General features: G+C 35.7%; 46 protein-coding genes, 1 long non-coding RNA gene, 1 other non-coding gene and 1 pseudogene across 70 annotated transcripts; 30 read left to right on the top strand and 19 right to left on the bottom strand.

Moving 5' to 3' along the window:
* The first annotated feature begins 4 nt into the window (after positions 1–4).
* On the top strand, positions 5–6,428 carry CLPB4 (casein lytic proteinase B4). Its single transcript, XM_007011682.3, has 10 exons — positions 5–394; positions 696–914; positions 1,016–1,250; positions 1,639–1,834; positions 2,385–2,439; positions 2,692–2,842; positions 3,087–3,395; positions 3,523–3,788; positions 3,874–4,803; positions 5,887–6,428. Exons 1-10 carry the CDS (start codon positions 149–151, stop codon positions 6,196–6,198), a joined length of 2,919 nt encoding a protein of 972 aa, XP_007011744.3. The 5' UTR covers positions 5–148; the 3' UTR covers positions 6,199–6,428.
* A 1,110-nt stretch (positions 6,429–7,538) lies between these two features.
* On the top strand, positions 7,539–9,976 carry LOC18587719 (U-box domain-containing protein 45-like). Its single transcript, XM_018128425.2, has 2 exons — positions 7,539–8,405; positions 8,825–9,976. Exons 1-2 carry the CDS (start codon positions 7,792–7,794, stop codon positions 9,744–9,746), a joined length of 1,536 nt encoding a protein of 511 aa, XP_017983914.1. The 5' UTR covers positions 7,539–7,791; the 3' UTR covers positions 9,747–9,976.
* A 5,589-nt stretch (positions 9,977–15,565) lies between these two features.
* Positions 15,566–17,900, bottom strand: SDF2 (stromal cell-derived factor 2-like protein precursor). Its single transcript, XM_007011678.3, has 6 exons — positions 17,537–17,900; positions 17,293–17,433; positions 16,721–16,861; positions 16,449–16,498; positions 16,222–16,351; positions 15,566–15,889 (listed from the first exon to the last, which is right to left on the bottom strand). Exons 1-6 carry the CDS (start codon positions 17,642–17,644, stop codon positions 15,806–15,808), a joined length of 654 nt encoding a protein of 217 aa, XP_007011740.2. The 5' UTR covers positions 17,645–17,900; the 3' UTR covers positions 15,566–15,805.
* Positions 17,901–24,004: 6,104 nt separating this feature from the next.
* On the top strand, positions 24,005–27,759 carry LOC18587717 (NADP-dependent glyceraldehyde-3-phosphate dehydrogenase-like). Its single transcript, XM_007011675.3, has 10 exons — positions 24,005–24,133; positions 24,227–24,374; positions 24,511–24,704; positions 24,784–24,912; positions 25,260–25,379; positions 25,512–25,648; positions 25,968–26,123; positions 26,502–26,880; positions 27,001–27,117; positions 27,436–27,759. Exons 1-10 carry the CDS (start codon positions 24,095–24,097, stop codon positions 27,547–27,549), a joined length of 1,533 nt encoding a protein of 510 aa, XP_007011737.3. The 5' UTR covers positions 24,005–24,094; the 3' UTR covers positions 27,550–27,759.
* Positions 27,760–29,771: 2,012 nt separating this feature from the next.
* Positions 29,772–39,299, top strand: LOC18587716 (transcriptional regulator). 2 transcript variants are annotated; one of them, XM_088809853.1, is made up of 15 exons: positions 29,772–30,038; positions 30,146–30,260; positions 32,324–32,527; positions 32,626–32,807; positions 33,469–33,595; positions 33,682–33,876; positions 34,228–34,275; positions 34,431–35,348; positions 35,487–35,594; positions 36,762–36,835; positions 37,532–37,583; positions 37,719–37,805; positions 37,884–37,927; positions 38,250–38,321; positions 38,400–39,299. In XM_088809853.1, the coding sequence occupies exons 2-15, from the start codon at positions 30,159–30,161 to the stop codon at positions 38,968–38,970; spliced, it is 2,784 nt and encodes a 927-aa protein (XP_088665979.1). In that variant the 5' UTR covers positions 29,772–30,038; positions 30,146–30,158; the 3' UTR covers positions 38,971–39,299. The 2 variants fall into 2 exon arrangements, with proteins under 2 accessions (XP_088665979.1, XP_007011734.3); XM_007011672.3 differs by having other exon boundaries at positions 29,772–30,260.
* Positions 39,300–40,827: 1,528 nt separating this feature from the next.
* Positions 40,828–46,246, top strand: TAF5 (TBP-associated factor 5). 2 transcript variants are annotated; one of them, XM_018127712.2, is made up of 19 exons: positions 40,828–41,053; positions 41,531–41,612; positions 41,684–41,762; positions 41,893–41,990; positions 42,085–42,141; positions 42,245–42,332; positions 42,416–42,525; positions 42,732–42,839; positions 43,007–43,158; positions 43,686–43,796; positions 43,884–43,953; positions 44,065–44,104; positions 44,286–44,450; positions 44,577–44,653; positions 44,789–44,905; positions 45,165–45,430; positions 45,537–45,632; positions 45,729–45,801; positions 45,911–46,246. In XM_018127712.2, exons 1-19 carry the CDS (start codon positions 40,890–40,892, stop codon positions 45,962–45,964), a joined length of 2,007 nt encoding a protein of 668 aa, XP_017983201.2. In that variant the 5' UTR covers positions 40,828–40,889; the 3' UTR covers positions 45,965–46,246. The 2 variants fall into 2 exon arrangements, 1 of the variants encoding a protein (XP_017983201.2); XR_016028414.1 differs by lacking the exon at positions 45,911–46,246 and having other exon boundaries at positions 45,506–45,632; positions 45,729–45,784.
* Positions 46,174–53,948, bottom strand: LOC18587714 (uncharacterized). Of its 7 annotated transcripts, none has more exons than XR_016028417.1 (9): positions 52,107–53,948; positions 51,627–51,712; positions 51,276–51,367; positions 50,614–50,645; positions 50,142–50,268; positions 49,093–49,357; positions 48,926–49,016; positions 47,242–47,309; positions 46,174–46,732 (listed from the first exon to the last, which is right to left on the bottom strand). It is a non-coding gene; the product is annotated as an uncharacterized LOC18587714 (long non-coding RNA). The 7 variants fall into 7 exon arrangements; XR_016028418.1 differs by lacking the exon at positions 51,627–51,712 and having other exon boundaries at positions 52,107–52,271; positions 52,898–53,947; XR_016028416.1 differs by having other exon boundaries at positions 51,627–53,944.
* A 12,783-nt stretch (positions 53,949–66,731) lies between these two features.
* LOC18587713 (CBL-interacting serine/threonine-protein kinase 25-like) lies at positions 66,732–68,793 on the top strand. Its single transcript, XM_007011666.3, has one exon. It carries the CDS (start codon positions 67,270–67,272, stop codon positions 68,620–68,622), a length of 1,353 nt encoding a protein of 450 aa, XP_007011728.3. The 5' UTR covers positions 66,732–67,269; the 3' UTR covers positions 68,623–68,793.
* Positions 68,794–69,254: 461 nt separating this feature from the next.
* LOC148760608 (U2 spliceosomal RNA) lies at positions 69,255–69,432 on the top strand (annotated as a pseudogene).
* A 9,038-nt stretch (positions 69,433–78,470) lies between these two features.
* Positions 78,471–80,403, top strand: LOC18587712 (putative WRKY transcription factor 40). Its single transcript, XM_007011665.3, has 5 exons — positions 78,471–78,670; positions 78,776–78,835; positions 79,181–79,498; positions 79,609–79,725; positions 79,887–80,403. Exons 1-5 carry the CDS (start codon positions 78,599–78,601, stop codon positions 80,247–80,249), a joined length of 930 nt encoding a protein of 309 aa, XP_007011727.3. The 5' UTR covers positions 78,471–78,598; the 3' UTR covers positions 80,250–80,403.
* Positions 80,404–85,631: 5,228 nt separating this feature from the next.
* LOC18587711 (WRKY transcription factor WRKY76) lies at positions 85,632–87,636 on the top strand. The gene is made up of 4 exons (XM_007011664.3): positions 85,632–86,140; positions 86,228–86,485; positions 86,589–86,705; positions 86,961–87,636. Exons 1-4 carry the CDS (start codon positions 86,111–86,113, stop codon positions 87,321–87,323), a joined length of 768 nt encoding a protein of 255 aa, XP_007011726.3. The 5' UTR covers positions 85,632–86,110; the 3' UTR covers positions 87,324–87,636.
* A 485-nt stretch (positions 87,637–88,121) lies between these two features.
* LOC18587710 (actin-binding FH2 (formin 2) family protein) lies at positions 88,122–98,399 on the bottom strand. Its single transcript, XM_007011660.3, has 17 exons — positions 97,957–98,399; positions 96,284–96,984; positions 95,857–96,078; positions 93,694–95,762; positions 93,464–93,593; positions 93,109–93,180; positions 92,667–92,765; positions 92,455–92,496; positions 92,288–92,368; positions 92,148–92,198; positions 91,962–92,043; positions 91,399–91,493; positions 90,663–90,734; positions 90,465–90,581; positions 89,978–90,046; positions 89,810–89,876; positions 88,122–88,853 (listed from the first exon to the last, which is right to left on the bottom strand). The coding sequence occupies exons 1-17, from the start codon at positions 98,027–98,029 to the stop codon at positions 88,666–88,668; spliced, it is 4,230 nt and encodes a 1,409-aa protein (XP_007011722.3). The 5' UTR covers positions 98,030–98,399; the 3' UTR covers positions 88,122–88,665.
* Positions 98,400–102,193: 3,794 nt separating this feature from the next.
* On the top strand, positions 102,194–104,778 carry LOC18587709 (protein POLAR LOCALIZATION DURING ASYMMETRIC DIVISION AND REDISTRIBUTION-like). Its single transcript, XM_007011659.3, has 4 exons — positions 102,194–102,631; positions 102,713–103,110; positions 103,268–104,584; positions 104,686–104,778. The coding sequence occupies exons 1-3, from the start codon at positions 102,337–102,339 to the stop codon at positions 103,649–103,651; spliced, it is 1,077 nt and encodes a 358-aa protein (XP_007011721.3). The 5' UTR covers positions 102,194–102,336; the 3' UTR covers positions 103,652–104,584; positions 104,686–104,778.
* Positions 104,779–105,114: 336 nt separating this feature from the next.
* On the top strand, positions 105,115–107,044 carry CM2 (chorismate mutase 2). Its single transcript, XM_018128386.2, has 5 exons — positions 105,115–105,256; positions 105,849–105,934; positions 106,036–106,179; positions 106,384–106,476; positions 106,655–107,044. Exons 3-5 carry the CDS (start codon positions 106,054–106,056, stop codon positions 106,883–106,885), a joined length of 450 nt encoding a protein of 149 aa, XP_017983875.2. The 5' UTR covers positions 105,115–105,256; positions 105,849–105,934; positions 106,036–106,053; the 3' UTR covers positions 106,886–107,044.
* A 363-nt stretch (positions 107,045–107,407) lies between these two features.
* On the top strand, positions 107,408–113,508 carry LOC18587707 (DNA-directed RNA polymerases IV and V subunit 2-like). Its single transcript, XM_007011655.3, has 8 exons — positions 107,408–107,630; positions 107,824–108,275; positions 108,553–108,765; positions 108,948–109,831; positions 110,300–110,591; positions 111,049–111,999; positions 112,197–112,468; positions 112,886–113,508. The coding sequence occupies exons 2-8, from the start codon at positions 107,835–107,837 to the stop codon at positions 113,385–113,387; spliced, it is 3,555 nt and encodes a 1,184-aa protein (XP_007011717.3). The 5' UTR covers positions 107,408–107,630; positions 107,824–107,834; the 3' UTR covers positions 113,388–113,508.
* A 124-nt stretch (positions 113,509–113,632) lies between these two features.
* LOC18587706 (ATP-dependent caseinolytic (Clp) protease/crotonase family protein) lies at positions 113,633–118,409 on the bottom strand. The gene is made up of 14 exons (XM_007011654.3): positions 118,125–118,409; positions 117,845–117,925; positions 117,689–117,757; positions 117,332–117,395; positions 116,928–117,007; positions 116,737–116,820; positions 116,189–116,273; positions 115,911–115,996; positions 115,691–115,812; positions 115,508–115,568; positions 114,552–114,650; positions 114,372–114,473; positions 114,253–114,294; positions 113,633–114,120 (listed from the first exon to the last, which is right to left on the bottom strand). Exons 1-14 carry the CDS (start codon positions 118,245–118,247, stop codon positions 114,001–114,003), a joined length of 1,218 nt encoding a protein of 405 aa, XP_007011716.2. The 5' UTR covers positions 118,248–118,409; the 3' UTR covers positions 113,633–114,000.
* A 570-nt stretch (positions 118,410–118,979) lies between these two features.
* On the bottom strand, positions 118,980–124,224 carry LOC18587705 (uncharacterized). Its single transcript, XM_007011653.3, has 7 exons — positions 123,780–124,224; positions 123,481–123,685; positions 122,434–122,635; positions 121,355–121,548; positions 120,704–120,857; positions 119,923–120,087; positions 118,980–119,613 (listed from the first exon to the last, which is right to left on the bottom strand). The coding sequence occupies exons 1-7, from the start codon at positions 123,943–123,945 to the stop codon at positions 119,155–119,157; spliced, it is 1,545 nt and encodes a 514-aa protein (XP_007011715.3). The 5' UTR covers positions 123,946–124,224; the 3' UTR covers positions 118,980–119,154.
* Positions 124,225–126,700: 2,476 nt separating this feature from the next.
* ENP (Phototropic-responsive NPH3 family protein) lies at positions 126,701–132,625 on the bottom strand. The gene is made up of 4 exons (XM_018127966.2): positions 131,435–132,625; positions 129,762–129,831; positions 128,093–129,268; positions 126,701–127,469 (listed from the first exon to the last, which is right to left on the bottom strand). Exons 1-4 carry the CDS (start codon positions 131,494–131,496, stop codon positions 126,930–126,932), a joined length of 1,848 nt encoding a protein of 615 aa, XP_017983455.2. The 5' UTR covers positions 131,497–132,625; the 3' UTR covers positions 126,701–126,929.
* A 7,316-nt stretch (positions 132,626–139,941) lies between these two features.
* Positions 139,942–143,518, top strand: LOC18587702 (transmembrane 9 superfamily member 8). The gene is made up of 7 exons (XM_007011647.3): positions 139,942–140,221; positions 140,869–141,033; positions 141,121–141,230; positions 141,315–141,423; positions 141,503–141,615; positions 141,727–141,877; positions 142,127–143,518. Exons 1-7 carry the CDS (start codon positions 140,093–140,095, stop codon positions 143,282–143,284), a joined length of 1,935 nt encoding a protein of 644 aa, XP_007011709.3. The 5' UTR covers positions 139,942–140,092; the 3' UTR covers positions 143,285–143,518.
* Positions 143,519–143,890: 372 nt separating this feature from the next.
* Positions 143,891–145,017, bottom strand: LOC108663468 (uncharacterized). The gene is given in 2 exon segments (XM_018127715.2): positions 143,891–144,646; positions 144,648–145,017. Coding segments are annotated over 2 exon segments (303 nt in total). The 5' UTR covers positions 144,669–145,017; the 3' UTR covers positions 143,891–144,364.
* A 530-nt stretch (positions 145,018–145,547) lies between these two features.
* Positions 145,548–146,403, top strand: ENODL15 (early nodulin-like protein 15). Its single transcript, XM_018128402.2, has 2 exons — positions 145,548–145,831; positions 145,931–146,403. Exons 1-2 carry the CDS (start codon positions 145,648–145,650, stop codon positions 146,275–146,277), a joined length of 531 nt encoding a protein of 176 aa, XP_017983891.2. The 5' UTR covers positions 145,548–145,647; the 3' UTR covers positions 146,278–146,403.
* A 149-nt stretch (positions 146,404–146,552) lies between these two features.
* LOC18587700 (Sas10/Utp3/C1D family) lies at positions 146,553–148,786 on the bottom strand. The gene is made up of 6 exons (XM_007011645.3): positions 148,440–148,786; positions 148,266–148,321; positions 147,898–147,952; positions 147,659–147,739; positions 147,330–147,576; positions 146,553–146,709 (listed from the first exon to the last, which is right to left on the bottom strand). The coding sequence occupies exons 1-5, from the start codon at positions 148,636–148,638 to the stop codon at positions 147,347–147,349; spliced, it is 621 nt and encodes a 206-aa protein (XP_007011707.2). The 5' UTR covers positions 148,639–148,786; the 3' UTR covers positions 146,553–146,709; positions 147,330–147,346.
* A 294-nt stretch (positions 148,787–149,080) lies between these two features.
* PGR3 (proton gradient regulation 3) lies at positions 149,081–153,166 on the top strand. Its single transcript, XM_007011644.3, has 2 exons — positions 149,081–152,753; positions 152,857–153,166. The coding sequence occupies exon 1, from the start codon at positions 149,342–149,344 to the stop codon at positions 152,678–152,680; it is 3,339 nt and encodes a 1,112-aa protein (XP_007011706.3). The 5' UTR covers positions 149,081–149,341; the 3' UTR covers positions 152,681–152,753; positions 152,857–153,166.
* A 789-nt stretch (positions 153,167–153,955) lies between these two features.
* Positions 153,956–156,165, top strand: LOC18587698 (uncharacterized). Of its 2 annotated transcripts, none has more exons than XM_018127964.2 (4): positions 153,956–154,953; positions 155,357–155,427; positions 155,525–155,705; positions 155,792–156,165. In XM_018127964.2, the coding sequence occupies exons 1-4, from the start codon at positions 154,843–154,845 to the stop codon at positions 155,945–155,947; spliced, it is 519 nt and encodes a 172-aa protein (XP_017983453.2). In that variant the 5' UTR covers positions 153,956–154,842; the 3' UTR covers positions 155,948–156,165. The 2 variants fall into 2 exon arrangements, with proteins under 2 accessions (XP_017983453.2, XP_017983454.2); XM_018127965.2 differs by having other exon boundaries at positions 153,967–154,953; positions 155,804–156,165.
* A 1,734-nt stretch (positions 156,166–157,899) lies between these two features.
* Positions 157,900–162,954, bottom strand: LOC18587697 (Protein phosphatase 2C family protein). Of its 2 annotated transcripts, none has more exons than XM_018128112.2 (11): positions 162,454–162,954; positions 161,918–162,040; positions 161,340–161,403; positions 160,815–160,923; positions 160,055–160,208; positions 159,556–159,681; positions 159,219–159,342; positions 158,875–158,951; positions 158,680–158,732; positions 158,451–158,505; positions 157,900–158,336 (listed from the first exon to the last, which is right to left on the bottom strand). In XM_018128112.2, the coding sequence occupies exons 2-11, from the start codon at positions 162,032–162,034 to the stop codon at positions 158,130–158,132; spliced, it is 1,086 nt and encodes a 361-aa protein (XP_017983601.1). In that variant the 5' UTR covers positions 162,035–162,040; positions 162,454–162,954; the 3' UTR covers positions 157,900–158,129. The 2 variants fall into 2 exon arrangements, with proteins under 2 accessions (XP_017983601.1, XP_017983600.1); XM_018128111.2 differs by having other exon boundaries at positions 162,541–162,953.
* A 1,924-nt stretch (positions 162,955–164,878) lies between these two features.
* On the bottom strand, positions 164,879–170,104 carry LOC18587696 (eukaryotic translation initiation factor-like). Its single transcript, XM_007011639.3, has 9 exons — positions 169,577–170,104; positions 168,817–168,888; positions 168,496–168,591; positions 167,935–168,147; positions 167,645–167,742; positions 167,344–167,431; positions 166,902–167,252; positions 166,576–166,818; positions 164,879–166,302 (listed from the first exon to the last, which is right to left on the bottom strand). Exons 1-9 carry the CDS (start codon positions 169,736–169,738, stop codon positions 165,226–165,228), a joined length of 2,400 nt encoding a protein of 799 aa, XP_007011701.3. The 5' UTR covers positions 169,739–170,104; the 3' UTR covers positions 164,879–165,225.
* LOC148760607 (small nucleolar RNA snoR103) lies at positions 169,193–169,298 on the bottom strand. The gene has a single exon (XR_016028703.1). It is a non-coding gene; the product is annotated as a small nucleolar RNA snoR103 (small nucleolar RNA).
* A 1,100-nt stretch (positions 170,105–171,204) lies between the features above and the next one.
* Positions 171,205–173,447, top strand: GPX7 (glutathione peroxidase 7). Of its 2 annotated transcripts, none has more exons than XM_088809947.1 (6): positions 171,205–171,524; positions 171,645–171,721; positions 171,834–171,895; positions 171,990–172,108; positions 172,196–172,363; positions 173,110–173,447. In XM_088809947.1, the coding sequence occupies exons 1-6, from the start codon at positions 171,261–171,263 to the stop codon at positions 173,134–173,136; spliced, it is 717 nt and encodes a 238-aa protein (XP_088666073.1). In that variant the 5' UTR covers positions 171,205–171,260; the 3' UTR covers positions 173,137–173,447. The 2 variants fall into 2 exon arrangements, with proteins under 2 accessions (XP_088666073.1, XP_017982885.2); XM_018127396.2 differs by having other exon boundaries at positions 171,207–171,524; positions 173,107–173,447.
* Positions 173,448–173,593: 146 nt separating this feature from the next.
* Positions 173,594–177,366, top strand: LOC18587693 (Major facilitator superfamily protein). Of its 2 annotated transcripts, XM_018127395.2 has the most exons (5): positions 173,594–174,009; positions 174,278–174,948; positions 175,259–175,360; positions 176,432–176,602; positions 176,688–177,366. In XM_018127395.2, the coding sequence occupies exons 2-5, from the start codon at positions 174,304–174,306 to the stop codon at positions 177,279–177,281; spliced, it is 1,512 nt and encodes a 503-aa protein (XP_017982884.2). In that variant the 5' UTR covers positions 173,594–174,009; positions 174,278–174,303; the 3' UTR covers positions 177,282–177,366. The 2 variants fall into 2 exon arrangements, with proteins under 2 accessions (XP_017982884.2, XP_088666072.1); XM_088809946.1 differs by having other exon boundaries at positions 173,594–174,948.
* A 505-nt stretch (positions 177,367–177,871) lies between these two features.
* On the top strand, positions 177,872–180,188 carry LOC18587692 (enhancer of rudimentary protein). 2 transcript variants are annotated; one of them, XM_018126546.2, is made up of 4 exons: positions 177,872–178,031; positions 178,387–178,480; positions 179,126–179,246; positions 179,726–180,188. In XM_018126546.2, exons 1-4 carry the CDS (start codon positions 178,029–178,031, stop codon positions 179,814–179,816), a joined length of 309 nt encoding a protein of 102 aa, XP_017982035.1. In that variant the 5' UTR covers positions 177,872–178,028; the 3' UTR covers positions 179,817–180,188. The 2 variants fall into 2 exon arrangements, with proteins under 2 accessions (XP_017982035.1, XP_017982036.1); XM_018126547.2 differs by having other exon boundaries at positions 179,465–179,796.
* Positions 180,189–181,043: 855 nt separating this feature from the next.
* Positions 181,044–188,828, top strand: LOC18587691 (protein RRC1-like). Of its 6 annotated transcripts, none has more exons than XM_018127528.2 (18): positions 181,044–181,165; positions 181,346–181,420; positions 181,563–181,698; positions 181,881–181,926; positions 183,324–183,384; positions 183,496–183,651; positions 183,872–183,991; positions 184,092–184,257; positions 184,916–185,028; positions 185,235–185,306; positions 185,444–185,665; positions 185,790–185,848; positions 185,945–186,029; positions 186,123–186,260; positions 186,602–186,826; positions 186,989–187,791; positions 187,932–188,098; positions 188,192–188,828. In XM_018127528.2, the coding sequence occupies exons 2-18, from the start codon at positions 181,346–181,348 to the stop codon at positions 188,506–188,508; spliced, it is 2,961 nt and encodes a 986-aa protein (XP_017983017.2). In that variant the 5' UTR covers positions 181,044–181,165; the 3' UTR covers positions 188,509–188,828. The 6 variants fall into 6 exon arrangements, with proteins under 6 accessions (XP_017983017.2, XP_007011691.3, XP_017983016.2 ...); XM_007011629.3 differs by having other exon boundaries at positions 183,493–183,651; XM_018127527.2 differs by having other exon boundaries at positions 183,324–183,408; positions 183,493–183,651.
* A 198-nt stretch (positions 188,829–189,026) lies between these two features.
* LOC18587690 (Myb/SANT-like DNA-binding domain protein) lies at positions 189,027–194,254 on the bottom strand. The gene is made up of 9 exons (XM_007011628.3): positions 194,061–194,254; positions 193,226–193,575; positions 192,995–193,145; positions 192,064–192,404; positions 191,844–191,982; positions 191,059–191,396; positions 190,835–190,991; positions 190,166–190,506; positions 189,027–189,980 (listed from the first exon to the last, which is right to left on the bottom strand). The coding sequence occupies exons 2-9, from the start codon at positions 193,556–193,558 to the stop codon at positions 189,465–189,467; spliced, it is 2,316 nt and encodes a 771-aa protein (XP_007011690.3). The 5' UTR covers positions 193,559–193,575; positions 194,061–194,254; the 3' UTR covers positions 189,027–189,464.
* Positions 194,255–194,640: 386 nt separating this feature from the next.
* On the bottom strand, positions 194,641–198,040 carry LOC18587689 (putative folate-biopterin transporter 2). Its single transcript, XM_007011625.3, has 5 exons — positions 197,155–198,040; positions 196,241–196,500; positions 196,043–196,138; positions 195,807–195,977; positions 194,641–195,390 (listed from the first exon to the last, which is right to left on the bottom strand). The coding sequence occupies exons 1-5, from the start codon at positions 197,516–197,518 to the stop codon at positions 194,791–194,793; spliced, it is 1,491 nt and encodes a 496-aa protein (XP_007011687.3). The 5' UTR covers positions 197,519–198,040; the 3' UTR covers positions 194,641–194,790.
* Positions 198,041–198,425: 385 nt separating this feature from the next.
* LOC18587688 (putative folate-biopterin transporter 2) lies at positions 198,426–201,317 on the bottom strand. Its single transcript, XM_007011624.3, has 5 exons — positions 200,494–201,317; positions 199,900–200,159; positions 199,658–199,753; positions 199,417–199,587; positions 198,426–199,266 (listed from the first exon to the last, which is right to left on the bottom strand). Exons 1-5 carry the CDS (start codon positions 200,858–200,860, stop codon positions 198,667–198,669), a joined length of 1,494 nt encoding a protein of 497 aa, XP_007011686.3. The 5' UTR covers positions 200,861–201,317; the 3' UTR covers positions 198,426–198,666.
* Positions 201,318–202,489: 1,172 nt separating this feature from the next.
* Positions 202,490–206,094, bottom strand: UBP22 (ubiquitin-specific protease 22). The gene is made up of 3 exons (XM_007011623.3): positions 205,011–206,094; positions 204,323–204,441; positions 202,490–203,809 (listed from the first exon to the last, which is right to left on the bottom strand). The coding sequence occupies exons 1-3, from the start codon at positions 205,772–205,774 to the stop codon at positions 203,031–203,033; spliced, it is 1,662 nt and encodes a 553-aa protein (XP_007011685.3). The 5' UTR covers positions 205,775–206,094; the 3' UTR covers positions 202,490–203,030.
* Positions 206,095–206,498: 404 nt separating this feature from the next.
* Positions 206,499–210,205, bottom strand: DBR1 (debranching enzyme 1). The gene is made up of 9 exons (XM_018127263.2): positions 209,691–210,205; positions 209,395–209,552; positions 209,109–209,230; positions 208,674–208,867; positions 208,350–208,532; positions 208,151–208,269; positions 207,843–207,982; positions 207,333–207,443; positions 206,499–206,948 (listed from the first exon to the last, which is right to left on the bottom strand). Exons 1-9 carry the CDS (start codon positions 209,811–209,813, stop codon positions 206,854–206,856), a joined length of 1,245 nt encoding a protein of 414 aa, XP_017982752.1. The 5' UTR covers positions 209,814–210,205; the 3' UTR covers positions 206,499–206,853.
* A 167-nt stretch (positions 210,206–210,372) lies between these two features.
* On the top strand, positions 210,373–212,977 carry TIC55-II (translocon at the inner envelope membrane of chloroplasts 55-II). The gene is made up of 3 exons (XM_007011620.3): positions 210,373–210,981; positions 211,515–211,617; positions 211,721–212,977. The coding sequence occupies exons 1-3, from the start codon at positions 210,548–210,550 to the stop codon at positions 212,837–212,839; spliced, it is 1,656 nt and encodes a 551-aa protein (XP_007011682.3). The 5' UTR covers positions 210,373–210,547; the 3' UTR covers positions 212,840–212,977.
* A 247-nt stretch (positions 212,978–213,224) lies between these two features.
* LOC18587683 (dynamin-related protein 3A-like) lies at positions 213,225–223,066 on the bottom strand. Of its 2 annotated transcripts, XM_007011616.3 has the most exons (20): positions 222,544–223,063; positions 222,140–222,422; positions 222,020–222,048; positions 221,799–221,900; positions 221,349–221,417; positions 221,192–221,251; positions 220,965–221,078; positions 220,455–220,503; positions 219,966–220,075; positions 219,754–219,846; positions 219,553–219,645; positions 219,317–219,454; positions 217,298–217,384; positions 216,680–216,775; positions 215,915–215,957; positions 215,033–215,175; positions 214,761–214,904; positions 214,609–214,661; positions 214,047–214,146; positions 213,225–213,784 (listed from the first exon to the last, which is right to left on the bottom strand). In XM_007011616.3, exons 1-20 carry the CDS (start codon positions 222,925–222,927, stop codon positions 213,569–213,571), a joined length of 2,406 nt encoding a protein of 801 aa, XP_007011678.3. In that variant the 5' UTR covers positions 222,928–223,063; the 3' UTR covers positions 213,225–213,568. The 2 variants fall into 2 exon arrangements, 1 of the variants encoding a protein (XP_007011678.3); XR_016028413.1 differs by lacking the exon at positions 214,609–214,661 and having other exon boundaries at positions 213,644–213,784; positions 222,544–223,066.
* A 1,102-nt stretch (positions 223,067–224,168) lies between these two features.
* Positions 224,169–227,187, bottom strand: LOC18587682 (zinc finger (CCCH-type) family protein / D111/G-patch domain-containing protein). Its single transcript, XM_007011614.3, has 4 exons — positions 226,971–227,187; positions 226,544–226,864; positions 225,759–225,819; positions 224,169–225,285 (listed from the first exon to the last, which is right to left on the bottom strand). Exons 1-4 carry the CDS (start codon positions 227,094–227,096, stop codon positions 224,294–224,296), a joined length of 1,500 nt encoding a protein of 499 aa, XP_007011676.3. The 5' UTR covers positions 227,097–227,187; the 3' UTR covers positions 224,169–224,293.
* Positions 227,188–227,275: 88 nt separating this feature from the next.
* LOC18587681 (spindle/kinetochore-associated protein) lies at positions 227,276–229,235 on the top strand. Its single transcript, XM_018127947.2, has 5 exons — positions 227,276–227,501; positions 227,602–227,697; positions 227,819–227,944; positions 228,361–228,400; positions 228,964–229,235. Exons 1-5 carry the CDS (start codon positions 227,361–227,363, stop codon positions 229,035–229,037), a joined length of 477 nt encoding a protein of 158 aa, XP_017983436.2. The 5' UTR covers positions 227,276–227,360; the 3' UTR covers positions 229,038–229,235.
* A 509-nt stretch (positions 229,236–229,744) lies between these two features.
* On the bottom strand, positions 229,745–231,769 carry LOC18587680 (DnaJ/Hsp40 cysteine-rich domain superfamily protein). The gene is made up of 3 exons (XM_007011612.3): positions 231,224–231,769; positions 230,231–230,380; positions 229,745–230,096 (listed from the first exon to the last, which is right to left on the bottom strand). The coding sequence occupies exons 1-3, from the start codon at positions 231,464–231,466 to the stop codon at positions 230,019–230,021; spliced, it is 471 nt and encodes a 156-aa protein (XP_007011674.3). The 5' UTR covers positions 231,467–231,769; the 3' UTR covers positions 229,745–230,018.
* A 1,884-nt stretch (positions 231,770–233,653) lies between these two features.
* Positions 233,654–234,706, top strand: LOC18587679 (VQ motif-containing protein 31-like). Its single transcript, XM_007011611.3, has one exon. It carries the CDS (start codon positions 233,822–233,824, stop codon positions 234,407–234,409), a length of 588 nt encoding a protein of 195 aa, XP_007011673.3. The 5' UTR covers positions 233,654–233,821; the 3' UTR covers positions 234,410–234,706.
* A 5,707-nt stretch (positions 234,707–240,413) lies between these two features.
* MGD1 (monogalactosyl diacylglycerol synthase 1) lies at positions 240,414–244,850 on the top strand. 2 transcript variants are annotated; one of them, XM_007011610.3, is made up of 8 exons: positions 240,419–241,287; positions 241,552–241,724; positions 242,085–242,246; positions 242,328–242,469; positions 242,782–243,006; positions 243,352–243,414; positions 243,494–243,568; positions 244,556–244,850. In XM_007011610.3, the coding sequence occupies exons 1-8, from the start codon at positions 240,769–240,771 to the stop codon at positions 244,790–244,792; spliced, it is 1,596 nt and encodes a 531-aa protein (XP_007011672.3). In that variant the 5' UTR covers positions 240,419–240,768; the 3' UTR covers positions 244,793–244,850. The 2 variants fall into 2 exon arrangements, with proteins under 2 accessions (XP_088666048.1, XP_007011672.3); XM_088809922.1 differs by having other exon boundaries at positions 240,414–241,287; positions 242,085–242,469.
* A 153-nt stretch (positions 244,851–245,003) lies between these two features.
* Positions 245,004–248,533, top strand: LOC18587677 (thiamine-repressible mitochondrial transport protein THI74-like). Of its 2 annotated transcripts, none has more exons than XM_007011609.3 (8): positions 245,004–245,523; positions 245,968–246,363; positions 246,703–246,812; positions 247,142–247,212; positions 247,324–247,425; positions 247,612–247,729; positions 247,964–248,099; positions 248,274–248,533. In XM_007011609.3, the coding sequence occupies exons 1-8, from the start codon at positions 245,443–245,445 to the stop codon at positions 248,334–248,336; spliced, it is 1,077 nt and encodes a 358-aa protein (XP_007011671.1). In that variant the 5' UTR covers positions 245,004–245,442; the 3' UTR covers positions 248,337–248,533. The 2 variants fall into 2 exon arrangements, with proteins under 2 accessions (XP_007011671.1, XP_007011670.1); XM_007011608.3 differs by having other exon boundaries at positions 246,598–246,812.
* A 590-nt stretch (positions 248,534–249,123) lies between these two features.
* On the top strand, positions 249,124–252,047 carry LOC18587676 (ER membrane protein complex subunit-like protein). The gene is made up of 6 exons (XM_007011607.3): positions 249,124–249,354; positions 249,438–249,494; positions 250,311–250,464; positions 250,938–251,035; positions 251,170–251,235; positions 251,733–252,047. Exons 1-6 carry the CDS (start codon positions 249,226–249,228, stop codon positions 251,766–251,768), a joined length of 540 nt encoding a protein of 179 aa, XP_007011669.3. The 5' UTR covers positions 249,124–249,225; the 3' UTR covers positions 251,769–252,047.
* Positions 252,048–252,616: 569 nt separating this feature from the next.
* Positions 252,617–253,221, top strand: MAPR2 (membrane-associated progesterone binding protein 2). The gene has a single exon (XM_007011606.3). The coding sequence runs from the start codon at positions 252,718–252,720 to the stop codon at positions 253,021–253,023; it is 306 nt and encodes a 101-aa protein (XP_007011668.2). The 5' UTR covers positions 252,617–252,717; the 3' UTR covers positions 253,024–253,221.
* Positions 253,222–253,362: 141 nt separating this feature from the next.
* Positions 253,363–257,063, top strand: LOC18587674 (peroxidase 46). 2 transcript variants are annotated; one of them, XM_088809973.1, is made up of 5 exons: positions 253,363–253,594; positions 253,703–255,420; positions 255,669–255,848; positions 255,961–256,126; positions 256,431–257,063. In XM_088809973.1, the coding sequence occupies exons 2-5, from the start codon at positions 255,184–255,186 to the stop codon at positions 256,841–256,843; spliced, it is 996 nt and encodes a 331-aa protein (XP_088666099.1). In that variant the 5' UTR covers positions 253,363–253,594; positions 253,703–255,183; the 3' UTR covers positions 256,844–257,063. The 2 variants fall into 2 exon arrangements, with proteins under 2 accessions (XP_088666099.1, XP_017983884.2); XM_018128395.2 differs by having other exon boundaries at positions 253,363–255,420.
* A 188-nt stretch (positions 257,064–257,251) lies between these two features.
* Positions 257,252–260,349, top strand: LOC18587673 (Pentatricopeptide repeat (PPR) superfamily protein). Its single transcript, XM_007011604.3, has one exon. The coding sequence runs from the start codon at positions 257,353–257,355 to the stop codon at positions 259,501–259,503; it is 2,151 nt and encodes a 716-aa protein (XP_007011666.3). The 5' UTR covers positions 257,252–257,352; the 3' UTR covers positions 259,504–260,349.
* Positions 260,350–266,222: 5,873 nt separating this feature from the next.
* On the top strand, positions 266,223–269,443 carry LOC18587672 (aspartyl protease family protein At5g10770-like). Its single transcript, XM_007011603.3, has 3 exons — positions 266,223–266,467; positions 267,926–268,363; positions 268,447–269,443. Exons 1-3 carry the CDS (start codon positions 266,275–266,277, stop codon positions 269,271–269,273), a joined length of 1,458 nt encoding a protein of 485 aa, XP_007011665.3. The 5' UTR covers positions 266,223–266,274; the 3' UTR covers positions 269,274–269,443.
* Positions 269,444–270,226: the final 783 nt, after the last annotated feature.

The raw sequence follows: 270,226 nt of genomic DNA, 5'->3' as shown, positions 1-270,226 counted from the left end.
CCAAGGAAAGCACCCGGCTCTTCCACAAGCTTCCTATTTTCCCCTTCAGTCACGTCCAAAACCCTCCAACTCTGTCCATCTACTCAATTCTTAAACCCCTAAAAAGAACCAAACAGATTTGCAACCATTCGCTGCTATAATACTCAAAATGGCCTCAAGAAGGCTCACGAGGTCTGCTTTCTCAGCCATTAAAGCAGCGAAAGCGACGGCTCCCTGCCTATCTCGAGCTCGCGCCATCGCCGCCTCTGCATCTACTTTGTGCACTTCCCTCACTTCACCTTTTCAGCCTCCGAATTTCGACAGAGTAGCAGAGAACAATGGCGGCTTCTTCTCTCTCACTCGCAGCTTCCACTCTTCCACACCACGTTACAACTCTGCCACTAGCCCTGCCCAGGTTTATATTACATTTGTCAAAACTTTTCATTGCTAAGTATCAATGTTTATGTTTTGCTTTTCGCTTTACTGAATTGAACTGTTTGGTTTTGTATACAAAGTATGCGTAAAAAATACCTGCATAATTTGGCTTAAAATAAGCGCTTAGTGTAATTAACAATTGCTCATATCATAGCATTAGTGATCCCCATCGTACTTTGGCTTAATTGATTGTTTGTGTATCCTGTGTTGAGTCTCCAAATTTGATGATATTCCGCCAACTTATTTCCTCGTATCATTGTTCTTGGATATTTTCTTATCAGATCAATCAATCAGAGTACACTGATATGGCCTGGGAGGGCCTTGTTGGAGCTGTTGAGGCGGCAAGGGATAGCAAACAGCAAATGGTGGAATCCGAACACTTAATGAAAGCCCTTTTAGAACAAAAGGATGGGTTAGCTAGAAGAATCTTCACAAAAGCAGGGCTTGATAACACATCAGTTCTGCAGGCTACGGACGACTTTATATCGAAGCAGCCTAAAGTATGTATTTCCATGGGTTATGTTTGTTCATGAATTTATTTTGATGCTTTATTCTTCGTGTATGATTCATTTGACCAGGAGCATTTATTTTCTTGTGGCAGGTTATGGACACAAGTAACCCTGTAATGGGATCACATCTTAGCTCCCTTTTAGACAATTCTCGAAAGCATAAGAAGGAAATGGGGGATAATTTTGTTTCAGTGGAACATTTTGTCCTGGCATTTATGTCAGATAAGAGGTTTGGGCAGCAGTTATACAAGAACCTCCAGCTCAGTGAGCAGGCTTTGAAGGATGCCATTAAAGCTGTTCGTGGAAATCAGCGAGTAACTGATCAAAGTATGAGTTTAACCAGCCATTGAGTTATAGCTTTATCTTATGGCAAAAATAAGCTGCGACTAAGAAAGTAATTCTGTATAATGGAAAATTACATAGTAGTTCTCACAGATATGGTTAAACCGAATGTTATGATTAGATTGGTTTAGAGCTTGCAGTTAAAGGAATGAAAAATTATAAACCAGTACCCAAACTACAAATACATCAAATTATACCAACAAATTGAGACGTAAAAATCTTTAATGTTGAAGTTATTCTTTAATTATGAAGTTTATTTGAGACAGTGATGAAACATATTTGGTGTGCTGACTCAACTTACATTTTTATTCACTTATCATACTATATCCTTGGGTTACACTTTCTTAGCTGTCCACTTCCATAATGTACGTAGATCCTGAAGGAAAATATGAGGCACTTGACAAATATGGGAATGACTTGACTGAGCTTGCTAGGCGTGGTAAACTTGATCCTGTAATTGGCCGTGATGATGAAATCCGACGTTGTATCCAAATATTATCAAGGCGAACAAAAAATAACCCTGTTATAATTGGTGAGCCTGGTGTGGGGAAAACAGCAATTGCTGAAGGGTATGTTTTTCAAATTTTTTGGGTTCTCTTGGTAATCTGAAAAGTAGAAAGTTTTGTTTCGTAGTAAGGAACTTGTTTGGAGATTTGCTATTTTCCATCTTTGGCATAAATTTAGCATTTTCTGACAGAGGACCACATGTATTAAATTAAAATTGGATTTCCGAAATAGCTACTTCAAGCTTCAGCCGGATCCCCTTTTACAGAAAATTTGGATATACAGTGGTCATATAGTTCATTTGTGAATTCTACTTTTCTGGTTTGCACCACCTGTTGACAAAAAATGCACTTAACACAGAAGGCATGGGAAAAAAAATTAGTCCTTGTCATTTGTTTTGCAAGCTGAAGAATAAAGTATTGCATGAACCAGAACTGTACTATTTTCCTGTTAATTCTAATGATGCATTTACTGAGCTGGTCTTATATGCCAGTACTAATAAGCATCAATTTGTAAGTTTCCTTTGAGTCACATTTATTGCTTAGTTATATGGGTATGCATGAAGACTTTGTGCATGACCATTTTGATAATGAAAATTTTATAATTTTATTGCAGATTGGCTCAAAGGATTGTACGGGGAGATGTTCCAGAACCATTGTTGAATCGAAAGGTATGAATTGAAACTAAGAAGTTTTACATATGAAATAGATAGAGACTTTAGAGCAAATTTTAAAGTGGTAAAGATATAGCAGTAGGAAGAATCTTAACAGGCGGTTCTTGGAGTGTACAGGGCCTATATTTGTGTCAGCTATTTATGGACTTCACTGATGAGCCTGTTTCAATTAAAGTAGTACTTTTCTGATTGGAATAGGTTCAATGGTTAATGCTCATTTAAAAAGGTATTATTCCTTGTTTTCTTCAGTTGATCTCCCTAGACATGGGTTCCTTACTGGCTGGTGCCAAGTTTCGTGGAGATTTTGAGGAAAGGTTGAAAGCTGTGCTGAAGGAGGTTACTGCTTCAAATGGGCAGATTATTTTATTCATTGATGAGATTCACACCGTTGTGGGTGCAGGTTTGTACCTAGCTTTTGTTTGCATAAAATATGTAATTTTGTAGTTGTAAATTTACCACAGTTTTCCTTTCAGAATTCATGTGTGCTACATGGAGTGTAAGTGTGTAACTAATACATTGTAGATTAGTGCTGTAGTAAAACTTAAGAACTTTGCCTCTTGATAGGTTTTATGTTGATTTGAGCAAGGTTTGGTTTTTAATGCATTGAACTACGTGTTGAAGATAGTTATGTCTAAATTGTTTAGGGGCTACAAGTGGTGCAATGGATGCTGGGAATTTGTTAAAGCCAATGCTTGGGAGGGGTGAGCTGCGATGCATAGGAGCAACTACATTGAATGAGTACAGGAAATACATTGAGAAGGATCCTGCACTTGAGCGTAGATTTCAACAAGTCTTTTGTGGCCAACCGTCCGTTGAAGATACAATATCTATACTTCGAGGTTTGCGTGAGCGCTATGAGCTACATCATGGTGTTAAAATATCTGACAGTGCTCTTGTTTCGGCAGCAGTTCTTGCAGACCGCTATATAACAGAACGTTTTCTGCCTGACAAAGGTAAGGCAACGAGCGAAAGGGGAAATTCATAACTGTTACAATGATAGATTTTATGTTAATTATTTATTACCCTTAAAAGTTTTGGGTAAATATGCTTTTTAACGGCTGCAATTTAACTTCTTTTCAGCCATTGACCTTGTTGATGAAGCTGCTGCAAAGCTTAAGATGGAGATCACTTCCAAGCCCACAGAGTTGGATGAGATAGACAGAGCGGTTCTGAAGTTGGAGATGGAGAAGCTATCCCTTAAAAATGACACTGATAAAGCATCCAAAGAAAGGTTAAGCAAGCTGGAAAGTGATTTGAGCTCACTCAAACAGAAACAGAAAGAATTAACTGAACAGTGGGATCATGAGAAGGCTCTCATGACTCGAATTCGATCAATAAAAGAAGAGGTAATTTTCACTTGATGTTGTCGTTGCACTGTTAAATAACCTGCATATTTCTTAATCTTCTGATTCACCTTGTTGATGTTTATAGATTGATAGAGTTAACCAAGAAATGGAAGCTGCTGAGCGTGAGTATGACCTAAACCGTGCTGCTGAGCTCAAATATGGAACTTTGATGTCCCTTCAACGCCAGTTAGAAGAGGCTGAAAAGAATCTTGCTGAGTTCCAAAAGTCTGGGAAATCCTTGCTGCGTGAAGAGGTTACTGACCTTGATATTGCTGAAATTGTTAGTAAATGGACTGGCATACCGTTATCAAACCTCCAACAGTCAGAAAGGGACAAACTAGTCTTGCTGGAAAAGGAACTTCATAAGAGAGTAGTTGGTCAAGATATTGCTGTAAAATCAGTGGCTGATGCAATCCGACGCTCAAGGGCAGGATTGTCTGACCCAAATCGGCCAATAGCTAGTTTCATGTTCATGGGCCCTACTGGTGTTGGCAAAACTGAGCTTGCAAAGGCTTTAGCTGGTTTCCTCTTTAATACAGAGAATGCTCTTGTCAGGATTGACATGAGTGAGTACATGGAAAAGCATGCGGTCTCACGCTTGGTTGGGGCGCCGCCAGGCTATGTTGGTTATGAAGAGGGTGGACAACTCACTGAAGTTGTTCGTCGAAGGCCCTATTCTGTAGTTCTCTTTGATGAAATTGAGAAAGCTCATCATGACGTATTCAATATTTTGTTACAGTTGTTGGACGATGGAAGGATAACTGATTCACAAGGAAGGACTGTTAGTTTTACAAATTGTGTAGTAATAATGACTTCAAATATTGGTTCTCACTACATTCTGGAGACTCTTCAGAGTACACATGGTGGCAAGGATGCTGTTTATGATGTGATGAAAAAACAGGTTGTTGAGTTGGCCAGACAGACTTTCCGCCCGGAATTCATGAACCGGATTGATGAGTATATAGTTTTCCAGCCTCTTGACTCCAAAGAAATCAGTAAAATAGCTGAGATACAGGTGATTAATCTTCATAGAATACCTTTTCTGGGTGTTTGGTATTTTCCATTTCCTAATGTTTTCTTAGTGAGGAATCTGCTAAGGGTAAAATATTAGTAGTTGATTTGATATAGTGTAAAATATTATTAGTTAACTTGATGTAGTACTAGTGGAAGTCTTGGAATAGGAAATTGATTCAGAGCTTGTTTGGCCTGATTTTTTTCTAACTTAAAAGTTATTATGAAACTCTTGTGAAAAATAATAGTTTTTAAAATTAAGCTAAAGTTATTTGGTAAATTTCTTTTTATAAGTTTTTTTTATAAGTTATAATTTTTGTTACAATTATCCTATAAGGTATTTCTTTTTTTTTGAGAGAATAATATTGTAATTATTTTTAATAAATGAGGATATTTTTGGAACAAAAATAAAAATTCTCTTATATTTTTAAAAGAAGAGAAGAAAAAGCTCCTCCTTGGAGTTTTTTTTTAAGCTCTTTTTTTAAAAATTTTGTTCTTAAAAAAAAAAGTTCTTTTTTTCATAACTTCTCAAAAAATCATGTTTGGCCTGATTTTTGCTTTTAAGAAGTAGATAAGCTGAAAAAAAGCTTGGTCAAACATGCACTCAATATTTTTATTGATTGAACACTAAAGAAGATCTTTATTTTAGGGTCTGAAATTGATTCTATATTTTGTTGACTGAACACTAGATTAGATCTTTATTTTTAGGGTGTGGGCATCTCCCTCAGACAGAGCATATGAGTTACATTGCATAGTAGTTATCCCTGCAGGAGGATTTTTTTGCACCATGTTTTAGCATGAATCATAAGTTTTGTACATAATCATCTTCAGGTCAAGTTGCCTAGCGTTCTTGGAGGCTTGGTTTTAGCTCTAACTTATTTCTGTAGAAATCGGTTAGTGCAAAAGTCTTTCTCCCCTAATTAAGAGAGAGAAAGTAATATCAATGGACTATAACTTTGCTTTAGTGCTGTTGTAAGTTATTTAGTTAAGATAGTTACTCTTATCAATTAAGAGATTTGCATAAGAAGATTCATGGTAGCTTTTATTCTCATAAGAATCTGAGTTACAATTATTTTATGTTTACCAGATGAGGCGGTTAAAAGAGAGACTCAGACATAAGAAAATTGATTTGCACTACACCAAAGAGGCTGTTGAACTTCTGGGGACATTGGGCTTTGACCCTAACTTTGGAGCAAGGCCAGTTAAGAGGGTGATACAGCAACTGGTAGAGAATGAAGTTGCAATGGGAGTCTTGAGAGGAGATTTCAAGGAGGAAGACTCGATCATCATCGACGCCAACACCTCCCCATCAGCAAAGGACCTTCCTCCCCAAGATAGACTATGCATTAAGAAATTGGAGAGCAATTCTCCAATAGATGTCATGGTTGCAAATGACTAAAGTGTTGCCTTTTGCAGGTGTAAATACAAGGAATAAAGAACTTCACTTTAGTCATCTCCAGGTTTCGGTTAGACATTTTGTTTGAACTGCTTACCTACCTGAGTTTTAAACCTTCAATGGCAGGTTTTTGCTTTCTTCCATGTCAATTATGTAAAGGAACATGTCCATGTAAATGCACCATACACAGCATGAATCATGCAGTCAACTGAAAGAATTGTCTGTTCCCGAACTTGTTATATTAACTTACATCCGCCTATCCATCAAAATCCTGTTGACTCTGTTTACCCGCAGGGAGTGGGTCCCTTCTACAGGGGTAATTTTAAAAGTGGAGCCCGCAGGAAGCTTCTTTGATGAGCCTTGGAGATGAGCTGGGCGGCACCGATGAGAGGACAGCAACGAGAGGGTATGGCCCGTTGGTACCATCGTTATACACTATCAATTGTCCTTTGCACGTTTCCCCATGTACAAAAAGGGGGAAGCATGCCTTCTTTCCCATGCTACGAAAACCAAAATATGGCTTCTTTTATAAGCCTCTCTCTCCCTCATTCTTTTCCTTTATCGTTGTCCTTAAAATGGGTTTTTTTTTTTATTTATTTATGGATAAAAATATAAGGACAAGTTTTTTAAGGATATGTTTGGTTAAAATTAAAAAAAAAAAAAAAAAGTAAAAACGTATTTCACAAAAGAGTTTAGGAGTAAAAGTTAAAATTTAACTTTAAAATCTTCGTTCTTGTTGTTTTTGTTATAAAAGGAAAAATTGATTCAACAGAAAGGTGGTTCATTCAATGTGTCACGAGGCTGTTGAAAAAAAAATATCATTTATAAATTTAAGATTTGTCACATTTCTCATGGATGTACGATGTTGTGACATTTTACTCACAAAAGAAAGAAATTTACCATAATTCGGATCATATGGTGTAAATTTTAATATTATTTATCAAAAATTTGTATTTTTAAATAAAAATATAATTACTATATATAAAAAAGTCCTGATTATTAAATGAAAAAAAGATTTACATATAAGTTAAAATTTTATTTTATTTTTTACTGATATGAAATTTGAATAAATATGTTATTTAAATGATTAAGATATTTTAATTAAATGAAAAATTATTTTATTTAATTTTTTTATACGTCACATATTTATTCTTATACTATCAATTAAATTAAAAAAATTGAATATAGAAATCTTAAATCTTAAGAATAAAAATAATACTAATACAAAAATTCTACAGAATATTTTTTTTACTTTTAATTTTAATTCTCTCTCTTCTTTCCAACAATTTTCTTTCTGACAGGCCGATGTAGATATAAATAAATAAACAATCAAAACAAACCGAAAAAAAAAAGTTAAAATTCATTCACTCAACGCCTCTCTCTCTCTCTCTGCCCACTTCCTACTTCATCTCTATCTTTGAGCTCTGAACCCATAAATAATCAACAAAAAAAAGAGTGAATAAATTATTGGTTAAGTAAGCTAATAAAACAGAGGGAAATGGGTTTGAAGCTCTTCTTTTTCTCTTCCTCTTCTCCCAAAGCTACATTCTGTTTCCTTTTGCAAATGTAAATTTCGATTTTTTTTGTCATACAAGGATGGCCAAGTGTCACAGAAACGACATCGGATCCATCTTCCTCGACCGCCCTTCCACTACCACCGCCACCGGTAATCACTTCCGACTATGGACAGCCTTCTCCGGCGCTGCATTCCGAAGAAAAATCTTCGATGCGGTGAGCTGCGGGGCCAGCTCCCGCCACCGCCACCAGCTCATGCAAGAGGTGCTCAACGACACCGTCCCTCCTCAGCCTCCTCCTCCAACCACCACAATAAAGTCCGTCTTAAAAGAGTCCAACGAACCGAAAAAACCAGACAGGGTGCTGAAAAGACCCAACAACAATGGTAAGTCAGAGAAGCTGGCGGATCTCTTGAACTTAGCGGAAGCGGAAACTGATGCTGAGACTAAGAAGAAAGTGGAAGCTTTGGAGGAGTTAAAGCGCGTGGTTAAGGAATTGCAAGTGGAAGAAGAAGGAAAGAAGACCAAAGCTGCGAGTAGAGTGAGGCTGCTTACTAAAGAAGACTCGGAAGCCAGAGTGACTTTAGCGATGCTCGGGACGATTCCGCCGTTGGTTGCAATGCTTGATTTTGAAGACTCTGATTCGCAGATCGCTGCTCTCTATGCGTTGCTTAATCTAGGAATCGGAAATGACGCGTGAGTTTCCTGAATTTGCCCCCCTTTTTCTGTTAAGTATAAAGTCTTTTTCTTGTGTAAAATTATTGTTGTTGCTCTGTTTTGTTGCTCCATTATGTTTTTTTTTTTCCCATTGAGGTGCTTCTTGCCAATGTTGAGTTTTGTTTGTTTCAAGAGAAAATAAAATTGTCTGAAACGATTAAAGGGAAGTTGCTTGGACAAGTCGTTTTCTGTGTTTTCAGGTCCTGTTGTTTTCTTCAAACAGTTCTTGATATGTAGAATAATGCATTTAATTTGTCGTTAATCCAGTTCATTCCCTTTTTCACCTTCGTCTTTTTAACTGACATTTTCTGGCCATAGCTTTGTTTGTTATCATGAAATTTCTTTTTTTGGTTGCTGAACATTTAATTTCTTTAACTCTTTGTGAAACCCTTTTGCAGGAACAAAGCAGCCATTGTAAAAGCAGGGGCTGTGCATAAGATGTTAAAGCTTATTGAATCCCCAAATGCTCCAAGCCAGGCAGTTTCAGATGCCATAGTAGCAAATTTCCTTGGCTTGAGCGCCTTGGATTCGAATAAGCCTATCATTGGATCTTCTGGGGCTATTTCTTTCTTGGTAAACGCCCTCAAGATTTTGGACAAAAGTAGTTCTCAACCAAGACAGGATGCTCTTCGAGCCCTTTATAATCTATCGATCTCCCCATCGAACATTCCCTTCATTCTAGAAGCGGATTTGATACCCTTTCTGCTGAATGGCTTGGGAGACATGGAAGTTAGTGAGAGAATTCTTTCAATTTTGAGCAATCTAGTATCCACTCCGGAAGGTAGAAAAGGCATTAGCATTGCCGCTGAAGCATTCCCAATTTTGGTTGATGTGTTGAATTGGACCGACTCGCCAGGGTGCCAGGAAAAGGCATCATACATTTTGATGGTAATGGCACATAAATCGTATGGAGACAGACAGGCCATGATTGAAGCTGGCATCGTTTCATCATTGCTTGAACTAACGCTTTTGGGTAGTACATTGTCTCAGAAGAGAGCTTCTAGAATTCTTGAGGTCTTGAGGGTGGACAAAGGGAAGCAAGTTTCAGAGAACTTTGGTGGGAACATGAGTGCAGCAGTGTCTGCTCCTATTTGCGGGTCTTCATCCTCTTCAACAAATCCAAATGGAAAGGAGTGCTTGGTGGAAGAAGAAGGCATGATGAGCGAGGAGAAGAAAGCTGTTAAACAATTGGTCCAACAGAGTTTGCAGAACAACATGAGGAGAATTGTCAATAGGGCCAATTTGCCGCAAGATTTTGTTCCATCAGAACATTTCAAGTCCCTCACATCAAGCTCAACTTCGAAGAGCTTACCCTTTTGACCCAAAAATGGATTACACCCTCTGCCATTGGCATGCATGGAGAATGAGGAGGATAGAGTCTGTAGTTAAATCTTCTTTTTCAGTCTCATATGTGCTTTTTGATTTTTGTAGCTTCTGTCAATGTATGATATAGCCATTGTCAATATTCCATCATTGTCCTATCATAAGCTTTTGTAGCAACTGTTTCTTCATTTGGTGTATGACTGAGTACCCCCATTTTGCCTCTCTTCTATTGGCTCCCGTCAAAAACTTCAAACCCATCCTCCTCCTCTGATCTGCTTTGGTATGAAAATGTACTACTAAACTTAAAAAAGAAAAAGAAAACAACCTTTGACGATCTGAGCTGTGAAGAACCATAGAGTCATGAACTTGTCTGAATGACGAAATCTTTTTGCCAAGAGATGCCTGGTTGTCAGTGGCATGGCATGCAAAACACGAAAATTCCCAGGGCTGATTTTGGTAACTTAGATTACTGTTCTTGGCTTCTCAGGTCCCTACCTCCCCTACAATCAAGGAGTCACTTTCACCACTGGTACAGTTTTGTCCAAAGCCTTGGCCCCACTCTTTAATTCCCATTTATTTATCTATTTATTTACACTCACCTGTTTAGGAAAGTGGTGTCGGTCATTTTCTTCTGGCTCAGAAGCAAGGACCGTTCAGTATAATTTCCATCTGGGAATCTCTCTATCCCCTCCTTTTAAATTCTAACTCTGATCATTTCACCCGGAATCTCTGGATTTACAGAGTTGAAATTCAAGCTATTTTTGCATATGTTAGTGGGAACATGGACGTGTTAAACCCTGCTTTCTTCCATTAGTTTAAACAATTGTATAAATTATCCTCTGCCATTGACCTTGTTTACTGAGCTATTATTACATTATTTTAACTACTAGTCTATTTACAGATCAGTAGGGAGGATTAACAAGCAAATGGTGACAGAAGGAAAGAAGAATCTGAGTTGCTGGCCGCCATTAAAAAATTATCTACATTTTCTACCCTCCAGGTGTATTTATTCCCTATGTTCATCACGACTCAATTTAAACATCTCTAAACAATAACTACCACATTCACATTGGATAGGAGATAAAATATCCCGGTACGACAGTCTTCTTTCTTCTTTCTGAGGCAATCTTAATCTAATGTAAACTTCACTCACCTCCTGTCATCTCCTGTGTTGTGTTGTACTTTGAGTTTTGTTCGTCTGGCTTTGGTGTATTTATATCCTATGGAAAAATGTGATTTTTCACGTGGCTAATGATAAATTTAGAGCTGTTATCTTTCATGACAGACTGCAGATCAATTTCTGTCCTTTTTTTTTCTGTCATTTTTATGAGTTCATTTTCCTTTTCTCACATGGACAATTTATTGGCTCCAAACATCAAAGCTTACTGTTCAGGGTGCACTTAGCTACATCAAAGTATCTGCACCAACATTCATGGTCCATTGACAGCAAAACTTTAGAAAAGAAGAGAAAGAGCTTTTGAATTTATGAAGTTTGGTACTGCCGTCGGGTTCCAAGTAAAAGTTTTTCTCCCATATCTTCTAAAATCAGAGTGGTTCAATTGAATCATTAATGGTGAAGTAACCAGTATTTGATCCAACTGTACTCTTATGGTTGTCAATGAGAATTGCAGCTGTAAGGTAACACTAGTTAAGAGAGAAACTGAGTACTTCATTAAAATTCCACCCGTGCTGAGGAGATTGAATTGAATGCTAGCTTCAGAAGCTACATACCCCAATTTTTATCTAACGGAAGAAGAGATTTCGAACTTATTTTTAAGAGAAAAAATCATGAATCAACCATTTAATTAAATATTTGAGTGTATTTTAATCTAAATCTTAAAACATTAGATTGTTAATATAACAAAGTATAATTTCGATCTCTTGTTTAATAAAGATCTAAAACCTTAAAAGAAAGTTTCAATTCTGTTCTTTAAATAAAAAAATATATATCAATCATTAAATTAAATATTCATACACATTCTTATCTAAACATTGAAGAGTTGGATCGTTAATATAGCACAGCATAATTCTGATATCCTTAGGACGGGGGTCTAAAACTCTGGTAGTAGCTCTAGTTTAGATCTATATAGCCAGCAAACGAGCAACATATATCTCACTGCTGAGGGGTTTCATAGGATTAGCAATGATTGATCACAAGCACCCACACTGTCATGCTAGTTCCTTTTAAAACAGATAGACATGAGGTTGAGATGGGGAATTTTTCAGGACCATGGAGTGTTAGGTAGGAAGTAAAAACATTATTCGATCGAAAGCAAAATTGCCAAGCAAAGTTGGGTTTATCATGAAAACAACAATGAAATGAGCAAAACTGGTCCAAAGTCTATCGAGAATGAAAAATGAAAGAAGGAATCTGTCAGGTTGCAGTAAAAGGAGGCAGTAGAAAGAGCCAAACACATAAATGATTATTTTTTTTCTCCTTCTTGAAGCAACCACTGACAGCTTTCTTTCCTTTCCCATATACATAACGGTAAGAAATAATAATTGATTCTTTGTTGAGAGAGAGAGAGAGAGTAGGAAGGAGGTGAGCCATGGGGCCTGGTATTTTTGTCAACCCTTGTGCCTTGGGGACTTTGGCAGCTATGATCAAAGCAGCCAACTATGTTGAAATAAATCTTTGATTTCCCACCAGGATGAACCCCACCTGCAGGGCTAGATTGTAGACTATTATTACAGCCCTCCACTCGCCACTTATAATTTGTAAGGATGATCTGCTAAGCAATACGGACTCTTTTCCAATTTCCTTGCCCTTTGCTCCTCGAAGCAAGAAAGAATCTCAATTCTTGTGTTGCTTCTTTCTCTCAAGCTTGGAACGGAATGGATTTGAAATGAATTCTTGCTTGAAGTAACCATAGGGAGTTAGGGACCATATTTTGTTGCGTATAGACTGTACCCTGATTGGTCAATTCAGGGGCCGGTAGCTCGGTAACCCCCCATGTCTGGAAAAGGTTCAGGACGTTTCCAGCCATGGTTTCAGCTTGCCCGCCGTAAACATGTCTGTGCTATTGGCAAGTGACATAGTTCTAACGAGAGTCAACATAAAAATTCTCATATTTAGCTAATGTTTATCTTTGGAATCATAAGTTTCCTAGAAAGTGGACATACAGCTCTCATTCGGTAAAAATAATGTTTTTTTTTTTTTTTTTTACTTAAAAAGTAATGAATGGTCGCCTTTGGTTTCCTCTCTTGCTAATTAGTCATTACAGCATTATTATAGCTGATTAGCAAGAAGCTGTAGATCATGCTGATTTGTTTATTCATATTCATCCCCACCACTTTGTGGAAGAAACAAAATCTAATGTTTAGAACTTCAGACAGGCATGTATGGGCTAGTGAAGGAAGAAAAACTCTACAAAAATTAAAAAAAAAAAAAAAAAGAGAAAAAAGTTATGGAACTTTTCATTTACATGACAAGAATGTGCATCCCAATGTGAAGCATGATGTCGGTGGCCAATCTTTGGCATCAAACTGTGGCCATGGTCAATTTTCTTTTGTGTTTTTGTTTCTGATTTTTGTTTCGTTTATCAGAATATCTAAATCTAAACAGGGTGGCTGGGGGGAGTGGACTGGATTGGGAAGCTAGGATTGAATGCCTTGATTGTTTGGTAAACATAAATTTATGGGGGTGGAATTGCATTAAATGGGATGGGACATCAATTTCTTTTTTGGGTACCTCACCTAAGTATGGTTAGTGGTTCAGAATCAAGGATTTTGAATGAACAATGAAAGGGGTCCCCGTGGGGAACCAATTCTTAAGCCTAAACTCATGGGACATTTTGATACATAATTTGAACTCTGGGTTTTGTCTGCTTTGATGGTTTAGCTTTAAATCATTACAAAGAAGTTGATGTTTAATTATAAGACCCCAAAAGGCCAAAAAAAAAACAAGTTTGGTAGCCAATGATTAGTTGGAATTCATGGTATACATTTTTCCACCAAGAAATATCACATGGACATGACCTTGAATCTTGATAAAAAGCTGGGGGTTGGCAAAAGGGAATGGGGTCATTGTCTTTCACAGTTAATCAATGGCAAAGCTAAATCAAAAGCTCAAAAAGTAATTTAGCTATTGGGGATTTTGGGGTCATGTTTTGGTTTGATGGCCCGTGGAAAACAAAAGAGGGCGATTGGCCCTTTTGTGGGACACTTTATCACCCCAATTATTCATTTTTGTACAATCTTTTTTTCCCTTAGCAAAATTCCAATCCTTCCTTTGAAAAATTCCATCTTATTTTCTTTTAATAATGGAGTTTGGTTCTTTTGTATGCATTCAAAACAATAGGGAAGAGAAAATGATACTAGAACTTGTTTGGGCATGACATGTTCTTACTTCAAGCTTCAGCATGGGTTGTTTTGGAGGGGGGAAAAAGAAGAGAGAAAAAAAAAATCTAAAATTTATTTTTTTTCCACAAAGCAAAAAAGGGGTAAAAAATTAAGAGACTAAAGAGGCACAGATGAAGATACCCAATGCCCCCTTTTTCTTATTCCCAAGAGGACCACATCTCTCAACTCCTTTAGTAATTAGTGATGCACACATTTTTAAAAAGTAGTATCAAAATATTCTTTTTATTTATATATGACCAAGTAAAAAGAATTGATCCTATTGCATATGCCAAATAGCCAATAGGACTGATCCTTAACCAAGCAAATATCATAGTACCATCAAAACATATTTCCCCCTTTTTTATGTTTGTCCGGTTTTTGTTTTCATAAAAATTTTAATTTTGATGAATTTTATATTAAAATTTTTTAAAAAATATGATATAAATATTTAATATTTTTAATATGATAAAATTTTTTAAAAAAATTAAGAGAGATGGAAGGAATATTTTTTATATTCATTTCATCTGTGGAGACAAACTTTATAGTAAATGAGACTTTATACACATGGGATGGGGACTGATTTACATATTCGTAGGGCCAATTTTCCTTTTCCCCCCGAAAAGTAAACATTTGGTTACAATTTATGTGCAATTGGATTACGAGAAAGAGAAAAAATAAAAAATTAAGATGTATCACGGATCTTGTATCAATAAAAGATGTGACGAAGTTTTCATTTATCAAACCTGACGTGAAACTGACAAGACCATAGTAGCAACTTACAAGTTTAATATGAACCAAGGCAGTGTAGGCTCGAACTGTGAAGATGTGTCATTGTCTACTCCAAACTAAAATTTTGTTCAGTCATGGGTTGGAGTCTTGGAGGCAGGCCCAATTTCAAAGCTAGCCTGCTGGGGACCAAGCTCAAAGCTCCTTAGACCATTATCATGCCATTTCTTGCACAATATTTTGTAGGTTTATCGTGAATTTTGGTGATAACAGGGCAATCATACAAAGCCCACAACTACAAACTATGGAAAGAATCCATAAAAACTAGGATTTCAGTCTAAACGATTGGCCCGGCAATTCTCTGCCGTGGTGCAACCTAGACCTTGAAATGACGCAGCCAAGGTTAGCTGCGCACCTGATGCTGATTGACAGCAATCATCAATCCTTTTCCATTCGCGTCCAACATTGTAAATTCCAGGCTATAGACAGCAGGATTCACTTGGTACAGTGAAATCTGCCATTCCAAGGGGTTGGCATCATCGACAGGGATGACTCAATTCGGACAACACAAAAACAGAAAGAAGAGGTCAGAAAGAAGGGATGAGAACTTCAGGAGAGTGTTCAGGAAATGTGCACGAAGATCGCCCACCCTCTTCACCAACCGGCCAACAGAGAGAGAAAGAGGAGACAGAGGATGATTTCAGTGTGAGCACTTCATCAAAACTAGCAAACATAAGTAATTACGTTGCTTTATAGTGAAAAAAATAGAACTCATTAATCATTAGAAGGGCTACATCTAATCAGTATTGTCTCAAGGTGCACAAGCATGCATAATATAGTATTCAGCAGACAAAAGTTGTTCTGCAAAAATATACTATTTGATTTCGTAAAATAGCTACAGTTACTATGGTAACAGGAACCAGCCACCTACAAATCCAAAACCCATGCACCTGCTTCTACAAAGTAGCGATCAGTTAAACATATCAATATTACTTGCTTTCAGTAATGGGGAGATACACACCCTCTGCTGCCAACCATACGTTATCAGCACGCTTTTCTCGAACACCACAAACCTACACAAATATGCAGAAATGGCTTTAACTTACTGAACATAGCCAGCAAAACTTGAAAAGTACACATATTGGCTAACCGCCTTCACCATTAACAGTATATTAATCAGAGGGTTATGTTAGAAAGTGATCAAAATAAGCTCTCACATTCCATGATGAGCTGGCAAACATCAAATCTTAGTATTGTAAAATATGATGAAAGACAAATATATTCCATAGAATGAAAGTTAGAAGAAGAGAAGCAACAAAGCATTAGTTATGGAATTATGGTAGACTTGGCGAGTATTTCATATATTAATATTCAGATAAATGAGATTGTAAATTTCCATTCTCACCTCTTGCTGTCCACCAGCTATTCTGGCGTATTTCTTGTCATGACTATGCAGGTAGCCACCAGTGTCAACATGCTGAAGCCGAATCCTTTGATCTTGCTTCCAAGTCTTCCCACTTCCCTCAATAATGAGCCTGAAGATGATCATCCGATAATGAAGCACCAGCAGAACAGAAAGCCAAGAAAGATTAACATAAACTTGAAAAAAAAAAGGGAAAATTTAGGTCTCACCTCCAATAATCGCCAGTATCGGATTCTGATTCTCCTCCAAAGCAGCTAACCTACACCCAACACCATATAGGTCATAATACTGTATCAGTAACTTTATATGCTTAAGAAAAGAAAGGACAGGCTCTGCTTTCAAAACCTATTTCTATCCATTAGACAGATTTAAATGAGCATCATGGTCCTCAAACATCAATGAACATTAGCTTAGCAATTGACAAATATTGAGAATTGAAGTTAAGACTGGCTATTGACACAAATGGAAAAAATATACTAGCCTCTAGGTTGCCTGATATTGGGGATGCATGCAAGTGGCTATGCAGCCATTTTCTAGTCCTCATGTGTTGCAACCTAATTATAGTCCCACTTGGAATGGTTTCTCCTTGTTTAGTAGATGTATCCGGCATAGGCCTAACAATCTGCAAAGCATAATCCCATATTTTAATTGTATAATGAAACATAGTCTTACAACACTATAAAATGAAAATTTGACAGCAAAAAGTAGTAAAAATTAAACAAACTTTCCCAAAATCAATTTCAACTTTCAAGAATTATTTTGAAAATTGTAAGACTCCATCAAGAGAAGAAACGTAGAAACAAAACAAAGGCAGAATTTCATGTTCTAGAACCATATCAATACGTCTTCTTATTGAAGGACACAATATTATTACAGGTTAAACTCGTGACTGAAACAAACCAAAAATGTCGACTAACTGGAAAAAGTTCATTGGTCCACTAGATTAACCGTTAACAAGTAGTTTGATTGCAATAGCATATCAAATTCAGCTCGGAAACTACTTCAAAAGATCAGAGGCAATATAAAACAGCTGGTAATAGAGAGATAGAGTACCCAGTAGCTGTTGGAGTCATCGACGTTAGGAAAACTGGTAATGGATTGCTGTCCACTTCCAGACCCGTACGGCACATCGTGTGAATGCAGCCTAAATTTTGTTTTCTCGTGCATCAGCTTTAAAATCGTCCCATAGGTAATCTGTTCCATACATTTTATTTAATTAATTTAAGAAAAAATAGATGATATAAAGAAAAAGAGAGAGAGAGGAATCTAAGATATAAGTGAAAAAGATTATTAAAACCTCGACGTTTTGAGAGGAGGAGGCGGCGGAGGCGGTGGAAGGAGAACCTTGATCGAAATCGAGTGTGAGGAAGAGGAAGAGGGCGAGACCGAAGAATCCTATCGCCATCACAAAAAGTAATCCGATGAACCAATTCTGTTGCCAAAATGGATAATAGACGTTCAGATTCTTTCTAGAATGTTGTCTTTGCTCTACTCTGCTCGCACCTGGACTGGACGACGACGGTGGTTCTGACGACGAAGAAGGTTTTCTGCGAGAGACGGCTTGCGGCCCCGACGGCGCCACGGTGGAGGAATTTTTTTTTTCTTTCAGATCTAACGGAAAATTAACGGTTTTAGCGAAGGGTTTTCAATGGATCTGGGGTAGCGGGGATCGTGTTTTTGGAGGGGAGGGAAGAGGACCGGGAAGCTTTCTTTGACACGTTGGAGTGACATGAAATTATCCAATATAATAATGACACGTGGACTTATGGTGATGTGGAGGGTTTTTGTTGGGTGGAATCGGGTCTTGACTTGAGAATTTTTAGTCTCGAGTCGCGACGTTTCCTTCGGGTTAAATCGGGTCTTTCAGGGATGTAGTCGGCTTTAGGTCCAGTCAAAGTTTGGGCTAGATTTGGGTTTGGATCTAGTCAAATTTTGGGCTAAAGATTCCCGTTCATTTAAGTGACAAATTCTAACCCAATGAAGCTCTGTCCAACCCAAATCTTAAATTATGCCAAAAAAATAGTAGTAGTAATTTCATATTTATAGGAAATATATATACAAGTTAGTAAAATATTGCAGAATATTTTATTACATTATTAATATTAAAATAATTAATACGTGAAAATGATCAATTCAATTAAAAAAAAAAATTAACCACAGTAATCAAATATGTTGTGAAAAATTAATCGAATTGATTCAACATCAAGTTTTAATCGATTAACAATATTACATTGGTTAATTCAATTAATAATAAAAATTTTCATAATATGATTATTATTATTACTAGGATGGTGCCTGTAGCTATGCTACGAAAAAGATTACAGAAAATATTGATTATGTTAGAGTTGATTTCAGTTTGGTACCTTTAAAAGAGTTTGTAGAGAAAGCAGTATTATATTAGTAAACTGCATGAATGTTCTGTTTTTACTCATGGAGAAAAAAATAAACTAGTATTAATTAAAAATAATTATTTGGTTTGGTTTCAATTACCGAAAATTTGCACCTACATATACGATTATAAAATAGTAGAATATTAAGAAATGAGAGAGTATATAACATGTACTACTAACAGATTAAGATAAACAATTGTACAATATAAGGTAACCATATAATATAAAAATCCTATAAATATAAAATAGTTACTAATTTATAATAATATATCTTTTATATATAAAATGAATGGCTAAGATTGTCAAATTTAATTGATTTATTTGTTTAATGAAGACTATGTGCTATGTATATTAAGAAATGAATAAACATTTTTGACTTTTTTATTTTATTCAATTAATTTGATGAATATTTATTAGAATTTAAACATTCATGTATAAAAGATATGTCTAAATACTATGTATTCAAGTTCATACAAAATAAAAGGATATAAACAAAAATAATATTAAATTGCAATGATAAATATTAAATGAATCTATATTCTAAATATTAAAAATTAAAAATTATTGTTTTCATGTATTTTTTTTACTGAAATAAATAAAAATAAAAAAACCCTTCAAATGTAAAAAAATAACGCAACTTTGACATAAGGTGTAAAAAAAAATTAATTAAATTGAGAATGACAACCAATTGACCCAATTAGTTATTTTATTTAAAACAGAATTTATCCAAAAAAGACGATAATTCTATCAAAATTTATTAGATGTATAATAAACTATTAAGAAATGAGAATGTATATAACCTATACTATTAATAGATTAAAATAAACAATTGTAGAATATACGGTAACAGTATAATGTAAATATCATATCAATATAAAATAGTTAATAATTGCTAGTATTATATATTTTTTATATATAAAATGAATGGCTAAAAGTTATTAAATTAAATTGATTTATTTATTCAATGATGACTGTGTGCCATGTATATTGAGAAATGAGTAGATCTTTTTGACCTTTTTATTTTGTTCAATGAATTAGATGGATGTTTATTATAATTTAAACATTCATGTACAAAAAAAATATCTATATTCTATAAATTCAGGTTGATGCAGAGTAAGAGAATATAGACAAAAAATAATATTAAATTGTAATTGATAAATATTAAATGAATCTATCTTATAAGTATTAAAAGTTAGAAATTATTGTTTTCAAATATTTTTCACTAAAATAAATAAAAGTAAAAAAGAAAAAAAAAACCTTCAAATGTCCAAAGCAATGTAGTTTTGACATAAGGTGTAAAAAAATTAATTTAATTAAGAATGACAAATATCAATTAATTGACCTAATCAATTATCCTACTTTTATATAATGAATTGGATGAATATTTATTTAAATTTAAATATTTAAGTATAAAAGAGATATTTATATACTATAGATTCAGGTTCATGCAGAATAAGATAATTAAACAAAAATTAATATTAAATTATAATTGATAAATATTAAATGAATCTATCTTCTAAGCATTGAAATTTATAAATGATTGTTTTTAAGTATTTTTTATTCAAATAAAAAAAGTAAAAAAACAAAAAAAAACCCTTCAAATTTCAAAAACAACTTATTTTTTACATAAGGTGTAAAAAAAATTATTTCAATAGAAAACGAAAGGTCAAAAAAATAAAAAAGAGTTCTAATTGAATGACACTTGTCATTCATTTGAATACTCAATTGAAAAAAATTGAAATAAATTGAAACATCCTACTACTTTATATATAGTATAGATATAAAAACAAAGATAATAATTAATGAATTCATTAAGTGTGTATAATCATATAGTAAACTTATTATAAGTTATAGAAATGCTTATAAGTAAATTAAAAATATATATATAATATGTATATATAGTTATTATACTTAATACATATTTAATAAGTGTACATATATATATAATTCATATAATGATATAATATTTTAATTATATACAATAATATAGTCACTTTTTTTTTTAAGATATAGTCACCTCTTATTCATTTGTAAAAGGATTTATATATACAATAATAACATTTTAAATTCTTATACGTTAAGTAAACACACATACATATAAATATATTGAAAACTAATAGTCTTGCTTACAATCTTTCTAGTTTTGACATACATCTGGTTTTGTATGAATTTTTTTATACATAATAAAATTAATCCTTTTAGGTGAGAAAAAAATTAAGATCAGTTCGAATTGTTTTCGTACAAATTTTGGTAATAATATTTTGCATAATATAAGAATGTTAAGTACAAAAATGGTAAATAGTCAAAATACCCACTTAAGTTCTTATACTCACGCATTTTGTGCAATTTAATATCTATACTCAAAATTGAAACAATTTAATCATTTAATTTTAAGAATTATCTCAATTTAATCATTCTCCCTGACGCCATCTAATTTAAGTATTAAATATGATGACGTCAATATTGATGTGATGCTAACATGGCACATAATGATGACGTGGCAAGTAAGGATGGCTTAGCTTGCCAATGTGGCATTGCCACGTCAGCATATTAAGGTGACATGATTGTGCCATGTAGGGTAAAAGTTGCTGAAGTAGCATTACCATGTCAACATGTCAATATGATGATGATGTTAATGTTGAAATAACATTGACAAGACACATAATGATGACATGGCAAGTAAGGATGACTCAACTTGTTGATGTAGCACCGCCACGTCAGCATGTTAAGGTGACATGGTAATGCCACATTGGGTGTAAGTTGCTCAAATTTAGTCCTTCTACATAACACCATCCAATTTGACTATTAAAGATGATAACGTCAGTATTGATGTTAAACCTAGCAATTTATGTTTTTGTGTCTTAAATGTGTCAGACACGTTTAGACACGAAACACGTTAAGGCTAAACACGAACACGACACGTTTAATATTCGTGTCTTAAATTAAAACACGTACACATATACGTTTAATACATGTGTAACACGACACGACGCGATTAACACGTTTTACACGTTTATTAAACGTGTCAATATACGACACGACACAATTAATAATACGTTTAAAACGTTTAACACGATTAACACGTTTAGCACGATTAAATAAAAATATTTATAATTTAATATAAATTTATTATTTAAATTTAAAATCTATAATTATAAAAATAATTATAACAAAATAATAATAATAATAACATCAAATATAATAAAATTTAATATAAAATAAGGTTAAAATACACATAAAATAATTATTAACAATTATTTATATAAGGTTAAAATAGTCTTTAACTATTAATGTTTAATAGGTTAATAAACGTGTCATGTATACATGTTTAAACACGATAACACGATTAAGTAAACGTGTTTGTCGTGTCTGACACGTTAAGACACGAAAATTTTCGTGTCTTAACGTGTCAGACATGATTAGACACGAAACACGTTAAGGGTAAACCCAAAATCTGTTTAACTCGTATTTTCTCGTATTGTGTCTAAAATTATCAAGTCTAATTGATGTGACATTAACATGACATACAATGATGACGTGGCAAGTGATGATGGCTCAACTTGCTTATACGGCATTACCAGGTCAACATGTTAGGGTGACATGGCAGTGCTACATTGGATACGAATTATTGAAGTAGCATTACTATGTCAGCATGTTGGGATGGTGATGTCGTTAATGTTGATGTGGCATTGACATGACACACAATAATGACATGGCAAGTGAAGATGGCTCAACTTGTTGATGCAGCACTGTCATGTCAGCATGTTAGAGTGACAAATTATTATATAAGAGCTAAATTTATATTTTTTTTTATCAAAATGTCACATTAACATATTTAATGATAAAGGATTTAATTTATATTACTTATTATATAAGAACTAAATTTATATTTTTTATAGAATATAAAAATTAATTATATAATTTGATTTTAATTTAGTTGAGTTTATTTTTAAATTAATCGAATTAATTGAACTATTTCAATCGAAAAAATTCAATTAAAATAATTTGATAAATTCATTTTTAATAAAAAATTTAATGTATACTATTTTGTACATATTTTTCTTTATTGTTGTCACTTGTGGATTGGAAAATCAATTATCAAACAAAAAGTAAAGAAAATTAAAGGAGCATGCAAAGTTGGGTATGTGTAGGGGTGAACAAATTGATGGATTGAGTGCTTTAGTTTACGATACCTAAAGATCAAATGGACTAATCATTTTTAAAAAACCGACTAAAATCAATCAAATATAAAAGAAAACCAAATCGACCATATATGGAATTGGTTTGATTGATCCGGTTTTGGATCAATAGGCCAAATTTTATCACTATTTTATTACAAATTATAATATTAAAACTTATAAACTTTATCCATAATTATATATATATATGAAATTAATGATATAACTTATATGTTATAATATTTTATATCAAAATTTGTATAAATAATAACTAATTATAAATATGTTATAAAATCTAAGATGATAGCTAATAAATTTATTACGTGTAATCATATAAATAAAATTTATTATAAGTTATAGTAATGCTTATGCATAAATTAAATATATGTATATATAATATATGACTTTATTATATATATATATATATGAAATTAATGATATAACTTATACGTTATAATGTTTTATATCAAAATTTGTATAAATAATAACTAATTGACTTTCAAAAAAAATAATAACTAATTATAGAGAATATATTATAAAATATAAGATGATAACTAATAAAGTTATTAAGTATAATCGTATAAATAAAGTTGATTATAAATTATAATAATGTTTATGTATAAATTAAATACATGTATATATAATATGTTTATACAATTATATATATTCATAATATTTTATATTACGAAACATTATTAAGGTGTAATAATTATAACATATTAATATGTAGGATATTTACTATTATATATTATAATATTAACATATAACTTATATAATTTAAAAGATATAATTTGTAATTTCATATTTCTATAAATTTATAAATAAATATATATAATTAATATTAAATTACTATGATTATGATTTGTATACGTACGTATAATATTCTAATATATTTTAAATATATTATTAATTAATTTTACTATCAATTCTTCTTAATATATAAAAAATATTATATATATTACTATATATATAAATATATAAAAAATTAGTTTAATTTTTTGGATGAATTAATCTAAAAATTTTAAAATTAAGAACCGATCAAAAAATTAATTAGACCAAATATTTTAGACTAATTGATTAAATAGACTAATTAGATTGAACTATTTTACTTAAATCGTATATAATTTGAGTAAATAATTGATGTGGATTGCTTTTACTCATCTCTAGCAAAGTGTACCAGAATTTGTACTAAAGAATCAATTATGGCATATTCTGTTAAAAATGGCGAATTTTTATTGAATTTCTGACCAAACTGTCTACAGTGCCAACTGAACAAGAATCGATCGAATGGCACATTTCAAGCCACCTAACGTTGCATTTACCCAGGTACAAAGTCATCTCGTTGTTTACAAAGCTTTTGTTTTTATATCTGAATTCCGCTCCAAGACCAGAAGAGCGCTTAAATTTTAATTAAGAAAGATGGCAGGAACTGGGGTGTTTGCTGAGCTAGTCGGGGGAGATGGAGAGTTCAAGTATTACTCAGATGGAGAGTGGAAAAAGTCGTGTTCAGGGAAGTCAGTGCCTATCATCAACCCCACCACTAGAGAGACTCAATTCAAAGTCCAAGGTTCTTTTTCTTTCACTTCTTACTTTTTTTAAACTATGCTTCTGGTTTTGTTTAAAGTTGTGGCATGATCTTTACAATCTTCAATTGGGATTTTTTTGGAGTGATCTTGATTTGTTTTTCCCATGATCTGGAGCAGCTTGTACTCAAGAAGAAGTAAACAAGGTGATAGATGCAGCTAAAACAGCTCAAAAGTCATGGGCAAAGACTCCACTCTGGAAAAGAGCAGAGTTACTTCACAAAGCAGCTGCAATCTTGAAAGAGCACAGGAATCCCATTGCAGAGTGCCTTGTCAAAGAGATTGCAAAACCAGCAAAGGATGCAGTAACTGAAGTCAGTACAAAGAAAAAAAATTTCATCTATTTGCATGATTCCAGGGCAAACATTATGTCTTGATATTTGATTTTTGTAGGTTGTAAGGTCTGGGGATTTGGTGTCATACTGTGCTGAAGAAGGGGTCAGGATACTTGGTGAAGGGAAATTTCTGGTATCTGACAGTTTTCCAGGAAATGAAAGGACCAAATACTGCCTCACTTCAAAGGTAATTTACTTTGAAAAAAAAAATGTATATAGTTGTTCATATAATTTGGAATCTCCTTCCATTGTTTTCAAGTTCCACATCTCGGCCAAGTGTTGTTTCGTTAAAGGTGCTTCAGTTACCTTTCAGTTGCTTGTTGGCCTATTTATTGAGAAGGTGACTGCCTGATTTTGTATGAATCTAAATTCATCAGACATAAAATGAGAATCTTTCGGTGTTCGTCTCATGCTCCCTTATAGCTCATTTGTGAGAAGCACTGTTTATCTCTTGATTTTCAGGACCCTAAATTTAAACCAGTTTTCTTTCTGATTTGTACCCGATAAATGATAGAAGGATATTTGGACATGCAGATACCTCTAGGGGTTATTTTAGCCATTCCACCCTTCAACTATCCTGTCAATCTCGCTGTTTCAAAAATTGGTCCTGCACTTATTGCTGGGAATTCTCTTGTACTCAAGCCTCCTACCCAGGTACGGATTTAACTGTTGATGATTCATGTAATTAATCAGCTTTTCGTTGCATAAAAAATGGTCAAGCGTACTTCTCCCACATTTAACTGCTTTTACAGGCCAAGTGATTCTTAAAATTAAGTGCTCTTGCAGGGTGCTGTAGCTGCACTTCACATGATGCACTGCTTTCACTTAGCTGGTTTCCCAAAAGGTCTAATTAGCTGTGTTACTGGAAAAGGGTCTGAGATTGGCGACTTCCTTACAATGCATCCCGGGATCAACTGTATTAGGTAATACCTTAATTCCCTTGAGATAATATCCTCCATGAATATCATTGATTGCCTTTCATCTGATTGAAGGTTAAATGTTTGCGAACTATAGTATACTGCATGTTTGATAGGGATTAGAGTAAGGATCTCATCGAACCACGGTAAGCCAAAATAAGCATATTTACATTGTTTCATTGTTCCGATTCTTGGGTTAAATGGTAGGATACTGCGTTATGCAGAGTTAAGCATCCTTTCAAATTGGAAGCTAAAAGAAGATACAGATCCAAGTTTCTTTTATTTTGCATGTCAATTTGTCCACTAACAAAGCATGATTACACAGCTTCACTGGTGGAGACACTGGAATTGCAATTTCAAAGAAAGCAGGCATGATCCCTCTTCAGATGGAATTGGGTGGAAAGGATGCCTGTATCATACTTGAAGATGCTGATTTGGATTTGGCAGCCGCTAACATTGTGAAAGGAGGCTTTTCTTACAGGTGAGAAAAATCATTCAATAATGCTAGCACTTCTAATTGTGTCAATATGGCAAGGTTGTCAATGAGTCTTTTCATTTTGATTTTATGTTGAGTATGATTAATCTACTGACATATCGTGTTACCTAGTACTTGTTTCTATATTCTGGACATGGTTTCTGAACAATCACCCAAATTAAGAAAGTTTTGGTGGTCTGTTATATTCTTCCAAATTTCAGTAAGAAATGCATCAACACACTTTACATCGCCTGCAATGATATAATGTTTCTTCTGGTGAGGATGAATCGCAGATTCACTGTACCAACTGCCTTCGCTCTAACAGCTATAGCTGCAGTTAGCATGGATGTTTTGGAAATTTGACAATCCTTTGCCATTTCTCAGTGGTCAAAGATGCACAGCTGTGAAGGTTGTGTTGGTCATGGATTCTGTGGCTGATGCTCTTGTTGAGAAAGTTAAAGCTAAAGTTGCGAAACTGACCGTTGGCCCACCGGAAGACGATTGTGACATCACTCCAGTTGTTACAGAATCATCTGCTAACTTCATTGAAGGATTAGTCATGGATGCCAAGCAGAAAGGGGCTACATTCTGCCAAGAGTACAAGAGGGCAGGCAACCTTATATGGCCACTATTATTAGATAATGTTCGTCCTGACATGAGAATAGCATGGGAGGAGCCATTTGGTCCCGTTTTGCCTGTTATACGGATAAACTCGGTTGAAGAAGGAATTCATCATTGTAATGCTAGCAATTTTGGCCTGCAGGTACAACAATTAATTATTCTTAATCCGTTTCGTGAACACATTTACTTTCAATTCAAGTTCGTGGAGAATCGATATATATGCTTCTTTAAATTCGTCTCTCAAGATGATGTGTCATTGCAGGGTTGTGTCTTTACTAGAGATATAAACAAAGCAATTCTGATCAGTGATGCAATGGAGACTGGAACAGTTCAGATTAATTCTGCTCCAGCTCGGGGACCAGATCATTTTCCTTTCCAGGTGATCTTTCTTCCATATTCCTTATAAACCGATGCAAAGCACGTACCATTCCTGATTGTTTCCTGCATCATGAGGATATCAATTGAAGTTTCTATATCAAGACTTATGAGATAAAACATCAACTATTTTCATTGGGTGCAAAATTCCAGGTTCTTATCATCTGAATGAAGATAATAAGCAACCATAACTTTTTCAAAGCCCCATAAACCATCATCCAATATCATTACTTACTGCTAGCTTTCCATGTTAATCAAGGCTAGCAAACAATACTTCCTCCTCTACTCTTCATCATTAACTGCAATTATCGAATTGTGGCAGGGTCTGAAGGACAGCGGCATTGGTTCCCAAGGAATCACCAACAGCATCAACATGATGACGAAGATCAAGACAACAGTGATTAACTTACCGACACCTTCCTACACGATGGGTTGATGTGAAAATTGGAATAAAACCATTGATACTCTGTTCCCATTTATGTTAGTTAAGCAATAAGAGAGTTCTCATGCTTTTGTCTGGTTATCTGTAATAAAAAGAAGAAGAAAAAGCAGTGCAATGAGTGTTGGTCAACTTGCATAAAGTTGTAACGAATCTTCTCTAAGCTGTAGGAATGTAATAGATGATGAAGATCTTCTTCTTCTTCTTCTTCCTGTGATCATTATCACCAATGGGGACAAAAAACCCAAACAGAAAGGGGACGTTTTGTCGTGTAGCAGTGTAGCAAGCCAAGAGGTCCACTCTTTAGCTTCGGTTCTTGCGCTAAGTAACGTACCATTTCACCCTGGATGTGCCGTTACAAATGTTTTGTCGCGTTGAATCGCTGCCAACTCCCAGGTTACTTCAATGCCTTGGGCCAAAGGCAAAGCTATTAAAGAATCCAAACAACACCATTTATGAAATAATTATTACTTCTCCGTCTTTGACTTTAAACGAAGATTAAGATAAATTTTAAATTTTTATAATATATAATATGAATAAGTAAAAAAATTTATGAAAAATTAATTTATGATATAGAAAAAATAAAGTATTAAATTTATAAGACAAAGAAAAAAAAAGGACAGAAAGGTGTATTTTTTGCGCTTAGTAAGATGATTTTTTGAAACTATAGAGTCGATTTAATTAAGTTTTTTAAATTTATTTTATAAAAAATTCAAATTGATTTTTTAAATTAGATATATACGTACATATATTCAAATCTGATTTTTTAAATAACAGATAGATACGTGTTTACATATGGCAAATTGCTTGTTTTGAATTAATTAATATTTAAAGCAAATAGCACCTCATTAAATTATTTTCAACCAATGCAAAAAAATTTGAGTAATAATAAATTAGCATTTGAAGTTAATTTAATAATAAGTTATACCATCTCGTGTCAAAGCGATTTAATATATGAATAATCAGTTTTAAATTATTCTAAAAAATAAAATAAATAAATTGTCATTAAATTAAATTAAAGAATAAAAAGTAAAAGCAAATCGATAAGGAAAATAAAAATATGGTGGGCTGTTTTTCCTTTGGAGGTATAATCTGATGCGTGGAACCACATTATACAATTCATGAGAACCTCACGGATTTCATTCATGTACATCCAATCAACCAAAATTCACAATAAATCCAAAATTTTCTTTTTAACTTGAAATTAAAATGGAAACAAACCTGTTTTATTGCCAAATATATTTTTTCCCTTAAAAGAGATAAAGTAATTTTATAAAAAAATAGAACTAATAGTCAAATCTAAAAGCATATCTATTCATTACTCAAGTGACATGCAATTTTAAATATTGATCATTTAATTATCATACAAATTAAATCACGTAATATAATTTAGATATTACAAAAAAGTGAATAATTTAAAATAATTAATATGATTAATTATATATTTAGTATTTGAAATATAATAATATTATTAAATATTGATTTGACTAGCACAAGTCAGATTAGCATTAATTAACCTCTTTTATTTCTCTTCATGTTATATCAAGTTATGTTACACATTTAACTAACAAAATTGTTCTTTTTACATAATTATCGTTATTCAAATTCGAGTTGTTACATACGTAAGTTATTGAAGAGAATTAAAAAATTATTATATTATTATATTATTTAATCAAAATTATTATCTTATAAATATGTAAACTAAAAATTAAAAAAATATTCAAAAAATATAATTTTAAAAATTACGAGTAAATATTTTTGACAGTTTTTAGTCTATATTTATTTATTATGGAGGTGTCAAAATTTGGTTAATTTCTCTGGCCAGTCTTAAAAAGGAAAAGGAGTTACAAATCCTTATCAGCATGCAAAGGCATTTTTTGGTACATGGTGTCAGGCTTGGTTGTACAGTGGTAATTAGTTTTCCATAAAAAGGAAAAAGGAAAATAATTTTTCATTATCGAAAAAACCTCTTTTTAAGAAATTTGGACTTTGACAAAAAAGTAATTTCAACCCAGTAAAAAAAGGGCAGTGAGTCAGCAAAATTGAATCAAGCGGTCCAAAATACCCCACGTGGTCCCCACATCATGAAAATCCAAAGGTGGATTTGAAGAGTGCAATTTAACTCCAATTCATAAGCACGGGGGAATCCGAGCACAGCCTCGCTGGATTCTCCTTTAAATACACACAAAAAGAAAAAAGAGAGTCTGATCGGGGAGGAGTGAGGAGAAAAGAAAAAAAAAAAGAAAAGAAAAACTAAAAAAATGAGTTTTTTATATAAATATTATTTTTTACAGTATTCCCTCTGCTAAAGTTTTATTCACAAAAAAGAAAAAAGCAAAAAAAAAAAAACCTCAGTCATCACTTTCTCTCTTTCTCTCTCTGAGAAAAAAAAAAAAAACCGAAAACCCTAAGTTTCTCTCTATCGAGTAAATCCCCCTCCTCTCTCGCTGAATCTGCTTGTCGTCTTCACGATTTGTGGTTTTCGCGTGAGTTTCTAGGGTTTCAATGGTGTGAAATCGAGGCATTAGGCTCAGATATTAAAGGATCTGTTTCTGTATATTTAGGTACATAAAACATTTTTTGTTCATAACAGAGAAAGAGAAACTATGGCGGCATCTGATAAAGAGCTGGAGCTGCAGTTAATGGAGGCTGGGAACAGGCTCGTTGATCCTCCTTCGTCAGTTGATGAGCTTATCCATCTCCTCGACGTATGCCCTACTTTCCCTCCTTGCATTCTTTTCCCTTAATTTCGTTTTACTCTTCAGTCGTTCTGTCTCTAGTTTTTTATTTTTGATTTATGTGCTTTTATTATGCATGCGGTTTCATTTCTTTGAGTGTGTGATTTTTTTATTTTTCTGCTATTAAAGTTAGTTCCATTTCTCCCCCATCCTGATCTGCTTTTGCCTTTGTTTCTAAAGTTTTCTTGTTTTGCATGTTGTTCACGTGTTCAATTCGGCTTCTGCCATTACTGTTATAACCTTGAATCAGTGCTCATGGATATTGTTTAACACTCTAACTATTGTTATATCTCTTATCTCTCTCTATATCTATCTATCTTTCTATCTCTCTTAGATATATCAGTACATGTATGTTTTTGAATTTGCTATCTATCTATCTCTCTGTTAGATATATCAGTAAATGTATGTTTTTGAATTTGCTAAATGTCTGATATGTACCATGGGTTTGCTTTCCTCGACTGTTAACGTTATTTTGACTGTTAGTTTGAAGTTTTGAATATCTTTATTTTAAAATTGCGCGCGAGCGGGAGTCAAGTGAGTGTGTATGTACACGTGTGCGTGTTTGTTGTCTATATGCGGCATAACGGTTTTGATTCTTCTTAAAGAGGATCCCATATCAGGCTTTAAGTTTGTGAAATCTGAGGAACTGGTATAATAAATATCCTTGATTTTTGTTTAGTTAATTAAGCACGAGCTATGTTTGGCGATCAATTTCTAACGGGCAAAGTAAAATTTTTAATGACCGACTTGTGATGGCATTGAATGCATCGAAAGTTAATATGGAAAGCATGTGTAGATATTGTATAAAACCATTCCTAATAAGGGAGGATTTTGTCGGGCACGTGAGATTATGTTTTTATTGCATAAAACAAACATGTTAATCAATTTATTCTTTGTTGTAAATATCTTGTTTCCTTAGAGGAATAAAGCTTAACAAACAGAGTTATTTTTTATGAACTTTATTAAATCATATTCTCATTTTCTTCTTCACCTATAGATCTATCCTGTTGAAGTTTTGGTGTCTAAATAAGCTAGCTATTAGAATCCATGATAGATCCACAATTAATGCGTGTTATGCACAGAAGTTCAATTCCACACTTGATAGCTTCGCTTATGATGATGACTATGGCAACTGTTGTCTTGGTGACCTTTTCAGTTTTCTCCTGCCCCTCCCTCACCCCTTCTCTACTGCTGCCAGCCCCCAACCACACCACCACCCCCCCCCCCCCTCGCCACCCCGACTCTATTATAAATGATAATGCCTGGAAGCAGACTCTGGAATTGTGATAACGATAAATCTGGTGCTGTCCCCTGTTTAGGCAAGGTTATTTGTATTCATGTTGCCAAGCAAGAAACTTTGAAGAGGATGTGTGAAAAAGTGGTGGTCGGCACTGTTTATCATCCTGTGGTAGATTGTTAGGTTGGAATTTATGTCCCTTTTAAGCTATCTCTTATATTGTTGTTAGGTAATTGAGATTAGTAACTTTATTTTGGTTAGGATTTGGTACTTATTAGGGTTTTACAATTTGTTTTTTTATACGTGGCTGCAAGAAAATTGTCTATCAATTCCGTCGTAGAATGACTCTTTAGGAATATGGAAATTTAGGGAATTGCAGTGTGATTTCAGAGATGGGTGCTTGCTGATGTCTTAGTTGTATAGCAAATTAGCGATGATAGGGGTGTTAGATTCCTTTATGTTTGTCTTTGGCTTCTTGTCAATTTGAACTATAATGAACTTCAAGTATTTTCCATTTTTATCTCCCTATTTGGCAACTTCTGTTCACCGCCAACTGTGCCTTGCATTTGTCTGTGCTTTGTTTTAACCCCGTTCTTCTCATTGAGCTTTATTGATGTATTGAAAATGTTGAATTTGCTAATTGTCTGATTGTACAATGGCAATACACGATCAATTGATTGTCTGAAAACTTAAGTACTTTAGTATCCCTTGTGTTGTGCCTCATGCGAGTGTTTTTTAATGGATACTTCTACATTGATGATGATCGTTTACTCTTTTCTATCCCCTTTAAATGTAGCAAGTTGAGAATTGTCTTATAAGGGTGGAACAGTCACCTAGCCAATCAATGCAAAATGCACTCTCTCCATCACTCAAAGCATTGGTTGCAGAGCAGCTTTTTAGACATCCTGATGATGATGTGAAAGTTGCAGTTGCTTCTTGCGTCAGTGAGATAACAAGGATAACTGCACCAGATGCTCCTTATGAAGATGACCAAATGAAGGTACTTTGAATTCATTGTTTTGGATACTTTTGCAGATTTCATGATTTTAAAATCATTTTCTGCATTTGAAGTATTGATTCTTATTAATGTTCATGCAGGAGGTCTTTCAACTGATTGTGTCATCGTTTGAAAATCTATCTGACAAATCCAGCCGCTCATTCATTAAGAGGACCTCAATTCTTGAAACTGTCGCGAAAGTAAGATCATGTGTGGTGATGTTGGATCTTGAATGCGATGCTCTTATCATTGAGATGTTCCAGCATTTCCTTAAGGCAATAAGGTACAAAATAACTTTTTGATTGGAGAGTTACATTCTCTTGTTGACATATGTTCATCAACGTAAATCTTCAGCTATTTTTTCATACCTTATGAAATCTGTCTGATTTAGTAAGTGTTTAAATTTTTGCAACATAATCATTGCGTTAGAAAAATGTTCTTTCAGTTCTTTGTCTTGGTCTCTCTCGTGCCATGAATCCATGCTATAGCATAAACTATTTTCATATATTAAGGGATGGCTTTGATTGCTGTGAATTTTTAAATTTGGGTTTAAATTGACAGACTGCTATTAGGTGATTGAAAATAGTGATTATGATCCCTCATGAGTTTTTGGAACTTAAAGGTCTTAGTGCCTATGTTAGATTTGGTAGACAGTGGGAATTCCAGTAATTTTCAAATTTGATTTTGAAGTTTTCTGTTCCAGCTAATCAAAACAAAGTTTAAGTGCTCTTTTGAGAAATATTCTCCTGGGACTTTTTGTCTTTCTTTTCTCTTCATAATGGTTTTGTCTGTTTGATTTTTATGTTTAATAGAGGCTTTTTCCCAATTCAAAACTTTGTTGTCATCCTTCTGTATTAGAGTAGATTACTATTTTCAAAAAGAAAAAAAGTGGCTTGCATTCTATATGATTATTTTCCTAATGATACATTTTGTTTGTTTTTCAGGGATTATCATGCAGAGGCTGTCTTTACATCTATGGTGACTATTATGACCCTTGTATTGGAAGAAAGCGAAGACATCTCTACGGAGCTGCTCTCCCCAGTCTTAGCTTGTGTAAAGAAGGATAATGAGGTCTGTAATCATACGAGTAACTTACTACCTTTTACCTTTCTTCTACATTCTTGTTTAATTCACCCACGGCTTCTATTTCTTCTCAGGAAGTTCTTCCTGTTGCTCGGAGGTTGGCAGAGAGAGTGCTTGAAAGCTGTGCATCAAAGCTGAAACCTTACCTAACTCAAGCTGTGGAGAACTTAGGCATTTCTTTTGATGATTATAGTAGTGTAGTTTCTTCTATATGCCAAGCGACACCTGTTGCTGTGGAGCAGAATGATGCTGCCACTGATAAACATGTGGTAATTATCTCTTTGTATCTGAACATAATTTCATCAATCCTTTTTGTTTGAGGGCAATTATTAGTCATTTTGTGCAGTGGTTCTGTATGCATTTCCACTCTGCATCAGTTGCAGATAGATTATGTGCTACTTGATTATTGAAGGCTTGCAGTTTTATTTCAATGTGTATGATACTTTGTTAGTCTTTTTGGTTGTTTTCTTTTTTCAATTGTTTTATTCAAGATTTCCGTCAAACCGGGGCAAGTTTTTGCCTTATGCTGACATCTTCCTGATATGTTTTATGCCTTCTTTGGTGAACATAGAGCAGATTTAATGTCCTGTATTTTTCTTTTGTGGTTTAATTTGCTGTAGGATGGTGAGAGCAAACCAGCAGAAGCACCTTTGGATGAGGCAGCCCAGGCACGTTTTGTTTCATGTATTTTTGTCAATTGTCAATGTTCTATCTCTCTCTCTGTGTTTGGATTCAAGTGCTTCCTTTTTTTCTATTTTATTCAATTTTTGGTGTTAGATAATGCTTGAAATTAGTCATTTATAAATCCTCGAATGTGTACCAGGAGGATAAAGAGACACCTAAAGAAGCAGGTTCAACTGAACAAGTTGATGTTGCAAATGACAAATCTCCCAAGTCAGTTGTTAGCAATGGCATTGTGCAAACTGCTGAAGATGACTCATTGGCTGATTCGAACTCCTTAAAGAAGCAAGAGGATGACCATCTTGCTGATAAGTCCAAAAATGCTGATATATCAAGTGTTGCTGAACCTGATAGATTGGAAGCTGAGAAAGTTGTCAATTCAGATTCCAAGTCAGAGCAAAGTACACAGGAAAAAGGGAGTAAATCTGACTTGAAATCAACAGAACCTTCTGACAGCTCTCATGTTGATGAGAAGGAACCCGAAACTTTAACAGACCATAAAAATGAAGTCAAGGATGACGCTGGTTCACATCATGATGATCCATCTGTTGATGGGGCTGTATCCTCAGAAAATAAGAGAGAGACAAGTGTTCAGCCTTCCTCACCAAAAGCAGCTGAGAATGAATCAACTGATGTTGCCTCCCCAACACCAAGTGGGACTATACCTGATGAGAGTCATTCCAAAAAGGCTGCACGGCCAAAAAAGAAAGAGAGCTTGAACAAGGAGACCACACCTTCTGTTGATGATGTCTCTAAGAAGGCATCTGAAGGGACAAGTGATTCAGAAGCCAAAACAAACAAACGTTCAGGGAAAAAGGTTTCTACTGTGGTTTCCAATGAGGATAATGCTCCAGCTGATGTAGATGAAACTAAGACAGAAAGTGGCACCGCAAGTGATTCAGAGGCAAAATCACTGAAGCAGTTGTCAAAGAAGGTAGATGCTAACAGTAATGCAGATGGATCGTCTTTAAAGCAACTGGAGGATAAGAAAAGGCGAGCTCGGAGGAAACTTGTTTCCGAGAAGGATGGAACCAAAACTTCAACCAAGAATGATGATGAGGTGCTTACTTTTTGGCTTTTAAGTTGTAATTTAGGTATTCTGTTGATGTGTTATTTATTTCAAGCTTTATTATTTTTTTATTTATCTGTTCTAGATCCCTCAATCAAGGGAATCATTGTTTTCTTATTATTTATCCAGGAAAAGGTTGCTTCTCAAAAGTCAGTCAAGCCTAACAAAGATGATTCTCTCATGGAGGAGACCCCTAAGACAAATTCCAAGAGAAAGCATACTCCAAGTAAAGACAAAGTAAGTATCTCTAGGGACAAGAGTGTTGAGATTGCATTTGTCTTTACTTTTATGTATCTTTTTGCATCGATCAAGATAATATCTTAATGGTGGTGTATTCTAGTGTTTGGTAGGTTGGATTTTAAATAAAGTGGGCATCATAGCTTGCCTTTCTTTATGATGGTCCTTATTGGTTTGAACTCTTAATAGGTTTTCTACTCTCACACCTTTGGTGATGTTTTAGCTATTCACAGGCCGCTCATCTTTTCTTGCTGTCTTCTTAATCCTCATGTTGGCTTTGTTCCATGTTGATGCTGTTTTACTGCATGGTACCTTTTATTTTTTTGGATAATTGAAATTCAACCTCCAAAAGAAGCAGTAACTCCTGCTTCAGAAAGTTTAAAGAAGGCAAATGCCAAACCAACATAAACTGATCACCTACCTGGATCAACTAATCCCCAACTATAACACAAATCAACATGAAAAGGATTAGCAGTTACATTATTTAAAGAACTGACATGAGCTGTAATATCCTCAGCCAGATGATTAAAACACAGTTTCAGGATTCTGTAATTTAGAAATAACTGCATTGTACCTTTAGCTTTCATGGAAGAATTTTATTTTAGCTAATCTTTCTATTCTTTTTTTCATCTCTTTATTTCATATTACTTGCCTTCCTCCTTACTTTTTAAGCACCTCTTTACTTTTTTCTTCGTTTCTCATGTATCTTTTTCCCCTTGTCAAAATTGATGCCTATCTATCAACAATGCCACCTTTAACCAGCTTTGAGGTCATTTATCTTTCAAGAGGCATTTGATATTGCTTTGATATTTCCACAAGGTTCAATTTTTTTGTTTTTCTTAAAACAGTAATCCTGCAATGCTGTCATTACTTCCTCCTTAAATTTAGTAACAAACCAATGCTTTACTGCATCTCTATTGCACTCATGGGTGCTAATTTTTTTTATTTTCTTTTGTTGTTTCTGGAGATCATAGCTAATTGCCTTTTATCTTGTGATATGGAAAGATATTGGAGTATATAAGCTCAAATATTCTGTATAAAGTATCGTAAACCTTTTATTTGGCTCTGTCTATACAAGCTGCAATTTTAACATAGTTGAAGCAATGATATTCTAGATGCTTCTTCTGAAGACACCTGCCTGACTTTTTCATATTGATTCTTTGTCAGGCATCTGGTTCTATAGAATATGATGAGAACCTGGTGGGCTCAAAGGTGAAGGTCTGGTGGCCCAAAGACCGTGCGTAAGTATAAATATTTCTCTATATTCTCATTTTATTTTGTACAATTGTTATAGAAGGTGATACTCAGAAATTAAACCATCAAAGTTTATTCATTTTTATCTTTTCTCTTATATTTGTATGCATGTGTGGGCATGTATCTTAATGTGTGAATGTTTATCCCCTACCCAGTTCCAATTTCCTTGCTTATATAATTTTTATATGTGGATTTCCCTCTCTCTCTCCCTCTCTTCATGTTGCATAATAGCTTGTCTCAAATTGTGAGTCAAAGAATTAAAACTTTTTTCTTACTCTATCCAAACATATCTTTTTTTATCTTTTCTTTCTTATGAATGGGATGAAACTAAAAAATATTTTCCATGCTGGCAAAATGGCATCTCATCTCCTTGAATTTCTGCTGAGAGATATATGCTTGAAAGAGTAAATAACTTGTACTAGAAAAGAGTAAATTACTTAGTTATTCTAAAAGATGCTGTCTCATGTGTTATATGATTCCTGATTTGTGACTTGCTGTCTGGAGCTTTTATCTGGAGGGTTTATTCACTTCCATCATTCTTTATCAAATCATATTTGTGTTGTTTGGATACATTGTGCCTTTGCCTTGACTGACTTTGGTCAAGGAACCTAATTATGTAAATGCACATTTGTAGGATATTTCTTTACGTGACACTGGAATTATGGTTCAATTTCTTTTTTCAGATTCTATGAAGGAATTATTCATTCATTTGATTCGGTTAAAAAGAAGCACAAGGTGACACCTCAAATAAGATACATGTTTTCTTTTATGTTTTTTTTTTTCCTGCGTATGTTACCAGAGGTTTTTCCATCTAAATGTTTATGCCAGAATGTATTAAATCATTTTTTCTTCTTCTTCATTTGTCTATAGGTGCTCTATAATGATGGTGATCAAGAAATTTTAAATCTTAAAAGAGAAAAGTGGGAGTTCATTGAAGATGAGTCTGGGTCAGATGAGGTGGGCAGTTGTTTAATTTGCACTTAACTAGCTTTTATATGATTCATGTTCTAGGTTGCTAAAACTTTATTGAAACAGGAAGAAGCAGCTGATCATCCAAGTCCTGATGGTTCATCTGAAATGTAAGTGATTCCTATTGTGATTCGTGAATTTTAAATTTTTGATTATCACAATCTTGGTTCTAGATGGTGTCTTTGTGTAGTTTGGCCTTGCATTATGAAACTCTGCTTGGTTGTTTTCTGCAGTTTAGGTTGATAGATCTTCCATTCTTTATCAATGCTAATTTTATGTGAATCTTAAGATGTTACTTTTAAGTTTTGGGATTATTTTATAGGGAATAGCTTTGCATTTGCTTGTTGGTTTCCTTGGCTCTCTGGTCGTTATTTGTCCAATATCCTTGTATGGGCTTATCATTTTTTTCCTTGTTTTGATTTCCATTACCAGGCCTCAAAAGAAGAAAGCGAAATCATCTGATCAGCCAACCAAGAAAATTAAGATGGATGATTCAACAAAAAGGTTATTAAATTCTTTCAAATAAAACATTTGCTTTGATTGTTTCTTTGTTTTTTAAAAATCTCAAAATTGGATGGCCAGGGGTGGAGGAGCTTCTTCTGGAAAACCAAAGGGTGCTGCCGCAAAATCTGGTCGCAAAATGAAGGAAGAGAGTAAAGTGGATGGCAAATCCAAAGATGGCTCCAAGAGTGTCAGTAAACCAGAGAATGAGAATGCCAAAGCCAAGGATCATACCCCCAAAAGCTTTAGTAAATCAGGTGACCTTGTTTTAAAATTAGGAAACAAATCCAAGAAAGAGGACAGTGGTGACACACCCAAGTCTACCAAATCCAAGGATGATGGCGGTGTTACACCAAAAGCTTCAACCAAGTCAAAGCCGGACTCTTCAAAGGCAACCAAGTCCAAGCAAGAAACCCCCAAGATTTCCTCCAGTTCTAAGGGTAAGCCTCTGAAAAGCGGTGGCAAATCTAATAATGCTAATGGTACTGGGAAGTCAAAATCTGGTTCATCAAAGGTGAAGGAAAGTGAGAGCCTGAAGGAGAACTCAACCGATTCAGCTAAGGTGTTGGAAAGTGCAAAGCGTAAAGTGCCAAGTTCGTCCAAGGCACAGGGAAGCGACTCCAAGTCTGGAAAAAAGCAGCGGCGAAGATGAGCTACAAAGTCACCTCAACCTGCATTGTCCTTTGTGCAAAATGTGGAGCTTGGCATAATCTTTAATATTTGTTGCAGCCTTCTTAGATGTTCACAGGTGCTGCGTTCCCATCTAGCCATGCATTTGGTAGTTGTTAGGTTTATGGCTAGCAAATATTCAACAGTTACTGTAGTCTATAGTGCTTTTAGGCCTTTTCCCGTTATTTAAGGTGCAGCAGTAGGATTACATTGGGTTAGCCTTTTTGCCCTAACTAAGAAGAGTTGCGTCTATAGATAATGTAATAGATTTACAAACTTTGTCGCAGCAGTGGTGGCTTATCTCCTGTTCAATCCTGTTGTGTATATTTTAGTTTCCATGTGCATCTTTCTTCTTGCTTATAATCTAATGCATGAGCAGCAGGGGCCTTGCGTAAGAAATCAAAGGAGGTTTCTTCGCCTTTGATTCGTGCACGGAAGGTGAATGGTCAAGATGGAATACAGGCCCATGATGGAGTTGTTGCTTGATATGTGTTAGTTAAATTAACCGTCACAGGTTGAGATTTTAGTTAAAATGCGTGCCATTTTAAACTCTGAAAATCGAGTTTTAAGTCAGTTTCAAAACAAAGAACAAAACAATCAAACTGAGTTTAAATCAGTCTCAAAATGGGAATATCAGCATGTTTGGTTGGGGGAATGATTTAACCATTCTTTTTTTATTCTTAAGGAATTTTGATTGAGAAGTAAACCAAGAAATAGTCATTTAATAAGGATGATTATTTTTCAAAATATTTCAAAACTAAAGAATAACTAATATTATATTTTCTCATATGTTATCAGTTATTTCATGATTAAGGAATAAATTCAAAAATCATAGAGATAAAAATATCTTTTACAAATTTAAAAAATTACAACTATATATGTATAAAATATTATTTTTCTCTCTCTCTCTCTTGATTCTAACTTTTAATAAAATATTAATATTAAATTATAAATAAAATATTAATATTTAAATTATCAATTATTAATAAAATAAATTATAAATTATTCTTATTTAAAAACAAAATAAATTAAAAATAAATAAGCATAATATCATTTAAATTATATAAAAATATTAATAATTAAATAATCAATTATTAATATTTTAAATAAATTACTAATTAATAATATTTAAAAAATAAAATAAAATAAATAAATTAATCATAATAATATTTAAATTAAATAAAATATTAATAATTAAATTATAAATAAAATATTAATATTTAAATTATCTATTATTAATATTTTAAATAAATAATCAATTATTAATTTTAAAAATAAAATAAAATAAAATAATTGATCATAATAATATATAAATTAAATAAAATATTAATATTTAAATTATCTATTATTAATATTTTAAAAAATAAAATAAAAATTAATCATAATAATACTTAAATTACATTAAATATTAATATTTAAATTATTAATTATTAATATTTTAATTAAATTCTAGATTATTAATATTTAAAAAATTTAATAAAAATAAATAAACATATAAACAATAAATGTGTTTTTATTTTTACTTTTTTAAAATTATTATTATCAATCAAACATTATAATAAATCATAATAATTATTTTTATCTTATTTTTTTTATCATACTAAACTAAATAATAATTATTTTATTTTATTTTTACATAATAATTATTTTATTTTATTCTTATATATTCTGTCAACTACACGAAATAAAGCAAATGTTTTGCGCCTAAAGTCGAAATGGATTCGCGTTTGTCAGGCCTATGAAAAGCCCGAGGCCATTTTAAGTAAAATAGATCCAAGGAAAGTGATAAATCCGAACCGGCCCATGTACCCATCTATAAAATCCCTAGTTCATGGCGAAAAGGAAGAGGGGAGTAGAGAAGAGTGGAGGGGTGTTACTGTGTTAGCTTATAGAGAGGAGAGAATGGATAATATGCAGGCAGTGAATAGCTTCGTGGCAGCTTATCTGAAGAAGAAAGGATTCAAGGAAGCGGAGCAATTGTTGGAGGATCTTCAGAACAAGGATTCCGCTCCCATCGATTTCCACAACGACCCCGAACTCGCTAAGTTCATTTACCACTTCTCCCAGTAAGTTTAATGCAAATCATAGCTCCTCTAAATTCCAACAGTTTTTCTTGTTTTTCTATCATTTCATTTGGTCCATACTTTTGGAATTCATACTCTTTGGTTTTTACTTCAATTTAAGCTGTAGAAAGGATTGAAATGTGGATACAATTGGTTTAATGATGTTAAATCCCCCCTTCCCCCCTTCTCTTTTTGTTTAGCCCTTAAGAGAATTCTTTTGGAAAGAGGTTGAGTTAGATAATCTTTTCAAAATGCAGACTTTAACTCTAAGGAAGGTCCCAATGTGATGACCTAAATTGAATGTCGGACGAAAATTAGTCAAATTTCCTGTGACCATGAATGTCTGTTCCAACCCTGTGGTAAAGAATGCTAATTAGAGAAATTCTGTGGACGAAGGATGTGGATGTTTGCTTTTGTGGTTGTGTTTCGACGTTTGTTGTAGGTAGCTTTTCTTTACCTTACAAATGTGCTTGTTTCCAGATCGGAGGATGATGTGGTACGCTACCAGGATGGATATAGCAAACTGAGGTCTTGGACTTATAGTTCACTAGATTTATATAAGGTAATCAGTTTTGATATTTGTTGCATGAGTTTTAACATTGGTGACATGACTTAGTCGTTGAATATATGCAGCATGAGTTGCTTCGTGTGCTTTATCCTGTCTTTATACATTCATTCATGGATCTGGTGGCAAAAGGACATCTGCAAGAGGGTATATTTTAAAACTTACTAGACTTTCTGTTTCTCTTGTATCCTATTCTTTTGTTTACCTCCTGAAGTGTGCTATTTAGGTAACAGCTTTGATAAGTTCATCTCTCAACTATCTTTGCTTTAATTTACAGCTAGAACATTTTTTAATGCCTTTCGTGAAGACCATGAACTGATGCACTCACGTGACCTTCAAAAGCTGGAAGGAGTTCTCACTCAGTCTCATTTGGAGGTTAATTAAGATCCTAATATTTGCTTATTTAGCTTAAATACGAGAAGTGCTTCCCTTTGATGTTCTCATTATCAGCTGTTGTTTCCTTAACCAGGAGATGGAATTTGCTCGTTCTCTTAGGCAGAATAAAGTTAACATCAAGATATGTCAGGTAATACCAGTCCATTCTTTCTTTGATAACTGCTAATAAGATTAGACATAACTCTATTCACTTCCTTATGAACTGCTGAACTGGTTGTTAATCATTTTGGCAGTATTCCTACGACCTTCTGCTGCAGTATTTGCATAAAACACAGTCCACTGCTATGCTTGGGGTTATTAATGAACACATCAACTTCCAAGGTGATGCATAGCTCATATTGTGGATAACACAAACGCAAAAAGGGATTTACTGTCTGCTTATAGTTTTATTTGTTTCCTTGCAGTTTCTCCTGGACAGCCCACTTCAATTTCTGATGATGCAGAGGTTGTAACACTTATTGGAAGCTGCCAGGATGCAGCTAATCAGATAAATCAGAAAGAAATACATTGGGGGGTGAGTCACTAAATTGTTCATATGATAATCTTTCTAAATGAATTTTCTATGGAATTTAGCACATATAGTATAAAGGGTTTCTACTGCCATCTGCACTATGCTGAAATCTTATTTGTGTGATACCACTCCACAGACATATAAGTGGGCATTCTTGTTCACTTATTTCTAATTGTTCTTTAATTTTGAGGCTCGTATACTTGTCATAGTTGCTTGAAGACTCCTTAGAAGAACGCTTGGAGAAAGCAGGAGGTTTGCTTTCAGATTCTGAAAAGACAGAAGGGGAGAACAAAGAGGGGGATGTAGATGAGACTAAGGTATGTATTTGCTTAAATACTTGTAACAATTACCTATTTTCCTTTCAGCATTTGAATGTATATATTTTACTTGTGTAAATTTGTAAGTGATTATCAAGTTTACTATTTGATGCACTCAAATTTCAGTTCTTTGTTCTTTAATTTTGCCCTATCTGTTTCTTGTTCAGAAAAGATCAGTTGAAGGTGGAAAGCAAGGTGCTTCAACTAAAAAGTTGAAAAAGGACAAAGCTGCTAGTGCAACAGCAAAAAGTGCTCGCCCTGAGGCTAACACCACCTCCACTGCACCCCGAGTAAAACCAGAGCTCCCTTTGCCAGTAATGTATTTTCAGTGATTCCCTCTTTTGATTATCTTCATCAGATGTTGGATTGATACTTAATGTAGTGTGCTAAACTTTTACTGAACTTAAATAATCACAGAATTGGCAATGTTCTTTTCTACGCTCTTCGTAAAAATAACAAAAAAACAAAGAAAAGAAAGAAAAGCTTGTGTGAGCGGAGAAAGTGCTTGGGCGTCACCCTTTTTTGTATTAGCATGCTTGTTATGACAAGTTCTTAATGGAAAAAAGTATATGGATGTGAACAAAAGTTAGGTATGCTTTGTATAGATTTTGATGTAATTTTTGCTTCGAGAAATCTCTTAGTTATTCTTGCCAACAACCATTTTACTCTAACATGGTAACAGGTAAAATCTCTGTATTTGTCTGATATGTATTATTTGTTCCTGTTCCTACCAACTAATGTTTGTGAAATAACCTGTCATGCAGAAGGGGACTTAGGATGAATATCTGTGCCTGTGCATGTGCTGCATGTTATTTCCTTAAATTGACATTTTAATGATTGCTTCAGGCCAACAGAGGTAGAACAGTCAATTCTTGAGGACTTAAGAAACCGTGTACAGTTGAGTAGTGTTGCATTGCCATCTGTCAGCTTTTACACTTTTCTCAACACACATAACGGGTAATGTCCATGACTTGGGTGATTTAATGGTCATCTTGATATTTAATGTCTTCAGCAACTTATTATATCTTATTTAACCTGTCTTAGTTTGAACTGTTCATCAATTTCGCATGATGGGTCTTTGGTTGCTGGTGGATTCTCAGACTCGTCATTGAAGGTGGTATCTTACGTCATAGCTTGCCTATATATAATTGTTGCTTTATTGGTTGCCTTTTTTTTTTTTTTGTCGGGAAACATATTGGTTGCTAATTTGATTTGTTTTTCACAGATTTGGGATATGGCAAAGCTGGGCCAGCAAGCTGGCAGTTGTAAGTCAAAAATATTTTTATTTGCCTCCCCCTTGACGGCTTCAGTGTCTCTTGAAGTTGTAGCCAAACTATATTAGGAAATCTTTTCAGCTTCAATTCTAATATGCCCATTTATGATTCTGTTTGACTGAGGTATTCTAAAGTCCATACAGATATTGTTACAAAATAGTGCTGGTGTCAGCTATTTTGCAGGGTGAAAATGATTCTACTTCAAGTAAACATGTTGTGGGACCAAATGGTGTGAAAAGATCCTATACATTGTTGCAGGGTCACTCAGGACCAGTTTATTCAGCCAACTTTAGTCCTCTTGGGGATTTTATTCTTTCCTCTTCTGCAGATACAACAAGTATATTATACTCTATTGCATTCTCATTGGGATTCTTCCTGCTTATCTCTGTTTCTTCCTTTTCCTTTTATTTTAATATTCTGCATCCAAACTTCTTGCAACCTTAAAAACACTGATCTGTTGCAGTTCGCCTGTGGAGCACAGAACTAAATGCAAATCTTGTTTGCTACAAGGGTCATAATTATCCTGTATGGGATGTTCAGGTATGACTGATCTTCCACGGATGTTTGATAATATCTACCATTTCTAAAGTTTTTCCCACCTTTCCTTCCTTGGATTGAGATCTCTTTATCTTTGTGCCTCTCATACAATTTGATGTGCCTTGTCTGCTGCTGCAGTTTAGTCCTGTAGGACACTATTTTGCCAGTGCTTCGCATGATCGAACAGCAAGGATTTGGTCGATGGATAAAATACAACCTATGAGGATAATGGCAGGGCACTTGTCTGATGTCGATGTAAGTAGTCTTATCTCTTTCTCTCATATGCTATTGTAAATTTTATTATCAACTAGGTAGTCAATCTTTCTAGTAGGTCCAAGACCACAAATGGAAGTTGCATCATTTGATTTCTAGCAGGGTACCCTTTTTCCCTATGGGAATAAAGTACATATTTTTCAGAGCTTTCTAATTGTTTTTAAAAGAAAATCCCTTGCTCTTATTTGATCCTGTATCATATTTCAAACCAATCACAATTATTTCAACCATCATATTTCAGTGTGTGCAATGGCATGCCAACTGCAACTATATTGCCACTGGCTCTAGTGACAAAACAGTTAGATTGTGGGATGTGCAAAGTGGAGAATGTGTTCGGATTTTCATTGGTCATAGGAGTATGATTTTGTCATTAGCAATGTCACCTGACGGTCGATATATGGCATCTGGTGATGAAGATGGCACAATCATGATGTGGGACCTGTCTAGTGGACGCTGCGTTACACCTTTGATGGGTCACAGCTCGTGTGTGTGGACGCTTGCTTTCAGGTGGAAAACCTTTCTCCTAAATTTTAAAATTATGTCTTGAAATTCCCTTGTAAAGCAAGTTTTTTTACCTTTCAGTTTCTTAACGTTCTTGTTGCTGGACATTCAGTTGTGAAGGTTCACTTCTGGCATCTGGATCTGCTGATTGCACTGTAAAATTGTGGGATGTAACAACAAGCACAAAGGTCCCAAAGAATGAAGAAAAGTAAGTTTCACAAGTGGAGCAATTTGCTTGTTTGATAGAGTCTCATCTGGTAACTTTTATATATTCTATGTCGTAAATATGGCCTTGAATCAACAGGAGTGGAAATCCAAACAGACTAAGATCGTTGAAAACCTTGCCAACCAAGCTTACTCCAGTTTATAGTTTGCGGGTAATCCCCTTCATATGCTTATCTATTTCCACCTTCTATGCAACTTATCTCATTTTCTACTAAGGTAGTCGAATCATATACTAATTGAACTTCATCATGTTGGGGGCAGTTTTCCAGAAGGAATCTGCTGTTTGCAGCTGGGGCGCTCTCTAAGAACCAGTAAATCGTCCATGTAAGAGTAACATTACACAGCTATGGAGGTCAACCTACTTCACACTGTAGAAGATGTAGAAGATGTTGACTAGCAAGCCTCTTGCATCTGTTAAAGAATTGGTGAATTAGCGTTTCCTAACCCTTTGATACCATGTAATATTGTACTTGAATATGAAAGAATGGGTAGTTATTTGCTATTTGTAAACCCTTATTAGTTGTCAAGGTGCACCAGCTTTTCTGAATATTGATTATTCAGTCATAAATCCATCCCTGATATCGATTACAGGAAAAAGGGTTAAAAGAGCAGAATGTTCAAAGCTAGAAAATTTCTACCCTTAACAAATCATTTTCACCATAAACTGGAAGGCAGAATATCTCAATGCCAACAGATTGCCGTGCCTCGCCTTGGGGAAGACATGATCGAGATAGCAATTTTAGTCTGATTGCCGTGCCTCGCCTTGAGGAAGACATGATCGAGATAGCAATTTTAGTCTTTCTTTGTGCAATAGTCCCACAAGTCGTACAACCATGTGTTTTTTGCTATCCACACATTCCTTTGCATCTTATTCTCTTACAAGACATTGAAGAACAACACAGCTGGATTCATGGGCAACAACCTTTTTCCACCACTCGAGCTAATGTGAGGTCACACCAAGTAACATCCAGATTCAACTGTAATAGATATAACCTTCAATTAATCCTGCAATCAATGGCTTCTTAGCTTCACGGCCCCACCCAACTACGAACGCGTGCGCCTGCCATGGGGTTTCAGACAATCCTGCAAACATCAGCATTTGTCTCAGATTGAATCAAAGTGTACAAGGTCACCTTGGCTACAGGTCGAACCGATTTCTATGCTATAATATGGTTTACACATACCCCTAGGCAGACTGAGTTCACTTCCCTAATATCTATTCCTTCACTAAAGCTAACATCTGATAAGTAAAGACTAGAGAAATTGCACAAATCATATTCTTTAAGAAAAAGAGAACACAATTTCTCATTTCTGGGCATTTGATTTACGCTGTTGGGTAAAATTGTACCAATGCATCTAAAAAGAACTTCCATTCATCATCCTAACATGACTGATCTGATGATTATTACAACTTTTTGCTGCAAAAGCAAACAGGCAAATTCTTTTGGAACAATTGCCTTTAGAATTCGATATAGTCAACAACAGCACTTTGATCTAATAGAGACCAATCATCTCCGATTCTTCTTTTTCGATGCTTCATCTTGGATATATCTTACGGGAGTTAAAACTGAAAGTTTATAACTACCTAATACCTTCTCAAGTCTTGTGCTTGACTAGTAGCGTTGTCAAATGTTCTTTCTGCCTTCATAAAGTTTGATTCCTGCAACAGAAACGAAAGTACTATATAAACAGTCGAATTATCCACTGTAAAATAAATCACAACATTTGCACAATATTTTCATTCCAACAACTTGAGGAAGCCTAAATTTCACTCGCAGTAACTAAGTAGATTCCGAGGAAAACCCCACAAAATTTGTAGTTTAATTTCTTTTTCTTCATTCCATCTTCAAATGTATGCTGCCACTACATTAATCTTTAGCACTGTACGTATACAGGTAACATGCATGAAGCACATGCAATTGTCCAGACATTTTCTAGACATCGGTTATAAATACCAGAAGGTATGTCTGATGCTTCCAAATTCCAGCCATGATAAAGTGGCCTAGATGTGAGAAAACAATAGGCAACCCCTATATGAGAATATGTATTAGCTAATGTCCTTGATTTGGATAAAGAAGAATTCCAATACAGATTTGGATAATCAGACAGACAAATTTTTTGAAACAAAAGGAACCCAACAGGTGTACAAGTCTTCATTACTTTTGCTCATAAAAAGAAAACATTTCTAATTAAGCGGTGCCTTGTCCTTGAATATCAAGCAATCGCATATGGTTAATGTTAATTTGCCCATACAGGAAGAGTAGGGACTTTATAATCCTTGAGTTCTTTGCAGTTCTTAATGAATGTCAAGTTCATGATAAAGCTATCAAAATTTTCTCCTGTAAAATGATTTTCTAGAAAATGCACTAGTTATATAATGAAGAAACTAGAAGCTCAACATCTCTACATATGCAGCCTTAGAGGAGGATCCCCTTTCCCTTTTCCTCCATTCTCCTAAACCTTCTAATTCCTTACGAAACCTACATTTAGAGGCCAATCACTATTTAAATGTAGTTTACCGTCGAAAACAAGCATGATATTAAATTGATATTAGCTGAAGTGATTGCCCAAAAAAGGTACTTTAGAAGAGCCAAAGAGGGATCAAGTACTTGCAAGGTAAGTAAAGAAATAGTTTCAGACTCTCATAATATTATAATCCTATTCTAGACAAGATTCAAATTGATATATGCTAATAAGTATCTTATCCAAAAGATTTAGAATGTACTCCACCAAAGTTATATTATATACATATATACCCATCTTTAATTGCCAAAAAGAAAAGAAGAAGAAAGTGGTACAAATATTTTAATTAAAGTGTAGCAATTCATTTGCAAGAATTCAGGCCATACAGCATGCAAACATTGCGTACCTTCGTGGACAATAATGGATTTGTTCACATCTTCATACATTATTAAGTTTCAACTATTGTAAACATGAGAAACATTGTGAGGAATAGGACCAATATAGACCATCCATCCCAGCCAAAACTTTTGTTCTCTTGGTTAAGGTTTAAGTAAATAAGAACCACACAACCTAATAGTTAAAGGCCTCTGATCTCCAGACCATAACTTGTTAATTTTTCACAGTAGCTTTCCTCTGTGCTTTTCCCTATTTCCATAATTGGCATCAATCAATGTCCAATAAGAAATTTGCCTAAACTCGGCTACATCCACTCCAGGGTGTTTGACTTCATCATAAGGGAGGTACCAGTAAATTATATAAATAAATGCAAATAGGGAATACTTCAGGACATAGTCACCTATTAAATTTTTGTACCTTCAGATTAAGTCACAAGAAGATGGTCCAAAACTCGAATTATAGCTCCACATATACACTTCCATCTTTCACACTCCTGAGCGGCAACATCCTGCGTCCAATGAATTAATCATAGATTCATGTGATTAATCTCTTTAAGAGAGTTCAAAAGTTTGAATAACTCTTACCAATTTGAATTTTCATGATTGAAAATTGCAGGAGAATGTATCAATAAGTGCAATGTCTCCCTTTTCATGCAACAAAATCAATTTGATGCATCACAGTCAAAATGTAAAGAGCTCTCTTAAAACACTAAAGGGGGGAAGCTGCCCATTTTTAATGCTGTCCACGTACACAACAGAAAGAATAGCACCTATCATTGATATTGCCAACAGATCATCAATTCATTTTACACCAGCTGTTTCAGTACATCCAAAAAGAGCTGCATTCACACTGCCATATTGCCCCAAAATGGATTCCGGTAAGGACGAAGACAAAAGTTGCATGGTTTTGTAAGAATTAAAAGCAGGTCTAGCTGGATATGCAGATAAGCTGACATTGAGGATCCCACAATTTTGACCAAATATAAAGTCCCATTGTCATTTGTGGGTTTTTATAATTGGAGGGTGAAAAAATACAAAATAACTTTCATTGCACTAAGCATAAAAGCTGCAAAAGCAAAGAAAACCACTCAAATAAAGTAGCCCATACATCTAGCTTGGTTATTCATAGGGAAATGAGTAAATTGGTATCCTTGTTTATCATAGAGAAATCAATAAAGGCTCGGGTAAATGGTTGTCAACATTTTTCAGAAATATTAAAGTTTACCTCCTTCTTCTCCCTCTCGAACTTCATACGCACAAACACATACAGACCGACATACATATAATCCAAAACCACTATCTATACTTCATGTATTAATTAACATTACTCTCTATGCCACTTAGAAGAATAAATTCTAAGCCTTGACTACGGAAACATAGTTGCACCTCTTCATCCTAGTTCAAGAATTCAATCACTCAAACTCTCAAATAATTAATCTTAATTAGAACAAATTGTCAATTACATAGAAAACTCTCCCATGCTTTTGGCACCATTATAACTAGGAAATCTTTAATTCAGCAAGAATGTATAGCATTGTTAGAGAGGAGGGCCACATCAAAACCAATTTCATTGCCCTCCCTACCCCTAAAAAACTATGAATGCATAAAAAATTGCTTTTCAATGGTTTTCTTACTTGTTTTGAAGCCCTTGAACCAAATTTGAGGAGGTCATGATGGTACCATTGGTGTATGATACCCCGTAGCACCAAATTATACTTTGATCAAACGACTAAAGGAGGGCAGATAATTCATCCAAAGGAGCTGCACTACCAAAGCAAATATTATTAAAACAACAATGAAGAATAGAACTGAATGGTATTGGCTAGTAAAATGATGGTTGGAGCAAATGAAGTGTAGTAAAACAAAATAAATGCAGAAAATTTCAACAATCGGGCGTTTGGTAACGCAAACAGATATAGTTGGGAAAAAATTCAAGGCTTCAACTATCATCAATTATCCTTTTTCTAGAGAACAAAAGGAAATATTACGAAAGAATAACAGAAAGGCTGAAAGAAAATAGGCAAATCATATCATAATTTCCAGGGAGTAGATAAAAAGGGATTATTAAAGAGAAAAATAATTAGACTAGCTTAGGAGGTGGATTACATGGGCAAGGCTTTGCCAATGGTATACAAACCCTGCAAAAAGTAACCGCATATGGTTAAATTGATACAATTGATCATGTACGACTGCATTCCATTTAATTCAAGCACAATATACTATAATCAATTAATATATTAACTAAAAACCTTCGAATCAGAATTAAGTTTAAACATATCATCGTTCTACGATCTCCTGCAGTTTATTTATAAATTACAATTAGGATATGACCAGTGTATAATATCTTCTGAAACATGTGCATAAGGCCTGGAAACATATTCTCTTGATTTAGCCAGTTATGTATGAACTAACCAAATCTGTCGAATAATATATGAAGCATCCAAGGCTGTTTTATCGAAAGAATTCGAGCTTCAGAGAGCTACATTGGAATAAACCAATCTTTCTTCTTCTTTTTTTTATTATAAATTTTTTATAAACACAAAAAAAATAGTTAAACAAATATTACTAACAGCTTATGCTGATGCCTACAGGATCTTGTATGGACCAAAACCTTTTGCTTTCATCAATCAATTAAATACAACTGGCTATATATCTGTTATATTTTTCCTAGATGAAGACAAACACTATAATTAAAAAGCCTTCACTGTCACATATTTGTAAAGAGCTTATCCTCCTCTTTTCGACATTGTCAGGGAAGGATTTGAAACCTGAGAATCGGATCGATTGATTCAAAACATCGATGCACCAGATTACTATACCATTCAAAAACTGTTGAATGGATAAAAGGCTTTACCTTTATCTGCAGGTAAACACAAAGTAGTCAACATATCTCATCAGAATTTAACAAAAAAATACAAAGAAGAAGAATAGAGAATACAATTTCATCAATTTCATGCTGTTTAAATCAAATAATTACATAGCATCCTTAATGAATGTATAATATTGCATGTGTAATCAAGGACAACATATCTGTCTAGCACCAACAAGAGTCAATTAAACTATTAAAAAAAAAGAATAATTACTATCTCCATTAGAACTATTGAGAAAACAACACTTACCTTGAAATCAAGGTAAGATGTCAAATACCAATCAGTTGCATGAAATGATCAACTTAACCACATGGGAAATGCAATTCACCTTTTTTCTGATATCAGTTGACAAGTAAATCCGGTATCAGATATAGAATATAATTAGGCATAAATAACAGAGGCATCCTACGAGGCAAACTACTAGTTTTTGCCAGGACTCCCAACCTTGAGATACATTCTAACATACAAAGGAAGCAATCATTCAAACAAGGCAGAACCAAGTATTACTTTAGTTTCAAAATCAACAAAAATACAAACACATGCACCAGGTAAGTGGAATGTTTTCATTTCCCAAAAGAAACCATAATCTTATAGTTCGAAAATTGTTGATTGCATGCAACTCTTTACCTTAATGCAATCTGATATAGAACTAAAAGCTAAAGGAGGTACGAGAAATAATAAAGACTTGAACACAGTATGCATAAACAAGACAGATGAAAGAGTTAATACCAAAACTTCCATCCAGAGAGTTACAAAACTCAAATGCCTGCCTACCTGCAAAAGGAACATCAAAAAAAGCAGGAGAGAAAACAGATGCGGAAAATCGCTGATGAAAACTCATCATCACACGCCCTAAATCCTAGTCCCCGATGCTCTTTTTGTCATCTGAACTCACTAAATCATCAATTCACAAGGGAAGAACAGGCAAATACACTGTCAAATCAGAAGTTGGAAATCTGGGAAATGAATCAATTTTGACTAAATTTGCACAAAAAAACACAACTTGGAGAGCATCCATCAGCAGGCAGTAAAACAAGCAACCGTTATTGTTACAAGGATAGGGTTATACTAATTTGCAAGCTGAGAGTAGTAAAACAGCCTGATTCTGGTAGATTTAGGTGAGAGCAAACTCCAATCAGGACAAAAATTTCTCTGAGTGAATATATGATTGCATGCGAAGGAATAAAAAGGGAAAAAACATGAAGGAGATAGTACTAAACAAGAAGCAAATCACTGAAGAAAAAAGAGAAAGGGAAGGGGTCTGTTGAGTGAGGACCATACTAACTAGCTACTAAGTAGGCTATGTATATCGTAAATGGTCCCATGTTTATTCATAGTTTTGACGCTAAATCCGCACAGTAATCAGGCGTACCCCAACAGTAAATAACATCAAAAGCCACGCTTTGGAGATATTAATTGTATATAAATAAATAGATTTAAAGGCATAAATTGCTCATATTGAGAGCAAGCTCTGTAGGGAAATAAAGAAAAGACACAGAAAAGATCATCAGTAGGCACACCCATATTCCTCTTCGAATAGAGTATCTTCACTGCCGTCGCGTTCAAACTACTCCCAGAGTCAAGAATGAGAGAGAGAGAGAGAGAGAGAGAGAAGGGAAAGTAAGGAAGTAAGGGGAGAAACGAGAAGAGAGTGAGAATGGAACAAAACTCGCCAAGAGGTGACCAACAAAGGATGATCAAATTCCGGCACTGGAAGCTGACAGAAAGAGAAGTGAGCACGCAAAAGCAAAAGTATAGACTTATACAAGTGCCTCTGTGTGCTCACTCTCTTCTGTCAATTTCTATGTCCCAAGAATGAGAGAATACAAGAACAAAGAAGATGATGAAGGAGAAAGAAGAAGAAGAAGAGTAAAGAATGAAAGGGTAAAGCGTATTCCCATACAAGGAAACAGACCAACCACACAAAAATTTACCAAAACGAAGAAACAACAGTTACACATAGACCCAAAAGAAAGAAAAAATAAAAGGAATGAGTCAGATCTGAGAACACAGTAACACCCATTTACGGAAAAGGTACCAAAAGTAAGACCCTAAAATCCACGATCCATGCCGTTTTCAGTAAGGAATGGAGAACTTCAAAAACGATTTTAGGGTTTTTATTCATACCAAACTAAAACCAAGTCCAAACCCAGTATGAATCTTAAGGAAGAAATATCATAGAAATGCCCCCAAAACGAAAACGAAAACAAGAACAAGAAGAAACCCTTCTCTCTATCTTCTCCCTTCATCATCATCCACTAGTCTTATTCACTTCTCTTTCTCTTTCCATGTCTCTCTCTCTCTCTCGCTCTCTCTCTCTCTCTCTCTCTCTCATGCAGAACGTACAGGTGTCGGTAACACGTACCCAACTGTCATTCACACCCTTCTTTTTTCTTTCACAGAACTACAAATCCAACAGTTTCGTTGAAGAGACACACATCAAACACAAAACTCGAACTCAAAATCAAACATACAATAACAGCAAAATCTTAAATGACAAAGAGACAGAGAAAGTTGGAACACTGAAGATAGGGGCAAACACTCAACAACCCTTCCTCCCACTGCATATATATAGACAGAATTACTTCAAAAGTACTGAAAAAGAGAGTCACTTCACTTCAATTTTCGCCTTATGTCCCTTTTTTTTTTATTATTCTAACAATAAAAATACTCCCATAATTTACATTGGTTTTTTTTTCCCTTTTCTTTTTTTTTTTTTGGGGGGAAGACAAAGAGTGCACGAAGCTTTTTCGAGAAAGCGAAGAGAGAGTGTATGTGTGCGTGTGTGTTCAACACTTATTGGTCGCTTGGGATTGTTCGAGTTTACATGTCGCTTTCATGGGGGTCCAGTGACCTCTGATTCATTTCTGGCCGTCGACGGAAACCATTCCTGACCGTCGGATCGTGGTGGATGTGGGACCCGGACACCTTTGTCCGCTTGTGGTCTTTTGCCCTGGCGTCTTCTTGGGAATTGGGCTGATTGGACTGCGTCATCTGGGGAGACAAGTTTAGTGTATGGGGTTTACCAGTTACTCCCTACTGCCAGTTTTGGGCTGATGTTAGTACAACCGCCAGTATGGACCAATCAGATTGATTGCCTTTCGAGGGTATAACTGTCTTATCGTACCATTGGTGACGTGACACTCTCTCATTTGCTCTCCCTTTCTTTGAGCGGCTCTAGGAAGTACACGATGCTTTCATTAATTAGGGTTTCCACGCCCAATTTCTATGAATCAGGACACTCTTCCAAAGAAGATGAGATTTTAATCTCCATCGGATTATTATTTAATACATCGGTAAATTTTTTAAAATCTTAATAAAATTATAAAATAATATTTTAAATTTTATCATTAATCTGATAAAAAAAAGATATTGTTAATTTGTTATTACATTTAAAAAATAAAAAATAGTCAAGTTCATAATTTTTTATTTAAATTAAAAGTATAGCATGTTAATAAATTAATTAATTTCAATTGAAATTGATCTTACTGAATAAATATGGAGGTTTGATTTAATGGAATATGTCAATATGATATAATTAATGACTTTTTTTTTGTTAATATCTAAAGATTAAAAAATTTCCATGTAAATATCAATTGATCTTGATGAATAAATCAGTAATGCAGGTAATAATCCAATTATGATCAATTAACTGCTGAAATTCTAAATAAAAAATTCATAATCTTAATTTCCTTTCTCAATATTTGAAATTTTTCACTTAAATTTCAACTTTCATACCGATCAAAGTCTCTCAAGAAACTATTACATATCTTTGCATTTTTTTTTAATTAAATAGAATGCATGAATAAGCGATTGTGACAGTGACGAATTGACGGAAATGATGAATCATAAAGATACTCAAATGATTGAATTACCTAAAAATTAAGTTGATGATATTATTATGAATATATAACTAAATTTTAGATGATTTTAAGAAAAAAAATATTAAAGAAAGGAGATTTGAATCAAATAAAATATTCTAATTTCATTTTTTAAATATGTATTATTAAATCAAATATTCACAAAAAAGAAAAAAAAGATTGAAACCTAATGACATAATACACAAATAAACCCCAAAACTATTCAAGAAAATTTAAATAAGTTTTTATTATTTTATAGTATTCAATCAAGTTTTTATATTTTCATTTTAAATAAAATAATCTCTTATAATTAATGATTAACTAATTATTATTTTTCACTAAAAAAAACTAATTGCTATTAATTAAGATACTAATTGACATTTTATATCTATATATCATTAATATGACATTGATGTATCATGTCAAATTATCATATTTCATCATTAATAGTAATATGTTAACATATCACATTATTATCAATTCTAAAATGTTAGCATGCTATATCAACATCATATGGTATAAGATGATATTTTGACTAAGTTAATCTTATTTGACTCAAAATAAAAAATACAATAATTTATTAGACTCGAAATAAAAGTATGAGAATTTGATTAAATACAATAAAAGTATATGAACTTATTTGAACTTTACTTAATAGTTTAAGAACTTTTATGAGTATTATTGTCATAAATCACATTAGTAAGAGATGGAGTGAGTTTTGGATGTATAAATATATATCTTTCACTATTATCAAGTATGTTTTTTAAGTTAAAAATGTGAACTCGTAATTTATAGACTTAAAGCTCTATATTTAGAGTTGACCGTAAAGGGTTAAGCTTAAGTTCCAATCCATCACAATTAAGTAGCGTTTGGTATGAGGGAAGTGAGAGCACTTTTTTTGCAATGTATTAAATTAAATTACATTGCAGTATTTGTTTTGTAACAGACCACTGCAATGTAAGATTGCAATATAGTTACATTACAGTCAAGGGATATAATATGATTGCGATTCAAAACCAATGCAATCACATTACATTGCACTCTGTAATATTATTAAAGACATTTTACCCTTCAATTTTATTACTTTGTTAAAAATATTTTATAATATTATGATTAAAATAAAAAAATATTAAAATAAAATATATATATAATATAAGAATTAGAAATTAAAATAAAATAAAATATAAGAAATTAAATTTTATATAATATAGGTAAAAGAAATTAAAATAAACTATATAATATAAAAATTATATTAAAAAATAAAAAATATGATGATAATAAAAATGAAAATAAAATATATGACATTAAAAATATATTTAAGAGATGATATTATATAAAAATTAATAATAAAAAATAGAAGTATATTAAACTTGTATTTTAATAAATAGGGATAAATTTGAAAATTAACATTATATTTCCAGCAAAATACTTGTAAACCAAATGCTGCAATGTTATTTTTTTTACATTTTAATCATTATTTTATTTGTATACCAAACACTGTAATCACATTGTTTGCAATTACAGTACTTGCAATCACATTATCTGTAATCACATTGTATTGTATAGTACCAAATGCCACTTTATGTCAAACTTAAAAGAGTGTCTCGACAAAATTTTAATTAAAGAATAAAAAAGAAAAGAAAAAAAAAAGCTTAAAAAAGGCAATTCTCCTTTGGGTTGAACCTGTTATCGGGGTTCATGTATTATATTGAAATACGGTGTAGTGGGCGGGGACCGTTTGTACTTGAATCAAATCCTTCTTTCTCTGTTCACCATTCCCACCCCTTTTTGTTTTTTTTTTTAAATTTATTACTCCCTCTTATTTTTTTGACCTTTTCTCATTTAAATTTATTTTATTTTGTTTATAATTATCTCATTTTTAATTTTAATTTTAATTTTAATTTATCTTTTTTTATACCATTTATGATTTATGATGATGTAATTTAAGGACCACTAGTAAGAGTACAAGTACAACTCTAAGTTATCATTCTTTAGGCCCCACACCTTTCCCATAAATTACCACAATTATTATTATTAATCTTATTATTGCATTCAATTATGGGAAAAAAAACTCTCAATGAATAAAGGAAATAAAAACTAATTACATGAATTTGATTTTACCAAGAGAATCTTATTATTGCATTTAATTTTTTAATACTTTTCATTATTTTTTTTTTGGAATTGGGAAAGAAGAACCTTACTCTTTAAGCGAGTAGATGATACATCAACTAATAAGTCAAATGTTCGAATGCAAAACTTTTTATTGGTATATGTTCAAAGTGATTTTTCTAACAATAAATACGTGTTTTAAATTATTAAAAGAATTAAATTTGAATTCTTTTTTTTATTTAATTAAAATAAATAATTTGATTTTTATCATTGCAATGGGATGGAGAGTGCTAAATTTTATTGATAACAATATTTCAACTTATATGATGTCATCTTCATACAATATATATTTCAAAAAATATGATGATACATCCTTTAGAAAAAATGATTATTATTATAAATAGTACGAAAAAAAAAGACAATTACGCATACATATATATATATGTATGCATATATATTTAACGGTTTTATTGACATCATAAAGGGATACAAATGGATAGATCTCAATCATTTAAAAAAATTAATTTGGAAAAGAAATATTACTAGAAATTAGAAGAAAGAGATTGGAAAAGATATTGGATTTTATGGGAAGCAGAGACCACGCCCTTAAAGCCCCTAATGTCCCACATATCAAACTTTCTTTTTCTCATTTAAGAACTTCAAAGCCTACAACTTTAGGGATCATGGACCACTCATAATTCCAAGGCAACCCTATCGCCAAAACCCAAAAAAAAAAAATCTTCATCCCTCTCTCTCTTTGGGGCTGCACCACCCTCACTTGTTTACAATTCAGCTTCTTTTTCCAAGAAGATTAGAAAAAAAAAGAAAAGAAACAGATCTTTATTATTAATGATTAATTAATTACAGTGAGATTATCACGTTTTGTGTTCAGGTTATTTTTGTAATGTTTGGGAACAAGTCCTTTAGTTTTATAGGGTTTTGTTTGCTCCTATTGACAATCAAATGTTTATATGCATTACTTTTTTTTATGCCCTGCAATGAGTTACTCGCGTCACTATCCCATGGATTTCAATGTAATAAAAATGTCGTTAATCAAAATGTCATTAATCTTATTGATTTAAAACACGGAATAAAAAATTTGATAGATTTTGTTATGGTTTGAATTTTGATTATTATGAATAATCCCTTATCCGCCAAGTAGCAAGGGATATGTCGTTGGGTGTCTTTTAGACAAGACTTGGTAAATGGAGATGGGCGTCGGCTATGTCTATGCTTACAGTCCCATGTCGATGGGAGACTTTGTCTTAAGCATCTTTGGCAAGTGGGAGGGAAAGGGATTACAAAAACCCCATGTGACAAGTGGCAGTGGGAATGCAATTATAGGGCTTGTCTCAAACTTTAAACAGGATAGTTAATTAAAGCTAAAATGGGGCCCTATTTTCACCCTCAACTTCTCAACTTCATATTGGCAGTTTCCTGGTTTTCCAAATGGGGATGGAGACAGCAGCTTGTTTTGTCAAAAACAAAACAAGAAAAACATGATCAGAACTAAATGCAATGCAATGCAATGCATGCTTGCTCAGCTTCACAATTTTTGAAAAGTGGAAATTTTTATTAATTATAGAATTAAAAATTATTAATCATCATCACAATCACGACTTTAAATTTGTATAATTTTACGAATTCAATTATCCTCGAACTTAATCAATTACAAAGATTAAAAAATAGTAATTAATTAACATTTGTTGAAACCCTAGGTTTAAAGCTATATGCCAAGATGTAACATATGCTTATGCTTGGAATATATATTATATATTCTCTTATGGCTCTGCTTTATAATCCCTTTAAATAAGCACCGCTATCTCCGCATCATATTACTAATTTTTTTAATTCTCCTTTCGAATCATGATCATGGTACATTAATTTTACATTTGCCTAGGAAAGCTAATGCCTCAAAGTGTTGCATTTTAATATCAATCTACATAGGTCTATCTGGTCTGTTGTCTGACTTCACCAAAATTATATAAGAGAGAGAGAGAGAGTGGAGGTTTTGCTCAATACAAAATTGATACAATAGGCCACCATTGCTGCTCTCTATATCCCACACTCATACAAGTGAAAGAGATCTAAATCTTTTTGACTTGATGAAATTGATATTTCCTCCAACAAGATTACAACTTTTTGACCTTTTTCCATCCTCATCTTCGCTTCTCGGTTGGAGGAAAAAGATTGAGCTATCTTTTCTTGTCTCTTGTTTGTTTTCTTGTCATAATATAAGCTTGGCATCAGCTAATAAGCCCGATTTGAGCAGGTTCAAAGCATCAATCTCTCTCTCTCTCCCATCTATATCTCAAGATAATATACAAATGGGGATTGGTATCTTATGCTTACTCCATCCATTTCAGATTCTTTGAGAGTTTAAAATTTTGTGCCCTTTATTGGGTTTCATCTTTTTCTCTAGATTGAGAATTTCCAGGCCAAATATTAATGTTGCATCCTGAAAAGAGAAAAAGAAAAGGGTAGGAGGAGCCCTAAGGCGAAAGAAGTACAGTATATAGAAGGAAAAGGTATGGAGGGGATTCCATCATCGGCACCAATATCTTCAGATCCCTTCGAGGAATGGACAAAAGGAAGGTCACAATCGCTTCATGAACCGTATCTTCAGGTCTTTCCGTCCTCTCTTCTTTAAAGATATGTGACATTTCTCATATTGCAGTAACTTTTGATGACTAATAAAGTAAAAACCCAAACGACCAGAACAGGCAACAGGGACACCCCAAAAAATATATAATAATAATAATAATAATAATAATAATAATAATAATAGAAAACAAAAAAACAAAGGAAAAGAGCTCAACACTCATCCAAAATATTACATACTAGTATTTTTGAATTTTGAGCTTCAACAACTAAAAACAAAGGGAAAACCACTTTCTTTTGCAGACCACCCTAGTGGGGGGCAAGCAGATGGTGCATGTGGGGATTGCTGCCATAGTCACAAAAGTTAGAGCTATTATATAATTAATCAAAAGAAAGAAAAAAAAAATACTAATAACAATTGAATATTTACTATGCAAATTTAGAGAAGAGATGGAAAGGGGGACAAAGGACCAAAGTTTTTAAGTAACTTTGTTGCACGAGCGCAACATACAAAGGGCAGCAAAAGAATCTTTGTTGATAGCAAGTCAACAGGGAGGGGGGGAGTTGCTTTACCTCTTGGGTGGCTGCCAATTTGGATAAGAACCATCATCATCATCATAACGTGAGTACATGTTCAGCATGTGTGATAATGGCTATGCAGTTGCTGTGGCAGAATTCAGTTGGATAAAGTAGCTAGGCACCACCACCACCACCACCACCACCACCACCACCATGTTAGCTTGAAAAACAAATTAAAAGATTTCCCATGACTTTCTAGCATCTACCTTTCAAGTTTGAAGACATTTCAGGTTTTAATTAGCTTGGTTCTACCGAGCTCTAGACTCTTAAAGGGGGGGTGCTGGGTGGTTGGGGCTGATATGACATACACTGCCTGGTCAACTTTACTCGAGAAAGTGCTGGGTGAGGGAGGGGTGCTCCAAGTCAATGCAATGACATAAAAAATTAGTGTGTAATTTGACAAGGGTTTGTCGGATATCACATGTTTGGATTCTGCTTTTCCCTAGAAAATTTTCAGGGTTTGGTATAATCTTTCTTGATGTGGACCGCATTGGTTACTTCCATTAGCAGACGAGGGCTCCCTATCTGATGCAGTAACTCGCGGCGCATTGGCTATCATGGCCTGCTCCCTGCTGGCTCAATTTCGAAGTGTTTGTAGGACTACTGCTTACACAAGTTCTTGACTTTCAACTCAACTACATTCCATCTTAATAAACCTACGTATACGACTTCTAATATTATAACATTTTATAGATTTTACAACTAAAATTAGAATATTGTCACATATATATCTTGTTAAGATATATATATATATATATATATTTATGAAATATGAAATAGATATGTGTGGACTTTTTAGTATTGTTGGATACGATAATTATTCATTTTGTAATGTTTAATCAACTAGTATTAACATATGAAGATTTCTTTTTACCTTAATTAATAGACACAAATGCAAACTCACAAGCAATTAAGGGAAGGGATAATACCCTATGGTAGAAGAAAACGCACGGTTAATTGGAGTCTGCTCTTGTAGGCTCTCAAATGTTCTTGAGGGCAACCCTTTTGTGCCTTTAAACTGAGTTGAATAATCAATTTAAAGAAAGGTTAAAATTCCCACAATTCTAAAAGACTTCAACATTGATCATTCAGACCCTGAAAACCCATCCATTTGATTCTCTCCTAACTTCTCCTCTTCTTCTTCTTCTTCTTCTTCTTCTTTAAAATAAAAATAAAAAAGGATTTTGCATCATTCAATAATAAAAAAAAGAAAAAGAAAAGAAAAGAAAATCTCATTCTCATTTGATAAACTTCTCCTCTAAAGTTTGAGCCTTGGAAGGGGAATCTAAGCCCATGCTATTTCATCCAAAGACTTGAGTCCACATTCTACTTATTGATCAGCCAAGCCTAGGAAGCCCATTGGACCTCATTCTTCTCTCATTTTAGCCTTAGCAGCGAGCTTCAACAAGGGCCCTTAATTAGTAGTTTTCTTGGGTTTCTTTTTGGGCCCTGTCCCTTTATAGTTTGAATTACAAAAGTTAACTCATAAAAAATAAATAAGATTTAAAATAATTAATGAATTTTATTAAATGTTAAATTAATAATAATAAGTAATTTATAAAAAAAATAAAATATTTTATAAAACTAAAATTTAAATTTAAAAAGTAAAACTTATTATTTAAAATCGAATTTAAAAAAGTAAATATTTTACTACTAATTCAATTCGTGACAAATAATAATGTTTCGATCTAAATTATTCTACTTGAATCCGATTATAAAATAATTTAATCTACTTGTACCCAATTATTATCGACCTAATGTATCAACTAATATTTGCAATTTTGGAGGTGTCTAGGTTTTCTCTTCTTTTTCCTTTTTTTGGGCCCTCTCTCTTAATAATTTGAATTGGAAAAGTATTTTCCCATTGCTATCAAAGTCGAGGTGGCTTTGCATATCATGGCAAAACAACAGCATATATAGACCTATTTACCAAAGCCAACGTATCCTCTTGATGTGATATTAATGTGTCAAAACAAGCACTAAACCTGGTTCAATGTTTTGGGGCAATCAAACCAATTATTTTCCCTTTCCAACCTCCAATGATTCATGCTTGCTTTACGTTTCATGCCATCGATCCAGGATAGCCAACGAATTGCCCCGACGCCACCTTGCCCACTCCCAGTCCCAGCTCCATCAAATTCGAACCTTGGGTCCCCCACACGTAATGGAAACTACATGCTTTCAGTGCAAAAAATGACTCAAAAATAAGTAACTGCTGTGTTGATAACACAAAGATCGTTTAAGATTTTATTTTATTTTGTCAAAATTGATAATTCATCTTAATAGAACTTTTTATTTCGTCATGATTAATATCTTTCCGAACGCACAGGTGTCTTCACAAAGTTCCATCGTCAGTTGAAGCTAAACCCCTCTTCAAACAAGTGCAGCCACGTGGGTCCTTCGGACCAACTGGTATCAACCTACTGTCTAAGGTTCAATGGTTTTGGGTGAGGATGATGCATTATCTTTCTGAATTATTGGGGTTTGGATGGTTACTGACGTGACCATTTCAGCACCAAGCTATTCTTGTCTCATCTTCTCTAATACTATATACTACTATATTTAAATAATAATAATAATAATAATAATAATAATAATGCAACAAAGATCCATTGATATGGCTGTATTTTTAAGTATGAATTGCGTTTTAAAAAAAAAAAATCTTTCATAATGATCATAATAGAGAATCACTCCGTGCATGCGTTACGGAAAAATAAATAAAAAATAGATTACGTGACTATTTGTGACATTTTGTGATTAAGTAATAATACTATTCGGGTTTGTTAATCAATTTGTGACATAGAGTGTTGTTAACCCTTTTTTATTATTCTTTTTGTAATTTTAAAGTTATGTAAATTTGAGTTTGGAATTAGAGGTTTAAGAAAAAGTTTATGCAATGTTAATGGAGTTGTAATTTTGGGTTATACCAAGTAGAATAATAGATTTATTTAATACATGTAAATGAGAAAGGGTAAATGGCATTCATTAAGCTAAGGTATTATGGGACCTAATTGCATCGGGACAAAAACATCTATGTTAGACTATTAGGTGAATCTAAAAGAACAAATATTAAAATAATTCACTAAGAAATTGGAACATCATGTCAAGTTGGAATATTGGGCCAGCTCTAAATTGTGGAGCCCCAATTCAACTTTTACAATAATTGACCAATTGTCAACATGGGATTGATTGCAACTCCTTGTTGATCCCCCTCAAGTTTGAAACGAATAAAAGGCAATTTCCATGGAAAAATTCAAAATCCTAAAGAGAACATTGGTTTTAATTGGGTGACATAGTTTATAATTGATGGTGTATCCATTAAACTTCATTTGAATATGGGGGAGACAGTGATGCTATCTTACTATACCTCAATGATAATTAAAGATCACCATTTGATCGATTTTGTAGGTTCGGTTTTAAAATTTTAAAAATTAAATTAATCAAATTTTGGTAAAAAAATCAAAATCGGTCCAATTATATCTTAAAATCACAAACAAGCAAAATCAACTTACCTCAATCAAATTGATCGATTTTAATCATTAATAATATTTGTATATAAATTATATTTTAATAACTCTATTTAATATTTCAATAATGTTTCACTAATAAAGTCTAAATATATCTAATTTAATTGTGTATTTATATTTAAAAATATATATTATTTAATGATCTATTTTTGCTTGATTTAATTAAGATTTTAAATATTAAAAATCGATTAAAATAATAAAATAAATCAACCTTCAATTAAATATAATTTAATTAGATATTTTAGAACTCAAACTCAAGAGATTTGAGATATTTAACATGCCAACTAATATTATTTAAAACTCAAACTCAAGTTTTTAAAAATATCTCTAAATTTCTAAAACAGAATGCCAACTAATATTTGAGAACAAGTTGATGTTTCATTATTTTGGAGCAATCAAAAATTTAACGCAAACCTGACCAATTACCCACTAAAATGCATAATTGAAATATTGAGTTTTAAAAATATTATTTAAAATATTCATCCCATTCTCAAATATTAGTTGGCATTCTGTTTTAAAAATTTAGAGATATTTTTAAAAACTTGAGTTTGAGTTTTAAATGATATTTTAGAACTCAAACTCAAGATATTTGAGATATTTAAATAATATTTGAGTTTTAAAATATCTAACACTATCTCAAATATTAGTTGGCATTCTCTAAATAATATTAGTTCTCAAGAGATATTTTGATCTCAAATATTAATTTTTAAAAAAATTAAAAACTCATACGGCTTACTTGAGTTTGAGGCAACTTCATAATTAAAATCTTAAATTTCGTAATTAACAATTTAATTATTTCAAAATGGAACAAAAACCCATCACGTAGATATTTTGCGTCGGTCATATCGTAGTAGCTACGAGCCCCTTGTTCTCGTAGACATGATATATTTTTTTATTACTCATTCTATTTTTAATCATTTGTCATTTTTTTTATTTTTTTATGAAAATTAAGATAAAAGAATAAGGGTTGGAATTAAATGAAGATGTCGATTTGTTATGTATTAATGAATTTCAAAAAGGAAAATCAGGTAGAAACAAATTGAAGAATTATATATATATATAAAAAAAGAGGGGAATATATAGGTTAATTAAAGCACCCTTTTTTAAGCATTCCTTAATAAGGGTGGGAAATCCTTATTTTTATGGGACCCAAAAAGGCCATCATGTTAGGGGAGGAGTGGGTGATTTGGGTGAATCAATAATTAATCATTGCCTTAGGATGTAATGCATGTGGAATGATTTTAACCCTTTGACAAGATTTGATATGAATTAATTAAAGAGTTGCTTAAACAGATCGAATAGTCCAAAAATGATGAGCCCTTTGGTCAAGTTATCCGTTGTAAAGCCACTACCACTACCTTGTTGTCCCAGCTTGTTGCCGTTTCTTTGGCTTCTTGGGTCAATTTAAAAATATATCTTTTTTCAATGTTTTTGTGCCTCTATGCTTGTATACTCAATGGCCAATGATCTTATCAAAGTTTATTATTCTTTATTGAATTAGATGTTTTTGAATATTTATTGAAAATAATTCTAATGAATAAACAGACTCGAAAATCAAAATATATGTACATATGTATATCGAGGTAGTGTACTGCACCGTATGTTAATCAACTGTCCATATGGGTTATTGCTAATTTGACTTTAGGGTAGCAATAATTAGTGGACTTGATCAAACCCCAAGATCAAACAGAGAAATTCAACAGAAATCATGGGTTGAAAACAAAAGAAATTAATATTGCTTAGGCTTAAAATTCATGTGCTTGTGCAAACCCTTGGTGGAACTTGCAAGCCTTCTTCTTTGAATTTTTTTCCCCCAAATCTGAATCAATGAGCATCCCAAATTCCAAGAAAGTCAAATCTGAATCATAGCTGCATGTTGCTGCTGAGCTTTTGCATTTATCTTAGGATTGAAAATGGAGCTTTCTTGTGAGATCATTCTTGCCAGCTTTGTCTAATGGTCATGACCCAGCTCAGGTTTTGGACTTCTGGCATTGCCCACTTATGTTTTCCCATGAATACTTCATATTAGGGTTCTTATTTTATTCATTCAACGGTCACATAGTGAATTACAATAATTAGTACTAACAACTTGCAAGAATCCTTTCTGGGTCGGCTACCAATTTAAATTTTTGTAATAAGTTAGAAATACCTTCCCAAAACAGTCCAAGAAACTAAGGGTGATATTCGAAATTTATCCGAATCTAAATCGGGTATTGAAATTTTACCCGAACTTGTTTTATAACCAAATATAGAATATTTGAACTTTATGTTATCCATATAATATCAACTCATTAACACTCATACAAAAAATAAAATCAAATCATTTTGAATAGAAATGTCTGTTTTCATTTAGTGTTTTGTTTTATGTTTTTGCATAATTTTACATCACTTATGTTCTAAACTTTTCATATTAAGATTTACGTTTTACAGTTTAAAGTTTAAGATTTAAAACGTAAAATTATATACGAGACGTAAAGTTACAAAAGAGAAACAAAAATTTTCAATCATGTTCTTTTGGATTGAGTTAAAAAGATGAATGGTAGACTAGTTTACTATTGCCATACGACCAAAACTAAATCAGTAAATCCTCAGCTCCTGATCCATTGAACAGCAAATTCTAGCCAGAGAAACAGGGCAATAAAGCCAAAAAGGAGAGCAAAAGTAAAGAAAAGAATGAGGGGGCAGGGGAACAGGGGATTATAATTTACTTGAAGATAAAAAGGTTAGAGAGACGTAAAGTTGATTAGTCTATATTGGTTTGTTGTAACCCTCACGATCAACGCCTCTTCTTATTTATACCAGTATTTTCTTTTGGAAAGATTTTCGTGAGATTTTCATTCTGTGTGCTCTTGCGGCAGCCCCAGGTCTCGCAAAAAGACAATACCAGGTGCTCTAATGGCATCTTCTAAACGAGCCCTTCAAATCCCCTTCTCCCACATGCCCTTCCACTCAATACTCTCGTTGATCAGCTCTGTTGAACCCCACCACAATCTCCAGATCAAGTGATTCAATGGAATCTTTCCAAATCAGCATATCCTCTGTCCTTTCCTGGATTCCCTTACATTATACATCTTTGCAGAGCCACACAAACAGCCTTGAATCCATGTTGAAGCAAAGATTTCAGTAGCAGCAGAGCCAAAAAAAAAAAAAGTAACCGAATTGATTGTGTAGAGAGAAAAAAGAAAACAAGATAGTAGCATATAGGGGGGAACTGTCATGGAGGAGAGGCATGTTTTGTTTGGGAAATATGAGATGGGGAGACTGCTTGGGAAAGGAACATTCGCTAAAGTCTACTATGGGAAGGAACTAACAAGCGGTGAAAGTGTGGCGATGAAAGTCATCAGCAAAGATCAAGTGAAGAAAGAAGGGATGATGGAGCAGATCAAGAGAGAAATCTCTGTCATGCGCCTTGTCCGTCATCCAAACATAGTGGAGCTCAAAGAAGTCATGGCTACGAAAACAAAGATCTTCTTTGTAATGGAGTATGTCCGTGGAGGTGAGCTGTTTGCAAAAGTCGCTAAGGGCAAACTCAAGGAAGATGTTGCTCGTAAGTATTTTCAACAACTAATCAGCGCAATTGATTTCTGCCATAGCAGGGGTGTCTCACACCGAGATTTGAAGCCGGAGAACCTTCTTTTGGACGAAAACGAAAATCTAAAGATCTCTGATTTTGGCCTGTCAGCGTTGCCCGAACAGCTTCGCAATGATGGGCTACTCCACACGCAGTGTGGGACTCCAGCTTACGTTGCCCCAGAGGTTTTGAGGAAAAAAGGCTACGATGGATCCAAAGCAGATATCTGGTCTTGTGGGGTTATCTTGTATGTTCTTCTTGCAGGTTTCTTGCCTTTTCAAGATGAGAATCTCATGAAGATGTACAGGAGAGTTTTCAAAGCTGAATTTGAGTTCCCACCCTGGTTTTCAACAGAAGCAAAGCGCTTGATCTCTAAACTACTGGTTGCAGACCCTGAAAGAAGGATCACAATTCCAGCTATAATGCGTGTTCCTTGGTTTAGAAATGGATTTACACGTCCCCTTGCGTTTTCAATTGAAGAAACAATGTCAGATAATATAGAGGACGATGATTCTGCCTCCAAGACCAACAAACAATCGTCTCCGAAATTTTTCAACGCATTCGAGTTCATTTCCTCTATGTCATCAGGCTTTGATTTGTCAAGTTTGTTTGAGAACAAGAGGAAATCGGGGACAATGTTCACGTCGAGATGTTCAGCTAGTGCTATCATGGCTAAAATTGAAGGTGTTGCAAAGGGGTTGAACTTCAAGGTGGGGAAAGTGAGGGACTTCAAGATGAGGCTACAAGGCTCATCCGAGGGGAGGAAAGGGCGGCTATCCCTGACGGCGGAGGTGTTTGAGGTGGCACCAGAGGTTGCGGTTGTCGAGTTCTCCAAGTCTAGCGGTGACACCTTGGAGTATGCTAAGTTTTGCGACGATGATGTTAGGCCTGCATTGAAAGACATCGTTTGGACATGGCAAGGTGACAGTTTCAACAATGGTAGCAACGTGAAAATTGAGGGAGAAGCATGTGAAAACCAAGTGCCACAGACAGCCTAACAGCAAGTTAGGGAAATTTTCCTTGTTTACCACTTTTTCTTTTTCTGTCTATTCTGGAAAGATAGGTTTGAGGATGAGAATTTGTAAATACTTTTGTGATTAGTACAGTAATGTATGGCTTTGGGTTTGCTTAGAGATAATAGATACTGATTGTGGAGTGTTGGATGAAAAGTTCTTTTAACTTTCAGGAAGTTGTTTTGTTGGATGCACAAAGCGAAGATGTTATTGTCAGCATCTTAACTGCAATATTTTGTTGCTTTCTTCGATGAGAAAAAGAAGGGTAAAAAGACATCTACCTGGGATTTGTTGATTGGGGGTTCAATTTTTATTGAACAATCTTAACAGAATCAAGAAAAAGGAGTGCAGTCTTCAAAGTTCAACAAACTTGCAACGGCTCCCTAAGGTTCAACCAATCATGGCAGAAGTGGGGAAGAAGATGCGTGACACTTGAGACATTCTTCCAGGTTGGATCAATGAGAAAACAAGATGTCTGAGAGCATTTTTCCTCGTTGGATCTCTGTTTCTCTAGGAAGAAACTTAAGAATTGACCAGTCTTCCCTGGGTCGAAAGCTCTCACTCCCCTCTACCAACTCTACATTTAACCATATTTTAAGCAGCCATCGTGCACACAAATTATTCGCAGAACAGAAGAGGTAAATTGGTATCAGTTTAATATCTGATACGTGGGCCATCGGTCCACATGATATTAAATTAATTTTTTAGGGGGAGAGCTCACCACAGTAGCTTGCTGCTGAACCTCTCGCGCGTCGCCTAAGCGTTGCACTACAGCTTAGGCCGGGCGCTCCCCACACAAAGAAAAAAAAAATGGTAAACTTAATTTAAATACAACTCATAGATTCAGACAGATCTTCCTGGTAAGTTCTAACAAATGAGAACCAACATCGACAAATCAGCTTGTGGCACATTACAAAAATTTAGTGAAAAGGCCCCCATTGCTTTTATTTGGCCTTTTTGCATGAAATGTAGCGTAGACTACAAGTAACTATGCTTCATTGTCATTGCCTGCCTTACCTCCCTCTGGTGGCGGAAATCCTGACAGGTGTTCAGCTTAACATTATCTAAACATGGGAACACAAAGCTACTTGGCTTTGAGCTTAGCCCCACTCTGTTTATTTTGGTATGGAAATGAAAATGATCCAAGGCTTGTATCAAGATGTTGCTTGTGGGTGTCAAAGTTAGGTGACCGATTGTTTAAATAAAAAGGGGTAATATCTTACGAATTTTTGAGGTCGATGTGCTAAAAATTAAGTTGAATTCCGTAAGCTCAACTCAACTGATCGCATTAAGCTGGTGACCAATGGTTTGAATGATGGTGGCCCTAAAGCCAATGAGAATAGGGAATAAGGGATACAAGATTACGTTGTTGTAAAGAGTTTTAGGCTGTTGGAGGGTTGAAGTACTACCACCATATGCTTTTATTTCACTGTTCTCAAGAGCAGTTCTTCACCTACCTGAAGAAAACCAGGCTCCCTCAAAGATTTAGGCACTTTACCTGAAATATTGATACAGCACATGTTTGTGCATGTTTACAGTTTACAGGCACTTTACCTGAAAGATTAGTACATGTTTACAGTTTTAATGACGAGAGAAAGTTTCGTGTGTTGCTGTGTTTGTTTTGCGAGTTTGTGCCTGATCACATCACACATTGTAATAAACGACATGGAGAAAGATTGTTCCAGGACTCCAGCTAAATGAGAGTCGCCATCAATTCGCTGAATGTATGAAAACCAGGCACGTTAACTGGATAAGGATAGAAAGTAGTAGCATTTTGTCTTGAAAACGGTACCGATGATGTTTGACAATTCGGGTATGACAGAGAGGCTAAGGCTCCTCAACTTTAAACATGTAAAGAAAGTAATATCCTTATTAGATATTTTATCTAATTCTAGAAATACGGTATATGTCTCTTTCTCAAATGTATATTTTATTTTTTTACTTTATTAATAAAATTTAACAAGGTAACTAAATTCTGTGAGAATTTTCAGTATTATTAAAGAAAAAAAATGACTCCTTAACTCTGATCTTTTAATAGCATGTTTGGTTGGGGGAATGGCTAAGCCATTCCCCCTTTATTCCCAAGGAATTTTTATTCCTTTGTTTGGTTGAAAAATGATCCAAGGAATAGCCATTCCTATGGAATGGCTATTTTTCAAAATCTTTCAAAACCAAGGAATAGCTAATACCACCCTCCCCCATGGTATTAGTTATTCCATGGTTGAGGAATAAATTTAAAAATTTATAAAGACAAAAATACCCCTTACAAGTTTAAAAATTTACAACTTTATTAGTATAAAATATTATTTTTCTCTCTCTCCTCTTTCTCTCACTTGATTCCAATTTTTAATAAAATATTAATATTAAATTATAAATAAAATATTAATATTTAAATTATCAATTATTAATAAAATAAATTATAAATTATTCCTATTTAAAAACAAAATAAATTAAAAATAAATAAACATAATATCATTTAAATTAGATAAACAATATTAATAATTAAATCATCAATTATTAATATTTAAATAAATTACCAATTATTAATATTTAAAAAATAAAATAAAAAATTAATCATAATAAAATTTAAATTAAATAAAATATTAATATTTAAATTATCTATTATTAATATTTTAAATAAATAATCAATTATTAATTTTCAAAAATAAAATAAAATAAAATAATTGATCATCATAATATTTAAATTAAATAAAATATTAATATTTTAAAAAATAAATAAATATTAATATTGAAATTATCAATTATTAATATTTTAAATAAATTATCAATTATTAATATTTTAAAAATAAAATAAAATAAAAATTAATCATAATAATATTTAAATTAAATAAATGTTAATATTTAAATGATTTATTATTAATATTTTAATTAAATTCTAGATTATTAATATTTAAAAAATCTAATAAAAATAAAATGTCACATAAATAATAAAGGGTATTTTTGTCTTTTTATTTTCTATTCTTTTCTTATTCCAAAATTATTGTTACCAACAAAACACTACAGTAAGTCATAATAATTATTCCTGTTCTATTCCCTTTGTCATACCAAACTAAGTAATAATTATTCTATTCTATTCCCACCTCATTCTATTCCCACATAATAACTATTCTATTCCATTCCTGTCTATTCCGCCAACCAAACGTACCATAAGAGAAAATCCCAAGCACAAGTCAAGACTCAAGATGGCCAAACTATGGCACATGTTTTGGACTGCGAGAAGATCTCATGTTATATTATAAGTGCAATTTCACTTTTGTAATGAATCATTAAGTATAAATATATATATCCTAGATAAAAGTTACAAAAATCTAGATAAATGTCTCTCAATTTTCCCTTTTAGCAACATACAATATTGTCTATCTCCCTGTTATAAGAACCCATCGACAATTCTAAATTTTGAACATACTAACTTAAAAAAAATGAGATTCACAGTTGATTATTAAATATTCAATCATTTACTACTTATAAAGTCCATATGAGTGTAATAAGTAAATCAGAGATAAGGGCAAGACCCCCTTTGAAATCACTTTGAAATAAGTAACTAGAGATAAGGTTTGGCTCCAAAGGTTGAAAAAATTGGCATTGCTTTTCTGTCCATGTGAAGTATGCCCATTTTGGCATGTAGAAAGAATTTGAAAGAGGATAAGGCAATCATTTTTCTTTTCAGTCAAGAAAAGATGATAAAAAGTATCAAAAGCACAACCAATGGGATGATGCCATGGAGTGGGAACATCTAGTAGGAGAAGAAAGAGCCGACAAAGGCAGGAAAACTTTTTTCATATGCCCAATAAAGAACAAGCACTTGCATAGGCCCCATGAAGAAAACCGAGTCTAACCCAAATGGCCCCTCTGTCCAAGCTGGTTCTGCAAAAGCTGGGCTGGTCTTGGCTTACAAGTAGATGTCTAGGGAATTGACACTGCCTAGGCTATCAAGTTCTAGATTCAGACCAACCCAAACCCTGCCAATCGGACCACCCTGTCAAGTAGAATGAAAGATTGCAAGGCTTTTAGTCCAACAACAGCAGTTTTAAAAAAAGCAATGGACACCAAAGTTGAGAATTGATGAGTTTTTGGCTTTAGTTTCCTTCTAACTTGTTTGTACTTTAATTTGTGTCAGTTCTCAGTAGTTTCATCGTTGTTAGATGGTGTTGATAAGGATAATTATTCAATATTTTTTATAAAATTAAAAATTTATATATAAATTAAGACGTAACATTTGCATATTTTATAAGAATTGAATTCAAAATTTTTATATGAAAAATACTAAACGTTAATCAACGTATTGTTGATGTCACAAATCATGACTTTTTAGTACCATAAGGTAATAAGAGGATAAAAACAATAATAAAAAAGGGCCAAGAAAACACTTCTCCCTAGTTAGTCTTCTCCACTCTTATCTTTCTTAATTCTTAAAGCATTAGCAAACTACCCACTCTTTATATTATAAGACCGAGGGGAATCAATTTTCCACAAGATCATTAGATTAATTATATATTAAGCTTGTTGATAAGTTAATCATGAACCCCAATTCTGGTACAAAATTGACTTCAAGTCAGCCAAACAAAAACTGATAATTTACTTCTGAATTAGATATTTGCACCGAAGAAATCTGAATTCCAAACAACTCACTGATGAACTTTTTCTCTGGCGAAAAGTAGGGGAATATAACCAAATCCCCAAGTTTCCATAACTCTTTGTCCTTGGATGCTTAATCAGATTCCTCCAACAAAAAGGAACAAGACACCGCTAAAGATAAGCCAGTTTGCTTTGCATGGATCATGGTCAACCCTTTTAACAATTTGCTCCATTAGAAACTCGGTGGGCATGTGATGGGGGGCAGTGCGGCACCCCACTCCTCCTCCAAAAAAAGAAGCATGAAACATAGAGAAATGCTAATGGGAGGTTGTAAATCACATCATCATCACAAAAATACAAAACCCAAATCAATACCAACTCCCACTGGCTTTGTAAATTCCAATTGGGAACGTAAGATTCAAATCGTCAGCAGAAGGACGTCATGCTGCTGATGGAGGGGGGTGGGTGTTATGGAAAACGAAGGTTTCACAAAAGGGCTTATATTCCGCGATGACTTGACTTAAAACTTAAACGCTCATGGAAGTAGATGGAGAAGAAAAGAAATCTTGTTGTTTTGACTTGTCAAAGGGTTTCATATCTTGGGACCAAATGCACGTGTCACATGCATCAATTTTTCCACAACATTAACTTTCGATGTATTAATATTGTTTGTTTACAAGAAGTTTGATAGAACTTGTACAAGGGAAAATAAACATATAGATGGCTTTTGTAGGTTTAGTTTTGTTGATGAAAGAGTAATTGTCTTAAAGTAAAGGAGCAAGGGAGAGTCATGTCTGGGCAGGCAATTCAACAAAGAAACCCTAACTTTGTTACTAAAAGCTATTTGTTTTGAAAGGGTTTTGGCTTACTGGTATTAAAACTTATAGAATCTTAAATCTTAGTTAGATAGGAAATCTTAACCAGTATTAATATTTAAATTCATTAGAAAATTTCGTTGAAAATTTTGATATTTTTTAAAAATGATTTGAAAGAAAATAAAAATCGCATCGCAATCAATGTCGTCAAAAATATACTTTCTTCTGAGAAATTTTTCTTTTCTTTTTCAAAAATCCAAGTAAAGATATGTACAATGCAATGTTAGTTAGGAGCAAACTAAACGTTTCCTACTATATTTTGTCAAATATAGATCTCTTTCACTACAAATGAAAATTGGGTATACCATACAGAATTGGACACATGGGAATTGAATAAGTCGGATAGCAAGGGGCCATGTGCAATAAATGATGAAAGGGAGTCTTGGAAAATTGCCAAATCTTCAAAACGTCCAATTCAAAAAGCATGGCTTCGTGTTAAACGCTGTATAACACCCACCAAGAGTCAAGAGAGAGACACAGATGGATGTGGACGGCCACAAAAAAGCAAATTAGAACCCTCATGTACGTGCTGGAGATTTGTGGTTGATCACAGGTCAAGACTTTAATTCATCTGTGCAGTATCTTTCATCGGAGCAGCCAGAAAACCACTTGTTTCACAGGAAATTGGTTTGTGAGGTCACAAGCCATTATGGTAAAAGATGCGCAATCGATGATCTCATATTGCTTATCTCACCAGCACTTTCTGTGCCCTCAAGTCGCAGATTCTTTTCCTTTCTGTTTTCATATTAAAATAAAATACTTTAAGTTTAATTTTTAGAGTTCTTGTTTTAATTTCCGTGAAAAGTAAACAGAAAGTATAAAACAGTTGTTGCAAGGTTCGAAATCCAAAGTCAAGGAAGGTAAGAACAAGATTATAGAGCTTAGATGAATACGTGTGAGATAAGGTAATCTAATTAACATATTATAATATAAACAAAACTCACATTTTTATTTTAATCTCCATGAATGTAAACAAAAAATATTTTGTTAAAGTCCAACTACAAGGAAGGAAACAACAAAATTCTAGAATTTAGATGGATGCGTGTAAGATAGGGTAATCTAACTAACGTATATCTTATGATTTAAACAAAACTCATATTTTTGTTTTAATCTCTGTAAATGTAAACAGAAAGTATTTTGTTGCGAAATCCAAATACAAAGAAAGAAACAACAAAATTCTAGAGTTTAGATGAATACGTGTAAGATAGGGTAATCTAACTAATGTATATCTTATAATTTAAACAAAACTCAAATTTTTGTTTTAATCTCGGTAAATGTAAACAGAAAGTATTTTGTTGCGAAATCCAAATACAAAGAAAGAAACAACAAGTTCTAGAGTTTAAATGGATACGTGTGAGATAAGATAATCTAACTAACATATTATGATGTAAACGAGACTCAAATTTTTGTTTTAATCTCCCTAAATGTAAACAGAAAGTATTTTGTTGCAGTGCTCGAAATCCACATATAAGGAAGATAATAGCGAGACTCTAGAGTCAAGATGGATACGTGTAAGGCAAAGTATTTTAACAAACATTTTCATAATCTAAACAAAACCCAAATTTTTTGTTTAATCTCTGTGAAAGTAAATACAAAGTATAAAGCAGTTCTTGCAGGTTCAAAATCTAACTATAAGGAAGGAAACAAGAAGACTCTAAAGTCCAGATGGATACATATAGGATAAGATATTCCAATAAACATTTTCATAGTCTAAACAAAACTCAGATTCTTATTTTAATCATGGTGAAAGTATACAGAAGTATAAAGCAGTTGTTGTAGGGTCCGAAATCCAAATACGAGGAAAGAAACAACAAGACTCTAGAGTCTAGATGGACTAGTGTACGATAAAGTATTCTAACAAACATTTTCCTAATCGAAACAAAACTCAGAATTTGTTATTCTATTTTCCTACCAATCTTTATAAGAATGACACGATTTTTTCCTGGGTAAACTAAACCTGCTGATCTCCAGTGTCGAAACAAATCAGTAGACCATAGTAGGTGATTGACAATAACAGGGCTTTTAATTTTGTGGGATGACCATGACAATTCTAATCTCACACGCAACTTCATGTGTCGATCACATATTCTTTGGCCGCATTTGACAGTTAGACGGCTTGATCTTTCATCTTCGGGCTGCCCAAGCATCCAAATCTGTTCACATTGTGACTAAGGATTTTTTCTATTAAGTTTAGGTTGAGTTGAGTCGGGTCAAATTTCCTTTTCCAACCCCATTGTACCATTTGTCTTTCTCCTTCTAAATTTGTGTGAATCTGAAGTTAATTTGCCGACATCTCCAGTCGCATTCATTCGATAGATAAACCAGACTTTTTTGTCATTCAATTTTGCCTTTTCACGAAGGAAAATTGAAGATAAAAAGATTGCCAGCAGCTGATCTCCACTTCAAATTTCTTTTTTTGCTTTTCAATATTACTTGTTCTAGAAGATTGACCACAATGAAATTACCAAAGATTGCTATCGAAGATGATGAAACTTAAATCACTAGAGTGCGAAGCCCTTGGTCATGGTCATGCTATTGCTTTATGGTTGCAATTTTGGTTCATTTGATTATATACACATGTATATATTTGTTGAAATCTCATCGGAGGTGGTGAATTAAACCAAGTAGGCTTAGGAAATAAGCAAAACAGTCGGTGAATAGAGTTTTTGGCTCAATGGGATACTATAATACCCTCCATTTTGGTCAATTAAGTCATGTCTGGACAATCTCCAGCAAAACCCAATATTTCTATATTTCCAGTTTAGATTTAGCAGGTAAGCATTGATCTGCGCATTGTCTTAATGACGTCACTCCATGACCAAATAGATGATGATGTACTCTTCAAATGTAAATTCTCTGTAATCTCTCCAATAGGGTTTATCATTTGTTCAAGGTTTTTTTTATCATTTGGGCCTTTTTATATACATAAATTCTGGCTTGACTTGACTTCAGCTTTGTTTAAGACATAGTAAATTCCAATTAAGTTGCTTTAATTCCCAGAAATTGCATGAAAGAGAAAAAAAATTTAAAATTAAATTAAAGATATGTAAAAGATAAAATGTCACGTCAATCTAATCAAGCACCAGAAAAATTTTAATATCATTGTTAGATTGATATTATCGATTTTAAAAATTAAAAGGATTCAATTTTTATGAATTATTGTGTAAGAATTAAATCTTATATTTTGGTAAATTACAGAGATTAAATCCGTAATTTGATAGATCCACATTAAAATATACTAGGATTACTTTTATTTCTTTCCTTAAATTTGGATTCATGGTGGAGTAATATCCTTGCTGTGTATAACCAGGAAAGTGGACAGACAGGGAAAGAAAGTCTAGATTAATTTGAAAAAAATAGGTAGCAGCAAGTTTTTCAAACCGTGTGGGCGTGGGCTTCATCTTCTTTCTGCCTTTTAAGGAGTCAATGAGACAAAGACCCTACAAAATACAGAAATATCCACACAATGATATCCATTCCAATAATGCTGTTTTCCATGAAGTGGAAGATCAGGTTTCCAGGCAACAGGCAGCAGATTCTTACGCCCTTTTCTTGAAATTATCTTCTACATTAAAGAAACCAAAAATTGTAACATTAAGGGAAAATAATTAAATCCAATTATCCCTTCTTCTCGAATATTAATTAATTAGATAGTATGGCTTACTAGCTAAGGCACATAATCTTGGTTGATAGTCATTGCCCTTCTAACGAGGCATGTGCCCTTTCTTCTTCTTCATCATTTATCTTATAATTTGTAATTACACCAACTTTTTAACTCCAATAGAAAATCAAAAACCGTTAAATTTAATATTAATCAAAATTTTATATCTGCATGACCTTTAATGATTTTTAATTATTAATTATGATAACTAACTATTTATATGAACTCTTATTCTGAAAATTAATGTAAGCATGGCAAACACGTGGCCACGTTGGGAAATCGCGTCCTATCAGTGTTGTTATGATATTACTTAAAAAATGAAAGAGCTGGGAAAGTGGGGGGGAGAGCAGGCTGAAAGCCTAGAGAAAGTCGACCAGATAAAATTAAGGGTCAACATGAAGCTTCTTTTAGTCTTGAGTTTCAAAAATGTATGTACCAATGAATCTGATTGGTCCCTTCCCTGGCCTGCTTGACCTTGACGGACATGGCTTGGAATTTCAATATTTTCGTACCGACCCTTGCATGACTTTCTAACTTGTACCCTTTTTGTGTGAATGTAGACAGGTTTTATCAAGTGGGATGCCTTTGTGACAGAAGGCTCTTTCGGCCCCATCTTCGGGTAACTTTCCTAAGTGAACCAAACCGTTGAACTTTGAAACATCTTCTGAATTTTTATCCTCTATATATTTCCCTGTTTCTCGGGTATCAATCTCTCAATCCCTTGACGAGCTCCAGACAGCCCTCTCATCTTTTCTTATAACTTCAACCCGCCTGCCGTTTCTTGCTTGCCTGCTTGTTCTGTTAGTGGTCTATAGGTGCAGCTTCAGCAATGGAATCTGCTTGGGTGGATACCAATTTGGACCTCAACATCAATATCTTCAATCATAGGAACAAAGCTCTGGTGAGTTTTGATGGATATTGGGGATAAATTTAACCATGGTAATAAACTTTTTCTTGTTTTGGATTAATGTTGGACTCACGAAACTCTTGAACTTTTTGGAAACAGAAGAGAGAATCTCATGGAGATGTGGCTGAATCTGAAGTGAAGGTACCACTTAAACAAGAGGTCAGTTTCTGGACAAGTTAATTAGTTGATTTATCCGAGATGTTTAGTCCATTCAAATAAGATAGTTTTCTGTTTCTGATTCACTCATGGAACCTACTTTGATTCAGAATCAAACTGTCTTTTATTCTGGCTGTTCCGGATTGCTACTTTTTGTTCTTTCCCCTCCTTTTCTTTCTTCTAAGATCCCCTTTCTTGGCACTGGCAGCCATTGATATCCTCCTTCAACTGAGCTCCAATGACACCTCGACTTTCCTTACACAGCTCACCCAAAATCTCTACTATATATGATTCTTTAAATTGGAAAAAAATAACACTGAATGTTTTTTCTTTTTTTCTTCTAAACAGACTGGAGTTTTGGTGGAGGAATTGAATCGGGTTAGCGCTGAGAACAAGAAGCTAACTGAGATGCTAACAGTTGTGTGCGAGCACTACAACTCTTTGCAGAACAAATTCATGGAATTGGTGAGCAAGAACTGTGAAAATGAAGCTGCAACATCAAAGAAGAGAAAAGCCGAGTTTGAGGATTATACCAACATGATTGGATTTAATGGAAACGCTGAGAGCAGCTGCAGTGATGAAGAGTCATCCAAAAGGCCCAAGGAGAGCATTAAGGCAAAGATTTCTAGGGTCTACGTGCGCACAAATCCTTCTGACAACAGCCTGGTAAGTTCCCAGAATTTTCTTGCCAGCTTATATCTTTCCAACTAAATTAATTAGCTCCAAATGCTGAGGATTTTCAAATATTCTTATGTTGATCTGTTACTGTATTACAGATTGTGAGAGATGGGTATCAATGGAGGAAATATGGACAAAAGGTCACAAGAGACAACCCCTCTCCCAGAGCATACTTCAAGTGCTCTTTTGCCCCAAGTTGTCCAGTTAAGAAAAAGGTGAGTCAATACTTTCTCCCCCCTAATTTTCCTTGGCAACATATATCAGATAGTGATCAGATGAATACAAACTGGTAGCTAGTCTCTTGATCAAGGAACATTAATGTCCAGAAATACCCATCTCTGATTGTTGTTTTTGCCATTTGATTGATTTTTTTTAGGTGCAAAGAAGTGCTGAAGATCCATCAATCTTGGTAGCTACTTATGAAGGAGAGCACAACCATGCACACTCTTCTCCTGCTGAATTATCACTAAGCACCAGCTCTATTCCCGACCCTCGTTCAGCTCCTGTTTCCGCCCCAACCAAATGTTCAGCTCCCACTGTGACTCTCGAGTTGATGCAACCTGGATTCATGGGAGATGATGCCAAAAAGCCAGTCCAACAAATCGATGCACCGGGAATCCAACAGATTCTAGCCCAACAAATGGCAGCTTCTTTGACTAGAGATCCGAATTTCACAGCAGCACTTGCTGCAGCCATTTCAGGAAGAGTTGTAGACCAGACTAGATTAGAAAAGTGGTGAAATTCTACACTAGAGGGAATTAATATACAGTTCTGTACTTTTCTTGTTCAATTGAAAATGGGAGAGTGTGTCAGTGATGTAAATAGAATCTTGAAATCTAAATGTCAGAAAAAAAGAACAGCAAAAAAAGAAGGTTATTGTTTGCCGAAGTAAATGAGCAGATCCAATGATTGTTAATACTGGGCTGTTCTGCAATTCAGAAGGGAATTCTCAGTCAAAGTTACACGCAAATCACACCGAAACTATGCCAAGCCAGTAAAACTTTGCAACCCAGAAATTCCTATGCAAAGTCCTGAGACTAAACCACTAATCTTCAGCACAATGTCAACAGGAAAATTTTCACCCAAGATCAGACAGAAGGGTCAGAAATTTGAGGCAAATTTTGTTTCATATGCATGGTTGAAATTATGGAAAGAAATGCATAAAATTATGCCTCTTCTGTCTCTTGTATAGTCTGGTGTGAATTAAGTGGAAATTCTTGTGACCAACTGATGAATGCATCAAATACATATATTTAACGAGAAATTAAATATTTAATTAGTTTAAGTTAGGTTAGATTTAGGATCGAATTTAAGTGTTTTTTTTATTTTATTAGTTTAGTTTAATTTATGTTTAAATATTTATTTTAAGTTAATAATGTTAGTTTTATGCTATTTATATTTATTTTTATGTTTTTTTAGGAGTAGGATAAAAATAATTTCAATTGGTGAAGAAAGGTGCATAATTGACTGATGCTTTGTTTGCATATGTTTCAGTTTTTCAAACATATCTCCCACTACAGAAGTTCAAATGACATGATTTTAAATCATTAGAAAGCTAAGAAGTAGGGCTACAACTTTGATATTTACCACTTTTGCCAATTTTGATCGAAAAGTGGTCAAAATCTTTGTCAAAGTGAAAGTACTACGCCAAAAGAACAAAATTGGGCAAAACCTTTGAGAGTCGCAACTCTGGAAAATGAGAGCCGCGACGCTCACTATATTATTCAAAAATAACAAGCTTACAGGATTTTGAAGGTTAGAGCTTTTGGAGGCCATTTAAAGGGCATTTTTCAGAGGTTTTTAGGATAAGGCAGCAAGCAATTTCTCTGGAGAAAAAAAGCCAAAAACAAAGCAAGAAAACAAGAAAATTGGAGGAAGAATCAAGATCACAAAACTTCAACTATTAGTTTTTTTTTTCTACTTTTGTGTTTTTCTTATTTTCTTTGACTTGGATTAATAGTTAGTTTTCTTTGGATGAAGTTTTTATTAGATATTATGAACTAAATTATTTTTCTAGGATTGTAATTAAACTCACATGTAATTTGAATTTTTAATCTCTTTCTTGCTTATCTTTAATGGGATTTGAATTGTTTATTCTAATTTATTCTTAATGCTTTTAATTGCTTGGTCACCAATTAAATTGATATAGGAACTTAAACAAACTTGGGAAAAGGAGTTTAGTGTTGACTAAAATTGGGATAGCATATGATCATATTAATTGATTTGCATATAGGATAGGGATATATCTATATACCATATGTAGCCAGATTAGAACTTAAACTTAATAAATCTGTTTTAATTCAATTCACATACGGATATAGTGTTTTGGTTAAAATAGATATTTTTATAAGATGAGTCGAGAGACTCTTACAAATAATTTAGAACTCTAGGTTAGCAATTCAATCCATTGAAATAAGTTAAGAAAGAGAGGTAAGATTTAGATAAAGTGTAAAGGATATTGTAATCCTAGACTTGTTTGATTTGATATTTACTAAAGTTATTATTATTTTGATTCTTTGTTTAAATTTTGGATAAGTATTTTTAATTAATTAATTTAGTTAATTGATACTGATTGTTTAGATAAGATTAAATTGTTCTAATTTTAGTACTTAATAAAATTTTAGATTAATTTCCTATAAGATCAATACTCTGCTTGCTTGCTTATACGTATACTTGCGTAATAAAATTTAATTGACAAGTTTTTGTTGCCGTAGTCGGGGATCAAACCCGAGTCACCAGCATGACAGGCGGGAATACTTACCACTATATGCATAGAAAAAACTCAATATTACATGACCTTGGATGAGAGTTTGGCTATTCCAGTACTAATGATTAGAGGCCATGGCACATTAATTACTTTTCCCATTGAAATAATGTTCTGATAACTGTTTCTATCTGTTCATTATTCTGTTCTAAAGAGATTTCAACAATGCCAAAAAATTTGTTGATTATGCCGAAAAATCTGAAAATCACTTGTCATTATTTTCATACTATTCAAACAAATGTTGTCATTGCCACCAAATTTCTTAATGTCTTACCATTGCCCTTCAAATTCAAACTTTGCTGCTGTTTTCTTGTCTATTTATTGTCCCCAAGCTTAGTCAAAAGAATTTTCCTTGTCTGGAACATAATTATTCATCTCTAACCAAACCTTCAATCATGTAATAAAGTTGATGAATATCTATGTGCTGATTCATGGACAATTACATTACACCGAAAGAAAAGAAAATCTTTCATTGAAATGTTAATCAGTTTTGTGGATTGAAGCAGACATAACCATGATTGAAATTAAGTTTAATTAGCAGGAGGCTTTATTGTAAGAAGTGGTAAATTAAGAGCGACCCTAGTCTTAAATTCTTGTTCTTGGCTTGAACAGTAAAAGAAATTCGTATCTCTTGAATTATACTCATACACACTTTTAATCTTAGTAAAAAATTAACGACCATCGACTTAATATCAATCACTATAAATAGCAGCTATCATGACATATGATATAACCACATCTGTTATGATGTAATAAAGTCATCGAGTTACGTCACATGTTATACGGGCAGAATATGATATTGAATCAAACGGTTATTAATTTTTTGTTAAAATTAAAAGTTTGTGTAAATAGGATAAAGGTTTTTTCAGGTATAGTTAAGGTTTAATTCATTTTCTCAAGTAGGAACTCTTTCTTAGTTTGGGTCCGAAATAGGCCATCCGTGATGTATGGGGTCATGGGGCGTTGTTCTTAGGGACCTTACCCAACTAAGAGACAGGCAGCCAAGTAGCCAAGTGGCTCCCCACAAAGACTAAGAAAAAGGCATTTGCATTTGGTGGAAGAAACAAGATTCAAGTCTAGACCGCAGATTTCGTGTATGGATTGGATTCTACACCTTATTTTAACTTTGTAGTGCTTGACTTCAATCTACCATTGACTGAATCATTTAAAAATGTATGAACATAGAGTTCTTTTATTGATTCTTTTCATAACATAAATTTAGTCACGCTCATTCTTTCATATTCTTAATTTTTCTCACTATTTACACACGAATGGGTGATGTTGTTTTTGTTGCTTTTCTTATTTTAATTTAATTTATTATCGTGATCATATCATGATGTCACTCATTTATTTTATAATCGATACAATTGTTATAATTACGTTATCAGTAAGTAATTATTCTTTTTAGATCGAGAGTCTTCTTCAATAAAAACGTATCAAGATGCTCCGATCGAACGAAGACGAAGACGAAGACGAAGACGAAGACTCACATTAGGAAGATTACAATTTGGAAACTGGTTTTAGTCCAAGATTCAATTTGATCAAAAGAATCAAGTCACCATGGAAATTGGCTTAATTAGCAGCTGGTCTAAGACGAAACTTGAATATTTGTACTTTACATTGATTTTGCCATTAAAAGACTATTTTACAATCTGAATTTTGGGTCCAATATTAACCTGCATCCAATGCAAGTGTTAGACTTCTCTTTCTAAAATTTCCACAAAAATATATTAAGTATATCGATATTTCCGTTGAATCCGTCATTTCCACTTTGACTTATCTTTTACTACTCGTTAACCTATAGAGCACAGGCATATATCCTAGCTATCAAATGCTTTGCTTAACTTATCCTCCATTTTTGCTTCCACATTCTTTTAGACTTCACATACATATAGAGGTTGTCATAATCTTGTTTGCTGAATTGTAAGAATTTCTATCCACAAATCTTACTTTAAAAATTATTGATGATCTGTTAATGTAACCATACGTAACGTTGATAAATGAATGTATTTTCATTTAAAGAGTAGGATTTAAGTCTTTTTTTTTTTTATCGAATCAAAAAGATTAATAATTTATTATATGTAAAGAACTTGTCAAGAAAAGCAATGCATGATTTCATTCTTCCTTTTCTCTTTTTTTTTTCTTTTTTTAAGAAACAAATTACACGTTGAGATAGTGACCACTCATACCTCTTTTCTTTGCTATGAAAAGTGAAAACCATGATTAAGGTTAATTAATACATATCTTTTCATAATTATAATATCTATATGTATTCAATGTATTACTACATTGATATATATACTCTCTCTCTCTCTCTCTCTCTCTCTCTCTCTCTCTCTCTCTCTCTCTCTCTCTGTTTTCTTTAATTGGATGAATTTAATGATATATAAGCTTTCACTTTCAATGGAATAAACATATAAAAAAAAAAAAACTATTGTGACATTTAATTGATTACTCTCTAGGATGAGCTTACATTTAATTATTATGGGGAAAAAATGAACATCATTGGGTGAGATATTACTCTGTTAATGCATTCATTGATTAAAAATAAAATAATTTTCTTGACAGACGAAATATATCTTAAATCATACAAGTGTCGGTAATCAATAATTATTTTAACAGACAAGATACATTAAGAACTTAATTCATTCATAAATATATGATTCTATGAATAATTTGTCCAAAAGTATAAAAATGACAAACTTATAAATCCCAAAAATATATATATTAATTCGAATGATAAATATATTTGGTTGGTAAAAAAAATTGACTGTGAACATATATGTTTAGTACAACAAAGTAATCAAATGGAAAAAAAAATAGATATTCTTTTTTTTTTACAGCAAAATATATTTTTATATTAAAATTTAAAAGGAATAATACGGAAAGGAAAGGTTCCCATTGATCTTGTGATAAAAAAGGATTCTCAATATAATCTTTGCCACACGGTTTTAGGCTTTTGGATTGGGATGAAACGGTCAAAATTTGACACTCAATATCAGTGAAATTGCTGCGTTGCTTCCCACAGTCATCGATCGGCCTTCTAGACGATGTTACAGTCTGACTTTTTGAGCTTTAGACTTCAAACGACCACGTCAGCACTAGAATTCTTACATTCGTCATGGTGATGATGTAATTAATGATTGATTTGAGTTTTCTTTTATTTGAAACTGATTTTCCAGAGAAAAAAAAGGGAGAGAGAAAGCACTGTGGGAAAGACTGGAGTCCACGAATTTGGCTGCACCCAGAAACACGTCGGGACCCCCATGACGTGTAAGGGACATGAGAGAAGCAAAGTTAAGGTTAGTGTGTAGGAATGTGAAGACTGTAGGAAGAAAAAACTAGAAGCAACGCTAAGACTGACTTCACGACCTTGATGTCATACAGATTAGGATACCATATTGGATTCGTGTATCGCGATTCTGAACTGTATTAAATACCCATGAATTCCATGAAATCTCTCTGCTTGTTTATTTTTTCTAACACATGGGTTTGGTTTCAATAATTTTCTGATGGATGAGAAATTAAAAGGAAAGACCAAATACTCTTCCACCTTGAAGATTGTCTAACTACTTTTGGGAGAAAGAGAGAACCGAGAGCAGGCAGGCAGCAGTCAGTTCCCTATATCTGTCTTCTTCTTCTTCTTCTTCTTCTTCTTCTGAGTCTTCTTTGATCTTTCATGGTGGAGGCTGCGGGGCACAAAAAGAAGACTACCCATTATCTGCATGATAGATTATTATATTCATTAATAAATTAACAAGAGATTTTTGTTTTTTCTTTCCCATCAACAATCTTTCTTGCTCTTGTAGTAGTCTGGTTTTCTACCTACTGTACTCATGGATGCTCCCAACTCTAACGAAGAAAAGGTTAATATATTTGTACATAAGCTTTCTTTTCTTGTTTTCCAAAAGAAGGATTTGATACAATATTTGAGAGCAAAACTTTTTTTTCAGGTGGAAGCTCTCCAGGTGGAGTTGGAACATTTGAAGAGAGCGAACGAAGCTCTTAGATTAATGCTTGAAGCAATGAGCAGAAAGTGCAACACGCTTGAAGCCTATCTCCGAGAATCAAGCTCGCAGCCAACGGGCAGCAGGTTAACGCGGATTGGTTCATACGATGAACACCTGAACAAGAGACCCAGACCTGAAGTTCCATCTATGGCGAAGCCGTCACAGGTTTTTGTGAAAATGGACCCTAGGGACAAGAGCCTTGTGAGTCATGATGATGATGATTTCCTCTCTTTAACGGAGCTTATTGTTTCAGCTGTTAAAAGTTGTTGATTATATGTATATAAATTACCTTATGATTTCTTAGATAGTCAAAGATGGATTTCAATGGAGGAAATACGGCCAGAAAGTTACTAAAGATAACCCGTCGCCTCGAGCTTATTTCAGGTGCTCCATGGCTCCTGGATGCCCTGTCAAAAAGAAGGTACTGCTAATATTTTATGCTCAGACTGCTATATTCTGAGGCATCATTCCCAGCATATACACAAATGTGTATTCATTTCATTAACAATCCCACTTAGAAAATGGAAAGCAACAGTAAAAGGGTTCCTGAGACTTGTACTTGATGAGATTTTGATTGTCATTTTTAGACTTGGAAAAGAAAAAATCTAGAACATTTTGTTTTGGATCTCCTGCTAAACTGTTATACTCTTTAATACAATTCATCATCTGGCTCTAGGTTCAGCGATGCGTGGAGGACAAGTCTTTCCTTCTGGCAACATACGAAGGACAACACAACCATGATGTTCAGTCTTCACCAATGGAGTCTTTGTCTTCCGCAGAAAGCTCTGCAATGCTCTCCACGACGAGCTCTCCATACCGAGTTCTGAGTAATTCTTTTCGACCGACCATCACCCTCGATCTCACTCTTTCAGGGTCCAACGTAGAAAACAGTAGGAACCCTCGAAATCTTGTGCAAGAAACCAGCTGCAACGACCACGACAACAAGAGAATTGAAGACTACGTTGCGTCCTTAACAAAAGATCCTAATTTCACTGTAGCTTTAGCTGCAGCAGTTGCCCGCTCCATCAACGGACTGTGACCATCTACCCCATGAACTTCAGAAACTTCAAAAAAAAAAAATTTGTAATTTTTTACAATGTGACAAGGGGGATTGAGCAAATACCAAGGGGTTTGTATCCGTATTGGAAGCCAGATAAACATTTTTTCTGGAAAACTGCACTCCTTGAAGGTCAATGTAAAAGTGCAAGCAAGGCAGCATGCTAGCTACTAGATGTTTCCATAACCTATTATCCATCTAAAATAATATTTCTTCAAATTAGGTTAAGGTTCAGCAAAACTTGATCAAATGTTACAAATGTGAAGGTTATTTTGATAAATGATCATGATTCATACATTTTTTTTTTTTTGTGGTTTTACTACAATGCTAATTAAGGATAATATCCAAAACCTACCCCAAACCGAGATGGGTACTAAAACCTTTACCTGAATCCATCCCATGACCGAAGATAGGGTCTCAAACCCCATGTTATTAGATTGAGGAAAATCAAATCATTTGCATCCCTAATGATAATATGAGTCATTTAAAATAGTTAGAAGATTATTTTTACAACTAGTAATTTTTCATAGGCTGGTAGCTCCAGAGGTGCAATTGGACCCATCTTCATCCAAGATAAAAACCTGTGATTATCTATAATGTGTTTTTCTGGAGTGCAGCTGTAGGCATTAATTACTCAAAAGACCAAAATCCCTTAAATTGATTACAATCTACAGGCCAATTAATCTTGGAAAGAAAATAGATTGACATTAGGCAACATGCATGGAATAGACCCAAGAGATCCTCAGAGAGAGAGTGAGAGAAGTACAGTACAATTAGAAATGAGGAGACTTTGATCTGGATAATCATCTGGATATAGATATCATATTGACATTTACATTCCTATAACTAAAAATTTACACGAAAAGAAATTTATATTGAAAAGTGAGTATAAAACTATTATGTACTCCTACATGTTTACAACAAAATTTTTGAGAGGTATAGTACAAGTGGCTTGAGAGGACCTAATGAACTTCATCCCACAGCACTGCTCCAAAACCACAAAGCATGTTAAAGAATGAATTGGCAGATACAGAACTCAGTAACAACATAATGTCCAAACCAGAATGCAGTTAGAATAGCCTTACTATCTGAAATTGGTATTTGGCTCCGCCATGCACCACCTGCATTTTAATTTATAACTCCTTATTCTTGCTGTCGGATTATACGTGAGACATTCTTCTTCACGACAGTGATAAGAATGTTGCCAGTTGTAATTCATGCTCCAAGCTTCCAAGGGTTTTCACTCCATGGAGCAAAACCGTACTTATTTCATATGGGAGAATGTCATGTTAATTAATAGGAATATGGAGCTTATGAGCGTCTATCATTGAACATTGGCACTCTTGCTTGGACTTCGTATCAAGTGTTCGGACTCCTTTGGGGGAGTACTAATTTTCAGCTTCCCATTTTCTGCCTCCTTCAGTGCTTTCTTCTTTTCCAATTCAAGCTGCTTGCTGTTTTCCTTGTGTGCTCGGACAAACATCCTCACAAAGTTGAGCAGGGTAGACACAACTATAGGAAAAGTTTCAGATCAATGGAAAGTGATACATCTTACTAAAATAATGTAAAAGAGCAACACTCCAAACTAAAAAGATGTGAAGCTGATATTCACATGGGTGCATGTTGGCTGATAGCAGCCCAAATCATTCGAAGTCATATCTAAACCATATCAACTTTATACAGGTGTTCACTGAAGTGATTTAAAAAAACAAAAATAACCATCAATTACTAGATCAAGAGAGGGAAACCATATAGGACATCATCACTCAAACTATTGCAATTGAGGATCAGTAGAAATATTTTTACCATCAAACAAAATAAAGAAGTTGCAAATGACCTCTCATTAATTAGACCATTACATTTCCATTCTGTCATTCACAATCTCACAATGTCCTTATTTGCTATCTTCTTAACAAACTGTTCTTCATCCCTATTAAATGAACCAATATCTTTCTTCCATTCTGAATGCACTTACTCCTAATGCAGATATGCGAAGTCATTTAAATAACTATAGTCATGAATTGCAAGGTTATTGCAACAGAGAATCTGATGACTGAATTTTCTCTTCATTTCAAAACATGTACTAGAAAGAATTAAGGAGGAGCAACTAAAGAAGTCAAATAATTTTACAGTGGCAACTTTACTCACACAACAGCATATTATAAGCTGCACTGACAGTTATAAACATGAAGCATTAATTATTCAGAGAAAAGCTAAGGCATATATAACACGCATAGGTCCTCAGCTACATATATCCATGACATTCATGTCATCCAATAACAAAATGTCTAGCAAGGACCTTAGCATACTGCTTAAGTAAGAGAGGCAGGAGTGGGCAGGCCAGAGTTCAAAAACCTCCCCCTTTCGCCTTGCCCCCACTTTACTTGCATCAAAAAGAATAGTAACAAAATGTAAATGAATCAGTTCGGTGATAAGCATGAAACAAACTTGTTAAGACTAACAACTACCTTGCTCGAATGGGCAACGTGCTGGATCTTCTCCAAAATAAAGAGCCAAGGCATCTGCATTTCTACCCTGAAGACATCCAATTTAGAAATGTCTAATGAGTTTGTTATGCTACAAGCACAATGCAGATGTCTGAATAAAAACTCCTTAAAACAAGAGTTGATACATACCACACAGGAATAAAGCGAAGCCAAAGACCTGACTTCACCTTCAGCAAAACTAAGGAACTCCTTTAATGTCTGAATGTTTAAATAAATAAAAGCATTAGTTGTTATTCAAAAAAGGATGAAGAATAAGAAAAATAAGTAAAAAGATGACAATTTATTTGAAAGTAATTATTGATCCAAACGAATTATCATTCCTAAGACTAGTGATGGACTTGTTGATCAGCTGAGTGGCCATGGCACTCTTGATTGGCACCTGAACATTTTGGAGGCTGAAGAAGTTCTACCTTTAGGCACATTAGGTGTCACAACGGATGTATGATTGCTAAAATAATTTGGAAGGATGTTCACACCAGTTCATGTTGGCCCACTATAATAGATTGTCATATCAAGAAGCCCAATGCTGGATGTTAAAGATGACGAATAAAGCTCAAGCACTTTTGACCAAAGCCTTGAACCTCAGCAAAATAACTTGTTGACATATAGGAATTACCCGGCAAAAAGTTTCAGACACAGGACCATCATTTTCTGAGGCAGTCAGTTCTTGTACAACTTTCTCCAATCCTTTACTAATTGCTTGCATTTCCTCTGCCAAACATTTCAATTGTATCTGCATGGTAATCAATTATTTAGCTTAGCAGCATATGCCAAATGCTAAGCAAATTAAATATGACCTCAAAAGGAGAATCACCTTTGTTGAAGATTCCAAAGTCACAAGGTCTTTTGGAAAATCTAGTAATTCTGGTAACTTTTCGACCAGCACCTACACAGGCCATTAGCAGAAAGTATATATTAATATTTTCATAAAGAATAAGTTGGGGTTTACAACGGTAATCAAAGCAATATAAGCAGCTAAATTAAACAGTTTCTAACCCAGAAACTTTTGTTTTTGGAAAAAAAATGAATATTTATAGAATTAATCTCTCTCTCTCTCTCTCTCCCCTAAACTTGTAACATGCATTTAAAATGAAGGATAATGAGCTTCAGCACAGAATCAACAACTTTCTATCCATCTTTTAAGAGAAACACACACTCCAAAGGAGCCTGAAGCGTATTACTCGTAGAAACCACTTACAAAGAGACAATAAGCTTGCTCAGCAAGAAAAGATATTGCAGACTTTCTTGCAATCCTGATTTATATTTTTTAAGTGTTAAAGTCATTATATCTCATCATTCCAAATGTAAAAACAAGGCAACATGCCATGCCTTTTATCTGCAAAAATTGTTCATAATCTTAGCAACCTTCACATTTAAAAGTTAGTCTTTAACCAAGTTAAACCATGATGCAGGGAACATCTGCACAATTCATGCATTTTACCATGGTCTTATAAACAACAGAGAGAAACATTCTGCCTTAAAACATAAGTGTGAAAGTGCAAGAAAATTCAAGTTATTCAGGCAAATTTGACAGCAAAGAGATCTTCTACCTTACAAAGATAATGCATGAGAGTCATCTTGTTATTCCGAGCTCGTGTGTCAGTGAGTTTGAGTAGACTATCCAACCGAAAACCAATAGCAGAACCTGTGGGAGGGAAACCACAATTAATGAAACAGTTGGAGTAAATAGATGATTCTTCAAAAGATTGTACAGAATTGCCATCTGGGAGAAGAATGTACAAAACCAACAATAACAATTGCAGAGATGGTTCACAGAACAAAATTATCAAATTAGAGTGACCAGAAGCTCATTTCAATAAGGTTACAGATTTCTATTCTTTGCAGTTGGGAAAAGATCACAGGATTACTGGACACATGCAGTGGCTGTAAAACATTGTAGTCTCAGTTAACAATAAGGAAATGGTGAGGCACCTCATTCAAACTGCAGTCACCAATAATAAAGTAGAATAACAGAAGACAAATCTGTAGTGAGGAGATTGATCATGTTCTTGTTTGACAAATCTACATCCTCAGAGTGGAACACAGGAAGATGACTGTAACAAAATATTTTTCACCTATTAATAAAATCTACCTCATCAATAAAATTACTCACCCCTTGCGGTTCCATGATTCAAAGCATTTCCCAGAGAAAGAATAGTTTGCATGATCCTTTTCAATTTGACCGAATTCCTCACCTGATCAATGCATCGGTGAAATCATACAATTGTTTACATTGTTCAGCAAAAGAACAGCTTTAAGTGAAAAAGCTAATGTATGTGAAAAAGAAAATTCAATTTACCTCTTCAGCTGCAGAGTTTACAATATTCAAACTATTTCTAAGATCAGAAACCTGGAAAGGTGCAAAAAGTACCATTAGGTGACAACAATGACAACAGAAAGCATCTCATACCAATCTGATGACACAGGATCTCCTCATACCTGGGAACAGAATTGTATCTTGAATGAGAAAACTCTTAGCTTTGACTCTACTCGTGGCACTTTCATCAGTTCTACGAAAAACTGTCACAAATACAAGGCAGATAATCAGGTAAAATACAAAATAAATTGTTAAAGAAAAGTCTATAAAACAAAGATACTGCACTAACCTGTTCACATTTTCCCAACTTTTCCTTATCACCATTATAACCCTGAAATTAATAATATGATCATTACTTAAAACAGGATTATTTGCATAATGTACCAAATTATTTCATTCTACATGGATAGTTATGAACGTAAGTACAAAGGTGCTGAAAAATCTGAAAACTACTAATTTAAGAAGACAAATTAGGAAAAGATAAGCACATATTTTCACTACCTTGAGTAATTCCATCTCTTCTTTTGTAGGACAAAATTTAATAAGGTTCTCAACCTGATCAGCATCTAATGCCGTATCATCTAAGGCAAGGACTGAACTCTGCAAGATAGTGGCAGAGAAGTAAGAATGAAAAAGACCAATTGAAGAATATTTCAGGGGCAACGATTTGCAAAATGACGTGTGGAAAATGTAATATTATAATTTTGGTAGCCAAGTAGCAAGGGAAAAAATAATATAATTAAAAGAAAGAAAGAAAGAAAAGTAAGCAATATCTAAGCCTAAAATATATACACAAAAACTGTTGATGAATTAAATCTTGTCATTCATTTACAGTGAAAAAACATAATACCTGTCTCTTGTACATTGAACTATCATGGAAAATCTAGACTACAATTATTAAGTAGAATGTATTTTACGAGAAATGCCATATGGTTTATCTTACCATCAAATCAGGCAAAGGAATTTTAACTTTAGTGAGCATGATTTCACAATTATACGCCCGCCTAAGCTCAATCTGCAATATCAATGAATTTCTTGTGAGATAGCAAACTCAGATTAGATGCTCCAAGATGAACAAGTGTTTGTCAAGAAGATAAAAAGGAGGGCCAACCAGGAAAAAAAATCACTTATGGAAAATCACCATCTAAACTATATGGAACAGTAGATGGGTTTATAGGGAAAAAAAATCCTTTCAGCTCTAATTAGGTACAAAAACAGGATTTACAACCTTGGGTGAGGCAATCAAGAGAACAAATGATGGGCTGCAACCTGTTCAAAAAAATTAACATGGTAATTACCAGCTGCACTTTCTCAGATTTACGGCCTGAGGCACAGCGATTTGCTTTCCCATCCCTGATACTATTATCTGAATTTGGTGCAGCTGCAGAGAAAAGACTCTCAAGTTCTGACATGTCAAATTCTGGAGCCCTAGCACAGATTTAGAAAAAGAACCATAGCACATCTCTATATTATTATATGAACTAATATATTTCTGTGACAAAAACAGTTATAGAAACAAGATGCATACTTGGAAGCTTCCTCAGGTTTTTGTGCCTCAGCCCATAAGCTTCCTTGCATAGCCCTTGTCAACTTTAACCAATGATACGGCTTCAAGTTGGTCTTTCTGGAAGCCTGAGTTTTGGAACCTATACGTGATATGCCCCGCCCCTTCAAATTCAAAGGAGCACCAGAAGGTGATCCAGGAATTGAAGGTATATTGCCATTACTTACTGAGTGTGACTGTGGAGAGGTACCACCTGCTTTAGATAATCCTTTGGCACAAGGAGCTGGAGGAGGTGGCACTGGTGGAACATGAGCAGCTTTGTTTGATGAAGGACCCTTTGGAGCAAGACTAGGAGGAGGGGGTGGCTGTGGCACTGAGGCTTTACTAGTAGGATCTGAGACAGATCCAGAATGTAGGGGAGGTGGAGGTGGTGGAGGAGGTTCTGATGTCCGAGATTGTGACGGAGAAGATATAGAGCAGGTGGCTGAGGAAGCAATAGCAGGAGGTGGAGGAGGAGGGGGAGCTGGACACGAATTTTTAATGGTAGAAGATGGAGATATTCCTGAGAATGAAGGGGGTGGCGGTGGAGGAGGGGGTGACTGGAACAAGTTCTCGACTGTGGCAGATAGAGATGCACTCGAAGAGGAAGGCAGGGGAGGGGAAAGAGGAAGAGATTGTAGTGTGTTCTTGACCATTGGAGGAGATTTGCTAGCAAAAGGAGGAGGGGTAGGAGGGGGAGGGGGAGATTGGAGTGAGTTTGTAACCAAGGGAGATGGAGATGCCCCTGAAAATGAGGAAGGTGGAGGAGGGGGTGGGGGTGGGGGAGACTGGAACTTCTTGGCTGCAGGTGAAGGAGATACCTCCAGAGAAGAAGGGGGTAGAGAAGAGGGAAATGAGGTTGAATTGGACTTCTCCATTTCAAAAGATGCTCCAGAAAGAGACGGCAATGGAGAAGGGGGAGGAACAAATGATGACCGGCCTCTAGCTAGCGATGTGGTTCCAGGATGTTCAGTATGTGTTGCTTTTAAGGTCTCTAGAGCTGAAAGACTTGAAGAGGCTTTTGTTATCAGCGGAGCTTCACTGGAAGATTGTGTACCAGGTGAAGCAGTAGGTGTGGTAATTGCAAGACTCGGCTGCAGAGGTTTAGGTGTATTTGGTAGAGGAGATGAAATAGCTGAGGAAGATAAAGGTAATGTCACAGGATGAATGCATTCTTCACTTTTAAATACAACATGATCATGCAATAGAGCTGTAATGCCAAGGGCTGAAGGTGCACTATGGTATCTTGATATTGGCACAGGTGAACCTTGCAAGGAATTGCAATATGACACTGGAACAGAGATTGAAGACTGAGGTACTCGCTGGGATATGATCTTAGGCTGTGCAGGCCGTTGAAGAGCAACCTGAAGTTCTTGAGGTTCAATTTTCTTTCTGATTGAATTTACATTCGGGGTTGGTTTGAAAGATGATATAGATTGTGCCGGCTGTTGAAGAGCGATTTGAAGCTCTTGGGTTTCCACTTTCCTTCTAATTGAATTGGCTTCTGGGGATGGTTTATTAGAGGTCTTGGAATGTTTTGGTTCTTGAGGAGCAACTTGAAGTTCATGCAATTCAGTTAGCCCCTCCATTGGACTTGGATCTGAGGATGATCCAGAAGATGGTATAGATTGTGCAGGCTGTCGGGGAGCAACCTGGATTTCTTGGGGTTCAAACTTCTTTCTAGTTGAATTTGCATCCAAAGATGGTTTAACAGAGAATGTAGATTGTTTCTCCAAAGCAGCAGATGTTGGACTTGTGATCATGTGTTCTGATGCCTGTACATTTGACTTCTCCTTAACTTCGTCATCATGCAAGACACTGGCTCTTTCCATACGCTTGGAGATACCTGTCTCTGAATTTTCTTGCAGTATATTTGATACTGAGATATGCTGAAGCATATTTGCTACATCTCTCTTTGGAGATGGCCAATCAACATTGCTGAAAATCTCTTGAACTTTAGCAAAAGCTTCCATGGGAAGACCATCTTTCTCCTCTATACCCGGCAAATCGATTGACATAACAGAAGTTGCAACATCCATCTCTGAGAAGATAACCTTCACCGAGACATAAAGTAATAACTATCCAAAAACAGAACAAATTTTATACAGCACAAGCCAAAATCAAGGACAGAGGAAGATAAATATATACCTCTGCTCTAAAGTCCTTTGGAAATTGGTCCTTAGCATTCCATAAGATGTCAATTTCTTCAAGATTAAGCATCAAAATGTTTGACCTTATAAAGGCCGTATTAAACATGACCCTGAACATCATTGATTCCCGCGCCTGATCACTATCCAAACTAATACATTCGAGCACAACATCACCCAGAACATGGCAATGGATGTCAATTTTAACTAGTTCACAATCCACCTGCAAGAATAATGAAGAATTTGAAGATATAAATAAATAATTACAATTCAGAGAAGCGTAACTTCATTTTCAAAGTTGAATGCAAAAGAAATCACATTCTGAATGGTGATGAGGAAGAAGTAACTCTTCACTCAAAACAAAATGAACAAAACTAAAATAAAGAATGAAGGAAAAAGCTACTTAGACTAAAAAGAATCAGAACCACCTGCTTGTAATACCGAACAAGTTTACTCTTCTTTGGTGTAGAGAACAGAACTTTGGGAGTCCTGTCAGCAGCCATAAAAGGATCCTGTCCATATATCCTAAATATTGGTCGGCAGCCCCCCTCTCCATCCATATTAGGAATAAATCTTATAATAATACAGTCCAACGTAAGGGCCCTATCTGCTGGAGGCCATTCTGAGCCCAAATTTCTCCTAGAGACGTACTGAAGATACCTTAGTTGAGAGGGTAGTGGATTCAGGGGGGACATCAACTGCAAAAGCTCACGAGGTGCTTGCTTATAGGTCATGTCTAATGTTTTCTGCTCGCCAGTGAACTGCTTCCTATATATCAAGAGAGCAGCAAGCATAAATGCCAAAACTGGCCACCCACCTCGTTCACAATGCATTAAGATTACATTTTGTTGCCCAAGTGAAAGCCAGCTTTCACTTGATCTTAAGAAGTGATGGACCATCTCCATTGTGAGTAATGGGCAACCTTCATATTGACGAGGATAGTCCATTACAGTCATATCATACTCAGACAATATGCTAGCAATCTGGCTTTGGTACTCTCCTTCTCGGAAGTTAAACACCATGAATGAAGCATCAGGAAAATGATCACGGAGTTGACCCACTATGCCTCCAATGTAGGTTTTATATTCATCGTCTTCCCAAATGTCCTTTGAAAAGCAGCAATCAAAAACTACAAATGTAAACAACAGAGCAATAGGTATCAAATAGGCAATAGGATAACAGTTCTCAATAATTGAAGTGCCAAGTGCCAATCACAGATTCACAAATGCTGATACACATAAAAGAGATGAAGTCACCATTTTCCATCCCTTTGTCATACTGCAGTAAGTAAAAACCACTCTTACAGGGAAAGCAAAATCTATTCCGCTTCTACGACCAGAGAGAGAGAAAGCATTGTGTAACCTTTTCAAGTCCTTTACAGATGACCAAAGAGGAATAAATTATAATCAAATGCATACATCACATTAAGATTAGGGCCACAAATAAGAGCATCTACATAAGTAATAAGATGATGCCTAACCTAACCCTCAGCTTATTTTTGCATATAAGCAAATGGCTTAAAGGATGAATTCTTGCTAATATGACGCAGGCATGCAGCAGGGTTTACACTGCATTGATTGATTTCTGATGAAGATAGTCCACTAAAGATATACTACTTCAAAATTTAGAGGCCCCATTGAACTTGGAAAAAAATATTTACCATATCATCCCCAGCAATTTATACCACTAAACATGTAATCTTTGTTTTCTCCGGAAAAAGTTCATCCAAAAGTATTGATGAACTGGAGTTGTAATACCATTGCACCTTTTACAGTCTCCAACTTAAGTATTCCAAAAAACAAATTCCCAACTCAGCATTAGATTTTATTCTCATTTCATTCACTTCCGTTTGTACTACTATCAACTACAATTACATAAGTTACATTAAACATACACTTAATGACAATTTAAGTAAGAAAATACTTGTTAACAAAAATTTCAATGTTAATTCATGTCCCACAAAAACAGTTACAACCATTTAACAGTGAAACCATATGGAGTGTATATCAAATTACTATATTTCTTTAATCCCATTATTGTTTAAGATTCACAGAAGCAAACTAGATTTAAAAAGAAAAAAGAAAAGAAAATAAAAGCATACCATAAACCCTTTCAGAGATCTCCAAAAGCCCATCAGGCGGCTTTCGATAAAAAAACTTCCTAAACAACGCCATTGTCGTTCCAAGATCCAACAAAAATCAAATCAGCCCAGAAGAAAAGAAACCCACATTGAGCTAATATAGAGAGATCAGTAGCAGCAGGAGAAGAAGAAGAAGAATGGTCCAAATGATTGCATTGGCACTCGGCAGAGGAATGGGAAATATTGCTTGGTTCCGAAGCAACAAGTTTTCGGGAAGTGTCAGAGAAACTTAGCTTTCAATCAAGGGACGTTAAGAGAGAAAAGAGTTAGGTCTTGGAGAGAGAAAAGGGTGAGGAAGAAAGGGAAGGAAAGAAAGGAGGGAGGGAGGGAGTGGGGGGTGAGAATATTCTATTACAAAACAAGGTTTTGTATGGACAGAGATTTGGGAGAGGTTCGTTAATTGTTACTACACCAAAGCAAATAAAATATGAGAGAGAATTCAAGGATCTCAGCTTTGTCTCTGTGTTCTGTCGCTTTCCTCCTTTCGTGCCTGTCTGTTAACGGATGACGATAACGATATCTCCCCGCTCCATTTTCTTCATTATTCTCTCTTTTTTTCCCTTCAAATTATATAATGAATCAATAATCAAAGATTCACAGGAAATAATTTCGTTTTTGTTTGATGAATGCTGAGCCAGCCATGTCCATGTGACAAAGTCAATGCAAATGATTGTTCCTACAAATTTGGAAATTATGGAATATTGTTGTTCCTTTTTTTTTTTTGTAAAAAAATATGCTCATTTTTTAAGGTTCATTCTTGTTTTTATTTGTACTCAATTATCATTTAGTAATAATATATGTAAAGATAAAAGTCTTTCAAAATTATAAATATTTATTTTTTATTTTGAATTGTTAGTTTTATTTATAAATAAGTTAATAACATTCCCTTTCATAATAATGTACAAAATTTATATATCATTAATCTCATATTCATAAAAATTGAGATAAATTTTGAATTTATATAATCATGACTTTTTAGTTAAAAATTTGAGTCCGATGATAAACATATTAGAGCCTACTCAACTTTTAACTAACGTGATAGTCTAAACTAACGGATCCTAAGTTAAGATGGGTCTCTAATTTAATCAAAATTGTACACATTAAGAGACTTTCAAATTAAAATGGATTCGTTTTTTCGAATAAAAAATCAACACAATTATAATGTTACATAATTGAATTTTAATTTGAAAATATGAACCCGAAAAACATACATTAAAATAATATCAAACTAATATAATAAACAGTTTAAAGATCGGATTCGTTATTTTTTTTATAAATGGAATGGTGTTTAATTATGCATTTAAATGAGTAGTTTTCATGGCCTAATCTTTAAAGCCGTTATCCATGCACTAAAAGGAACTTAAAAAGGAGAAAATCGTTTTGTGGGCCTAATCCTTGCTCAAAATCAAATCCACTGTGGGTTAGGTTGTTAAATCAAGGTCGCTACACATATTAACAAAAAGTTGTCATGAAATTAAAACAAAAAAGAAATGTCCCACCAAAAAGTAAGTCAATCATATTAAAGATTCGTGTCAAGATTTTAATAGTGACATTTTAAAATAATTAAATAAGATATCTTTATCGAGTTTATGTAAATCTCACATAAAGGTTTTTTATGTAAATTAAAAAAATTTTATGGCATAAACTTTTACGTAAAGATAATGTATTTAAGACATTTATACGTTACGATAGATCGAATAATTATATTTAGAGCTTTAAAATATGATCGATAATTCAATAATACTATGTATTTATTAAGAAATCGTTTTTGTGTTAACGTTAATTAACCCACACTTGAAGGGAGATTTTTATGTTAAAAAAAACATCCATAAAATGTTTTGAAAGTAGTAACAAACACACAAGGAACAAGGCGCAATGCGTGGGGGAAAGGGGCCGACACACCACTTTAATGGTTCCACCAAGACTTGTTGAAGAAATTAAGGATTGGATGGATCCACTAATGGTTTGGTCAGACCCAATCCTTTCTGAATAAAAGCCCAAATAAAGGTTCCCTACTAATCTTTTTCTTTTTAACCTGTTTATTGTTCTCATTAAACTTAATTAAACTCTCTAATCCTTCAAACCCCACAAAACAAAACTTCGCAATTTAGATGCGCTCCGTTAACATCACACGAGAATAATTAGAATTAAACAATTTTAGATTTAAAGTTATCATGTTTTAAATCTTAGTAAGATTCGTCAATCATATGTTTAACATGTTAATTAATTATATTTTTCTGTTAATTCATGTAGTATGATTTAACTCATTTAAATAAAATTATTGTACTATATAAATTTTAATAGGATAGTCATCGTGTTGTGTAGTGTAATAAATATATTGGTACCCGTAATTAAAATCCCATTTAAAACTAGGATTGAAAAAAATGATTATAGTCGTAAATGCTTCAAAAGCAAAAAGCATGCTGGATTATATTCTTGGTCAAAACAAGGAATGGAACAGTGTGACAGTTGTTCTATGTTGATGATTATAAAATTCTTGGGTTACGTGAACATTCAAAGCTCCACGTAGTCCCAACAATAATTACCGTATTAATAATTATAAGACCACCAAACGTAAAAAATAAATAAATAAATAAAAATAAAAATCATTTTGCCATTGCATTGCAAGCAAGAAAAGTCGTCCATGTGCATTCAAGTTTCAATTCCAAGCATTCTCTTCTGTTCCGGACCTTTGAGCGTTCTTCACGCGTCGGGCTCTCTCGGCCGCAGCAACTGTCAGTCTCTAGCCTTCTTCACAAGCTTCGTCCACGGCATTTTCTCTTCCCTTGCTCAATGATGTCGGTTTTTTGATGAAAACAGGATCAACAAGTTGTTTTCATTCATTCGGTGGAAATTTTGCGTGGGCTTGGCAAATATATCACATATTGATTAGTGAAATCCTTCACATTTAGGTAATGTTTAGTATAAGAGAAATGAGAGTATATTCTCTGTAATGTATCTAATTAAATTATATTATAATATTTATTTTATAATAAATTATTACAATATAATCACGTTACAGTTAAAAAACGTAATATGATTACAGTTCAAAATCAATACAATCACATTACATTGTATTCGATAATATTATTAAAAATATTTTTACCTTTCAACTTTATTATTTTGTTAAAAATATTTTATAATATTATAATTAAAATAATAATTATTAATATTTGATTAATAGTTACTAATCAAAATATCATTTGTCATTTTTTTGTCATATGATATGTTAACATATTATAATGAATAATAATATGATAATATGATCATGTAATAATTTTACTCTCCACGTCAATACCATCTTATATAACCATTAACAATAAAAATTTATTTGATTTAAAATAAAATTATAATAACTTAAAATAAACATAATGGAATACAAATTTATTTAAATATTTTAAAAATAATTTATAAATTTTTTCTAATTTTATACCGTTATTGATTGTTCTTAATACCAAACTCTTGTGTATTATTTTCAAACCTCTCCCTTACAATTAAAAAAAAAAAAGGCACATTCTCATCATTAACAAAAAAAAGTTATGATTTAACGGCTGTTTAATTTGTTTTTTGTTTTGTTATTATATTAATATATATGACAATAAATTTATCATGCTTCTAGAAAAAAAAAAAGAGATATGAAATTAATGGCACCAACAAAAAACAAAACACATGTCAGATAACCCTTTTCTATTCTACTTCTATATTGATAAGATATAGACATAAACTATTATCAAAATAAAATAAGGGCTAAAAATAAGCCACATTTTCTTCTATTTTTGGCCCCATTACCCACCATCCGCTCCTATATTCTGCCCACCCACCAACATTTTTTTTTAATACTAGTAGTGCTTTTATGATTTAAATATTAAAAATTCTTAAATTATATCCATTTATATAATAATAATTATTTTATTAAATTTAAATAAATTCTTATTTTATAATTTGTATTCTTATAAATTTTTAATTTTAAATTGTTACTGATTTTTTTTCCATAATAGATAATGTGAACACAATATTTGACGTAATAATTGATAATAATTGCATGACAATTGATACAAATATATTATGTGATCATATTATTACATATGTATAATATATTATATAGACAAAAAATATCAATTATCATTTTAAGTTAAAATTAAAGATCATTATGAATATAAATTAGGGAAAAAGAAAAAAAAAACCCAAAATCAAAATTTTCCCTCCAAAATCTTTCCAGAATTGAAAACGCTCCACTCTGTTACTTTGTACTTTACATCATTCTCATTTAATTTTCTTGTATCACTCTCTTTCCATTTCCCCTCTGGAATCTATCTGCAGCCTGGAAAATCTCAATCACCGATGCCGACAGTCTTCAAGTTTAAGCCCTTCCTCTTCTCTCCCTTCCATAAATCCAAATCTTCTCCTCCTTTACGCATCGCCGACGTGCTTTTACTCCAAGAACACGAAGAAGAAAGCCTCCTTCTCATGGACGGTTGCAGGGGGTTAAACTGCGCCACCTCGCGCCGGTTCGCTGCTCGCTTGCTGTCTGGGCTTAAGCGTGGGAAGGTGAAGCGGAGGATTGTTGGGGATAGAAAAGAAGACGACGATGACGAGGCACCACATGATGGTACCGACGGTCATGACTCGTCAAAAGGTGAAAAGTTAGTTTCTGATTGTTTATGATTTGGGTTTTGAATTGCAGATTCTAATGATTTTTCTTTTTCGTTTCAATCAGAAAGATGTAGAAGGGAAGTTGATTTCAATGTGGGAATAGGGTGCTGTTTGCTACATATGATTGCCGAGAGTAAAAATGAATTTCAAAAGATGACGGAATTGAGAATCCAAATGGAGGGTGTTCTTCAAAATGCTAAAGAGGAACTGGGAAATAAAGATTTACTAGTTGCTAAGAAGATTGAATCAAACGACGGCGTCCAGGAAGGTTTGGGGTTTAACAGCAATCCGAGATCAAATAAGGTGTTGTTTGATCAGTCTTTGAAATGTGATGATGCACCTGATGATTGTTTAGAGGGAATGGATAGACTTGAAGCAGAGCTTGAAGCTGAGTTAGAACGTTTACAACTCCATTTGGATTCAGGCAACTTGCCCACAAACCCACCTCAGGAAACAGTAGAGGTACAAGAAAACTTAATATTCTTAATTTCGCATGTCTAATCTGAATCCGTGCTTAACATTCTGTTGTTGCTTTCAAAAGAGATGGTAGACAGCACTTTCGATTATCAAATCCTTATTAATTCCCCGTTATGTTAAATGGTATTGTTTGCCACTATAGGAGAGTACAATTAACAGCACTGTTTCATCGAGAAGCTATGGTATAAGCTGTGGAGAAGAAATTGACCCTGCAATTGATTGTCAAGAAGAAGACTGTTCGGACTCGCAGTCTGGGGTTCCTCCATTTGAACTCGAGAGAAAGTTGCATGAATTGCTCGAAACGAGGCAGCAGGAACAGATAAGAGAACTAGAAGCTGCTTTGGGACGTGCAAGGCAAGAGCTTCGAGAAAGGGAAAGAGAGATTTCTTGGTGGAAAGACGCTGCCCATCTTTTGTCAAGGCATGTTAAAGAACCTTCACGACTTGATTTCCACCATGGTCAACATACTCACCACTTCTCGAGGTCAGAAAAATTTGCTACGGCACTTCTGAGAGTTACTATGTAGCTGAAAAACCACCACCATGATAGTTGTTGGTGTTTAAAGATTAAGTTGCTCCCCTTTGTATTTGTACTCTTTGTTTTTGGCTTCATGTATTTTCAGTGTTGGGTTGGGCATATCTGGTTGACTAGGTTGCAAATGCAATGATAAGTGAGAAAACAGGGAACTAGTATACAGATTGAAGCCATATAGTTTGTGGATGAATGGTCTACATAAAACTGATTTTGTTTTACTATTAGGTGTATACGAAAAGTCTTCGATTTTGTTTTATTATCGGGAGGTGGGAGAATTTGGACCTAATTCTCGAAACAGGATAAAACATGTACTAATCATCCATTCAGTCAAATGTTTGGAGCTTTTTATGGTTTTCATTAGACTTCAATTTTAGGGATTTTGTTAAAACTATAGCATGCTTGATCTAGAGTTGATATCATCATTGAATTTGTTTGCATTTTTAGCTTAGACGTCTTGCTTTTTAGTTTGTTTTTAATGCCTATTGACCTATGAAGACTCTTGCTCTGAACAAGATTCAGAAAAAAAAAAAAAAAAAAGCTCCACTAAGAAACATAGAGAGAAAGTTGAGGAATGAAGGTGCTCAAAGAAATTGAGCAACGAGTCCAAGCCTAGACCAAAAAGCAAAGCCCGGTTCGAAGTATGCAGCCCATGAGGCCAAGAACATTCTTTATTCAGTACAAACAATTTAACATAGAATCACATGGCAGATCATCAGATTCTTAAATGACAACTTGGCCATCAATGACCAGTAATTTAGTGCCCGGAGGCAGGGTTTCCATTCTTAAAACTACAGAAGGCCAGAAACCACCCACCTTCTCTTTTTTTTTGGGTTCGAAGAAGAACTAGGGACAAACAAGATAAGACAGATATACGAACATATCCAGCAATCACGCGAGGCCTGAGCCGCCACCATCCAAAAAAGTTGTACGTTTTTAAAGCTTGGTTGATTGTAGTTTGAACGCATAGAAAAGTAGCCCCCCTTGCGCACTACGCACCCAACTTTTTACCTGTTTTCTTTTGTCAAGGTTTCCATTTACTCCTGGATGGATTAGTTGGCTGGAACCGGCGAGTGACTGCTGCCACAGAATTCAAACCGGGAAAGTCGTTGTCCTGGCAGATTAAGAAGTAAAGATAGAGAAATATCATCTGTCAAGATCCTACTCTTTAGCCTCCGTTTACTTTTCCTCTTCCTGGTCCGTTTACTTTTTATCATAAATGTGAGTAGTTAATTATGGTTTGATCCAAATCTTGAATCCTATAACTTTGGGTCGTTTTTTGTTTTGTTTTTGTTTTTGGTCTTTGACTAACATAAACATGTCTCTGGTAATGCTGCTAATTCTTGTCTGTTTGACATCTTCAGCTTGTAAACACGAAATGGCGAAAGCAGAGTCCAATGTTAGCGATGGGTTGACGCTAGAATTGATAAGAGAGTCATTGATCATGCAAGAAGACACCATTGTTTTCAGTCTCATAGAGAGAGCTAGGTTCCCTTTAAATTCTCCAACCTACGACAAATCTTACGCTTCTTCTGTTCCTGGATCCTGCGGCTCTCTGGTTGAGTTCATTGTGAAAGAAACAGAGGCCATCCAAGCCAAGGTAAAACTCTTTCCTTCATCTCAAGAATGTTGGGTCTTCGTTTTTTTTTCTTTTTAAATCTTCCTGAGTAAGTAACTTACAGATGGGTTGTTGTTTTCTTTACTGATTTGTTCTGGACCGAACACGTCAGAGTTTGATCCATCTAAGTTTGTTTGGGGACAGCATATCTGCAACTTCTTGTCTTTTTGTTGTCAATGCTATTAAGTTATTATTTAATACAATAATCTTCACTTTTCAGTCTTGGCACATTTCACTCGAAGAGAGGAAAAACTTCTTTTTTTTTGGGATATAGAAAGAATCTACATTAGTTGCTTGAACCATTTGTTCAGAATCCGAAATCCTGAAACTATTGTCAGTGTTTAGTTGGTTTGATCTAGTTAGTCCTGCTATCTTCATAAAGTTGTTCCATGCTGGTACAAGTTGGCACTATTCTCAGTTAAGAATTAAGGGGTGAAAATGAAAGCTGTGAATTTGGTAGAAACCATGGCAACGAAGTTGCAATCAGTGGAATTTGTTTGGCTTCAGTTGTTCTATAAGTTCATCTATGTTGACATTGAGTGGTGAATGCATCGTAAATTTGAATGTGTGACAGGCTGGGAGATATGAGAATCCTGAGGAACATCCATTCTCCCAGATAATCTACCACCCTCACAGGTGCCACCTCACAAGTATCCTGAGGTAATTTATTCTCCCAAGCTGGTACCTGTTGTTTCTCTTCTCAGTTTACCTAATACTAGAAACAGATTCAATTATAGTTTGAACTAATTCCAAGACCACAGGTTTTGCATCCTGCAGCCATGTCTGTTAACATAAATAAGATCATATGGGATATGTATTTCAATGAACTGCTTCCATTGTTTGTCACCCCGGGTGATGATGGAAACTATGCATCAACAGCTACTCGTGATCTTGAGTGTTTACAGGTAAGAAGCTCATGTAATGTCTTCTTATCTGCTATATGAAGTTAGAAGTTTCTGCAAGAAGAAATCTCTATTTTTGGTGCAATGGAATCGTGTTGCACTGCCAAATGGTGTTCCAAATCCTCACACAATTGCGAGTGTACCCCTTCAGGACAAAGTTAGATCTATTCTAGCAATGACTCTAAAATATGTTGCTCCTTCCTTTAGGCCCTCTCCAGGAGAATACATTATGGAAAACTTGTAGCTGAAGTTAAATTCAGAGATGAAAGGAAAGACTATGAGCCAGCAATTCGTGCTCAGGTACTTCAATTTCATTGTCTAAATGCCAAATTGGACCATCCTTGAACCTTCTGACTGTTAGGTAGTCATTATGCTCCCTATGCTGCATGTAAACTGGGGACATCATTTGGGATCTATCTTTTGGTGAAGATGATCATTTTGACTTGTCTTGCTTGGAACAATGTTTTGGCTGTTTCAGGATAGAGATACCCTGATCAATTTGCTGACCTTTGCTCGAGTGGAAGAAGCGGTGAAGAAGAGGGTAGAGAAGAAGGCAATGACATTTGGCCAGGAAGTGAAGCTCGGTGATGAGGGCAACAAGGGGAAGTACAAAGTAAATCCAGCCATTGTTTCCCGGCTCTATGGAGATTGGGTGATTCCGCTGACAAAGGATGTTGAAGTTGAGTACCTCCTCCATCGCCTTGACTGAGCATAATCTCAGTTCCTGATGGTTCCAACAAAGATCATAGTGTGTAAAACCTGCTTGTTGATTATTGTTCCAAATGAATAAGATTGTATTATGGAAAAATCGGGCCGACTTTTCATAACTCTTTGTTTCAGTAACATCAACTGTTTGATTTGTTATTCATGGTCAAAGTGCAAAGAAGTCTGGTTCAATTAGGAAGCCAACATTCGACTATAAAGAGATTGATGCCAAAGCTAAAGGCATCGACTCTTATGCATTCTCAGCAAGCTTTCGGTGAGATCGAGAATTCGATTAGATTGTTAAAATTTATGTAAGGGTTTAAGTCTAATCGAATATAAAATTCTAATCATCTTAAAGGGATACATGCGTCTTTCCAAATATCTTCAACCGTACCGAATCATTGCTCTGTAACATTTCCCGTTTTTACAATAACACCCCTGAATGTCGACATCCATTTGGATAAACCGCAAGGACATTTACGTTATTGTCTTGATCCCACAAAAAGCCAGTGTTTGGTCTTGTTGTACGAAAGCAGAGCCTTTTCTTTTTTCTTTCTGCCACTCTCCAAAAACTCTAAGTTCACTCCTTTGAGCCTGAAATAGCGAGAAATTCCTTCGAAGTTTAACGCACATTGCTCTTCAGAGTCTGTAAAAACAGTGGTGATCACTGATTTTAAAGCTATGCGCATAGAAGATTTAGGGGTTTAGGGTTCTTCGTTTCTCAAAGCATTCAACACACACTTTCAAATGTAAGTCTTTCTCATTTTTTTTTTCATATTTTTCTTTGCAGTTCAGAACCCTTTTTCTTGAAGTGTTAGAAAGTTTGTTTATTTTTTTTTTGGGTGGTTCTTTGGGTTGATTTTTAGGGTTTTTTTTTTTTTGTTTATGTAAACGTTTAATGAAAGCGGAATGGATTTGAACTTTATTTTCTGTTCTTTGTAGAGTTTGTTCCAATGGGGGCGTCAGCAGATGCTAAAGCAAATAGAGCTGATATCGATTTAGATGTAGATGATGATGTCTGTGATGAGGTTCTCAGTGTGCAACAGCTGGGAGAAGAGTTTTTGAGGGGTTTCTGTAAACAAGCGGCCGTGTCTTTCTTCAAAGAGTATGGCCTCATCAGTCATCAGCTCAACTCTTACAATGCTTTCATCAAATATGGTCTGCAGAACACCTTTGATTCTTTTGGAGAGTTCCTTATTCATTCTGGGTATGACCCGTCGAAGAAAGGAGAAGGTGACTGGCGTCATGCTAGAGTGAGGTTTGGGAAGGTCACTGTTGAGCGGCCAACCTTTTGGGCTGTTTCTGGAGGCAATGAGCTCAACATGCTTCCTAGGCATGCACGCCTTCAGAACATGACGTATTCCTCCAGGATGAAGGTTAATGTTGACCTTCAGGTGAGTAAATATCACTAGCTTTTTGAATATATGTTGATGTCAGTGTTAGGCATCCTTATCAATGTTCGATGTGATAATTATTGATGCAATAACTGTTCTGTTAATTGATTGTAAGACTCTAGAATCTAAATATTCATCTGCAGTATATCTTACTATCTTCATTGCTTATATGATAGTTTGAATGTTATTTATTGTTCAACTGCTCCCTTCTCCCTCTTTTTCCCTAAAAATAAGTTATTTAAAATATGATATGATATGTTTCCTGGTAATATATCAGGTATACACGGCAAAAAGTGTTAAGAGTGACAAGTTTAAAACTGGAAGAGAAGAGTTTGTTGAGGAGGAGGTTGTGTATCAAGATAACAGGGATATTATAATTGGGAGGATCCCTGTGATGGTGAGGTCTGACCTATGCTGGATGAATGAAGTTGAAAAAGCTGATTGTGATTTTGATCATGGAGGCTATTTTCTGATCAAGGGTACAGAAAAGGTGAATGTGACATTTTTAATCTGTTCTATACGAATTTTCTTTTCTGTCAGTTGACGTTATTCAGTTTCCTTAATTGGTAACAGGACTTCAATGTGCTAAGCACTTTCTATATAGAGCCAAATACTTTTCATTGTTACTTTCTACAGAAACATATATGATATTTATGCCATGTTTTGTTGTAGATATTCATTGCACAAGAGCAAATTTCTATGAAGAGACTCTGGATTTCAAATAGCCAGGGTTGGACAATTGCTTACAGGTCGGAGGTGAAGAGAAACAGATTAATTATTAGACTAGTGGAGAATTCTAAAGTTGAATATATCAAGGGGGGAGAGAAAGTCCTCACTGTTTATTTCTTGTCAACGGAGATCCCTGTATGGGTTTTGTTTTTTGCCCTTGGTGTATCATCAGACAAAGAAGTTGTAAATCTGATTGATTATGAAAGCAATGATTCTAGTATAACAAACATACTGTTTGCCTCAATTCGTAATGCTGATGGGAAATGTTATAAATTTTGTCAAGGAAGAAATGCTATTGATTATGTAGGCAAGTTAGTCAAAGATACCAGATTTCCACCTGAAGAAGGTATTGAAGAGTGCCTTAGCACATATCTGTTTCCCACTCTGCGTAGTTTCAAGCAAAAAGCTCGCTTCCTAGGGTACATGGTAAAGTGTCTCTTGCAGGCCTACACTGGTCGCCTAAAATGTGATAATAGAGATGATTTTAGGAACAAGAGGCTAGAGTTAGCAGGTGAGCTGCTTGAGCGTGAACTGAAAGTTCACATTGCCCATGCCAGGAGGCGTATGGCTAAGACTCTGCAGAGAGATCTTTATGCAGATCGTAATGTTCGTCCTATTGAGCACTATCTTGATGCGTCTATAGTTACAAATGGACTTTCAAGAGCATTTTCTACTGGAGCCTGGTCTCATCCTTATAAAAGGATGGAAAGGATTTCAGGAGTTGTGGCAAATCTTGGACGAGCAAATCCATTGCAGACAATGGTTGATTTGAGGAAAACACGTCAACAGGTTCAGTACACTGGGAAGGTTGGAGATGCAAGATACCCGTAAGTTACGTCAGACCTTTATTTCCATTAATCCATTGTTACTTAAGTTCAAATCTTTTTTCACTTTAAATGAGATGTATTGTATATCTTTTCAAGTGGGCTTTCTATGCAGAACTTTATGAGACCAATGGAATGAGTTTAGTAGCTTCTGATGGTTAGAAACTTTGATTTATGCAATTACGTGGACTGTCAGATTATTCATCTATAATATAAATGCTACAATCTTTGATAACAATGAAGATGAAGTAGTTTAATTTAATGTTTTTATCTGCAGTTTTGTGTGGTGTTGTGGTAATCTCACTTTTCAATTTGTTATCCTTAATATTTGTATCTTAGAGTTGAAACGTGGAATTAATGCTTTAGCTTCTGAGCATTTAATTCTTTATTAATTATGGGTTTAAATCTGTTGATATGTTTGTAATTGTCATCTTTAATGTGGTTCAATTCTGGTTTAATTTTCTAATGCAGACACCCTTCTCACTGGGGAAAAGTTTGCTTCCTCTCCACTCCAGATGGTGAAAATTGTGGGCTTGTAAAAAATCTGGCCACCACAGGACTTGTGAGTACAAACATAATGGAATCCATAGTTGACAAGTTGTTTGATTCCGGAATGGAGGAACTGGTTAATGATACTTGTAGCTCACTTGATGGGAAAGATAAGGTCTTTTTAAATGGGGAATGGGTTGGGGTTTGTGAAGATTCCCTTTCGTTTGCTGCTGAGGTTAGAAGAAAGCGACGCAGTAAAGAATTTCCGCATCAGGTGGTCCCCATCTCATTTCTTAGACTGCATAATTTTTTAACTTCTTCAGTTTTATTATGCTAGCCATATCGTGTTGTGTATTTTTTGAGGGCAACAGATTGAACTATGAAGCAAAATATTGTTTCTGTTAAGGTTATATGTGTGAGGAGATTTATGGACAAATTTTAATCAGCTGTTATGTAAAACTGAGCTTCTGTTGCTGTTTTCCATCTTTTATGTTTTTAGTTAGTACCTAGGTGTACTTCAGCTACTAAACTGGTAGTAAATGAAAATTGAAGTCCTAGGCTAAGCATCTTTTTCTTTTCCTAAAAGGACAAAAAAAAGAGTAAAATTACATAGAAGTCCCCTAACTTTGGTTCTTGCAGAAGAGTAGTTCTGCAAATTTTAATTTTTCTTTTCTGTAGTTTGTTATTCTTGCTTTCCTCATCTTTTTGTAGTAATGAGTTTTTTCTTGTAGGTGGAAATCAAAAGAGATGAACATAAAGGAGAAGTGCGCATCTTTTCTGATGGTGGAAGGATTCTGCGTCCTCTTTTAGTTGTTGACAACTTAAACAGAATAAAAGCATTTAAGGGGGAAAATTACACCTTCCAGGCTCTTTTAGAAGGAGGGATAATTGAGCTTGTTGGAACTGAAGAAGAAGAGGACTGTCGAACTGCATGGAGTATTAAGTATCTTTTAACAGATGTTGAGGGGAAGCAGCCTGTTAAGTATACTCATTGTGAGCTTGACATGTCATTTCTTTTGGGTTTAAGCTGTGGGATCATTCCATTTGCAAATCATGATCATGCAAGGAGAGTCCTCTATCAGGCACAGAAGCATTCTCAACAGGCCATTGGGTTTTCTACAACAAACCCCAACATTAGAGTTGATACTTTGTCACACCAATTATATTACCCCCAAAGGCCACTGTTTCGTACAATGACATCTGATTGTCTTGGAAAACTGGGACATCCTCTGGGTCAGAAGGGAGTGCTACCGAAGCCAGAATTATACAATGGCCAGAATGCTATTGTGGCGGTCAATGTTCATCTTGGATACAACCAAGAGGATTCCTTGGTAATGAACCGAGCCTCTTTAGAGCGTGGAATGTTCCGTTCTGAACACGTAAGAAGTTACAAAGCAGAAGTTGATAACAAGGAAATTCAGGATAAGAGGCGGAAGTCTGAAGATATTGTAAATTTTGGAAAAATACAAAGTAAGATTGGACGTGTGGACAGCCTTGATGATGATGGTTTTCCTTATGTTGGTGCTAACCTGCAGTGTGGTGACATTGTCATTGGGAGGTGTGCAGAGTCAGGAGCTGATCATAGTATAAAACTGAAGCACACTGAAAGAGGCATGGTTCAGAAAGTTGTGTTATCTTCCAATGATGATGGGAAAAATTATGCTGTGGTATCTCTGAGACAGGTAATGTTACTTAAGTCTACTATTATAAGGACATCTGACTTCAGCTTGTAATCGAAAATATATGAACTTATCGACCCAATTGTCATGTGTGCAAGTGGAAGAGACATGGTAGTATTAGTATATTTTAGTTGCGAAAGGTAGCATCTACTGCTGCTAAGAATGTGTTTTCATCAGTTGCTTTTCTTGTATCTTTTCAGGTTCGTTCTCCCTGTCTTGGAGACAAATTTTCAAGCATGCATGGGCAAAAGGGTGTTCTTGGTTTTCTGGAGTCTCAAGAGAATTTTCCTTTCACAACTCAAGGAATAGTTCCTGATATTGTAATTAACCCACATGCATTCCCTTCACGACAAACTCCAGGTCAACTCTTGGAGGCTGCTTTGGGAAAGGGGATTGCCTGTGGTGGGTCAATGAAATATGCCACCCCTTTCTCCACTATTTCTGTAGATGCCATCACAGAACAGCTTCACAGGTAATGGATTGTCCTGAATCATTTATGCCTGCATGTTCACTATGCATTTATCATGATGGATTTTTTAATATAAAATTCTCAAGTGGGCCATTTAGGAAGTAAAATAAAAAGAACTGATGTCAGTTTCTTTTTCTCACTCATAGGTCTTTTTTGGTATCCATCCCATCAATGCTTAAACCTGCAACAGATTCACTAACCATTAAGAATGTTTTTCACACTTTGTTTACACTCAGAAGCTATATTGCATTGTTAAATTGTCCATGCTGTTCCGATATTATCTTTGAAGCTTAGGTTGCTGTTTGCACTTGTTATTCTAAATTTAAGTGCTCCTTTCAATTGTCTTATTTTTAATTTTTTATGATTATTATTATTTTCAGTGATTGCTTTCTCATCTACTTAGTTGAGTATCTGTCACAGGGCTGGATTTTCAAGATGGGGAAATGAGAGAGTTTACAATGGTCGAACTGGTGAGATGGTTCGTTCACTCATATTTATGGGTCCAACATTCTACCAGCGTCTGATCCACATGGCTGAAGACAAAGTGAAATTTCGTAACACTGGACCTGTACACCCGCTTACAAGGCAGCCAGTTGCTGACCGGAAACGTTATGGTGGGATCAAATTTGGTGAGATGGAGCGTGACTGTCTCATTGCTCACGGTGCATCAGCCAACTTGCACGAGCGTCTCGTCACACTCAGTGATTCCTCCCAGATGCATGTTTGCCGCAACTGTAAAAATGTTGCAAATGTGATTGAACGGGCAGTACCAGGTGGTCGAAAGATCAGGGGTCCCTACTGCCGGGGTTGCCAGTCGGTGGATGACATTGTCAGGGTAAATGTTCCTTATGGTGCCAAGTTATTGTGCCAGGAGCTATTTAGTATGGGTATTAATCTGAAATTTGAAACCCAGCTTTGTTGAGTTTACATGGATTCATCTTTTGCTGCCAAACTCTTATGGAAACTTTATTACTTTAGGTGTAATACTTGGATATGCTCCAATGATTCTGTAAATATCAGTTCTAAGTTTTTGCAAAGGTTAACTTCAGTATAGCCTTTGATCTTGTGGATTATACAAGACTACAATATTTAGTGCATCCTTGTCCATCTCAAGGATTGAGGAGGAGGCTTACAGGTTGAAAAGGAGGGAAAATGTCAACAAAAAGATTGAGAAACTAGAGTACTAGACATTTATAAAGCAGGATGTGAATGCTTTTCTCATCATTCTAGGCACTATCTTCTGGCACTACATTTGTTCAGACGCAATTGTGATCTTTGAAAGGCATGGTCATTAGGTCTTGCTTTGGTCACCCAGAAGCGGACAGTGAGTACCAGAACAAACTAACATGATCTTAAAAAAATAACTAACAAAACCTATCTCTTACTGTTGTGTACCTACAACAAAGTGTGTAGAAACTGATACCCAAAAATTTATGGGATGTTATTTCTATATAAAAGAACAAAAACACATGATACACCAAAATTGTGTGCCATCAAAAACTGATAGTTCCCTTACAAAGATTTATAGATCCTTCTCAGATGTAAGGTTCTCTCAAGGCTGTTGGCAGCACTAACTCAGGTTCTAATTCCCCGAGTGAGGAGAAGTAGCAGTCGACCATGTCTTTACTCACGTCTTCCAGGCTTGGAGGGTCCCACTACAATATTGATAATACAATATCATATAGTATGTAAATAAATAAAATGAATTTTGGGATTACAAGCCAACTACATTTAAGTAGGGTTTCACATGATATGATATAATAACATGGATAACGTGCACTGAATACCTTGGGAGCAAAATCCTTGTCCACTAACCGGGCTCGAATACCCTATAGAGACAGTTAAATTAAATTCATAAGAACAATTATTCCAGAAATGCTCTTAACATGCAGAGGACAGTCCATACCTCAGAGAAATCATTAGAGACCCGTTTGGAGATCCCAGCAAGGGACATCCGATATTCACGTGCCAGACACTGATCAAGAGATTGAAATCTACCTTCTCGTATCTAATGCAACAAAAAACTCAAGTAAGCCATATGTAGTCAAAATGGAATTTAAAGCGGTTGTAAACATCGGTAACTTACAGATTGTAGAGTCACTTTCAAGCTCAATGGTGAGGCTTCTTTCATATTTTTGAGCACCGTCTTGCACCAGTCATCATATGCACCAGCTGCCTCATTTTCCTGAGTAAATTTATATTTGGAGCCAAGTGAACCAAGAGCTCAATGAGCATCACTGAAATAGGGTTATTTAGTAAAAGACTAGAGAAATACATCTGCCAGTACAATGACCCAAATAAAATTTTGAAAGCATTACACTGGTATTCCCAACTATTGGTTTAATTGTGGCATTGATTGATGTCTAAGTAAAAATTAAAACATAAATCTCTGCCTGCCCAAACCCCTATCCCTTTTATTCTTAGAAAGAGGAGAACCTTTGGTTGAAGTAAATCAAGAGGCCAAATCTTACTCTCCCATGCAGCAGGGGATCAATCACTGAGAAATTCCAAGCTATAGGGATCAAGTTAAAATACCCACCCCCAGGCTCCTATGCAGTTTTTGCCACGTGTATTCATAAGAATAAAAAGATAATTATGAGGATAAGAGGATCTGCTAAACTCAAAAATATATGTCCATTAATGGCATTTGAAGCTCTTTGAGTGGCTGAAATCTCTGAAAAAATGGTACATGGTGCTTAAATTGGATGATAAAAGGCAATGAATCTGGCGGAACTCAAATCCCCATTCCAAGATTGCCATTCTAATGCTAACATAAAGAGTAATTGGCCAGATGGACTCACAAAAGTAGGGTCTTGCAAAGGGTGGCAGACTCCACTCTAGCATTTTTAAATAAAACGTGCACTGCGATAGACTCTCTATTTTCATACATGGCTGAGAGGTTACCATTGAGCTAGAAGCCCTTTTCTTATGCTAAAGTTAATGAGGTATCAAAGCTTTAACTGACTGCCCAGGCCCAGGCACATGTAGGCAAGTGTCAATATGCACAGGCATACACACACATCTATGTAGAATTAAGCTTACCAGAGAATCAATAATTTCCTCAACAGTGTCGCAGCTGAAACATTTATCAATTGTGTCAATCCTGAAATAAAATCACAAGATAAGGGGAAAAAAAGGGATCAGACAAAACCATGCTTTACAAAAAATTGTGCAGTCCAGATATAGGAACCTTTTCTAAGTGCTACAATCCCTCAAAAATGTTACCTGCGAAGAACGCTGCTCCTATCCGGATAAACAAGGTCACCATACTGTGCAAGAGAAGACTCTATGGCAGCGGGATCATCATTCGTCATGTTACCAAGGCGTTCTTCAATCCAAGCAAGTCTCTGTAATGTACAGGTCATCCAAATAAGCTGAGAAAAGAGGAACTGGAGGAAGAGGACAAAATAATTATATAAAAGAAAAAGGAGTAGAAAGAACAAACAGCATTTAAGCAATAGTGGGTAGCAAGGCCACAGGCAATCATTTCAACACCATTAAGCTTTTCTCCTGTTAGAGCTAAATATTCCCCTGAAGGAAACAATACACATCTAGTTAAAAAAAAATGGAACATGTAAATCCAGAGAGATACAAGCAAATAACCTGAAGAAATGGATATATTCCTACATTTTATTAACTAGAAAAGTATACAAAAGAACATAATGAGTCATGTACATCAAGGAAGTTAACTATGCCTTGAAAACTTAATAAATTGGTCATTACCAAAGTAACCAGGTAGGCGAGAAAGATAAAACGAAGCCCCTGCATCAGGATGGAATCCTAATTGAGTCTCTGGATTAGCAAAAACCTGAAAATGTTATGCACAGGTAAGAGAAACTTATTTAAATCCATTCACTAGAAACAGTATATCATAGTGTAAATCTTAGAGAATAAAATAAATGAAGAATGGAATGGTTTTATATCACTCTAATTGAACAATTGTGCTCCTGCCTACGAACCACAAAGCTGCAGAAACAATGTTTTGATGCAAAAGATTTCACCTCCCTTCTTCAGCCTATCTCAATTGGAAGTATGATGCAGAATCTATTAGAGGGTATACTGTCATGCCATTGCTAATAAAGATACAAGTTCAATCTCTATACATCCTTTTCTCACTAGATGGGGACAAAAGTTCAATCCTCAGGTGACAAATGAATTCAGCTAAAGTGTATGCCATTCATAAGAAGCAATATGGATACATTAACTCAAATGTGGATCAATGCACAAATTCTAACACAAGATTTCTTTTATGAAGGTATGGCACCACATACAGTTTTATCAGTCACTAAACGAAACATCCCTGGGAGAGAAATTCCACCTCCACATCCCATCGTTGTACCATCCAAGATTGCGACCTGTACATATGGTTAGTCATGATAGTCACAAGCCTCATTTGAAGTTACGAAAAGAAACTCAGGGGTAATTCACATGGGCATCAATCACTCAAAGGTTGAATTCTCACATGTGGCTTTAGATACGTTCCTTGTACATATACAAACTTATACAGTGTCTCGAAAAACCGTTTACATTCTTCAACTTTCCCTGCAGAAAACCCAAGTAGTTGAAAAATATGTATCGCAGACTACAGTAAAATGCTAGGACAGAACCATGACCATGCAAACTACAAAGTAACTTAATCAGAAGGAAATTCCATTGAGACGTTTGATGTAATAATCTAAGAGGTCAAAAAATACATGACTTGGAAAACCTCAATAATCCTGTTTGTGGAACTCTTCCCCGACTAAGTTGTTCTGATTTCAAGTAATGGGCACCACAATTAACATCTCATTCTTGAATTGCTTTCTCAAAATGAAGAGCTCTGAATTGATTAATCAAATAAATAAACAACATTGAAAGGTGACTAACCATCGTTAAGTAAGTGATAGAGAGTAACAGCATCAACGCCAGAACAGAAAGCCCTGCCACTACCCTTCAACAGAATTCAAATAACAGCTTAGACACCAATGAAGATCAAATCTGAAATGTCAAGGGCATGAGGAAATTCCATTGACAGAAGATATGAAACAACTAACTAAACAAAATCACTGCAGAAGCAGCATTGCTCTTTTTTCTAAAAATGTTTAGAACCAAAAAGGAATATTCTAGAGATTTTCTTGTGATACACAATTCATTTCAAACATCTTTTTCGAAAAGAAAAGATATTTACATGTTTGTGCGTGTATGTTGAGTGCTGCAACTAAACTATGCATTAAAAGGTTATACCTTCATTAAGACAAATCCAATATCGGGGTTCTCTTCCCATGATTCATACAATCTCTTCAACCGTGCTGCCTATAAACAGAAAAACAACTTCAATTTATTTCTAGTTAAAAATATCGACTTTAAAAGAAAAACAAGAAAGAGAGAACAAAAACAAACCATTGGGGCGGTAAGTGCATTGAGAGCAGAAGGTCTATTAAGAATGGCTGCTCTTGATTTAGCTCTTCCTTCCACTAAAACCTGAAACATTTGATGCCCCAATAAGCAACTTTAGACAAAAATATGCACTTGGGTCTTCCATTTTCTGAGAAAAATTACAAATTTAAGCACAAAAATCATGCTTGACACTAATTATTGGAAGTTCCCTCCCCACCAAATAAAAACTGTAAACAGGTATATAAACATAAACCCAGATAAGATATAGTTGTTTTCAGAAGACCTCGTCCTGGAAATCATAATTTGGGGCATAGTTTGGATGTGCAGAGAAGCATCTTTGATGGGAGAGGAACCCAAGTCTTTGAAATGAATGCCTTGCTTTTACTAAACCTTTCACTCTCTGCATCTTTGCTTTGCTCTCTCTATCTCTCTCTTCCTTTCTCTTCAATGCTCCTTTGCCTTTGGAGAAAGAAGCTTTGTTGCCTTGGCTAGTTTGGCTTCGCCTCTCTCACAGCGTTTCCCTCAAACGCTCTCCAGCATCACTGCGTGCTTTGCAGTTTTGTATCAAGAATTGATCGCAGCCGTTGGATTGTTGACTATTTCAGTCAAACCAAACTTGGTTCAGCTCGAACTTTTGTTATGGGCCTTAAGATGGGCTATATCGGACATTGAACAAGACATTTAAAAGCCCAAAGACAACGGGGCAAGGACCCACGAATATTTTTTCTTTTAATTTACTTCTTCGACAAAGAAAATTTTACAAAAATTATTTTTGATAAATAATTCTTATTAGTATTTGTTATCAGTGCTTTTGCAGGTGGATAATTATTTTTTATTTATGTCTAAATTATAATTATATATAAATAAAAAAATTTTTAAAAGTAAAATTTGAAATATATAAATATATAATATTGTAATTTTATTTTTAGATGCTGTTATCACGAGTTTATATTTTTTACCTTAAAAACATATTTGGAAGAGACCTGACTCTTTTAGCAATATGAGAGAGGGACTCACCTTGATTCAAATCTACCTCGATCTTAATATTTTGATTTTAATATCACTTGTCACGAGTCCATATTTTCTATTCATCCTGTTTTTTATTGATGTAGAATCTGTGATACTGTAATTAGGATAATAAAGGAGAAGTGGCATTGATAGGCATTGCAAATTTTCTGGATGAACAAGTCTCCAGACTTAAAGATGATCAATTCAAAGAAAATGGATTCTGTTTTGTTTTTTGGGGTGAAGTTGCTAATACAAGCCATTGAGTTCATTGTTTTGGAGCTAGCTTACTCCAATAAGACTGATCATCAACTAGAATAAGCATGACCATCACCCAACTCTTCAACTGGAACAGCATAGGGCGAGTTCCAATCTGCATCGAAGATTTCTTGAAGCTGTGAAACAATGGCAGGATTATACGTCCCGAAGCTGACTCCTGCTGTTGCATAGAAATAATCCCAAACGAGATTGCTGGTACCAATGTGTGCACGAACGTCACTGACTGCATATTTACCATGATTGACTCTGGTGTAGGCCGGGTAGATATTACCAGTTCGCTTTCCTTTGTGAGTGGCAGGTCCAGTCAGGTTGTAACCTGGCACCTTGTAGTACCTGATCTCAACTTTGCCTGAACATTTGTTGTACTTTGAAGATGAGCAGAGGACATTGGAGTAGAGAAGTGACTTCAGGTAGAGATCAGTGTTGTCGATAAAGTGTGCCCAGTATGCTACCAGTATCTTCACTTTTGCATGTTTGGAGAAGACAACCTACCATATTTAAGCATCATATAAGAAGAGGAAAAAAGACGGTAATAAGCTAAAATGAGTTAGGTAATGGACCAATGTTCATGGGACTGCAATGGAATAGTTGCATTTCCAAATATAGTCAGAATTTATGTAACTACAAGAGCTTCTTTAAGTATCGTACTTGTAAAGATACATTAAGGATGCAGCAACCAAACCCCCCTGAAGTCTAATACGACTCTATGAGCACCCCTCTTAGAAGACATATAGATGGCAATTTACAGCAATGGGCTTACAAGAATCTAAAACACTAAGAATGGAATCTGAAAGTACCTCTGAGACAGCAGTTGAAAGAGATGACCAATAAACTGTTCGCTCCGTATATTGGGATTGACCAAGCCAGTCCATAGTACTGATCCTTACAGTCCCTCCATCTCCAACAGATTTAATCGTATCTAGCCATGCCTGTTCATCAGGCTGGAACCTGCCAAATGACAGCTGCTGACCACAGTTGGCATCAAATTTGATGAAGCTTAAAAGGAAAAAACACAAAAATGAAAAAGGAAATTTGAAACATAAAAGCTGATTAGCATTTCTCTTTAAGAAAAGTGTGGGGCTGAACTTCTGCTCGCACGAGAGAGATGAATATTTCCGAAATGCTGATCGAATCCCACAAACATGGATGGCCTGGACATGCCAGAGCCAAATAGTGAAGAAAACTACTTAAATGAGATCAGTCATTCAGCAGTTGAATTCAATCCAAATCCTTCTCCTTGCTCAACTGGATAGTAGTCTAACCTTTTGACTTCAGGTTTTGATGAATCTGACATACCTTTGGAAACAAATTCATTCCATTTAATTTCCTATAGGATTTGTGGACCTTTAACTTTTTGTTACTGTATGTTTTCTTAGCCTCCCTAACGAGTTCTATAAGATTTCAAGTGCGCTATTCTACTTGTATTGCTCAGACAAGTTCCATTCCTAATGAGTAGCTTTCGCAGTGGTTCTATAGGGAGGAAAAAAGACGAACAAAAAGAGAGCAAGAGTTCAAATTCTTAGTAAGCCTTAAATTTTAGGTTGAGCATCGGAAAAATGTAAAGGGCTAGCCACTTACCTCTGGTGGAGCAAAAGACAAATAGCTTGATTGAGGCACTGAACTTATATAACCAACACCAGGAGCATCAATAATCAATTTCAACATTTTAGGGTCTGACAGTGTAGGATAGCCTGCCACAAAAGGAATCTCCACAAAACGAGGAAGGCGTGGCCTGATGAATAAGCATGAAAAGCCATTAACTTGCCAGCAATGTGATGCAATCCAATGGAAGAAAATATTAACCATTTCCTAGGGGCAAGCAGCACACTATTGTGCTTGTTAGCCAGCAGTCCAATTGTGGGGCAGCCTCTATAAGCGTATAGAAAACAATATCATGGAATAACATATTAACCATTCATGTTAACCATGACAAAGCTTGTTGAGAATTTTCATTTTTTCTTTTAAGAAAATAAAAAAAAATTCCCAAACAAAAAAGAACCATGGTTTTCTTATTGAAATATAGTGCATTGCTCAACCCAAATTCAACAAACAGATTTTCAGATATCACCCAGCAGTGCGAAGAGGAAAAGCAAAAAATAGTAACAAAAGCAGACTAATGCAAATATGCATGCATTTTCATGAATAAATATACATCTACGACTTGTGACACCTGGACAAAGCAACTTTTGGAAACAAGAATGACATTTTCAAAATAAGACCATTACATACGTGCATCTCATGTCAGATTCAATGAAATGCGACCAGCAGGGAACTTTTCTTTGAATCTGCCATTGTTGGTCTAATACTGTTGTTGTGTAAGCTGAAAAATTAAGATGTGCAAGTCTCCATAGATTCTGAAAGTAGACCCCAACCTTTCTCGCTACTTTTGGACAACCAACAAGATAAATTCCAACTTCCTTCACCTAAAACCATAATCAGGACATGTCATTGCATGGTTCAATCAAAAAGAACATGCTGAGATGATTGATGGAGTAAAGATAAAAATCACTGAAGACAAATTTGCAACAGTTAAATATCCAATAATATGGGGTATAATATATGATGCCTGAAAATGAGCGGGAAACTAATTTCTTGACATCGTAAAGTAACCAATGATTAGAAATGCTTAACCAATAGAGCAACTAAGCTGCCTTGACAAACTTAAAAAAAAAAAACAAACAGAAATATAAAAATGCAAAGATTGACAAAGGAAACCTCGTGACTGTAAGAAAATTTGTTAGTGCAACCATGTTCTGTGTCTGCCAAGGAACAAGAGTGATGCATTAAAACTCAATTAGGCAGCCCGCTCATTTCATCCAAGTACAAACACCAGAATCAACTCACTAGCTAGAAGGCATCTTGATTTGCATGACCAAGTGAAATAGACTTGCTATTCGGCCAACTTCTTTTACTAGCACCATCCAGGAAAATGTATTCTAACAGCAGGCAAACTAGATGAATGATACTATTGTCAAACCAAAAAAAAAAAAAAATCCTTCTTTTCTGCTACCAAGATATTCTTAATAATGTGGTCAAAGATTGGCCAAAAAAAGAGAATGTGGTTAAAGAAGAGAGAAACAGCCCTGGAACCAGAATGCTCACTCACTATCCCTTTATGTCACATTCACTAACTATGATGTGGATTATATGGTTCAATAATGTCAAGTTTAAGAAAAATAATTAACCATGAGCCGGTGGCTAGAGCAACCCTCAAATCCTCAAGTTGATGAAGGTTCGGGCTCTCGATGACAAAATTATATCTGTAGTCCGAGCCATGATAAACCTGGACTGTATCGATTTTAAGATACCTGAGTTAAAGATTTCCAGTCATTGTTTGCTGATCCTATATATACATCTCGATTATCTGATATCCAAACTTTTGCATGGACAATGCCTGAACCCCACCATTTATCAAGTAATAAAGTCACACTCTTGACATTTGGTCTTCTTGAAGCAAGGCTGGAGGGCTCTTGGGTGTAGTCAGGATAGACTCCAGAGTGCTGTAGTAATCTGAGAAAAAGTAACTGATTTCATAAAAAATATGATGAATTTAGAATTCTCAGGCAATGGAAAGTATTTGCCTCTATAAAATAGTAATATAAGATTTGAAAACAGAGAAAACAGAATTTGCGATTTTTGGTCTACCTATAGATATGGAAGAATGAAAGATTCGAATAAATGTGAATTTCACAATTTTACCATCCTAACCACATTCATTTTCTTAGAAATGTTCTCCCTTTTTCATTGGGCAAAGAGCAACTTCAAAGTAGACACATTGCTAGCCAAATGAAGTCCACGTATTAAACTAAGGTAGTATTCACTACTCAAATCTCCTCTTCATCTTGCCAACAGAATTTCATTTGCAGTCATCAGGGGAAAACAAACAGTGACTTTAGATCAGCCTAGTACCCCTCAGTCCCAGATATTTCTTTTCCAAAAGCAATATGCAATAGTAAAGCCCCGTGCTTTTCCTTTGCTCAAGATTGATGTTAGGAGGAATGCAGTCATGCAACAGCTTTTGAAAAGCACAAGTGATCAAGGAAATGCAATTGAACACCAGTAAAAGTTCATTCCCAACACATACAATTCTGTGTAAGACAGAATTGTGGAACAAAAAGAAATCACCAATAAAGCAGTAGCAAAGACCAATAAGTAACTTGTGCAAAATTGTCTGTAATTTAATAACTTACTGACCCGACCTCTCAACCAACATATGTAATGCAATAAGTAATTTTTGAAGTATTACATATGCAATGTTTCTCAATATAACAGTTAGTTTCACAAATGATTTCGATTTAGAAACAACACTATTCATAATTTCATTAAAAATAAGACATGAATCCGAAAAGTATCACCTTATATCAACATCTCGATCAGCAGCATTTTCCAGGGCTGTATAAACAGAAAAACCTTGATGGGCACCAAACCGTTGCATATCATCCTTTGAGTATCCATAATCCCCTGATCGAGAATCCTCTGGATGTGCTTTTAACTGCCAATACTGAGCTATTATATCTAGCTTGTCCGTTGAGTTGTAGGCCAACCACTTGAACACATCGCCTGTAAACCCAGAAAAAGGTCGAAGGACAACAAAAAAATCAGGTTCTTTTTTCACTTCGGGGCAGAGTTTTTTGAAGCAGACAAAGCTTGTTACCGGTAGAAAGGACACCAGGGACACGAGGGAGATGAGGCATGTCTGTTGGGATTGATTGGACCAACCAAGCTTTGCATCGTGGCAACGATTCGGTGAAACGTGGAAGGGACAGGTTGACCAAGAGAAACAACACTAACGATATGATGATACTGTACCTAACCTCCATCTTTCTTCTCCTAATTGGATGTCCTCTCTCTCCCTTTTCCTCACTATCTAAGTGAATTATTACGGGGTATTAAACTATCGGTTAAAGGCTCAAGACCAAGTATGAAAAGTCAACCAAAATGAGAAAGGAATCTTTCTGCTTGCTATCCATTGAAGATTCCTTCTATCTAAACAGCCTCAAAGTTATTTGAAATTATCATGAAGCTCGCTGTCCAAGGAAAAAATTAAATTTATCAGTTTTTCCACATGTAGTTTATTTGATCTGGGTATCAGTTTTTGTAGAGGTTTCCATCAGAAAACGAAGGAACTGTTTGAGATAGTCATCTTCAAGAACACGAGTCGGTTGACAAGTTACAAACAAAAATAAAACTGATGGCAGAAAGGGAAAGTTCCAAAAGGCTTCATTTGCATGCAAAATTATTGTGTCTTCAAAGAGAAGCGTGTCCATTGCTAATTGAACTTAAGGATTTCTTTGAAGATCATTAAGTCTTATAAAGAAGATTGCATTGGTTTTGTTATGTAAATCTTACTACTGCTTTAACAGCTCTATTCTTCTGCATGAAGAATAATTGTAGTAGCATATATTCATGTCAATTTTTGAGAAATTTCAGGAAGCCTACTTTTGTCATATTCAATCAAAAAAATATGCCTGTTTTATTGAAGCTGGTGATCCCATCATATAATTGAGAATGCAAGGAGAAGGGAAATTTCATGGTATGTTCTTACCATTTCTTAGATTTTGAGGAAAGCCTAACACTTTTTAGGTAACAAGCAGTTCCTGGCCATGGGTTTATTTTTTTTTTTACCAGGAGAAGAATAGTGGTTTTAGTTGTACCTTGCAATTGTTGTTCAATTCACTTTGCTGCATACATTGAACTTGGTAACTTGACTCATGTAAACTGGTAAACTTGGCAAACAGATAATCTCAATGCCTTTTAACATTGATAGTACTCTAAAAAAGTTAAAATCCAAGGGAATTCAACCCAATCTAGTTCCTTTTCGAGCCTTGACCCTAATCCGCTTGCCGGGTAATGGGCTTTAACCCAATTTTATATCTTCCTTTTCATAAACAAAACCCAAATGAATTTGGGTCTTGCTGCTCATCCATGGGGCATGAACTATAACAGAGAAAATATTTCACCAGGCAGGCACCAATCAGAGGCAATTGCGGAAAACAAACCTTGTCGAAGCAAAACTTTTGCACATTGGAGGATTTATCAAATGGGAAGTTGTTAAGGACTTAACAGGCAGTGAAGTCAAAACTGTCTCCAGTGGTGTTTCCAGGATGTTTTGTTCATTGAACAAGAAGTCAGAAGCCTCTCCAGTTTCCGCCACCAACAACAGGAACCTCCCTGTCCAGGCAGATTCTAATGAAAGGAACAAGGTTGAAACTGTCACCAGTGTTGTTTCCAGGATGTTTTGTTCATTGAATAAGAAGTCAGAAGCCTGTCCAGTTTCGGCCACCAACAACGGGAACCTCCCTGTCCAGGGAGATTCTAATGAAAGGAACATGTTGAAATCCACTCAATAATATTGGTATCATGTTACCTGCACCGCCGGGGGATGTTTGGGAAATTTGCCTTTCAAAAGTCTGATGTTGTGGGAGTACGATTGCTGCTGTGCAGTTTGCAAGTCCTGCAGATTATCCGCTGCTCTTGCTGCAATGCAAAACCATCTTTCCCCTTGCAATAAAATCCCATGTCTCGTGTTCCCTTCGGACAAGTAGATTTTCTGCCTTTCAAAAAAGTAGATTTTCCGGCGCTTGTGGTTGGCGTGCTCTGCAGCATCCCAAGAGCGGCTGGTAGGGGCAACAAGAGATGGAAGTAACTTCCTCTTTAATCCTTTTACAAGGCAAAAAATCCGACTTCCATTTCATCCCAGACTCGCTGATTTTAGTAATAGCTTTAGCTTCATAAATTTTTCCTTTCTTACCAGTTGCATCCGGACGGCTGTGATATTTCCACCTTCTTCGCTGCAGGTGATCACGATGGTGTTGCAAACTTTGACATGGAGAGCATTGTGTCACTGTAAGGCACAAGATGAGTTTTTGACTCACTTTCGGGATATGGAAAGACTGAGTTCGAGGATGTTATTAACTACGAGGGGCAAGCTGCATAGTGTTTCTAGTGATTTTGAACTTCATTTGGAGTTTGGTACCTCCAGTGAGAGTTCTGAAAGGTTGAGCCTCCTTTCTCCTTCTGGCCTATTCTGGAGGCATATTGCAGTGTCATATATATGGTCGAATCTTGTGGTGAATTGCCGATGCTAGTCAGAGAGCTTACAAGAAAGGGGACACAAATTGGACCTCCCAGAACCAAGATGTTCGGTGTATTCAAATTAGATGAGTAGGCGTCGCTCTCTGCTAGCCACTTCCCAGGTCAGATACTTTTTGAGGATGCAAACTGCATCTCCCTCTCAGCTAGCCACTTCCCAGGATTTGAGGGACACAGCATACACTTTCACCATCGACAACCCAAGAGGAATGACGTGTTCTTTCGCTAGTTGTAAATTTATGTTTCATTTTGGGGAGGAAAGAGTAAATTATGCAGTTCTCTTGTACAAGATTGGTGTCTTTCTTTCATTTTTGTCCCTCTTATTATTCCAAGGTAAGTGGGAAAATACTTTGGGCCACGCCTTTTTTATCCAGCACTTGCACATCTCTTCAGGAGAAACAGCAAGGTGATCCATGAATTATTACAGGTAAAAGGAATAGAAAGTTCCAAGAAAATGTAGACCTCCAATTAGCTACAAGAGACTTGATATGAAGATTGATAATCATACAATTGGATAAGATGTTAGAAAGTGTAGGCACCCAAAAAAACTAGTACATTTTTTCTGCAACAGACCCTCCTTTTATAATACTTCACACATAACAAGAAGATAACCCTCATCATCAACTACAACAAAATCCTACCACTTTTTACACTTACAACAGTTTGAATATTCTTTACCTGTTTAGGTACTGATAACCCTCAGCATCCTTATCTAAGAAATAGAATGCCTCCTGTGTCTTGAAGATGAACCAGAGGACTTGGTATCCCCTGGAACCATTGAAGTTGGGCTTTGCGAACTTCCAGAGGTCTCAGAACTTCTGTTCTCCGTATGGCCTTTTCCCACAACCCACAACTTGTCAAATATTCTTCTAGATCGAGATGGCAGTAGCTGCATGCCACTTTTACTGTTTTTGCTATTCTTCTTGGCCAATTTACCATTCTTTTGAAATCCATCCTCTTTCACCTTCATTTGACTCATCTGTTTCTTGAGGGAGTTGCAATCTTCAGCTGCAGTCTTCTCCCATTCTTCATCGGTGTTTGTTGTGGAATGGGAAATATCACGAGGATTGTTAGCAAGTGATTGAACTCCAGCTGCAGCCCTAACCTGCTCAAAGAAGAGAACTTGAACTACAACCCGTAGTGGAAGTCTCTCATTCTGTGCAGCATGCATAGATGCATCCATGGTAAATTTCTTGACATCCATCAGCCCGCACAATTTCTTTCTTTCGGCCTTTGTCAAGCTTGGATGCTCCTGCAGACAAACATAATAACCCATTCTTTAGACTGTCCAAGTGCATTCATATCAAAAGGCATTTATGCATGAAAAACTTATTGTTTCTCACTATATGATAATGGCAGGCATCATGAAAAACAAAGATTGTGTAATATCGTCACTAGACTATAGAAATTACTCTGTACTAGCTAATCAACAACCACAAACTCCGATATCCCAAAATGCTGCTTCAAGCAGTAAGAAAAATTAATCAAGCAATGTGTCTTCCACTAAGTGGTTGACTGAAAGGTAACCACATTTTGTTTCAAAAATACATAAAGGAGGGAAAAAAAAATGGTATTACCATATTGCAAGGTCCTAGTTCAACTTGAGTTGGACTAACAACAATTCTTCCCTCTCTACCAATTAACATTTCCCTTTTACCAATGCACTCCTGGTAAAGCAGTTGGAATTACAACATTATATCGTAACAGATCTTGGAAGTGACCTAGATGTTCTTTGAAAGCATTCACAGCACAAACTTAATTGAGCATCAGAAAATATGCTGAAAGAATTTATGCATGTATTTATGCGATGGGATATATAATTTTAGAAATTGAGAAGATCAATGAAATTGGTATCCTTAGTGTAAAAAATCCTACCTTCAGGTACATGTCAATGGCTTTATAGAGTCCATCATGAACTGGTCTAGCAAACTCAGGGATAGACTGAGACAAGTCAATGAGACTGGCAAGGGAAAGATTAGGGTCCCGTGCAATTTCTTCAAGATACCCATCAATTAATTTACCAACACTCAACAAGGATCCATGCCCTAGAACAAAATCAGCACATCCCATCTCATTCTTTTCAACATCTAAATCTTGGGTACGCTTTTCATTCATGATGTATCGATTCACAATAGACTGCACCATCTCAACATCATATAATGTAGTTTGGGGAGACCGAGCCGGGATTAATAAATCCTTGACAGAAGCCTCGTGCAACTTTAAACTTATCCTCTTCACTAAATCTTCCTTTGCTGAATCATCCACCCCAACCAAAATGGCAACTTTCAACAGCTTCAGCAAGAAACCACATGAGCAACCCACAGCCTTATCCGAAGGCAATAAGCATACAATTGTTTCCACCAGTAATTTGTTCCTCCAGGAATGTGCATCAGAAACCAAGGCATTAACAGAATCTGGCAACCATCTGACAGCATAAGTTTTCAGTGCCTCACCAATCACTGCACCATCCATTCTTCCCTTTGATTTCACAGCAGTCATGACTCGCTTGTAGAGATCAATCTCTAGCTCACATATATCTTCAACCCACCAATCCTTCGGAACAGATTCAACCTTCTCTCGAAATTTCATACCATCATCAACTATTTTGTCAGGCACTGATAACTTCCTGTTATATGTGTAGGACCATGTGATGTTTGCTGGATCCACAGAGGTTTTAGATGCAATGGAATCAATGCATCTTCCAACAATCTTCAGGTTTTCAGACCATGGTATAAGAGATTTGGTGGTTTGTAAAACAATAATGGAATCTTTCCAGCTACGGAATATACTAGAATTAAGAAACACTTCGATTTTAAAAATTAGGTTACCCCGATCAACATCCTCAGTCATCTCGAGGTATTCAGCTGCACAACGGGCAGCCACAACATTGTAAGCATTTAAAGTAACAGTCATCCCGTAGCAGAACTTTGCACAAATTTCAAATGCTTTTGGCCCACCAGGAAAATCAACCATATTAATTTCATCGCAGTTCTCTTCACTGGCTTTCAGCACTAGTTTTTGCAAGCGATTGCTCTTAGACAATAGAGGGAACTGCAAAGAGACATAAAAACAACATCTGTAATTATCTCTATAGACAGAGAATTCTAGAACTTAATTATAAAAATAACAGTATAGTTTAGCTGAGAGAAGAAATCAAACAAAGAGGAAAAGATTCATATGCACTCCCACTACATTGGCATCCATAATAGCAAAGACTCATCTGAGGAAACTTATGCAAACAGTTATAGGAGGAAAATATATGACTGTCATCGGTGAGATTTCACAGTATCAAATTACACAACTTTGACAAAATTTTGCCCACTTATATACCCATGAAATGGTAATAATAGAAATATATTCCTGGAAGAATAAAATTCAAATGAATAGTTAGGTTGAAGAAATACATTTAAAGTTTTCATGAGTTTTAAATGGAATAAAGAAAGAAAACTATCTTAGCATGAATCAAATACCAAAACTCAGCTTTAAATTCAGCATCTACAAACACATACAACAAGCATAAAAATTTAGAAGGGATTGAGCATACCTTGTGAAGGTAAAATTTCACTTCACCCACGGTAATGGTGACATCCGTTGCCAAATCAGATGTGACATACCTGCATCGACAGATGTTTTACGTTAAGCCCACAAAGAGAAAAAAATTAAAGCTAAACTTATTGAGAGAGCAGCGAAAACTCTTAGCCATCCACATAGCCCCAAGTTAGACAATCAATGGCTATGGTCAATGGACTGGAAATTTCTAACTCCGCAACTAACCACATGCTATATTCTGAAACACATGTGTGACTTTGAATAAAATTATTGCCCCTCTTAAACATGAAAAACAGGTGTAAATATAGCATTATTATTAAAGATTAATTCAGGTTTTTTTTTTTATTATTTATACCAAAGAGATTAATTTACCTTTTAAGACAACCTCAACCAAAAACCTACAAAAAAAAGATTCCAGACACAGCTTTCTAGGAGTATATTAGTATCTCACAGACTAGTCAATAAGCAACAAACCAACAAACTGCATCTGCTGACATTTTCATTTTATGATGCAACTCGCTCAAGCACAAGAAGTATTGACTACAAAGGAAGGTCCCATTCAAGAAATGAACAGTGCCAACAACCAATTCCACACTTAGAGCTCTCAAGCCTCTTTCATTTTTCCCACTTTTAATCAGTTGTGTCAGCTTAAAAAGTTGAAATCTGAATGTATGAAAAGATCTTGAGGGTAACCAAAATGTAAAAGATCCTTTACTGGGAACTTATTAAATCTGCTAGTCAAAGAATACAAGCATCCCACATCAGTCCATAGCTTAAGTAACAAAGTGACGCATCCAGGGTACTAGACTAGATCAGTCCTACTTAACACTGCCCTTAACAACACAATGATAAAACTGATTCGGTTATGTGAAGTTATTGTCAGGGGAAGAGTCTTTTTTTTTTTTCTTTGACATGTTATGGTGTAAAAACCAAGCCTGCTCCACGTTGGGAGATGGGAAAATGCCTGATGTTAGGTGGAACATGCTATTGTTTTACAGGAAGATTCTTACAACGATGATTAAAGGCCTGCTCCCAATATGCCTTTCCCACATTTGGACCACTAACTCATGAAAAAGAGGACAGACTCAACAGCTGGACCACCTCCCAGATACCCCATCTCTTTTTCACTCTCCAATCCACCCAAAAACCAAACAATAAAAGAATAATAATTGGCAATGAAAACACCCATGTGGTTAATCTGTCGCCAAGCCAAAAGAAAATGAAGAGAAAAAGAAAAATCACTTGTTAAAGTTATGACTTTTCCCAATGGTATGATTAACCACTGAAAGGTTTCTCATTTTTTAAGGCGTTAAAGTATAACCCGTTAAGCAGTATAAAAAGACAAAGATAAATTTTTCAAAAACAGCACAGTCGGTACTAGTACAAAATGAAATAAATTACACATTTTTAGTAGAAAATTGGTAGAGCTAATGAACTTGCATCTCAGAAACCGTACGGACTAGTGATATGCACATTACAAACAACGGGGGAAACACCAAAATCGATAGTTAAGCATGTCTAGAGCAGACAGCATAACGGAAAACAAAACAAAACCAAATCAAATGGAGATAACAGAATGTTAAGACAACCTTAAAAAGGAAACAACGATGAACAAAATTTGCATTGGTTTGTAGTAAAAGAAAGGAATGTGAGTGAAACCCATCTTACCGGATGCATTTGCCATCAGCTTGGAAGGCGTCAGGCTTGGAGCCAAGCTTCATAAACTTCATTTTTGTTATTTTTCTCGAAAATACCCACACAGAAGATAAGAAACCACAGGAAAAATCCCTTCAAGCAAACTCAAGAAGCAGGCCTAAGTTCCTTGTGGTTATGGAGTTGCCCATACCATGTACCAACGACAAAGTCTCTCTCTCTCTCTCTCTCTCTCTCTCTCTCTCTCTCTCTCTCTCTCAGCTGAATAAAACAAAACCAAACCAAACCAGAAGCCGAGAGCAGAAGCAAAGAAACAGCTGTTTCTATTCTTCAAAGAAGAATTTGAGACTTCAGAAAAAGGGAAAAATCTTTTTTAATAAACTAAAATCCCAAAAAAGAGAACACGCAAACGCAACAGCAAAAAGCCAAGGAGAGAGCATTAATAAACATTGGACGGAACCAACAACAACAACAACAGAAACATCAACAGCCCTTGCTTCCTTATCCTCCTCCACCCCTTCCTCGAACTCCACGGTGTTCCTATCCCATTTCCCAGCTCCCCCCACTTTATGATGACATTGATGACGCTTAATCTTAAATTCACCAACAAAAACCAAACCCAGAAATAATCCTAAAGGGACCAAAAACCCAAAAAAGAAAAGCAAACGGTGGCGTCAGATAGAGAAAAGATCAAAAATAAGGGGAGCAAAATCTATGGGTTGTTTATAGAGAGCAGAAGAAAGCAAGCTAAGCCAAGCCAGTGAGGCTAACAGTCATGAGTGTGAATGATGGGGTTGTTTTATATCAGATACATCATATCAATAAATTCTCGCCGCCTTTGCTTTTAAATCAGCCTGATCTGCTGATATATCAAAGATCTTTCTCTCTCCTTTGCCCCCAAGGCGCAAATCTCGATGAATCTCATGCCTTCCTTCCTTTCTCTATCTATTTTTTATACTATAGTAAAAAAACTAATATATATCTGTGTGTACGTGATCAATGGTTGATCAACTCCTCAGTCCGAGGCAATTGTCTCTCCCCCAATCCTTCCTCTTCCAAAAATTTTCTTTCCTTCTTCCCTTTTTCTTTGTTTCCTTCGCTCGCAAAGAAGGAAATAAATAAAAGAAAAAAAAATGGGATTTTGGTAAAATGTGAAGTGTGTGGACTGGCTTTGTGTAGGGAGTAGGGGGACTGTGTTAACAGGGTGGCTCAGAAAAGGCTTTTTATGGAGCTTTATTTTTTTATGCCGTTAAAGCACGCCACCTTTTTCTTTACCGTTTTGCCCTTCTTCCCTCCTCTAATTTTCTTCTTCTTGCCACTGTGTCTGCCCTTTTTGCTTCTTTTTACACGCTCTTCTTTCCCGCGCGCGCGTGGGCTTTTGCTTTGGCTTGGGGTCCCTTTTTTCCCTGTTTGACGCGTAGCCTTTGTCTTTTGACTATTTTGACGCGAAGCTCCTTGTCTTTGCTCTTTTTTTTTTTACGCCTTCGGGCCGGGGATGCTCCTATGAGAAAAGTTTTAGCTTGGTCGTTTCGTGTCGTTCAATGAAACGTTACCACGTGTCGACAAAGGATGGCTAGTGCATATGTGTCGCTTCCTCAGTGGATATTCTAGGATCTTGCTATCTTCTTCTGTCGTATACTTGTTCGGGATTAGCTGGGCACATAAAAGAGCTTTTAACCTGTAAAATCAAAGTTTTGTTATTAATAATTAATAAATTATGATTTTATTTTTATATTAAAAAGTATTGCATATTTTATTATAAAATATATTAAAATAACAAATTTTATTCATTTTTAGTACAAATTATCTAGAAACCAAAAAAAAAAAAACGTGACAGAAGGAATGTAAAGTTAAAATTAGACAAGCAAAAACAATAGTTTTAACTTTAAACTTTTTAATGTGAATGCAATAGTTAAAGTTGAACAATGATAATTATGATTATTTAAATTTTAATTCCTCATAATAAATTAATTGCATAAAGTATGATAGTACTGTAGATTAAGCAAATTAATTAACAATCATGGTAATAAACCCAAAATCACTTTGCCTAGATTGGCCTTTTATAGACTAACTAATTCATTAGAAGAAATAAGCAAAAAAAGGTTGTAAATGGTTAAAAGATTCTATATTTTGGGATGTTCAATTAATTTTCATTAATTACAAAATATTTGATAAATTCTACCATCTTCGGTGATTTTTTTTTTGTATTTTTTAATAAAATTGTTAAATATTTTAAAATTTTAAATATAAATAAATTATACATTAATTAATAAATCAAACACTCAAAAATTTATTATTAACCTTTGTTACAAAAAGGGTATAAATAGGGATTCATGATGCATGTTAGGTAATTAAAAGGCTTGAAATGCAAGCTGATGCGTAGGCCGTTGAGGTGAAAAAGACCAGAGTCAGTGTAACTTTTAAAGAGGTTTACAATTTTCACCGCCTGTCACCGTTTCAGAAAAAGGCCATCAATGCAATTAATGAAAAAGGAGAAGTTCCAAGGAAACAAATGATAGCTGCTCCTTTGGTTTTGTATTATTCAAAGGAGTACTAATGCAAAATCAAGGCCGGTTGCCACTGTGAACAGTAAAAACTTAGTTCCACCGACCAGCTCCAGCTCTTAATTTATAATCCTGTTTTTATCTTAATAGCCTTAGAATCTACTTAACATGTATAATTTGGTTATTTCGATTACACAATTTAATTTGTTCAATTTGGTTATCATTGAAGAATGTTCAATTCATTTGGTTTTCAGTCATTTTTAAAATCAAATCGAATGAATACTCACTCGTAAAAGCATCGAAAAAGTTAACTCCACCAACCAACTCCCTCTCTTAACTTATAATTTTGTTTTTATCTTAATGGCCTTAAACTCTACTTAACATATATAGAAGTGAACATTAATTGATTTTGATTGTTTCAGTTATTATAGTATAATTTGGTCTATTCAATTATTTTTTAACAATGTTCGTTTCAGTTTGAGTTTTTAAATTGAACCAACTTAATCTCATTTGTAAAAGCATAGGAAAAATTAACTCCACCAACCAACTCCCACTCTAACTTAAATTTTTTTGATAAATTTAATTTACAATCATTTTAAAATCTAATCAACTGAATGCTTACTCGAAATAACATCGAAAAATTGAAAACTTGGTCGAAGCACAAAAGTGAGAAAAGGAAATCAATAAAATAAAAACAAATATAAAATATTTAATTCGAACCATGTTCTTATTTATTGGAACACATCAAAATCAAAATTTTTATTTTAATTTCATAAAAATTATAGAAAGATAAACATTTAAAGATGAAAAAAAAGTATCGATATTTTATCAAATTATTGCTATTAATTTTTGTGCATTTATATCCTCTATTATTTACTGAACATTGATTTTATTGGGAATTGGTCGAGTCAAGGTCTTTTGGACAGTAAAAGAAGCAAAAAAGAAAAGCAGCTTTAGAAAGCTATAACATTCAATTTATGGAAATTGATTGATTCTCTATCTTCTTATCCTACTTTGGTCCACAAATTCTCATCTCTGAATTTAAACATTTGGACGAGGTTATTTATGTGACAATCCCATAAAATTAATTAGAGTCCTCTTGCTCCTAGGACCACTAAGGAAAGAAATTATTTTTGCTAATATAAGGTATATTTTAATTTAATTACTATAAACAGTAATAAAAAATATATATATATAATTTTATTTTGAACATAAATACCAATATTATTATTATTATTATTATCGTGAATTGTGATTATATTATAAATCAAAGCAAATAAAATAAAAAAATTATATTTTATACGAGCACTATGCTTGATTAAAATGGATACGAAATTGATAAATTTTTTTACTATAATTACAATAAATAAAAATATATATTTAATGCGAACGATTCAGGTGGAACGATCGTTTTCATAATATGAAGTATTTTTGGCATGACTTGGGAATTAATTAGGTAAAATAAACAAAGCATGGTCCCCCGGGGATAGGGGTTAGGGGTAGACGGGTACCTAGCTTCGGACATGTGCAATCACTGCTCTTAATTGGGAAATTGATGGCATGGACCTAAGCTCCTTTCAGTTCTTCCATCCTTTCCAGCTACCTCATTATTGTGCCATTCAAGCCACCGCATCCTTCACCTCAAATAAAAAAAAAAATAATTAATGGAATATAAATAAACATGAAAATATGATTTAATTTTAGATCTTCAAATTCAAGATTAATTAGTTTGTGGCAACTAAACTACTCTGTCGACTTTTTCTATTATTGTGAGATAGAATTTACTGTTGGATTGTTCATTCATTGATAAAAGGATGTAAGTTGTTTTCGAGTTTTATTATTCTCATATATTGAGCATGTTTAATTTGAGCCAAATACTAGTCATAAAAAAATTCTAATATTTGGCCACTAATTTCTAGTTAATTACAATATTTTAAATATATATATATATATAACATTATCGAATTTAAAGAAGAAAAAAAAAGTATTTATGTGAGATTTTTTTATATTAAATTGCATTTATCGAGTAAAATTATACCATAATCAGACGATTTTCAATAAATATGATATGGTTTTAGTTGGCTTTTCTTATCTTATTACTTTTTATTCACACATAGCCAAATATTAGAAATAAAAGTATTTTAATGTTGGGTCATTAATTTCTAATTAATAACGTCATCATTTCAAAAAAAAAAAACATATAATGTTAACCTATTTTAAAGAAAAAAAAATAAAGTGCTTAGTCGAGATTTTTTTTAATTATGAAATTACATTTATCGATCGAAGTTATATCATAATCAAACAATTTTCAATAAATATGACATGATTTATGTACAATGTTAATAAAGTGGTAGTAGGTGTGAGATTTAATGCTTACGCAATATTTACTGGTCAAAAACTTATTGTTATAGTATTCATCTCCGTCAATTATCTGTGACTTTCATTTCATAAATTAGGATCCGAACAGGAGGACAGCAATGGCGCCATGGGGATCAGATTTGAGCTTTGCCATCGAAACCAACCGGCAACTACAAAGAAAATGTGGGCAGCTGACACTAACCTTTAGCAAGTAAGCAGCACATGGCGTACGCTTTAGCAAATAAAAAGCCGCAAAGATTAGTCAAATGATCACCATAGATAGTATTGCAGATTTCGTCACAGTAAGAGATGAATTTTTTTTTTATTTAATAAACATGTTTGTTGAAGTGAAAAAATAAATTCTTGAACACGTAGCTCGGAGAGATAAAGAAAATGAGAAGGCGTGGGCATAAGCCATGATAAATAAATGATGATGGGAGGAAACTTGAGGGTCCCAAAAAGGCATAATGGGGGTATATGGTATGGATGGGTTTTTCCTTGGCAATGGCTGAGTTGTGGGGGGACCAGGCAGCTCCCTTTATGCCCAACCTCATTTTTGATGGGGGGTGGTTTAGAATAAGTTTCACACAAAATAGAGTGGGATTGGTGCTCCTCGTGTTTATACAAGTTGGTAGATTCTCTCCAGGTTTTATGCTCTTAAAGCTCGACATGATTGTACTAACTACTTGGCCATATATCAAACTTTGCCTCCCCTTTCTCTCTCTCCATGGAAAGACTTTGCAAAACGTGGAATACACTTAAATGGAGAAGGGGAAGGGGACGCACATGGATGCCATACAAAGGGGAAATGTGGGAAAATTGAAGGAAAAATGCTTCGGCTATTTGAGTTTCTAGGCTGCCCCCCCCCCAAAAAAAGTTAGACTTATGTGTTATATACATGGTTTTGGTTCTAAACTATACATTATAGTTCATATCCAACTCGGTGCATGTGATATGTCACGATCTCATAAGAGAATTGTGAATTTAAGTGTTTACGTCATTTTTAACATGTTAATTTTTTTTTATAAAATAAAATAATAAATCTCAATAAATTAAAAAATGGATGCATACATCTATCACCAATAATGAAAATGGAATGTTTATCTACATTGTAGTTTTAGATTTGCAAGCACGCTATTCGGAATCAATGAGCCATTTCTTTCTTTTTATCAGACTTTGGTCACAGCCTTGGTCATACCCGGATCTAAAATGTTGACAAGTCGGCTAGTTAGTCTTCTTTCCACTTCAGGGGTTGAAAAGAAATCCAATTTGCCCTTTCACCATTCAAAGAAAAAAGGCAAAAGGAAAGAAAGCAAGGGTTCCTGTACCAGCCTTGGTGTTGTCAATTATTGAATGATAGTGGTAATTTGACTCATTTGGTTGACAATCAATGACCATGAAAATCCTCACCGAGCATGAAACCACTGCCAATGGTTCACTCCATTTTGGGGGCTTTTGGCCGTGTAGCCTCCATCATGAAAGCAACCAAACCAGCTGGTGTTGCTCCCATCACACTTTTTCTTTAGATCACGTGACTTGATATCTTTCTTGTGAAATTCCTTGGGTTAAAGTATAGAAAATTGCTGATTGATTTTCTTCTTCAAACTTGAAAATATCCAAAGACTGGTGAACATTCCAATCTGATTGTGACTGAATGTTACATTACTGTCAAAAACTCTTGGACAGGGATCAATGGACTTGGTATCCCCCGCCGAATCTACATGACAAGTGCTTTAGCTTGTTAACAGTCTCATTGTTTTCAACGTGGAATTTGCTGAATTCCCAACAAGGTCTATAAATAGTAAGTACTACTAATACAATGCCCCAGGCCCAGTTTTCTTTATAAACTACAGTAACTAATCCCCCACCCCCCCTTTCCTCCCCTCCCCCATTCTTGGTTTTGGACTTATGTCTGTCTTATTAGCAAAATTGACATCATTAAGCAGTCGAATGTATAGTTGTGTGTGCGCACTCATGTGTGAAATTATACCGAAAATATTATGCATACATTTATAAGCAAGTATTATTACAACCATAATTGCCTTTTAAGTTACATTTTCTGAGTAATTTGTGCCACACGTGACAGGATCCATGAAAACCTTCCCCTGGTTGTTCCTGTAAGAAGGTTACATCAGGTGTGTCCTGTTTACCAAGGTGACCTTCTTGTTGGGTTATTGAAAGGCAATTCGGCATCAACTGTTCCATTCTTCTTTAGCATGTAAATCAGCTAATGCTTTTGCTTACTTTGGTTACTAAGTAGAAAAAATAGAAAATGCTTTTTCATCCACAACCATCTGGCATTTTTACTGTCGAGTGATAAAGATCAGCAACCTGGCTCTGCAAGAATTTTGGGTTGGTAGTCAAAACCAATCAGATCGGTTCTTTCAAGTTCCAGGTCCAACTTGGCCATCAAATTTTGGTTTTTTCCTCGAGTAACGTTGATTAGTTTGATATCGTTAACATCCTCAAGGTAATCTGCAGCAGCCTCCCTCATGAAAGCAACCAAAGCAGCTGGAGCTGGTTCCTGATCATAGAAATAGAAAACGTTGGTTTCCCTTTGCAACTTGCAATTTTCAAGGCCGGTGAAGGTTTAATTCTGATCGAGACTGAATAATTATCAACACCCCATTGGCTGATTGTTCTTCTTTTCACAAGGTTGGTTGTTTTCGAACTGGACCGTGCCAAATATTTGAAGACATGGCAAATCTAAGGGAGTGACAGATGGTAGCTGCTGTCACTTCTTAATTTTTAATTTTATTATGATTAGCTTTATAATTATCTTTCTGACACTTTTTATGTAAAATTCTGAATTTGTCACATTAAAATTCATATGACACCTCAACAAGTAAAATACTCCCGTCAATCGTAAACTCAATAGAACAATGTTGCCACCCTGTTGGACTTACTTAACTTGTTAGATATTTATAGGCCTTCAGCTTTAATTACTTTTAGATTGTTAATTAGATAAAACTAAATTAAATAGTGGATTGTGTTTTTATATAGTTAAAATTGTTTGAGACGTCATTTTTATCATAACGATAATGACATAATTATACATCCAACTTACTGTTTTCAGTAATCAACATCGCTAAACTTGAATTTCTATCCGATTTTTAATTGAATAATTTGATTAAATTAAATAATTAATTGTGTTTTGGCATTGTTGAAATCATGTGAATTAAAAAATGATATTTATTTGTGGAACCTAAAACTAATATAGAATATTTATAATCAAGTGAAACATCAAAGTAATATAAATATTTTGAGGGACAAATAAATCAAAGGTTTGAATGGATCTTGTTTGACATTTATAATTAGAATTTATTGGGCACAATTAAATTGAAATTTAATACTAATGTGGTACATAGTTTTGATTCAATCAATTAAAAAATTTTAAAAACATGAAAAATATGGGAATTTTTTTGAGTGAATTGGGCCTAAAGGCCCTGAACGGGCCCGCCCAGTCCAGAAAAGACACGTATAGTCCAAATGAATCCATGACCGACACTCGAAATTGACTTACAACCTATCTAAAGTGAAGGTGCATAAAAAAAACCAAAATCAAAGGGATAAAGCACACGTGGCAAAAGGAGAATAAGTAATCGGAACGCACCGTACCAATACTAGCAGGACAAAAACCAGGGGCCCCGATCTAGTAGGCTAGGTGCCCCCATCACCCCCAGATTCCTTTCTTCTTGTTGGTTGTCTCTCCTCCTCCTCATAACACTCCCGAAACACGCTCTCGCCCCTTTTCCAGATCTCACCCCCACCTCTCCTTTTCCGAAAGAGAGAGTTTCTCCACCATCCGAAAATGGAATCTCGATCGAGATCTAAGGACAAATCGACGACGTCGATGATCTCGGCGGTTCTCTTCCTGTTTCTCATCCACGGCGTTCACTGCTTTTATCTCCCTGGCGTCGCCCCCGAGGACTTCCAGAAGGTCGCCTCTCGGTTTCTCTTTCCTCGATCTGCTTTGTTTCGTTTGATCTGGTTTTTATTTCGTATATTAAATTTAACCTCTGCTTGTTTTTAATAGAATAATAGGATTCATGTAGGATCATTGTCAGTAGGTGATTAATGATAATTTTCTGTGTTGGAAATGGAAATGACGGCTTTATAATTCTTTTTTCGTATCGAGTTATTTTATATTCATCTTGGTTGTTCGAACGGATTTTTTTTGAACAAAATGGCTGCATTTATACCCAATGATTTCTTGAACTTTTTTGTCCTTTTGTTCGAAAACATTGAGCGTGCATTCTTTTAGTGAATTTTTAATTTTTTGCCATTTTTGCATTTATCCGAAGCATCTAGCATTGCAGTTTAAGCTGATCGTGTTCTGTAATGCAGCCTAGATTTAGGAATCATGTTCTCTAAAGAGATTTAATTTACATGTTGTCTTAATCGGAAGCTTACTCAATTATTTTTAGTGATTACTTACCTGGTGCTTATTATGTGTACCTAAGTGATGACAACTCTTCTATTACCTAATTACTTTAGTTTCGCTCAACATGCGTAATTTGGGAGTGTTCAACGAGGAATTTTGTGGTCCTGTTTAGTTATTGGTTTTGTTTTTGTTGGGGTTTGCAGGGGGATCCTTTGAAGGTGAAAGTGAACAAATTGACTTCGATAAAGACACAACTTCCTTACTCATACTATTCACTTCCTTTTTGTTTACCAAAAAAGATCGTGGACAGTGCAGAGAATCTTGGGGAAGTGCTTCGCGGTGATCGTATTGAAAATTCTCGTTTTGTGGTCAGTTTTTAGTGTTTCTTATGATTGTGGGACAGATTGTTTATTTTATGGCTATTAACTTGTTCTCTTTGACTTGAATTGATGCAGTTTAAAATGCGGGAGCCACAAATGTGTGCTGTTCTTTGCCAAATTACACTTGATGCCAAAACTGCAAAGCATTTTAAGGAGAAGATTGATGATGAATATCGAGTCAATATGTATGCTATTTATTTCTCCAGACATGGAATTCATCTGTTGCTCTCAAGGTTCTTTTTTTAATTAATTTGTGATTCATGTAACAGGATCCTTGATAACCTTCCCCTTGTTGTTCCCATAAGAAGGTTAGATCAGGAGGCTCCTACTGTTTATCAGCTTGGCTACCATATTGGGCTTAAAGGCCAATACAGTGGGGTAAACATGATAATCTGAAAGTTCCTTTTTTTGTTGGTGTATTAGCTACTATGTGTGCTTACTTTTTCTGGTTATGCAGAGCAAGGAGGAAAAATATTTCATTCACAACCATTTGGCATTTACCGTCAAGTATCATAGGGATCAGCAAACTGACTCTGCTAGAATTGTGGGATTTGAGGTTAAGCCATACAGGTTAGTTCTTCTGAGTTCTAGCATACCATAAAATTGATGATTCTGGGTCTGTGGCTGAGATTATGGTATCATGTTTTGATGGCATTTTCATTACGATCTAAAACAATGCAGTGTTAGACATGAATATGAGGGGAAATGGAGTGAGAAGACTCGTTTGACAACATGTGACCCCCATACTAAACGCACGGTTGTTAATTCTAACACTCCTCAAGAAGTTGAAGCAGGCAAGGATATTATATTCACATATGATGTTGAATACCAGGTGAGCTCTTCAACTGTAAATAATTTTTAGGATTGACAGTTGCTATGTTAATTATTTCAGTGTCAACCTTGGGCTGAAGCCCTAGGGGTAATGATCATTTGTGTTTAAGTAAATTCTGCTGGCTATTTATTACCGGGCAGAAGTTCTCTGTTGGATCACTTTTCTTGAAATAAGTTTAAAACTAGCTTGCTTGTGACATCAGTCACCAATGGGGAGCTAATATTCTTATATTCTTCTGCTGATTTTCAGGAGAGTGAAGTGAAGTGGGCATCTAGATGGGATGCATATCTTTTAATGAGTGATGACCAAATACACTGGTTCTCAATTGTCAATTCCTTGATGATTGTTCTCTTCCTTTCGGGCATGGTAGCAATGATTATGCTACGAACACTTTACCGTGACATTTCGAAGTATAATGAACTTGAGACTCAGGAAGAAGCACAAGAAGAGACTGGATGGAAGCTTGTCCATGGGGATGTCTTCAGGCCTCCATCTAACTCTGATCTTCTCTGTGTCTATGTTGGAACTGGTGTTCAATTTTTGGGCATGGTACTTGTTACCATGATCTTTGCTATTCTTGGATTTCTTTCCCCTTCGAACCGTGGTGGTCTTATGACAGCTATGCTCTTACTTTGGGTCTTCATGGGCATTTTTGCTGGCTATGCCTCCACCCGTCTATACAAAATGTTTAAAGGGGCAGAGTGGAAGAAAATAGCTCTCAGGACTGCATTCATGTTTCCAGCTATTGTCTTTGCCATTTTCTTTGTCTTAAATGCTCTCATATGGGGACAGGAATCTTCTGGGGCTGTACCATTTGGGACAATGTTTGCTCTGGTCCTCCTATGGTTTGGAATTTCAGTTCCACTTGTTTTTGTCGGTGGTTATGTGGGCTTCAAGAAGCCAGCAATTGAGGATCCTGTGAAGACAAATAAAATTCCAAGGCAAATCCCTGAGCAGGCTTGGTATATGAACCCAATTTTCTCTATTCTGATTGGAGGAATACTTCCATTTGGAGCCGTTTTCATCGAACTGTTCTTCATTCTTACCTCAATCTGGCTGAATCAGTTCTACTACATCTTTGGTTTCCTGTTCTTGGTCTTCATCATCCTCCTTATCACTTGTGCTGAAATAACCATTGTGCTTTGCTACTTCCAGTTATGCAGTGAAGATTATCTGTGGTGGTGGAGGTCATATCTCACATCAGGCTCCTCAGCCTTGTACCTCTTCCTCTACGCTACATTCTACTTCTTCACAAAGCTTGAGATCACTAAGCTGGTTTCTGGGCTCCTATACTTTGGATACATGCTTATTGCTTCATATGCATTTTTTGTGCTAACCGGCACCATTGGATTTTATGCATGCTTTTGGTTCACAAGGCTCATCTACTCATCTGTCAAGATCGATTAAATGTGTAAAACAGGATTATGCTTTTTATGGTGGTGTTGTCTACAACGAACATTGTCTTAGGTTAAGATTCAAGATTAAGATATATATCATGCTTTCAGATGTAAACTTTAATGCTCATTTTTGAACCGAGTTCATTTCTATAGTTGATTTGAAGAATACCTGATATCTAATGTATGTTGAGAGGATCTTCTTGTGATTCGTTAATCAAACATTCTTTTATGTTGTATTGCAAAATTGCTGTGAAAATTCGGGAGAATCGATGAAAGAACTGATCTACCAATTTGTGTATATTTTCAGGATGAAAAAAAGAAATTGTTTGCTTGCTGCTCATGTAGAAATAAGAAACTCATTGGAATTATTTCCTTCTTGTTGTCCGTTACTTTGTCTTGCAAGCTGTGTAGGAGCTATGGAATTATTGCCAGTACACGACCCAACTGCCCCCGTGCCACGGCGGCGAGGAAGCCAGGTACCCCTACGGAGCCAGAAATCAGTAACTGAGGATCCTGTGAAGACACAGAGCATCCCAAGGCAGATCCCTGAGCGAGCTTGGTATATGAACCCCGGTTTTCTTAGTTCCGATTGGAGGAATACTTCCCTTTGCAGCTGTTTTGAATGAACCCTTTTTTTATTCTCGCCTGAATCAATTATTCTACATCTATGGCTTCCTCTTCTGCTCTTCGTTATCCTCTTCATCATCTGTGCTGAAATAAACCATTGTGTATCTGCTACTTCGACTTATGCATAAAGGATCACCAATGGTGGTGGAGGTCGTACCTCACCTCAGGCTCCTCGGCTTTGCACATCTTCCTTTGTTCTACAAACTTCCTGACTTGGTTCAATGGAGTTTTGTACTATTGGAGAATGTAAATTGAATTTTTTGTGAGATTTGATGTAGGTCAAGTTTCTGTATGATATTTATCCAAAAAAAAAAAAAAAGAAAGAGAAATCTTTCTGTCTCATAACGGTGGAGTTCTTAATGTTAGAAGAGAGGAGTTTAATTAATTTTCTTCTTGCATGCATGAACAACAACCAGAACACTATTAGAAAGAAAGTTGCACTTAGAACTAGTTATTACACATGCTACTTCCTGGGATGAGTGTCCTCAGGGTCAGCAACCCCTGTGGTTACCTTGGCAACATCAAGGGCAGTGGCTTCACGCTTTTTTCTGTAGTACAACACGGAGTACCCTACGGCAGCAGTGATGAGGAGGCCGCCAATGGTCATGGTAGTCATGGGGGCGGGAAGCTTGCGTCTCTGGTGCAGCACTTCACCAGGGTGGTGGCCTGGTGGCCTCTTGGATGCTTCCACGCCTGCTGCTCTTACCTCTTCCGGGCTCATCTTGTGGGTGTCTGCGTTTTTTGCTCCAATCTTCCACGTTTGCCATGTTTCTCAGTAAGTGAACTTGAAACTCCAAAAAAGTTTAAACGGTTCCTTTTATATCTCTGTCAGGGGCTTCAGGAATGGAACAGCCAATGTTGCCAGCATTTCCTGGAGAGGAAACACGTCGCGTTTTTCGGCGGTTGCATGTTATCGTGTGTCATCGCCATGCGTTCACTCCTAGGAGGCGGCATCACAACTCACGGTCACGGTCACGGTCACAGAACAAAACACAGCAAGCACCAAAACGCCATACGCAGCCCAACTTTGTTAAGAGCACAAACATTCTGAGCTTGAAACGGGTGTGTGATCCATTTGGGTGACTCCCTTACCTAATGGGCTTTGTTTTCGGGGTTTTGTTAATTTTTAATATTTTTTAAAAACATAAAATTATTTTTTTAAAATATTTTTTTATTTTTTAATTTATTAAAAAACAAATATCATGTCGCTATTTTTACAGTGTTATCACGAAAAATATTTGAAGATTGGAAATTTTTTGAAAACAGACTGCAAGATTATCTAAATAATGAAAAATATTAACAAAATTTTAATCAACAAAACAAGGTCTTATTGTAATTATCACCAATTTAAGGTCATGGGGATTAGAACTAGGTAACGGTGCAACAATGTTAAATGAGAGTAAAACGCTTGATGGTAGGAACAGCTAAGATTAAAAGACCCCCAGCAGGGCTTTTCTGTTTTTGACCGTTAAGATACCATGTTCCACTTTTCATTCTATTTTATCCGTTACAATGGCTGAGGGACAGTCGGTCAGAGACCCAGAGCCCAGCAGTCCACGTGGCCAACGTTAACACCATCCTCGTAACGGCTAGTTTCCCTCCCCTTATTCCAGTTTCTCCCTTCTATAAATGAAGCAAGACCCTGACTCGCTCCCCCCCCACCAAGTCCCAGCTCACCTCTTTGCTTTATTTCCTTCGTTTGCTGTTTCTGCCTTTAGCCTCTCTGTTCAAACTTCCAGTTCCCCAATGGCTGCTTTTGCAAGAACTCTAACTTCTTCTTTGCTTCTCTTGTTTCTGTTTTTGAACTATATAGAAGCTAAGGAAATCTTGGTTGGTGGCAAGACAGACGCTTGGAAGATCCCATCCTCTGAATCGGACTCTCTCAACAAATGGGCTGAAAACTCCCGTTTCCGCGTTGGCGACTCTCTCGGTAATAAGCCGCTTCTTTTCTGAGTTTTGGGCTCTGTTTTTTCTTTTTTCTTCTTCTTCTCAAGTTTTCGTAATTCTTTTCTGGGTGTTTATGTTTCAGCGTGGAAATACGACGGTAGCAAAGATTCAGTGCTGCAAGTGACTAAGGAGGATTACGCAAGCTGCAACACCTCGAATCCGACTGCAGAGTACAAGGACGGGAACACCAAGGTGAAGCTTGAGAAGTCTGGGCCATTTTACTTCATCAGTGGAGCAAAGGGTCACTGTGAGCAAGGCCAGAAGTTGGTTGTGGTCGTGTTGTCTTCAAGGCACAGGTACACTGGAATCTCCCCAGCACCTTCTCCGGCAGAGATTGAGGGTCCTGCAATTGCTCCCACAAGCAATGCTGCAGGGTTGAAGGCTGGTTTCTTGGTGACGTTGGGGGTGTTAGTTTTGGGGTTGTTTTGAGATGTGAGTGGAATTTTGGGTTTCGAGGGAGTTTGGATTCTGCTATCCATTGATGGGGAGATTACTTCATTTTTTTTAATATGTAGTTGAGATTACAGCAATATATTAATTCATTTATTACTTTAATGATTCTACCATTGATTCAATTCATGCTATCCATACCAAACTCATCCTTTTTTTGTCTACTATTACTACAAGTCTTGTGCAATTCTTTATCAAGAGCTTTTTGATTGTGGCTGCATCAAGTAAGTAGCATTATTCTAGAAACATACGGCTACAGAAGAATCTGTAAGATTTTCTCCATTGAAAAACAAAGACACATTCAAATTCAGAAGAATGCTTGACAGAAACGATTAATACAGATTAAGATAGGCGAACTGATAAATCAAAATTCCACTTGCTGCTGGTAGCTGATATAACTGACCCAGAAACCTGTGAGAGTAAGAATTGTAGATGCAATTGAGTCAATACTTGGAAGGTTTTTATTTACACATAAGAAATACAATCTCCAACAGTTCGTATTCCAGACAGTTGTTACACAAGTATTTAAAGGGGTACTGTGGACATAGGAAGCCACATAACAGTTCTTGTGATATGGTTCTACTGAAATTTTGCAAGCCACATAAGTAATAACAGAAATAAATTTCCATCCACGTGCAGGGTGCAAAGAGGAAAACGTTACTTCTATTGATATATATGCAATTTGGCAATTTATGAAGGAAAGGGAGAAAAAGGCTTTAAGGTAAACTACAATCAAAGTTGGTTGGCCATTTAAGGGAAGTATATATAACAGAAATAATTTTAATTACTTTAATTCGGATTTCTTTAACCATGGGAGGCCTTGACCCCCTATTCTGTCAAAACAAACACATATGATTATTCTCCCACCTTATGCGTATTTTAATAGCAGAGATTGCATCCAATCAAGATATCAACTGCATATTGGCATACACCACTAGGAAGTAGAAATGTTTTGCAAATTTTTAAGACAATAAAAGGAAAAAAAGAACCGTAACAACTGTGAAAGTAAAGACAATGTAACAATTATATACCATGATTAACTGGAAGATCAGCTCAGAGGTAGGTCATCATCTGAAGTATCAGCCTGCAGAGGTCCCTTAAAACCACCTTTATTATCACCAAAAAGCTCACTGGCTGCCTTCTCAAGGAATTCTTTAGCAGCAGCTTGAACACTTTGCTTTTCAGATGACTGGTATTTTCTCTTCTTAACACTACTATCTGAATATTTGATTTTCGGGCCCTCTCCTCTACTGATTTGCCTCATACTAAGTCTCTGCTCTGCAGAAGATGGAAATTCTTAGGAAAGCAGATGAAATCAAGCAATCCAAGAGAACAACAAAAGAAGTGATTAATCACTTACCAGGGGTCAGGTCTGGTAAAGAATGCTCAATGAAACGGGTTGCTGCCTGAGAATTCAAGGTAGTTGAAGGTCGCAATGGTGCTTCAAGAACAGATTCATGCCTATGTTAGAAAGTGGTATAAATAGTTATTTCAAAATGATTGCAAAAACGGAATAGTAGAATCTTATACTTCCGGGAAAAAATGCAATGACTTCATTTAGTAGGCATCTATGGTAAGGAGTGAGAGAAAAAAGTGTACCTTTACCTAAGTCTATGAACCGCTGTAACTTGTCTTCATACAAGCTCAATCTCTCCTACATAAGGAAACCAAAATAGAATAGACAAGTTAAGCCAGATATGTCAATAATACTTTGGAACAGACAAACCAACTAATGATATCCTAATGTTAAAACATATAATAGAAACATGACCTCTCGATTCTCACATAAATTAAGTACTATCATCAACCAAAAGCTTAAAACATTATTTCAAATAAGATCAGAAAGGCAATTACTACAGAAATTCGAAAGCTTCCCAACAAAGAACACATATAAACGAACAAACCCAGAAAGAAAAGTTGAAAATTTAAGTTTAAAAGGAAAAGAATTGAAGAGTTAGAACACATACAAGCTCTGATTTAATAGGATGGTCGTCTGGATGCACTCCACTGCATCTCAACCTCACTGCAAAAGAAAAAAAACCATTATCACAAGTAAAAAGTAAAGATAAGCATCCAAATGACTTCATAATAATTAACATCTAAAATCCAATCCGGAAAACAACAAGAAAATGGGAAATTACGAGTGAAAAGAGTAGCAGTGGCTTTGGCAAGCGAGAACAAAGCCTGAGCGCGTTGAAGAGGGGGCATTTCAGCGAGGACATCAGGGTCAGAGAGAGACAAGAATTGGAGCAAATGGGTCCTCACGTCTTCAACGTTTGCTAGCGTTGTCTTCACTGAATCCATCACAGATTCTGGGATTACTGAGCTTCCTCCTTCCATTCTTGTTAAAGATTCAAACTTTACTCTCTCTCTGATTCGTGCCAGCGCCTTTTGAGAATGAAGTTACAAAAATTGGCAAGGCTTAAGGGTAACTCAGAGAGGTTTATGGCGGCAGTTAGGTTTACCACAATTTTTGTTAATGCTTCAAAGTTCAAACTTTTAAGGCAAATAAAACTTCCTCCTTTTCATTTTTTTTAATAAGTTTTTAGTTATTTTTAAAATAAATTTTTAGATATTTAATATTTTATTTTTATATTCTAAAATTTTTTCCACAGTTTTTTAAATATCTTCACATTAAAAAATTGAACATTAAATACTAGAAAATGTATTTGACATATAATATAAAACATATTAAAATTAAGATAGTAAACTAAAATTACTTTTCAAAAAAAAAAAAATAGTAAACTAAAATTGGGGAAGGATAATGCCAAAGTACCAAAAAAATCCGAAAGGGCTAAAATTTGCGGTCATTGAGTTCCTGTAAGTAAAGCCGATGAAAGTCTCTACGTGAAATATTAATCTAATTGTATCCAATCTCTCTCCCTCTCTCCAAGCAGATATTTTGGGTAAGCAAATGCCCTTTTCTCTATCTTAACGTTTTCATGTTCTTTCAAGGACAAAGCAACGAACAGCAGTTATGCAAAAAGTGACCCATCTCTGATTACTTGCTCATGATCATCGTTTTCTTGGTAATAACTCTTTCATGGCTGTTTTAATACTTTGCTCAATGACTGCTTGCTGCAATAGTCTCAGTTACAGTTGCATTTTAGCTGATAGTAAAGTTTCTGCTTTTAGCCATAAATATGTCTCCTTTGGAGGTAGAAAGAATGGAAATTTGGAGGTTTGGCCATATGGGTGTATGGTGAGTTGGAAGAAACGTAGAAAACAACGATTGGGTTTCTATGTGATGAAAAATTCATGTCAAATGGTGGTGGCAAATGGAAAATGCAAAAATAGTTTGTCTTCTGAGGAAGTTTTGAGAGTTCTCAAGTCGTTTACGGACACAAAATCTGCTCTTTCTTATTTTAAGTCAGTTGCAGAGTTGCCCAATGTTGTTCATACCACTGAAACTTGTAATCATATGCTTGAAGTCTTGAGAGCTCACAGAATGGTGGGGGCTATGTCTTTTGTGTTTGAATTTATGCAAAAGCAAATCATCAAGAGGGACTTGAATACATATTTGACTGTTTTTAAGGGTCTTGATATCAGAGGTGGTCTTCGGCAAGCACCATTTGGACTTGAGAGAATGAGAAATGCTGGGTTCGTTCTGAATGCATATTCATATAATGGGTTAATCCATTTGCTACTTCAATCTGGGTTTTCGAGGGAGGCTCTGGAGGTGTATAGAAGAATGGTCTCTGAAGGTCTAAAGCCTAGTCTTAAGACTTACTCAGCTCTCATGGTAGCGTCTGGGAAGAGAAGGGATATTGGAACAGTTATGGATTTGCTAGAAGAAATGGAGACTCTGGGATTGAAGCCAAACGTTTACACTTTTACAATATGCATTAGAGTGCTTGGTAGGGCTGGGAAAATCAATGAGGCATTTGGGATCTTGAAGAGAATGGATGATCTGGGGTGTGGGCCTGATGTTGTTACTTATACTGTTCTAATTGATGCTCTTTGTAATACTGGCAGACTTGATCAAGCCAAGGAAATATTCTTAAAGATGAAAGCTAGCAGCCATAAACCTGACAGAATAACCTACATTACTTTGTTGGACAAGTTTAGTGGCTGTGGAGACATAGACTTAGTTAAAGAATTTTGGAACGAAATGGAAGCTGATGGTTATGCTCCTGATGTGGTTACGTTCACCATACTTATTGAAGCTTTCTGCAAAGTCGGAAATTTAGATGAAGCTTTTGATATGTTGGAGGTCATGAGAAATCAAGGGATCTTGCCTAATCTTCACACTTACAACACATTAATTTGTGGACTATTGAGGGTAAATAGGGTTGATGAGGCATTTGAACTTTTTACTAATTTGGAATCTCTAGGCATTAAACCTACTGCTTATACATACATCCTTTTCATTAACTATTATGGGAAGTCTGGTGACCATGGCAAAGCTCTTGAGACCTTTGAGAAGATGAAGGCTAGAGGAATTGTTCCTAATGTTATTGCTTGCAATGCATCTTTGTATAGTCTTGCTGAAGCGGGAAGGCTTGGCGAAGCAAAAGCTATTTTTAATGGGCTTAAAAGTAGCGGGCTTGCTCCTGATTCTGTGACCTATAACATGATGATGAAGTGCTTTAGTAAAGTTGGGCAAATAGATGAAGCCATTAAGTTACTGTCTGAGATGCTGGAAGATCAGTGTGATCCTGATGTGATTATCATTAATTCTTTGATTGACATGCTTTTCAAGGCTGGCCGTGCAGATGAGGCATGGGAAATGTTTTACAGAATGAAGGACATGAAGCTTGCTCCTTCAGTTGTCACCTACAACACATTAATATCTGGGTTAGGGAAAGATGGTCAAGTCCAAAAGGCAATTGAATTGTTTGGGAGTATGACCAGACATGGGTGTTCCCCTAACACAATAACTTTCAACACGCTCCTGGATTGCCTTTGCAAGAATGATGAGGTTGTTTTGGCTTTGAAAATGCTATATAAAATGATGACAAGGAATTGTAGTCCTGATGTTCGGACTTACAACACTGTCATTTATGGCTTTATTAAAGAAAACAGAGTTAAGGATGCAATTTGGGTCTTCCATCAGATGAAGAAGGTGCTTTACCCTGACTACGTGACTTTGTGCACCCTTCTTCCTGGTGTTGTAAAGGATGGGCAGATTATGGATGCGTTCAAGATTGCTCAGGACTTTGTTTATCAGGATGGGATTGATACAGACAGATCCTTTTGGGAAGATTTAATGGGTGGGATTTTGATGGAAGCTGGAATGGATAAAGCAGTTCTATTTGCTGAGACATTGGCAAGCAATAAGATCTGTAAGGATGACTCTATTTTGGTACCTCTGATTAGAAGTTTGTGTAGGCATAAGAAAGCTGTTCTTGCAAGAGATTTATTTGCAAAGTTCACCAAAACTATGGGGGTTATCCCAACACCAGGAGCATATAATTTGTTAATTGATGGGCTACTTGAAGTGGATATCACTGAAATGGCTTGGGACCTTTTCGAGGAGATGAAGAACATTGGTTGTTCTCCGGATGTTTCCACCTATAACTTGTTGCTTGATGCTTGCGGGAAGTCTGGGAGTATTGATAAACTTTTTGAAGTGTATGAAGAGATGATTTGTCGTGGATGCAAGCCTAATACTATAACTCAGAATATAGTCCTGTCTGGTCTTGTGAAATCGAACAACATAGACAAGGCTATGAATATGTATTATGATCTCATAAGTGGTGATTTCTCTCCAACTCCTTGTACATATGGGCCTCTTATAGATGGACTTCTGAAATTGGGAAGACTTGAGGAAGCAAAGCAATTGTTTGAGGAGATGGTAGGCTACGGATGCAAAGCTAACTGTGCTATTTATAATATTCTTATGAATGGATATGGAAAAACAGGTGATGTGGATGCCGCTTGTGAGTTATTTAAAAGGATGGTTAAGGAGGGGATAAGACCAGACTTGAAGTCGTACACTATTCTCGTAGATTGCCTCTGCTTGGTGGGAAGAGTAGATGATGCTATGCACTATTTTGAGGAACTGAAGTTAACTGGCCTTGATCCTGACTTGGTATCTTATAACCTTATGATTAATGGGCTTGGAAGGTCAGGTAGGGTAGAGGAAGCTCTCTCCCTTTTTGACGAAATGCGGAGTAGGGGTATAAGTCCTGATCTTTACACTTACAATTCCCTAATACTCAATCTGGGGACTGTTGGAATGGTGGAGCAAGCAGGGAAGTTTTACGAAGAACTACAACTAATGGGTCTTGAGCCCAATGTATACACCTATAATGCTCTAATTCGAGGGTACAGTGTGTCTGGAAACCCTGACCATGCCTATGCAGTCTACAAACAGATGATGGTTGGGGGCTGCAGCCCAAACAGGGGAACATTTGCACAGCTTCCTAATCAATCTTGAAAGTTGAAATGTCTAGATGCTTATATGTTAATGTTATACATGGCTGCTGATCTCTGCATACAAAGTGTAATGGGTAATTCCCTTTTTCTACTCTTCTCGTACAGATTCCAAAAATTATTGCAAATTTGACAATTTGATGTCAGAGTCACTAATTAAGTTCCTTTTATCTATGTCAGGCTTGGTTAGTCTTGCTGATGATTTGCCTAATGACAACCCCACTAGTAGCCTGACATCTTCAGCTTCAATTGTGTAATAAATTAATGATGATTTTGCTCATCCTGGCTATGGATGTGCCAGCATTTTAGCAGTTAAGATTTTGGAATTTATGTTAGCTGGGGCAGTTTGAGCTGTGCTTGATGCTTCCATTCAAGTTGCAAGAAAGGTGCATTTGAAGGTTATATGCTATTGTCCTCGAGACTGTGAATATTCCGTGTACATCATGTATGTAAGATTTTGTGATGTAATACAATGATTTCATTAGGTGTAGATGCCTTTGGCCTACATTGTCCTTCGATGTAAAAAGAGAAGAAAAGTATAGATCATACTGTTATTTGTCAAATATGTATATGAAAAATATTATTATGAATAAATTCTCTTGGGCTTTTTGAGGCATCTGTCTTGCTAAGTTCACCTTCATGTATAAAAATCTAGTGAAGGGGTTTGATGTCAATTTCTAGGGCTGTGACCTCCAGCTACCCTCTCTTGCATCTAGAGAGCTATAGAAGATATGGGGTTTCAGAGTCATTCAGTTCAAACCCAACTTCCTCTATGATTGCTGCAAGCTGCAGGCATTGGACAACTAACCAGATGCCTTGTTTCTTGGTATCGTTCTTTCTGTCTCTCAACAAAGTAAAACCCATTATTTGCTAACTTACCAGGGACAATGGAATGTTATTATAGTAAGAAAAGATATAAGGTGTTGGCTTTATCTGTTAAGGTCCCTAATTTAAGAAAGTTTTTTTTCCACTGAATGCAGTTGAATTGTGTTTTCATCCTGGTACGGAGTTTTTCTTAAAGTGAAACATATGCCGAATTTCTCTGAATCTCTCAGAGAAAAACGAAACATTCTTGCACGTGACGCGGGAGCAGGAGATTGGATGATGGGACCATGACATTACAAAAGTCACAGTCATAGTACAATATAAAAGAAAAGAAATGATTTGGTAATTATGACGGGTTTCAAGGCCAAAAGCGAGGAGGATATATTGGTAAATTTGAAGGGGATGCTGTAGCTGTAGCCTATGCAACAACAACACAACACACCACCATTTTAAGCCATGTGAAGGTTCTGTCTTTGGCAACAACTGAAACCCCATCAAAACAAACAGTAGCCATTTATCTCCTGCCTTTTCTGCTTCCATACCCAAATATCCTCCAAAAACAAAAATCTTTCTCTGTCTAAAATGGCCCAGCTTTGGACCAAAATTTATGTACAGCACAAGAGAACAACAAAAACCAACACAAAATCCACCCTCACCCTTCTCACAAATAAAAATAAAAAGGGGAATAAAAAGGAAACATGGAAAGCTAAGCTAAGACAGATAGAGAGAAGGAAAGATGGATAGGTGGATAGATATGTCTTCAATTGTCCTCCAACCACAGAGCTCCCTCTCTAAAACAAAAAAAAAAACTTAATTTCCCACATTTACCCTTTTCTTCTCTGTATCCCATCTTTCATCACTCGGTTCAACTCAAACTCTTTCCCCGTTCTTCATGGGCCTTTTCGGGTTCTCACATTCTCCAACCAGTTTCAGGGAAAGAGAATACCAGATACACCACAACTTTCTCTTTCCTCCTCTCCTTATAATTATTACCTTTTTCTGTTTTTCTTCCTTTCTCGGCCCCTTTTTTTCTTCCTCTAGAATCCCAATTCGTATCTCCCTTATCTGGCTCAATTCTGGATTATTTTGCGTCTTTGCTTTGTCTCCAAGTTTTGGTTTTGGTGCTGTCAAGAAGCCAATAAAAACAAGGGCTTTTTTGGGTTCTCGGATTTTTTTTTTTTTTTATCTTTTCTTCTCCTAATTGGAATTGGAGATTGTTTTCTGGATTATATATTTTAGGGAAAAAGATGATTTTTTTGCAAGGGTAGAACCTCCTCTTAGTTTTATTCAAAATTTCCGATAAGTTTTTATTATTGGGGTCTCTCAATTTTGATAGTTAAGATGAAAAGGGCTTCTCTCAATTCTCGTCAGCGATACAACTCTGTTGTTGAGGAAGATAAGGCTAGATTGAAGCATCAAAACCTACTGCAGGAGTTCTTGGAATTGCAAAAGGTTAGCCCTTTGCCTCAATTACTCTATTGTGCTATGCTATGTGAATTGTGATTGACCAGGCTGCATTCTTTTGATCATCAAACAGTTCCTTTATTATCAAAATCCTAGTCCCTAGTTTCTTGTGGTGATGTAGATTGTAGAGTATTGATGTTGAGATTGCTTTTGCCCAAAGTTTAGTTTCTTGGTCCAACTAAAGTAAGATAGAATTTCGCTAGTTGTTTTTATGTTTCAGTTCCTAGTAGATGATTTATTAAGCGAGTTGTGTTAGATCAGTTGATAGAAACTTAATTCACACTGAATTTACAAAATGAGTATTTATAGGTTTACATGTCCAGTTATAATGATTCTGACTGTTATGTGTGCTGGGGTTAGCAATTAATTCTTTTATGTCAATCACTACTAGGAATTTGTTTCGAAGAAGAAGAAGTTGCAGGCAGTGAACCAGAAGCGAGAAACCCTTTTGGCTGAAGTTCGGTATGATATCTATTTTCCAAATTTGCTTGGATTCTTGCATGTTTGATCAAGAAGAAAGCTCATTAGCCTGATCATTTTCTTTTCTGCTGAATTCTAGATTCTTAAGACAGAGGTTCAGCTATTTATCAATGATCAAGTCTCAAGAAAATGAACTACAGCAAGGTTCCGTTCAATCTCAAAATCCATACGTGCAAAGCAAAATGATTGCTAAGGATCATGGCATCAAAGAAGCTGTTGGGAACAAACCATGTTCTCTTCCAAACTTAGACCCGAATGTGGTAATCAATTTGAAATATAAAGATTTAGAATTGAAGACATGCTTTTTGTGCTGTTATCTGTTGACATATTGGTATTCATTGACTAGTTTCACTTGCAGATTCATGAAGAAGGGGATGGGAGAAGTCAAGTAGATGTTCAAGCATCATTGAGAAAGGAGAAGCGTGAAAACTGTTTGATTAATGGAAAAAGAGTTGGGAAGAAGAAAATTTCATGGCAAGATCAGGTGGCTTTGAAGGTCTAAAGCATAATAAGTAATCTCTTCGTACACAGTTTAGCAGTTAACTGAGGTGGGGGGACGGGACTTAACTGTCTCCATGAAGAACCTTTCATTGACATTGCTGCAGATTAGTGCTATCATTGTCTTACACTTCTTTATTCACTATAAACTGTAAATTGGGGCAAATTTGCCCATTTTAGCATATATGAATATAATGAATCATTGCTCACTCGTCTGACAAATAGTAGTCTTCCTCTCTCTAATTTGACAGTCTTTCTGCTTGGTGCATTATTTGACAGGCAAAAACCCGGAATAAGTTTATAGTTTATGGTGAACTGTGAGAAATATGTTTTGAAGTGCAACTGAGTAGTCTGGAATGATGACTTGAGAAGTGGCTGATCTTCAACCAAACTAGTTAGTCAAGCTATATGAGTAACTTTTGGTCAAATTGTCACTGTTGCTTTTCATCCTTTTCTATTAAATTTACAGAATATGTGCACATTTTATTTGTTTGCATTGGAGATTCTTGTCCTCAAACACTGAATGCCAGGTGGTTCTTTGACTACAAATACATCAGATGATGCCAAAGAGTTGAGACTTAAAAATCTTTAATCTTGAAGTTATTCTGTAATTATGAAGTTCATTTGAGACAGTGATGAAACACATTGGGAATGCCAACTCAACTTACTTTTTTATTCACTTATAATACTTTATCCTTGGAGGTTAAAGTGCCCCACGGATCCTTGTATTATAATGTTTTCATCAATTTGGGATAGAGGTTTAGTCACTCTATCCCAAGATTGGTCAATTTAGGACATTTTTCACAGGCAATCAAACATATATGATTTAGAAGAAAGTTGTGTCACCACTTTGATCATTGAGGAGTGGATCAAGAATAGATATGTTTGTTGCTTTGCTCAATAATGGCAGCAGATGCCATTCTTCATTATACTTTCATTGGAGAAAAAGAGATTATGGTGAAGATGTAAAATATGGGAGATCCTTGTATTGTAAGTTGTAGCACAACTTACAATCTAATTAATCTAAGGCACATAAATATCAAATAAACACATAAATGTCTTAAGAACAAACAATTTTACCTAAAATAGATAATTTCTTTTTTGTTTTTTTGAAAGTTAAAATAGGTCATTTCTATGCATAAACATATCTATGTATTATTTTTAAAAGCATTAACAAACCAATGATCATACCCATCTATAATATATGTGATATAATAACCTGCTATTCTTCTCATCATTTTTCACTATTATAGAAATATATAAGTATGTATTATTTTCTTCTAGAGCAAAATTAAATTTAATATCATGCTAAAATGCTTAAAAAATGCACAAACCCAAATAAAAGGAGCCCAAGAGCCCTCATACCTTTATTGGGCTCAGATTGACCCAAGGGATTTGGGCAGGCGGCCTGAAGCTTGGCCCGTTTCACTGAGCACTATTTAAGCGCTGCCGTGGTTGGTTTATTTTTATGCTTATTTCGTCGACGCCAGTGACGTTGCCGACGTCTATTCCTCGTCTCCTCCACCTTGTCCGCCGTTCATCTGAATCATCTACTCGTTCAACAGATCCTTCCAAGACTAATACTCAACGCCGTCGCTTTTCTTATTCCGAATCAGACGATTTTGCTAAGACTAATGCATATCTTCAATTCAGTTATATCCGTGAAGAAAAAAGCAAAAATTTCAATGACCGGGAGAGCAACCGAGCCAACTGGAGGAACCGGAAGAAGCACGGCGGAGGAATCGTCTGAGGATAATGGATCTGAATCGTTTTGAATGTTTATAGTTTTCAATGCTTAGGACCTACTGTTTCTTTGATGCTTGAGCTGTTTGGTTATGAATTTCACGAAGTTAAATTCTCGTGCATACATACTGAAATGGCATCTCTATGCCATCATCACAGTTTTCGTAGCTTGAATGGCTATTAATATATGCTGTGTATGAGGTTCAACAGATCTAAGATAAACACCTGTTAATCGGATCCAAAAACATTACATAATTGATTTCTACTGTACTTGTGATTCCTAAAATTTTACCATTAAATGGAAGAAAGAAGAGGAGAAACAAAAGGCATATATTTTTTTTTTATCTTAGTATGTCATCAATGCATTCCTTCTCTAAGCCCTCTACAAATGCATAGAGAATCAAGATAACAAAGGGTCCTCAAGTCTTCTTCAACAGTTGCAGCTACTTTCCTTGACTTGCCTCTGGTTTGGATTCAGTGTCAACCGGATTTGAATGCGAGGATTGCTCGTCTGCAGACGAGGCAGACTTGATTGGTTTCTTGAACTGAACCAGGATCATGGTCATATTGTCGCAACCCTCACCGGTGGCTGTTGACGGTGCTAAACACCTATCGAGTACCCTCTCACAAACAACAGAAAGCTTGCTTTCCTGCATTGCATGCAAGAGTTCGTACTAAGGATGCAAACATAAAAAAAGGATAGAGCACAGAAGGACCCTGAACTCAATTGACCTATCAAAAGTTTGAGAGGCTTATGTACATACTGATTTTAGTTGTTCATGAATAAAATCTACTAGCGTCTGACTGGACATGCAATCCCTGAAACATAATAAATTCAAAATCGAGAAGGCGTTAGATACTAAAGTCAACATCGAAATCTAGTTAGAGTGAACCATGAAGAGTATAACTAATCAACTAGATAAAGTTTTGAAGTGAAGTATATAAAGTTCTAATTCTAATGTAATCTAAAAGGAAAAAGCAATAGATAAATACCATATTCCATCACATGCCAGAACAATAAAATCATCATCATCACAGAGCTCGACCTAATTGAAAATTAGTAAGGTGTAGAAGTTTAGATGCTGCAAGCTCCAAAGATTTTTAGGTTTGCTAAGCAGATATTAAAGCAAAAGTGGAAATTTAATAGTATAGTGATGTGGTCACATTGCTGACAGAGAATATACTTACAGTGTTTATATCTGGATTTGCAGTGACAATTTGCTTTTCGGCAGGCAAAAACTTATTCTGCTTGAATTCCATGTCACCTGCAGGACAAGGAATCAATAGATTATAAGTACAGGTCTCCACCTCTCTCTCCCTCCATTTCTCTCCCATCGATCCATAAACATATTAGATGTAGATGGATGAATAATTTTAGATAGGAAATTATAGATGTATAGAAATGTTATTCAATAGATTAAGGATATGTTATAGCACTTTGTGCCCAATAGCATATGTCTCTCTTTAGGAAATTCTAAGTTCAATTCATAGTTCTTTTTGCTTCTAAATATCAAGCAGGAAGGTAAAATAACCAATAGCTCTGGCGAGATTCAAACTGCCATTGACACGTCCTGCATGTATAAAACCACCCGCTTTTAAAATCCTTTCTTTCTCTGCCTCAAGATCAGGTTTGTGATCTCTAGACAGATTGTATGCCTGCAAAAACGAAGTTATATAAGAACAAATAAAAGAGATCAGTTATTCAGAAAGAAACGAATACTTCCTACAATGACACTTAAGTTGAACGTCCATAGTTCGAAGTACAATAGCCAGTTCATCCACCAATAATTAAAATGGATTAACAAATCTCCATTTTAGAATATAATTGAAAGGAAACTAGCTAATTACATCCCACTAATAGAATATTACCTGACCCTTCCTAGATATCACACAACGAGAATCACCAGCATTTGCAACAAGAAGTTGGTTGTTTCTTAAAATTGCAACACAGGCTGTGCACCCAGAAGTTGGTCCAGAAAAGTCAGAATGAGGGCCCTGATTGCAATTTCAAAAAGCCATATAAATTATACATACAAATTGTCGCAACGAAAAAAAAAAGTGTCTCAATTGTACAAACAAATCAATTAATGCAGGAAAATTGTGGATGGATAATATAATTATGCATTCACAGACAAAACCCAGCTTGCACATTTATGATCCCTGCCCCAACCCAAAAAGGAAAGTGCAGAGTAAGATGTTAAAGTTCAAGATAGAAATATATTCTCCACCATCTGCGCTATATAATTTGCATAGAAACACCTCATCAGCTAAGAGTTAACATGTAGCAATGCAAGTTCCATTATTCTTCTTGTTCTTGGTTTCCTTCATGGTTTGTGGCAAACATCAAATTTCTGTCTATCATAAGTACCTCCTCAAAGGCCCAATCATCAACTTGGTCATTACCATCACCACTCCTCGGAGACCATATTAATCCTTCTATCATGCCAGTAAACTTGTTTATTTTATCACCCAAGATGGATAATTCTCTCCATCCTCTTTGTCCACGCATCATCTCATCCATTCTGCACTAAAACGTAACTCAAGTTGGAAACACATGAAATGAACAATGGGAAAAAGCATTTAGCCACTAAAAGAGGGGAAAGGAAGATGGGCAATGGAAGCACTATCATTTGTAATAAATTTGTCCTTTTATCTCCAGTCAAAGATTTGGAAAAGCATTTTGATCTTGCTGAAAGGAAGCATTACAAACCCTTCAACTCTAACTAGCTAACAATTATTGAAGAAGAGGAAATTATGAGATCTATAAACTTGGTGATGTATGAGAGTTTAAGTCCAATGTTTAACCAAAAAAGATATTATTAAGATTGCATCAGAAAACCAACAGCAGTCTGAAACCAGTGACACCAGTTGTGTCAATTTACAGCTATTCAAGCGACTAAAACTATAATAATGGCATATAGAGATGCTATTTCACCATGTATGCCAGGAGAATTTAACTTTGTGAAATTCATAACTAGATATTACCAGCCCTACAAAGGGAATAAAAGGAAAATTCACTCTCAAACTTCAACTATCAAAGAACTGATCATTATTGCTTTGTTGACTCCCACACTAATGAAAAGATAGTGAAGAAGGAAAAAAAACCTCAAGTAATCAAATTAAATAACCTGAAAAATGCTCTCTGAACTGATATCCCTATGTCCCCAGCTGAATATGCTTCATGCTTGAGAACCTGCTGGTGAAGATATTTGGCACAGAATTTTGCAACCACCTTACCTGCAGGTTATGGATTTGTATTAGTTGCGGAAACCTACACAGTAGCCAATACTAAGACACTTAATCATATTTCTTAACAGCTTGATGCTATTCCTAGAGTGACTTATGAAAGTAGCCACTTAGTATCAAAAGAAAGCACATTGCAAACAGGAAAAATGAGAACCCTTTAAAGAGAAAAATTAAAGATTCCTAAGCATTCACTGACACCAAAGTGAATTCCCTAAACATCTCAACAGAATCATTTATAAAGAAAAGGCTTCAATATTCTTCAGTTGGTTCAAGTTCTAAAAGGGAAAAGACATAGGTAAATGAATGGGAAGCAAGACAACCTCAACTTCGAATAGTGTACACAAATGAAAACCTGTATAAGGAACTGAAATCAATCATCACAAATACCTGAACCATCCAAGTCTTACCTCCATGACCATCATAAACACCAAAGAATGAAGTAGAAGCATCCAGATCAGGATATGCAGCATGCTAACAAAACAAATAATAACTGTAACTAGATATCCACAATATAAAAGAATTACGAATTTGAAAGAAATATAAGATAATGTATATAACATAAGGTAGACAAATGGCAAAACAATTCCTATTACAAAATTGACAAGAATAAAAAACTTCGAGAGGAAGAGGGAGGAAAGACATGTAAAGAAGATGGAGTCAGAGTCCACTCTGTTTGCATTTCTAAGTAGAGAGTATCACAAGTAGGAAGAGTCAGATGTCAATGACCAAAGAAGTTGATGGTACAATAATATATAAGCTGTAAATGACAAATGAATTTTAACAGAGATTCTAGTTCATATTTGACATGTGTTTTTGCGGTTGGAACGGGTAATGAAAATGTGCAAAGGCAGGGGTATTGTAAAAGACTAAATAAATTTTACCCAAATCTTCCTAGCAACTCATTGCTAGAATTATATATATATAATATTTATTTATTTATAGTTCAATCCATGAGAATTCGATGTATATATCATTTGTTACTCACAGCATCTTCCATATTTGCACGCCATCCTTGCATGGATGATAGACCATATCTAACCCTGTCATTCTCGCCATCTTCTGAGGATTTCTCAGTTTTTGGGGTGCTGAGATATATACCCATCTATGTCTGCAATTGAATGAATGACGTTATGTCAGCTTATAGAACTCAAGAGCATTCAAAACAACACGTTGTTTTATTGATCTCCCCAAGTTCTGCAGCTCTAAAAATTCAGAACCAATAGCTATGTTGATGAAACATATATGAAAAACCGATCTGTTAATTCAGACATTGCCAAGTACATGTAACAGTAACCAGACAAGCTCGTTTCTAATAAGAGAAATAAAAGAAACTCCTATGCTAATTCAAAACTGAATCTTAAACAAGACCCAGATCCTAAATTGAATGCTAAGACTAAAAAAGGCATAAAATTCACACGTAAAAAAACTAGGCAATAAACTAAAGATCACTGCTTTGCTAAGATCAAATCAAGGTAAAACAACTAAACTACTGTCAATAACAAGAGGAACCCAGATGCTAACTTGATAGATAAAGATCGAGGAGCACAAGATCCAAAAGAGAAAAAGGTTAGAGAAATGGATGCTTTATAGAGTTTTAAGCGTCCTTACATGCCCAGCTGGAAATCTATAAAGGAACAAGACACTGGGGGCGAAGTGTTACAATCAGGAAATATGTTACAAGTATCAGAAATGGAGTCTTTTCCAAAAACTAACAAGAACCCAGGAGAATTTTCTCGGAATCTGGACGGGAAAACAAGGAACTTTGGGGTGACAGAAGCAGAAACATTGAAGAAAAGGACAGACAAACAGAGAAAGAGAAAAAGTAGACAAGAGAAGAGAGAGAGAAAGAGAGAGAATTTTTAATAAAAATCAATTCTTTTGAGATCAAGGGCGTTGCTTTGCTTGCTTGCTGGCGACTGTTGGGACTCTTGAGGGCATTTTCAACTTTTCCATTGCTCCCGGCCTTCTCTTTGACAGTTGGGTTGGCTTTGCTTGCTAATCCTCGATTTTACTGCGGAGGGAAGGATAGACTTCAAGTCTTCCAAACTTCAAACTTCAAAGTATGCGTTCCATGTTGCTGTCCTAAGAAAGTAACATATTCCTGTTCAACATTTGAACATGACAAAGATATTTTCTTCAGTGAAAGGGTAATCAATCTGATCACTTTCTTAACCATACATTTACCCAATCTCTAATCTTAGTAGTAATTAATTGTTTGCTAATCCAATCATGATTTCTTATGTTATGATTGTGAGGGAAGAGAAGGTAGAACAAAAACATACCTACCACAAGTACAACACATTTATTTCTTTGATATGCAAAATATGGATTTTTCATTATTTATTTCAATTAAATATAAATGTTTCTATATATTTTTATAATCATATTATATATTTTCAGTGTCGGCAAAATTATGACAAAAAATGAATATATGTGTAAATTTTAGCTTTATCTATTGGTTTGTAGGACAAAAAGTTTATGCATTCCACCAAAGGAAATGTTGTCTCTGTGGAAAAAAGGAAAAAAAAAATGTCATTGTCACCAAAGGGTTGAAAATTCTTGTTCCCAAGCTGGATATTTTTTTGAGAGGAGCCCACAGATTTTGTTAAGCTAGTTGATAATCATGGAACTCAAGATTCAATTAAATTGAATAGATTCTAAATTTATTATTTAAAAATAAAAGTCGAGTTTTAGTTTGAATTTATGAAAAAAATATCAAACGAGACATTAATTATTAAAAAAAAAAATTATTCATTTTATTATGTTTGATCGATATTAGATATTTTATAAACTAACACAAGAAGGGAGTTTCGTTCTTTTATTATCTTAAAAAAAATAAAAAAATAAAATATTAAATCTTAATTAAACCTTAAAACCTTGCTATTATGGGAAAGATAGGGGGATCTACTTTAGTAAAGTTTGTGTTTTCACAACCACAGCTTTTGCTGTTATTCCTGAATAATTAGAACAGACAAGAATATGATAAAATACTTGATCATGTCAGAAAGAAAGTCGTCAGATTATTTGACTAAAAAATGGGAATCACCAGATTGAACCCAAATCCTGTACATTGAACCTAGAATCTGCAGGAACAGATATTAAAGTAATGATCCATCAACAACAAATAATAATAATGGGGTGGCCAAAGGGGTACCTCAAATCTTGCAAAGTCTTTTTGTTGAAGATAGATTAAAAGAATGATATCATATCTCGAGGACAGCTGATTGCTTAAGCAAAATCGACCTGTCTCCAATCAAAATCAGATGTCCATTGGATTAGATACACGTGACACCTAATCTTGGTGTAACCCATCATCAATTTTTTTAAATATTTTTCTTTATATAGTTTTCGTAACATAACATTTCCTGCACTATGGAAGTAGAAGATTGGCATGGGTTTAATCAGTTGAATTGCATGGTCGAGAAGCCTAGCACCTGCCCATTGTGGTCTAACTAGAAGGCAACCCCAAAGTTTGTTTTCCCAATTCGATCAAAGAACTGCCGACTTTCTTGTATGTTTGAGTATATCTGAATAGCCTGCTTGGCTTTCCACTTGTACAAGTACAATTGATTCTTGTTAACATTATTTCAATTTGTTGAAACCAGACAACGTGTCAGGAATATGAAATTGTCAAGACATTATGAAAATCTACATTATGTGTTGAACTTTTAAACATGAACATTATATATCTAATTAAGAAATTTCTTTAAAAAAATAATAAATCATGATAAAATAAATAATGAACTGTGACAAAATGCTATGGGAACTGTCATAATACATCAAAGACTTCAAATAGATGAACTAGGCAAATTGACCTGACTTACAACGAGAATTTTACAAATTTAAGTTAAAAAATTGTTTCAACACTCGATATTAGGTTAACATTTCAGAGAGAGAGTAACGACCCATAACAAAGGGATAAAGTAGGCACATGACAATCGAAATATAAGGACAAAGTAAATGCATTATCCATAAAGAAAATTGGGGCCTCATGCAGGCGATGGATCAAAAACTTCGTACATGGATTCTAATGTACTGTAACCACTATTCATCCCTAGCATCCTGGGGGAAATATAAAGCATTATGTTTCTCACTCGATAAACAAAACTAAGAATGGGGAAAATCTCAAACAAAAAAAAAGATGTACAACTTAAATAAATCTTCTTTGTTCTCCCATCCATCGTCTTCAAAACTCAAAACACAAAATTTTCCCAAACATATGAGATGTGAAACAGATATCTGTTTAGTTTCCCGCATGGCACTCTAAAAAGATAACCAAGAAGCAGTCTGGAACTAAGTAAGCAAACTTTCACAAGCCTGCACGTCAGTGTGTTGCTTTGCCAACAATTCTTGCCCAGAAGGGAATGAATTAATGCTCCCAATGGCAGCACCAAAGATGGATGCTCGGAACCGCTCATCTTCCACCTTCATCAGAATTTCTTTGATGACTGCAAAGTCCAAACCTCCAGCCATAACCAGCTTCCCAAGAACTTCACCAAAATTATTTGGTGCTTTTGGTAGATCAATACCGATATCATCCAACAAAGAGCCATATAGAATAGAACCAGCTCCTATGTCCCTAGCAGTGAAGACGTTCTTATTAAGTAAGAACTCAAGAAGCTTTGTGACTGCATCCACACAAGGTGGGCTGTTTTCCAAAGCAAGAGCAATAGCTTCTTTCACGACCTCAGGATGGAAAGTAGGGGCTTTCAGCTCCTCAATACATTGTAGTGCTTCATCAAGTAATCGGATACTAAAAAATTCTTCAAGCAGAGACTTTGTTTTTCTCTGAAGATCTGCAGGATTTGATTTTGTTGCATTACCCACATGCTTCTCAGGAGAACTGACTGCAGCAGGATTTGATTTTGTTGCATTACCCACAGTCTTCTCAGGAGAACTGACTGCAGCTGCTGCTGATATCTCAGGCTTAGGATTCACAGGTTCAAAACTTGGAGGTCTAGCTGGGGGCCCACCACTACTCTGTAACAATGGACTCGATTTCCCCCCTATTATGCCACCGCTACCTTGAGGAAGAAACTTTGAATTAATGGAAGGTGATTTGCTGATGAAAGGTTGCTGCACATGCCCAGCAGGTTGAGGACCCAGTCCATCATCCCTTGGCATTGACCGAGATCGAGGAATCTCCCAGTTATCAGCATCAAGCCCAGGCATTCCAGGCATTTTCCTGATACCAGGCATTCCAGGCATCATACCCCCAGAGCCAGGTCGGGTAACTGGGAAACCCCCAGAGGCCATAACCCCTAGAGCCCCACTGTTACGACCATTTCTCATGTTTGCAGTTGCACCTGGTCGCAGCCCCAGATTCTTCTCTGCTTCGGAATGAATTTCAGTGATCGTCTTTGCTTTAATCTGCCAAAACAGGATCAGAAGAGAATGTCAAATACTCCCACAACCATATCAGCATTTATAAAAAAAAAAAAAAAAGAATTAGGCAAAATCAAGGGTTGGTATTATGCTTTGTACTTCAGGAAACAGGTGACTACTAAAAAACAGGTTTGGTCTGCACTTATGGAGCATGGAAATATGATGTCTGATGCAATATAATAATGCAAGGAGAAGGATTGAATAAAATTATGTTTGTTGATGAAAATGCTTAAAGTTTAGCATATACAGAATAACAACCTCTTCCCGTCTAGGCACCCAGTTGTTGGCCCTCAAATCAAGAACATCACGAACCATGAACCTTAATCGTGGAGCAAGTTGCAAATTTATTGTCAGCTCCTTCAGCCTGCTAAAATAGATATCATTTACTCGCCGAGATTTTGGGCTCTCATCCAACTGCTTCCCAATAGTGTTGAAAAACTGACATATAGCCTCTACATTCTCCTCAGCAGGGCACGTCTTGCCATCATGTCCCAAAAGCTCCTGCTCCACATAGAAGCATGGTAAACAGACAAGTATGACACAATGAAGCAAATCCATGCCAAAACTAATGCAATGAAGAAAACCTGCACAATATGGTGGACAATCTTTTCAGGCACCATTTTCTGCTTCAACAGCTCACCAATTAGGCGTATGTTTCCCAGAGTTCGCAGTTTAACCATTCTTTCTTTTTCCACACGTTCCACTTCTTGATCAGGGCCAGTCATTTGCCTAATTTCTTCTCTCAAATTGTCTGCACCTTCAAATGCCTCCTGGCAATTGTTCAAAAGGATTCGCTTAAAAGTAATTTCCTTTCCTCCAGGCTCATCAGAAGGAAAAGGAGGAAGCTTCTCATTGAGGTCAGAACATAAAAGAGCATACATAGGGCAAAATGTTGGCTCCAACAGAGCCTTATCAAATAGCAGAGAGATAACACCCTGAAATGCAAAGACAGTAAATTCAATTGACAGACACAAATGATTAGATTGATGCCAAAGATGAAGGTGTCAAGACACGGCCAATCGAAACCTTTAAAATGTCTGGAGTTGTAATGCCAGAGTCAATCAACTGATCCTTAAGAACATCAAACTTCTCTGGGGTCAATTTGTTCAATATACTGCACAATGAGAACAACATTTGTGATGACATATTTATTATGCAAACAAACAGTTTCTGTATAGAAACACTCACAATAAACAACCCTTAGGATAGAGCATTAAATTAGATAATCCAGATAATGCATCCTTATAAATAACTTAGAGATAAAGACGATGCAATATAAATTACAAGAGCCCATGACAAATTAAATGTGATTCATAGGATCAGTTACCCTTTTGCTGTCTTCAAAACACGCTCCTTCTCGGAAAGATTACCTCTTCGAGCTGACCACGGGACTTCAGCCTTTACAAGCACAGGAGTAGGTCCTACCTGATTCACAGGAAATTCAAATGAAACAGGCAGAAGCTAAATATGCAAATGTATACATCAACCTCAATTGCAACTTATACTTCGATAACTTTAACAGATTGTGATAGCAGAAAAATAAATATCAACAAATCATCCATTTAAGTAATATGAGAAGATGGTGGGGGAGTGGTCTAAATGGTAAGACATTGTTACCCCTTGGCTAGTTGAAATTTGAGCCCTTGCAAACTGGGAGTTTAGATGCTCCTGGTGATTATTCATTTCCTGTGGCCTTGAATCAAAACGACTGGAAAACTCTTTATTGTCTTGAATTGTATCCCAGGATCTTTCATCTCCAGGGGCAGCAGATCGACCACGCCAATCACGGTTGTCTGGCTCAGAATAACGACTTTGGGGTTGAGCTTGGAGCTAATGAAAAATAAAACAGAAGCCGTAATTGCTAAGGTGCTATGGCCATAAAGAGAAAGGAGATAAACCAAGAAATGAATCACCACAATGACATGCTCTGTTCACCATTTTCTTTAGGGTATAACTTGGGGATGAATAAGTATTTAACAACGTCTACAGCACATGAATCAGAATGTAAAACAAGAGAGTCTCAGAAATATTTCCAAGCATAATCATTATTACAGTTGGACTGCAATATTCCAATAATTATACTAGGAGTTGACAATCGATTTGAGCAATGGCTCCGTCCACCCAAAAAGAAGCAACATGTAAATAATTTTAATAAAAGGCAACATCTTCTAAACTCACATTGCCATCAGCACGACCCCAGGTTTGATCTTCACCAACAAACTCAGACTCAATTTCTTGTTTTATCTTCAAAATATCCTCAGGGATATCAGCAACCTGATGGAAGAAGCAAACAAAAAAAAATCAGATAACAAGTAGAAGGTTCTAATATTGCATATTGATTAAAAAGGAATGTTAGCCAAATCTATTTGGAATATAAACTCCTCTCTCTGTCACCTACAAAAATTATAATGCAAAATAAGCCAAAAATCTGACTTTTGCTTCACAATTTAAATAGACAAATGAGATTCCCTAGATCATCATTTAAAAAAGACAAAGTACCTCCTTAAGTTGTAACAGCTGTTCCCGCGTATACCGGACAAACTCATGACCTTCAAACCGCAAATCCCCAGCCTATTACAAACAGCAATAGAAAACTTATAACATGAAAACATACAAAAAATTCAAATAATGGATTCAAAAGCAACTTATGGCTCTTCAAAAGAAAAAAAAAAAAGAAACAGCATTGCTAGAAACATTATCCTTTGTACATTACAGAAAGCCAAACGGAAAAAACTCAACTTCCTCTCATGGATATCAAGGCTGCACACAATCCTATGTCATAAAACTTTAAATAAAGGGCCGAAACAGGCGCATTCCTCTCTAAATTTACAATTCTTTAAAAGGCACATTTGTTTTATAAACTTATAGAAGCCTGTAATGTAATGTAGATTCTTTATGGGCATCAACATACTCATTGCATGCCCACCTAATGCCTGCATATTCATGTTTGTCCATATTTACAGCAGCTACACAAACTCAAGTGCTCCGCCAAGAATTAGGACAACTAAAAATCCATTACCATCAATCCCCCGATGTAACAATCATTTCAAATTTTAAACTTGTAGCATGACTAGCATTACCTCCTCAGTCCACGAAAAAATAACAAAAAACAATAAATCCACTTTAAAATTGAAAAAAGTTTCAATTTTTAAAAACCCCAGATCTGATAAACAAATTCTTTACAAACTCAAATATAAAAAAGTTCCAATTCATAAATGGAAACGAATGTAACAATCAAAGCTAGGGTTTTTGAATGGACCTTGAAGGCGGGACGCAGAATCTGGGAATCCAAGGAAGAAGAAGAAGAAGAAGAAGAAGAGGAGAACTCAAAGCGAGTAGCAAAGAATCTGGTGCTACGCGGACCACCACCGCCGCCGCCGCCACCCGGCCTCAAACTAATCACCGTCTGATCCGTCTGCATAATTCAGATTCTACAAAGGAGAATGGGGAACCGATAAATGTCCGATAAAAAGGAAACGGAGAAGAATAAGAAAACCGTCGGAAGAGAGTGACAGAAGAAAGGTAAGGTCCTTGAGAGGGAATAGATAAATTGGGTTTTTATTTTTAAATTAGTACAGAAAAGAGATTGAGTTATTCTTCCCTCTGCTCTTCTTTTTTATTTTGGATTTTTTTAATATATTTTTCCCTGAATTTTTCCTCTCTCTCAATCTGGATACCAAGCTCAACTCTTTGCAGCTGCAAAGAGAAGAAGAAGAAGAAGAGAGCAGCTTTGGATGAGAAAAACCCTTTCACCCTTCGCCGCTACCCCGTAGCCCGTTACTCCATGCTCTCTCATTTACTATTTTACTGCCAGTTATTTTTTCTTTTATTTTATTTATTTAATATTATTTTCTTTTCTATAAACTAATATTAGCATTATTAAGCCTTTTTTATTTTTATTTTCCATATGGATTACTTGCAATTTTGGGATCTTTTCATTTCTTTTTTTCTTTAATATTGTAATTAGAGATGAACATTCAATCTTCGATCAGTTTGATTTTAGAAGAAAATAGAATTAATGGAATTCTCACAAAATCGAAAATCAAAGATAATTCAAATTAATATATTTCAATTAATTTGGTCTATTTTTTTGTGTTAATAAGATTTATATATAATATATTTTAAAATTTTTATTTAATGTTTCACTAATAAAACTTACATGTCTTTATCATTTAGTTTAATTGTATTATGTACGTTTCTAAAATAAAATAATAAATATAAAATATATTTAAAAATATATTATTTATGATAAATAATTGAATAAAATACTCACCTCCCCAATTGGGCCATTGAGTCATTGACCGTGGGTTTGGAAATGTACATTTTAAGGCCCATAATTTAGCCCAAGAGTGCAACTCCCTCGGGTCGGGTAGATAATTGAAAATTTGAACTCAAATTTTAATTTTGTTAATTATTATACTAATTATAAAGTAAATAAAATTAACAAATATCATAAATTTAGTAATACTTTAAAAATATTCCAACAAATAAAAATAAAATTATATTAAAATATACTTACTTATATGTTTATAATCTTAAATAAATTAATTTAGTTAATTGAAAAGAATTTTCAAAACCAAAATTGAATTTATTTGATTAATTTAATTAATTCAATTTTAACTGAAAATTGTTCATTCCTAATTTCAAGTGCTAATTAGATCTCATTTCTCACCAATTAAGTATTTTCTTATAAATGAATATATTGCTTTTTACGAAAAAAAAAATCTGGACAGCATAAAAACAAAACAAAACAAAGAACAGAAATCAGCAGAGAGTGAAAACAGGAGATGTTGAGGAACGAACACGTGGAATTTTACCTTCCACTACAAATTCGTTTGGACCGCAGGTGAGGCAGTTTGAGTTGTCTACTTTTCTTTGCTGTCTTGTAATAACTACATATATTTTGTTGTAGACAATTATACGGCGAAGGAAAAGAAAAAACCATGGCTTCCATGCCTTTCTCTGCAACTTTTCCTTCTTATCTTCATGACTTGTCTCAAACCAAAAAGATCCCAGTTATGCCTTCTTCATGGCCTTTCTCGATTCCTTCCATTGAATCATCGCTTGGGTCTTCGAAATCAGGCTTTTTGCAACATGGGTTCTCTTTGCAGTCCTCTTCTGTTCCTGGGTTTGTCTTCAAATCTAGATCTTCAGGGATTTATGCAAGAGCAGCTACAGAGAAGACTCTGTACGACTATACTGTGAAGGTACAAAAGTTCTGACTCTGTTGCTGAATTTTGCAGGACTTTTGGAAGTTCAGCAACTGAAGAATTGCAACTTGATAATGGTTTTTCACTTGGCTAACGGATCTCTCTCTCTTTGAGCAGGATATTGATGGGAAGGATGTTTCTCTTAGCAGATTTAAGGGAAAAGTTCTCTTTATTGTTAATGTTGCTTCAAAATGGTACAGCTTCCCTTTCAAGATAATTACAGTATTTTCTACTATTGTTCAGCTTAGTCTGTTTTCTGTCCTTTACTTGGGGTCTGATTGAAGAATTTTTCATTTTGATTCATAGTGGTTTGACGACATCAAATTACTCTGAGCTTTCCCACATATATGAGAAATACAAGACTCAAGGTGAGCCAAGTACTCTGTGTTTGGTATAGTTGTTTCTTCATACACTGTGTGTGACCTGTTTTAACAAGATCTGTTCATGCAACTCTATTCACAGGATTTGAGATTCTAGCTTTCCCTTGCAATCAGTTCGGGGGACAAGAGCCTGGATCAAATCCTGAGATTAAACAATTTGCCTGTACCAGGTTCAAAGCAGAATTTCCAATATTTGATAAGGTGTGTCTACCTGCTTTCCCATTTGAGTATAGCATTTATGATGGAGATAATACTTTTTAATGACTAAAGGAAAGGTTTATGAAACAGGTTGATGTGAATGGACCAAACACAGCTCCCGTTTACCAATTCCTGAAGTCGAGTGCAGGTGGATTTTTAGGTGACTTGGTCAAGTGGAATTTTGAGAAGTTCTTGGTGGACAAAAATGGCAAAGTTGTCGAGAGGTATCCACCAACAATATCGCCTTTCCAAATTGAGGTATGTATTTACAGCTATTCTGGTTCTCTTACCAGTCCAGTTAATCTCATAGGAATTGAATTTTTCATGACATAATAGCAATGAGATATGTTAATGCTTGTGATTGAAGATCAATGTTAAGGCATGTAATTCTTTAATAGAACAACCATTTTTTATAGTTCGACATGAATAACTCTTCCCACCTGTCCTGTGGTAGATATGTTGAGAAAATGGGTTCTAGAGCAAAATTCGGCAACTAAATTCAATGCGTTTTCTTTATGAGCATTCGAATGCCAGTTCTATAAAAAAACTTTCTTGTCTGATAGAGTAGTCAGAACAATTATATCTTACCATCTTTGGCTGGTGAAATTTAAAAGCTGCTATAAGTAGTGAAAACCAATTCCTTTAAATTTTATGAATTGGATGACGAATTCAGTAGTAGGATCATTGTTGAGTGATAGCACCCTATGAATGTAACTTGCTGCTTTTCTGCATTGATTTTATCTATTGCTTTACCTCACGTTGGAAGTAGTTTGTTCTGGACTTTGCCTATCTGCACTCCGGTCCCCTCTCATTGCTGATACTTGCTCCCACTCGGTGCAATTGATATGTGTACATTGTTGTTCAAGGGTACAAGTTCAAAACATATGACTGTGTTATGACTTGGTTATATTAAAGGAAGTGCTACACTAATCCTGAGTAGTTCATTAAGAAAGAAGTATCTTTATCTATTTAACGAACTAAATTTATTCTTTGTGGTGCAGAAGGACATTCAGAAGCTCCTTGCGGCATGAGTCTTGAGCCACAGCAACATGCATCCCGTCGTGTGCTAGCGTGAGAAATGAAGTAGATAGGCGTAAATTTTGCAATCAGTAAATGAAAATGGAATGCTTTTTTCTGCTATATAAGTCTGATACATCAATATGTACTTTTGTTTTTCTCTTCCATCATCAGACGTGGTATGCATTTAATTAGCCCTACTTGTTCAAATTTCTGCTTAACCATTATCGCAAGTGATCTTATTTACTTCATGTATAGGGTTGCAGAAAAGATTTCTGGTGCAGTGTGGATTCGAAAAATAAAACTCTAATTTGAAAGTTTATCAGATTCCGGAGTTTATTCACTTTATTAACTACCAAGTTTGCAACTAATCGGATGACATGGCTTGGTTTGTTGGTCACTTGACATCCTTAAATGGGTGGGAGTGGACGAGCTCGTTCCTGTTTTTCCCCCATTTTTTATTTAGTCAAAGCAGATAGAACAACCAAGCTGGACGCGATTTTTTTAATTTAGTTAAAGTCAACTTGCACCAGTTTGTCAGGATGAACTCTCCGATAGTCATAATCAACTCTTCATCCGGAATGACTACAAACGTTGCAGCCTGGGGCTTGGCCCAGCTGGTTGGCCCACCTCCTTTCCCGCAAGGCTGGAGTTCTGGCCTGCCCCAGATCCTGCATTTCCCATTCTCCCTACATATATATATATATATATAAGACCTCAAACATATATATTCAAGGGCTGCACTTCTTTCCAATGTCAAGTTCCGCGACGAATTAGTATATTATGACACTCCGAGGTTGGACTATGGAATGTAAAAGGGGGAGGCAATCGTGAAAGCTAACCACTCCGAGATCGTGGGTGTGGAAAAAGGAGAACACTCCTCCAAGGTAACGATAGTAGTAATATTTTATGTCAACCAATAATGGAACATGGCTAGAGCCCCGACCCCAGAGGTTTAGTGGTCAACGATGGCCATGCCTAGACTTTTCCACCATACCTCTCTTTTTTGGAGGGACAGGACACCATATCTTTTCCTTTATTAAGCAATAATATAATCTTCGTATGGCATACCTGGGGTAGGCCATGGATTTATAAGATCCTGCAGTCAACGTTTCCCTGTCTGTGATCTCCTTTGATCTATAGCGCCATTTGCAGATCCATGCTCCTTTAAAACCTCAAACATGGATTCCTCAGAGAAAGAGGGACTCGTTGAAGAGTCTCTCTCGAGTACTTCCCAACAACCAGCCTGCAATTCAAACCAAAGCAATATTTTCTCACTCTTTCTTGAGCCCTTTCAATGGCTACAAATGCTCTCTTCCCAGCTAAACCCAACTTTCATCTTTGGCATAGTCCTCGTCTATGGCCTCAGCCAAGGCTTCTCCAGCTCTTTCTTCAAAGTAGTCACGGACTACTACTGGAAAGACGTTCAGAAAGTCCAGCCCTCGGTAGTGCAACTTTACATAGGCCTATACTACATTCCATGGATTATGAAACCTGTATGGGGTCTATTCACTGATGTTTTTCCAATAAAAGGCTATAGAAGAAGACCATACTTTGTGCTTGCTGGTGTTGTTGGGGGTGCCTCTGCGTTGATGGTTGCTCTTTTCGGTAACTTGCCTGCTGCTTTGGCATTGGGTTGCTTGATAGGGGTTGCAGCAGGCATGGCAATAGCAGATGTGACAATTGATGCGTGTATTGCAAGAAATAGCATTAAGGTCCGATCTTTGGCTCCGGATATGCAAAGCCTTTGTGGATTTTGCTCCTCTGCCGGGGCTTTAATTGGTTACTCCACCAGTGGGTTTTTTGTTCACCATCTCGGAGCTCAGGTTAGCTTCTTCTCTCTATTTTTTTGAACTTAATAGGTATCTGATATCTGTACCATTGCAATTTGAAAAATTAGAAGCCACGATTCAGGACTGAATGAAGGTGGCTGCAGATTGAGGAAAATGGCCAGAAGCACTGGCCTTTGACCTCATAAATTGTCAGTTTTCGCTAAGCACTGATCATTTCAACCTTTGATTATATTCTTTAGTGAAACCAAAAGTTGTAACCATGTTGAAATTCTTCTGTATCAACTACTAGCTTGGTATCTAAATTCTCTCTGTCCCTCTTTCTTAACATATATAATTGCTGCAGGGAGCTTTAATTCTTTTGGCAATCCCACCAGTTTTTATCACAGTGTTGGGCTTTGTAATCTATGAAATGAGATCTACCAGCCTTCAATCTGAGAAGCAGAAGGTTAGATTTTTTCTTCTTTCCATATAAATTCTCCTGCAAATACTATGTTGCTACAGTTTGGTAAAACATTAGAGCCATTTCTTTTATTACGCCATGGAAACTGTCGGCTTCAGGTTCCATCTTCTTTGGATTCTAAGAATTAGTGAAAGATGTAATTGTTGACTTAACAATTAGTATATCAATCAGTCAAGCCAATCTAGATCATGATTGGTAAATTCTAAAGATTTTCCATCCCTAGAAAGATTTGCTTTCCTTCTCACGTCATTTAACAACTTTTCTAGGACTGAAGCAACTGGATTATGTCAGTGCAGAGGTAAGATCTGCAAACTTTATCCTCAGTTGGTCAAAAGACAAAAAAAAAAAAAGGTTGGTCTAGATTATGAAACTCACAGTTACCCTGCAAGGTTTTGAAAACTCCAGTAGAACATACTGCAGCTTTCATTTTTTTAATGAAAAGGGCAGGGTTTGGCAGGGGACTATGCTTCCTATGCTGAGGACTGGTGGTTGAACAGCTAACCACTCCACATTACGTTAATATAGGTGGAGACTATAACCAAGAACTTCTCATGTTTATGTTTGAAAGTGTAATGACAAGATATTCTGGTTGTTTTTTTAAAGAAAAATCAATCTCTTTATGTTAATGTATAATTTAATCTGTTCAAGGTATGTTATCATTCAGCAACTAGCATTTCTCAAAAGTTTAGATATCAACATCAAGTTCCTTGCCTTATAATCCTGTTCCATGCGCAAAGCGCCCTTTTTTTTTTTAAATTTTTTTATGAAGGAATTGATGTCATCTTCAGTCTCTATGTTTTGCTCATCTCATCTTTACCTATGCTGATATCTATAGCATCATGAGGAGAAGAGGTTTATCTGTCAATGGCAACTCCAGCCATTAAACCTTAAAAGTTCTGTTTCAACTTGAACAACTTAAACTCTGTCAAAGATGGGAAAAGAAAACCTGAACATTCCTTTGAGAAGTGATGAATACTTGTAATAGTCCGAACTCTATGCTAATATTTATTTTTTCCCAATACTTAATGTATCTATGTTGTGTGGATGCTTATACAGGCAATGGAAACCTTAGGAGTTGCCCTAAGGGGGATGTATCAGACAATCAAGTTCCCTCAGGTGTGGAAGCCGTCGCTGTACATGTACCTCTCTTTGGCTCTGAGTATAAGTACTCATGAAGGGCAGTTTTATTGGTACACTGATCCGAAAGCTGGTCCTGCATTCTCTCAGGTTTCTCATTATCCCAGTTAAAACAGTAGAATACCCTACCAAATCCCTTTCACATTTCTTCTTATTCAATCTTTCTCAAGTGCAGGAATTTGTTGGGGTCATCTATGCAATTGGTGCAATGGCTTCAATGGTGGGGGTTCTGATCTATCACAAGACACTAAAAGACATTCCATTCAGAAACCTACTCTTTTTCGCTCAACTCCTTTATGGCACATCCGGGATGCTCGATCTGATCTTCATCCTTCGATGGAACTTAGTCCTCGGAATCCCAGATTACTTCTTTGTCATTATGGAAGAATGTGTCTCACGAATTATCAGCAGAATAAGGTGGATTCCCATGATTGTATTAAGCACCAGGCTTTGCCCTCTAGGCATTGAAGGCACATTTTTTGCACTGCTAATGTGCATTGACAGCCTCGGTTCCCTGACATCCAAATGGGGTGGAGGGATTGTTCTTCATACGTTGCATGTCACCAGGACTGATTTTACAAACCTGTGGTTGGTTGTTCTCATTAGAAACACCCTGAGATTTGCAACTCTGGGTCTAATTTTTCTCGTCCCCAAGGCTGATCAATCAGATGCTTTGATCCCCCCAGATATTCTGACAAACAATTCAACTGTAACAGCAGATGATGAGGGCTTGGAACTTGTCTCTAAGAACGAAATAGATGAAACTTAGCTGTTCTTTTACATGTTTATATAAAATAGAGCCTGGACCGGAAAAGAATGAACCTGGATGACACCCCCAGGTTCATGGTTCTCAAGCTCAACCTGACGATTGCATTCATACTCAGAAGTCAAGAGGGATCATTCAGGATTTTTCCAAGTCCCTTCCTGAGAGTCCACTGCTAAAGTTGATGGCTGGCTTCCCCATTCTCCTGGGGAATTTGTCAGTATTTCTCACTTGATGATTCCCTCATTTTCCCTTCCATGGGAAGTTCTGTGCCGAACATATTGTTTCATAAAAGGCGTAAGCTTTAAATCAACGCTTCTCTTGTAATTATGGTTATGATAAGATTAATATTTTTATTAAATAAATTTTACATGATACGACAATATTATAATAAAACAAACTTATTTAAATAAATATTATAAAAAAAATAAATATACCATATTATATAAATTAATCGTAGTAAGTGTATTATATATGATTTTAATGTGTTTAAAACACGAGATATAATAACGTTAAGGGATAGGTGCTCAAAATGGCCATCTGGCCGCAATAACATTTCAAAGTCTTGGTCAACCATTCAGACGACGTGGCAGAACAGCAATTTACTTACCATAATATTTAATTTTATTTTTTTGATCTTCGTCTTTGGGAGACTTCAATCTTTTGGTTTCTATCACTTTTGGGCAGCAGATTCTCTCTTTCTTCCCTCTCTCTCTTTCTCTCTCATCAGTTCTACTCCCAACATCGAATCACATGGTAATTCCTCGTTCTCCTTTTCCTTTTTTTTTCTTCCTTCGTTCATTTCCTTTCCTAATTAAGCTGATTTTGCTTGTAAAAGTCTCACCTTTTTAAATCTCCCTGAAACTAGGGTTTCGTCAATGTTACTCGCTCCTTTTAGTACGAAATTAGGGCATTCGGTTCTCAAATCTCTGTTTTTTTTAATTATTATTACACGATTTAAGATTTCTTTTTGGTAGGATTTGATTGTTCACTGGTTTGATTCTTGCTGGCGTGTTAATGACGCTGGAACCTATTTCAATTTTTTTTATTGGATTGATAGGGTTAGTTGTGTGTTTTTTGATCCCCTTTTTTCTTTTTTGTGATAAATTAGGCAAACAGGCACACCATTGTTTTGATGCAAACTTCGCAGAACAGAGCAACTAGAACGTTTATGGATTATGATTCCATCAGTCAAGCTATGGATGGTATGCTTTTTTTTACTGTTGCTTTTATTATCTTTGGTTTTTGTTGTTGCTGATTTTGACAGCGATTATTATAAGTAGATGTTAATTTATGTGTTAAAAGGTAGCTAGTAATGTCATCTAAACTGTTTTCTGGGATTTCAAGAGGAGGATGATCAGACGAAGATAAGTGCTTTGAATAGATCAGTTTTATGGTTGCTCTTGGTGTTTACCTCTTGTTGGGAAGTCTTTAGTTTTATGGAATTGATGAGGCATCGCTTGGCTAATGGTTTGTTGTTACAATAGGGGTTTAGAGGTGGAAAACAAAGCAATTAAAATTGAGCTTTATGATAGGATACACCATACATTTTATAAAGTTCCTATTGCATTAGTGTTCTTGAAAACAGCTACTATTGCAGGCAGTGGACTGTACCTTTTGGAAGTTGGCTTGTGTTGTTGAAAATGATTTTTTTATTTGATTGTGCATGTGTCTTTTCTCTCAAGAATGTATGTCCAAAATTGCTTATATTTCTGAGTTGCATTAAGAGGAAATGAATCAGTGTGGTTTCAACATGATGTACTAGATGGAATCCCCTCTTTTCTTCCTTTACTTCGTTAAAAAGATTTAACAATTTTAACAGTATATTATATGCTATTTGCCATGTGCAGGGATATGTGGACTATATGAAAGGAAACTTAAGGAGCTAAATCCAGCAATTCGAAACATCACATATGACATTGGTGATCTTTACAATTTTATTGATGGCCTTGCAGATATGAGTGCCCTTGTGTATGGCTCTCTCTCTTTCTTCCTCCACCTTTTTTCTTGAATCATTCCATGTATTGTATGTTATATTGCATGTTTACCAAGTCACTTGTCAATCAAGTGTCACAATAACTGTCCATGAGTTACGATGGATGATTTCTTTTTCTGCTGAAACTCTGATGTGTTTGTGAATGAGTTTTGTCCAACTTATAACAATAGATATGCCTTATTTCTTGAGGCAGAAGGCAGAGTCGTACTGAGGACTATCAAGGCCCAAGGAAATGAATGTGGGTGATGGACAGACTATGTATTGCTTAGATACTCTAAGACAAAGAACTGAGATGGTTCAATCAGTCATGCATTAAAGGATGAGTGTGGCTTGACTTATATGGGAGATAATATCTTTCTTTTTGGGAGAGGGGGTTGGGGGTTATGTTGTATGCATCCGTGGTATCATTCCTTCTGCGGGGTAACTAATTTTACTGTCTATTTTTGGCTTGCAGCTATGATCACGCTATTCAAGCTTTTTTGCCTTATGACAGACAATGGATCAAACAGAAAGTATTTCAGCACCTCAAGAAGTTGGCGCATTAAGTCCTCTTATGCTAAATTTTCAGTGAAATTGAATTTAATAGAAAGAGAATGTGTATCAAGTGCAGAAGACCTCATCTGATAACTTGTGCTCTTTGTTTCCCTCACTGTGCACATATATTTGATAACCATTGCAGCTTTCGTCCGAGTTTCAGATGAATAGCAAAGGTGTTGTGTGGTCAATGTTGTACTCTAAGCAAAAATACTCTTCTTGTCTGTTGACCTTGTATAATCATATAATATTTGGTTTCCTGGTTGAAAACTCGTGAGTATCTCATCTAAACCTAGCATTTGGATGATAGTTAGGGTTGATTTGTCGAACCACGATGTCTGATTCTGGTGTGCCGATTCTAATAAAGTAGTCATTGTTTTACACGTGTATCGCATCGGGTTTGAATGTTGATAAGAAAGTGTCATAGCTACATGTTTTCTACTAGAGCTGCTGGTTTCTTTCTCCCCTGCTGTGTTTCTCTGTTATGCTTGAAGGCTGGAAACCAGTCAATTTTGGAAAATTTTGGTCGTTTTCTCTGTGAAGTCAAGACTTTAATTGGTTTTTGCTGGAACCTTCAAAAATTTGTTTCTATTTCGAGGTTAAGGGATTAAAAGGCATATTGTTTTAAATTGAGATTTAGTGTAGTAATCCCTAAAAAAAAATAGTGTGATAATTTTGTTAACAAAATAATAGTTGAAGTTTCATTGTATAGAAATAAAAAAATTGTAGTCCCTTCGGATTATCTTTGTTTATCTATTCCTTAATTCTTTTTATTAAAAATGAGTATTTTATTGGTTCGATTTTAAAATTTTAAAAATTGAATTTATTGAATTTTTTAAATGGTAATCAAAATCGATCAAATTATATTAAAAAATGAAATATGATTGAAATTGATTTATGTAGGTCAATTTTGAGATTTATATTTTAAAAATATTAATAATATATAATATTTATTGACAAATATATATTGATAATAACCGATTTTTTATTTATTCTATTATAAAATTGAAATATAAAAAATTAATCAAAATAATAGAATAAATTATTCATTTTAATAAATTAATATTAAAATGAAAAATAAATTTAATTAATCAAATTCAATCAATTTAACCTCAAATCTATTTTTGGTGGAGTCATTAATCATTAGGGTTTAGTTTAGACTCCCAAACGCTAGCGTTTAACCACTAGCGTTCCAAATTCTAATATATGCTTTGCCTGCGAACGTAAAAGCTTGGAAGTAAATAAATGACTATACACTAAAGAGCTCTATTTCCTCTGTTTTTATTTTCCCTACCTTTTCTCTCTGACCCCAGCCTAAGAATCGATCCTCTTAATCGCACGAAACCTTCGATTTGGTCAGGTATAGTTTGACGCCTTCTTCTCTTCCCCTCCTGCTGGGAGTTCTAATTTGCTAGGGTTTTTTTTTACTGTATGTTAGGGATTGATCAATTTGATGGGGGGGGGGGGGGGGCGTGTAAATTGATATGTTTTATGCGGTTAATTGATTAGGGTTTTGAATGTTTGATTCATTCATTTGAAGATGAGTTCGTTTTCAATCACGCGCAAGAAAACCCCTTTCCAGAAGCACAGAGAAGAGGAAGAAGCCAAGAAGAAGGTATGGCGAGTTCTTTTAGCTACAAAGCTCAAAAATTTTAATTAAATTGGTTTAATTTTAGGATTTCCTGCTTCTTGATACAGTTTGATTAACTCGATTGAGCTAATATATAATTTTGGTTTTTGGTTTTTTTTGTAATCAGAGGGCGGAGGATGAAACAGCTCGATTGTATGAGGAGTTTGTGGCGTCATTTCAAGGAGAGAATGCTCCAGGGTCGAAGGCATTTGTTCGTGGTGGAACAATCAATCCCAATGAGAGATTGAAGTCCGATTCCGAAGGTCAGTCTGATTCGGAGACTCAACATTTGTGTTTTCATTATTGATTTTAATATATTTTTCTCAGTTTTTAAGTGTCAAAGTTTTTGTTTTGCACTATGGATTAGTAGAATGATTTTTTCTATTATATCATGAGGACACATTAATAAAAATATGGGCCTTTTTTATTCATTCGCGGATGGCAGGTGAAAAGTCCAAAGATGGGGTGTCTGTTCCAAAGAAGGGAAGTAGGTAAATAATTGCTTTTGATTAACCATGCTGCAATGCTAATGTTGTTTTGGTGAGGCATCATAAATAGAAAAATTACGTGGTGATAATAGTGATATTCTCATTCAAGCCTTGTATTTTTAAAGGTTTCTAAAGTTTCATGAAAAAAAAAATTTCATATAGCAGTTCATTGCAACATGCATGCCATTAGATTTGAAAAGATTCTATCAGTGGGAGTGCTTTTCTACTTTAGAAAAAAAAAAAAGTACTAGTTATTTGAAGCACTATATTTCTTATTTATAATCTTCTGAATGAAAACTCTTTTCTGCCGCTCCGTTGTGGAATTGTTACATATTTAGCTTACTTAGATGTTCTAATCTGCATTTTGAATGAAAACTGTGTGGGAAGTTTATCAAATGTTGGTTTCTGGCGTAGTGTAGGAGAAATTTGAGAATGTTCCATATCCAGTTGACAAGCTGCAATATAGTAATTAAAGTTAACAAGGAAAAAAATTATTACAGCAATCGTTCCTTTTAATTCTTAAAGATCAAATCAAATGAATGGTTAAATTTTGGTCATTAAATCTCTTACAATTGACAAAATATCATGTTATACCTTCTTGTCATCATTTCAGTCCACCCTGTTGTTATGTTTGAACTTTAAGGCTCAGATAAGTGCAAAAGATAGAACTGTAGATTAAATTTATGGTAGTAATCATTGTGTTAGATGGAAATAAGTGGAAGTTGTGTCATTGACTTGAGGTCAGGAAGGCCTTCAACTCAATTAAACTCCAAACTAGTGGGGGTTAGTTACATGAATGGTTTTCTTTACTTGTGGAATTTCTAAGTTGGTTAGATAACCTTATTTCATCTTATATTGGCTTTTGAAGGAAAGTAGCCAACCTTTCTAATTTTTTTTTCTGGCATACTGGTTGTCCTTCCAATTTTTAAACATGTCACTGGCCTTCCATTTAATATTAATAACATTTTGGAAAGGTTAAATTTTTAGGATTTTGTAGTAATTTCAGTTTGTGCAGTTACAACTGCATTTTAGCAAATTTAAACTGTTCATAAAAGAATGAAGCTTATTTCAGATCTAATTTGGATACTTCGAATTTCGTCTGTCAACTACCAAATGCTATTAAAATGCATTTAATTGGATTTCTTGAAGGAGGCTATTCAAGCATGCTTACGTCCAAACAATAAAATTTTAGCTAAAAATAAGTCCACTAATGAAATCTAAGAACTAGATTAGTATGCATCAGTGTCACATAAAACGTTTTAATAATGGTTAATCAAGAAAGTCTCCTTTAAATTTCATTGATTAGTAGAAGCAGTGAAGTTTTGTTAAAGAATGAGTGGAACTGTGGAAAGCGAGTATTTCTGTGAAGTGGAATTTTATCTTTCATATTATTTCTGCAGATATGTTCCATCTTTCATACCACCTCCTATGGCAGCCAAGGGAAAGGAATCTGAGAAGAAGGTGAATTTTGTTAATGAAATTATGGTACATGTCTATATTTATATCATTCTCAACTGAGTTTTCAGTTTGTGATATTCACAATCTAACCTTTAAAAATGTCGTTTGTAGAAGGAGGAGGAAAGGCTGAAGGAGAAGGAGAAGGAGAAGGGAAAGTCTCGAAACATTGATAATTTTATGGAGGAGCTGAAGCATGAACAAGAGATGAGGGAGAGGAGAAATCAGGAACGTGAACATTGGCGTGATGGGCGTCATACTGACAGTTCTGCTGTACGTGTTTCAGCGGGATTCAATTTGTTATTCAATAATAGGGTCTAATTTCATCAATATTTCATCTATCTTTCCCCTTTCCCCCCTTTGTTTCTTGCACTTAGATTTGTGGGGATTTATGTGTAATCTGAGTATTTTTCACTTTGTCATATAGCATCTCTATCTTGTATGACATTTTATCTGAATTTTGCTTCTGAACCTTTGGCTGTTCCTTTCCCAGCCATCCAGTCGGTTTGATGAGCTGCCTGATGATTTTGATCCAAGTGGAAAACTGCCTGGATCATTTGATGATGGTGATCCTCAAACAACAAATCTCTATGTTGGAAATCTGTCACCAAAGGTATCTTTGTTAAATTGTTTCTTTTAATCTGCTTTTCCCCTTTGTGGCTTAGTAGTTGTTATTCATTTTTTTTCTAACTATAGTGTTCTTTTTAATCTAGGTTGATGAAAATTTTCTTCTGCGAACTTTTGGAAGATTTGGGCCTATTGCTAGTGTGAAGATTATGTGGCCTAGGACAGAGGAGGAGCGAAGACGGCAAAGAAATTGTGGCTTTGTGGCTTTCATGAATAGAGCTGATGGACAAGCTGCAAAAGATGAAATGCAAGGTATGTTCACTGAGCCTTTATTGTAGATATTGTGTCATTAATCTATTAAGAGAGTGCAACCTGATAACTCTCAAGCAGTCTTTTTTGTTCTAATTAAGATGCTTGATAATAGCAATGTTGTTATGTTCTTTACGTAAAGTAAAATTCTTTAATTACTTTCTTGATGCCTTTTTTTGTACTAGTATAATGCTATGTGAAAAATTTGTAAATTCTGATGTCTAATTTCCAAGGTTTAATAAATGCCAAAATGTCCTATGTTTTTATCATTTTATGATGTTATTGGTAATTTATGATTTATTAGAACCTGATTGTTGTGTCATTAATCTATTAAGAGAGTGCAACCTGATAACTCTCAACCAGTCTTTTTGTTTCTAACTAAGATGTTTGATAATAGCAGTGTTGTTACATTCTTTACCTAAAGTAAAATTCTTTAATAAATTTCTTGATTCCTTTTTTATACTAGTATAATGCTATGTGAAAAATTTGTAAATTCTGATGTCTAATTTCCAAGGTTTAGTAAATGCCAAAATGTCCTACATTTTTATCATTTTATGATGTTATTGGTAATCTATGATTTATTAGAACCTGATTGTTGTGATGCATAGTTGTTTTTTAATTTCAATTCATATATGACTTGAAGATATGTTTTGGTTGACAGGAGTTGTTGTCTATGAATATGAGTTGAAAATTGGGTGGGGTAAATCTGTTGCTCTTCCATCACAAGCATTACCTGCTCCCCCACCTGGACACATGGCTATCAGGAGCAAGGAGGTTGGTTATGTTCTTTTGTAAAAGATTTTGAAGCTCATTTGAATAAATTGCATACGTGTTTTTTGTATAAAAGATGCTTAAGACCAAAATGCTCTTCTGAAGCTAGAATCTGATAATATGGCTCTGGCTTGAGTAGGCAGTTCACAAAAGCCGCTGCCTCTTGCTTGTCTATGCTGTAATTCTGAAACTTATTTTCTGACTGGCAGGGTGGTTCTATAATCTTATCTGGTCCTTCAGGCCCACCGGTGACATCTGTTCCGAATCAGAATTCTGAACTGGTAGCTCAACTGAAATATATTCTTCATTTTATTTCTCTGATAATTATTTACTATTGATTTATCTTCCTGTCTTAGGTAATTCTTAATTGCTCTTATTCTTAGTTCTGTTGATAGCTTTTTTTTTTTTTTGATGCCAGGTTCTTACTCCAAATGTTCCAGATATAATGGTCGCTCCACCTGAGGACAGTCATGTCCGCCATGTGATTGATACAATGGCTCTTTATGTTCTTGATGGAGGATGTGCCTTTGAACAAGCTATTATGGAGAGGGGTCGTGGCAACCCTCTATTCAACTTTTTGTTTGTGCTTGGCTCAAAAGAACATACTTACTATGTCTGGAGACTATATTCTTTCGCTCAGGTCTGTTGTTTTAGATATCTCAGTTTACATCTGGTGTTATATTGTAACAATAATATGCCATGCTCTGGTTTATATGTGAAGATGGAATAAGTATTGAATAATTTTAATGTTTGCGGAAGTTCAGGGTGATACTCTTCAAAGGTGGCGGACAGAGCCTTTTATTATGATAACTGGTAGTGGAAGGTAATGATATGCCAAGATTTTTACCGTTAATGAAATTTTTTGCACAAGTTCTGTTGGACCTTGTCGATGATGCATTGATTTTTATTCTTTTTCTAGATGGGTACCACCACCTCTGCCAACTACAAAAAGTCCAGAGCATGAAAAGGACTCCACTGCCACATATGCTGCAGGAAGAAGCAGGGTATTCCAGAGATGAACACATTTTATACCAGATTGTGTGATTTTTGTGTGATTTGAGTGAGTTAATAATCCTCTATTATATCAACTGTTACAGCGGGTGGAGCCAGAACGAACACTTACTGATCCACAAAGGGATGAATTTGAGGACATGCTACGGGCATTGACATTAGAGAGGAGTCTGATAAAGGAAGCTATGGGTTTTGCTTTGGATAATGCTGATGCTGCTGGAGAGGTAATGCTTGTATGCAGCATACCTTATTGGATTTCATGTGTTATAAGTTGTCTTATACTCTCAAACTGTAATATGATTGTGCCTGGCTGGGATCTCTTGAGGATTGCTCTTTTTTAATGCTTGTGTTGTCTTAAAAAAAGTTAAAAAAGAGTCTAGAATTGTCGAACAAAAAATATAACTTTACAAGGGATAAGAACATTCTAAAATCTAATAGTGATGTGTGATTATTTCAAAATCTTTTATATCCTTACAGGCTTCATTCTACTGTCTGAACCTTACACAATATTATGATCACATAAGTTTGATGCATGATTTGTTTTCTCCCCTCTTTTGCCCTGCAGATAGTTGAAGTTTTGACAGAGTCTTTGACACTTAAAGAAACACCTATTCCAACTAAAGTTGCAAGGCTAATGCTTGTTTCTGACATTCTTCATAATAGCAGTGCTCCTGTTAAAAATGCATCTGCATACCGCACCAAATTTGAAGCAACATTGCCTGATATAATGGAGAGCTTTAATGATTTGTACCGCAGTGTAACGGGAAGAATCACGGCCGAGGCCCTTAAGGTAGGTATAAATGTTAACCTTTTATCCAGCTTCCAATTTGCTTTCTATTATGTTTGTTTTGGTTACATCTGGGAGCTGCAAAATGAACTGGCTTGTGGCTATGTGCTTGTTTATTCTCTTTGGTTTTTGGGTTTTAATGTGACCTTTTCTTGCCTTCTGCAGGAACGGGTTCTGAAAGTGTTGCAAGTATGGTCAGACTGGTTTCTTTTTTCAGATGCATATGTGAACGGACTGCGAGCCACTTTTCTTCGATCAGGAAACTCTGGTGTGGCCCCTTTCCATTCTATTTGTGGTGATGCACCAGAAATTGAAAAGAATACTAGTTCAGAAGACGCGGGTGATGGGATTAAGGGCAATCAAGATGCTGCTTTGGCAATGGGCAAAGGTGCAGCTATGAGGGAGCTAATGGATCTCCCTCTTGCTGAGCTGGAAAGACGTTGTAGACATAATGGATTGTCTCTTGTTGGTGGTAGAGAAATAATGGTTGCACGACTGTTAAGCCTGGAAGATGCAGAAAAGCAGAGAAGTTATGAACTAGATGATGACTTGAAGCTTGCACAAAGCCGATCAAGTTCTTGTAGATATTCTAGTGGTCAGAGAGATATAAATGCTGAAGCAGAGCCAGTGGGATTGTCTGGATGGACTCATTATGCAGACAATGAGATCCATTCACAGCGCAAAGGTTCTGTACCTCTGGCTGAAACCCTTCCAATCCCACAGCCTGAAATAAAAGCATTCTTAAAGAAAGAAAAAATCGATCCTGTTTTGCCAGCCTCTAAATGGTCTCGAGAAGATGATGACAGTGATGATGAAGAAAAAAGAAGCACTAGGGGTCTGGGGTTGAGCTACTCGTCTTCTGGAAGTGAGAATGCTGGTGATGGTACTAGTAAGGCTGATGAATTGGAGTTTGGAACTGATGCAAGCATTCCAGCTCCATCTGAAAGTGCAATGAATGAAGAGCAGAGGTATGGTTTTTATCTAACAATGAATTCTCATTTCTTAGTGCCGCATAAAACAAATTGTTCTTATCAAGTCCTCTATGCGGCAGCATTTGTTCATACAATCATTAATGTATTGTTGCTTCATCGTGTTTATATTACTACAGGCAAAAGTTGAGACGTCTGGAGGTTGCTTTGATAGAATATCGAGAATCCCTTGAGGAGCGGGGAATTAAAAGTGCTGAGGATATTGAGAGAAGGGTTGCAGCGCATCGGAAACGGCTAGAATCTGAATATGGTTTATCAGATTCTAGTGAAGATATTTTAGGAAGAAGTAAGTTATTTTCTGGCTGACAAGATATTGATACTTTGAAAGACATAATTATGTAGGTGCATCTTAATAGTTTATACATAATTGAAATTGCAGAAAGAACATCTTCAGAGAGGAGAGAAAGGCGAGACGATGCGCATGATTCTTCAAGAAAGAGGCATCGCAGTCAAAGCCGAAGTGAGAGCCCTCCACGGAAATCATCAAACAGAGACAGGGATAGAGAAAACGATTCAGTTAATGACCGGGAAAAGCACAGGGATAGAGATAGAGATAGATCTCATGATCTGGAAAGTGAAAGGGGGAGAGAGAGAGAGCGAGACCGTCGGGAAAAGAGTGGAAGCAGAGAAAGGGATGATCATGATAGGGATAGAGGCAGAGAGAGAGATAGGGATAGGAGGAGGCGAATAAAATGAGGTTTTTAGTTTGTGGCATACCTTACCTCCGCTTTCTTTTTGAGCATTAGTTGGGTGTGCTTATGGGCTGTTCTTGACCCAGTTGGTTTCTCATCTCGGTAGTATGGTTCGAGATGAATAGGTGGCTTGGTTTGTGTTTGGAGGCTGCAGCACATCTGCCATTAGAAAATTGGTTACAAAACAATGCTGAAGTGCAGAAATTCCATTTGTGGGAGCCCATGAGATTAAATCTGGTTCTTGTTGAACCATATTGTAGCAAAATGTATTTTTATCACCCTTACTTTATAATTTAATGGTTCTCTTTGATGCTTTGATTATTATTGCATTTTTCAAAATCTAGTTTCTGTCTTTAGTTTCTCATTAGAGAAAAAAGAAAAAAAAAAAAACCTTCGGCGACATCAAAATAATTTTTAAGTAAGATCATAAAAGTTCGATCTTGATTATATCGTATTACCAAGAGAACATTTGAAGGTAAAAACTCAATTAAAATACCTTTTATCTATGTTTAGTGTTATGAATTATTTGTCTATGGTGACTCTTGCTGTCAGCATGGATTTTGATCAGCATCACCAGTTTTGTGCCCCTTGGTAGTATAATAAAAGAGGGGTGTTCTTCACCATCCATACTACACAGCTACCTTCAAGTTAACAACCCAAAGACAATGCTGTCATTTGATCAAACCCGAAAACTTGATTTCTTTCAGTAACTGGTTAAAATCAAAAGAATAATGCTACTATCTTTAAGTGGGGGAAAAATCATCCCATAAAGCTGCACGTTATCATTATAAACATATGCTACAAAATTTGGGACCAGGTTTCGAAAACCTTACCTCCATGCATATGAGGCAAGGCCAAGAACTCAGGGTCCTTGCAGAATTAGGAATAAATAATCTACTCAACTAGGAAAGGGAAAGGATATATCAAAATTCTCAGAATCGAAACACAGGAAGGCTGCTGCTATGATCGAAGTTTTCTTAGCAACCACTTCTTTCGCAATGTAACATCCAATGCCAAAAAAGTTTTTGCTTTTTTCTCATCTTCCAATAGATCACAAGCATCCAACAGAAGCTCATCATCTATGTCTGGGAGAGCCTGAAGTGCATCAACTGCACTTTCTATTATCGAATAGTTCTTATTTCCTTTCTGACTTGCTAATCTTGTGACTGCACCAGCCATCCTGGAAACCATCTTCTGCATCTCCTGATCAGTTTTCGGTGCCTTGCTTGCTCGTCCTATGTCCGGTGTTGCAGTTGATCGCTTTCTGTGTTGATCAAATAAATGAAAGTCCCCACCTTGAGTTTGTAAATTTCCAGGTGCTCTGTCCAAAATAACTTCTGGCGCACTATGGTCAGTTTCCACCCCTAGAACCTGACCACTGGGTCTTCCATCTAATACTTCATCTTTGAAAATCTTGCACAAATCACTATAACTGCCCAAGAATTTATCCTTGTAAGAGACTGCATCGGGATGTTCCTGCAAGACCTTACACGTAAACAGCATGCTACTGATAATACTAAAAATGACTTAGAAGAATATCAACTGCTAAACCTTTTAATGGGGCATGCAGTCTCTGCCAACCACATGATGTTATGCAATGACTGGAAAATCAAAAGGAGAGTCGTGGCTTATACAATAAAGCAAATGAGTAATGAACACACCTTAATGTAAACTTCCCAAACATCATTGTTTGCTACAACCATTTGCTTAGCTTCATCCCAAACAAACCCACTATGATTGAGAAGATCACTAATGTCATCATATTGTTTCATCAAGCAGATGTACTGATTTTCTAATTCGTTCTTGTTCAATAGAAGCGCAAAATTTTCATTGAATGATTCAACCATATGAATCCATGCCTGTTCATTGAATGCGCGATCTATTTTGTTCCCTTCATGAACCTGTTCTAACAGAAGGTCAATAAAAAACCGGTCCATTGGGGCTGTCCATTCAATTCCATGGTGATGAATACTGCTGGGAAAATGGTCATTTTCTTCATTACCTGCACATTAAGAGATCATGAATATACAAAAGATACATCAATGCTTTAGTTCCTATTGCATTCCAACCTTTACATCTTTCAAAGCTCATTGGGCTAATCTATCTGTTAGAAAATATGCTACCTCCTAGTTTAGAAAAAAGAAAAAGCTAACCAACAAACAAAAAAAAAGGTGAAGCCTTTGCTTTACTATTTCCAATATGCTTTAATTTCTTTTGACAACTCAATTTTCATTACCACACCATATTTACCATACAAAAACTATTATTAGATAAAACTTCTCTCATCCACTATAGCATCTTATTAAACTAGCATAACAGATGATACGTACCATAACCGGTCATTAAAACAGTTACATCGCCATCAGTGCCTACATTTTGAGCCAATCTGTTGTATCTTCCATCACAACTTTCTTGTCCAAATATTACACACAATTTATGATAGCTTGGCACAGTTTTAACTCTGTATGATCGAGCATCTGGATGTGACTGCATGCATTTCATGTAAGAAGCAGAACTAAAACTCTGTTGTCAATAAGAAAGGAAAAGAAATCACCTTGATATAAGCATCCCAAACGCTATCGTCAGCTGATACCATATCCCTTGCTTCATCCCATGAGAACCCACTTTGCTCAAGAAGAATCTTTATGTCGTTGTACAGCCTCCTTAAATGTTTGTATCGATTCTTGAGAACATCTTTATCATAGTGAGATCCAAATTTGACATTAAATGATGTAACCATGTCAATCCAAGCCTGTGTTATGAATGTCTGTCCAAGTTTATTCCCTCTAGAGACCTGGTCTAGCAACAAGTCAATGAGATATCGATCCATTGGTGGTGTCCAAAATGTCCTTGTACGATCACCAGCAGGATTCACACTTTTCTTCCCTTCACCTGCAAATTAAAAGATATAACTTACGGAGAAAACTCTGGCCAAAAGAGAAAAAAAAATGGAACCTTGGGATCTCATGTATGAACTATGCTGGCAATCACATTGTGGAATTTACCTAAATGCATTGCACCATTAATTCATAACTTCAGTTTCTAAACTAGCAGGTCAGAAAAAAGGAAGATAAGACAATTGATTTATGTTTGAGAGACCAAGGCATTAGTGAACGCTGCAACACAGATTTTCATTGTTGATCAATGAACTTATCATGGTTCTTATAGTCCAAAATAAAGTAAACTGAAAACAATACAATTAGTACGTTGATGAGCTTCCCTTATCTCCAGTTGCCACATTATCACTCCCCTAGCAGACTCTAGATGCGATTGTGTATGTACATTGCGAACATCAAAACCATTGTGAATTTAATTTACTGTTAGAAAGTTGGTACTCACCAGCAGTTGCTCTGGAGATGTCATATTCCTGGGGCACATTATTCACATTTCCTTCATCAATTGCTTCACCATATATTAAGACCAAATCATTGTAGTTTGGCAAGGTTTTCATTCTATATGTTCGCGCATGAGGATGTGCCTACATTTAATTATCAATTATTATTAATATATTATGCATATGCAGGTAATGTGCTAATGAGATAAATGCAGAAACTCGTACCTTAATATAAGCATCCCAAACATCATTATCAGCTGTGATCATTAGCTGTGTTTCATCCCAGGAAAAGCCATTCTGTTTCAGAATAACTGTCACATCACCGTAGTACTTCCACAGTTTCTTGTATCTATGTCTTAAAACCCTCTTGCCATGTTGAGGACCGAATTTTGCATTAAATAAAGCAAGCATGTCGGTCCATGCTTGTTTGTTGAATGTATTATCAACCTTATTGCCTCTTCCTACTTGGTCAAGCATAAGCTCAATAAAATATTGGTCCATGTCTGCATTCCATTCAGTTCTTGGACGCTCATTATTGGTGGAGGGAAGATTACACATTCCATCACCTAAAAATGGGGAACATGTAAGTGAAAGAATTTATCTTACGTTAGCATATAAATCATTTATATATATGAAAAAATGAAGAGAGTAGTCAAATAACAGATTCAGAATTTGCTTTTCCCACAACCAAGACATTTTTGTTCACCAGGGTCATTTTTACCACAAAGTATTAAGAAGAGTCTTTCCAAGGAAAAAAGGCAAATTAAATGCCAACACTGAAGAAGTTTGGCTTAACTTATGAGAAATTGCAACTTAGTGACATATTTCTTACTTATGCGAAGAGACTTAATGGTTAATTGCTGAATGTTTGCACAAAAAGTGACTTGGGATCATTTACAACTTCGCAAATGGTCTATGAACTCTTTTGCCCAACTTCAAGGACCGAGTTCCTTCTACTGCCTCATCCAGTCAAAAAACATAGTACACCTACTATTTCCTTAGTTTTCTCTCCTCATTCTTCTCTCTTATTCATAGAAAGGAAGCATTACCCACCATAACCAGAACAAAAGTGGCCTACAATATGAAGCACATACTTTTCAGTTGAAACCATAGGTACAATCACAGTTGAGGCTTATGAAATAAAACTGATACACACCCATATTTACCCCCTGGACTTCATCATCAAAGTCCAAATCATGACTAGATCGACTATATCTTCCATCCGCAGTTGTATACCCATATATCAAGCACAAATCACTGAAATTCAGCATTGCTTTTGTCTTGTAGGATCGTGCATCTGGGTGAGCCTGCATGTACCTTACAAATATTTTACTATAATGAATGCGGACAAGTATCTCATACAAGCAAATAGCGGAAGGTGCCACACCTTGATGTAGGCATTCCAGACATAATCATCAGCTACCACCATTTGTCGAGATTCATCCCAAGAAAACCCACTCTGACCAAGTAAATTCTTTACACCGTTGAATTGCTTCCATAAGTTTGTATAACGACTTTTTAAGACATCTTTGTCATACTGTGATCCGAATTTTGCATTGAACACGGTAAGCATGTCTGTCCAGGCTTGTTTGCTGAATGTATGCCCAATCCTATTCCCTCTATGCATCTGCTCCAGCATAAGATCAATGAAATACCGTTCCATTGTAGGTGTCCAATATGTCCTCGTACGATCGTTAGTTCCAGGGATTTGGCTATCCATCTCTATTCCTAGTATTCCTGTTGCACATTTTTCCAAGCAACAAAAGGGAAAACTCAGCATTACACTTGAAATAGAAGTAAACAAGCATTCAGTTCAACACACACTCTATACACAAAAAGGGCTCCTGGAAAGGAAAAACATTAACAGATTAATCAAAATTCAGTTTCAATGAATCAATATCCAATGTTACAATTCTGTCAACTCAAAAGTGTCAAACTTTCAGAAGAAACCAAAATGGGGAAACATAAAAACAAAAACCCAAAATTCTTAGACCCAAATTCAGTAAAAAAGAGAAGCACAATTTGAACGAAAGAGTTAGAAATTCAGTTTCAGAATCACAAAATTCAGAAATGGGCTCCAACGATCAATCTTTTGAAACAAATAACAGAACACATATTTCCCAAATATCCAAAAAGAAATCCCCTTTAATAATGAAACCAGAAAAATTCATATAAGTACATATAAATAGAAAGGTGAAAAAGGTTAAAGAAGTTTTATTTACCCTGAAAAAGAAAGAGAGAGAAAGGGAAGGAGAATTGCAGAGTTTGGCGCCTAACAAAACCAGAGTTAGTGATAGTGAGATGGTGAAGAGTTAACCCTAATCCGGAATAAGGTCTAATCTCTTCTTCCCTTTCCTTCCTGTTTGGTTACACACCCAACCATGACCAACCAACGCCCCTCCTCTCGTCGCTCACTTTTTCCTTTTTATTTTCTTTTTTTCTTATTTCAACTTGCTGCAGCTGGAGCCTGTTTGGTCCACTAAAGAACCAAAATCAGCAAGCCCAAGGAACAAAAGACCAGGATAAAGGAAAACCCCAACTAAGCAGAACCCAGAGACAGCCCATTCAAACGGGACACATGTCGAGGCGCTATAGCCCAAGTTTCTCATAATTTACCACATTGAGAATTTCGTAGTTCCTGACAACTATTTTTTCTCATGTTGCAGACAAATGTTACTCTTCTTTTCAGTTTTTATTCCATGTTTCAGTTTTCAGTTTCAAGCAGGACACATGATCGTGCTTGCAGATGTAGGAAATTGATCTTTGACATACATGACAGTTTAAAGGGTTAAAAGAAGTGCATAAATGGAAATAATTTCCTTCATTCAAGCAATTTCATCTTGGTGTTACAAAAATATCCGTGCAGGAAGCTATGATGTGTGAAAGTTGAGTTTCTCCTCCAGATGAATGTGTGGTAGGAGTATTTAGCAATGGGAATGATTCTTGTACTGGTTATCTACCATCAACGCTGTTAACAAGCGAGACCAATTCAATGTCCTTGGGTTCATCGGCTTCAGTCTCATCTTTGCTACTCAACATTTCTGTTGGAAGAATGGAAGAATTGGGATCACCTCTGGGAACCAAAAACAGAATACTAAGTGGAGAAAGTCTCAATATGTTTCGGATCAGTATTGCCAGCCAGAGATTATCAAACTTTGTCCGAGTAACATTCAACATGTGGAGTAGCAAGCCTCCTCCCCATGAAGACGAGAGAAGTCCAACATTATCGATTGACATGAGCAAGGCAAAGAAGGTGCCTTCAATACCTGTAGGACAAAGCTTTGCACTCAGTACCAGGAGGGGCATCCATTTGAGTCGTGCAATCATTTGAGATACAGCTTCACCGATCACAACAAAGAGATAATCTGGTATCCCGAATTTCAAGTTTACTCGCAGCACCAACATCAGATCTAGCATTCCTGCCAAACCATAAAACAACTGAATCCAGAACAGCAAGTCTCGGAAAGGGTGATCCTTCAGCATGTTTTGGTAGAGTATTGCCCCCAAGATGGCACCAACTGCACCAATTGAGAAAATGTAACCAATAGTTTCCTGCACAAGGAAGATGAGCCCCAGTTTTTACTAAACTGTAACCTAGTTCTTTAAATCAATCATCAGAAAATGCATGTAATAGTCTTCCAACTTAAAATCCACAGTCAAGAAACAAATCATTTATTCACATGTCGAATACTGTGAATGGTTCTGAGAAGGTCTCAAAGTATGCAACTGCTAATTTAATTTTGTTCCTTAATTCTGTAGCCAGCCTACTCTTTTGAGGCTCAGCTGCTCAATTTCATTCTGACATTGAAATGAACTCGTCCAAGATTTGGGTCAAATTCCTGGTATGGTAACTTTGTATTCTTTTAAGACCTTGTCATGATTTTTTCCTCAAGGGCAAAGTCCAAAAGCATTAATACACACACTTGGTTGTTTTTTGGATTGAAGGACACAAGTGCAGAAACATATACCTGGGAGAAAGAGGGCCCCTGCTTCGAGTCTGTGTACCAATAGAACAATCCCTCATTTATATTCAAGCTCACTGCAAAGGATAAGTACATATATAAACATGGCCTCCAAACCTCTGGGCATTTCAATGTTGTCCACATAGCCTTGCCAGCATGAAGGAATTTCTGGCTTACCTGAGTCAAGAAGAGAATTTACAATTTGAATGTAAGATCAAGATTCAACTAGAGCCAAAGTATACCTCTTTGTAGGCAAAGTTGGGCATATTGGGTTCAGCAAGGACAATCCCAACTGAAAAGACAAGTGCAGCCGGGATGGTCAGCAATCCAAACACCCCCTGCCAAGGAAGAGGGAAGAAGCCATTAACATATAATTAATTCAAAGAATAAAAAAATAAAGAATAATTGCAGACTGACAATGGAGTTAAATGACAGCCAACCTTAGGGCCAATTAGATGAACAAAAACACCACTGATAGAGAATCCAACTAGAGCTCCAGTTGCAGAGGTCAAAGCACACAAGCTTTGCATGTCAGCTGCAAGGGAAGGATGACTAATGCTGTTCTGTGCTACACATGCATCAACAGTCACATCTGCTATAGCTACCCCAGCACTTCCCGCTGTCAATGCCATCAGCGCAAATACCAAATGCAGCTTGCTGTGCAATGATATTAAAAGCATGGAAACCAAGCCCAGCAAACCTGAAATTAACTTCAAACGTTTAACAGAAGTAGACTATTCATAATGTAGTCATATAACATGCGATTTCTGTTTCATTATTTTGCCTATTTCCAAAACAGAAGGCATTTATATCACTCATAAGAAAATTATGTCTTCCCACATTAATACGAAATAGCTGTGTCTTTCACACTTTTTAAACATTCCCTATTGCTTTGTACAGAATAACCAGTCAGGGAAATGCAGTATGCATACAAAGATACACAGAGTGCTATTGAGAGTAGTTAATGACAAACCAGAAAAAATGCAATGAAGTTCAAGTTCCAACTTTTTAATACTGAAAATGTGAGAAGTAACTGAAGAGGAGAGGTCGGATCATCATTGTGCATATTGAGATGGCACAAACAACAGAAAGATGGCAACTTATTCCACCACGGACAATTAAGATTACAAACTTTACCTACTCCAAAGAATAACTACCATCATTGTAGCAAAGATTGTGATATGGCTACATGAGCAAAGATTACAAGCTGCAGTTTTGCAAAGCAAAGATCTAGATTACCTAAACTGAGAAGCTACTAATTCCACCGGAAAGGCAGAATGGAAACATATTAATGAGATTTCAATTTATGGCAACTATAAATAGGCAAAGAAAGAAGATAGAACATATCATTTACCAGATAGAATGAAATAGGGCCGTCTTCTATAACCCCTAATGGGGACAACATCAGTGAGAAGACCCCAAATAGGCTTGACAATCCAAGGAATGGAAGTAATCCCTGAGTAAACCTGAGACTCAGAAGGCTGTACCTTTTGAACATCCTTCATGTAATACTCGGTGCCGACGCGAGCAAGAGCCCCACCCAATCCCTGGCTTATCCCATAAACGGATACAACTCCAAATACAAAGCTCCAATGCGTTTCCACTGCAAGCATCTTGAGCCAATAAATTGGACCCCAGAAAAAGTAGCACAATCCCTTGGGCTCGTTATCTTCCTCCACAGCCTTGTTACAGGGTTCAAAATTCCCTTCCTCTACCATAACTCTTAACTTAAATCAACAAACGATCCAGGTCAACTCAGTTTGGACATGAATATTCCATCAGCTTGAAACCAGGAAATTGGCTGAGATTCCAAGAACAATGATGAATCTTCTAAAATTTTGATACGGTGAAAAAGATGGGAACCCAGTTAACAAATCAGAGTTTCTTAAAATGGGTTGTTGAGGTTTTCTGAAACTGATAACAAAAACTTAAACTTTCTATATGGGGTTACAGTTTTTCTAGTTGGAACTATCCTACACACTTGTAACAAATAATAATCTTAAGGGGTGCAAGACCAATATCTATGTCGGAGAAAAAAATCTATATCTAAATGTGTATAAGCTAGATCAGAGAGGCAGTAGCTTTAAAGTAGAAGAAGCCTCTCCTTGTACCAGATTTGCTTTGACCAACCGAACGGTAAAACCCTTCTTCTTCCAAATCTGATCTGTTTTATTTATCTTTTCTTTTTTATAACAAGAAAAACAAATTCATTACTTATTAAAAAAGGAAGAAGCTGTAGTCTTGTTGATGATTGATTTATTATTTAGCCACATTATTTACATTTTCCTGTACTCATGATTTTGTTTGCTTTTAAAGAAAATAAAAAGTATTCCTCTCTTTGTCTAGTTGGAAGAGCTTACTACCTAGATCAAAGGTTTTACATTTCAGACATGGCAGAACCCAATTGGCCCCTTGCAAGTGGGGACTTAACGCGTTCCTTAGATTTTGTTACGACCTTTTCTTCGTAATGGAGGTCATGTCTGAAAAGGTTGCCACGTCACCATGTCCAATGTTTCTGGATGTCCGAGAACAACAAAATACAACTAAAAAAATTGCAACAGATATGCTTTTTACCATGATAAATAAGTAAATGTTTAGTACCAGTTCAGCAAAATGGAGCCGTCATCAAGATAAACGTTTGATTAATTTGAATACATTAATAAATTTAAAATATTGTATTATCAAAAAAATTTTTGAATATACCATTTAAAATTGTTACAAGGACGCTGTTGGCACGTTGGATTTGATAAAAAAACCTTGGAAAGCGGCAAAACTTAACCTGCTATACCTGATGGGATTTCTCGCGTGCATCAAGCTCAACTATGTCATTTCAAGTTTGGGTTTGAATGGTTTTTGTATGAATAGGCTATCTTCCATCGACGCTGTTAACCAGAGACACCAATTCCATGTTGTCGGGTTCTTGAGTTTCAGTCTCTTCTTTGCTGCTGAGCAGTTCGGTCGGAAGTACGAATGAGTTGGGATCACCTCTGGGTACTAGAAACAGCAGACAAAGTGGAGAAACTCTCAATACGTTTCGGATCAACACGGCCAGCCAGAGATAATCAAATTTTGTCCGAGTAACATTCAACAGGTGAAGCAGCAAGCCTCCTCCCCATGTAGATGTAAGACCTCCAATGTTATCGATCGACATGAGCAAAGCAAAGAAAGTGCCCTCGATACCTACAGGGCAAAGCTTGGAACTGAGTACGAGGAGGGGCATCCATTTGAGTCGTGAAATCATTTGAGAAACAGCTTCACCGATCACAACAAAGATATAATCTGGTATGCCGAATTTCAAGTTCATCCGCTGCACCAACATCAAATCCAGCATCCCTCCCAAACCAAACAGCAACTGAGTCCAGAAGAGCATGTCTCGCAAATGATGATCCTTCAACAGGTTTTGGTAGAGTATTGCCCCCAAGAGGGCACCAATTGCACCCATTGAGAAAATGTAACCTACAGTCTCCTGCAAAAGACAGATGACTGATTGATTTTCTCAACAATGTCACATTGTTTTTTAAATCAAAGTCACTGGAAGGATCAATCAATGCACGTGCATGAGTGCACACATACAGTTGTCTCCAGGATTAGAAGACATGAATGCATAATCATATACCTTAGAGAAAGAGGGGCCGTCCTTCGAGTCTGTGTACCAATAAAACAATCCCTCATTTATATTCAAGCTCACTGCAGAGGATAAGTACATATATAAACACGGCCTCCAAACATCAGGGCATTTCAATGTTGTCCACATAGCTTTGGCAGCATCAAGGAATTTCTGGTTGACCTGAGTCAGGAATAGAATATTACAATCTGAAAATTAGAACAACCAAGGGTCGACAAGAGTCAAAGAATACCTCACTGTAGGCAAAGTTAGACACTTGGGGCTCCGAAAGCAGAATCCCAACTAAAGATACAAGTGCAGCGGGGACAGTCAGCAATCCGAACACCCCCTGCCAAGGAAGAAGAGAAAAGCTTGACAAGTACATTAGGAAGGAGAAGGAAAAACCTTGACACATGTAGATTTAGTGGAAAGAATGAAACATAAAGAAAAAAACAAATTGCAGAATTTGACAACAAAAATTAAACAATAGCCAACCTTAGGGCCAATTAGGTGTACAAATACACCACTAATAGAAAATCCCAGTAGTCCTCCAACGGAGTAGCTCGAAGCACACAAGCTTTGCATGTCAGCTGCACGAGAAGGATGAGTAATGCTGTTCTGTGCCACACAAGCATCAACAGTCACATCTGCTACAGCTACCGCAGTATTTCCTGCTGTTAATGCCAAGAGGGCAAAAACCAGATGCAGCTTGCTGAGCAATGATATTAAAAGCATTGAAACCACACCAAGCAAACCTGAGATTGACATTTACAAGTTAACAGGAAGGAGAAGACTACTCATCAAATAATCATATAACCAATGTTTTTGTTCCATTGTCATTGTCATTTCCTAGAATAAAAAGCATCTGTAGCACTCAGAAGAAAATAAATTAATATGTCTCATCATATCAACTGAAGCAATTACATGCCATCTGACAAATAAGATTAAGTGAAAGCAATTTCTATCTCAAGGTGAGGACGATAACTTCATGCCATCTACCAAAACAAAATGTGATATGTATATGAACTGAAAATGGAATCTGGCAATGACTATAAATAGGTAAAGAAAAGCTAGAATGCCCTCATTTACCTGATAAAATGAAGTAAGGTCGTCTTCGATAACCCATTATTGGAAGAACATCAGTGAGAAGCCCCCAGATAGGCTTGATCATCCAAGGAATGGAAGTAATCCCTGCGTAAACCTGAGCCTCAGAGGGCTGCACCTTTTGAACATCCTTCATGTAATACTCTGTGCCGATGCGAGCAAGCGCCCCACCAAATCCCTGGTTTATCCCATAAACAGATACAACTCCAAATACGAAACTCCAATGCATTTCCACCGCCAGCATCTTAAACCAATACATTGGACCCCAAAAACAGTAACACAGTCCTTTGGGTTCATTATCTTCCTCCAAAGCCTTCTTGCTGCAGGCTTCTGTATCCTCTTCTTCCACCATAGCTCACAAAAAAAATAAAAAATGACCCTGGTCAACTCAGTTTGGTCATGAATATTCCATCAACTGCAACACCAGGAAAACTTGAGATTCCTAGAGCAAGGATGACCCTTCCGAAATTTGATATGAAGAAAAAAGAAGCTGACAAATCAAAAAGTTCCCTAAAATGGGTTGCTTGAAGATTCCTGAAACTCACAGGGAAAACTTAAAAATTTGGAAATGGGGTTATGGTTTCTTGACTTGAACTCCCGTACACCCTTTCATTTGTATCTTAACTCAATATATATCTATGTAAAGAGGAAAAAAACCATATGATCTAAACGTCTCAGCTAGATCAGAAAGGAGGTAGTTCCTAGATGGAAGAAGGTTCTCCACACCAGATTTGACCAAACCCCACCTCTCTTCCAAAGCCTGATCTGTTCATTAGAGAGAGAAAATAAGAAAAAACACTAGATTTTCTACTAGTTGGTAAGGTTTTAATTTTCCTTTGGCAACAGGGTTTAAATTATACTAGCACTTGGTCACGTCTTTAAGTTTTCTTATTTGTTTTTTCTGCGGAGAACCCCATGAAAGATGCTTAAGTAACCAATCAGAAAGCCATAAGCAATTAACAGGCCAAACGATATATATTAGCAGGTGCAGAATAAAAATCTTCTCTCTCCTATTATATTAACTTCACTTTTATGGTTAAGTTATTTAATTTTATTATGAAAATTTAACTTTAAATCCATAGTTAAATACTATACCTTAGTCCTGTTGGCAGCCGATAATAATACCTAAAGCGAACGTTTATTTTCAGACAGGGCAGAATCTTGTTTGTCCCATTCAAGTTGGGACCTGATGACACGTACAACAGATCTTGCAACTTTTTTTCTTTCTTGCTTTATGGTCATGTCCTAAAAAGGTTCCCATGTCCAACGTTTGTGGGTGTCGGAAAACAACAGAAGAAGGAAGAGTAAAAATAACCTCACATGCTGTGCATGTCATCAAAATGGAGACACAGATGCTTTGTGAAAAAAAGGGGGGAAAAAGGAAAAGAAAAGTGGTAGGATGGTCGAGAACTTTTTGAGAAACGTTTGGTTGATTAATCAACATGTCGTTCAAAATTTGTGAAGCAGTTGGCTCCTCGGGTTTGATGACAAAAACCTTGGGAACTTCGTATTAAGATGTCTATAGCAGCAGGATCTGATTATTTTGTTAGTTGGATTGGATTGGTTCAATAACTTTGAATATGGTACTGTGAACTGGCTCAGGATGGAATCTTCCAACTTGTTGAACAAATAATGTTAGACCATGTGTTATTCATTTTTCATTTTATATGGTTGAGTCAAAAGTAAAGTGAGTTGCCCAGCCTGCAATACCATGTGGAGGATCTCGTCTGCATTCATTGAGCTCAAACCATGTCATTTCAGGTAACTACCAAGACATGTTGGCATGGTTGTTTTGGGTTATATTTAATATCAAGAACAGCGGATTTTGTAGGACAAACCTAGTTATTTTGGAAACTTTCTTTGTTTCACATGAGATTGACAGTGAAGCGTTGATATATATATATATATATATATATAAAAGAGAACTGTCTAATTTGCAAGTACAAACTTTGGATGAGATAATCTAGCAAGAAATAAGGCATTAAGGCCAATGTAAAACATTTCCCATCTTATCATTAATACTTCTAAAGATGAGTGAAGAACAGTTGATAGAAGAAAAAGAAAAAAGGAAACCATGAAGAATATGGCCTCCAGGAATTATAGCAGACAAGGGTAGATAATGCCGTTAAGTAACTAATTATTCTGTTCATGACTGACCTGCAGTCAAAAAATTCAGAGCAAGAATCTTGTAGAGAGCTTTTGGGAAATGCCATCATGGAAAAGAATTGATTCACTTCCTTTTTGACCGAAATCTGTAGAAGCTTACTGTAAGAACACCCATCAAAAATGGATTGGTATTCGTAGAGATTGCTATATAAACATCTGTCCCAATGATCAGCCTTTTGAACTCAAACCATAAACCTCGGAGAACTTTGGCTTTTTCTCTGGTTTGATTCTGAGAGAAGGCTCTGTCAAAGAATATTGTCGCTTTGATACTCACTGGCTCTTTAGCTGGCCTTGCATGAGTATTCTAAATCACCCACACTGACAAATTTCTGCTGGACTCAACCTAGACATTCACATTAGCAGCAACCAGCAGTAGATACACATGGGTCTCTGCGTGGGGAAATTCGCATGCAACTTAAATCTTCATTTGATTTGTAGTAAAGCATTTTCTGTACATAGAACAACATATAACACTGTGAAGCTCTGACTGTCCCCTCATCAACCTCAGAAATCCAAGCATCATCACATTTGTACCACTGATTCTTTAGGCGCAGGTAAGTCACATAATGGCCTGATTCCAGCATTCCCGAATGAGCAATCATAGCAAAAATCTCATATTCTGCAGAACTATCAGAGTTGTCATATTCAAAGGCAAACAATCTATTTCCAAATCGACTTCTAACAATTGAGGATGACAAATATGGAGTCATGTCCAATGAGAAAGGGAACTGCAAATATTGATCAATTTTCCTTGACATTTTTCTGACTAAAGAGTGCTCAAATCTCTTTATATGTAAACACAACACTAATGGGAGTTTTCTAATAGACAGTTGCTTTGATGAGTCCCGTAGTTCTTGACAATTCTGACAATAAAGTTTCTGGTCAGAACCCAACCTCTCTGCTCTAGTAAACAAATTCAAACAACCTGAAAGAGTAGACAGACCCATCTTCTCATCTGTTTTGATAGGTTTGTTAGCTACGTGTGACGAAGAAAAGTTATTTGCTTCCAAGTCGAGTGAAATATCAATACAAGGATCATAAGTTGTGGAAGTAAATCCACAGGTGATACATGTGACATCAGATCTTAACAATCCAGAGAATGCCCTATGAGCAATGCATTGGCAGTCTCCATCATCTGTGTAAAAGAATAACAGTAACATGAGTAAAATAGAAGAACTGCACTGCAGCATGCAACAAAATTCTGTATCTTTCAATCCCAGATTACAACCATATTTTCAGTTTGAGTGCAATATCTATCAACACCCAAACACTGCTAAGATTCTCAGTATGTTTCTGACATTCATGAGTTACTCCACATAATCTGTGGCAAAAACGAGAACACTTCTACTTATATCTATAGGTATGTTATGATTCTCCAACTCAAGAGTCATAGAATCAATTCTAATTGTCTCCCACCTCTTCAAGATATGCATGTCAACATCAATATCCCAAACTATCTCTGACAACTTATCAAATCTCTTATTCAGCCTCTCGGCTTGGTGCCCTCACTGCATGCATCAGGAGCACAACTATATTTACAACTATCTGTTACCAACATATGAGATAGAGAACCATTACCACCTTTTGACATCATAATAGTACATATGACATGAATTTGAAGCAAAACATCATCTCAGCATCTTATTACCTTTGCTAGAGTTCCTTACTTTGCTCTCCTTCTCATGGATCCCATCTAAAACTGAAATGAAGAACTCATGAGCATCCTGCTCTTCATAACTAGCTAAATTTGACGAATGTTGCCACCAGCTACAAAAACAACACAAATCCATCATAAAAACAGTCGATCCATCTTCAGACATTTAGCAATCAAAAAAAAAAAAAGGAAGGGAGAACCAAATAGACCAAACACCACATGCAGATTATCCAAATTGGATCTCAACAAACAGAAACAATTTGTCATTTTCAGCTATAACATAAAGAATTTGATTTAAGACTAATCTTAACAACCCCGAAAACAGAGAAAATGGCAAAGCCTAACCAATATTGAACCAAACTTTCAATTTAATCAAAAGACTTCAATAAAGCAACGAGGGATAGACCTACTTCTGTTCACATTATACTCATTCAATTAGATAGGCAGCTCCCAGCGTTGTAATATTTCACCTCCATTTAGTGTTGGTTTCTATTAGAAGCTGTAAGTTGATTATGAAGTGATTAAAATTTTACAAACAACAGATCTCGGTTAAACACTCCTAATTGCTTAAAGCACAGTATATCTAATGCGAGTCGATTACCAAAATCATTAAGTCACGAAATATAACTATGGAAACATTGCTCAAACACAGGGTGCTGACACACACAGAATAATTTCATACCTGAAAAGAAACTGAGCTGGACTATAAGGGGTGCGATCACCCGAAAACATAGCTGAAGAAATAGCATCAATATCACAGAGCAAGCATAGCTTTTCACCAGATCTTTTCCTGCATTGATCACGGTTGTGCCGATCACTCAAAAAGTAATTCCTCAAAGGAGGAGCATGAAGCAAAGCCTGCAACACGGAATTCATGAAACAAGTACTCCCCAGATTGTTCAATCCCCTCAATCCCAATGGATAACACGATTTTGCTCTCCGATCTCTCATTGAAATCAACTGTTTTGACTTCTTCAAATCTAACTCTATCCCTGAATCTAGTCTCCTTCTCTTGCTTGATCTCCCAGAACACACCTCAAAACCATTACTTTTACCCCCAGGCAAGTCCCTGACTTGTTTAGACACAACAACCTTGTCAAAATCAGGATCATAGACCTGATCACAACACAAGCAACAATAAAGCTCTGATCTGTCGATGTCGAAAGCCACCTCATGGCCGTTCTCAGATTGGGTATGCAAAAGGACGTGGCTTGAACAGGATATCGAAGAGCACATCAAACATTTATAAAGTCTACCTTGATACCCATTACAAAAACTGCATCTGGGTATTGTAGTATCGTGTTTATCAACTCTACTTCTTCCATATGGGGTGGTTTTGAGGCAATTTTGGAGGGAATTATAGCCATTGAAGCCACGACTGAGCTTGTAATCAGCTAGGTGTTTGCAGGGTTTGATGTTAGTGTACAAAGAGTTTCTTGCGCACATGCTGATATTGATGGAAAGCGGCTTCGAATTGAGATACGAAGCTGAGATTTTTATTAGAATAAAACGGTAAAATAAAATAACCGGTAATAACTATATATGATATATTGACAAGAAAAGAACTTCTGATTTTTCAGGAAACTATTGAAAACGAAAGATTAGAAGAAGAATATCAGATAAGATTTGGAAACTTTGCTGCAGAAATATAAATGGCTCTCAACTTCTTCAGTTTGATTGATGAAATCGAGAGTGGGAACAGGGGACGCGGTTTGCAGAAGGTGCTTTGAGCTTCTTTTTGGACTATTATTCTATGTTCTTATTAAAGAAAAATGAATAGTGACCGAGAGCTGACCATAAAACTTTCTCTTTTATGGTCAGAACCGACTACAAGACCTGAATGTATAAAAATTAGAGTAAAATAAAACTCATAATATAATGTATATTTCTAACACGATAAATACATAATAATTTCATCATTTACTATTACCGAACAACATTTTGATTTATAATAATTAATCAATCATTAATAGTCATGAGAGTTGATTGAATTTTTTGCGAGAGTTGGAATTTGAATACTTCCGATTACTCTGTTTCTCCTAGGAAAAACAGAATCAGAATTTCATTGCCAGGTTCTAGTGAGACTCACCTGCACAGTTTATATGCCCGTGAACAACCTTTTCGTTTATTATCCATTAGAAATGGGGTGACTCTTATTTTGACAGATATCTACCCATGAAACATCTCAATAAGAATTCTTTATTATGGAAAGAGAAAATAGCACTGGACAACTGTTGGGCTGGTTGCAGTGTTAAATGAGAATAACAAACAATAGAAAGTCAGTTACACTAAGTTGGAACAGCAAAGGGGGCATTAGACTAAATTGTCAATTTCAAAAATCGCCAGAGCCTCATGGAATGGCAACATAATGACTGCGCAACCTTCCAACAAAATGAGTAGAATTTCATCAGTCTTAGCACTAGTAAAACCTCTTCATTGGAGAATTCACCAGCCTTAGCACTAGTGAAAACCTCTTCATTGGAGAAACAAGTGCTGTTGGAGTCAAACATTATTCACATTCATGCTTACTGGTTCTCATTGTCAGTTTCTGTATTATCAACTTCTGCAACATCTTCGAATTCATCCTCATCTTCAATGGGAATGTCTTCACTGTAATCATCTAAGGAACCAACATGAAGAATGCTGAACTCATTAATCACCCTAAGAAAATCTAATGGATAGTTTAATCAAACAATACGAGACAAAGTTATCACTTTATGCCACAGTAGATCCACATAGGATCCATGCAGATGCTCAAAAAAGTGGGGACACCCTGAATTCTACCTTCAGTTCAGAAAGTTGTCGAACAGGATGAGTGAAATTGCATTAGCTATATGATAGAGCATTACCCCCATATTGAACATGAGAAGCAAAAGGTATTCCAAGAATCATGTGGATTCTAGATTCGAAATGCACCACAATAAAGGGTGAAGAAAGCCACCAAATACCATATAAAGGGTCAGTGTACCTAAACCAACTGGGACAAATTATAGAAAATTCTTACCCCTGTGAGTCAATGAAGCAGGACCATCCCTGGATTCTGATGCATTATCAAGAACATATGGAAGCTCTAGAAATTCCAAGAACGATACAGTCTGAGGATTGCGGGGATACCCTACCAAAAGGGGGAAGAAACGAGCATTAAAAAGAAATGAAGCACAAATGAATTTCAAAAGTCACAACCATGCTATTTGCAAACCCAAAATTAAAAGGAATGCATGCTAACCAACAACTAATTTAGCTGGAAAAAGAACAAAAATAGATGATAGAGAGTAGGAACAATTGTGATAGTAATATTAAAATGTCCTATCCATAATAGTACGTGAAAATATGCAAAGATATTTACTAACCGAGTTCTTAAGTTCTAAAATCTAGAAACTGGTATCTAGGAAATTTCTTAATTTCTCTACATGAATGAGAGACTTTGCTATGTTATTAATAGAGGTCCCTTTAGCATCTCATAGAGGAAAAGTATCACCATAAGATTTATAAGAGTGATACACATAAGTTTTACCAGAAAAAGAAGTGTTTGGAACCGGATGGGAGGGATTGTAAGGTGGAACAGTTTGTGAAAATTCACAAGGTTTGGCTCCTCTCTCTTCCAGCCTGCTTCTAACCCATTGACGACAATCTTGCATGTCAAGCTGTGTACTCCTACATATTAGAACAGCAATTGTCAGCCACTGGTTCTTGTAGAGTAATAAGGACTTCCAAACAGTCCAATTAAAAGTTGCACATTTTTAAATAATCCACCAGTCCCCCCCTCCCAAGAGAGGAGAGAGTAAGTGGCATGGACAACATAAAAATGTCATATATACACACCCAAAGTTTCCGCGTTTGATGGTCAAAGGGAAGACACTGTTGAATTTCCGTGTTATTGCAAGCCATTCTTCATCATATCGAACCTCATAAGGTCCTGGATCCGATTCAATATCAACAATCTAAAAGATCAGAGAGAGCCAGAATTCATCTATCAGCTTCCAAAAAGACCAGAGGAAAAAGTCAGACTTATGATAGATACCTGTAAGAAATTGCGCCCTGGAAGGCACTTATCAAGTGCAAGAAATTTTGTCACTGAGCCACCACTTTCATGTTGAACAAGAGCGGCAAATTTACAGTGCAAGTGAGCGGAAAACCAATAAGACGGTTTCAGTTTTTCGAGCAACTGAGCAGCAGCCTTGCTTCCAAGAGTTCCTTCTTGAATCTAAGAGATATTTTCCAAGAAGCAACCATGATACGTCAACAAGAAATCTGAATAAGCTTGATATAAGATAATGCAACAAAGGCAGATAATGAAATAGTTTCTTTTACATTTATTTATTTCCAGCAAATCAATGATAATTACCTCATCTTTGAAATATTTTTTGCGGCGAACAAGTTCCTTCCAGTTTCCAAAATCAGTGATGCCAAGAGGCCAATCATGTGAAAGAAAAATATCGATCGGTTCCTCTACTTGCATTAGTTTGTGAACATCATACTCACGAATGTGATATACAGACCTGACAGTCCTGTCATTATATGGTGGCCTTTCATGGTGTCCTGCTCAAGGGAAATCTAATTTGCTTTGGTTTGAAAGGTTAATCACCATATATAATAGCAGCAGTATTATCAGTTAAATACGAGAATTATCTTTTAAACTTCTGTAAGAACAAAGACTCAGCTCTAAACAAAGATGCAACATAATAAGTTGATAGGATGCTTACTATCATTGAATACTTAATCACTTTTTTGAAGACCTCTAAAACAAATGCAAATAAACAAGTAAACAACTTCAACCAACCTAAATGATAGTGGCGTGCGTTGTAAATTCCAGAAAGTCCACCGATACGGATATTGCCAAACTTGACAACCCCAGCAAGTCCCAAGAAGTATATATTAGGTGCTGCCCATCCCCCATAATACCTATTGGAAATTAAAAAAAAAAAAAAAAGCCCACACATTTTTATGACACAAAGTAACATTTCAGGGCCTTTTCTAAAAGTAGCAAAACCCCCAATTTATCAAACTTAAAGACCCAGAAAACATAAAGGAAAGAACTTCGAACCAGCTTGAAAGAGGTGACTTACAATTCCCATAAATAATTGGAAGCTTCATGATTTCCACCGATAAATATGGTGGGAACCGGGGCAACCTCCTCACCCGAATAGTATTTCCAGAATGACTTCATCTCCCTATATTTTGGGGGCACACTAAGAGACTCCATATCTTTTTCATTCCTAACCGCCTAAATCCCACAAGGAAAATTAAACAAAAAACTAAGTTTAATCCCAATTGGGTATTTAAAAATACTAATATTTGTGTTGAAAACAACAATTTCTAGTCAGAATTTAAGCAGAAACTGATTAAATTTAAGTGAAAGAACCTGAAAGTCACCACAGCAGAGGAGGAGGTCGATTTTGATGTTGCGTGTGGTTTCGATGTATTTAATTGTTTCGTAGACCTTGTCAAGGTCTCCATGCATACACCCTTCCACTGCTATCTTCATTCTTTTGGTTGCAGACTGGACAAGGAAGCTGTTTAAGCACAAAACTAACTGCTCTCGTTGTGACTGTCGCGACGTTGAATACACAGACCCGGCCTTTTCGCCTTCTGGTCTAGCTGCTGTTGTGATCGAAAAAAGAAGATGAGAGAAATGGACCGAGGAGGGGAGGGAAGGGGGAATTTCTGTGAGTCGCGCGGCTTACAGGGAGAATAACGGCATAGACTTAAAAAAAAAGGAAAAACAGGAAAAGAAATCTTGGGTTTATATCGATGAATGCCTTGGGCTTTTCCATGTCTTGGGCTGTTACCTAGCATTCTCATTCATTTAAACGGGTTTGAGCTTTAAGTGCTGTTGTTACCTATTTTGCTCGAATAAAGAACGCAGCACAAGTGTAATTGTGGAAAGAAAAACAATGCTCCAAGGGCTATTAATAGAAAGAGTGGTCGAATAGGCAAAGGGGTCAGTATGGTCCTGCTAAAAAACAAAAAAATTAGCTGAAAATGTAAATAGTAATGCTACAGGTGTGAAGCTAGTGGAGCCAAGGCTGGGCCTTTTGTCGTCTGTTTGACCTGTGTTTTCTTTGCGGAAAGAGTGTGTGGCTACCATTAGAGCAACCTTCCCGCAAGCAACAGCCAATATCCAAGTTCATAACACTGTTTCTTGCTTTTCCTAACCAGTTTCCCTCTCTTACTTTTCCTTCTTCCTTCTTCATTTTCCCAAACCAGAATTGCTCTAACATGGCTCTATCTCTGAGTCCATGTCTTCCTCACACCACTTATCTAACTAAGCCGCCTCTTTCCACCTCAAAACTGACAACAGCAAGCATAATCTGGAACTACCCATCAGTTGGTTTCAGACCAGTAAACCTGAGAAACAACCACACAAGGTGCCATGCAGTGACTGATTTGAGGAGTGCACCTCCTGTTGATCAGGGCAAAGGAGAAGGTGATGATGATCATAAGGTTCTCGTGGGTCCATCAGGCGAAGAGGAAACCAGAGGGGATAGGATCGTGGCAGACTATGACTGGACAGAGGAGTGGTACCCACTTTACCTCACCAAGGATGTTCCGGATGATGCTCCCCTTGGTCTCACTGTGTTTGATCAGCAGCTCGTCTTGTACAAAGATGGCAGTGGAGTTCTTCACTGTTATCGAGATCGATGCCCCCACAGGTAATCTTTGCCACTTGTACTCTAACATTGATTCAGTTTTTAGCTGCCTTTATTGTGACATGAGTTGATCTCTAGAGAACCCGAACTAGGAACCTCTTATTTTAAGTCCTCAGGATTGTTGGTTCTGCACTAAATTTCTGTTATTGCATGTAGGAATCTTCAGGAATTTTTAGTGAGATTTGCATTCTGCATTTCATATGTAAACTACATTTCCATGGAAATTGGTCTATTTTGAATGATACTTGGAATTAGCTTGTGATGGATGATTTTCACAGTACTTGTAATGAATCTGTTTGTTCAATTCCATGAACCTGATATGCTCTTCAGATTTGTCAGTCTTCATTAAGATTTCCAGTTTCAGGATGCATGAACCTACCAATTCCGAACAACTCTGCTGCTATGTGAAATTCCATGTCTTATCTTAGTGTCCGTGTATGTATGGATGTGCATGCAGTAAGGCATTAGAGTCATTTGAGTTGAAATCTTCAACTCCATATTAGAAAACTGTTGACCTTAGCTCTTCCTGGTTCAAGGTTAGCCAAGCTATCTGAAGGTCAGTTGGTCGATGGAAGACTTGAATGCCTGTACCATGGTTGGCAATTTGAAGGCAGTGGACAATGTGTCAAGATACCGCAGGTCTGCATCTACTGTACATTGTACCTAAGTTCACCTTTTAGGATACAATAATCTTCTTTATTATTCTGATTCATGGATTTTGATAAGCTTAATTCTGCAACAGCTTCCATCTGATGCCAAAATCCCTAGGGCTGCTTGCCTCAAAACATACGAGTTGAAAGAGTCCCAAGGAGTTGTATGGGTATGGATGTCGCACAAGACACCACCAAAACCTGAAAAACTACCATGGTTTGAGAATTTTGCCAGACCAGGGTTTCAAGACACTTCAACCATCCATGAGCTTCCCTATGATCACTCCATTCTCCTCGAGAACCTCATGGATCCTGCACATATCCCAATCTCTCATGATAGGACTGATTGGACTGCAAAACGGGAAGATGCTCAGCCACTGCTTTTCAAGGTAACAGAACGTACCGATAGGGGATTTGCCGGCTGGTGGGGTAAAGAAAAAGATGGATCCATGCCCAACTTCTTACGATTTGATGCACCATGTGTGCTTCAGAATAACAGAGAACTTGTTGATAAAGATGGAGAGAAACACTATTTCACAGGTCTCTTCCTTTGTAGGCCCACTGGACAAGGAAAATCTATGCTTATTGTTAGGTTTGGAGGAACAAAAAGATCTCCATTAGCAAAGCTTTTCCCCGAATGGTATTTCCATCAGAATGCAAGCAAGGTTTTCGAGCAAGATATGGGATTTCTTTCATCCCAGAATGAGGTATTGATAAAGGAAAAGGTTCCTACAAAAGAGTTGTACCTTAATTTAAGGTTCTCAGATACATGGGTTGCTGAATACAGGAAGTGGATGGATAAAGTTGGGCATGGAATGCCTTACCATTTTGGCCACAGCACCATTTCTCCACCCAAAGTACCCGCTGTAGTAGAACATGCACCGGCCGGACTCATTGCTGGAGTTTCAGCATCTTTGCCAGCAAAAGGTGGGATCTCAACAATGCATGCTCCGAATTTGGCGAATCGATATTTTCGCCATTTAATCCATTGCAAGGGCTGCAGCAATGTAGTCAAAGCTTTTACGGCTTGGAAAAATGGCCTTGATGCAGCTGCCTTAGTGTTCACTGCTTTGGCAATTCTAGCATCCAGCAGACAATGGAAGACATTTCTCCTAGTATCTGCAACGTTGTGCTTGGGTGGTGTCTATGCATGCTCGACTGCCATTGCAATGAACACAACAAACTTCATTAGAGTACACCGGAGACTCTGATTTCAGAACTGGCAAACAGTATCTCATATGATTATAAAAGTCACATCCTTTTATTTCCGATACAAAGTTGCATACGTCCATATGTACTTATAAGATGTAGATGTTGATTTATTGAGATTGCCTTTCGTTCTTCCACAACAGTCCACACTTAATATTTGATTGCATCAAATGGTTGCTGTTTTTTCTTTTCAAAGAATAGAAAGCAAATTCGGCCTCTTTCAGCTGGTACAATCGTGGCTAATAAAGCAGCCAAGGTTGTTACTTGATGCATCTGAATAAGGGGAAGGGTGGGAAAAGAACAGAAAAAGGAATAAAAACAAGATAAAAGCAGAGACCAAATTACTCTGCCAACGCTAACTCGGCTGCACTTGGACAAAAAAGTACCTTGGACACAAAATTTTGGATAATCTATACATGCTATTTACACACTGTACAACCAGCCCGGATCAAACTCAACAGTCAAATAATACCTTCCCTTTGTGTAGAAAAAGAATATCAAAATAGCAAACCTAATTAGCAAAGTTCACTTTAATGTATGAAACTTCGTAAACGAGGAATAAGCCATCATTAACGGGATACATTGATCACCCTACTCGTGCAAACCTAATGAGCCAAATTTCACTTTAATATATGAAGCTCTGTAAACCAGGAATAAGCCATCGTTCATGGGATGCATCAATCACCCTACTGGCAGCTAATTCAATCAGTTGGGACATGCATTCCAACCACCTAATAGTTAAGTTTACCACTAGAGTTGAGAGACAATGATGGCTCTTCTGAATATAGCAGTTTCCGAGCTCTGGGCTTACTGGATGATGATAGATAAGATGAACTGTTCCCACTGTTGGTTACATCTGGAAACCTTGGCAACCCAGTACTAACATCAGGACCTGAGTTTGTAGTCCTATGTTGGGACTCCACATCAGAGTCAACTTCACCAAGCATCTAGAACAGGCAAACCGATATTTTCAGTCAAAAAGAGACAAATATGATAAATGAAAGCTCAAGAGTCAACAACTGACAAGAAAAAGATGTAATGCAGGTATCTCAATGTAGATCTCCTCATACTTAAGAAACTAAAAACATATATAATAAGGGAAACAACATTAAATATTAAAGAAACTTCTTTCAAATCAAAGAAAATGGCTGGCCACGTATATATAGAGGTTCCTCCTCAATGATAAACAAAATTAAAGTAACTACAAACCTTAACAGCTTGCCGCAAAACACGCAACATTTCTTGGGCGTGCTTTCTTCTTGCAACAACCTCATCCTGCTCCTGTAACAGTTCTTCAAAAAGGTTCTCTCTGCATATTTCACCATACCAGACATGCTAAATTTTCAAACCATTTATACTATGACTTGAACTGGATGCATACCAACATCCCCACTACAAGAACAATCAAATGGGGGAAAAAAAAAGAAAACTACATTCATATGAAATGCCAGGATTTCATTATTTATACTCTGCATGTGAATGCACAAACACATGTACCATGCAGACATTCCTGAAGATTCAAATTTGAAGACTTCAGGTAATCAGAATAATTCCATCATTATCCTCTTTCCTTTCAACACATTTTATTCTCTTAATGAGTTGAAACCTAAACTAGAGGCTAGAATTATTTTAGGAGCTCATACCGGAAAATAATGCCAGGCACAACTACTGAGTGACAAAAGAACTTTTTCCATTTTGCCTATTCTTTAAATTGAAAACTAAAACATGATATACTTTAAAACACACCATCAACCAAAAGCAAGAGACATACTTGTACAATATTTGTATAAAAGTGTTATGAAGGTTCCTTTTTGTATGATTGACCTGGCACATTGATAAGAAGGGGAAAAAGATTATTTTTATTTAGATTTATTAGAATAAAAGTTTAAAATTGACCAACTGGACAGGAAAAAAAGGTATTACCAGAAAGTGCATTATAGCTTTTGGTACCAAGTCTTGAATGTTCTTCCGGACTAAATCAAAGTAGGATTGCACGAGTAATTTAGTGATAATGATTTCTGTTGCTTCATTCTCTGACATTTCAAGTGGTCTTAAGATTGAGGGAGGCTGAGAATCAAGGGCAAAGGTAAAGGAACTGAAGTTAAGCTAGATAAATTGCTATATAGAGCCAAAGCACTCTCCAGTCTCCACTATCTAACTCAAAAAGATACATATCTCTTGAATTGTGTATATACCTCACTCAGTTGGATTGTCGATGACCTCTGCTCTACTTCATGAAGAGTTTCTACGGTAGATCCATTAGCTGGACTCTCTACAGATGATGCCTTGCTCCCAAATATTGATGAAATACCCCAAGTCCTTGCAGATGAACTACCACCTACATAAAAGTTACCAAAGTTAATGTTCATGTAATAAACAGCCTTAGAAACTGCTTATGTCAAGGCCTAAGGCCATCATCTATGTCCACATCATAAACTTGCTCAGAAAATTCAGAAATAAGGGTAAACTTTTTGTGTAACTATACACCTAAGTTTAACTTGGAACCACCCTCTGTTCTCAAAGCTACACATACTATGCTTCAAAAAGAAAAGCTACAAATATTATATTAATGACTTTTTCTTTTAAGTACATAACACAGAGGAAGGGTTAGAAACTCCTTAAGTGACATTAGCTATGAGATGTATCCAATGTAATACAAAATACACCGATCTTATATAATATCTTCTGCCAAGTGGAAGGTTATCATACATATTATAGAAATCTATATTGCAAAACGTTCTTAATACACTGAAACATTCTGACACAAACCAATCACAAACACAGAAAAAGAAATTTCATATTTTCTTCTCAAAATATAAAAGAAAAATCACCACAATTTCACCACTGCACCCAAACTTTCCCTTATCATAAAAGATCAGTTAATCAGTCATAATAAGTATCATATGAGAAAGCAAAAAATAAATGAAAGACAAACAAACTTGGGCCGATCTTCACACACGAGCATTTGCTTATTGGTAGGTGCATGATCCCCTTGCTTAGAGAACAGGGTTCAAATCCCCCTTCCCCCCATTAAAAAAAAAAAAACTTGGACTGATCTGCAAATTAGAGTTAATTACCAGCTGACGCAGGTCTCTCATTATTTGACTGAGGACGATTTCCCTGTCAAAATGCCAGCATAGAATGAGTACTCCAAAGGTAAATGGTAAGCATGACACCCCTTGAAATGAACTTTCTATATTGTGATTTCTATAGTTCTTTCCTCTTTTTCCTCTTCTTTTCTTCAAATGATCCTTGTTAAATTTAACCCAATTCTATCATCAAGATGTCACCGCAGTTTGAACCATAATGCAACAATTGCCCCTAGCTTAAGATTGTTCCTCACAAAAATTAAAGGATCCCCATGTGATATGCAGCACAATGGCATTTTCATATTGCATTAAAAGGGTTTTAATCAAATGTACAAACACTGGTAGGCATGATGCATTCAAGTCCAGCACACTAAGAGTTCATTCTCATTCAAATACTCTAAAATATATGAACTTGACAAGTTGAGGATATGCACCTCATATGATGAAGGGCTTAGATTGAGACTCTGTTTTAAGACTTCAAGGAGATGAACCTAAGGGCCTGGATGAAGCTTGTTTGTTATGGCGCTCAACAAGAAAATTCACCTATTACCAACTAGGAAAATGAATACCACCATATGTTGGCACTAACAGATAGGAAAACTAATATATCATAAAATAAATGCCTGAAGCTTGGAGAACTTTATGGTTTAGCAATTTCATTTTAGGAAAATTTCCCTTCTTCTTTTTGTTCCTTCCTCCCTAAATGCAGTTGTCTTACCAGAAAAAATAAAATAAAAATTTAAAAACAGACACCTGGTTAGGCGCACCATTCACAACCGGTTTAGCAGCAACAGTCCAGGATAGCTGGCTCCTTTCAGACATAGGTACCCTTTCAATATCCACTCTCTCCTGAATGATACAAAGATGAAGTAAAAAAGGTCTCTATCAGGTAGAAAGTTGACAACTAGACATCTGCATACCCATTCTTTGTTGTAAAAATCATATAATAATGAGAATTGGGAAACCATGAAAGAATCATATAGTTGTAAACATAGATTTGTTGTTATTAAATTCAAATAGATTTTATTACATTGAATCAACCTTAGAGACAGATACCTTACCAATCACCAATCATGTGCTATTCAATTCTGTATAATGGAACAAATGTCACAAGGTAAGCTTTCATAAAATATTTAACTCTCCATCCCTCCACATCCTTCAGATTCAAATTCAAACTTGACTTGTATCTTCCATATTCAGTCTCACATGTGAAACGAATGTTGAAACAAAGAGAGTAACCTAAACCTACAAACTCATGCTAAAGGGGTAAACCTCTACCCCACAGCCATATCAACGCATTCAAAAGTTAAGCTAATTCATTAAACTGCATGTTTCATTGGTTGATTAATTCAATTGATGTTGCAGCTATACCTGTGATGATCTCATCTGCTGCACAGCAAGCTCAACAGCTTTGTTCCCACCAATAAAACTTGGATGTGAAGAATTTATATAATCCATCTGATATTTTAAAAGGATGAAAACACATAAAATTTTATAATCATCAATGATAGAAAAAGTGAAATACATGATAGCCATATAAGACATGGTAGCTTATATCTTAGTAAGTGAATCATAAATGGGTGTGTAATATAAAATTCAGCATGCAAAACTAGTCAAACTTGTTGATCAACCAAGGCACAGTTCCTTTCTATGAGACACAAAAAAATAAAGGACTAAATTGCTTTCATATCAAATGGAATTAAAAGACCAAAGCAAACTAGTTAAACTTGTTGATCAACCAAGGAACAGTTGCTTTCTATGAGAAACACAAGAATAAAGGACAAAATATCAAATGGAATTAAAAGACCAAAGCAGAAAAATTCATACCCACCAAGAACTGCAAAAGACTAACAGTTGGTGCTAAATTTGCTATGCTAAAGAAGGTGCTAACAGTAGGAATTGGCCATTATTTCCCCTCCCAAATCCGCTCTCAAGGAAAATGCAAATGAATGGCAACTGATTATGTTCAAATATTAACAAAGACATTAAGTGCATGTTTGGCCTAACTTTTTTTCAGCTTATTTACCTCTTAAAAGCAAAAGCCAGGCCAAACATGATTTTTTGAGAAGTTCTTAAAAAAAAAACAACTTTTTTTTTAAGAACAAAATTTTTAAAAAAAGAGCTTAAAAAAAAAACTCCAGAGAGGAGCTTTTTCTTCTCTTCTTTTAAAAGCACATTAATTTTTAGGAAATACCCCTCTCTCAATTAATCTCCCTCTCCTCTCTTTCCTTATACAAATTACCATTTTTCAACGTAAATCACGATTTCCCTCTTCTCTACCTCTCTCTACAAAAACTAATGAAAAAATAGAAGACCCAACAACAGAATATCAAAATCTAGAATTTTTTTGTTCTTACAAAGATTACGAGAAAAAAAATTTAAAATTCAAAACTGCATTCAGATACTATTTAAAGATTTTCTCTCTTTTTCACCAAAAAAAATTTTAATATTAAATACATCGTTTTCTCTTTTCTCTTCTTTTTTGGAAATTAAAGCATCATGGTCCGATTGCTTGTTAGATCAACAAAAAACTAATACTATTGCTACTATACAAGTTTGAAAGTTATTCCTTTTTTTTATTGATTTCTTCGATTTTAACATCTGAAATTATGTATAAACTTGAAGCATTACATTATAGCTTATTAGGTGATTAAACATGGCATGAATACCCTTTATGATAATTTTAACCGAAATTAGAGCTTACATAATTTATTTTGTTAAACAGTTTGTCAAACAACTTTACCTTAATTCTAAAAGCTATTATTTTTCATAAAGGCTTAATAATAGCTTTTAAGTTAAAAAAAAAAAGCTAGGCCAAACAGGCTCTAAGTAGCAAAATACCATAAGAGCATTACCCAAGAAAATTTACATGCAAACAATGACCAATGTGAAACTACACAATCAACAAACAGACCCCAACAAGCTTTTGGATCTCTTAATTCATATAGGGCTGAATCACCAAAACTCAACATTTTGATCAAGCTTTTCAGAAGTTTGTCCCGTTTCTTACTAGTTATCTTCTTGACCCAGTGGATATTTCCATAAAGCATTCACATACACATCATACACGGAAGCAACTACATGCATATCCACATATCTTCCTAGGTTTTTAGGAATTCCTTACCATGTCATGTTTTTTATGGCACCCATTCTTGATGGCTTCATCTTACACGTGATCAAGTGTTACAACAAATTCTGGGGTCTAAAATCATTTACTTTCTGTGATTACATAATTGTTTCAATAAAGGCAGTTACATGCTGTAGGATTGCTATTAATTAAGTGCTCCACCACAACTTTTGCCAAGCATATGTCAACCTACATGTACATAGGCACTAATTCAAACATTATTGTAGACATTAAATAAAGAAAAGAAATGAGAAATCAATAACCTCCATCGCAATGAGGTTTCCTATCATACTCTCAGCAGGCTTAGCAGCAGCATCTAAAAACTTCCGTACAACTTCATTTACACGCCTTCTTAAAGATGGGAACCTCTGCAATCCATTTGATTCACAAGCCTGGCTGATCTGTTGGAGAAAATTTACTTTATTCATCATATCCGCATATTAAAATCATAATTTCATTATGTTAAAAATCCCAGCACTACAAGCAGCACTGTTCTCACCTTTATCAGTTCATCATAGACAATCCGTAGACATTGATGACAAGGGTCTGACAACTGAGCTATTTGTCTTCTAACCAAAACTTCAAACGGAACCTGAAACCCAATGAAAAACATTCTTGTTAAGATCCACTGATTTCAATAATTGGAAAGTAATAGGAATGAGAGAGAACATGTGTAATCACTAATCACTATTGTACTCACCTCTGGCACAAATAGAACATTTCTTAGACCAGAGGAATTTCTAATGGCATATGCAATATCCTCATCAGTCAGACTATTACAAGGGTCCATTTCCTACAAAACGCAGTTAGTCACCTGGTCCTTAAAAGGGAAACTTCCACAAAAAACATAACAATAGAGCATCAATCACATCAGAACTTCAGAAGAATGAACATATCAAAATCAATCATCACCTCTAAGGGCTTCACAAACATTGACTGAAAAAAGTAGCGGATCCTGGCTCCCCCACACAACTCTTTAGTTGACATGTCTTGACTTTTTCCATCAACCATAGCAGAAAAATCTTTCCAATAATGAGAACACATAAGAAACTTGCAACAACAGAAACTTTTTTGAAAGAGAAAAGTAATATATAATGAACTTTAACAAAAGATGCCAGCTAAAACTAAAAGACACACAATATACAATCTTGTATGCAATTATTGGTAAGGTATAAAGAAATAATTGCAACAGAGAAAAGTTGGATAACAATTACCACTAACCCCAATCCCCCCCCCCCCCCCCCCAACCTCTCTCCTCCCCTCCCCATCTTTTACCAAAAGAAGAAGCGACACAAAAGTCCTATATTTTAGACTAAAAAGTTGAATCAAGAATGGAATAGAATACACACATATACGATACGCCAAAATTAGAACTTATAATAAGGAAAATAAAAACCTCACCATCACAGTATCTTCTAAGAATGTCCAATAAAATTGCTCCTTGTTCTGCCTGGATATGGACATGAGAATAATTAGAAAGAATAATTTTAACAAAGCTAACAATCCCAAGAAAAAAAATCCATTTTGTCTAAGAAACATGCTCAGCTTTACTATTGCAAATTCATGAATATGAGGGTATATGGTTAAGAATATTCAAAACAAGAAGCAGCCATCACCAAATGGTAAGGACTATTGCTTAGACCTCAACAATCAGCACCAATAAAATATTTGTTCACTGTCATACAAAGAAAACAAAATATGTGGTAATGTTTAACTCCCCAACGATAACTTAGGCCTCATGTAACTTCTTGAATACATTTTACAGTCTATTAAGCATCCAGCCTAAAATCAAATGGTAATACATGGAGAGGTCAACCAGAAAATAAAGCCACTACACCAAACTCAAACAATGTAAGATAGCACCACTTAACATTGTCCAATAGAAGAGATTGCAACACAGTGACAACTTACCTTTGATTCCACAACTTTTCCATACATCTGCAGCTCTTTCATAACTGCACGCATACGAGAGTTTAGCTCAGCCTTCAAATGTGGGAGATCCCTTCTTATATGCTGCTCTAGGATCTGGAAAGAGACAAATTCATCACATAGAGACAAATATAAGAAGTGCAAAATAAAACTAAAATATATGATTGTCAAAAGAATTAGGGGTTCAATGAATGCGGTCATAAACCAACCTGATTCAGCTTGTTCGCCAATTGAGGAATGCCACAACGATCAGAAACACCATTATACACCTTCAATACATATGTTTCAAGCAAGAGCAAAATGTTCAGATTATCTGTGAAGTAGGTGACCTTGAAGTCAAAATTCTATTTGAGAGATGAAAAATACAGGATGATCATGGAAGAAGCGTTCCTCGTACGCAAGTGCTTCTTGAATGCTACGGTTTTTGTTAATATCCTGTAACAGACAACAAAAACAAATATCACCTCCACCTCACTTATTCAATGAATCTGTAAAGGAAACCAAAAGAAAAAAAAAAGTGACAATAATTAATTTAAAAAGCACTCTGTCTCCCCTTGCATTGCCATATAGCAACATCCTTACCCAGGTCATACTCATTTTGGAAGTATATTGTTAGTCCTAATCACCAAAAACTGGTTGCTGCAAAGTAGCTAATTCTAAAGTAAATATAAAGGAAAGAATCCACAAAAAGTACTATGAAACAGAAACAAACACATGGGCACACATACACACACATAGTATAGTTATCCAATAACATAGCAGAATTGCAGATAAACCATTCTGAATCTGCCAACTGCAGCCTTTAATAACTTGTACCTCCTGGCAGCGATTTACAACACCAACATAACCAAGTTTAAGTGGAACCACTCTACCAAGCAAAAAGTTACAGGCATTGGTACCCCTATCCATTATATCAAGCTGCACAGAAAGATTGCAACAAATACGTAGTCATTTGGTGAGGACGACAACAATAACAAGGGATGAGAAAGATTAAATCACTCATTAAATTTTACTTGTAAAAGAGGAATAACACAAACCTTGGTGATTACACCAACTGTCCGAGAACCTGAAAATGTATATGTCAGTCCCTTGCAATAGGTATCAAAGCAAAGAACTCATACATACACAAACATAAAACCACAGATGTCGCAACTTACCAGTTGGATCAGCTAATTTAGCTATCTGTAGCGCATCAGATGTAGCTAAATCAGAATTTGCCGGACTGACAGCCAATATGATACAATTTTCATTGGTGATATATGCCATTAACATTTTTCTAATTCTTGCTTCTATATCACTAGGTTGATCTCCCACAGGAACCTTGGTAATGCCAGGTAAGTCAATAAGTGTCATGTTAAGGACATTCGGGGAGTAAATCTTCAATCGAATCTGACTTTCTGAAACCCCTTTGTTACAACCAGCTTCTCTTTCAGTCTCAGCCTACACAAGGCAGTAACCATTTCCTTATTTGACAATATAGTGAGATTTCAATAAAAATTATCTATATATCAACTCAAAAATAGTCCACAGAACTTGAAAGATAAATGGAGATAAACCGAACCTGAATTTCTCGACGAATTTGGGAAAAATCATAAAAGCGGCGGCCGGGTAAGTGGCGAAACTCACCCCATTCACTGCTTTCGTCACCTGAATTTGGAGGACGGTTCTCTAACATCAAAACCAGTGGTCTTCGAGTACAAATATCGCAGCCCCGAGGCAGGAAATCACGGCCAACTAGCGCCTCGAGCACGCTCGATTTACCGCTGCTCTGGCTGCCAACCACCGCCACCTGCGGTACCGAAATATCGGACAGTTCGGTACCAGAAGAAGCAAGAATGTCTTGAAGCTTGTTGATCACCGGAATCAACGACGACCCGATCGTTGGCGGCGGAGTTCTTGGAAGAGTTGGCATATCGTTGTTTGGGGTCACTACTGCTTCGCCCATTCAAAAGGAAAAAGAAAACAACAAAAAGTGGAAGACCTTTTGCTTTTGGGAGAGTGAAAGAAAGATTCAGAGTCTTGGAGAAGAAGTACCCAACAAAGAAATGAATACAAAGGAGTACTAATTAACGGCAGACGGAGAAATTACTTGGAGAGAAAGGTTTAAAATTATTTTTGTATTTATAATTATTGCTAAATGTATAAAAAAAAAATTTTTATAACTTTTTTTTAAATTTATTAAAACATTAAAATTGCTTTAAATTAAACACTGCTAAAGTGGTGCCCTGCTTCGCGTGTTAGTGTTGAATTTTTTATTAAAAATAATGTTAAATTCAATAATATTATAAATGAAAATAATAACTAATTTTAAATTTAAAAAATATTATAATTATAGTAATAATAATAAATTAAAAATAATTATTTTAAAAAAATTAATATTTTTAAAATATTTTCTCATGTCCTACTAAGTAAAATCTTTTTATTTAAATAATTTTTTTTGAAAACACTTGATTTTTTATATTTTTCTATATGTTAATATTGACATAATAATATTTTGTTAATTACATAACGAAATAAAATTTATATTGAGAAAATGTAATATATTAAAAATAATTATTGATAAGTTACATAATTTATATAAAAATTATTAAAATAAAATAAATATTTTTTAAAAATCAAAATAAAATAAATATTAATTACACTTATTAAAAAAATTTTAATTTTAATTATGTAGTAGAAGTTGTTACTGACTTGACTAAAGGGCAAAAGAGATTTCAAAACGTGACTTGACTAACTCTCCTGCAAAGTTTGACTGACGCATGGGTTGAGAGACTAAAAACATGTATAGTAATATAGCTAACACGTGGTTAAATGAGAAAGTTACTTTGAGGTTTTTTTTAAATATGTAGTAGAAGTTGTTATATTTTTATTATTTTTTTATTTTTTTAAATGTAAATAATTTAAAAAATCACTTTATTATTAAAAAAAATATATGCTGAGTATTTCAAATTATTTCACCTCTTTGTATAAAGTCAAAATAATCATATTTTTTACTTTTACATGGTAAAACACATAATTAATTATTTAGTTTTTTTTTAATTTTGATACAACTTTTTATATTTTAGAAAAAATATATATTATATATCACTAGAAGACTGGAAGAGCATCAATCTACAAGATTTTTTTTTTTTTGTTAAATGAAGATTATTCTATGGAAGAACTGGTACCCTAATCTTCTAACACTTCACAAATGATTCATGCAAACTGCAAAGGAGAAACAACGGTTTTCTTCTTTTTTTTTTTTGTTGTGTAAAATCTATCACCAAACCATGGATAGTTGTAAGTATATAACAATGTAAGGATATTACATATCAAAACTTTAGCCACTTCTTCTCTTTTTCTTTGCTAACAACTGCATTTGATGCGGATGCATGAACTGCTTCAGCGTCTGCGAGTGCCTTGCGAGTCTCGTTTAACTTCCTTGTGGCAGCCTCATAAACAGCTTTTTCCTTTCTGTTCCTGCTTACCATTTCCTCAAGCTTTGCAACACGTAACCTTAGTTCCTTCACCTCATCATCGTAAGCAACCAATGCCTTCCTATCAACTTTCTTCTCCTCTCCGGAGCCTTTATTTTGCTGTTTCTTTGTTGACGCAGCATTTACCGCATCATTATGCATTGCGAGTTGGTTATTGATAAGACTAAAAACATCTGGTCTAGATTCCTCTTCATCTTTTGCAGCTCGAGCTGCTTCGGCGAACTTCTTCTCACGCTTTCTCTTGCCACCCCTGCTTCTTTTCTTCCCTCGTTTCTCTTTACTCTCGTCACTTTCATGAGACTCCAGTGCATGATCAAGACATAGCTTAGCAGGAAGGACTTTAACAGAGATTGGGTCCAACATTCCCTGGCCAGATGCGCCTAAACCCATCCCCTCACGATAACCCATATTGGCCATCATCTTCGAAGCTACACCCCTGGTATGATTTTCCCACTTAGCAAAGATGGTAGTTTCTGTCTGGATACCTCTCTGTAGAGCAGTGCTTTCAAGAAAACCTAAACCCCCCGGGCTCTCCTCTTCATAGTCACTAGAATCAGATTCTTCAGAGCTTAGTTCACTTTCTTCTTCATCAGTCATTTGTGCAAACTCAGACAACATCAGAGCTTCTACCCCAAGCTCTGCAGAGCTTCCATTATCCCGGAAAACAACCTTCCCCATTCTGAGTTGATCATTCCATGATTCAAGTTCAGCTTCCCTCCAGATGCCAACTTTACTATCAGAGAGTGCCCAAATACTGGACCCAACCATCGACGGCTCCCACATGGTTGGGGCATACTTCTTCAGCAAAGATAATGGGACATCAACTCCTGTGAAAGTATAAATGTTAACTCTGAAATATTAGAAGCAACTGCAAGAAAAGACAAAGTGAAAAATGAAGCTAGTGTCCCAGATGCTCTAACAAGAAATGAGGGTGAAAATGCCATGTAAAAGGCTAGGGCTAATAGTCCATGGCTCCATGCCAAAACTAATTTTAAAAAGAACTGGAGTTATAATATACTAAACATAGCCCTTGGAGCATACAACATAGCAGCACCGATCTGTCGTTTAATTCTTATTGTCAAATAAGAGCCAGACACAAATAGCCTATGGCTGAATTGAAAGAGTAGAATGTACATCTAGGATTATCTGTCATTTTACATGTTCTTCATACGGAACAGAAGTCTTAGCTCTCCATCAAGAATGAATAGGGTTTATGTAAAACAACAATTCTTTTTGTCTTTATGATGCTTTCCATAATACAAGGTGGATGTTATCCACACAACAGAAGACTGCAACATACCATGCGATAAGCGGCAATTAGCACCAAATCGACATCGTTGTTGCAGAAAGAACTTGCATATCTGCACTCAGGTGGTCTAGCATTAGTAACTAGACAAAAACAAGTGGATTTTACTTTATAAGATTTATTAGCATCATTTTCAGCACTGGAAAGGTAAACGTTGCTTAGTTAGCAAAAGAGAATAGTTCTTCATTCCTTCACAAAACTACATCCAATTTACAGACAACTACAACAAACAAGCAACATGAGAGAGTAGAAAAACTCACATAGCAATCACAAGACAGCCATCACTGACTACCTCACTCAAATAATACGCGTATGCAGTTCTTGCTTATCAGCTATATCAGCTAGACTAAAAGATATCCTATATTTGCAAGTGCATGACACATAAAAAATCAAGTAGAAGTTTTTCCTTTTAACTTTTCATGGTTGCATGAGAAGACTTGTACTTTACTGTATTCCTAAGGCCACATTATGAAATTCAAACCAATCCATCAACAAAGAAGGAAAACTCATTCTAAAGGTTTTTTAATCCCATTAAATTTCTCTTCAGCACTTTTCTACTGAAATGCTTGCTTCACCAAGGGAACTCCAATGCCCAGGATGGAATAACACATTCCAACCCTCACAACCTTATTGCATCATTTTATGTTTCCCTTTTCAGAAAAATTCATAACTTTCTCAAGTTTCCAAAAGCATTACAATGGAAGATTTACATTTTCAAGTATTAACTTTCCTACAACCAAAAGACATGGTACCAGATAGAAACTCAAGCTTGTACATACCAACATATTTTCTGAAGTGGGTGTGAGGAAAGAAATCTTTGCAGAATCAGAACCGTTCAATGCAACAACTTGACCGTCATACCACCGCCCGTCATTGTAACGAAATCGACATTTCGACCCGACCCGGTAATTTCGTTCCTTCTCCTCCTCCAGTGGTTCCACTTCTACATCACTCGGCTCAAGAGCCTCCGCCTTAACCTCTTCGTCGGCTTGCTTTGAAACATTAAACGCTGAATCAGCTTCTCGAAGTAAACGTGCACGCTTGAGATTCAGAAGCCCCTCCTCCGCCTCTTTGATTGCCACAACAAGCTCCTCGTGAACCTAAACCAATCAAAAAACAAACAAATTCAAAAGAAAATTCAAATTATATATCGCGAGAATCGACGATACATGAGAGGAGAAAACAGGGATGGAAGGAGATGAATACGGCGAGAAGCTCGGGATCGGAGGGGTCAGAAGCGAGAGCATCGTTTAAGGCAGAAAGTGAGTCTCTTTGCTCTTTCAACTGAAGCTCTAGCTGGTTCTCTAGAACTCTCTCTTCCTCGTCCGCCATTGTTGTTCTTTCTCCAGCGTCGGAGTTCGATCAATCAATCGATAAGAAAAAGAAGAGTCTTTGAGGTCGATTCCGCAAATATGTTAAAAAGCAGGTGGTGAAGTGAAATTATGGGAAAGAAAGAAGCCCATAAATTGCACGCTCTTAACAGGCGCGTGAATTTAAAAATAAAAAAGTCCTACACTTTAGTAGCAGGCGGCAAATTTCATAAATTCAAAAGAAGAAAACCCTAATTGGGGTGTGATTGCGGAAGAGAGAGGAAGGATGGGTCATCGGAATCATCAGGAACAAAGCCATCATCAAGCGGCAGATAATTTGGTGAATTTGTTCAGCAAAGCAAACCATGATTTGCTCGTGGTTCATTACAGGCTCGAGAAGGAGTTTCAACAAATTTATCCTGATAATGTAAGCCAAAATTCTACAATTCCCATTCTAGATTTCTAAATTTGCATTATGGGGAAAGTTTTTCAACTCAATTGAGGTACTTATGGAGTGCTGATTGCAGGCGAATCCTATGAAGTTGGTGTCAAGAATAAAGAAGATACAGGAAGAATTATCGAGCTTGACAGAGCAGTGCCGTGAGCTTTTATCTGCCAAACAGGTTTTTCTTTAAATCTAAAGAATCTTCAGAGGGGTTTCGTATTGAAAGTTTAAATTTTTTGAAGTTGAGAGACATGTTGGTATATGGAGTTGACCCTTTGTTTATTGATTTCATTTTTCAGGATTTGATTGATAAGGCTAGGACAACACTGGTTGGGAACAGAAATTTACTCCAGCATATGCAAGCACCAATAGGCATTCCCGTCACCAGTGATTCTGATGATCCGGCATTCGCCAACTTCAACCAGGTTTCCCTCCATTTCTTTCCTCAATTCCAAGCTGTGTCCGTTAAGACATTGTTACTGTTGTAATCAGAGGAAGCATACCGTTATGACATAAGCATGATGGTTACCGGTGATGATATTGTTCAATACTGCTAATGTTTAATGCACAATATGTTAAGGTTGCCTATTTTCCAAGTGGTGTCTAAAGTGGTTGCACCACTTGCCAGCAAGCAACCTAGATCAAACCATTGGTGGGCTCTGCTTAAGATAACACCCATGCTAAGATGTTTTGTGGGTAGTTCACATGGTCTTTATAAAGCCTACAGAAACTTAAATTTGTCATAATGTTATGCACTTCGTTTCTGGCATTTCACATACACTCAAACATATATGATTTAGAAGAAAGCTTTCTCACCACTTTGATGTTTCGCCTCATGCAGATCATTGAGGAGTGGACAGTCCAAGTTCGATCAAGAATAGGTATGTTTGTTGCTTTTCTCAATGATGGCAGGTACCATTCTTCATAATATTTTCATTAGAAAAAAAGAGATTATGATGGGGATGTAACATTTCGGATTGGAAAGGTGAACGTATATGATTGGTTCACTATGTTGGTGGCCTGAAGTTGCTCTAAACGGACACCGAGAAAAAGGCATTGGGAATTAGAACCTCATTTTTGTTCCCTATAAGATTTGATACGCAGATGGTACAGATTGACTTTTTGTCCATTCTTACTAGTGTATTCTATTGTCTCTTTTCCGAGGAGCTAATCCACCATGAAGTCTATAAAATATTGAGTTCTAAGGGATATTATTGATGGAGTTCCTTGAGCTTGTTTTAATATTTATTACAGGAGTTTCTGAGTGGGACATAAGGCCAAAGTTCTCTTTCCTGTTATTCCTGGACTTTAGGAGTGAGGGTATTTTGGTTAAGGTTCCTAAACCTAACCCTATGTGGGAATAATTTTGAGATACAATCTTGTCTGAAGGAATTGGTTTGCATTAACGTTTTCTTTTCTTGACAATTTTGTAACACTGATGTAGGAGACGAGACACAAGAGTCAAAGTCTGAGGATGTCAACAAATTACTGTTCTCAGCTATTGTTCAAAGCAACTGAACATCTTTCACCAGGGACTCCAGGGATGATGAGTGAAGAAATCCACAATGAGTTGAACATTCCAGTTTTACCAAGAACTTTGTGCTTATGAGGTGTTGTGTATTCATGTTCATTGAGTTGATTCACATGTGAACTGACAAACATTAAATCTTGTATATTCATGTTTTTGTAATGTGAATGTGTCATATTCTTTCATTAGCTCAAATGTTTTTCAGCATTAGATCATTCTCCTTTTCCATTACTGTGATCATTCTCTTCTTAGTTCTTACTGTTGGAACTATGCTCTTCAAATTTCCTTTTTGTTTAAATATGCAAATAAAATTCTCATTTTCCAAAAATGAATTCCTTCCTTAACAGAAAGCAAGATTGCAATATGTGCGAAGTAAGAATGGTTTATGCAAGCTAATTCATGAACAAAAAGCATGAGCAGGGTTCCCATTTCTTACCAAAATAAAAAAATCTCTGTTTTCGTACAGTAAAGAAAACAAACATACAGAATGAGCAAGGCATTTGTCTTCCCATCAGTTAATTACAAGAGAAGTACAAATTTGTACATAGCAAGGATATACTGCATGTAAAAGGAAATAGCAATTCCAATTTGCAAGACCATTTCAGGCATTGATCAGTCTAACTTGAAGAAATTGTCCGTTAGTGCTCTGCATAATTCACCATTGTTCAATTTTGAAAAGTGATTTCACCTTGCTATGTATAAAAAAGTAAGACTTTCTTCTAGATAAACAATGAATTATTCTACATTCTGACAATTTCAATCAATAAGTAACAACTGTTGTTCTTTCTCTCTTTTGTAAGGAGACAAGATTGTACAAGTACATGAACAAAAAAAATACATGGTATGATTTATGCTTTGGAGTCAAAGAAGCTATGCTGTATTCATACTGGACATAGCAAATAAATTTTATGGTGGTTTTGCAGCGTACAACATCTTAACTTGGCAACAGGCAACAACTGAGAAACTATCCACTATTTGGAAATTGGAGGTTCACCCAACCACTTGGCACGAAATCCAGTTCCTTTGCAGTCAGAGCAGCACTTTGATCCCTACAATAACCATGAAAGGAAAAAATGTTTAAGCAAGTTGGGTAGTTGGCTGTATAGCAAGCGCTCTAGCTTGCTAAAGAACGAGGATATGCATAGGTACGTGATATAGAGATGCCTATAGTTTTAATATGTACCTTCCCAGCACAAATTACACAACTGGTATTTCTAGAAGGAACTTGGCAGAGCATATTATCGCCAAGGATAAAGAAGCCTGTACCCCCACACCACTTGCATTCAACGTGCCCCTTGGCTTTGCATGAAGAACAAGCAACTGGCCTTGGTTGCTGTAAAATCATGAAGGATGAAAAGGTTAGGACCCAAAAACTGTAGAAAGTTTGGCTTTTAGCCTTTAATTAGCTCAAGGACTCAACAAGTTCCCAAAAGTGTCTTACAAGAAAGGAATACAATCCTTTTGGTTGAGCATGAACAACTATCCATTTTTCCCCCTGCTAAAGCAGGATGTAATCTCAAAATCCCATCTCAGATGCATTTCAATAGCATCAATATTATCTTAGAACCTCTTTCCTAGAGCATTTCTCTATGGAATGACACTAGAAACAGCGGAAACTGAATGGACCAATCGGAAATTGAACATTCTTGCCATGTCATAGCACATATATATGCTATGTTATATAATTTTTCACATCAACCGAATGAAGTATCAAACCTGGAATTAATGAAACTACAATAGAGTTGGCAAGTACCAGGGAAATGATACAACCAAGTAATTAAATATATACAAAATTAGTAAAGAAAAATATCCACTCCCCAATTTACTCAACCAGAGACTTAATTCAATAAGAAAAGCCATTGATATAGATAAATTTGTTTCCCATTTACATACAGAAATTCTCCAGAATTTAAATATCTAAGTTGCATTCAACATCAACCACCCAATATCACATATTACAAAATTAAAAAATAAATAAATAAACCATTCTACATAAATCCAATCAAATTCAATCCCTTTTAGTTCGAGAAACGCGTTTTAATGCACAAATTTGCAACAAATTTGAAATTCTACCATCATGGAAGCTGAATCATTGATAGAATTGAATTGGGGCACCCAAAACTAATAAGATTTGAAATTCCAGGCCAGAAACAATAACATTAAATGAAAATTGTACCTGAGAGATGACCCAAGCTTTTTCCATACGCTTAACGAAATCAGAAGAGCTCTCATAAGAATCAACAGCAGAAGCTCTCACAGACAAACCCCTTGAACCTTTGGACCTTGCAGTCGTCGTTGAACCTTGGGGTACAACCCCAGCACCGAACGCCACTCTATTTGTTGATAGAAAGCTCATGTCTTTCTTGTCAATCGACTTGCCCACGATCACCGGGCTGTAACAGCTCGCACAACTCTTCATTTCCACCCCTCTGTTACTACTATTTTCTTCTGCAAAGATGCTAGCTTTTTGTTTATAAAAGAGAAAGAAATAGGTGGGGAATTTGGGTTTCTGGGGATGGGTTTTCTTCCTTGTGGCGCAAAACCAACGAAAGTTTCCCTCGTTTTCAAAGAGAAAGAAAGGAAGAATGAAAAGATAATCTGCGAGCTATAAGCTGTTGGCTAACTATATCTACGGAGGAAGGAAGCGCCCCACGTCTTGTTTGGACCGTGCAGGAAGAAACCAAGAAGAAAAATCAAAACTTGATTTTTGCAATTGTTGGTTGGTTCAAGGCTTGGCCTTTGCCTGTATACAAGCTGAAGACTCCTGTCACATTTTTTTTTTTTTGTTAATTCAGGGGTTTATCTCACAAATTCATCACTTTTAACTGACAAAATATACTTATTATAAATAAAATAAAATCTTTTATTTATAAATTCATTTCATCTTTTACTAACTAAAAATTTATAACAAAACAGAAAGGAAAGCATGATTTTCCTTATTCCCATGTCTGAAAAGGAAGACAATAAATTCAATCTAAACAATAAAGCATGATTCAAACAGGACTTGTTTTGATCGACTTTTTCTTCAATTGAATGGTTTATTGGCATTTTCTTCGTTGTGCCATGACAAGTTTTACACTCAAATCTTTTTACATATTTATAAATTTCAAGAGAATATTCAAACTTTATTTTTAAATTCAAAATAAAGATATATACATATATATAGATAACAGCATCAGGTATTGGGTTGGCCCTACGAGAAGCCCATCAAGCGGCCCATCTTTCCAGGCCATAATGGATCAGCTAAAAAAAACATTTATATAAGGCAATTTGATTAATTCGGTTAAAAATATTATAAAAAAAATTAATCGAATCGGTCCAAATTCAAGTATCAATTTAGCTTAGATTTTTGAATTCATGAATCTTTAAGTCATTGAAGCCCAACTTTTTTAGTTTCATTTTCTCAAATTATAAATTTTTAACAACATCGTAACATTAATAATATTAACAAAAAAAAAAAAGACACAAACATGATAAGATAATATAAGAAAGCAAAATAATAATAATAATAATAATACTTGAGGTGTTAATGAAATTCTTTTGCCTTAATTTGATTACCTCTATTAGATGAAATGGGACTTATCATGCTTACCTTTGGTTAGTCATATTCAAATCCAACCAAAAATCAAAAACTATTAAGTGGAGCAATCATATATATCTAGTTGTCTCTATACACTCTACCTGATCATCAGGTAAGATGCAGTTTTTATGGGGTCTAATCCTCTCTTAGCTTCTTTATATGGCAAGCAAGCAGTACCTGTTCCTATATATTCTTCCAAAGCCTTCTTCCTGATAAGATAGCCAGATTAATTCTCCCTGCCCTTAACAAATGGATTACAAGATATCGTTGTTGGGCATAGGGTTTTTAGTGATAATATGTAGGGGAGGAGGGACAAGAGATGTTAACCTAATTAAGCCAACTTGACAGCAACCACTTACCCTTCCGTACCCAATTTTAACAAAGCAACTTTCAACTGTTTCAAATCATTGTCGTATATATTCATTTAATCTCCTTGTAATCATCAGCTTGATGGTGAAATCCAAATTTGAATATGGGTTTTTTTTTTTCTATAAATAATATAAAATAATTTTTTAAAAAAAGTCAAGACTCTTGATTTCATTAAAAGAGAAAGAATACAAACAATAGAAATCACTCTGGATCCATCTCGGTATTCAGACACTTAATAATCATCATCATATGTCTATGATTTCCTTGCAACATTCCATATAATCTTATTTCACCATAGTAATTTTAAGTTTATGTTTGATATATATATATATATACTGTCAGTGTATTAACGATGTGAAAATATTTGACCTGCTAATAACATACAGTGATGCATGGGATACATATATATAAACCCATATAGAGTTCTGCTTACAATACCACCAAGTATGAAAGAGACAGGCAATAAAGACATTATTATTATTATTATTATTATTATTATTATTATTCTATGTAGTATATAGTCTTAACTTTTAATTACATCAGATATATTTATTAACAATAATCTGAAATAGCTGTCAAGATCCTGATTAAAAGTAGTATAACTTTGAGATTTGGGTTACAATTTTTCTTCATAAAACAAATTTGCTTGGTGGAAAGAAAGGGAAAGCTCTTGCCCTGGTTTTAGCCATACGTATGCCCATACACAAACATTCCATCAAACGTTCTCTTTCTCTTCCTCTCTATATATAAAACAATCAACAAGAAATTTACTTTGTTGTCTTAAGCCAGTTCCCTTTTAGTTCCTGTTCTTGCCAACTGCTTCAAATGGAAAAGCACCTGAACGCCATAGCTTCATCATCACCTGCGACGGCGCCAACGCCGACGACTTTTGTTCAAGCCGACGCAAACACCTTCAGGGACCTGGTCCAAAGGCTTACGGGAGTCGCCAGCGACGTGGAGAAACTCCCTGTTACAATCCATGGAAGGGTCTGCTCGAAACCTTCCTTACCAGTTGGTGGTGGTGACCCGACAGGGCCACGCCGTCGACCACCTTTCAAGCTCCAAGAACGCAGGCAACACACCATGAGAAAGCTCGAGATCAAGCTTGGTCTCACCACACTACGCAATTCACCTAACAGCCAGCATCAGTACTGCTCTTCTCCAGGCCAAGGTCGCAGGGTCGAGTCGCCGGTTCCCAGTCCGGTGACTCCTCTGGGGTCTGAATCACTCTTCTACTCGAGTCCCGGACCCCTGTCACCATCATCTCCAGTGGTTTCTGAGGAGGAAAAGGCGATTGCCGGGAAGGGCTTTTTCTTGCACCCATCACCATTAAATACCCCTAGAGGAAGCAACCCACCGGAGCTCTTGACACTTTTTCCACTTAGCTCACCTAGTCAGGAGAAACGAGATTAGGGTTCTGTTGTTCTTCACAAAAAACAAACAAAAAAAATGGTAAAAAAATTTTTACGTCGTCTTTCTTCGTCTTGGGGATTAGATCATTTGTGGGTTAAAAGTACTGTTATTGTTCTTGTATCGTTGCATGGTTATCTTTTATTTTTTTTCTCTTTCTCTTCTCCTTTCTATTTTCTCCTAAGATGCCATGAATTTCCCTGAAGATCAAAACGAGACCGACAGTAATGGCCACCTTGCCAACCTGATAATGATTGGCATTTATTAATTTTAAATATCATTTCTTGACTTTTTCTTTAATTGGTTGATGAAACTTTGTCCAGACAATCATCACTTCTCAAACTGGTTTATCCTCATTATTAATTTCTTGCACTTTTTCCATCCAAAATTCTCTTCAACCTTAACTTAATGCCATCTTTCTCGAATAAATAACATTCTTCTTTTTACCAATGGCAAATTGATTAATCAAATAATTTATATAATTATCTTAACAATTACTTATTACGTAAGATTCACAGTATGTGAAGATATTGAGTATAAAGTATATCTCAACTCTCTTTGTTAGTGGGATGAAGGAAAATTAATATTTTAGGTAAAATATCTAGACATTTTCAAATTTTGAATATAATAACACGATAATTCATTAATTTGAAAAATAAATATTCTATCCTAAAAGTTTTTAACACTGTTAACAGAAAAAGTGAAAAGATTAAAATATTCTTTCCTCTTTCTCTGAACTTTTTTCTTTTTTCAAACAATTTGACCAACCGACGACGTTCTTTTACATAAGTCGATCACCTTGTGTTCAGATCTGACACTTCTCGACGTCGATGAGTGCTAGATTTAGCGCGACCTCAAGCTCCAAATCACACCTCCTCAAAGAGAGGAGCTTAGATCTAGTCGGAGAACGTTAGATCTGATTGGAGAAGGAAGGTAAGTTTTTTAAAATGAAAAATAAAGGTTTATATAGTGTTATAATTTTTAACAAGAGTAAAATTGTTTAAAAAAATATTACCACGTCAACAAATTAATGAAAACCTTAACGGTTAATTAATGGTTAGACTTATGTATCCAGGAACAGATATTTTTTTAAAACGTAGCGTCTATTTATCAAATTAATATAACTCTATATAATTTTAATCAAAATTTGAAAGTGTCTAAATATTGTATCCTAATGTTTTCAATCTTTCGTTGAATGGCTAAATTCCTATTAATTTTGACTTTAATATATATACTGTTTTGTAGCCAAAGAAACAATGATGAATTCATTAAGTCCTTGGGCTTGCGTCTTAATTTGATATATCATTTATCCACAGAGTTTGCAACTTTGTTCACGCGGTTTTCCCAATTCCTCTCTGCATTATTGGCGTTGAACTTCATACGACCCAAAACGAATTGTATGGTCTAAAGCAAATTTGTTTGGATTCGTATTTTTCCATATTAATTCTCGTCTGTCCAATTATTGCATCTTTTATTCTCCACTTTCTACTTTGGGTTTGACTTAAATTTGGAAAATGGCATTGCGTACACAAACACCATCAACTATTCAAATAGACCCAAAAAAGAAAAATTCTCTTTCATGAAGAAAAAAATTGTAACAAATCTTTTTACGTAACCAAGTTTCCCTAGTAATCTTGAAAAACAAGATTCGAAACTTAGAATGTTACGCGGATTGAAGGGCAACTAGGCGATTATGAGCTAGGGATTGTGTCGGTGTTAAAATGGGATTGTTTTGATATTATAATTCATTGTGTATCCAATCTTCTGTGGAACCAGAAGATCAGAGATTTGATCGGTGTTCTTGTAAATTCCTGATTCTATTCATGCCAATTCAAATACCATTGATTCGAATGATTTACACCTAACAGTGAAAACACGGTATTTTTCCAGCGTGGAACCACACTTGATGCTTACACCATGGCATATCCTAGCTATCACCGCAAATTAAACGTGTGGGTCTTCCTAGACATTGGCGTGATCAGATTGCTTTAGCTTGGGCTCCATATTAATTCTCCTTATAAACTCATCCGAATGTTCAAAATAAATAAATAAATGAAGACAAATTACTGTCAAGACAGATCCTCTTTGGTGCAGCTTCATTATTAGTCAATAACAACCTGTCAAGCAAAGCTGCAAACTGGGTCTCGTCTTTCACATTTTGAAGGGCAAATTACGCCCTTTTTGATAAAGACTCGCAGTATTACATTATATATATATAGAGTGTATTAAGTCAAGTCATCTCCTAAGAAATATTTGAACCTAGGGCCTTGGCGTTGACGAGAAAGTTGATGCAATTGTGCGTGTCGTATGGGGACTCGAGAGCAACGTGGATTGTTTGCTTTCATTTAGTCTTACAAGTTACAAGGAAGCAATTTGGGTTAACGTGCATGACCAGGATGGGCCATGGTGGTGATGAAGATCAAGCTTATTTATTTTCCCCTTCTATTTAAAATATTATATATAGAACTAACTAGCTGTGTCTCTTTCCTCATCAATAATTATAGTTCTTGACTTAGATTAACAAATCAAATGGGCAGGTTAAATGATTAACTTAATCTAGTTTTTATCAAGTTTTATCCTTAGCCTTAATTTGCCTTATGGTTTTACTTTTACAATGGGATTTTTGTTTAAATTATGAGGTTGGGGAGAGTTAAAATCTTCAAAATTAGCAAGCTAAGAGAAATAAGAACATTATTTTTGTCGATTCATCTTTAATATATTGAGTTTATTTTTCTAACTATGTTTGAAGGATAAATACAAAATTCCGTTGTTATAACTTTTTCAATATGATTTGGAGGATATGCTTCTCTTTAATTAACATCATTAATGCAAGAGGGGGGATAGTGTGGTGAAACAGTACATTTGGCCCTTCAAGTTTTGAAAAAAGAAAATGTGTCATGTCTGCCAATAAGTGAGTCTTAAGCATAAAAAGTGATTAACGAAACCCCTCCTAACAAAAAAAAAAGAAAAAAAAAGCCAGCATACAAGGAGTTTCATCACCCAATCCTCTTTTAACAAGTCTTCCAGGTTCTGATTAATTTGAGGATTATTAGCAGCCTCTAGAAGCCCAAATTTCCATAGACAAGAACATCTAGGTAAGGCGTTTTCTCATCCCTTTGAGGCACACAAAAGTCAAGCAAGATATCAAAATATGCCCCATTGAGAGAAACATCCATGATTGTTAGCTGAACATCAAAGGGCTGGGGTATTCCTGTGTTATTGTCATTCGGACAAGACAACATTTCTGGCTTCCCCACTTTATGATTAAAGCCTTTGACATTAGTTAAAGATAGTGGCCTTGAGCATATGGAAGGAGGGAGGGGGAGGGGGGCTGAGTGATGATGAGAGCATTTTCCCAAAAGCTAGAAGCACTTTCTTGCATGCACTAATTTTGCTTTTTTTGTGTGTGAAAGAAGGAAATTTGAAAATGCCTGAAAAAGTTTTACGTGTGTGTGCGCACCCTGTAAAATCATTTCCAAGTATGAGAAGAAATTGGACCACTCAAAGATTCATTTACCATTATCATTTTTCTAACCCCACTCGTGCGATATGCTTGTCTTGTTTCTATAAGACATGTCCTATGACCCAGAGCCTAAATCTATTCCTTTTTTTTTATTGCTTGAAGCTCAATGTTTCAAGCATGGATTCTTGCCTTCGATGGTGATGTGATTGGCGTCCTTGCTCTTTTTTTTCTTTTCTTTTTCTCTTTTGGTGTTGTAAGCCAAAGGGATTGTGAGGATGGGAAGGAAAGGAAGAATCTCACTCACTTTAATAATTGAAGGATTTTTTTGTTTTTTACTTCCAAAGGCAAGAAAATAAACAAAAACCAAAAAACCCAATAATTAGAAATATCATAAAAATCCCTAACACGATAACTTTAGGTTTTTGTTATTCCACAAGCAATTGAATTCGTCTTTCTAAGAATATGTTGGAAAGACAAGCCCAAGATGCAATTCATCTCAATCTCATATGTTTCGTCCGTTAAAGAACAATTGATATAACTGTTTGCATAGTGAATGGCATTCTTAGAGTCATTTTCAATAACCAAAGAATCCAGTCTTGACGTGTAATTAATAAATATGCATACACATTCAATAATTGTTAAGATAACAAACATTCAATAATTGTTGTTACCCATTTCTATCTTTATCTTCAATCACATTTAATGTGTCTACAGTATGTAGCTTAGCTTAGATAATGAAAGTAGAGTATAAAGTTAGAGATCTTAATTAATGATGAGAATTCAACTTCTCTGCCCATTTATTTTTTGTCAATATTATCTAATACATCAATTACTATTATTTTCAAATGCATAGAACCATTATTATAAATCATGAGTGTATAGAATCATATTATATCTAGAAAAAGTGCAAAAACAAAAAAAAAAAAAACTTAATACCTTCTTGCTCCCTTTTCATACTATTGACTTTTTCTGTTGGAAATCATAATGCCTTGTTTTGAATCTTTGTATAAAAGTTTGACTAATGAAAAGTTGATCATCCATCATTGTGAAAGAATATTATATAAATATATATTATTATAGGATATATTATTCAAGCCCAAAGACACAAAGTCTGGGTCTCTTCTTCAAAGCCCACAACCCTTTTCCACTATATGGCCTGCCCATGGCCAGTGCCTGGTTTCAAGGCAAAACCTCCTCCAAGTTTATGGTTTGGTCGTTTCATGACTCAAACCCATTTTGACAAACGATGTTTCCATTGAATTTTTTCAGATGAACATGATGAAAGAAAGGTGACATATACAAACTGGTAGCATAACAACAACAATGGAGTTCAAAGAGGCTTTAGCTTTGCAAGCTATGTGGCAAATGAAGAAATTTCATATCCAAAACCTTAGTGGGAGTTCCACCAAAGGATCGATTTGGTGGACGGAGAGGACGGTGAGGACGGTGGGGTTCTCGTCGTTATCATGAACAATTGAATGTCACATGCTCGCACAATAATATAGACTAAGTTTGCATGAAATTCACATGCTTAATTGTTTCTTAGACATTTCAACAACAAATCTAATCTAATTGTTAAAGTTTTTTTGCAAACTTTGAATGCGTGTGACTATGGTGATATGAACACTTAGTGGCCGGAGGCTTGGCACCACCTAGGTTTTTTTGTGGTCAACTTGGCAAACTTGAGTCATATTAAAACGAGGATAATGTGAAAGTTGGGTTTCTTTTTATTTACTTATTTTATAATGTGAAAAATATAAAAATAAAAAAAATCGAGAAAAGTGATCTGTCTAATAAAAATAAATAATGAAATCAAGACAGAGAGGAGGTAATCGTTTTTATAAACAAATACTTGTAACTAAGGATAAAAGGAGTAATATTATCCCTATCCCTTAATCATCCTCACTCGTATTAATTAGTTGACATTTTTAAAAGTAAATTTAGATTTAACCCTCGATTTTTTATTTTTTCTTTATGATTAAATATTGGAAAGGCATGTATCCAACTAACATAGACTCCACCTTTTAATCACATGTTTAGATAATTTTATACATGTGATTATTTTAATACAAATGTGTAATTACATGTCAAAATATTGAATCGATCTGTATAGTTTAATTTTAAAATTTAAAATAAATAAATATATGATAATTCAAAAATATAATTAACCCTGATAATAAACTCATAATCAAAGCAAATGAAGAAAAATACGTTGACTTAATCAAATTTCGAGATTATCCATTGGTTCCATTTTAAAATTTTGAATGAGAAAGTATGTAAGGATCTAGAAAGATAATGAACCCAAATTGATGATAAGCCCATCAGCTAACGCAAAGCACGTGAAGGAAGATGGTCGGCTCGACCAAGTTTGGGAAACAAAATGGAAAGTGGTCAGGGCCGCCTAACCCCGAAAGACACGTAAATGGGTCAAATGGAATGTGAATGCTCTGTAGTGCAAAAGCCGGAACATTTTCTTTTTTTTGGCATAAATTAAATCGTTTGGTTTTGATTATTTTGAGGTGGACTTTGATGTCTGATGTGGCTCGTAGAGTGCGGCGAGGGGGACCAAACATGAAACTTGTGGACGAACCAAACCGGAGCTAACTTGGCAAACCCAAACCCAACCCAAGAAACGTGGGTCTGGTTATTGTCGAAGGCAGAGAGAGAGAGAGAGAGAGAGAGAGAGAGAGAGTGAGCAGCAGCAGCAGCAATAAAGCATTTTTGGTTTCGATTCTCGGTATCTACTTACAAAATCCTAACTCTGTGGCTACGGAAACACCATTAGATTTTCATATAAATAGATGAAATTTGGTTCTTATTTGTGATAAGGACTAGTATGGATTAAATTGTTTTTAACTTATTTCTCATCGACTCTGCAACTAGGAAAAAGCTTTCCAAAATGCGAAACCCCTCCGTGGTTACCCAAGAATCGAGCCCTGCTTTCGATCTCGTGACTCAATTGGGTCACTTAGCATTCAACAAGAGTTTTTATAGCTCAAATTCAGATGGGTTCTATTCGTTTAAGCCAAATTACATGTATTTTTCGGGGTTCGGAGGTTCAGTTTCTCAGAGAAGGCGTAGAGTTACAGCTGCTGCTTCACTCAGTTTGGGTGCTCGGAACAGCGTTTCTTCGAGTGTTAGGAGAATCGTGAATGAGTTCAATAGAGTGATTAAATTTCACTGCGATAGAATCCCGATTGGGTTCGCTTCGGTTCGGGTTGGTTCTGAGGATAGCAATGGGTTGAGAGTAGATGGTGGTGGTGGTGTTTTGGAGGTTGAAGGTTTGCCTTTGAATGGAGTTGGAGCTGAGACCCCCAAGAAAGTTTTGATTTTGATGAGTGATACTGGTGGGGGTCATAGAGCCTCCGCTGAAGCTATTAAGGCTGCCTTTTATGCGGAATTTGGAGACGATTATCAGGTCAGTTTCCTTTTATTTGGTGGCAAAGAAAATGTGGACAAAATGCATAAATTAAGAAGGTTTACTTCTTTTATCAGTACTTTTGCAGTGTTAGTGTTGTTTTGATTAACTGGGACTACATTAAAGGAGGTTTATTTCAGTTTTATTTGTCTTTATGTTTGTACAATTCTTCGCAAGTGGTTGAACAATTAGGGGATAAGAATTACTGGGTGCGTATGTTGTTCATTGATCATTGTTATGTATCTTAACAATGGCGTATTGCAGGTATTTGTTACGGATTTGTGGTCTGAACATACGCCCTGGCCATTTAATCAATTACCCAAGAGCTATAACTTCTTGGTGAAACATGGATCATTGTGGAAAATGACGTATTATGGAACTGCTCCACGGGTGGTACATCAGTCTAATTTTGCTGCAACTTCAACATTCATTGCTAGGTGAGAATTTGTGGTCTTCTTGGTATAGATGCATTTAGATTGTTTTTCTGTAGTGCTAATTATGCTGTGCTTCATAACAAAGCACCATTCAACAAGTTTTTATCAATGACTCTGTCAACTCTTTTGATCTAATGTGAGAAGATATGTGAATGAAACAGAATAAAGATTGTCAGCCTTGCAAGAAATTAGTTTATGATTTGTTTTACCATTCTCGTATGACTCAAGTTATCAACTTCTTTTCTTTTCTTTTTGTTTGAGCTTTGATTTTTTTGTGAATGCATAGAGACAGAAGGACATGCATCTGTTTTAGGGCATGTACTTATCTGATTTTGATTTTGTTATTTTGTATTCTTATTGTAGAGAGGTTGCCAAAGGGTTGATGAAATACCAGCCAGACATTATTATCAGCGTACATCCACTGATGCAACATGTTCCACTTCGTATTCTGAGGGCAAAGGGTCTACTAAAGAAGATAGTCTTTACCACAGTGGTCACAGACTTAAGCACCTGTCATCCTACATGGTTAGTTCTGCATCTTAGTTTCATACTTCTCAATCCACTTATTCTTGGTGTAATTTCAGTCATGTATGTAATTTTTTTTAGGTTTCATAAGCTTGTAACAAGATGCTATTGCCCAACAGCAGAAGTAGCAAAAAGGGCATTAAAAGCTGGACTTCAACCATCCCAAATTAAGGTTTATGGCCTTCCAGTGCGACCTTCTTTTGTGAAGCCTGTCCGGCCAAAGGTAATTACCTTTCAAACTAATGAACTATCATATTCTCTATGCCAATCTGACTTTTATTCTTCGATGTAAACTATTGTTGCCAACTTTTGCACACATGGACAAAAGTCTTGATGCTACAAGTTTATTCAATTCAGTTGCCGCAATTAATTTTCCTTTTCACTTTGCAGATTTCTGTTTGACCAATTTTTGTTTCATGTGCTACTGCAATTATGATTGAATTTATTATCTCCATTGAGATCTCTATGTCTGTTCATCTTTCTTTGTCTGATTGGATCAAAGGATACTGAAAATTTTCGTTTTTGATAATTGTAGATTGAGCTGAGGAGAGAATTAGGAATGGATGAGGATCTTCCTGCTGTTTTGCTGATGGGAGGAGGGGAAGGAATGGGGCCCATTGAGGCTACTGCTCGTGCACTTGGAAATGCATTATATGATGAGAACCTTGGGGAGCCACTAGGTCAAATCCTTGTGATTTGTGGCCGTAACAAAAAGCTTGCCAGCAAATTGCTTTCAATTGATTGGAAAATTCCTGTCCAGGTATTGATTGTTCTTCAGTTTTTAATATGTAAGGGTACTTTGGACAGCTACATCTTCTTCTAGACTTCTACTTATAATTCCTATGCACATGCCTTTCTCAAGAACCATGAGAAGACTTTTGTTATATTCTCCTTCAACTAGTGTAAATATATGATAAACTTATTCTAAATTTTTACAGATTTCTATAGCATATGTCTATCTGCATTAAGCATGCCAAACCATTTCCCAACTTTTGTGATAAAAAGAAGGTTCATATAGGCCATATGATGTTCCTTTATATTCGCAGATACATATTCACAGACTCACATGCATATGATATTTTTCTGATATCGCGCAATCTTATAGGTCAAGGGATTTGTCACTAAAATGGAGGAATGCATGGGTGCTTGCGACTGCATTATTACAAAGGTAACTTTCTGATGGCAGTAATGATATATGGATGCCTGTAATGCATTTTCTTAATCTTGAATGACTTTTGCTTCAATAGGCGGGCCCAGGGACTATTGCTGAGGCTATGATACGAGGTCTTCCTATAATTTTGAATGACTACATTGCTGGGCAGGTAAGTTTTCTTTTTTCTTTCTTTATTTTTTTTTCACTTTTAGATGTAATCTTTCTGAAGTAGATTAAAAAAAGGTTGGCTTTTGGGGGGAAAGAGGCAGGTATTCTTCCTAGCTGCATTTTGCAATTATTATCTAGACCATATTTCAATTATCTAAATACTGTACTTCTGTTCTTAGTCTTGCTTAAGATGAGTATCCCTAATTTATCAAATGTAATAAATAAGTTGACTACAGTAAATAGCTAAACTAGGCTAAAACATATTGAAATCTAAAAGGTATTATAATTTTTATATTTCCTGTTTCTTGTGCACCCATATGATTTACTTATCAGCTGTAAGTAAAAAAGGAAAAAGAGAGTGTAAGCAACTAAAGTTTACACAGAAGATGGTCTATAGGTTTTTTTGCCCTGTGTATACTTGAATGTCATATACTTTTTTGAAGCAAATGACATCTAATTTAATGCCATGCCTTAGATGGTATAGATCATCACAATACACAAGGTTGTATTTGTGACTGGAAGAGCCAGTAGCATATGTGCAACTTTGCCTCCTCCTAGAAATCTTTCCTTTGGGGTTGGCAAAATTACCTTTGCCAACAGATTCTATATCTCACTCTCTTGAAACTATGTTTTACTGGTACAACTTGCCAGGTGATTTTCTCTATAACTTTCCAGATCTTGTAGGAAAACCGTGTAGTTTGACACACCTTACCTTTATGAGTAGTTTGCTTTAGCCACCGATATGGTATAAGCGGAAGGAGAAATGATGGGAGATCCAGAACAAAATGTTCCTAGTTCTTACACCCCATCCCCAACATTAAATTTCTAACATTTTTCCTCACTTCTGTCTGTACTCTCTAGTCTCTACCTCATAATGTTGGGTTAAATTATATCAGAAGATCAATGTGAGTGTTGAAATATAACTTTTGTATTGGAGTTTTAACTTTTGTCAAGAAAACTTAAGAAAGTCTTGTTTTGGCTTTTACAGGAGGTTGGAAATGTTCCTTATGTGGTGGAAAATGGATGTGGGAAATTTTCCAAGTCACCAAAAGAGATAGCTAATATTGTTGCCCAGTGGTTTGGACCCAAAGCAGATGAACTCAAGGCCATGTCACAAAATGCTTTGAAGTTGGCAAGGCCTGAGGCTGTGTTCAAGATTGTCCATGATCTTCATGAGCTTGTTAGACAGAGAAATTTTGTACCCCAATTTTCCTGTACAACATAATTCCAGTGGGAAAAACAAAATCATATGATTTAAGCATTCCATTAATTTGCTGAGAAAATATCTGCTGTTTCCTTAACTACAATGTTCCAGGCAAGGACAAACTGATAAAGCATTAAGATCACAGTCAAGAGAACAGAGTAAGGGCCTACCGCAAGTGTCTTGCCACGTCAAAGGGCTCACGTGTGCTTGGACCATTGACATGGCTCGAGATGAATGGGACCCACAGATCCTGTGACCGCTTCCAGCTCCCCCTTCTTAAAGGTTCCGCGGAGTTAAAACGCCACGTCATCGGCTTCAACCCCCAGATTTTTAACGATCCTTTCGTTGACATGAAACCACTTGTCACTCTCACGGTCTTGTCCTGCTGACTCTAACGGCAAAAACAAAATAAATAAATAAATAAATCCCATTAAAAAGAAAATAAAAAAGAAAAGAAAGCCGATAACTTCAATTCAAGACTTATACCTTGTCATTCACGCACCAGTTGGTTACACTGATTCAAAATTGTCCCCTGATTCAGCTCAAAATATTTGAATGATACAAAAGATATAGCTTTTTAGGATTTGATATAGCAAATTCAAGGCCAATTCAGCTCAATCTTTTTGGATCAAATTTCCAGTGTCTAGCGTTTTGGTTTGGTGTTTTAGGTGATGGGTTGGAGGTATAATGCTGGGTTAGGTTTGATTGGCACCGTTGTGTTTATATGGGTTGCATCTGCAGAGATAACACAGGTTTGTTGTCTATTTATTATGCTCTGTTTTCCTTAAGCTCTCCGGGAATTATTTGGTTACCAAGAAATGTTTGGAATTGAAAAGAAAAACTAAATGAATTGTGTGTTCGAACGTGACAGGAGCTAAATTATTGCTGTGTTTCTTAATGACTATTTCCTGAGATATATAGCTCATTGATTCTCAGTACTCCATGCTTTCTAAGAACATTTTGTTTAAAGTTCTGAAGCTAGGATTCATGTTAGGTCCTTTTGAGTATCTTGATTGATATTTATCTTTGGGTAGTATTGATTGAAGATTAGATATTTCATTTGATTTGCCTCTGTATAAGTAGCATCAAAGAGGTTTGTTCAACTTTTCTTCTTACACAGCTTTCCTGGACATGGTCCTTCTTTTGTTTCTATCTTTATCATAAATTTTTAACTTAAAACTGATTACTTGTTTCAGAGGATTTTCGCTGAGTACAAACAACCATTTGCACTCACTTACCTTGGTGTGTCTCTTATGGTGGTTTATATACCCATAGCAGTTTTAAAGGATTGGATTTGGAACTTATTTGATGCAAATTTATTTAGAAACCTCTACGAAGGCAGCTCCGTAATTAGCACTTCGATTGGGCCCGATATTTCTCTTAAGATCAATGACTTGCCCCACAGTGCAGAAGCTGACCTCAGAAGCTGCTTGATAACTGACAAGGATCTTAGTGAAAGAGAAGAGGGGCAGCCTCTCAACTCAAGTAATGAGAAAGATGAACCTCAATTGCCTGAACATGGTGGTGGACTGAGTTCATGGGAAATTGCCAAGTGCAGTTTATATCTAACTCCAATATGGTTTATAACTGAGGTAACATCATTTTATCTTAATCTTCCTGTTAGAATCATTGGCTGTCAGGACACATTCGTGAGGGGGCTGATTTAGGTTATACCGAAGCAAGTAGTCTTGGGATATCTTCTTGTGGACATCTGTTGCCTAGTTTGAATTAGTATATAATCTGAGTAATCTGAACTGGATAAGATTGCAAGCATGGTGCATTTATCCGAATGCATGACTAATATATGGTTGCTTTATATCTTGCAGTATTTATCAAACTCTGCTCTGGCAAATACTAGTGTTGCTAGTACAACTGTCCTAACCTCTACTTCAGGGCTCTTTACACTCTTCTTTGGGGCTCTTCTTGGCCAGGATACTATAAATGTTGCAAAAGTGGTTGCTGTATTTATTAGCATGGCAGGTGTTGCCATGACCACGGTCGGCAAAACATGGGCGTCAGATGAAATGCTGAGCGTCTCTGAGTGAGTTGGGTCTTTCTTATCTAGTTCTACCAAGAATGTATAACATTTCTTTGCCGATACTTCTTTATTCCTTTATAATACATAAAATATACTAGAGATGCATAAATTAATGCTGTATAATGTTCAGGTTGCTTATAGGAAGCACCCATCAAATTGCTGAATATTGAAATGCCTCAGACACTCTTCACATAATCTTTGCATGCTCCTTCTTCGAGAATTATTTAGGCTATGATTCCTGCAATTGATAATAATGCTGCTATAATGGTTTTTGGGTTTTTCTTTCATGATCATCTTCTTTTATGGAATCATGTTATGTTCATGTTTCCCAGGACTAGAAGGCACTGCATCACAGGAGACATTTTTGGTCTTCTTTCAGCAATTTCATATGGCTTATTTACAGGTAGGATCTCTTGATGTATCTAGAATCAACCATGATTATAATCAATTTTATTTGGTCAGATCGTTTCCGTGCTTTTCTACTCTGTATCCACCTACTGGTCCATTTATGCAGTTCTGCTCAAGAAATCTGCTGGATCAGAAGGAGAGAAGGTTGATGTTCAAAAGTTTTTTGGATACATTGGTCTCTTCACTCTTCTCGGCCTTTGGTGGCTCGGTAAATAATCTATTAATCTCCTTATATTTCAAGTAACTTAAGTGCATGTTTGTTCTCTCGTTTCTCCCAAGATGTGAGGGCTTGCGTTTGCCTGTGCTGCTGGAATCTTCGGTCAAATGCTCATCTTCAGCGTTTGTGCCAACAGTTTTTCCTTCGAATTCACACAGTTCTGTCATCTATGTGCAGTGTGGCCACTTAATGCTGTGGGGATAGAACCTCCATTCTCATTTCCACATTCGGCATCTGTCGGGGAAGTAGTTCTGTTTAATGGCATTGTGGGGAGTGTTCTGTCAGACTACTTCTGGTATGTAGAGCAGCCTCCTTTCACTTCTGAACTAGTTGAATGCCACCATGACTTGAAATCATGAACCCTTTTCCCATCCCCTTAATCCATATCCAAGAACAATGTGAGATTACGGACTTGGCTCATTGCTTGGATAGCTGTTGAACCATAATAACTCGACCCAATCAATCCCAGACATGTTGATGTTGTTGTGAAAATGTGTTTGAAATTTTATTCTGTTAACAAATGATGCAGGGCCCTCTCTGTGGTTTGGACAACTCCATTAGTTGCAACACTAGGAATGTCATTGACAATTCCCATCGCGATGTTAGCTGACATGGTTATACACGGCCGTCACTTCTCTGCAGTCTACATCTTCGGCTGCATTCAGGTAGCTTGCTTCTCATGTTCGTTCAAAACCCAGTATGCTGTTCCGTTTTACTCGGGGGAGAAAACAACCGAAAGTTCCTTTCCCGGTGATCAAAACATGGAACTATAATCACTTTTCAGCCCTCAACTATCTTGATCTTCTTTAACTTGTTTTGCCACTTTTCTTCCGACACAGGTCTTTGCAGGTTTTGTTCTAGCCAACATTTCGGACAAGTTTTCCGGTAAACCGGAGTTGTAGTAGTCACTCCTGAGTTTCAGAGGAGCTAAACGTTAACAAATAACAATGTAATAGCATGACTGTAAGAGCTTGGATTCCTCGAGTGTTCTTCGTTGTAATTTGACACTATTTACATGAAAAAAAACACGAACAATACTAGCTTAGCCAAAGATTTTAATTAAAGATAAAATAATAAATTAGAGCTGTTGAATCTTGGATCTTTTCCCTTTAAAAATGTTCTTTTATTACAAAGATTTGATGAAGTTTACTTTTTATCAATCTTAGAATTAAGTAAAATATTAAAGATCAATAATAAAAGTTTTTTACTTTGGTATTTACAAGTGAGTAATACTCGGTTCAAAACAAAATAATGATTAATTGACGCAATTTAGTTAATTTGGATCCCTTTTTGAATATTAATGGGTTAAAAGGATATTTTATTCGATTATTTTAGTTGATTTTTAGCATTCAAATTTATTATCAAATTATTTAAAATTCATGATTAATAATATATTATTTATATAATATTATTAATGTTTATAAAATTTATCTCTAAATATTTTAAATATATATTTATATAAAAAATTATTAATATATCTAAAAATATACATCAAAAAATGAAATAACAATTAAACTTATCGAAATAAATCGATTTTGATTTTTATTATAATTCAATTAATTTTGATTAATTTTTATTACAATTTGATTAATTTAATTTTTAAAATTTTTTAATCTGAAGTCAAATCCAATATGAAGTAGCCCAAGCCCAGTACCAAACCCCGCAAGGCAACGCAACCGGTCTGGTAGGGGGCTCTCTCCCTTTCGCCTTTCGGTAATCTTAACTGATATAAGAGCTGCTGTAGCAGTGTCCGTCACGTACAAACAAACAAAATAGAAAAGACAGACAAAGATGGAGAAGGGAAAAGGAGTGATGGGGTCCGGCCGGAGATGGGCCGTTGATTTCTCCGACAATTCAACGGCTCCTTCCTCTCGTGACATCCCCGATCCTCCCGGCTTCTCTCGTGCCTCTATGGATCAGGTTCCCCTCTTTCTTTTCTTTTTATTTTCTTCTTAAATGAATTATCTCTCAATTTTATTAGGTTAAACTTTGTATTTTGGCAGGACGATTCGGCTGTCAGTCGCCAAAAGAAGGATGCTGAAGCCAATTGGAAAGCTCAGGTACCTCCCCCACCTTTTTTTTTTCTTTTAATTTTCAAATCTGTGTTTTAATTTTCCATATAGTCTACTTGGTATCAGAGAAAAGTAAGGAGATGATCAATTAAGGAATTAAATTGATTTCCTTTTGGATCTTAAAGACTTGAAGTTTTCAACTTTGTGAAGATATATGGGTTGATTATGGAGAATTTGGACTACTCTCTAATGAATTTAACTGAGAAATTACCATTGCAGATCGTGAATAAGTGTAATAGATGTATAGGCATATGAATTCGTCGAATAATGTGCAACAAAGAACATTTGGAATTGAGTTTCAGCATCTGAGTTTTATCTAGTAAGACATGGCGGATTCGCCTGACATTCACTGATAAGTGTATATGAGAGTTCATTTATACAGTTATATCCAATGCAAATGTTATTCGTAAAAGAACGTGTATAGGTCTGGGGCAAAGCAGCAAGCCAGAAGCTATTTTGACCAGAATGCATGGATCATCAATGTTGTGTCTTTCATGTATGTGCGACCCTAAATTGCATTTGAGTTTAGCTACTTTAGAGTACATCGAGGTGAGGGGAAAGCAGAGATGTCTTCTCTTGGTGCATGGTTGAGGTCTAGTGATTGATTGATGCATCATATTGAGATAGTAGTTGTTGGGAAGATTGAGTATATCCTTGAATTTGTTAGCAGGTTTAGGTGTTCCTTTAGGTAATAGTTAAGTTTTGGCAATTAGGTTCATAAGGCAAAAACAGACATATATTACTACAAGATGTAACTGATCAAAATATGTTATTTAAGATGATATTTCTTTTATTTTTGAACAGAAAGCTTGGGAAGTGGCACAAGCACCTTTTAAGAATTTGCTAATGATGGGCTTCATGATGTGGATGGCTGGAAGTACAGTGCATCTATTTAGCATTGGTATCACTTTTTCAGCACTTTGGCAACCTGTTAGTGCTCTTCAAGGGGTTGGGAAGGGTAAGCTGACCTCTAGTATTAAATTTTCTCTTATCCTGTATTTTTGGCTTATTGTTGTCTTTTCTTATGTTCTTTATCCTTCATGACTTGTTCTATTTACTTTGTACTCAAGATAGTGGTGAAACAGTCAAAAGTAGAAAGATTAAGGTGGGTAGGATACCCTAATTGAGAATGAAATACTTACAACCATAAGGTACTAATGAATGCCACTTAAGTATTCAAAAGAAACCTATCTAATTTGCTTCTATAGAATCTTCAATGTTTTTGTCTCCATATATGCTTGGCATTTTTCTCCCTTTCTGTCTAGGCTCGATAGCTGATTTCCCTCTTGTAAAGTATATAAGATACATAAGAAAGGCAACCTGCATCCGTCCAAATGCCCCCAAAGGCTAGATTTTATTTTTTTCAGATGTTAGGGTTGTGCAAGTTCCACTTAAAAGTTGATTCATTCAAATTTCACTTTGATTTTGCAGTTTTTGAGCCTTACAAAGACAAGAAAGTAGATCTTCTTGGGCCTAAGTTGCTTTTCATTGCCCTTAATTTGGGTGGTTTAGCACTTGGTGTTTGGAAGGTGAGATGCAGTTTCCTTTTCTTCACTTCCTAATGGATTTTCACCTCTAAAGATTATTAGACAGAAAGAAAGGGGACAAAACCTAAGTTATCTAATATTTGCATATTCCTCTTTGATTTCTTTGGTCTTGGCAGCTTAACACTTTGGGGCTTCTTCCAACACATGCATCAGACTGGGTGTCATCCTTACCCCCTGCTCAGGTTGATCGGTTCTTCCTTTTTCCTTCTTGCAAAGTTTATGTTCAGTTCAGTTCTTGTTCCTAAAGAATTCAGGACAATTTGGCAATAGGATTTTAAGTGAAAAAGAAGGGGGAGGGGAAGGGGCAGGACTAATGAAATATTTCATCAAATCAAAAGTAACATCTGATGATGTTGGATTTGGCAGATAAGAATAAGGCTATGCAAGTGCTAGTGGCTCTGGATTTATGAAAATTCCATAATTAACATCTCAAACCATCTTAAGCAATTATCATTTGATATTTCCTGTGATTATTTCATTATAAATTTCATTTTAGTGGGGAGAGAAGGTGCTCACTAATGCCTTTTAATCCATGTGCCTAAACTTAATAAAACTGTTCATATAGTATTTAACTTATGTGGATACAATTTTCATGAAACTGTGTCTAATGCTGTCTCTTATCGATGGTTTTATATGGATCATTTGACTAATTCTAGCTTTAAATTGATCAAATTCTCAGGAGGTAGAATATTCAGGTGGGGTTATTCCTCTGTGATAAACACGGTTTGTTCATCTTCGATTCTCTGACCAATTTCTGGAGGTGGCAAGCGGAAGTAACTTATGAACACTGGCGGAACTTGGAAGTTTATATTGATTTCTTTTCAAGATAGAGAACACCACCACCTTAGATTTTATCTTAAAATTTTATGAACTGTGTAGCTGTAGTATGGCATGATTAAGAGACTTAGCTTTGTTTGTATTTCAGATGAGTTGCTAGTGGATTAACATCCAAAATCTAAAATTATGTTCAAGGTAACAATTTTTTTTCTTGTTATTGTGGTGATATAATTCTTCTTTCTCCAAACCACAAGATTGGGCAATTTTTGAGGATTCTGAATCTTTGCAAATTCAACAGTTTACTTAGTTTTAGTTAGGAATTAGTTATATCCTTGATGGCCATTGAATTATTTCGGTCAAATAAAATGATTGTACCAAGGACGCTCGCGCCCTGTCTCGGTCTCTCTGCCACCATGTTGGCAAGTTTAAGTTTAGTCCCATGCGGTGCTAACGTCGTGAAAGAATGCTATTATCGAAATAATTATTGTACCAACAAAAAAAATTCTGCAAGAGGATAATTTTGCCTTTTCATTTTATTTTTGGTTGGGATAAGAAGATGGCAATCAAATATGTTTATTATTATTTGATAATTATATATTTCAGCGTCTTCGTTGAATTATTTAATTAATTAATTAATTTATTGTATTGATGTTAATATCTTGTCATTCGAATCATATATTTTTCTAATTGTTAAGAATTTTAAGATATTTTAAAATGAATTCTATTTTAATATTATTGTAAAATTAAATGAGCATAAACGAGACACGTGTCAAGCTTGACTCGAGTATATCGGTAACCAAAACCAAAGCAAACTAGGAGCAGCAAAAGCACTCTGGTCTCCTTCCTCTGGTTTCAGCTTCGTGGTCTGCACACCTACCGAACCTTCAATGGATTTGACACCCCAGCAGCTTAGCCAATTTAACGGCACGGACCCATCAAAGCCCATCTACCTTGCAGTCAAAGGCGTTATCTACGACGTCACCGCCGGCAAATCCTTCTACGGTCCTGGCGGCGCCTACGCCTTGTTCGCAGGCAAAGACGCCAGCAGAGCACTTGGAAAGATGAGCAAGAACGAAGAAGATGTCTGCCCCAATATCGATGGCCTCTCCGATAAGGAGATCGATGTCCTTAACGATTGGGTCAAGAAATTCGAAGCTAAGTACCCCGTTGTTGGCCGCGTTGTTGTCTCTTGAATTTGCAGCCTCTCGTTTCAGATCACTTTTTGCTATGGGAATCTATCTGCTACTTTTATGTGCTTAATGTTTTTCGGTCGATTTCTTAGCTTATGGGAATCTTAGTATCTGCTACTTTACCTTGTACTTGGTATTTGACTAATTCAGAATGTTTCAAAGTTAAATACTAATATATGTTAAAAGCTGTTTGATTGTGTTTGTCGCTGCTTGCCAAGTTTGCTTCTTGGTCTTTAATGGTGATGCTTGCATTACTTTGGGTTAGTGAACATGTATAAAGTTCTTGCATTGCCCTTAAAGTTGGGTGCTTTAAGGCCTAAGGGCGTTGAGTTAGAAGAGTTAGAGAAGGTGCATAAATCAATTAAGAAAATTCATTTGGATCTTGTGACATTCCTTGGTTTACCTCTCCAGGATGGTGAAACTTGGTTTTGCTAGTCTTAACAGGATCCTCTGATCTCTAGGTATCTATTATTTCGATCAAATGTGGCATCCTTGTTTGACAAAGATAACAACAGCAAGTACTCCTAGAAAGTGATTATACTGGAAGTGGCGAATTCTCTGCTAAATAGCAGGGGTTAGTGTTCTTAAGCTCAAAGCTTTTAGCATTTTGAAGACCAGATTTAATCCTCTGGTTCAGTTCTTTTGTGGTTTCACTTCCGAATGACTCCATTTTTCCTGTTAGGAAGTACTAAAAGCATAATACTAGCAAAGAATGGTCGTATCTTTCAGTCTATACGCTTGTATTTACAGCAGCTGTGGCGGAGCTGTGTTGTCATGGTCAAGATTATCCGAGAAATGAAACTTTTCACTAGTCTTTTTGTTGGATAACCAAGTAATTTCTCATACCTGGTTTAATATCCTGCAAGAAAGATGGCAAAGAGGAACTGATCCATATCCTCTGGTAATTCATAGAATTCCAACTTGGGGAATTATCTATTATTTTCTGCCAAGGGTATGATGCAAACAGAAGAAAAAATCTGCCCCAGCTCCTTTTTCCCCCCGAATCAGTGGCACATGCCTCCACCTCGATTGAATCGTGCTGCTCGACCAGTCCCAATCGATGGATTATATTCTACAGAGAGCTTCCAATGGTTGCCAAATCTAGGGAGATGCAAAATCAGTTGCACCATGCTTACCATCCTTATGTAAGATACTGCCAGCAAATTGTCAGCAGTTGAAATTTCTCTCTGGAGCCCACCCTTTCATGATGCTAACACTGCGAAACGGGGGAGGAAGAACTGGTTACAGGTTAAAATTTTACCAACGAACTTAGAATTTATTTCAACTTTAAACCAATTTTGGATGGAATCCTCCAAACTATTGATTTTCTAAAACATGATAATTATCCATTTATTTCCAGTGGTATTAAGAGCTTTGAATTTTAGGAAGTGTAATCCAGGAAACTGATCTGTTCATGAAAATAGTACCATCAGTTTAGGAATCGGCCAATCAAGCAATGTTTGTGGTGGTCACCGACACTCCTTTTGCAGTCGTTTTTGGTTAATCCAATCTCCAATTTACTTCTGCATTGAGATCCTTTGTAAACAGTACTTCTTTCTTTGCTTGAGATCCAAACCCACTCTCCCAATCCAGCTCATTTTCTCAATCTGTCTTCCATTGTTTGAGACTTCGAGCATGTATGAGAGACTAAAACGTGTAGAAGAAACTTGGATAGATGGAGGGTGCAATGCATACATTTTTCTGTTTAAATCTTCAAACCAGAAACAGTGCTTGCAGGATAGTGATATCAACTTATCAACTGTACAGGCTGTTACGGGAACGGAAATCTTGTATTTCACACTGTACACGCCGTTATGAGAATAGAAATCTTATAAATCTTATAGTGTTGTACAGTATCGTGTTCACAAATTATTAACTACTATAATTGTTTAGTTTTGGTATCTTTTATTTCGGAGAATGCCTGGAGGAAGTTGCAATGGTCTTAAATGATCCTCTGAAGGAGCTTGGCGAGACGTTACTAAATGCATCATCTACCCCTCTGACAGCAGCTAATCCCATAAATGCAGCTTTAAATAGAGGAAATTCATGGAGCATGACAACGTTTGGCCAGTTGACCGCCACTTACTCGAAATGTATCAGTATGAAGGACCAAAGGCCAACGCAGTAATAGTTGTGCACTTACGCTAGACAATCAGGGCCTCGATGGAGACGAAAATTGCAGTCTTTTCCTCAACATCTAATCTCTGCACTCTTCTCATACTTGTCGTGTTCTCTTTTGCTGTTTCTCCTTCCCACGCTAGCCTCTCTTTCAACTTCTATGCAATTTCATGTCCAGGTGCAGAGTTCATGGTTAGCAACACAGTGAGATCAGCTTCCTCTGCCGATCCAACCATCCCTGGGAAACTACTGCGCCTGTTGTTCCATGACTGTTTCGTGGAGGTAAGTCCAATATTGCTTTAAAAAACCTCGTCACCTTGAAAGTTTTTTTTTTTTTTTTGGTTTAGGGGAAGATGGATTCGAAATTTACTTTTTAAGCAAGGATCATGCACCAATCAATAAACCAAATGGTCAACTGCCTTATAACCTTGAAAGTTGCATGATTCTCAATCAAGTGATTAAAAATTCAAAGAAAATCTTTGACTCAGCCGTTCCAAAATCCAAATAATGGTTGCTACTGTCATGTTCAGGGTTGTGATGCGTCAGTACTATTACAAGGAAATGGGACAGAGCGAACTGATCCAGCTAACACCTCTCTCGGAGGGTTTTCAGTTATTGATTCAGCTAAAAGGGTGCTCGAAATTTTCTGTCCAGGAACTGTTTCTTGTGCTGATATTATTGCTTTGGCTGCAAGAGATGCAGTTGCAATTGTAAAATCTCGAGTCCCCATCTTCATTTTTTACTCTTTAAATCACTGTTCCCTTGACTTCCTTCCTCACCATCTTTCGGTTAAGTGATTAATCATAGCGATCCTGGAAACAGGCTGGTGGACCTTCAGTTCAGATTCCAACAGGAAGGAGAGATGGCAGGATATCCAACGCTGCAAATGTCAGGCCCAATATTGTAGATACAAGTTTTACCATGGATGAGATGACAAAGCTCTTCAGCTCTAAAGGCTTGTCTCTGGATGACCTGGTTACGCTATCAGGTATTTAAATAATGAAACCAGTTGCAAGCAGCACAAATTTATGTCAATAGCCGTTATCCCCTTTCTTTCTTCCCTCTTTATTAAATTATAAATGCAGACATAAACTAATATCTTAATATATATATCTAACCAAAGACAAAAAAGACTATATACTCTTTAAATTTTGCTGAAAAGTTTTCTTAGTTTGGGATCTGAAGAATGGAAAAATGGCACCGACACTTGAAACTGTAAGATAAAAAAAGACGTGACTGCTGCTTTCTGTTTCTGCTAGATGCTTTAATGGCTTCATGCTTTGGCTTTACAGGTGCTCATACAATAGGACTAGCTCACTGTAATGCATTCAGCGATCGATTCCGACAGGACTCCAAGGGAAAGCTGACGCTGATTGACACATCCTTGGACAGTACCTACGCAGAAGAGCTTATGAAAAAGTGTCCAGCAGGTGCAAGCACATCTACCACTGTCAGCAATGATCCCGAGACATCCTTGGCGTTCGATAATCAGTACTATACCAATCTCTTGGCCCACAGAGGGTTGTTTCAGTCAGATTCTGTTCTTGTAAAGGATGGAAGAACGAGGAAACAAGTGGAAGCTTTTGCAAACGATCAGGAAAGCTTTTTCCGGAGTTGGGGGGAGTCATTCTTGAAGCTCACAACCATCGGAGTGAAGACAGATGATGAAGGGGAAATCCGGCAGTCTTGTTCATTTGCTCATTAATGGGTGAAGATATAAACCCAAAAAAAAAAAAAACCTTTGGGTATTGTTCAGCATGCATCAAAACGATATTATTCGTCTTACTGTACAAATAATGGCTCTTATGCTTGTAACAGTGTCTATATACGTATAGTGTTCATACAGTGTCAGGTTACATATGTTAATTTGATGTTGGTTTCGTCTAGACTTATATATATTGGAGAAATCTAATCATTTCCTGGAACTAGTTCGATCAAATTAAAAGGAATTCCTTCTTCTTCTGTTAAAATGAATCTAACTCGGCAGGGAACAGAGAAAAGAGCAGGATTAATTCACACCATAATCACATCCAGAGCAAAGTTAAAGGACATGATCTGGCCCGAGTAAGAAAGAGTCGGTCGCTGCGGTGCAGGCCCAAAAGGCCAAAATAAAGCCTAAAGCTCGAAGGGCTGTTTGACCCATAAAAGGACCTTGTCTCTGCTCTGTCCGCTTGAGGAACAGTTTATCGGTAAGAACAAAACAGTTACCCATGTATGAAGAGGCCGTTGAACTCACTCCTCGAGAGCTCTGCTTACGCGTTTTACAAGGTTTTGACAACCCATTGTTGCGCTATCAAGTTGGGGACTCTCGCCGATGTTTACACTGCCAACAAAATCCTAAACGCATATGCAAGATGCAAAGAGTTACATATTGCTCGCAAGTTGTTCGCCGAAGTTCTCCACAGAGACACTGTTTCTTGGAACACGATGATTGCTGGGTATGTAAATTGTGGGAACTTGGAGACTGCATTCGAAATTGTGAAAGACATGAAAAGATGCGGTTTTGATTTCGATGGCTATACCTTTGGGAGTTTACTTAAGGGTGTGGCTTCCGCTTATAGACTTGAGGTTGGCCAACAGCTACACTCGATGATTGTTAAGATGGGGTATGAGGAAAATGTGTATGCAGGGAGTGCTCTTTTGGATATGTATGCCAAGTGTGAGAAGGTTGGAGATGCTTACATGGTATTTGAATGCTTACCAGAACCTAATTCTGTCTCATGGAATGCTTTGATTGCTGGCTTTTCACAAATGGGTGATCGTAGCACTGTATTTTGGCTTTTAGATTGCATGGAGAAGGAGGGAGTGAAGGTTGACGATGGCACGTACGCTCCACTTCTTACTTTGCTTGATGATATTGAGTTTTATAAGCTGACAATTCAAATTCATGGCAAGATTATAAAACGTGGGCTGGCATGTGATAATACTGTGTGCAATGCGATGATAACTTCATATTCAGAGTGTGGTTCAATAGGAGATGCTAGAAAAGTGTTTGATGATGCAGTTAGCATGCGTGATTTGGTAACGTGGAATTCCATGCTAGCTGCTTACTTGGTTCATGAGAAAGAAGAACTTGGATTTAAACTTTTTCTGGATATGCAAAGATTGGGATTTGAACCAGACATCTATACTTACACTAGTATCCTTAGTGCTTGTTTTGAAAAAGCACACAAAAGTCATGGAAAATCTGTGCATGCAGTAGTTATTAAGAGAGGATTGGAATACTCTGTGCCTATCTCCAATGCCCTGATAGCAATGTATCTCAAGTCAAATAGTACTTCCATGGAAGAAGCTTTGAGTTTATTTGAATCCATGGAATTGAAGGATCGTGTCTCTTGGAATTCCATTTTGACTGGTTTTTCCCAGATTGGATTGAGTGAAGATGCCTTGAACTTTTTTGGGAAAATGAGAGGTTTCATGGTGGAGATTGACCACTATGCCCTTTCTGCTGTCCTAAGATCTTGCTCAGATTTGGCAACACTTCAATTAGGTCGGCAGGTTCATGTCTTGGCAATTAAATTAGGCTTTGAGACAAATGATTTTGTGGCAAGTGCATTGATTTTTATGTACTCCAAGTGCGGGATTATTCAAGATGCTCGAAAATCCTTTGAAGAGACTCCCAAAGACAGCTCAATTGCTTGGAATTCAATAATTTTTGGGTATGCACAAAATGGGCAGGGCAATGATGCCCTTGACCTGTTCTTTCTGATGAGAGACACAAAGGTGAGGCTTGATCATATAACATTTGTTGCAGTTCTAACTGCATGCAGTCATATTGGTCTTGTAGAAGAAGGCTTGAATTTTCTAAAATCAATGGAATCTGATTATGGAATTCCACCACGTATGGAGCATTATGCTTGTGCAGTAGATCTATTTGGGCGGGCTGGGCGATTAGATGAGGCAAAACCCTTAATTGAATCAATGCCATTTAAACCTGATGCAATGGTGTGGAAGACTTTGTTGGGTGCCTGTAGAGTTTGTGGTGACATTGAATTAGCTGCCCAGGTAGCAAGCCATCTGCTAGACCTAGAGCCTGAAGAGCACTGCACTTACGTTATACTCTCTAACATGTATGGACATCTGAGGAGATGGGGTGAAAAAGCTAGTGTAACGAGGTTGATGCGGGAGAGGGGAGTTAAAAAGGTTCCTGGTTGGAGTTGGATAGAGATTAAGAATCAGGTGCATGCTTTCAATGCTGAAGATCAATCGCATCCTCATTGTAAAGAGATATATCAAATGTTAGGGGGATTGATGGAGGAAATCACATGGTTAGATGCTGACACAGGTCTAGATGCTTTGACATCTGATTTTGATGAGACATATGGATACTGTGATGTAAAGCTGCTGAGTGCAGGGAATTTCTGAAGGATGCCCAAGAAAAAAGGAACCTCTTGCTTATTCATCTTTAACTCAAATATTGGCTATAAGTTACAGCTGTCTCTGGCCAGAAAATTTGGTAACTTATAGTTGCCATTATCCAAGCAGTTCTTCTAGTTCAATATGTCCTGCTCATTAGATACTCATTAGTATTTTTCCATTGGGGCCATGCTAGAGTTCAGCTTCATGTGCTCAAAGTGTGCGATAAAGTACTTAATAGGACAACCAGGAAAGTGATGAGGAAGTGCTGATGAATCTGCAATAGAAGGAACTTGTGGTGTTGCATGAGTATCTTGGCCTGTTTTCATGTGATTCTTTGTTCTGCAACTGAAGAATGATCCCATTCTTTCTCCTTTTGTTCTTGAACTAGGTGTGAAGACCAATCTGCTGGGGTGAGTTCTTATATTCCTTTGGGAAGACCAATGTTTTTACAAGTTAAATTGTTTTGAGATGCTGCATTCATGTATTGCATTAGCCAGTGTCATTAAGATCCCCACTAATTAAGGAAGAATTAAGGGAAAAGATCCTTAGTTTCGGCCTAGTTATGGTTAATGTACTGGCAAAGCTATGGCAAATTGTTACTAAAAGTGGTTGCAGTACTGGGGAAAAGAAGGCAAAGAAATACGAAGGTTTTGAGCAATTCCACATCATGAGAAGGACCACCAATTGAAGTGTTGAAGCTTGAGAAGAATGATTACTTCATTGCCTTTGCTTAGGCGCCGTAGGGCCAAAGACATGATTCAAATATAAACTTTTAACCTTTCATAGTTTGTGATTAGGGACATTGTATACTTTTTTATGTTCAGTAGTTCATGATCCGATTATTTTGCTGAATTCCTATGCTTTTCATCTTTTCTTATAGCACGTTTGGTTCGCGGAATAGACAGGAATGGAATAGAATAGTTATTACATGGGAATAGAATAAGATGAGAATAGAATATAATAGGTATTACACAGTTTGGTATGATAAATGGAATAGAGCAGGAATGATTATTATGACGTATTACAGTGTTTGGTTGGTAAAAATAACTTTGGAATAAGAAAAGAATAAAAATAAAAAGACAAAAATATCCTTTATTATATAATGATTATTTAATTTTTATTTTATTTTTTAAATATTAATATTTTATTTATAATCTAATCATTAATATTACAAAATACTAATATTTTATTTGTAATTTAAATGTTATAATGATTATTTATTTTTAAATTATTTTATTTTTAAACATTAATAATGTATAATTTATTTAAAATATTAAAAATTGATAGTTTAAATATTAATATTTTATTTATACTTTAATCATTAATATTAAATGTTATTGTGATTATTTATTTTTATTTTATTTTATCTTTTAAATATTAATAATTTATATTTTTAAATATTAATAGTTGATTATTTAACTATTAATATTTTATTTGTAATTTAATCATTAATATTATAAAATACTACTATTTTATTTATAATTTAAATGTTATTATGATTATTTGTTTTTATTTTATTTTTTAAATATTAATAATTTATAATTGATTGAAAATATTAATAATTGGTAATTTAATTTATAATTTAAATATTATTATGATTAAAATATTAATACTTTTAATTAATTTTTAAATTCAAAATATTTTATAATATATAATTAATAACTTAACCTTTTTATTATAATAAGATTTATTTTTCTCTATTTGCATTTTTCATTTTTTAATTTAAATTTCACTTAATAATTTAAAAATTAATATTTTAAAATACTAATTTTTTATTTATAATTTAAATATGTTATAATTAAAATATAAAAATATTAATATTTTTATATTTTAATTTAAAATATTAATTTTATAAATTTAAATTTGTAATTTTTAAAAATAAATAACGACATTTCAATCCAAAATGTATAAATTTTATTCCCATAGGTGTGGAATAGCTAATACCATGGGAGATGGTGGTATTAGCTATTCCAAGCTTTTGCCTAATTTTAAAGAATAGTCATTCCTTTTGGAATGGTTATTCCTTCCCCAAGAGCAAACCAAATAAGGGGATAAAATTTTATAAGGAATAGAGAGGGAATGGCTTAGCCATTCCACCTACCAAACATGACCTTAAAGTTCTTGTTGCACAGTCACAGTCAAAGCCACTGTCTTTCTTACTTATGGAAGAGAAAGTAGGGATAACTCTATTACGTAAAGTTATCTTATTGTATTTTGAGTGATAAAATAACTAAATTTTTTGAGTTTTAGGTAAAATTTTTAATAATTTTTTTAATTAATTAATACGTGATTGAGCTAGTTTATTTTAAGTTATTTTAGTTCATTTATATGGTAAAAATACCTACTTTTAATCATGACTGATTTAGTTCCTATGCTTTTAAGGTTTTCAAAAGGAAAAAGATCAAGTGATAAGAAATTACATAAATTAGTTAAATGCAGATTTCACCGAGCATGTTACAATATTTCAGACATAAGTTGAGTTACAAAAGTTCAATCAACGTTATTCTTGAACTACCAAAAAACTAAGAGAAAGGGTACAACTTTTATATTTATCACTTGACTTAATTCTAATAAGGGCATGGTCAAAATCGCATAAGAAACCGAAAGACTGCTGCAGACTACATATAGCAGCACAGCATGTTTGGAGCCGCAGCGAGTTTTCATTTTTGGCTGCAGCGCCAAACTCAGCAGCAAATTGAAGTCTCAAAACATAAAGTTTGGCACCGCGGCCGGATTCCATTACGGCCGCAACGCCAATTTCAGCAACAACAAGTGCCTAAGACAGAAAGTTTGGCGTCGCGACAAGAATCCATTCTGGCCGCAGTGCTAACACAAACTCTTTAAATCCTGATCATCCAATTTTTCCATCAGGTGGCTAAGATTGGGGATATCAAAAGGGGTCTTTTTAGGGCTAAAAAAAGGGGAGATTCGGAGCAGCTTTCAGCAAAGAAAAAAAAAAGGCGGCTTTCTATAAAAAAGAGAGAATTAATATAAGTATAAGAAGGAGAATTAAATTTAAATGAAAAGTAGAGTAATTTCACAATTCTAAGCTTTATTTCACTGATCTTTTAGCAATTATTAGCATTAATTCATTAGTTTAGCTTTGTTTTTTTAATTTCAGTTTTAATTAATTTTCAAATTAAATTGATTTGGATAAGATTAAGTTGTCAAATTTTAATATAGCAAGAATTTAGATATAATTTTTTATGGAAACAATATCTGACTCACTGGACCATATGCGATGTTTTTGGTAAATTGAGAAAATTTTGAAGGTAAATATCTTAGTCATTTAGCAAGCAACAAGTAGATGAAGACACTCCTACATGCCTATTGGCTTTGGCTTCTTGGCACCCACTTCCTTCCTGGAGAGTGATAGCATGTTTCTGGCATGGAATTTTCACAATTACTAATGACAATGATGGGCAACAAAATCTTCAATGCATTGCATATTCTAGTATGAATGGATTCTGCCATTGGTTTCACTATAAGTAGAAAAGACAAAACATTCCGGTATTTTCTAATGGGAAATGTAGGTGGCTAAGTAGAAAGAGCAATCTTGTTGTGTGAACTTGAGGAAATATTTTAAAAGTTTTGTGGACTTTGAGGATTCTGTGATGGATTTTCAAGGACAAAGGAATTTCAATACCCAGAACCCCCCATGATGGGATGCGCCTTACCCACTAGATAAATGGTCTCTTTTAATATTGGAAAGTGAGGAGAAAAATGTATGCTCCTTTTTCTTAGTAGCCAATCACCTACTTTCATTCAATTCCCACTGAAACTTGAGTGCTGATTTTTGTATACTCCTAATCCTACTCCTACCCTACCTTTCAAGGCATACTCATAGATATTTTTATTCCTATTTTTTATAGTTGGGATGCATAGAGTATATGGAGGATTGGAAGTAGATATACCGCACTAAACTCCCTCAGTTCAGTTTTTTTCCAATGCCAAATCATGGCCAAAAAAGAAAAAGCCATTGCCAAATCAGAGCATGAACATCTCTATTCACTTTCTTTTCTTTGCTCCAATCCATGGAAGTTAAATTGTCTAAAATGCAATTATAATTGGTAGTTATTGAAGAGCTTGCATAACAGAAAACTGCAGATGAATTGAACCCACACCTAACTCCCTTTTTGTTTTCCTTTTGTCTTGTTACTTAATCAAGTGTGATATTAAAAAATGAAAAATGGGGCCTGGACAAAGAGTAAAATGGACCCAATCAGCAAAAAAAAAATAATATGGAAACTTTGAAATTTGTGTATGATGATAAGTCCTTAACCCATCAATCTCTCACTTCCTTTGGGGACAGAAAGATTCCAGCTTTCATCCACCACCCACTAGCAAAGGTTGGCTGGCTTTTATCCAAAGAGGATTGCCAATGATCAAAATCCCTCTTTGCCATAAGAACAAGGTACGAACAATTGTTCGTACCATACTGAAGATCCTACTGCCTCAATTCTTACTAGGCACTGATAATGTTGTGCAGAAACTTTGAATATTCATGGAATTTCCTAGTAATTTCAATTGGAATAATGGATTTATCTTCCCTTTCGAATAAAAATTTTCAACATCCCTTTACTATCTCATTTGATGTTCTTTCCATAATTTCACATCACATATTTCGATCGAAAATTTAATTTTTTAATATAAAAAATTTATTAAACACGTAAAACAAAATTATGAAAAAAACATCAGAGCAAGTATCAATCAAGACAAAGAATTTTTGTCGTTCTCTTTAGCCCTCCCCCTCCCAAAAAGAATGGAGCTAATTCTTGTCATGACAGAAATATCATCTGCAATAACTATGGCTAGGATATCTCTTTCCAACAATTTATGCTCATCTCTTCAGGAAAAACCTGAGGACAGAAGAAATTTCATAGATTTGGTATTTATCACTCCTTTTTTGTCCAATGAAGAAAAAAGGGTATCAGTCTAATCTATTGAGTGTCGCAAAACATACTTTCTTATGATAAATTATAATCTTTGGACAGGTTAAGTAGCACTGTCACTGGCCATTATTTTAAGGTTTCTTTGAGATCTGACGTGGACTCCTCAATTATTTGTTAGGTGCATGCTTTGGTTTGGCTATTGCCCATTTTAGCATTAGTGCTTGGAATTTCCATTGGCAGCCAGCAGGCAACTATATCAAAACTAGCACTAAAAGAGATACTAAACCAAGAATTCTTACTTGATCCGGTCGAGTGGCAATTACATCAAAACTTCCACTAAAAGAGATACTAAATCAAGAATTCTTACTTGATCGGGGTCGAGTAATGTAAGATATCAATTATAAATATTGGCAGCCATCATGCAATTATGTCAAAACTTCCATTATAAGATATATTAATTTTTTATTTTTTTTTGTTAGTGAAGAATCATTTCATTACATTTACAATCAATGTAGATATATGACATCCATTTGTGGAAATCCTTAAAGTAAGTATGAGATTCGAATTGAAATATAAAAGGATATGCATTAGATTTAGGGATAATGGACAATCATGCGCTATAAAAATCAACTCTGTTTCAATTTCTATTCAATTATTTTTATCATAATTACTTAAAATTTTGCGGTTCATTAAATATAAACCCTTCTCGAATTCCACAGTATTGCTCCTTCATTTTATAAAAACTCATTGATCAATATTAGAGCCTTAATAAGGTAAGGAGTCGAGATTGAATTTTAAGTAATTTTAGTAACCTCACGCATTGAAATAAAAAAAAAATACAATTACTAAAAGATGAAGAAAAGAATAAAGCAAAATGAGTGACTTCAGAGCTTGATCATGGTCCTATAAAGCATAAACAAGTTGTTTGCTTGAAATTTTTTTAGATCACGTACCATGACCTAAAGCTTCGGCTCTTCCCAATTCGCTTCATTAAGAAATTCATAATACAAAAAAAAATAAAAATAAAAATACGAACGAATTTTTTTTATTCTAAAATCGATATATTAATTAGAATCTATTATTATTCATGCAACACGACAGAAAAAAAAAAAAAGTTAAAAGGAATGCTAATAAAGGCAATTGAATTTTGGGGTCCTAGCCAAAGCACACAGCTGTTATTTGAAAAGGAAATTTCTTTGTTTTCCCATTACGAACACGAAACACCATCAGGGTATGTCCAAAAAAGGAACACAACAAATAACAATACTTTGCTTCCAAACTATGACAATGGCCAAAAACTTTTGTCTTGTCACAGTTCATTTCCAAGAATCTCTAATGGCTTTTAGGTTGTAGCACAAGGGACCCAATTTTCTTGTAAGCATCACGCAGACCTTACATACTATAAACCTGTCTATGGATTACAATTCCAGGGTTCATATTGCTGCCGTGAAGAAGTTTGCTGATTTGATGTAGCACAGATTGGAAGCAAAGATACCAATCCTGAACAGCATACAGCTTTAAGCTCAAGTGGGGAATAAGCATGTTGTTGCTTTGTTATAACTTGGAAGTCTGAGGATATCTATGGTTTCTTTTGTTAAAACTTACAAGTGACAAGAACAATAATACTCGAACAAACTTTTAACTCCATGTACCACAAATTTTTTTAACTTGTATTCGTGTATATAACATTAAAAAAGTCCATTGGTGGGCAACGTGTTGATTGACTGTTGGTGGTGTATTGTCAAACCAGTAGACGGTGCCGTGTGAGAATGGGTGATCCATCGTGTCTTTACTCTCATACCTTACATAGGGTAAGCATGTTATATAATGGAGAGTGCTTGGAAGCTGAGAAAAAATAGTTATCGAGTGAAATTGAGTTAGGAGCATGGGCGCCATTACCATTTCCTCCACCTTCCTCTCTTCTAATCTTCTTCTTCTTCTTCTTCTTCTATCCCTTAAGCAGGGGTATGTCTTGGGACGAAGGGAAGCTCCGGCAGACAGCCACCAACTTCAGCATAGCCATACCGTCCATGTCAGCTCTCTACTACCCTCCTCTGTTTGCAGCCCTTCTGCCAAAGGTTAATTTCCTCCCTCCCCCCCCCCCCCCCCCCTCTTCTCTCTCTCTCTCTCTCCCCCTCACACACACACACAAAAGCAAACCAGGCCTGTTGATTTTCTTAGTATTATATTCTAAATGATTATTCTATTATTGCCTATGTTATCTGCGTTGGGATTCATGTTATTAGCATTTTTGGTTAAGCTTATGACTAAACTCATGTCATCATGTGTGCTGCCGCCCTGAACTCTCTCATAGCAGAAAACATTTGCCAATGGTGAGAAACACAGTAGCAAGTTAGCTAGCTTTCCTTTTCTTCCTCCCAATCCCATACAATGCGTAGCTGTTGAAGGTTATTTAAGTAATCTCGAGAAGAAAATATACTGACTAATCACGAAAGTTGACTGACTAGGAATAAGCACATATATATTTGAGAATTTAAGAGTTTACCTAGACAATCTGTTGACCCAAAATTCTCTGCCTAATAATGATGACTTGTCTTAATAGTAAACAAAGATTTTTTTTTTTTTAAGATTTTAAGTTCAAATTTCATTGTATGTAGATTTCATTTAATGTAATATAAGATATTTATAAAAATTATTTGATCATAATTAAAATTTCTTGTAATTATAACTTCATTAATACTAAAAAGATATCCTCAAAACTTTATCTTTTCCGACATCCATAAAGTATTGTAGCAAAGTTTGGTCATAAAACACTATCAAAAGAATATATATTCACCACCCGTAGCTTGTGGCAGGACAATGGCTAAGGTCACGTGTGGTTGGTGGTTTAATGATTGAAAGATAGACCTTTTGAGGGGGTTTGGCCTCCCCTCTTGTCCATGATTTCAAAAATAAACACTATAGTAATGTCATTAGAAGAACATTTGGAACTAAAAGTTTGGTATTTTTTTAATAATTTTTACCTTAAATAGTCACTACTATATATATATATATATATTCCAACATTTCTCCAGTACTTTTCCAAGTTGTTTATGGGTGTTTGGCAGCCACGAATTTGAGGAATATTGGGTTTTCTTTTTCTTTCTTTTTTTTTTTAAATAATTGAAAGTTTTCGTGAATATAAAAGAAACATATTTATATAAGAATCACTTGTACAATAAGAAATAATCTTGATTCAATCTTTAGCTTATTGCATTGTCTGGGAGTCACTTGCACTTTTTAAATAACCAATGAACAACAAAGATGTGAAACCAATATTAATCCAAAGTCTTTTCCATCATTAAAATTAATTAAATAAGGGCATTAAAAAATTTATTCCCATCAAGGAATAAACTTCTTGACCCACTGCGTGTCTTGGGGTCTCCCACTCAAACTTAACCTTGTTCTTCCCAAATTTTGGAAAAAAAAACCCACCTTTCCAATCAAAGCGTTTGAGTTGTAAATCGTTTATCTTCCTGTTTTAGTAGTGGTTAATTTTCCAAAGACTTTATCGTATTGGAATTCAATTTTTTCAGCTTTGGACAAAAAGTCATCTTTACAAGTTGTCCACAAGCACGGCCCATGCTCTCAGCTCCATCAAGATAAAGCCAATATTCCAACTCACGCCGAGGTGCTCCTCCAGGACGAAGCCCGAGTCAAGTCTATTCACTCGAGACTTGGCAGGAAGCCGGGATCCAGCGATGTGGATGAGACAGATGCCGCCCAGCTCCCCGCCAAGGATGGTAGTGTGGTGGGCTCGGGCAATTACATAGTCACAGTGGGTCTTGGCACCCCAAAGAAAGGTTTATCTCTCGTGTTTGATACTGGAAGTGACATCACATGGACGCAATGCCAGCCTTGTGCAAAATCTTGTTATAAACAGCGGGACCCAATTTTTGCACCTTCACAGTCCTCGACATATTCCAACATTTCATGCACCTCGACAGCGTGCAGTTCACTGACTTCTGCCACAGGTAATTGATTTACTTTGGTCACAGATTGTCCGAACCGGTCGAATCTCTAAATTACCTTTACTGAACGAATACTTTGTTTTCAGGTAACTCACCTGGCTGCGCATCATCAGCTTGTGTCTATGGCATCCAATATGGGGACTCGTCTTTCTCAGTTGGATTCTTTGCTAAAGAGAAGCTCACCTTGACACCAACAGATGAGTTCGATAACTTTCTATTCGGTTGCGGCCAGAACAACCAAGGTCTTTTTGGTGGCTCAGCCGGTTTGCTAGGACTTGGCCGAGATCAATTGTCTTTGCCATCACAAACCGCCTCAAAATACAAGAAATTCTTCTCCTACTGCTTGCCGTCATCTGCCAGCTCAGATGGTTTCCTCGCTTTTGGCTACGGTGGTGGAGTCTCAAAATCCGTGAAGTTCACCACATTGTCCACAGTCTCCCAAGGGGAATCCTTTTACGGCATCGACATCACTGGAATAAGCGTCGGCGGCCAAAAACTATCGATCTCAGCATCCCTTTTCACCACCGCCGGCACCATCATTGACTCCGGAACCGTCATCACGCGGTTGCCACCGACTGCCTACGCGGCACTGAGGTCTTCATTCCGACAGAAGATGACCCAATACCCAAGGGCACAAGCACTTGCAATCCTGGACACATGCTATGACTTCAGCAAATATTCCTCAGTCTCCATTCCTAAGATAAGCTTCTTCTTCAGCGGGGGTGTTGAGGTCCCAATCGACGCCAAGGGAATTCTGTACGCTAACAGTATTTCCCAGGTGTGCCTGGCGTTCGCCGGAAACAGTGATGACACTGATATTGGGATCGTCGGGAATACACAGCAGAAGACATTGCAAGTGGTTTACGATGGCGCTGGAGGGAGGATTGGGTTTGCTACAGGGGCCTGTTCCTAAGTTTTTTTTGAGCTAATTTGAGAAGAAAAAACCTCGAGTTAGCTGTTGAATCATAATCCATATGATAGCAAGAATGGGTTAAGATTGAAATAATCGATAAAAAAATAGTGAAACTCAAGAACTATGTATCCAAATTCAGGGGAAGTAACAAATCAAAGTGTTTGCTGCAACCCATCATGTACGGTGATAAGCTTAGGCTTGGATTCCAAAGGCAATGTTAAAACCTTGAAATCATATATAATTAAGACACCTTTCCTTAAAAGGAACAAAAAAACAAAATTATGAGCAAGTTTTAAGGGATAAACAGTTCTGAATTTTATCAGGATTTTTGGGTTAGAACCCCAACCCTGCAGGACTGCTGCCTCTTGAACCAGCAGGGAACAAGCCCAAGGTTCCACAAAATAGGAAATAAGTTTTGATTTTCATATATATAAGTTAAGGTAAATATAGGAAAGAAAATTTATAATCAATAAGAGTCAAATTTAACTCAAAAATTTTAAAATTTTATGTAAAATTAAAATCAAACACCATTATATAAGATAGACAGAATATCTGTATTAAATATCATTCTGATTCTGTAAAATTTTCGAATTTAATCTGGGATGATTTCATTCCCTTTACCTTAATTACTCCCTTCTTTCAATCCTTAGGTCAAAACCAAACAAGTCTTATAGTAAATTCCCGTGTGAATTAAACAATCATTTCTTTATAATGTGAAAGTGATCATCTCCCATATGAAATCTACCACTTTTTTGGTACAATACGATAAGCCCACGCTGTTTCTTTTCAGAATTCTTTCAACACACTTACATAGCCAATGATTTGTCCAAAGCCCAGATCTGAAAGATATCTAATGGGCATTCATCGGAGTTCAGTCTTCGCATCGGAAGCCATCAGTCGAAACAGGTTTTAGTGTGTTGTGTTGGGTTGACGTTTTACTTGGTGGGAGTTCC

This window comes from Theobroma cacao, chromosome 9 (genome assembly GCF_053813885.1).
Source record: "Theobroma cacao isolate CCN51 chromosome 9, ASM5381388v1, whole genome shotgun sequence".
Lineage (NCBI taxonomy): Eukaryota > Viridiplantae > Streptophyta > Magnoliopsida > Malvales > Malvaceae > Theobroma > Theobroma cacao.
Note: the sequence above shows the minus strand (reverse complement) of the source record. Positions and strands in the feature narration are given on the sequence as shown.

Excerpts from the sequence above, each read along its gene's own strand:
- CLPB4 (XM_007011682.3), top strand. The coding sequence starts at position 149 with ATGGCCTCAAGAAGGCTCACGAGGTCTGCTTTCTCAGCCATTAAAGCA. Across the intron at positions 395-695 it reads CTGCCACTAGCCCTGCCCAG|ATCAATCAATCAGAGTACAC; the intron begins GTTTATATTACA and ends TTTTCTTATCAG. Across the intron at positions 915-1,015 it reads TTATATCGAAGCAGCCTAAA|GTTATGGACACAAGTAACCC; the intron begins GTATGTATTTCC and ends TTCTTGTGGCAG.
- LOC18587719 (XM_018128425.2), top strand. The coding sequence starts at position 7,792 with ATGGCCAAGTGTCACAGAAACGACATCGGATCCATCTTCCTCGACCGC. Across the intron at positions 8,406-8,824 it reads CTAGGAATCGGAAATGACGC|GAACAAAGCAGCCATTGTAA; the intron begins GTGAGTTTCCTG and ends ACCCTTTTGCAG.
- SDF2 (XM_007011678.3), bottom strand. The coding sequence starts at position 17,644 with ATGGCGATAGGATTCTTCGGTCTCGCCCTCTTCCTCTTCCTCACACTC. Across the intron at positions 16,499-16,720 it reads CAATATCAGGCAACCTAGAG|GTTAGCTGCTTTGGAGGAGA; the intron begins GCTAGTATATTT and ends TGTTGGGTGTAG. Across the intron at positions 15,890-16,221 it reads TAGCTGGTGGACAGCAAGAG|GTTTGTGGTGTTCGAGAAAA; the intron begins GTGAGAATGGAA and ends ATATTTGTGTAG.
- LOC18587717 (XM_007011675.3), top strand. The coding sequence starts at position 24,095 with ATGGCACATTTCAAGCCACCTAACGTTGCATTTACCCAG. Across the intron at positions 24,134-24,226 it reads CTAACGTTGCATTTACCCAG|ATGGCAGGAACTGGGGTGTT; the intron begins GTACAAAGTCAT and ends TAATTAAGAAAG. Across the intron at positions 24,375-24,510 it reads GACTCAATTCAAAGTCCAAG|CTTGTACTCAAGAAGAAGTA; the intron begins GTTCTTTTTCTT and ends GATCTGGAGCAG.
- LOC18587716 (XM_088809853.1), top strand. The coding sequence starts at position 30,159 with ATGGCGGCATCTGATAAAGAGCTGGAGCTGCAGTTAATGGAGGCTGGG. Across the intron at positions 30,261-32,323 it reads AGCTTATCCATCTCCTCGAC|CAAGTTGAGAATTGTCTTAT; the intron begins GTATGCCCTACT and ends CTTTAAATGTAG. Across the intron at positions 32,808-33,468 it reads CATTTCCTTAAGGCAATAAG|GGATTATCATGCAGAGGCTG; the intron begins GTACAAAATAAC and ends TTTGTTTTTCAG.
- TAF5 (XM_018127712.2), top strand. The coding sequence starts at position 40,890 with ATGGATAATATGCAGGCAGTGAATAGCTTCGTGGCAGCTTATCTGAAG. Across the intron at positions 42,142-42,244 it reads TTAACATCAAGATATGTCAG|TATTCCTACGACCTTCTGCT; the intron begins GTAATACCAGTC and ends TCATTTTGGCAG. Across the intron at positions 43,797-43,883 it reads TTTCTCAACACACATAACGG|TTTGAACTGTTCATCAATTT; the intron begins GTAATGTCCATG and ends AACCTGTCTTAG.
- LOC18587713 (XM_007011666.3), top strand. The coding sequence starts at position 67,270 with ATGGAGGAGAGGCATGTTTTGTTTGGGAAATATGAGATGGGGAGACTG.
- LOC18587712 (XM_007011665.3), top strand. The coding sequence starts at position 78,599 with ATGGAATCTGCTTGGGTGGATACCAATTTGGACCTCAACATCAATATC. Across the intron at positions 78,836-79,180 it reads AGGTACCACTTAAACAAGAG|ACTGGAGTTTTGGTGGAGGA; the intron begins GTCAGTTTCTGG and ends TCTTCTAAACAG. Across the intron at positions 79,499-79,608 it reads ATCCTTCTGACAACAGCCTG|ATTGTGAGAGATGGGTATCA; the intron begins GTAAGTTCCCAG and ends ACTGTATTACAG.
- LOC18587711 (XM_007011664.3), top strand. The coding sequence starts at position 86,111 with ATGGATGCTCCCAACTCTAACGAAGAAAAG. Across the intron at positions 86,141-86,227 it reads CCAACTCTAACGAAGAAAAG|GTGGAAGCTCTCCAGGTGGA; the intron begins GTTAATATATTT and ends CTTTTTTTTCAG. Across the intron at positions 86,486-86,588 it reads ACCCTAGGGACAAGAGCCTT|ATAGTCAAAGATGGATTTCA; the intron begins GTGAGTCATGAT and ends ATGATTTCTTAG.
- LOC18587710 (XM_007011660.3), bottom strand. The coding sequence starts at position 98,029 with ATGGCGTTGTTTAGGAAGTTTTTTTATCGAAAGCCGCCTGATGGGCTT. Across the intron at positions 96,985-97,956 it reads GATCTCTGAAAGGGTTTATG|TTTTTGATTGCTGCTTTTCA; the intron begins GTATGCTTTTAT and ends TTACATTTGTAG. Across the intron at positions 90,047-90,464 it reads TGTCTGAAACTTTTTGCCGG|ACATTAAAGGAGTTCCTTAG; the intron begins GTAATTCCTATA and ends TTAAACATTCAG.
- LOC18587709 (XM_007011659.3), top strand. The coding sequence starts at position 102,337 with ATGCCGACAGTCTTCAAGTTTAAGCCCTTCCTCTTCTCTCCCTTCCAT. Across the intron at positions 102,632-102,712 it reads CGGTCATGACTCGTCAAAAG|AAAGATGTAGAAGGGAAGTT; the intron begins GTGAAAAGTTAG and ends CGTTTCAATCAG. Across the intron at positions 103,111-103,267 it reads CACCTCAGGAAACAGTAGAG|GAGAGTACAATTAACAGCAC; the intron begins GTACAAGAAAAC and ends TTGCCACTATAG.
- CM2 (XM_018128386.2), top strand. The coding sequence starts at position 106,054 with ATGTCTGTTAACATAAATAAGATCATATGGGATATGTATTTCAATGAA. Across the intron at positions 106,180-106,383 it reads GTGATCTTGAGTGTTTACAG|GCCCTCTCCAGGAGAATACA; the intron begins GTAAGAAGCTCA and ends TCCTTCCTTTAG. Across the intron at positions 106,477-106,654 it reads AGCCAGCAATTCGTGCTCAG|GATAGAGATACCCTGATCAA; the intron begins GTACTTCAATTT and ends TGGCTGTTTCAG.
- LOC18587707 (XM_007011655.3), top strand. The coding sequence starts at position 107,835 with ATGGGGGCGTCAGCAGATGCTAAAGCAAATAGAGCTGATATCGATTTA. Across the intron at positions 110,592-111,048 it reads GTAAAGAATTTCCGCATCAG|GTGGAAATCAAAAGAGATGA; the intron begins GTGGTCCCCATC and ends TTTTTCTTGTAG. Across the intron at positions 112,000-112,196 it reads CTGTGGTATCTCTGAGACAG|GTTCGTTCTCCCTGTCTTGG; the intron begins GTAATGTTACTT and ends GTATCTTTTCAG.
- LOC18587706 (XM_007011654.3), bottom strand. The coding sequence starts at position 118,247 with ATGCAGAGAGTGAAAGGTTTAGTAAAAGCAAGGCATTCATTTCAAAGA. Across the intron at positions 117,758-117,844 it reads ATGCACTTACCGCCCCAATG|GCAGCACGGTTGAAGAGATT; the intron begins GTTTGTTTTTGT and ends TTCTGTTTATAG. Across the intron at positions 116,821-116,927 it reads GAACGTATCTAAAGCCACAT|GTCGCAATCTTGGATGGTAC; the intron begins GTGAGAATTCAA and ends CCATATGTACAG.
- LOC18587705 (XM_007011653.3), bottom strand. The coding sequence starts at position 123,945 with ATGGAGGTTAGGTACAGTATCATCATATCGTTAGTGTTGTTTCTCTTG. Across the intron at positions 122,636-123,480 it reads GATCGAGATGTTGATATAAG|ATTACTACAGCACTCTGGAG; the intron begins GTGATACTTTTC and ends ACTTTTTCTCAG. Across the intron at positions 120,858-121,354 it reads GAATCTGACATGAGATGCAC|GCCACGCCTTCCTCGTTTTG; the intron begins GTATGTAATGGT and ends CTTATTCATCAG.
- ENP (XM_018127966.2), bottom strand. The coding sequence starts at position 131,496 with ATGAAGTTTATGAAGCTTGGCTCCAAGCCTGACGCCTTCCAAGCTGAT. Across the intron at positions 129,832-131,434 it reads GCTGATGGCAAATGCATCCG|GTATGTCACATCTGATTTGG; the intron begins GTAAGATGGGTT and ends CTGTCGATGCAG. Across the intron at positions 127,470-128,092 it reads CCATTGACATGTACCTGAAG|GAGCATCCAAGCTTGACAAA; the intron begins GTAGGATTTTTT and ends GTTTGTCTGCAG.
- LOC18587702 (XM_007011647.3), top strand. The coding sequence starts at position 140,093 with ATGGAATCTCGATCGAGATCTAAGGACAAATCGACGACGTCGATGATC. Across the intron at positions 141,034-141,120 it reads TTGAAAATTCTCGTTTTGTG|TTTAAAATGCGGGAGCCACA; the intron begins GTCAGTTTTTAG and ends GAATTGATGCAG. Across the intron at positions 141,616-141,726 it reads TTTGAGGTTAAGCCATACAG|TGTTAGACATGAATATGAGG; the intron begins GTTAGTTCTTCT and ends AAAACAATGCAG.
- ENODL15 (XM_018128402.2), top strand. The coding sequence starts at position 145,648 with ATGGCTGCTTTTGCAAGAACTCTAACTTCTTCTTTGCTTCTCTTGTTT. Across the intron at positions 145,832-145,930 it reads CCGCGTTGGCGACTCTCTCG|CGTGGAAATACGACGGTAGC; the intron begins GTAATAAGCCGC and ends TTTATGTTTCAG.
- LOC18587700 (XM_007011645.3), bottom strand. The coding sequence starts at position 148,638 with ATGGAAGGAGGAAGCTCAGTAATCCCAGAATCTGTGATGGATTCAGTG. Across the intron at positions 148,322-148,439 it reads CACTGCTACTCTTTTCACTC|TGAGGTTGAGATGCAGTGGA; the intron begins GTAATTTCCCAT and ends TTTCTTTTGCAG. Across the intron at positions 147,740-147,897 it reads GTTCATAGACTTAGGTAAAG|CACCATTGCGACCTTCAACT; the intron begins GTACACTTTTTT and ends CTGTTCTTGAAG.
- PGR3 (XM_007011644.3), top strand. The coding sequence starts at position 149,342 with ATGGCTGTTTTAATACTTTGCTCAATGACTGCTTGCTGCAATAGTCTC.
- LOC18587698 (XM_018127964.2), top strand. The coding sequence starts at position 154,843 with ATGAAAAGGGCTTCTCTCAATTCTCGTCAGCGATACAACTCTGTTGTT. Across the intron at positions 155,428-155,524 it reads ACCCTTTTGGCTGAAGTTCG|ATTCTTAAGACAGAGGTTCA; the intron begins GTATGATATCTA and ends GCTGAATTCTAG. Across the intron at positions 155,706-155,791 it reads CAAACTTAGACCCGAATGTG|TTTCACTTGCAGATTCATGA; the intron begins GTAATCAATTTG and ends TTCATTGACTAG.
- LOC18587697 (XM_018128112.2), bottom strand. The coding sequence starts at position 162,034 with ATGGGTATATATCTCAGCACCCCAAAAACTGAGAAATCCTCAGAAGAT. Across the intron at positions 160,209-160,814 it reads GTTCAGAGAGCATTTTTCAG|AATGGATGAGATGATGCGTG; the intron begins GTTATTTAATTT and ends GTTTTAGTGCAG. Across the intron at positions 158,506-158,679 it reads CTGGCATGTGATGGAATATG|GGATTGCATGTCCAGTCAGA; the intron begins GTATTTATCTAT and ends ATTATGTTTCAG.
- LOC18587696 (XM_007011639.3), bottom strand. The coding sequence starts at position 169,738 with ATGCAGACGGATCAGACGGTGATTAGTTTGAGGCCGGGTGGCGGCGGC. Across the intron at positions 168,592-168,816 it reads AGCTGTTACAACTTAAGGAG|GTTGCTGATATCCCTGAGGA; the intron begins GTACTTTGTCTT and ends TTCTTCCATCAG. Across the intron at positions 166,303-166,575 it reads GGGTGCCTAGACGGGAAGAG|ATTAAAGCAAAGACGATCAC; the intron begins GTTGTTATTCTG and ends CTGTTTTGGCAG.
- GPX7 (XM_018127396.2), top strand. The coding sequence starts at position 171,261 with ATGGCTTCCATGCCTTTCTCTGCAACTTTTCCTTCTTATCTTCATGAC. Across the intron at positions 171,896-171,989 it reads TGAGAAATACAAGACTCAAG|GATTTGAGATTCTAGCTTTC; the intron begins GTGAGCCAAGTA and ends CTCTATTCACAG. Across the intron at positions 172,109-172,195 it reads AATTTCCAATATTTGATAAG|GTTGATGTGAATGGACCAAA; the intron begins GTGTGTCTACCT and ends TTTATGAAACAG.
- LOC18587693 (XM_018127395.2), top strand. The coding sequence starts at position 174,304 with ATGGATTCCTCAGAGAAAGAGGGACTCGTTGAAGAGTCTCTCTCGAGT. Across the intron at positions 175,361-176,431 it reads TTCAATCTGAGAAGCAGAAG|GCAATGGAAACCTTAGGAGT; the intron begins GTTAGATTTTTT and ends ATGCTTATACAG. Across the intron at positions 176,603-176,687 it reads CTGGTCCTGCATTCTCTCAG|GAATTTGTTGGGGTCATCTA; the intron begins GTTTCTCATTAT and ends TCTCAAGTGCAG.
- LOC18587692 (XM_018126546.2), top strand. Across the intron at positions 178,481-179,125 it reads CATCAGTCAAGCTATGGATG|GGATATGTGGACTATATGAA; the intron begins GTATGCTTTTTT and ends TGCCATGTGCAG. Across the intron at positions 179,247-179,725 it reads GCAGATATGAGTGCCCTTGT|CTATGATCACGCTATTCAAG; the intron begins GTATGGCTCTCT and ends TTTGGCTTGCAG.
- LOC18587691 (XM_018127527.2), top strand. The coding sequence starts at position 181,346 with ATGAGTTCGTTTTCAATCACGCGCAAGAAAACCCCTTTCCAGAAGCAC. Across the intron at positions 181,927-183,323 it reads GTTCCAAAGAAGGGAAGTAG|ATATGTTCCATCTTTCATAC; the intron begins GTAAATAATTGC and ends TTATTTCTGCAG. Across the intron at positions 187,792-187,931 it reads GCAATGAATGAAGAGCAGAG|GCAAAAGTTGAGACGTCTGG; the intron begins GTATGGTTTTTA and ends ATATTACTACAG.
- LOC18587690 (XM_007011628.3), bottom strand. The coding sequence starts at position 193,558 with ATGGATAGCCAAATCCCTGGAACTAACGATCGTACGAGGACATATTGG. Across the intron at positions 190,507-190,834 it reads TGTTTTAATGACCGGTTATG|GTAATGAAGAAAATGACCAT; the intron begins GTACGTATCATC and ends CTTAATGTGCAG. Across the intron at positions 189,981-190,165 it reads TTTGGGAAGTTTACATTAAG|GAACATCCCGATGCAGTCTC; the intron begins GTGTGTTCATTA and ends AAGGTCTTGCAG.
- LOC18587689 (XM_007011625.3), bottom strand. The coding sequence starts at position 197,518 with ATGGTAGAGGAAGGGAATTTTGAACCCTGTAACAAGGCTGTGGAGGAA. Across the intron at positions 196,139-196,240 it reads TTCATCTAATTGGCCCTAAG|GGGGTGTTTGGATTGCTGAC; the intron begins GTTGGCTGTCAT and ends CTTCCTTGGCAG. Across the intron at positions 195,391-195,806 it reads AGGGGCCCTCTTTCTCCCAG|GAAACTATTGGTTACATTTT; the intron begins GTATATGTTTCT and ends TTCCTTGTGCAG.
- LOC18587688 (XM_007011624.3), bottom strand. The coding sequence starts at position 200,860 with ATGGTGGAAGAAGAGGATACAGAAGCCTGCAGCAAGAAGGCTTTGGAG. Across the intron at positions 199,588-199,657 it reads CTAACTTTGCCTACAGTGAG|GTCAACCAGAAATTCCTTGA; the intron begins GTATTCTTTGAC and ends TTCCTGACTCAG. Across the intron at positions 199,267-199,416 it reads ACGGCCCCTCTTTCTCTAAG|GAGACTGTAGGTTACATTTT; the intron begins GTATATGATTAT and ends TGTCTTTTGCAG.
- UBP22 (XM_007011623.3), bottom strand. The coding sequence starts at position 205,774 with ATGTGCGCAAGAAACTCTTTGTACACTAACATCAAACCCTGCAAACAC. Across the intron at positions 204,442-205,010 it reads CCAGCTCAGTTTCTTTTCAG|CTGGTGGCAACATTCGTCAA; the intron begins GTATGAAATTAT and ends TTGTTTTTGTAG. Across the intron at positions 203,810-204,322 it reads AGTAAGGAACTCTAGCAAAG|ATGATGGAGACTGCCAATGC; the intron begins GTAATAAGATGC and ends TCTTTTACACAG.
- DBR1 (XM_018127263.2), bottom strand. The coding sequence starts at position 209,813 with ATGAAGATAGCAGTGGAAGGGTGTATGCATGGAGACCTTGACAAGGTC. Across the intron at positions 209,553-209,690 it reads TCTGCTGTGGTGACTTTCAG|GCGGTTAGGAATGAAAAAGA; the intron begins GTTCTTTCACTT and ends TGTGGGATTTAG. Across the intron at positions 208,270-208,349 it reads CAGGGCGCAATTTCTTACAG|ATTGTTGATATTGAATCGGA; the intron begins GTATCTATCATA and ends CTGATCTTTTAG.
- TIC55-II (XM_007011620.3), top strand. The coding sequence starts at position 210,548 with ATGGCTCTATCTCTGAGTCCATGTCTTCCTCACACCACTTATCTAACT. Across the intron at positions 210,982-211,514 it reads CGAGATCGATGCCCCCACAG|GTTAGCCAAGCTATCTGAAG; the intron begins GTAATCTTTGCC and ends TCCTGGTTCAAG. Across the intron at positions 211,618-211,720 it reads AATGTGTCAAGATACCGCAG|CTTCCATCTGATGCCAAAAT; the intron begins GTCTGCATCTAC and ends ATTCTGCAACAG.
- LOC18587683 (XM_007011616.3), bottom strand. The coding sequence starts at position 222,927 with ATGGGCGAAGCAGTAGTGACCCCAAACAACGATATGCCAACTCTTCCA. Across the intron at positions 219,847-219,965 it reads TGTTTGTGAAGCCCTTAGAG|GAAATGGACCCTTGTAATAG; the intron begins GTGATGATTGAT and ends TGCGTTTTGTAG. Across the intron at positions 214,662-214,760 it reads AAGCTATAATGCACTTTCTG|GTCAATCATACAAAAAGGAA; the intron begins GTAATACCTTTT and ends TCAATGTGCCAG.
- LOC18587682 (XM_007011614.3), bottom strand. The coding sequence starts at position 227,096 with ATGGCGGACGAGGAAGAGAGAGTTCTAGAGAACCAGCTAGAGCTTCAG. Across the intron at positions 226,865-226,970 it reads CCGATCCCGAGCTTCTCGCC|GTTCACGAGGAGCTTGTTGT; the intron begins GTATTCATCTCC and ends TGATTGGTTTAG. Across the intron at positions 225,820-226,543 it reads CCACTTCAGAAAATATGTTG|ATATGCAAGTTCTTTCTGCA; the intron begins GTATGTACAAGC and ends ACCTGAGTGCAG.
- LOC18587681 (XM_018127947.2), top strand. The coding sequence starts at position 227,361 with ATGGGTCATCGGAATCATCAGGAACAAAGCCATCATCAAGCGGCAGAT. Across the intron at positions 227,698-227,818 it reads AGCTTTTATCTGCCAAACAG|GATTTGATTGATAAGGCTAG; the intron begins GTTTTTCTTTAA and ends TTCATTTTTCAG. Across the intron at positions 228,401-228,963 it reads CCAAGTTCGATCAAGAATAG|GAGACGAGACACAAGAGTCA; the intron begins GTATGTTTGTTG and ends ACACTGATGTAG.
- LOC18587680 (XM_007011612.3), bottom strand. The coding sequence starts at position 231,466 with ATGAAGAGTTGTGCGAGCTGTTACAGCCCGGTGATCGTGGGCAAGTCG. Across the intron at positions 230,381-231,223 it reads AAGCTTGGGTCATCTCTCAG|CAACCAAGGCCAGTTGCTTG; the intron begins GTACAATTTTCA and ends ATGATTTTACAG. Across the intron at positions 230,097-230,230 it reads GTGTAATTTGTGCTGGGAAG|GGATCAAAGTGCTGCTCTGA; the intron begins GTACATATTAAA and ends TGGTTATTGTAG.
- LOC18587679 (XM_007011611.3), top strand. The coding sequence starts at position 233,822 with ATGGAAAAGCACCTGAACGCCATAGCTTCATCATCACCTGCGACGGCG.
- MGD1 (XM_088809922.1), top strand. The coding sequence starts at position 240,769 with ATGCGAAACCCCTCCGTGGTTACCCAAGAATCGAGCCCTGCTTTCGAT. Across the intron at positions 241,288-241,551 it reads AATTTGGAGACGATTATCAG|GTATTTGTTACGGATTTGTG; the intron begins GTCAGTTTCCTT and ends GGCGTATTGCAG. Across the intron at positions 242,470-242,781 it reads TGAAGCCTGTCCGGCCAAAG|ATTGAGCTGAGGAGAGAATT; the intron begins GTAATTACCTTT and ends TGATAATTGTAG.
- LOC18587677 (XM_007011608.3), top strand. The coding sequence starts at position 245,443 with ATGGGTTGGAGGTATAATGCTGGGTTAGGTTTGATTGGCACCGTTGTG. Across the intron at positions 246,813-247,141 it reads GAAATGCTGAGCGTCTCTGA|GACTAGAAGGCACTGCATCA; the intron begins GTGAGTTGGGTC and ends CATGTTTCCCAG. Across the intron at positions 247,213-247,323 it reads TTCATATGGCTTATTTACAG|TTCTGCTCAAGAAATCTGCT; the intron begins GTAGGATCTCTT and ends CCATTTATGCAG.
- LOC18587676 (XM_007011607.3), top strand. The coding sequence starts at position 249,226 with ATGGAGAAGGGAAAAGGAGTGATGGGGTCCGGCCGGAGATGGGCCGTT. Across the intron at positions 251,036-251,169 it reads TAGCACTTGGTGTTTGGAAG|CTTAACACTTTGGGGCTTCT; the intron begins GTGAGATGCAGT and ends TGGTCTTGGCAG. Across the intron at positions 251,236-251,732 it reads CATCCTTACCCCCTGCTCAG|GAGGTAGAATATTCAGGTGG; the intron begins GTTGATCGGTTC and ends TCAAATTCTCAG.
- MAPR2 (XM_007011606.3), top strand. The coding sequence starts at position 252,718 with ATGGATTTGACACCCCAGCAGCTTAGCCAATTTAACGGCACGGACCCA.
- LOC18587674 (XM_088809973.1), top strand. The coding sequence starts at position 255,184 with ATGGAGACGAAAATTGCAGTCTTTTCCTCAACATCTAATCTCTGCACT. Across the intron at positions 255,849-255,960 it reads CAAGAGATGCAGTTGCAATT|GCTGGTGGACCTTCAGTTCA; the intron begins GTAAAATCTCGA and ends TCCTGGAAACAG. Across the intron at positions 256,127-256,430 it reads TGACCTGGTTACGCTATCAG|GTGCTCATACAATAGGACTA; the intron begins GTATTTAAATAA and ends TTGGCTTTACAG.
- LOC18587673 (XM_007011604.3), top strand. The coding sequence starts at position 257,353 with ATGAAGAGGCCGTTGAACTCACTCCTCGAGAGCTCTGCTTACGCGTTT.
- LOC18587672 (XM_007011603.3), top strand. The coding sequence starts at position 266,275 with ATGGGCGCCATTACCATTTCCTCCACCTTCCTCTCTTCTAATCTTCTT. Across the intron at positions 266,468-267,925 it reads TTGCAGCCCTTCTGCCAAAG|CTTTGGACAAAAAGTCATCT; the intron begins GTTAATTTCCTC and ends CAATTTTTTCAG. Across the intron at positions 268,364-268,446 it reads TTCACTGACTTCTGCCACAG|GTAACTCACCTGGCTGCGCA; the intron begins GTAATTGATTTA and ends CTTTGTTTTCAG.